The 281,556-nt window shown below is 35.7% G+C and overlaps 33 protein-coding genes, 1 long non-coding RNA gene and 1 other non-coding gene across 60 annotated transcripts in view; 21 read left to right on the forward strand and 14 right to left on the reverse strand.

The window, feature by feature from the left end:
• The first annotated feature begins 1,107 nt into the window (after nt 1–1,107).
• On the forward strand, nt 1,108–2,955 carry LOC125201270 (mediator of RNA polymerase II transcription subunit 15a-like). 2 transcript variants are annotated; one of them, XM_048099312.1, is made up of 5 exons: nt 1,108–1,261; nt 1,384–1,511; nt 2,091–2,202; nt 2,283–2,373; nt 2,612–2,955. In XM_048099312.1, the coding sequence occupies exons 1-5, from the start codon at nt 1,157–1,159 to the stop codon at nt 2,719–2,721; spliced, it is 546 nt and encodes a 181-aa protein (XP_047955269.1). In that variant the 5' UTR covers nt 1,108–1,156; the 3' UTR covers nt 2,722–2,955. The 2 variants fall into 2 exon arrangements, with proteins under 2 accessions (XP_047955269.1, XP_047955268.1); XM_048099311.1 differs by having other exon boundaries at nt 1,113–1,273.
• Nucleotides 2,956–4,282: 1,327 nt separating this feature from the next.
• On the forward strand, nt 4,283–15,095 carry LOC125201269 (mediator of RNA polymerase II transcription subunit 15a-like). 3 transcript variants are annotated; one of them, XR_007172860.1, is made up of 11 exons: nt 4,283–4,629; nt 6,115–6,226; nt 6,342–6,462; nt 7,470–8,924; nt 10,179–10,249; nt 10,402–10,476; nt 10,624–12,006; nt 12,130–12,471; nt 13,438–13,638; nt 13,721–13,814; nt 14,722–14,857. XR_007172860.1 is itself a non-coding variant. In XM_048099309.1 (11 exons), exons 1-11 carry the CDS (start codon nt 4,478–4,480, stop codon nt 14,927–14,929), a joined length of 4,209 nt encoding a protein of 1,402 aa, XP_047955266.1. In that variant the 5' UTR covers nt 4,287–4,477; the 3' UTR covers nt 14,930–15,095. The 3 variants fall into 3 exon arrangements, 2 of the variants coding, with proteins under 2 accessions (XP_047955266.1, XP_047955267.1); XM_048099309.1 differs by having other exon boundaries at nt 4,287–4,629; nt 13,726–13,814; nt 14,722–15,095; XM_048099310.1 differs by having other exon boundaries at nt 4,287–4,629; nt 10,188–10,249; nt 13,726–13,814; nt 14,722–15,095.
• Nucleotides 15,096–17,895: 2,800 nt separating this feature from the next.
• Nucleotides 17,896–18,975, reverse strand: LOC125201073. The gene is made up of 2 exons (XM_048098973.1): nt 18,438–18,975; nt 17,896–18,364 (listed from the first exon to the last, which is right to left on the reverse strand). The coding sequence occupies exons 1-2, from the start codon at nt 18,973–18,975 to the stop codon at nt 18,264–18,266; spliced, it is 639 nt and encodes a 212-aa protein (XP_047954930.1). The 3' UTR covers nt 17,896–18,263.
• Nucleotides 17,923–36,373, forward strand: LOC125201072 (Fanconi anemia group D2 protein). Of its 6 annotated transcripts, XR_007172834.1 has the most exons (34): nt 21,616–21,920; nt 22,377–22,836; nt 22,968–23,222; nt 23,315–23,527; nt 23,636–23,767; nt 23,878–24,007; nt 24,081–24,127; nt 24,226–24,327; nt 24,458–24,565; nt 25,091–25,233; nt 25,871–25,965; nt 26,077–26,155; nt 26,921–26,972; nt 27,050–27,130; nt 27,851–27,946; nt 28,037–28,140; nt 28,421–28,892; nt 30,235–30,273; nt 30,862–31,066; nt 31,139–31,278; nt 31,429–31,609; nt 31,701–31,933; nt 32,015–32,110; nt 33,230–33,316; nt 33,390–33,422; nt 33,525–33,659; nt 33,740–33,800; nt 33,943–33,998; nt 34,078–34,134; nt 34,241–34,361; nt 34,453–34,601; nt 35,588–35,636; nt 35,792–35,854; nt 36,363–36,373. XR_007172834.1 is itself a non-coding variant. In XM_048098971.1 (33 exons), the coding sequence occupies exons 2-32, from the start codon at nt 20,240–20,242 to the stop codon at nt 34,590–34,592; spliced, it is 4,230 nt and encodes a 1,409-aa protein (XP_047954928.1). In that variant the 5' UTR covers nt 17,923–18,194; nt 20,168–20,239; the 3' UTR covers nt 34,593–34,601; nt 35,588–35,775. The 6 variants fall into 6 exon arrangements, 4 of the variants coding, with proteins under 4 accessions (XP_047954928.1, XP_047954929.1, XP_047954926.1 ...); XM_048098971.1 differs by lacking the exons at nt 21,616–21,920; nt 35,792–35,854; nt 36,363–36,373 and adding exons at nt 17,923–18,194; nt 20,168–20,316 and having other exon boundaries at nt 35,588–35,775; XM_048098972.1 differs by lacking the exons at nt 21,616–21,920; nt 35,792–35,854; nt 36,363–36,373 and adding an exon at nt 17,923–18,194 and having other exon boundaries at nt 35,588–35,775.
• Nucleotides 35,154–36,822, forward strand: LOC125186108 (uncharacterized protein At2g34160-like). Its single transcript, XM_048082426.1, has 5 exons — nt 35,154–35,351; nt 35,588–35,636; nt 35,792–35,854; nt 36,363–36,427; nt 36,721–36,822. Exons 1-5 carry the CDS (start codon nt 35,154–35,156, stop codon nt 36,820–36,822), a joined length of 477 nt encoding a protein of 158 aa, XP_047938383.1.
• A 1,283-nt stretch (nt 36,823–38,105) lies between these two features.
• Nucleotides 38,106–38,689, forward strand: LOC125186116. Its single transcript, XM_048082439.1, has 2 exons — nt 38,106–38,126; nt 38,318–38,689. Exons 1-2 carry the CDS (start codon nt 38,106–38,108, stop codon nt 38,687–38,689), a joined length of 393 nt encoding a protein of 130 aa, XP_047938396.1.
• Nucleotides 38,690–40,213: 1,524 nt separating this feature from the next.
• On the reverse strand, nt 40,214–42,493 carry LOC125213963. The gene is made up of 3 exons (XR_007175044.1): nt 42,250–42,493; nt 40,972–41,032; nt 40,214–40,440 (listed from the first exon to the last, which is right to left on the reverse strand). It is a non-coding gene; the product is annotated as an uncharacterized LOC125213963 (long non-coding RNA).
• LOC125213952 lies at nt 42,316–43,711 on the forward strand. Of its 2 annotated transcripts, none has more exons than XM_048114779.1 (3): nt 42,316–42,397; nt 42,493–43,100; nt 43,164–43,711. In XM_048114779.1, exons 2-3 carry the CDS (start codon nt 43,029–43,031, stop codon nt 43,668–43,670), a joined length of 579 nt encoding a protein of 192 aa, XP_047970736.1. In that variant the 5' UTR covers nt 42,316–42,397; nt 42,493–43,028; the 3' UTR covers nt 43,671–43,711. The 2 variants fall into 2 exon arrangements, with proteins under 2 accessions (XP_047970736.1, XP_047970727.1); XM_048114770.1 differs by having other exon boundaries at nt 42,316–42,393.
• A 4,113-nt stretch (nt 43,712–47,824) lies between these two features.
• On the forward strand, nt 47,825–50,989 carry LOC125201472. 5 transcript variants are annotated; one of them, XM_048099600.1, is made up of 3 exons: nt 47,825–48,139; nt 48,294–48,522; nt 48,597–50,989. In XM_048099600.1, exon 3 carries the CDS (start codon nt 48,605–48,607, stop codon nt 50,801–50,803), a length of 2,199 nt encoding a protein of 732 aa, XP_047955557.1. In that variant the 5' UTR covers nt 47,825–48,139; nt 48,294–48,522; nt 48,597–48,604; the 3' UTR covers nt 50,804–50,989. The 5 variants fall into 5 exon arrangements, with proteins under 5 accessions (XP_047955557.1, XP_047955556.1, XP_047955555.1 ...); XM_048099599.1 differs by lacking the exon at nt 48,294–48,522 and having other exon boundaries at nt 48,523–50,989; XM_048099598.1 differs by lacking the exon at nt 48,294–48,522 and having other exon boundaries at nt 48,578–50,989.
• Nucleotides 50,990–55,728: 4,739 nt separating this feature from the next.
• On the reverse strand, nt 55,729–60,537 carry LOC125201096 (beta-glucosidase BoGH3B-like). 3 transcript variants are annotated; one of them, XM_048099018.1, is made up of 11 exons: nt 60,157–60,537; nt 59,490–59,694; nt 59,260–59,350; nt 58,978–59,123; nt 58,367–58,610; nt 58,123–58,227; nt 57,838–58,020; nt 57,513–57,717; nt 56,818–57,301; nt 56,509–56,588; nt 55,729–55,902 (listed from the first exon to the last, which is right to left on the reverse strand). In XM_048099018.1, the coding sequence occupies exons 1-11, from the start codon at nt 60,392–60,394 to the stop codon at nt 55,793–55,795; spliced, it is 2,091 nt and encodes a 696-aa protein (XP_047954975.1). In that variant the 5' UTR covers nt 60,395–60,537; the 3' UTR covers nt 55,729–55,792. The 3 variants fall into 3 exon arrangements, with proteins under 3 accessions (XP_047954975.1, XP_047954976.1, XP_047954977.1); XM_048099019.1 differs by having other exon boundaries at nt 55,744–55,897; XM_048099020.1 differs by lacking the exon at nt 55,729–55,902 and having other exon boundaries at nt 56,179–56,588.
• Nucleotides 60,538–63,149: 2,612 nt separating this feature from the next.
• LOC125201097 (protein RESTRICTED TEV MOVEMENT 2-like) lies at nt 63,150–64,155 on the forward strand. Its single transcript, XM_048099021.1, has 2 exons — nt 63,150–63,321; nt 63,405–64,155. Exons 1-2 carry the CDS (start codon nt 63,207–63,209, stop codon nt 64,010–64,012), a joined length of 723 nt encoding a protein of 240 aa, XP_047954978.1. The 5' UTR covers nt 63,150–63,206; the 3' UTR covers nt 64,013–64,155.
• A 3,566-nt stretch (nt 64,156–67,721) lies between these two features.
• LOC125186121 (cytosolic sulfotransferase 16-like) lies at nt 67,722–68,702 on the forward strand. Its single transcript, XM_048082453.1, has one exon. The coding sequence runs from the start codon at nt 67,722–67,724 to the stop codon at nt 68,616–68,618; it is 897 nt and encodes a 298-aa protein (XP_047938410.1). The 3' UTR covers nt 68,619–68,702.
• A 5,161-nt stretch (nt 68,703–73,863) lies between these two features.
• On the forward strand, nt 73,864–76,077 carry LOC125217841. Its single transcript, XM_048119400.1, has 7 exons — nt 73,864–74,235; nt 74,384–74,463; nt 74,876–74,936; nt 75,035–75,092; nt 75,174–75,231; nt 75,383–75,455; nt 75,611–76,077. The coding sequence occupies exons 1-7, from the start codon at nt 73,900–73,902 to the stop codon at nt 75,701–75,703; spliced, it is 759 nt and encodes a 252-aa protein (XP_047975357.1). The 5' UTR covers nt 73,864–73,899; the 3' UTR covers nt 75,704–76,077.
• A 3,219-nt stretch (nt 76,078–79,296) lies between these two features.
• On the reverse strand, nt 79,297–101,801 carry LOC125186128 (heat shock cognate 70 kDa protein-like). Its single transcript, XM_048082465.1, has 5 exons — nt 101,588–101,801; nt 98,772–99,768; nt 98,110–98,116; nt 82,029–82,221; nt 79,297–80,993 (listed from the first exon to the last, which is right to left on the reverse strand). Exons 1-5 carry the CDS (start codon nt 101,799–101,801, stop codon nt 79,297–79,299), a joined length of 3,108 nt encoding a protein of 1,035 aa, XP_047938422.1.
• A 1,792-nt stretch (nt 101,802–103,593) lies between these two features.
• Nucleotides 103,594–105,620, reverse strand: LOC125186139 (heat shock cognate 70 kDa protein-like). Its single transcript, XM_048082475.1, has 2 exons — nt 105,395–105,620; nt 103,594–105,293 (listed from the first exon to the last, which is right to left on the reverse strand). The coding sequence occupies exons 1-2, from the start codon at nt 105,618–105,620 to the stop codon at nt 103,633–103,635; spliced, it is 1,887 nt and encodes a 628-aa protein (XP_047938432.1). The 3' UTR covers nt 103,594–103,632.
• A 2,518-nt stretch (nt 105,621–108,138) lies between these two features.
• Nucleotides 108,139–110,295, reverse strand: LOC125201673 (heat shock cognate 70 kDa protein-like). Of its 2 annotated transcripts, XM_048099884.1 has the most exons (3): nt 109,976–110,295; nt 108,723–109,895; nt 108,139–108,623 (listed from the first exon to the last, which is right to left on the reverse strand). In XM_048099884.1, the coding sequence occupies exons 1-3, from the start codon at nt 110,217–110,219 to the stop codon at nt 108,235–108,237; spliced, it is 1,806 nt and encodes a 601-aa protein (XP_047955841.1). In that variant the 5' UTR covers nt 110,220–110,295; the 3' UTR covers nt 108,139–108,234. The 2 variants fall into 2 exon arrangements, with proteins under 2 accessions (XP_047955841.1, XP_047955840.1); XM_048099883.1 differs by having other exon boundaries at nt 108,139–109,895; nt 109,976–110,294.
• A 5,215-nt stretch (nt 110,296–115,510) lies between these two features.
• On the forward strand, nt 115,511–120,913 carry LOC125201675. 2 transcript variants are annotated; one of them, XM_048099886.1, is made up of 7 exons: nt 115,511–116,040; nt 116,509–116,697; nt 116,791–116,889; nt 118,094–118,225; nt 118,297–118,434; nt 118,935–119,165; nt 120,276–120,913. In XM_048099886.1, the coding sequence occupies exons 1-7, from the start codon at nt 115,591–115,593 to the stop codon at nt 120,612–120,614; spliced, it is 1,578 nt and encodes a 525-aa protein (XP_047955843.1). In that variant the 5' UTR covers nt 115,511–115,590; the 3' UTR covers nt 120,615–120,913. The 2 variants fall into 2 exon arrangements, with proteins under 2 accessions (XP_047955843.1, XP_047955842.1); XM_048099885.1 differs by having other exon boundaries at nt 115,518–116,040; nt 120,270–120,913.
• A 3,184-nt stretch (nt 120,914–124,097) lies between these two features.
• LOC125202281 (ethylene-responsive transcription factor WRI1-like) lies at nt 124,098–128,318 on the forward strand. Its single transcript, XM_048100656.1, has 7 exons — nt 124,098–124,491; nt 124,578–124,660; nt 124,871–124,879; nt 124,976–125,064; nt 125,325–125,449; nt 126,428–126,504; nt 127,493–128,318. The coding sequence occupies exons 1-7, from the start codon at nt 124,292–124,294 to the stop codon at nt 128,071–128,073; spliced, it is 1,164 nt and encodes a 387-aa protein (XP_047956613.1). The 5' UTR covers nt 124,098–124,291; the 3' UTR covers nt 128,074–128,318.
• A 496-nt stretch (nt 128,319–128,814) lies between these two features.
• Nucleotides 128,815–131,761, reverse strand: LOC125202280 (ETHYLENE INSENSITIVE 3-like 1 protein). 4 transcript variants are annotated; one of them, XM_048100651.1, is made up of 2 exons: nt 131,587–131,761; nt 128,815–131,068 (listed from the first exon to the last, which is right to left on the reverse strand). In XM_048100651.1, the coding sequence occupies exon 2, from the start codon at nt 130,928–130,930 to the stop codon at nt 129,116–129,118; it is 1,815 nt and encodes a 604-aa protein (XP_047956608.1). In that variant the 5' UTR covers nt 130,931–131,068; nt 131,587–131,761; the 3' UTR covers nt 128,815–129,115. The 4 variants fall into 4 exon arrangements, with proteins under 4 accessions (XP_047956608.1, XP_047956610.1, XP_047956612.1 ...); XM_048100653.1 differs by having other exon boundaries at nt 131,574–131,761; XM_048100655.1 differs by lacking the exon at nt 131,587–131,761 and adding an exon at nt 131,343–131,358.
• A 16,710-nt stretch (nt 131,762–148,471) lies between these two features.
• On the forward strand, nt 148,472–150,093 carry LOC125188793 (B3 domain-containing protein Os11g0197600-like). The gene is made up of 5 exons (XM_048085882.1): nt 148,472–148,491; nt 148,639–148,732; nt 148,845–149,100; nt 149,182–149,285; nt 149,674–150,093. Exons 1-5 carry the CDS (start codon nt 148,472–148,474, stop codon nt 149,911–149,913), a joined length of 714 nt encoding a protein of 237 aa, XP_047941839.1. The 3' UTR covers nt 149,914–150,093.
• A 7,187-nt stretch (nt 150,094–157,280) lies between these two features.
• On the forward strand, nt 157,281–160,704 carry LOC125216600 (protein ZINC INDUCED FACILITATOR-LIKE 1-like). 2 transcript variants are annotated; one of them, XM_048118362.1, is made up of 16 exons: nt 157,281–157,470; nt 157,546–157,586; nt 157,900–157,960; nt 158,327–158,429; nt 158,513–158,615; nt 158,798–158,851; nt 158,943–159,005; nt 159,081–159,130; nt 159,213–159,288; nt 159,370–159,507; nt 159,574–159,747; nt 159,839–159,946; nt 160,031–160,075; nt 160,151–160,239; nt 160,347–160,390; nt 160,482–160,704. In XM_048118362.1, the coding sequence occupies exons 1-16, from the start codon at nt 157,320–157,322 to the stop codon at nt 160,571–160,573; spliced, it is 1,392 nt and encodes a 463-aa protein (XP_047974319.1). In that variant the 5' UTR covers nt 157,281–157,319; the 3' UTR covers nt 160,574–160,704. The 2 variants fall into 2 exon arrangements, with proteins under 2 accessions (XP_047974319.1, XP_047974312.1); XM_048118355.1 differs by having other exon boundaries at nt 159,213–159,507.
• Nucleotides 160,705–163,431: 2,727 nt separating this feature from the next.
• Nucleotides 163,432–179,392, forward strand: LOC125200547 (exportin-7-A). Of its 5 annotated transcripts, none has more exons than XM_048098189.1 (30): nt 163,432–163,628; nt 163,826–163,902; nt 164,383–164,702; nt 164,950–165,110; nt 166,051–166,116; nt 166,328–166,445; nt 166,549–166,658; nt 166,850–166,945; nt 167,418–167,541; nt 168,880–168,947; nt 169,956–170,042; nt 170,215–170,367; nt 170,450–170,545; nt 170,641–170,700; nt 170,781–170,899; nt 170,992–171,079; nt 171,914–172,018; nt 172,107–172,211; nt 172,291–172,343; nt 172,429–172,492; nt 172,587–172,721; nt 173,792–173,904; nt 173,986–174,079; nt 175,247–175,466; nt 176,279–176,409; nt 176,682–176,828; nt 177,509–177,637; nt 178,270–178,368; nt 178,472–178,510; nt 178,706–179,392. In XM_048098189.1, the coding sequence occupies exons 3-30, from the start codon at nt 164,462–164,464 to the stop codon at nt 178,841–178,843; spliced, it is 3,159 nt and encodes a 1,052-aa protein (XP_047954146.1). In that variant the 5' UTR covers nt 163,432–163,628; nt 163,826–163,902; nt 164,383–164,461; the 3' UTR covers nt 178,844–179,392. The 5 variants fall into 5 exon arrangements, with proteins under 5 accessions (XP_047954146.1, XP_047954151.1, XP_047954147.1 ...); XM_048098194.1 differs by having other exon boundaries at nt 172,110–172,211; XM_048098190.1 differs by having other exon boundaries at nt 163,432–163,616.
• An 887-nt stretch (nt 179,393–180,279) lies between these two features.
• On the forward strand, nt 180,280–183,221 carry LOC125215885. Its single transcript, XM_048117470.1, has 8 exons — nt 180,280–180,499; nt 181,566–181,595; nt 181,720–181,765; nt 182,072–182,167; nt 182,345–182,398; nt 182,466–182,531; nt 182,780–182,858; nt 182,929–183,221. Exons 1-8 carry the CDS (start codon nt 180,340–180,342, stop codon nt 183,004–183,006), a joined length of 609 nt encoding a protein of 202 aa, XP_047973427.1. The 5' UTR covers nt 180,280–180,339; the 3' UTR covers nt 183,007–183,221.
• A 2,158-nt stretch (nt 183,222–185,379) lies between these two features.
• Nucleotides 185,380–186,030, forward strand: LOC125186157 (zinc finger protein 2-like). Its single transcript, XM_048082496.1, has one exon. The coding sequence runs from the start codon at nt 185,380–185,382 to the stop codon at nt 186,028–186,030; it is 651 nt and encodes a 216-aa protein (XP_047938453.1).
• A 1,770-nt stretch (nt 186,031–187,800) lies between these two features.
• On the forward strand, nt 187,801–194,232 carry LOC125201108 (dr1-associated corepressor-like). The gene is made up of 6 exons (XM_048099033.1): nt 187,801–188,156; nt 189,184–189,256; nt 189,338–189,431; nt 192,416–192,523; nt 192,604–192,661; nt 193,506–194,232. The coding sequence occupies exons 1-6, from the start codon at nt 188,124–188,126 to the stop codon at nt 193,977–193,979; spliced, it is 840 nt and encodes a 279-aa protein (XP_047954990.1). The 5' UTR covers nt 187,801–188,123; the 3' UTR covers nt 193,980–194,232.
• A 6,146-nt stretch (nt 194,233–200,378) lies between these two features.
• Nucleotides 200,379–203,818, forward strand: LOC125203202 (protein ANTI-SILENCING 1-like). Its single transcript, XM_048101513.1, has 8 exons — nt 200,379–200,625; nt 200,989–201,015; nt 202,038–202,133; nt 202,802–202,880; nt 202,966–203,056; nt 203,200–203,308; nt 203,399–203,515; nt 203,598–203,818. Exons 1-8 carry the CDS (start codon nt 200,578–200,580, stop codon nt 203,652–203,654), a joined length of 624 nt encoding a protein of 207 aa, XP_047957470.1. The 5' UTR covers nt 200,379–200,577; the 3' UTR covers nt 203,655–203,818.
• Nucleotides 203,819–209,503: 5,685 nt separating this feature from the next.
• LOC125186165 lies at nt 209,504–211,822 on the reverse strand. Its single transcript, XM_048082509.1, has one exon. The coding sequence runs from the start codon at nt 211,820–211,822 to the stop codon at nt 209,504–209,506; it is 2,319 nt and encodes a 772-aa protein (XP_047938466.1).
• Nucleotides 211,823–219,782: 7,960 nt separating this feature from the next.
• Nucleotides 219,783–221,509, reverse strand: LOC125202390 (deacetoxyvindoline 4-hydroxylase-like). Its single transcript, XM_048100781.1, has 3 exons — nt 220,892–221,509; nt 220,396–220,717; nt 219,783–220,201 (listed from the first exon to the last, which is right to left on the reverse strand). Exons 1-3 carry the CDS (start codon nt 221,374–221,376, stop codon nt 219,935–219,937), a joined length of 1,074 nt encoding a protein of 357 aa, XP_047956738.1. The 5' UTR covers nt 221,377–221,509; the 3' UTR covers nt 219,783–219,934.
• Nucleotides 221,510–230,132: 8,623 nt separating this feature from the next.
• Nucleotides 230,133–232,197, reverse strand: LOC125202753 (deacetoxyvindoline 4-hydroxylase-like). Its single transcript, XM_048101203.1, has 4 exons — nt 232,146–232,197; nt 231,173–231,666; nt 230,675–230,996; nt 230,133–230,519 (listed from the first exon to the last, which is right to left on the reverse strand). The coding sequence occupies exons 1-4, from the start codon at nt 232,173–232,175 to the stop codon at nt 230,253–230,255; spliced, it is 1,113 nt and encodes a 370-aa protein (XP_047957160.1). The 5' UTR covers nt 232,176–232,197; the 3' UTR covers nt 230,133–230,252.
• An 11,396-nt stretch (nt 232,198–243,593) lies between these two features.
• On the reverse strand, nt 243,594–245,521 carry LOC125222272 (WAT1-related protein At5g07050-like). The gene is made up of 5 exons (XM_048124829.1): nt 245,198–245,521; nt 244,987–245,103; nt 244,412–244,832; nt 244,102–244,253; nt 243,594–244,014 (listed from the first exon to the last, which is right to left on the reverse strand). The coding sequence occupies exons 1-5, from the start codon at nt 245,452–245,454 to the stop codon at nt 243,795–243,797; spliced, it is 1,167 nt and encodes a 388-aa protein (XP_047980786.1). The 5' UTR covers nt 245,455–245,521; the 3' UTR covers nt 243,594–243,794.
• Nucleotides 245,522–254,110: 8,589 nt separating this feature from the next.
• On the reverse strand, nt 254,111–256,018 carry LOC125222192 (WAT1-related protein At5g07050-like). The gene is made up of 5 exons (XM_048124720.1): nt 255,690–256,018; nt 255,473–255,595; nt 254,903–255,323; nt 254,583–254,734; nt 254,111–254,495 (listed from the first exon to the last, which is right to left on the reverse strand). The coding sequence occupies exons 1-5, from the start codon at nt 255,944–255,946 to the stop codon at nt 254,273–254,275; spliced, it is 1,176 nt and encodes a 391-aa protein (XP_047980677.1). The 5' UTR covers nt 255,947–256,018; the 3' UTR covers nt 254,111–254,272.
• Nucleotides 256,019–259,263: 3,245 nt separating this feature from the next.
• LOC125217029 (WAT1-related protein At5g07050-like) lies at nt 259,264–261,362 on the reverse strand. Its single transcript, XM_048118855.1, has 5 exons — nt 261,040–261,362; nt 260,826–260,942; nt 260,012–260,432; nt 259,754–259,905; nt 259,264–259,666 (listed from the first exon to the last, which is right to left on the reverse strand). The coding sequence occupies exons 1-5, from the start codon at nt 261,294–261,296 to the stop codon at nt 259,447–259,449; spliced, it is 1,167 nt and encodes a 388-aa protein (XP_047974812.1). The 5' UTR covers nt 261,297–261,362; the 3' UTR covers nt 259,264–259,446.
• A 10,142-nt stretch (nt 261,363–271,504) lies between these two features.
• LOC125211532 (WAT1-related protein At5g07050-like) lies at nt 271,505–273,338 on the reverse strand. The gene is made up of 5 exons (XM_048111373.1): nt 273,008–273,338; nt 272,797–272,913; nt 272,230–272,650; nt 271,969–272,120; nt 271,505–271,881 (listed from the first exon to the last, which is right to left on the reverse strand). Exons 1-5 carry the CDS (start codon nt 273,262–273,264, stop codon nt 271,671–271,673), a joined length of 1,158 nt encoding a protein of 385 aa, XP_047967330.1. The 5' UTR covers nt 273,265–273,338; the 3' UTR covers nt 271,505–271,670.
• A 6,267-nt stretch (nt 273,339–279,605) lies between these two features.
• Nucleotides 279,606–279,709, forward strand: LOC125202938. Its single transcript, XR_007173267.1, has one exon. It is a non-coding gene; the product is annotated as a U6 spliceosomal RNA (small nuclear RNA).
• A 923-nt stretch (nt 279,710–280,632) lies between these two features.
• LOC125208449 (cation/H(+) antiporter 4-like) overlaps nt 280,633–281,556 on the forward strand; it is a 2,833-nt gene continuing 1,909 nt past the window's right edge. The window contains exons 1-2 of the mRNA XM_048108106.1: nt 280,633–280,927; nt 281,174–281,556. The exon at nt 281,174–281,556 is cut by the window's right edge and continues 619 nt beyond it. Coding sequence (XP_047964063.1) covers nt 280,682–280,927; nt 281,174–281,556 — 629 coding nt within the window. The 5' untranslated portion in view covers nt 280,633–280,681. The remainder of the gene's footprint in view (nt 280,928–281,173) is intronic.

Genomic DNA, 281,556 nt, shown 5'->3' on the forward strand with positions numbered 1-281,556 from the left:
CATGGGTACCCGAATTTACACCCCCTATATGAATGTGTACTCAGTATTGTATTTTTAACTATACTAATTTATCATGGAGATTTAATTTATAAATATTAAAATTTATAATAAAATCTCCAAATATATATAAGAACTTACATAATTAGATCAGGGATGTTACACAAAATTATTTTAAGATTAGCTTAAATTCAAAGATTTCCTTAACGTAATGATACATTACATCTAAGCCTATTTTTGGGATGTTACCGTAAAGTGGATCATCTTTAATGGGATCAAACAATAACCGACAAATACACTTACTCCATAATTTAGATTATTTTCTGATTTTGTTTCTTCTCGTGCATTTTTCAACTTATGCTATCAAACCTACCCTTAGTCTAATAGATGTCATACTTTCTTGTTCAGTTTATCGCATAAAAAATGAAGTATCACATTTTTTTTGAAAATGTTTTTTCTCACATTAATATATATAAATATATCTTATGTCACCTCTAAACAAAAAAAATCTTCTAAAATCTTGTGTCATCACCCAAATGACATCTATTATACGAGACTAAAGGAGTAATATTATTGGTTTATGAGAGAAACACTAAATTTAAGATACTTCAGATAGGAACTTCCTTCTATACATGCATGTATACTCCATTTGTCCTTAATAAGAGTATTATTTAGTTTCGACACGGGTATTAGAAAGAAAAGTGGGTTGTGTAAAGTTGGTGGAATATAAGTCCTACTTATTTATGCTTCATCCGTCCTTGAAAATTATGAACTATTTCTTTATTAGTTCGTTCCTGTAAAGTAAGAATTTTTTAATTTTGAAAATAGTTAAATAAGAACTTTTATTAGTCTAGTCCAACACTACTTTCATTACCCTTTATCTCTCTTTCTTATTTTATTAATTAAACATTAAAATCCGTGTCGAACTAAAATGTTCATATTTTTCATGAATGGAGTGAGTATTAATTTTATAATAAAATATGAATGAAATAAGTGAAATAGGACTATTAATTAATAAGGTATGAATGAAAATGCAAAATAGAATTCTTAATGAGTGATTGAGAGAATAGAAAACATCTGTTGGAAATTGGAATCTTATTACACATTCAAATCCAGAGCCAGATATCCACTCATATCCATTGACGTGACCAAAGACTTAATGGGCAAGTTAAGATACAAGCGTACATACATTTACAATTATTTGCGTATCACCTTGTTCGAATTTCATCGCCGATCGCTCTCGCTCAACGCCATATCCTATAAGGTCAAAATTAAGGTCAAAATCTAAATTTCATGCTACCATACTTTGAATCGTGTTTTGTTTGGTTTGGAGAGGGCGGATGGTGGCGGTGGTTGAATTAGTTCCACAATTTGTGGTTGTTTCAGGCGCTGCAGATGGACAACAACAACCGTCAGACAGCGGAAGGGCATATTCTGATGCCCGGTCAGGTGATCGGCGGCGATTGGAGGACTCAGCTGCAGCAGGATTCCAGACACAGGATTATAAACAAGATGTAAATTTCCATGTTTTCTTTGAATTGTTTTGGGGTTGATTGAGCTATGTGCGAGGAACTTGTATGCTAGTTTAATTAGTTGATGGAACCTTTGATTATTAGGCTTCTTGACCTTCATTATTAATTAATTATACAGTCATTTGCTCCCTGTGGTGTGTTCTAACTTTGTTCACTCTTGGGACTGAGAGGATCTAATGGTGATTGTGCCTATAAAAAATATTGCAAGTTGTCCTGGGATGAGGGATCTATTGTTCAAATGCAGGTGATGACCAAGTAGATGTGTTATTTAAAAGTCTGGTATGACATTCCAATTATGTAGAGTGTGGTTTTCCTAAATAAATAATCACAAGCCTATGGAGCTTTTACTTTATATTTGGAGAATTGAATCAGTGTAGAGAACATTCGATATGTGGTTGTAATGCATTGATGCCATTCTTGAGAACATCTGAAAGTTGAGTACATACCATTTGATATGAACTTATGAGCTAATATAATTATTGTCAAGTTTGCCTTTTTAGTCCAAAACATACTTTTTTTTTTCATCAGTTTCAGACTAACACAGTGATGCTCAATTACTAGAACGGAGACATTGAAGAGGCATCTTCCTTTCTCTGGAGAAGAGGGACTGCAGGAACTCAACAAAATAGCAGTCAGATTTGAGGAGAAAATATACACTGCGGCAACTAGCCAGGTATATACCACCACATGGTTTCACTTCAGCTATTTGAAAAATCTATACTAACTTGGACCTATTTCAATATTTGTTTACAGTCAGATTATTTAAGAAAAATCTCTCTCAAAATGTTGACGATGGAGACGAAATCTCAGAATTCTCTTAATAGCAAAAATCCCCAAGATACAGGTAAAGAAGCATTTGTTCCATTTTCAATATCCATGATGTTTCTCTATGTTTCCGCTTGATTTGTAATGTGAACTAGTTGATATCAATATCTCCTGAATAAGGTAGCATCCAGAAAAATATTTAAGAATTTTATGTTATAATGTGGATTGAATGTAATGCGAAATCAAGAGTAACACGTTTAGATTGTTTATCTTCTTAGCTTACCACTAATTTAGTTGATTGCTTCTCCTTCATTTAGTTCTTGCAGCAGCAGGCCAATATCTTCTCACGGATGATCCGGAGATATCGAATTTGTCGAGCGCCCTCTTAAACATGCCCCCGCTTGGTTCCCCGTCGATGGATGAATGAAGGAGAAACAGAACCACTGCATTCCTTTGTTATGTTGTCACTTTGCTTTCTTAGTTATGTGTCTGTGACTCTTGAGTTATGGCATGTTTAAACCTGTGGAGAAATTCATCATCTCTCTTTTTATAGGATTGTAATGTATGCTACAATCAATTGGAATAAGGCACCAACTTGTGTGGTGCCATTATCGACACTTCCCTTGTTTTAATGAGTTCAGTAAAATTTCCTATTCTATTCTCTCTGTTCCACCCTATATAATTCACTTTTTTTTTCCCAACCAAGATAGATCATTAACAAATATGAAAATACTTTTATCTCTATTTTATCATCTTTCTTACTTTACTTTCTGCATTTAATATATAAAATAAAGCTGCATAAAATCACGGGTCACTAAGGAAATGGTCATTTTTCTTGCGATAAAGGGAGTACTCCTTCTGTCCAACTCGAGATGTCCATATTCTTGAGTAACACAGAATTTTTGGAGGAGGAGTTAGGTGGAATAAGCAGAAAGAAAAAAATTGTTGAATATTTTAATGAGCAAAGAGGAGAAAGAGTTTATTTTTAAATATATAAATTGAATATCTTGAATGAAACAAATTAAAAAGGAAATGTGAATATCTTAAATGGATTTGATTTAAATAGTATTGTCCAAAAATGGTCCCATTATTATATGTAGCAATAAATATACAAAATCATTAATAGGACCCAAAAATAATCATTCGATAATTAAGAACTAACAAATTAATTACACCAATTTAACAAAGATGATCCTAGTAATTATAATATCAATCGTTCTAAATTACCGATGCTAATAAAACGAAAATGACCAATATAAAGAGTTTAAAATATAATAAAAAATATTTTACTTTATCAATAAATTCTGTCGCTATGAAGGGACAACAATTTAAAAGTTGCGATCAAACTATCCAGGCCTCACCGTCATGGGTTAGGCCTGCATAGCCCATTTGGCACATGTTCCTTCTTGATATTACTTTTCTATGAGTAAATGGATATAAATTTAAAATATTTTTTAAATTTTATAATACAAAATATGACTGAATGGGGAAATAACCGAACTTTTGCGTAAACCGAATTTCGACTGTTCAGTTGTAACCGAACTTTTGCGTAACTACTATTTGAAAACAAATCGAAACCAATAACCAACTTATTCGGTTTGATCGTCAGTTAACTATTAACTACCTAACCATTAATAACTTCTAATTATGTGAACGAAATTAGTATATTTAAGACTAAATATCAATTTTGTCCCATGGATCATTTAATTATAAATATTTACTTTAGCTAACTTATCATTTTATTATTTAAAATTAAGTATTATTGTATATAGAAAAATTCCAGCAATCAAAATATTATGACAAAATCAATCCCTTATCCTAAACTAAACCCTCCCTACTAAGGAACACGAAATTCCATGGTTTTCGATTACGAAATTCTTTTTTTATTTTAATATGGAAAAGCAATATAAAATAACATAATTAGCACCGTCCATAATGACAATTTAAATACTACTGTAAAATATAATTGGTTTGTACATTGATTAATTACTTGATCTACAATTATTGTATTTCGCCACAACTGAATTTCTTCCAATTCCATCGCCGGTCTCTCTCTAAAAACAATTGCAGTCAAAATTGCAGTCAAAATTGCAATTTCATACAATACCTACTTTCAATCGTCTTCTCTTGGCGGTGTTTGAATCACTCGCAGAATTTGCAGTAGCTGTTTTAGGCGGCTGTGAATGGACGGCAACAATTGGCGGACAGCGCAAGGGCAAGTTCAGATGCCCGGTCAGGTAATCGGCGGCGAAGCAGTGCCCTCCGGCGGTATGGAAGGCGGCGATTGGAGGACTCAGCTGCAGCAGGACTCCAGACAGAGGATTGTAAACAAGATGTAAATTTTTTCCATATTTCCTTTGAATTATTATGTTGGTGTTGACCGGGCTTTCTCGAGCTTGCCAATTTTGTTGGTTTATCTAGATTCTATACCCGCTTCCGAGTTTTATTCCTCCTTGGGCGGTAGGGAAGAGTGTGAACATGTTTCTGAACTTAATAAGGAGCTTGTATGCTACTCCTAGTTTATTAGTTGATGGAACCTTTGATTAGGCTTCTTGACGAAAGATAGCTCCAAGTCTCCGTCGTTTTACTTACTCTCTTAGCTGTTGCTTTAGTTTGAATCCGATCATCGGTAGGTCAGCAGTAAATCTATATCATTTGGTATGATGGAATGGAATGTGATTCGTACTTCCATTCTATTCATTTGCTAGGTACGATGGAATGAAAATGCAAAAAAATTGTCATTTCGTTCCTATCTTCATTCCATTCCGACATTCATTCCATTCCATCGTACCAAGAAGGGCCTTAGTATTTCATTTTGACACTTATCAAGATGGAAAAAAAAGACGAGCATGATTAGTATTTGTATTGCACTTTCAGTGCCCATAACACTGTCAAGTAACATAAATGTTACTCATCACGCCTTCCACCAACTGTATGTATCTGTTTATCATTAGGATTTCCTTCTCATTATGTTCTTTCGAAGGACAGATCAGATTAGGTATCTTTATTGGAGTAGTAAATAAGTTCAAAAGTTAATTTTTTCTCAGCTTTGTGAAGCCATGGTTTCCACACCGTAAAATATACTACTATAACAAATTTTGCTAAATATAGTTGATGTCAATATCATGGGATTATGTAATCTAATATGGTGATAATATTGAGTATTGAATGTGAGTTAGTGGGCCACTGAAGCTAGAATGTCTGGTGTGGTGGATTTATTCATCTGGTCCCTGTTGTGTGCTCTCTTGCAATTTTCCCAGCCGAACGTCCAAATTGGGAGGGACGGGAGAGAGGGCGTGTAGATGATTTGGCATAGTCTGATGACCACTTGTCAAATAGGTTAGGTAGTTTTAAAGTTTTTCTTTCATTCTTGGGAGGATCTAATGGTGATTGTGCGTATATTAAATGCAAGTTGAAGTGGGATCTATGTTAACGGGGTATGCAATGTTCAAGTGCAGATGAGATGAGGAAGTAGATGTCGTATTTAAAATTCTTGTGCGGCATTGCAATTATGTAGAGTGTGTTTTTTCTAAATAAAATAAATAAATATTAACAAGCCTGAGGCGCTTTTGCTATATATTTGGAGAATCGATTGATGAGATCAGTCTAGAGAAAACATCCCATATCTGGTTGTAATGCATTGAGGCTATCCTTGGGAACATCTGAAAGTTGAGTAAATACCATTTGACATGGACTTATGCTAACCAATATTATTGTGAAGTTTATACCCAAAGATCAGTAAAATATTTTTCTACACAAAGCTTTCATTTCCAGCTCATGTCATCAATTTCAGACTAACATTGTGATGCTCAATTACTAGAATGGAGACATTGAAGAGGCATCTTCCTTTCTCTGGACAAGAGGGACTGCAGGAACTCAAGAAAATAGCCGTCAGATTTGAGGAAAAAATATATACTGCGGCAACTAGCCAGGTATACATGGCACATGGTTTCCCTTTAGCCATTTGAAAGCCAATAATGTACTTGATTGCTTGGTCTTCTCGTACTGAAATCTATAGTAACTTTGACCTATTTCATTTGTTTACAGTCAGATTATTTAAGAAAAATATCTCTGAAAATGTTGACAATGGAGACGAAATCTCAGAATCCTATTGCAAATTCTCTTCAGCCTAATGCTGCAAGTAATAGCAAAAATCCCCAAGATCCTGGTAATGAAACATCTGTTGCATATTCAATGATATCGAGAAAATATATAGTTATGTTTAGATATTTCAGACATTTCTCAAAGTATCTCGTTTCTCTGGAAGAGCTAATCGTACCACCAATGGATTTACCTTTTGATGACTGCTTTATGCTATCCCTCTAATGTATATTGTGTAGGAAGCCAGTAACTGTGTGGATTGAAACTCACCCAGCTTATGACTATATTAGAGTTAAACATGTAATTTGCTCAAATTAGGAATGCATTAGTTCCTAATTTTCTATCTCTCTTAGTCTCTTCAAATATTAGTGTCTTTGAATGTCGAATTAGTACCAATAGTGGAATAGAGAACGACGTTTAAGTTGTAATTGTATTAAAAGGCCTTAAACACTCGCTTGGCATCTCACCTACATTCTTTCTATATTGGGCTTGACCCAAATAACTCTTTTCAGTCATCAGTGCTTAAAATTTCTTATACCTTAACAGACGAGTAGGAATAGTGTGTAGATTTAGTTAACAGACTAGTAGGAATATATTTGAAATAAAGTCCACATGCAGAGAGGCATGATGAACAAACTTATGACATAGATTTAGTGGGAAAAGTCGAAGTTATTCATTTTGGTTTATTACTGGTGCATTTAGCATTGTGTAGATTGCTTAAGTACTAAGTACTGTATATCTTAATTATAACTAAAGCAGTTAACCAGGCTATATTGTTTGATAGTTGAGTACTGTCCATCATGAACTACATCCCAGTGTAGTCTTTAGGTTCATTCCTGTTTTAGTAGATGGCCGTTTTCAGCTGTCCTGGTACATTTTCTTCTTGTAGATGCCTATAATCTGAATTTACATGTAATATAGCTCTCTGTACTTACTCGATCTAGTTGCTATAGCTTCTTTCGTGGAGATTGATGATTTTTTTCCCATAAATAGACTTTGTATTCATTTGACTTGACATGATTCCTAGCTCTTAATAGTTAATATACTTGTTCTCTTTGTGTGCATCTTTGGCAGCTTCGCAAAGCATGCAGTCCCAAATGCAAAATCAGGTTCAGCAATTACCAATCCCAATGGTCTCCAATCAATCTCGACAACAGATGTTATCCCAAAATATCCAGAATAACATCCCATCAACTGGAGTGTCGAATTCTGCTGGTTTGACTCCCTCAATGCCCCCTGTTGGTGGCATGTCCCAGGGTGCCATGCCCAATGTTTCTGTCCAGAATCCTAACATGCAAAACATGTCTAATGTTTCTGTCCAGAATCCTAACATGCAAAACATGTCTAATGTTTCTGTCCAGAATCCTAACATGCAAAACATGTCTAATGTAACTTCGAATGCGGTAGGGAATTCAATGGGGCAAGGTGTGCCTGCTAATATGTATGCAAACTCTCAGAGACAAATTCCAGGCAGGCAGCAACAGGTTGTTTCTCAGGATGCTCAGCAGCAGTCTCAGAATTCACAGCAGTATCTTTACAATCAGCAGCTACAACAACAATTTTTGAAGCAAAAATATGGGCAGGGAGGTGTGCAACAATCCATGATGCAGCTACAGCAGCAGCAGCAACAGCAGAACCAAAACCAATTGCAGCCGAATCAGCTCATGTCCTCTCAGCCGGCAGTTATGCAATCTTCTTTGAGGCAAGCATCAGCTTCGTCAACACTTCAAAATCAACAGACAACTCTTCAGCAATCAACTCAATCTATGCTTCAACAGCAACCACAACCAATCCCCAGGCAACAGCAGCAACAACAACCTGCCGTCATGCATCAGCAGCAAAGTTCTATGTCTCAGCACCCAATGATGTCTAGTCAGCAGCAGCTTAGTGCGCAGCAGCCAAGTACTGCAAACATACAACAAAATCAGATGATTGCCCAACAGAATAACATGCTCGACACACAGCATCAACATCAGCAACAACAACAGCAAAGGATCATGGCTCAGCAGAACAACATCTCCAACATGCAGCAGCATCAGTCAATCAATCAACAAAATAACCTTCCAAACATGCATCAACAGCAGTCAACTGGTCAGCAGAATAACCTCCCAAATATGCATCAGCAACAAACAGGTGGTCAGACAAATATTTCGGGCTACCAACAGCAGCAAATGGGTGGAATTCAACATGGTAATTCCAGCTTACAATCAAATCAGCAACCTGTTCATATGCTACAGCAATCCAAGGTTGCAGTTCAGCAGCAAATGCAGCAGAATATGACAAATATGTTGCCTAACCAATCTCAACCATCCCAGTCACAGCCAATGCAGCAACAGTTGATGTCACAGATCCAATCACAGCCAGGGCAGCTGCAACAGCAAATGGGTTTGCAACAACAGTCAAATACATTACCGAGAGACATGCAACAAAGAATTCAATCATCTGGTCCCATGCTTCAACAGCAAACCACAATCGATCAACAGAAACAGTTGTTGCAATCTTCAAGAGTTATGCCAGAGGTGCCATTGAGTAAGTTTTCACTCTTTAGATATTTCAGTTTTTCCCCTTTTCCACTTCGGTCCTATATTCTAAGTATGCAATGATGCCATGTTTACATATACGTTGATTCTATCATGGTATTTTACTGAAAATATTTTTTAAATAAATATATCTATGGTGGTTGCTCTTAATTATACATTTCCAAAGTCTTCTCTCATTTTAGCATTGTTAAGTAATTGAGTTATGGACTACTCTTACCTTATACTACTCATCTAAACTTTGTGAGCGGGGCGGATCTACTCTATATACACAAGGGGCAATTGCCCCACCTCTACTTTTCATTTATACATAGATATATACAATATATTATTATATTATGTGTATTATTAATAACTTTGCCCCTGTAATATTTTATTAGAAAAACCTTTGTTGCCCCATTTGAAAAAAAATGAAGAGTCAAACATGTACATTAATTAATATTTAATAATACTTGGTTGTTTTTTAGAGAGAAAACCAAAAGTTATTTGAGTATTGAAAAACCAAAAGTTAGTCTTTCTCTGCTTTCGAACTTGTAGAGAAAAATGAGAAGGAAACAAAAGAAAAATGAATTGTGGAAATGGCTGTTGCGATTTAATAAGATTTTTCATTGCGATTTATTTTCAAAATAGTGCAGAAAAGAAGTGACTCAACTTAATTGGGACGGATGAAGTATAATTTTATTATCTTTATCGTTTTATGTTTATTTATTTATTTGTATATATTTATATTTTTGCCCCCTCTCGTACAATTTTCTGGCTTCGCCCCTGTTTGTGAGCATTTGTTAAGTCTCTAGAAGCATCTTGACTATTAGACAGAATGTCTGGCCATCTCTCAACAACCTGTTGCTCGATTGATGGATAATCAATCTTTAAAAGATATCTATTGTATAACATATATGCAAGAAACACAATATTATCTTTAAGAAACAAGGGTGATAGCCTTAGATTGTATATATGCTTAAAATATAGCTGTTCGCTTGAAAAGATGATCAAACCGTTTGCAGCTCTTCCTCACCGCTGCTGCAATAAATTAATTTTGCATTATAGGCATACATTCATTCCTAGGAATTGATATGGATTCAGTGTATGCTGCAAGGCAAACATTGAATGCGAGCTATATATTGTTGTTGAGATAATAAGATTGTCCTTTCTCTTGTCATCATAAATTCCATTGCATGTGCTATTACTTCTATCTATTTGTAAGAGTTGGTGTACTTTTCACCTAGCTAACCCACAATAACTGTAGCATCTTTAGATTCCTCCTCACAGACTGGGAATGCAACTGGAGGGGATTGGCAAGAGGAAATTTATCAAAAGGTATTGTTCGATGCATCTTTCCTTTTTCAATCGAGAAGAATTTTTAGCTCTACTAATTTCCTTATATAAACTGTTGTGCTTTACCTTATGGGTCTACATGATTTTTGTGTATTAAAATATTGGTTTACATTATGAGCTGTTCTTTGTTGCAGATTAAATCCATGCATGAGATGTATTACCCTGAACTGAATGAGATGTTCCAGCGAATGGCTGCCAAGCTGCAACAGGTAGTTACCTTAGAAAGGACTTAGCTGAATGGTGAAAAGCAAGGCAGTCTAGTTTTCAAAATTACACCACTCTCATTATCCTTGCCCAAATACTTCTTTTCTTGATGTTTGATTCGCTCCAATGAATATGTCTTAATTCTGTTGCAGCATGATTCTCATCCTCAGCAGCCCAAGAACGAGCAACTTGAAAAACTAAGATTTCTTAAGCTTATGTTGGAGCGGCTAATTATGTTTCTGCGGACAAATAAGAATGACATCCAGCCCAGTCACAAAGAGAAGATTGTGGGAGTTGAAAAGCAGATTGTGAATATTCTCAACTCAAATAGGCCTAGAAAGCATGTTCCTTCAATCCAAGGGCAGCTCACGCAGCCTCACATGCATGCCTTGCAACAGCCTCAGCAACAACAGCCTCAAATGTCTCAAATGCACTCGAATGATGGTCAAATGAATTCTCAGATGCAAACAATGAATATACAGGGTTCTGTGATGCCTACACAGCAGAATAATTTGACCAGTATGCAGCATAATACCTTATCCTCCAGCTCCGGTGTTTCAAATTCTCGTCAAAATATGCTGGATGGACTGCAGCCTAGTTCAAATACTGATCCTGGGCAGGGAAATTCACTTAACCAAATGCAGCAGCAAGGAGCTATGAACCCCATACAACAAAATTCGGTGGGTGGCTCTCAGCAGATGGCTAGCTCTATATCTTCACAAAATGGGCTGACATCGCTCCAGTCAAATGTTAATTCCTTGCAACCAAATTCAAATATTCTTCAACCACAGCAAATAAAACAGGAGCAGCAAATATTTTCGACCCAGCAACTAAAGCATTACCAGCAAAGGCAGATGCAGCAACAATATTTGCAGAGACAACAATTAATCCAGCAGCAGCAGCAGCAGCAGCAGCAGCAACAAACTTCTCAGCAGCAATCGGGACAGCTGCCTGGACAGCAAATGATGCAACTCAATCAAATGAATGACACAAATGACATAAAGATGAGACACCAGATGGGTGCTAAATCTGGAGTTCTTCAACAGCATAACTCGTCTGGCCAACGAACTTCATTTCATCACCAACAAATGAAGTCTGGAACGCCATTCTCCATGTCGTCACAGAATGCTCTTCAGGCAGCATCCCCACAGATTGGTCATCATTCTTCTCCACAAATTGACCAGCAAAATATTCTGACTTCACATAACAAGGCTACAACTCCCTTGCAATCTGCAAACTCACCATTTGTTGCCCCATCTCCTTCAACTTCCATGGCTCCATCACCAATGCCAGGGGACTCAGAGAAAATGAATTCTGGTGTATCATCAATCTCAAATGCTGTGAATGGCATGCATCATCCAACCACTACAGTGTCAATGCCAAACCAGTCCCTTGCTATCGGAACTCCTGGGATATCAGCTTCGCCTTTACTTGCAGAATTCCACAGTCCTGATGTTACTCATGGTGTTGTTCCAACCATTGTTTCTGGAAACTCTAATGTAGTTGAACAGCCAGTTGAACGCTTAATAAAAGTGGTATGTAGGACCTTGTGTCCTGGTATATGGCAAACCAATTCAAAACCTCACAATCTTTAAGGGTTTTAAAACCTCATTATTGCATCTTATCTAGTTATACTTCCTTTGCCTTTTTATTGACAGGTGAAGTCCATCTCTCCGAAAGCTTTAAGTGCCTCTGTTAGTGACATTAGCTCTGTAGTCAGTATGGTCGACAGAATTGCGGGATCTGCTCCGGGTAATGGATCACGTGCTGCTGTTGGTGAAGATTTGGTTGCTATGACTAAATGCCGCTTGCAGGCCAGAAATTTCTTCACTCAAGATGGACCTAGTGGTACGAAGAAAATGAGACGTTATACTAGTGCAATGCCATGTAATGTTGTTTCATCTAGTGGGAGTGTTAATGATAGCATCAGGCATTTAAATGGTAATGAATCTGATGGAGAATCCACTGGAGCATCGAAAGCCAAAAGCCCTAAACTTGAGGTATGTCACATGCTTAACTATCTTCTCAGCTCCTTCACTGAAGTTACTGGCATACGATTGCGCATTAGTTTTACTTATTTATTGTGACCCATGTAAAAAATTATCACAAGCTAGTGAGCTACTATGTTGATGAGCTCAGGGATTATTTGGCCAGTAGGCTCAGCAGCTCAGTACATGGAAAACAAATATGATGTCAATGTTTTAGCATCAATATGATTGAATGGTGCCAAAAATATGATTAAGTAGTGTATTAAATCAGCACTGGTATCTAACCCGTCCCTCTTCTGCCACCTTGATAAGTATATAAGCTAGAGAGCCTTAACTTAACCCAAAATCATGGGCAAAGGTAAAGGGTTGACTCCCACTTATATATCATTCCCCTCTTTCATGTGGAACTGATGTATGATTCGTATCAATCCATTTCCCTTTCGAACTGGACGTCCATGGATGGCACACACCGGGTGGAACCCCTTTTAGCATCAATCCATTTGATGGTCCTTAGCCCCACATCTTTGTGGGGACCCCTTTGGTCACACCTTTTGGTAGCCCCTTTCCGTAGGACGTCCGGATCTAATGTGATAAGCACATAAGCTAGGGAGACCTAATATATCCCAAAACCATGGTCAAATTTAGGGTTGGCTCCCACTTATATGCCACACTTTCATGTGGAACTGATGTGGGATATGTATCACCACCCCAGAAAATAAAAAAGTTATATCTCTGAGTTTCTTGGGAATTTAGAAGGATTAGAAATAAAGAAAAAAAGGAAAGTTCATTGGTTTCTTTAGAAATAGATTGTTCACTACGCTTATAACATGGTTCATTTAGAAATAGAAGTTCACTAGGCTTATAATATTCCTTTAAATTATTGTTTAATCAAACCTACTCTGTTTGTGACTTATACCTGATTACTTAACAGGTTGCCTTTGTGTTATTAACTTTCAAGTTGATTTTTCAATATTGCAGGCTAACCATGCACTTGAAGAAGAGTTGCGAGACATAAATCAAAAACTTATAGACACTGTCGTCTATATCAGTGAAGATGATGTTGATCCAACAGCAGTTGCTGCTGCTTCTGAGGGTGGAGAAGGAACTATTGTGAAGTGCTCTTTCAGCGCTGTGGCTCTTAGCCCGAATTTGAAGTCACAATATGCTTCTGCCCAAATGGTGAGATTTTGACTACTTTTAGACTCATCACCTTTTCACCAAAGTTTACACACTTATTGTGTGTGTTTTACTTTTACCAAAGTGCAGTCTCCAATTCAACCTCTAAGACTGCTGGTTCCAAACAATTATCCAAATTGCTCTCCTATACTTCTGGACAAGTTTCCAGCTGAAGTCAGGTGAGTTACACAGATTCAACATTCCTTTTTCTGCCCACCATTCTCTTGTTTCTTTATTACCATAATACTATGAGTTTATGTTCAAATTATTCCACTAGTGGTATATAAGGATGATACTCAAGAAGTTCTATTTTTAAACTTGTCATGGTAGTCCTTTAACTCTCCCCATCCTCCTAACTTTGCTGGTTTCTGACATTCCATGCCTGCAATTTTGTTCATTTTTCCACTTTCTTAAGCCACATTGCACCTGTAACTGGATTTGGAAGTCCGAATTATTTTATATTTGTATTTGAGTTAGATCTTAAGGAGAAACAAATAAAGGAAACTTAAATTGATAAAGGTAGGGTCCTGAAAGTCCGAGTGATGCATGTAAACCAAGTGTGTTTTCTGTTCGTCAGATAACAATCGTATGTTCTATCGCTTCGTTCTTATTATTTGAGTTCCTGAAGGAAAAGGATACCACTAATACGTTGTGAGGTATATACACTCTTTTCTTATGTGTATTTTCTTTGCAGCCTAATTTATAAGGATAAATATATACTATCATGGTGCATAGTAGCGTAAGATGATTTAGTATTGAATAGCCTGAGACCGCACAACCTACTGTGGGTCAGATTCATTCCAATTCTCTTAGCTATAAAAGTTACTACAAAATTGGAGATGTTTCTTCATGAAGCAAAAAACTTATTTTTAATAACCCTCGGGGTTAGAATTAGATTATAGTGAAATGTAAAATAGTTATTGTACTGAAGAGAAATACCAAAAATAAGATATGACTGCATCGAGAAATTTATGTAAGATTTTGGCTTTTCCACATCTGCCTTGGACCACCTCATTTGTTTAGGTGATGTTACCTTCTCACTGTGAAAATGGGCACACTAAAATCCTTTTTTCGCTTCATCCACAGTAAGGAATATGAAGATCTCTCCATAAAGGCCAAATCAAGATTTAGCATTTCTCTGCGAAGTCTTGCACAGCCAATGTCACTTGAGGAGATAGCCAGAACATGGGATAATTGCGCTCGCGCTGTTATTTCTGAATATGCCCAGCAAAGTGGCGGTGGAACCTTCAGCTCAAAATACGGAACATGGGAGAACTGCCTCAGTGCAGCCTGAATGAGTGAAACATTGAGCTCGACAAATAAGATGCTATGTCAAATGTAACTTCTGTGAACTCTTGAGATGTGGGTTCGCAAGCTTCTGTAAAGAGTGTCGAAAATCGTTTTTCACAAATTATGTATGAGAAGTTGTGTATTTTATGCGATGTATATTAATGTCTTAATCTATCTTAGCTATAAACGATTTTAATGGAGTTTTGGTGTGTGACTATGTGCACACGAAGAGTGGTGAATATGCAAAATGTCTGACATATACAGATATATTTGGGGTTATACTGTTGCAGCTTATCAAGAAATTGAGAGTTTGATCACTGTGTAGTATCATAAATTTTTGATAAAAAAATCATGGACATTGGACAATATTGTCGGTTGAATAGCATATATCACTGTCATTACAAACAAAAACTTTACAAATTTTGAAGTAAATTATTTTCAAATAAAAATAATTGTAATACAAACAACAATTTGTGTAAAAAGAACTTACAAGACAGATTTAAATCGAGAAGAAATTACTAATGAATTTAGAAAATTTGGGAATAAGAATAAATATTTATTTTAATAATATAGCTAAAATTCAAATTAAAATATATACTACTACTTCTTTATGAAATGAAATATTTGACACTTTTATTAACAACAAAATTATTACTGCATCCGTCCCATCTGTTTGCACTTTTTTTTTTGTTCATCCCAAACTACTTGCACTATTTATATTTTAAGTAAGAATTATGGTAGATATTAGAGTTAATAAGTGTTCTCTTATTGTATTTAAAATACTAATTTAATTATATTAATTAAAAAATATTTTTTGAGGGGATAGTCTGTAACGACAGCTTGCTGTTGGGGCTCTCGAAGGTCGCCTTGGTATTGCACTATTACCATGGCCCGGGGCACCCTAACCAAATCCTAGTTAACAATTTTATCATAGCCCCCACATTTGATCGATTGTTGTTGCTCCACTTGTACTTAGATGAATGATGTAGTTATGTATGTAATGACTTGAAATACTTGAATATGCTGCTGTGATGAGATCAAATTTGTCAAGCATAATAAGCAATTTATAAGTAAAGGTAGATGGCCTCATTTCCATCTTTTAATGGATTACAATCTTTTTGACATATTAACCAATATCCATGTGTGATTTAACATGATCAAATCAAACTCCTTGAATGGCCTCTCTTCACAATGACACATATGGACTAGAGAACGTTATCTTGATGGTTTTTGGTTCTCCTCTAACATGCAGACGATGTAATCAGGATCAAATTAGCGTCTTTGCTTTCTTAGTTCTTTTCTCATATCATCTGGATCGGAACTCAATTGCTTGTACAGTTTGATTGTTCATTAACATTATTTGAGACACTTTTTTTCCACTCGGTTTAATAAAACGATACTCCCCCGTCCCAATTTAAGAGTCCTGTTTTGCTATTTTCGTCGTCCCAACTTAAGAGTCCTATTTCACTTTTACCATAAATGGTAAGTAGGCCCCACATTTCATCAACTTATTTCACTCATATTTTATTATAAAAGTAATATATACAAGTGGAACTCATATTCCACTAATTTATTCAACCTATTTTTCTTTACATTTCTTAAAGCATGTGCTCTAACTAATTAAGACTCTTATGTTGGGATGGAGGGAGTACTAATAAATACCTGAGAGGGAATAATGTAAAAGAGAACAATATAGAGAAAAGAGAGAATAATGTAAGAGAGAACAATATAGAGACTAATGGAGTATAAAGTATTTAGAAGTTTTATGTTTTTATGAGGATTTATGGAACGTGTTAGCTAATTTATAAAATGTTACAAGTAAACTGATGTGAGCCTTGGTAGGGTCAACCCTAGATTTGATCAAAACCCAAATGAATTCTCACCCAAGTAGTTACAACTCTGACTATCGATATCCTACTTAAAATGCTTCTTCACAAAATTATTTGTGCTCGATTCAGACTCGATTAATAGAATACAAAGATTGTTCGAACAGTGGGGTAACTCTATTAAGAATTTTATCCTCTATTAAGACGGCATTTTGCCATTGCACGTAGTTATTAATTTTTAACCTCGATTAAGATTTTTATCTATTTTGATGTCCAATTTAATTATTACTCTCCCTTTTCCACTAAAATAGTCCATTATTAATTTTTGGATCAAATTATAATTCACATGCTAAATTTGGATGAATCTTCAAAAATTCCTCCCACGTCAACTGAGTGATATAAATGGGAAAGAATTGAATGATAATAAAAGCGGGGAAAGTTGGACATGAATTTGGTACTACTATTGGTCAATTTCGTGATTGATCGATTATTAGATTAATCGAAATTAAGTTTGGTACAATTTTGGTTTTGTAATGAGATGGCTTTCAGTATGGTTGATCAATAATCGAACTGGCTTTCGGCATAGATTTATCGTTGATAATCATTTAACATTTATAATTTGTCATACTCATTGATCTCATTGTAATGTTCAGAGAGGCAACAATGATAGGAGGTGGTGTGTTTGAGAGAATTGTCTATCTTTAAATATCTCATTTTTCTGTCCATCTATAAATAAATGTTTAATTTCACTTGCAATATTTAGTAACCGGATCATACATTCCACTTAACTCTTTCCATTACATTTTATTATACAACTAGTAATATATAAAAATAGATCTCATATCCAGTTAACTATTTCTATCCATTTACTTTGTAAAGTTAAACAATTTCTTAAAATCCGTGCTTGTCAAATATGAGAGATTTAATCATGGAAGGATTACAAGACGTGGTTTCACTCATGACATGACATGTTGTGACAGAGATGTACTAGTATATAATTGTAGAACTCTTATTAAAATTATAATAAAATTACTATAAACATACCTCTATATTTTTTAAAAATTGCTGTGCCCCGGGTCCACTCTCCCTCCGCCCGTCCATGCATATAAAATCATTGCAAATAATAAAAAAAATACTAATAAGATTGCAAATAAAATCATAAGATTCGGATAATGTCAAGTATTCGGAAACAAATCGATGAACATTCTCATCTATCTGTAAAATTGAAAAAAAAAGGTTCAAATTCTCTGACGTTCAAGAACAACATTGACGTAACGTTTGCAGCAGTAGCAGCAGTAGGAGTATTTATACATCCACGTTGGAAATACTTACTATCTCGAATCTCAATCACTAATGGCGATCGATCGATCAATCGAGCGGCGGAGCATGACTAGCACCTCCACCAGCGGCGGCGGCGGCCTATTACGCCTGCCATTCCGAGAGGTAGATCGTGTAATCTCTCTCTCTCGAATTGAATTGTTTCTCTGTCTATGCCTGGCTAGAATAGATAGTCTAATCCATGCCACCGCATCTAATTGGGGACTGCATCACTGAGCATGCTACCGCTTGTGCCCAATGCCGCAATTTCGTCTTCACTTGTTGGGGATCATCGCCTGAAAACACTCGATTCGTCAATTTCATATCAAAATGCACAAATTGAATCTCTCAATTTTGAAACCGCCGCACCTTTGTTCAAAATCTTCCACGAGTCGGATTCTCCGGTGAAGGAGCACGATCGGAGGGTTAATGTCGCGGGTGGCGTAGGCGAGGGGGGGACGGGGGCGGGGCTAGGGCTTGGGGATCCGATCCGCAGCCGCGCAGAGCCGGTGCTGCTAGGGCTGGCGAGGGGGCTCGTGAGAAACTGGCGATTCACGGCGAAGTAGAGATCTAGCGCGGGGATGGTGGTGCACAGTCTCTGCCCTTCCTGGGCGTCGAATCCGAAGCCTAGCTCTATGCAGGCCTTGAGCTCGTTCAGATCCTCGTCCGTCAGATCCTCCTCGCTCTTCCGCCGCTCCTGCTGCTGGACCTGGAGGCGCCGCCGCTCCCACGCGATGTTGCGCGGCACCTCGCGCGTGGACAGCTGCTTCGTCAGCGTCCGCGCCTCCGTCCACAGCGGCGGCGCGTCCTCGACCTCGGAGACGTACGACTGAGACGACGACGACGCGGATGATGCGGCTGGATCGGCGGTTGCGTAGCAGTCGTATGGAATTTGCCGATCTCCCATTCGAAAACGAAAATGCGAAATGAGGAGGATTAGGAAATGTTGCAGGAAAAAATTAATTAATTAAAAAAAGAGAGAAGATGATCAGTTATACTAGAGTGGTGGTGGTTGCGGCGGCCGGGAGGTGGGCGGGGAACCGCCTCGAGGCCGCCGTAGAGGTGGTGGTTTATGCGAAGAAGAAGTAGTAAATTCTTCTAAGTAAAGGTGTGATATGGAATTTGATGGAGGCGATGGGGAAAGGAGGAGCAGAAGAAGTAGTTTGAAGAGAAGAGGTGAGAGGGGAAGCCCTTTGATTCCGGGATATCTCTTTCTGCGCTAAACCCTTCATTTCTAACTGTCTCACAAATCTCTTTCAAGTTTAAACTTTAATAACTGCAACATAAATTATTTATTTATTTAATATACTCTACTGTGTTACTATCAATTACACTAGTAGAATCGTTTAACACTTTAACTTAACACCGTATCTATTTTTATTTTTTTCGCAAATTATTTTTAATCTGTTCGAAAAAGACAAAGATGGTCGGCGGTCGGATGTGTTAAATTAATGTAACTAATTTGTGTTTAGTTTTTGTGGGAAAAGGAGCCATGTTATTTCAAATCAAATTATACTAGTATTAATATTGATATAATAGAGAGTGTGATGTTTAGATCATTGCATCTTTAAAAATAACCTACAAAATTTGTTAAGATGTGAGCATTCATTTGCTCACAACAATTAAACATAGCTTAGTTAATAAGATGCTCCAAAATTCAAATCTAGCACATGCTTCTTATTTGAACCTCTTCCTATATGCAAATGTGATATTCAGGATCGATCGTACTACCCACCATATTTGGAGTAAAAGAAAATATGCAAGCTTGGTGAAGTACTTAATTTATTACAGTTTACTATATCGTTGAATTTTGAAATTTACCGTTGTTTTCCTTAATACTATTGACAAGTTTATTAAATCATGAATTAACGATGTAGACTGAAATCAAACCCATATGATAAAATTTTCAAAATTACACGAACTATACAATCCAGACAAGTTTAGGCCATCCATTTTGAGATGTTAGTTAGCAAGAAAAACCAACACTGATGTGGCAATCAATGTCATGCTAAAAAGTGAAAATGTAAACTACAAAGAGGGTTTATTCATCAGTCATATATTAATTGATGTTGATGATCTGAATGCTTCTGGTCTTGTAGATCATCCATAATAGCCCTGCTATCATCGTGTGATGTTCGCCCACCAATTCGCTCCTTTCCTTTGGCACGCTCATGAATTCTAAGTTCCCCACAACAAGCTCTTCCTGCATCACCCCATCTCCTCCTCCTCGTTATCTTTGGCGATTTAGGTAACTGGTTTTGCTTTGTACAACATGGCCTTCCTCAACTTCTTTATTGCTGCAAACATGAATATGCTATATGTGGAATGACAAATATTTATAAGTATATATGCATGTATGTTTGTGCTCCTTTTTCTAGCTTCAACTTCGAGCTACTCTTGCTCCAACGTTTTGTGTTTTTCATCCAGTTTTGCGTAATACTGGAAATTGGTAGCCATGGCAATGGAGATTTAACATATGCCACTATATAACTAGGAAATAATTAGAAGAAGATATATACCTCCTTGCGTTTCTCTAAACGTTCTTGACAAATGAATCTCGTAGCAACAGCGATCATCAATTTATTACTCCTAATAGATTAAATAAAATATTTTATTATATTTTATACTAATAAAAATAATACTCCGGAGTATATAAATATTCAAGTATCACTGGTGTTATTGATTTTGACAATAATTTTTACGAGTATCCATATCTTAAGAATATTTTAAAATTATTTAATTATAAAAAGTTGAATAAGAAACTTTTCTTGCGTGTCACCAAATTATATTAATAAAATTCATCAAAAATATATAATAAAGGTATTTATAAAATATATGAGTATGCAATATCTGATAAGCTTAGTACAATCACATTAGATGTATAATTTGAAGTATCACTATATAGATTTTTATTTTCTAAATAAAGCCTATAGTATAAATGGACTGAATGTATAAGTTTCTATATTGCTCTTCATGTCATGGAAGGTATTTTCGTCTGAAAAAATTAGGAAATAGTAAAAAAGTACTTTAATTGATATTTACTCGTACTAGTTAACATACCTCATATGATATTTTCATAGTTCACATACCTAAAATTATAATTCGACAAAGTTTGCAGACCATAAAAACTGTTCCCTCTTTTCGTTAATATAAATTGCAGTCGTTTTGTATTATTAAAACTCAATTCTACAATAAAGTTTAGTAATTTTTGATGTAGAATATATGTGACATTTAATCAAGTATTGACTATACGAAGAGGGTATAAAGTAGTAGTAATTATTATTATTCTCTTTATAATTAGATTTATCGAAGATACAAAGTAATTATGATTGAATGTCCATTAACATTACAAATCATGTAATGTGCTCTACGGGTGAAATATTAGAGATGTGTAAAATGAACAAAGGATTATCGAGTAAAGATGCTCAAAATAAATAAATAAATAAATAGCGATGCTTCAAAAATTAAGAGGCTAACACTAAAAAGGTTTGGCGCCATCGAAACACACACACAAACACACAGTATGCTCTCCCGCAAACGGCCATCCAAACCCTTCGTTCCCCCCTTCACCACCCCCAAACCTACCAAACTCCTCAAACCCACTCAAGATGAACCTCCTGCTGCTTCACCCCAACCCCAAACCACGCCGTCTACTCCATTTCACGATATGGCTTCCGTGCTGGCCGACTCCGGCTGCACGCTCATCAACCCCGCCGGCCCGCCTTTACTCCCCTCCGATCTCTACGCCTTCCGCCAACGTCTCCACCGAACATTCTCCGCCGATTCCTCCCTTCGCTCCCTCTTTCTCCAGGGCTTCTCTGTTTACATTTCTTCCACCTCTAATTTCCGACGGTTTGTCAACATTTCCTTTTCCATTCATGCTTTAGGTTGACTAGATTGGAAGAAAACTAAACAAAATTAGGACTATACGTTGTCGTACTACCACTTGAAACCACGTAATGTTTGTTAACCTTCAAAATTCATTCAACTCTATTGGAACTGAGACTTACACAAACTAGTTTCTCGGTGATTTGATACTGGATTTGAGAAATTGCATATATAAGTCGTGGATATCAACTTATACCAACAGTACCTACTCAATTTGTTTGATTACGAGTGTTAGGTTAACACCTGATGCTGTGCATCTCCTATATTTAAACTGCTTTTTCTTTCCACAATCAGAACCAATATTAAGTTTTAAAGAACGGATAGTTTTTTTCTCTCTCTTCATATCACATTCAGTTATATTTATTCTGCTTATAGTTTTATGAGAAAGTAACTTAACTTGTGTAACCTTTTGTTATGTAGGGTGTTGTTACCTTGTCAGCGCGATGGCTTTGGATCAACGAGAAGTCAGAGCCTAGTTCGAGTGCTTTTATTGGTTAAATCGATCCAGCAAGACCTTTTAGATATGTTGCTTGAGAAGCTTCCTGAATTCTTTGACGTGGACCCTCTTGTTAGTGGTCGTGGCTCATACTCATTGCATCTTGATGAGGATGTAGCAAGGTTGATACTGAATCAGTTGCGATGGCTTGACTTCCTTGTAAACTCTGAGGCTTTCGCTGAGAAACTGTTGCAAGTTTTAACTATTTGCCCCCATCATTTGAAGAAAGAGATCATAGGTTCGTTGCCTGAGATTGTAGGTGACCAAAATAACAAAACCCTAGTGAATTCACTTCAGCAAATGCTCCAGGAGGATTCTTCCATTATTGTTCCTGTTCTCGATTCATTTTCCAACCTCAATTTGGATGATCTGTTGCAAGAACAGGTAAATCTGTGAGTTGTGCCTGCTGCCAATTTTAAATCTTGCTGGTTTCTTTTCATAATATCATGTTCAAATTCTATACCTATTGCCCCTTTTCTTATGATTTTCGGTCTCTTATTTTTGAACTTCTGAAGGTGATCATGATAGCATTATCCTGCATAAGGACAATTGATACGGAGCACATTCCATACCTACTGAGATTTGTATTGCTTTCTGCAAAGGCATCAAATGCCAGGCGAATAATCTCACAGATACGTGAACAGTTGAAATTTGTTGGAGCACCTCACTTACCAACATCACAACACAGCAAATCCAAAGAAAAATCAATTGTAGATAATTCAAAAGCGTTGATTCTTGATGCCCTGAGATCTAGTCTGCATTTTAACAATGTGGGTTTTTATATTGCATTTGTCAAGTAGTAATTTCTTCATCAGGACAATCTGGATGTATGCTTGTTAATCAAATGGACTGCTTTTTATAGAATCTGTGCATGGAGTTATTGAAAGAACTGAAAAGTTTGGAGGAAGCTCGAGAGCACAAGGTGGTAGATATATGGTTGCTTACTCTTGTATTCATGAATGGTGAATCCTTGCAAAAGAGTGTTGAAAAACTATTCAAGAAAAAAATTATTGAGGGTTGTCTTCAAGATCATATGTTTGATCAGTGCATTCTCAGTGTTAAGGATTTGCCGAAGGTATTGGAGCATTAGAAAAACAATTCTAAATCGGGCATCTTGGTGGTCCCTTAATTATGTTACTCATCAAAATTCTCACTTGATGATGTTGTTCTTGATATAAACTAGGATTATCTTGCCACATTTTTGTCATTATCTGCATACTTGTTGGCCTGCAAAGAACAACGAGCCCAGGAAGTTGGTGTTCACATTTATATACTTCTGTTTGAAGAATCCAGTGATGCTTTTTCAAGACAAGAAGTGAGTTGAGTTTCAATAGTTTGATTGACTATTTTTCTCATGAAACTCGAGACAAAGAGCTCCTTTCTTAATGCTCAGAGTCATAGCCATACTCGTTTATAAATTTGTAGGTTCTGGGAGCATTACTAACCCATGTGGGCTCTGGTGTTTGCCATGAGGTAAGCGCTGCTTTAGACACCTTGGTTAAGTTGGCCTCCAGGAAGTCCCAGGAGTTAACTTCGCTTTCTTCACACTTAACTGGTATGCATATGTCTCCTCTTTAGTGGAAATAAAACTTATAAGAATGTTGCTAAACAATTCATTTTTCATCCAGGCATCTTGGATTATTTGGAGGTCTTCAATGTTGAGAGCCTCCACAAGGTATGCTCATTGTACTTCTGCTGGTACGAATCGTACGATAATCCTTCTTTACTGTTTTAATCTTTATAAACTTTTAATTTATAACTTTCATGTTGCAGGTTTATGAAATCTTTGTTTGTCTCGCAGTTTCTGCTCAATCTTGCCCACAACCTTATGGATGCTCCATAGCAAATGAAATTCTAATGATTTTGAGGAAACAGGCAATCTAGCATCCTCCTCCTACCAGATTCTAACATTTATATTAATTGTCAATTATATCTTCTTTATTTTGCTAGTACTCTACTTATTTATATTCATGGGGTTCTATCTTGAAGTCCTTTTATGTTTCAGATCAATAACTCTGATCTGTTGTACAAGAAGATGGGCCTGATAGGAGTACTTAAGATAGTTTCATACATTGCAGATACAAATAACGTCTCTCTTCCGCCGTTATCACATGTAATGTGCTTCTCTAATCCCACACGTACTTATTTTGTTTTTAAGCTTATGACGTACAAGTGTGATGTAGTCACCACAGTCATCCTGTTCTTGTCAAGCGTGTTGATAATCTAACTAGAAACACTAACACTAACAGTGATATGTATATTAAAGATGTTCAACTGTTAACTATGTATGGTCATATCACTACTTTTTTTCTTCTTCCTTTTCTTAAACTATTAAGGTAGAATATATCAATTGCTTGCTCTGTTGATATCGGAATTTCATGAGAAGTGCTTCAGAAGTGTGGTAAAATAAGTTGTTATGCTAAGATTTTGTTATAATTGTTAACCTGGGGATGCTTTTGAGGATCTTATTCCAGTAAGTAAGAATACAACCTAAAAGTAGAAGTTCTTTTTGATCCATATACATCCATCTTTTTCTTTACTTATTGTAGCCTTGTGTCATGATTCTTTCTGCCAGTTCTCTTCACAGATTCTTTTTGATACTGTTTATGGTGGACTCATCAATAAACGTTCTTTGCAGAGGTCAAACTATGAGGAAGCAGTGGAGCTCTTGAAATTGTCTCTAGACTCTTGCAAGCAGCTCCCCTTACCATTGATTCTGTTTTACGAAGAACTGGTTACAACGTTGCAAAACAGAAGTCTTCACCCAGCTGTCATGGAATGGTGTGTGGCATTTTAGAGGCTGTTCTTTTGTTGCATCACAATTTATATCAACTTATTTTGATACTTTATTCCAACTATTTTAGGATATTTTATCATGCTTCCATTATGTGCACCTCATGTTCTGAATTTCTCTCTTAGCTCTTAATCATAGAACAACCTGATCAGGGTTTCTGTCATCTCATGCCCACAGTAACCTCATGCATTTGGCCTTCAACAGAATCATTCACCAAGTTTAAATATGTATTCTGACCACTCGACATGAACACTTTTAAATGATAATTCTCCACTAATTCCATCCAATGTTGTAAGAACAACTGGAGGAACCTACCTTTACCTGGAAGTTTTCTTTCTGACATTTGCTCCAGGATAAAGTTATGAATTACACTTGTAAGATTAAAAACAGATATGAGAAAATCAAATAGTAAAAGCATAGAAAGCATAGGCATGAAAAAAATTCATCCATACATTGCTTGTTCTTTTAGTTCCATAAAAATGTTCTGATTTGATTAGATTGTCATTTTGATTTATTTTAGTTTCTCTTACTCTTAGAATGCATAATGGAGCAATTACTTTGCTATTACTGTGCTGTATTATTGCTTTTAGCCTTAGCCATAAGTTTGACTATTTTTCCTTTTAGGGTTGGCAAACAAGTTTTGGAATTTGAGTCAATTTATCTATCTGATATTGATAGTGGGAATTTAATTGTTCAAGACATGCCTTATGGTTTAGAAGGTAAGAGAGTTCTATTTGCTACATCTTCAAAATGCTAAGCTGGGATCTAATTTTGTGTATAATTAGGTTAACGTTGGATGTTATTTACCGAAGCCTGTTTTCTTGGTGCAGGAGAATTGTGGATGAACCTTGATGGTGACATATCTCCCGTTTGCTTAAACATTGTGCCACTTGTTTCTCCATTGTTTAGGTAATTAGTCATTTTCTTGTAACTAGTGGTAAGTTGTGATTTTTTTGGTTGAGATTTTCCTTTCCAACTTTCTTATGGCATTAGATTTTGAACTTACCTCCTCATTAGGAACTTAAGAGACAAGCAGTGATTCTATGTATTAAAAGTACTGGTGGGAAAGGTGTTTGAACATCAATTCTAAGTGAACTGAAGTCCAAGTAGATGTGCATTGGGCAGCATACTAGAGTACTTATAACAGGGATATCATTCAACCGTGGGGGTGATTATGTTATCCATAGGGGTGTGAGAGGAAACTAGATTTGGCTTACATGTGAAAATTGAACTTCTTTAGCAACATAAATCGAACATTTTAGTTTACACAACAAGACTGAGTTATCAGCTACTTACTAGAAGAAATCAATTATGGACATTGCTAAATTGCTGAAGCCATGATGCTTGATATGATTATGAGTAGTCTGCATCATCAAGTGTATCTAGAAAAAGAAAGACTCGGATTGGAATGGATCAATATTCAATTAGAGGTTTTGGGGATTATAATTGATAATGGATCCTCCACGGTCTTGGTTTTCTGCTCTTTTGGAAAAAGTCTGTTCATGACAGTTGTTCTATGATTTTTTTTTTGTTTTAGCTTATGTGGGCTTTTTCGCTAACATTGATCCTGTATCTTTCCATTAAAGTTGACTCAAATAAGATAATCTTCCTCTGTTCCTGTCAATGACATATCGACTGGCCACTGAACTCTGTAACATTTTTTTTTTGTCCCAGATCCTCTTCACCTTTACAAATTCTCCCTTCAAAGTTTGTTTTACTTTCTGTGGTAAGTGCAATTTCTCATCTAAACAGTCACTTAAACTGAAGGTACAAATGTCATAGTTTCCAGGCAAAATTTGTCAGGTTGAGAGAATCACCAACCAAGGTTCTCTAGGAGGCATTGATGCTCTTCTTGGTTGCCCTTTTAATCTACCTTCCTCAAAGGTTGGCTGTAATCTTGTGCTAATGGACTTTCTTTTGATGAACAGAAATGAATTTTGTTGTAGAATATATTTGTATCTAGGTTTTCCTTATTAATCTGTTATTATTTTAGGAATATATATAACCTAGTAGTAATCTTAGCTTTCTACTCCCTATATACATTAGAGACTCTTTTTGCTGTGAATAATACAGTTTATTATTTTCTCCTGTAGGTCTGTATACTTTACTGCATCACATGATACATGTCAACTTCTTGTCACTTCAATTCCATGAATTATGTCAACAATATTAGGGGCTTCTTAAGACCATGGCCTTAGTCTAGGCCTAGTGTCACTCTGCAGTATTCAATGTAGAACTTTTGACTACAAATCCAGTATGCTATTTTTCTTGGTTGTGTAAGGTTTTAACCTGTTTGGAAAATCTCCCGCAGTTATGCTTTGCAATCATGCATAAAGGAAATACCTTTTTGATTCCTCATATTACAATACCACACTTCTCAATTTCGTCTGCATCATTTATAACATGTCAATGCAAAAATGTGTATATTATATGAGTTCCTTAACTTACGTAAATTTGGTATATCCTAAAATTCATGGACCTTCCATTATCTATGCCTGTATCACCTTGCCTTCAATCTTCATAAGCTGTGAGCTAAGGATTAATATGGCCATTACTTCTACTGCAAACTATATTCTGATGTTATTATGGTCTTGTCTGTTGCAGCTGTTATCTGAAATTTTATGGCAGCCTTTGACAGTGAAACAAAAGCAGATTTGTATTCTCTCTCTTTATTATGCTGCTAATTGGATAAGGGAACTGGTAAATAAGCAATTTTCATCAGTGAAATTTGGTTTCTAAATTGATTATTTGTTTCTGTCTGAATTTCCTACCAATTCCATTTTGGTGCAGTTAAATGTGTTTTCCACCCAAGTTGGCAACAAATGTGAGACAATAAGCCAAGCAACGAAGGAAGACATAGTACTTAAGCTATTAAAGCGCTTGAGAAACCTAGTGTATGTTCTCGTAACCTTTTCAAAGGCATGCCCTGCAAAACATCTAGCTAGAATTTTCACACAACTTAATAAAACTTGCATGTAATTGCAACTAAAAATGCTTTAGGATATGACCTTGACTGGTGAGCAGTCCCCCCCCCCCCCTCTGTTACAGTATAACAATCTATATGGCAGATGAAATTCATCTTCAATGAATGAACCTTGTGTTGCTACTTACAAATGATGTTATTGCTAATTACAACATGGTTATTGACTGTCTGACTATGCTTTGATTGTGCAGATTTATTGAATATTTATTGGACAATTTTCTCAAACAACACCCAATACTTCTTCCTGATTTCTGTCCTCACACGGATTTGTCCCCTGTTGTTGAGTTTGACTCTGTGGGTGACTTGGAAAAGATTAGCCAGCGTCTCAAAGGGGGTGAAATTTTGTCCCGAAATCAAAAGAAACACAAAGGAAAGTCCTTGACACCATCAGCCAGTTCAAATGCTGAGGAAAAACTCAAGCAGCCAACATTAGTTGATGTATGGAGGAAAGCAGGGAGCATACCGAGCCAAGCAACTCCGGATGAGGATGCATCTGTGGCGTCCTTGAAGACCAAGCAATCTGCATCTGAGGAAAGTCATGCTGAAAAATCTAATATGTCTCTAAATATTGAAATATCTGCACCATTGAAGTGTTTAGATGCACAAAAGCACAGATTCAGGCCACTTCCAGTTGATTGCCTTTCCATACTTGCATGTCCTGAGGTTCGTTTATGTCTTGCCTACTTTCAAGTCTTATATATGATATTTTTAGGTTTAGATTGCATCTGAGTATGTTAGGAAGTGTTTATGGAGGTAATGTTAGATTGCATCCGAGTATGTTAGGAAGTGTTTATGGAGGTAATGGAAAGATTTTAACCTGTTGATCATTGATTGTTTGCTATCAACTTCTTAGGTGCTTCCCTCATCAGGAAGCTGATTACAGAAAAGATTTCACATAGATTTTTTGTGGATAGTATTATTTTTTCTCAGTAGCAGCATATTATATTCTGCATGCAAGCTAATATGACGTTGATTACAGTTATCATCCCATGGAAATTCTCATGCCTGTTTTGAAATGCCACTTCGTTATGATATACTTAAACATGGTATACATCGAGAAAAAAACAGCATTATATGAATTGCAATCTTCTCATGATATCTGTACGCTATCCGAGAGGTCACTTGTTTTGCCTATTGAACTAAGCAAGTGACCACCGTAATTTCAGATGAAGGTAAAATGATGCAGAACCTTTTTTCTTTCTTTTCTGCATATGTGGTGCTCTGAGGAAATTGAAATTTCATTGCCCTTGACCGGAATGCCTAAAAGTTGCCGCAATTCCAAAACATATTTGATATATACTTGCCATTGATACGATCTGAACGAACCCATTCTATATCCCTTGCCTCTTTAATCCATATTCTAACACTTTAATCCATATGAAAGAAACTGTGCACTTATATCTTCCAACATATGTTGAAGTTTTAAAAATTCCTTCTGAAGCTTTTAGTTAACTGTGTGCTTTGGCCATCATTTATACTATGTTAAAAATGTCCTCTCTAAAGGTGCTATCAGGTTATTTCCAGTTTGTAACCCTGGGTTGTGGTAAGTTGCCAAGAGTTTCTTATTTTTCTGATCGCATCATGTTCTTTTTTTCTTCCTCTCTGTTTTTTGCTTTTGATTTTATCATACTGGGGGTATATATCCCTTTGCTAGATCCTCACACTACATCATCATTATGTGATATAAATCTGCAATTCCTCTCCTGAAATTGGTTTTATTCGGTACATGGTTGTTAGTGTCTATCTACCAGATCATATGGTCACATTTTTATTATATTTCCACCATCCTTGACTTTTTGCTTTCTGGATTGTCTTTTTTTCACGAGAGATTAAAATGTTGCTACACATGGTTGCCATAATATTGAAGGAATAGAACAGATATATTTTAGCTGCATGTCCTCAAGTTATTTTGTTCCTTGGCAGTTGGCACTGGTAGGTAGACTTCAGTGAATATGTGTTTCTTCTAATGCTTATTCTTCTCCTTCTATTCTTGCTTTTTATGTAGAATAATCAAAGTTCATGCTGTGCAGACCCATCTGCTGAGGTATCTCTCTCTCTATACAGTACACATACACATGGTGCACACCTTCCATGGGATCATCTTGGCACATATGAATTTCATTTGCGTATAGTGGACAAAGATATTTAAGAATATTAAGGATGTTAAAAACTTCTATACACTAGTAGTTCTAAAGTAAATGATTTATCAGAGGATACTGTTATTTGCATTTGCAAATGGGGCAAACTATCTGTTTTCCTTTCTTGAATTATGAATGTAAAGGCGGGGTTAGTCTAATCGACCACCACACAAGGGTTTTTCATTTAACAAACCCCACTAAATGACTATTCATATTGGAATTTGGTATGTGTTCAGACCCACGTATTACTCTTGTGATCTTGCTTTTTATATGAAGAAGCACCAGATTCAGGTAAAGTTGGACGTTGGTGTTTTGTAATGCCTTATCCTGAAAGAATCATTCAAAGATACAAAATCATAGTATCATAATTAATCAATTCAGCATATAAGAAGGGTTACCGTAATTTTAGTTTGCAACTTCAGATTCTGATTCTATCTTTAATGGCTCTAAAATGTGTTTCTAAAATCTGTCACTTGACTGTTGCATGATATTAGCTGCCACTACATCTCTATCTCCTGCGTGATCTTCACAAAAAGCTGGATCTCTTAAGTCCCGCAAGAAAACAAACTTTAGCAAGAAGCTACAGTGCTCCATCTGGGTTTATGGGAATGAAATTGACTGAATTCTTCAGCAGGATACGACCTTTGTTTCTGTACCTTAGGAGAAACTTTGATCGGTCGGTACACATTCTTGGAGAAGGTTAGCAACACAAATTTGTTAGCTAGTATGGTAACTTTAAGAGTTATCATGTCTGACATAATAAAGCTGTAGGTGCTGAAATATGTCAAGAGCACTGGATAACTCAGTCTAGTTTGGCTGCAAATCCCCAGATAGTAAATACATGTGTTTCAGCATCACCTGTTCTGACTTCTGTTTCAGTTTTTAAAGAGACGCTTCTCTGCTTTGGGAAGGTGATACAGTCTTTAAATAGTTTGAATAAAGATTGTTTTGTCTTTTGATTTTGTTGTACTATTAGTTTTGAGGGCGGAGCTGCATTCAATTTTCCAATTTCCAAATAATTATTGATGACACTCTTGTTTTTTTTTAATAAATACATGCAGATGCTTAATCTGCCGGACCTTCTGAAGGAGAATTCTACCCTATTAGATCTTCTTAAAGCCTTCCAGCCAACAGAAATATCTGAGTGTTTATTCCAAGGAATGCAACTGATTCCTTCACCTGGGAGTATGGACTATTTATATTCTGGTGCTTATTTTTTTCTTGAAAGTGTCTTTGATGTGGGTAAGGTTTTTAGTTTCACTCGTCTCTTCAATTTTAAACCAAAACAAAGAAAAAAAATTGATATCTGTTTGCTGAACTATTTCTCTCGCAGCAATAAACTTTTCATTTACACTGGCTTCAGAAGTCTTGTTGACTTTAGAATCCATGGTTACATCCATCCACACATTCCATACTAGATGTCTGAGTGAAAATGGAAAGGACCCTCACACAAGATTTAGCAAGGAAATCATTCCTTTTTTTCGCAACAAACTTGGGAGTTATGCACATAAGCTCTTGACGCACAAGTGTGATAGGGATGATGTTGGCGGTAGTTTAAAAATCAAAGTGAGTATTCACTAGTCACTACTGCAATCTCACTAAGTCAAAAGTTCCAAATAGTGATGCTAATTGTACTTGTCATTGCAGGGGGAAATGGTCCAAAAGATTCTAAGGCTTTATTTGGGTAACTGCCAGTCAGCTTCTGATTCACTAAACGATCTTGCCTCCTCCATTTTTCCTCAGGTGCATTGATCCTCTTGCGAGGCTTTACATAGTCTGCAATTAAATAATATTCAGAAGTATTTATTATCAATGTTGAAATGGTCCAAGATGTCATTTTTTCTCTTTCAAATAAATCTAAATAAGAACCTAAATACCAATACATTCTTTTTTCAAGTAACTGTGTGACTGTATGCCACATTGCAAACACACTAAATAAGGGCACGGTGTTCAGATTGTAAAAGGTCACATTATCAGCAATAGCAGCTTAGATATATCGACAATTGATGAGTTTCAATGTCTTAGGGTTTTTGATATTATGGAAGCTTTAATTTTGCTTAAATTATTATAATTGTTGTTTGGTTTATGCATGGCAAAATGTACTGAGTTGAAATTCTATTCTGACTTGAGGATCCCCTTCTCATTTTAAGATACGTATTCACAAATTTCCTGTGGGTCAAAAAAGATTAAATGATCACTTACTTTACTCCCAAAAACTACAATCTAGTGTAGTTTAGTAACAATGTCATCAGAATGTTGTAAAAGGTACTCCCTCCGTCTTAAAAAAATATGTGCACTTTCTATTTTCACCCGTCCCATAAAAATATGGGCATTCCATTTATGGATAGGTAACCCAATTTATTACCCCTATACATCAAGTTATTTACAACTTATACCATTAAAACACTAATACTAATGTGGGTCCCACTATCCACTAACACTCCTTTAACTACCCTACCCCCAGCTCTCTTACTTTACCAATTTTGTCTTAATTGTTGTGTCATATCATATGCTCATATTTTTATGGGACGGAGGGAGTATAATAGACCAATTCTTTGGCCAAAGTACACTGATTAGAGAAATGATATGCAATAGCAGCAATTGGAACCATGTGATGAAGTTTCTATTGAAGTTAATGAGAATGATAAATATTCAAATCATTACTACTTCCTAATGTGCTACACTTTGTACTAGCCTGCTGTTCAAGCCTTTATATTGATTTATTAGGATCTGCTGAAAGCTTCAGTTAACGTTTTTATAATCTTCTGCCATATAGTTAATGAGCTTTGAATTGAAAATAGAATGCCATTAAATCCAAATTACTATATTAGCCTAAGATGAATTTGATCTTAATTGTGTTAGGATTTGCCTTCCACAAACACAATGGAGGATGGCAGTACATTTCCTAGCCTTTGCCCTGCGACAATGAGTGTCTGGTACCGAGTAATGGTGAGCTGCTCCCTATTTTTTTTGTGGCTGAGAAATATCAAATAATTTAGATACTGATGTTATTATCTTGCAGCATGAAGAGAACATATCTGCACTCAACAATTTGGTGAGTAGTTGGTGGTTCTGTGTTACTCAGTGAAGAATGAATTTGGTACCCACTATAATATGGATTGAGAAACATATTGTTATTTATGTGTTTTCTGCTTAGGTTAAGGAAATTTCTCAGTTAGAGAAATCAAGAGGTTGTGCTAAAGTGGAAGATATACAGAGGCTTCTGAACAAAATATCTCAGTCTGTTAATGTGGTTGTAACACTGGTTAACATGTGCAGGAATAATGACAAGGTGGTATCCTAAATCTTTTTAAGAGTAATACTTTTGAACTATCAGCAATTGAATATTTACATTATACGTTGATAAATTAGGTGAGCATTCATGCAGTGGCTGTCAAGAATGGAGGGAAGTTCATCGACACCTTTCTGAAAGGTAAGCATAATTGTCATTAGATGTGATCTCTACATTAGAAACTACTGACCAATTGAACACAACACTGTACTGATGAATATTTAATACTTATGTAATTGTCCTGCCATTGTTTTCTTGTATTCCTAAATCGAGCTTTCTCCAGTTTTTGACTTCTTAGAGGCTCAGTTTCAGATGCACAAGGACCTCATACTTTCCCTGGTGAGAAACTCTTAGTAGTGTCTTAATAATTAGAATTGTTTTGAAATGTCTACGCTAACAAGTTTTTGGCATTCTCCAGATTAAAGAGCTTCAGAAAGCAACAAAAACCATACAAACACTATGCTCTGAAGCGAAGGTTATTTCCTTAAATTCTCTTATTTTGTAGGATTGCAGTGACTTTTTTTCTAACTAATAGCTGTACTATCGAGGAACCCTTAACATAAAATTATTTCTCTGTGAAGGGATCAAAACAAACTGCTATAACTGGCAAAATTCCTATGACAAAGAGAGCTATGGAACGATTTTTATTTCACGTCAAAGCCCTGCTTTGCAAAACTCCAAGTGGATGCTCGTTCTGGATGGGTACTATACTAAGCTTGTTGTGTGTGATTGGATCATGTGTGTGCTAGCATCAATAATTTAATCATTTGGTCATGGTCCTGGAAATTTTTAGGCAATCTGAAGCATAAGGACTTGATGGGACAAGTAGTTAGCTCGCAAGCATACTTGGATGATCAGAGCGATGAAACTAATGAAGATCTGGCTGAGGCCATTGCTGAGGACCAACCGACGAATGATGTCAGTCCTGAATGATGGTAACAGGTATAAATCATTTAGTGTGAAGTTATTGAATCTCAACATGCATTTTGTACGATATTTTAAAGCAATTGGAATATCAATTACATTTTCAATTGCATTAATTAAAATATAAATACATAAAGAAAATACGTTGTGATTATTTTCATAAAAAAAATACCTTATTGTCCAAGAATACAGACGTTGACAGGCTGGAAAATTGGTGAGAAATAGTAGTAGCATTTTGCTCAGTTTCTTTATATGTTGATCAAAATGATTGACAACATATATGAATTTGGTGGACTAAGGAAATCAATGTCCTAACAATCTGGAGATCCAATATTTAATTTGAACTTCCCATAATTTAAATGAACCACATGATTAAATTGGGTTGGTGGTTACATGGTCAAGATGTCTGATTGGGTCAAAATGCTAAGTAACAGCTCCACCAGTTATTCAAACAAATTCTCCTCTATACATAGACATAGTTAACCAAATTCAAGTGGACAAAAAGAGAAATTTAGAAACTGCTAAAATTGGAGCACATAGGAAATATTGGAATTTGTGAATTGAAGGAAAATGACAATTGAAGGAGAAACTGCTGTTATCAAACAAGCAACCAATGCCAATGAAAATGTCATTGCAAATGCCAGTGCCAATGTCAATCTCAATGGCAATGGCAATGGCAATGGCAATGCCAATGAAAATCTCAAGAAAAATAGAATTCAGGTGTCCAATACCAAAAAACCACTATTCTTCTATGTCAATCTTGCTAAGGTTACCTACGCCTCTCTCTCTCTGCATATATACATAACTGTGTGTTTGTCCTAATTAATATAAATGCAGTTCACTTATAGTTGATGGTGTGGTGCATTCATGAAAAAAATTAATGAGAATATTAAGTAAAGTGATTTCTTTATTTGAAATTTTGTTTTATTTGAAAGAGTTAAATTTTAAACGAGTGTGTTTGTGTGTGTTTTCATTTTCTTTATTTTTTCTTTCTCCTTATGCAGAGGTACCTACAACAGCATAAAGAGATTGAGCTTTCAGCCTTGGGCATGGGTAAACTAATTGCCTAAACTTAGTTTACTACAAATCTACAATACTTTAAACCAAGCTTTCTTACTAAGGAACATATAATTTCATTATTTTTCCCAAATATTTATATAATCAATTGAATTGTGCTGACAATGAGTTTATATTTTTTTTTATTACAGCCATCACAACAGTTGTGACGATATCTGAGATTCTAAAAAATAATGGATTTGTTAACGAGAAGAGTAAGTTATGGTTAAATACCATTTAACACTTTAACGCTTATTTCCTTTTATTTTTCTATTCTAATGTAAGCATATTAGCATATAGTAGTAAAATATAACCATCACAATTTTACTCTATTGACCAAACTCGGCAGTTTTTGCCTGATTGGATATCTCTCCTTAGTAAATACCAAAAATAAAATAAAATACAAGATGTGTGATTAAATTTCCATATTTTTTGTTAAGTGAAATAAAGGAGATAAAACGTGAAACGTTACAATATTTTTATTTCATGTGTAATTTCATTAAACTTGTCAACGAGTCTGATTCCAATAGTCAGTACATGATTATAAACTTATTTAAAATGTTAGATCTTGATTTGTTAATATGATTATGTTATGACAAAATGTAAAAAATTGAAATCTTCGAGCATAAAATGGTACTATATACTATTGTTTATTTATTTTGTGAAATGACTAAATATAAAGAGTTGCATTAATATGTGTTGGTGTTGTTTCAATATTTGTAGGTATCTTGACCTCAACGGTTGGAACAAAGGATGTAGCCAAGGGTCGCACTGTTCAGAAAGCTAGGGTATGTATTAATTGATGGATATATTAAATATTATTTTAAATTACACCATTTTAAAATATTACTAATTATTGTATTGATAGTTAAGCACTAATTAAACTTCTACAAAAAAAATATTAGTACTGATTACTTCACTTCGTTTTTCAAATGTCTCATAATTTGGAAGTGATTTCATGACATCTTTCCTACTTCGGAAAATCATATTTAATAATTTTATTAATAATTGTAATAAAATCACAAATAATATAGTAGTTATGTTAGAATTGATTTGAGATTATAATAAATTCATTTTACAGATCGAAATTGTGCTGGAGAAGTCTGAGAAGTTTGATAGCCTAATGAGTGCGTCACAAAATGCAAACGCAAATGGAAATGGAAAAGTTGAAAGCAAGCAGTGAGAGTGAGGAGATGGAGCCCTGTTTTTGTAGTCTATTTTATATTTATTGCAATTCTTGTATTGTATCTCAAACTAAACATATTTTCATTTAATTCATTTTTTAGTAGTTGCCATTATATAAGTTTCTATGTGAAGTAAAACAAAGCTGGGGCCATGTAGTATTTATATCTCATATTGTATAAATTGAAGTTTGAATTTTATCACTTCTCATTTTTTAGAGAGAGAACCAAAATTGACACAAAACTTTGGTTTCGAATGTGATTATAATCCATTTCGAATGGTGGTATGCATAAATTTTGTATACAATTTGTATACAATTTGGTATCCCGAACGTATCAAGGCGACTCCCTCTCACTTGCTCTGTTATTAAGAATTCGTCTTCGAATTTGAGATGTTGCACTGCTTATTTGTTGTAGAAGTTACTTGTGAACTTACTTGTTCAAGATGTGAACTTACTTGTGAAGTTGGAAGCAACACTTTCATTTTTTTTTGTTAAAATACAACAGCAGGATGAGATCACCATCAGTTAAATTTGCTCTTATACACATGATGCTTGAAGACGACCCTGCTCGTATGTCGTTACTTGACGGCCAGCACTAAAAGCAGGAGACGTCGTATTGTCGAAATTGCGAGGCAATACAGTGTGTTGAATAATGTTCCCTTGCAGATCGAACGATTGAACAGACTCATTCATGCCACAGATTGTATAGATAATCTTCGTATGGATCGCAACACGTTTGGTAGGTTGTGTCGTATCCTTACTACAAGCGGGGGGGGGGTTGCCCATAGGTAAGTGTGTAGGGATCGAAGAACATGTTGCGATGTTTATTGGCGTGCTGGTGCACCACAACAAAAACCGGATTGTCCATATAATTTTGTTAGGTCCGTGTCCACGGTATCCTATTATTATAACAAAGTTTTATGTGCTGTTTTGAGTCTTCATGACGTATTGTTTTCAAAGCCTACTCCAGCCCCAGAGGATTGCATTGACCATAGATGGAAATGGTTCAAGGTACTAAATTATTGAATTTTTTTTTATCCTTGCCTACGTGTTTGTGATGCAATTTTTCCTAATGTAGGGTTGCCTAGGTGCCTTGGATGGTACGCACATTGATGTGTTGGTTAGTTATAATGATAAGCCTCGGTATCACACGCGAAAAGGCTCTATCGAAACAAACACGTTAGTTGTGTGTGATCGAAACATGCAATTCGTATATATCCTACCTGGTTAGGAAGGATCTGCTGGGGATTTTCGTGTGCTGAGGGACGCATTGTCTAGACCCAATGGATTTAGAGTTCCACAAGGTATCAATACTAACATAGGTGTTTGCTAGGGTAATTTTTTTTTCCTTTTCTCTTTGCATATCTGTGAGGTGCTCAGTACATGGATGTAACGATATTGACTGTTGTCACACCCATATGTTGGCAATTTTGCAGGATGTTACTATCTATGCGACAATGCATAAGCCGATTGCAACGGTTTCTTGACTCCATAGGTACACTACCAGCTCAAGGAATGCGGTGTCGGAGATGCAGTTCCCCAAAACCAAAAGGAACTGTTTAACATGCGCCATAGCAAGGCTCGAAACATTATTGAACGAGCCTTCGCTATGCGCAAGATGCGTTGGAGGATTTTGCGTAGTGCTTCCTTTTATCCAATTCAATACATGGCTTGTTTCCTTCTCCATAATTTCATTCGCCGTGAGATGAGCATATATCCCGTTGAAGCCGGGCTCGATGGTGATGCGACCACAGTCGTGCAGGCGGATAATTATATCGCTAACGACTATGTTGAGTGCGTGGAACCAACTCACGAGTGGACTGCACTACGTGACTCCATAGCCATGAACATGTGGAATCATTATTAACCCTTTAAGAATATGATTATGCTTGTTACTCACCTATTCGAACTATGTACTGACTCAAACGTTTACGTACTTGATTTGCTTGTTAGGGTTATATGTGTCGTGCTTCACTCATTTAAGCTTACTTCTTCAATAATCTCGTCTATGGCTTACTCTCAGTGAATGTCTTCGACTGCCTTTGTTGACGGCATTCCCGATTGCGGATGCGGTCTGGGCAAGATGGAGATGCGCCGTGCAGAAAAGAATGCAATGAACGCTAGCCGCTATTATTTCAAATGCCCCGATAATCTCAATCATTCGGGTTCCTTTTAGTGGTGTGATGAGTATGGCAGCGGGTTCAGCGCAAAGAATTCAACGGATGAGCGTGGATACAGTCAACCACTAGCTAAGAAACGTGTAAACCCCGCAATGGGGTGTCGCCACTGCTGTGCGGGCAAGGCCGCAATAGATGTTAAGGCTCAACTCTTAATTATGGGTATCAACATTTCGTTGGTTGTTGTAGGGATCCTGATTGGCAAGCTTACCTGACCTCATATGTCTGCGTTGTGTACAAATGTAATGTGTGTCTGACCTACCTCGAGAGTTATGTAAAAATGTCATGTTATTTGGGTATCTACTAGCGACTTATGAACGAAAAATCGAACTATGTAACATATTTTGAACTGTATATTGTACTTTGATTTTTTGGCCTTCTTAATTAATATCCGATTAAATTGCCTGCTGTTTTCAGTGCATACATCACGGACGTTGAATATTTGACTGCGGACTGCTCCAATTATATTGAAAAATATATGGTTGAAATTAATGAAAGTATTTTACAAAAAGGCAAAAAATTAATGCCTCATTGTCCCGTTTTGTCAGGGAAGCCCATACTAATTTTGGCCTCATTTGGATGTGTGCTTCCATAAATATTTGTACCATCAACAACACAACATCAAGCTTGGTAGATATATGTCTATCAGCCATCATCTTAGTTTCATCAAGTAGAGTAATTGTTCTACTTGCATAGAGATAGGTTTAAGGGGAGTGGGTAGATAAATGTCATTCATACAATTCATTGTTACCAATTCTATTCAACCATCCAGTACCTCAATTTGATTTACAACCAAACACTTTCATGCTCCAAAAATTCCTTCAGCCAACACGATCATCCCCCAACAAGCAGCCTATTTATATTATGGTAACTGTTCGCCCGAGGTTGACGAGATCATGTTAAACATGATCATCAGGCTGAAAGGAGCGACGAACTGGGTGCTCCATGACTTCCCCCATTGGTTTGTGATGACAGCGCAACAAGAGGTGGCGTCGAAGATGTATATCCAAGTAACTGAGTCAGATCTCAAGCAGCGACTTGATTTCATGAAACATAGGTACAACACTTTCAAGAGGTTGCAGGCTGACGGAGCTTCGTTGTCACGACCGCACTTTGCTAAGGATAGCAAAGCCAGGAAACCGTGACTAGGGGTAGGAAATAAGAAGAGGGGAACAGAAAGGGGATACAACAATGACTGAATATTTACTTAGAAGTAAGGGGGAAAACAGGTTCAAACCAACTTTTAATCACTAGAACTTGAATGAAAATCTTACATTTTAATAAATAATTATCAGAGTAACAGTCGATGTCATCTAGAACCTTAGTACGCAACGGAACGAACACGGTCACATGTATGGGGACATGCACCGCCGAGAGCCTCTACTTAAAATAAAAGGAAAATCATAACTCTGCTCAGCATTCTCCACCGTCACTGCTCAACCTGCATATTTAGAAATATATGCAGGGCATGAGTATAAAAATACTTAGTGAACACATTGCCGAAATATACATACATAAAATGAAAATATTGTCATGCCATCACAATAACACTCGAGGGTTTTCTCTTAAAAGGCCCGAACTTACTAAATTCTTTGTGAGCTAAAGTTCGACTGATCAGTCTAAGTTCTTTCTGTACTTTTGCCATATCTGAACACCAAGTGCCGTGGAGATGGTGCTCTCCCATGGTCACCTACCTTTTTCTCCAGCCGGGGAGGTGGCCACCTCCCACGGCCTCCATAACTTTATTTGTGACCCGTGGAAGATGGCCATCTTCCACGGCCAATTGTGTACATTAATCCGAGTAGGGACACCGCCCTCACTTGGACCCGAATTCGATTCTTACGTTCCAACCAAACAGATAGGCATAAAACAAATCATTTATGGCAAGACAACATTATTTACATAAACAACAAACATAGATTCACATTTTCATATTTTCATCCACATTAGTATGTAGGATAGAAATGTTCACCTCGTTCGTTTAATTTCCTTAACTTGATTTTCTCGTTCCGACCTTAACTTGCGGAGATAACCTTTTTCAAGACAATACAATATAATATAAAATACTAATCAGACTTCAAGAAATTCTTATATTTATTAGGAATGCATGCCTCCTAATTAAGCCATCTCATTTTTCGCTTATCCTTTAAAACTTTTGAAACTCATATATTATTTAATACTCCGTTCACTATTCCCGGCTTCGACTAATTTGGAACTCCATACTTTACTATGAATTTTACTCCCGCAAAACTCTAACAAAACCAAAGATCAATTATTTTAGCTTAGCTACACGTTAGAAGGAACTATATATATAAATACTAATTGAAGCTTAATTTAAAACTTAGGCTAAGATTTAATATTAAATCCCTCCCAATAAATTCAGATTTCAAAATTGGGCCAAGACTTCCTTTTATTTTGAATCCAAATAATTAAATTTTTGAAACTGGGCCTCCTTGGTATATTTACTGCAGCCCCCAAATTTATTAAAAGGAGTTGGGCCCGGATTTAAACTTTTCCATTCAATTAGTCAAATGAATTAGTATTTCCTAGCCCAACAATCAAAATAACACACAAATGAGTACCCACTGATGCCCCTCACCATTCACACCCAAATTCTAATTTGATGTGAGAGAAGCTCCCACTTCTCACTACCAGCTACTGCCGCGGCCATCACGCCCCAGCGCCGCCGTCCGTCACCGCCTCTGACGGCGCTCCTCTTCTCTTCTCCTCTCCATCTCCCTCTCTTTCTCCCCCCCCACTCCCTCTTACTCTCGCCGCTGCTGCTCTCACGGTGGCGCGATGTTGATCCCTCTGTCTCTCTCTATCCCGGATTCCGCTCTTGCTGCCTCCCGAACTCCGTCGGCGTCGCTGGGAGAGCAACGCCGCTGCTATACTGATATGCCTCCTCTGCACGCCCCTCCGTCGTACGCTTGCTGTTTGGACAGCCCCGAATCGGTATCCAGCAGCCCCTACTGAGTTCGAAACAACCTCGCCGGTATCCGGCAACCCCCGAACCATTCAAAACAACCCTGAACTCAACTCGATCACACCCGAACTAGCCCCGAAACGCCCCCGCAAGATAAGTTCTAGCACTCAAATTATGTTCTTTTCGTAGTTCATTTAGTTACAGTTACAGAGGGGTGTTCAATTCGTTGTGTTCGGTTCATTGTTGATTGTTATTGATTGAATTACTTGTGTGAGAGTGGTGGATGATATGCTATGTATAACCATGATCAAAAGGATTTTATACCTTAAAACACGATATTGAATTGTGAAATTTTGAGACTGAGAGGAGTAGTTTCCTTGGACTTGGCAGACTCATCTCTATGATTTGGGATGCTTATTGGAAGTGAATTAACCAGCCCCTTTGAACTCTCGATTTCTGCCGTGGATGGTTGGTATTGGAAACAAGAGCTCTTCTACTTCTCTTCCTTCCTCTCGGCTCTCTGTTTTTTCTTGGAGTTTGCAGAAAGTGATTGTGAATTATGTGCAGGAGGTGGAGTGTAATCAAGCAGCTACGTGCTTGAGGGGAAGGAGAGTAATCAGGCAGCTACAGCTACGTGCCTTGAGGGGAAGGAAAGTAATCAAGCAGGAAGTGGCGGAGTGGATCAAGCGGGAGGTGGAGGAATGCCACGTGGCTTGAATGGGGGGAGAGTAATCAAGGAGAAAGAGGTGGAGGGGAGCTATCAGCAATTTATGCAAAGAGATCTGACATGGGCTCTTTGGGCTCCAAAGAACAAATTATTTTAGTGATTTGGGTTTTGAGAGAGTGGACTCTTTCTTTTTAAATTAGGCCCACAAGAAATAAATCCTTTTATTTCTACTATACTTTATTTCTTGAATTTAAATCATAAAATTTAGCAATTAATACTTTAGTGGTATGCTAATTTCTAAACATAAATTACGACTCTTATCGATTTATCGTAAACATCTAATACTCCTTTTATTGTTAATAAGGAATGAAGATTAAACGAAAAAATTCAGATACCCATTCGACCTCCTTTCAAGATCAACTAAACAAGACCCGGGATGTTACATTCGTGGGATGTCGGGGTGAAGTTTGTACGGGCCAGTGACAACATATGGGCAAGAATACTCCAGGTATGTTATGGTAGATGTCCCTAAAATATTTATGAACAAACTGACCCCTTTCAACCATGACAGAAAACTCCTTTCGTCGGGGCATATTACCACCGTGATGACCCCTATTTCTCAAAGCTCGCTTGCTTGTTCGGGTTAGGTGAAGTGAAGAAGGAAGAGGATGCAGAAGTTGTACTCATATCTGACGGGACGGAGAAAGTATCCACTGATGAGCCAAGATGTTATGAGATTACTGGGTGCGACGCAGAGGTGACATTGCCGACTGTTTTCCCACCACGTACGGTCCGTCTAAAGCTATTTCTGGAGGATGGCGAACCCCCTATGGATCTCGAATTAACAAATAAAGTTGGCATTTGTTTCATTGACTTGAATGCCAACGGGAAGTTGCACACTAGGTTTGAGAAGCGTAGGGACTTGCCCATTGTCCCCGACGGGAAGAAAGACAAGGCTGGCCCGTCAAGGTTTCACCAAACACGAGTTCGTGTGCGTCAAACACGCCTAAGCAGCAGTGGCCTTATATTTACAAAAAACCAAGAGTGTAGATCGGGTAGAATGGATATTGTTCATTAGCTATGCGATGTTGGTATGATATATGTCGTTGATTTTTTGAATTTCTGTTTGTGACATACCTTTTGCTACTAGTAGAAGCTTTTGCATCATGTAGTAGCTAAAGCTTAGTATGAATAGGTTTGGTAGTGACTATGTTATTGTGTGGTGTACCCATATGTATTGTGAATATGGTCTTTTGCATAGTGAAGAGGGCAATTTTAAGTTGGGCTCTATTTTTTACAACATTTGTCTAACATATATTATGGTAATGATCTATCTCCCTCTGCCCAATCAACAAAATGGAATACGATAGTATATTCGCCATTACTAGTGGAAAATATTACATACGTTGAGTACACATATGTGTCTCTGTACCATTAAATAAGTTTGTTAATGGAAACACATATGTGTGACCGTAGCATCAAAACGACAACCCAAAACAAAAGCTACGTTCAATCACTACTAATATCCTAGAGTCCAATATGTATCATAATTATAAGCTTAGATAAACTTAGTATTGTACCCAAAAGATAGAAAGACCAGCTTCCATTCACGCTCCCTTGTCACTCTCCTTGATACACATAAGCAGATATCCTAGACGTGTTGCAGCCAGCATTCCCATGAAGACCTCCGCACGTTGCGGTTTATCACCTAGGATGTTACAAAGACGGTACTCCTGGGTGAGAGTGAGACCATCGACGGTACCCAACTTATCAAACACGTCTTGGTTAGCCTGCCCAAGATCGAACTCGTACCCAATCCGTGATGAAATAACCTCCAGATGGTTGTTTGTGTCATGGTGAAGGTTAGCTAAGAACTCCATCAGTGCGGAGTCAGGACCGTCGACCTTGTGCTTCTTTCTACAGTGGGGCTCGGATGTGGATGCCTGTTTGTCACTGTTACCCAAACTCATGTCCAGATTTCCCCCTGGCTGCGACAAAGGAAATGTCTTATCCGCCTCCGGATGGTCAAGGCCCTGACTGAAGTCGTTTTCATTCACTTTAGAACCCGCGGCAGCAGAGGCACGCATACGATCAGCCACATCGTTTACCCGCTCTCCCCCTCCCCCACTCGCACGATCCTTGCCGAAGATTACCTTCCACGTTTCCCACAGCGTCCAAGACTTATGGCGTATATCCTTGGCGTCCTTGTCAGCCTACACCACCGTCCAAATATTTTAGCTGTTTAGTATGAAGAGTGCTAGTTCGGAATAAAGTACAGAAAAAATACAAATCCTTACCATAACGATTACTTCCCATTGGTCGTCGTCACATTCGATCTTGTATTCGCCATCAGAATGGAACCCGATGCCGCCCCTACTAAGGATTCCTCGTAGGCTGGTGTAGGACTTCTTCCAAGCAGTTATCTTTGATGTTACATGTGGTGTGCCTTTGATATCCGTGGTTGGAAATTCCTTTCGAATTGCATCCTCGATCTTCTCCAAATACCCGGTCCGAAAGCCATTGTCAGACTTCCACCCCCTTGCGACGAGGTCCGCCATACAGGCAGCCAGGAATTCTTCCTCTTTAGCCATCCATATCCTCCGGGATCGATCGCCTTTACGGAATTTCTGCTGCGGTGAGAGTTGGTTAACTGCAACCAAATGAACCACCAGTTATGGAATTATATGTATATTAGGTACGTGACCGTAAATACTCTAATTTTCTTAACAAAACGACCTTGTGATGGATTTCCCTCTTCCACGCATCTAGATGCAGATTCCCTCTTTCCGTCCGTTCAACAGCATAGCCGCAAGAGGGCAGAACGTGAGGAAACATATCAACAACATTATTCCCCCAGAACGAAGGGAAACATATCAATAGCATTTTAAATCCAGAACAAAGGGAACCAAATCAATAACATCATAAGTCCAGAACAAAGGGAATCATATCAATAACATCGATTCGTCCAGTACAAAGGTAACCATAGCAATTACTTTATGCTTTGATTTATAAGAAATTTTCCCAAATTATCCAAACGACAAACATCCAAAACTTGATTAGGATCCCACTCGAATAAACCGATTGTGACAAACATTCACAGCAACTACAAATCATGGAAAATAACAAGAGTTAACTCCAATTATGTATATGAAACTCCTACAAAGCGAGAATAGCTCTGTAACCACCGTCAAATCCGACGACAGACATCAGCGTAAAATGAAAACACAGTCGTTTGCTATTGTGTTGGTGAAGGCCTATCTCATTTTGGAGCTCCACTTGGTAAATGGAAGAGATGTCTATATAAGTGAGAAGGAATGTATTCTTGAATTTGTAAGTTTGAATCGACTCTCCGCCTTTTTTATTTCAACGAAACGGGACATAAATTTGTTTGAAATTTTTAAGGGCAATATAGTCATTTCGAAATATCAGGCCTTTTATGTAATGAGACAAAGCAGAAATTTTTGTCCCTAATCTGGGCCCAAATGTGGTATCCCAAACGTATATTTTGAATAAGGCTGTGGTGGGCCATACCCGATTTATTTAAATCAAGTAATAAATCTGACGAACCCATATCTTCTTAATCGAACGAACCCTAACAAATGATGTAGCGGCCTGGTTTTGTTGACCCTTATAATATTGGCTCAAATCAATGGAGAGTTATGATCCGTTCATATTTTATAACGAGACTACTTGAAAATAACCCAATCTTATATTGTCTCATCCGGGTTTTGGCCCATTCCAAGGAAGCCCAACTACATTTTTTCCAATATAGCCTCTTATAATAACAATAACATAATTATATTAGTATGTCAGAAAAATAATGTTGTGTCAAATTAATTTGAATAATAAATATTGTTCAAGTAATAAATCTGACGAACCCATATCTTCTTAATCGAACGAACCCTAACAAATGATGTAGCGGCTTGGTTTTGTTGACCCTTATAATATTGGCTCAAATCAATGGAGAGTTATGATCCGTTCATATTTTATAATGAGACTACTTTAAAATAACCCAATCTTATATTGTCTCATCCGGGTTTTGGCCCATTCCAAGGAAGCCCAACTACATTTTTTCCAATATAGCCTCTTATAATAACAATAACATAATTATATTAGTATGTCAGAAAAATAATGTTGTGTCAAATTAATTTGTATAATAAATATTGTTCAAGTAATAAATCTGACGAACCCATATCTTCTTAATCGAACGAACCCTAACAAATGATGTAGCGGCCTGGTTTTGTTGACCCTTATAATATTGGCTCAAATCAATGGAGAGTTATGATCTGTTCATATTTTATAATGAGACTACTTGAAAATAACCCAATCTTATATTGTCTCATCCGGGTTTTGGCCCATTCCAAGGAAGCCCAACTACATTTTTTCCAATATAGCCTCTTATAATAACAATAACATAATTATATTAGTATGTCAGAAAAATAATGTTGTGTCAAATTAATTTGAATAATAAATATTGTTCTAGTCTCACTTTGAGTGATAAATTTACTTCTTCTACTCTAAATGACACATTTTTCAAAATAGAATTATCACTCTATCTACTTTATTATATTTTTACCTTATCTTCTCTACATCTAACTCATAAAACAACAGTATACAAAATCTTGTGTCGAATAAGAAATGTTTCACTTATAGTGGGCAAAGGGAGTACTTGAAATTTGCTAGTATATACTTACTCCATCCAACATTGAATATATGATCCATTTATCTTAATAGAGAAAAAAAATGTCAACAATCTTTTATGGATTATCAAAAATGAAAATATGGACAATATTAAGTGGAAGGAGGAAGTATACCACTTATATATTGTTATTGTGTGACATATAAAATCTTAACAATATTATTGATCAATCAAAGGTGGAAGATTATCGATTAAAAAGGATAGCATTACGAACCATTGATCTTGTATGGCCTATCATTGCAATCAAATGATGCATTATTGTGTACATAAAAGTATATTATATCAAATTTGCAATAATGCACTTATGACAATGCATTAGATTAATTATTAAAATTAAATTGTATGATTAAATGTTTATATCCTATCTTGTCACCAGCCTATGTTACTTATAGTAAAAACCAAATTAACATGAAATCACAATATTAATACTAGTATGGGCCTTTGGGGAAATAGAAAAGGGGTAATAGGGTAAAGTACAAAATAGGAAGAAGAAAAGGGTGAGAGGTTTGACCTAAATACCCATCCCTCTTATTCCCTCACACCTCCCAATCCTCTCATCGCCCTCTTCTGCCCTCGCTTCTCCTTTCTCTCTTTTCTCCGATTTCCCTTTTCTCTCCTTCTCCGATTTTCCCCGCCACTTTCAAATTTCTCCAACCAATTAACTGCCTTTCAATTCCCCGATGCCCAATTCACCCCGATCCATTTTTCCTATTCTGATTCTCTGATTCTGATTAAGATTCTTCACTGAAGAGACTGTTGTCTCAGCTGCCTTTCTCCTCTGTTCAACACTCCTACTTGATGTGATCAAGATTTCACTTTTTTGCTCCAATTTCCTTTCTTATACGCAGGTGAATCTCTCTTTCATTTTTTTCTTTCCTTTTGTTTGTGCTAGCGAATTTGGATCCTTTCGTTTTCTGTGTTGTTTGTTTTTGGCTGAAGCTCTGTTTTGTAAAGATTCCTCTTTTGATGTGATTCTGTGTGTGTGTGTGTATGTTTTGGCAGTGGTTTATTGGTTGAATGGATTTGATTGGTTGTGAGGATATGCCCACCTTTATTGTTTGGAGGTTTGCGGTACAAAATGATGTTGAGTTAGGCAGTATGGTGCAGTGTGTGAAATTTGCTGCTTAGGACAAAATATCTTGTGATGATGTCAAATCCCTTCTGATTTCATTACTTGGTTCTGGATTTTCAAGAAATTTGATTGCAATTCTTGACCATTGAGCTTATGCAGGTTTGATTTGTTAGATTGCAGTCTCAAATTTAATGAATTGTGTCTAATGCAATAGATAGAAGTAATTCCTGCAGACATAAGGATGGTGAACCAAGAAGTGCTCCCGGGGCAAAATAACGATGCAGCTCTTGGTCATAACCAGCCAGTGGTGCTAAACCGTAATCACAACATAGTTATTGCTCAAAACCATAATGGCGTGGAGATGGGTCAGGCTCACGAACAAGATGCCATGCTGGGGCAGGGTCATGACGGTCAGGATGATGGTCCTCAATATGATGAGCAAGAGAATGGTTTGTCGATGGAGGAGAAACCTGATCATGATATCCAAGACGTGCATCTACATTGTGATGACAGTGAGTTAGATATGTCTGATCATACTCATTTGGCAATGTCTGAGACCCAAGATCTTGACGAAAATATGGAATTAGCAGTGATCCAGCATGAGGACATGGGCATGGACTCTATGCACGATATGGATCTTCACCAGTCTCTAGTAGTTACTCCCGCTCATATTCTGCAGCAGAGAACCCTTGCTATAGAACCTAGCTACGAACTTCACGTTGGGCAAGAATTCACTGATGTCAAAGCTTGTCGAAGGGCTCTGAGGGACACAGCTATTGCCCTGCATTTTGAGATGCAGACCATAAAGTCAGATAAAACTCGTTTTACTGCCAGATGTGCCAGTGAGGAATGTCCATGGCGCATTCATGCTGCAAAGCTTCCTGGCGTACCCACTTTCACAATCAGGACCATCAATGATAGCCATACGTGCGGAGGAATTTCCCATCTGGGGCATCAGCAGGCCTCGGTTCAGTGGGTTGCCAATTCTGTGGAGCAACGCCTAAGGGAGAACCCAAATTGCAAGCCAAAAGAGATCTTGGAAGAAATCCATAGAGTTCATGGTATCACTCTATCTTACAAGCAAGCCTGGCGTGGAAAGGAAAGGATTATGGCTGCTATGCGTGGATCTTTTGAAGAAGGATACCGTCTCCTCCCGCAGTACTGTGAGCAAGTTAAAAGGACTAACCCAGGAAGCATTGCATCAGTTTACGGAAATCCTACTGACAATTGCTTCCAACGCCTCTTTATCTCATTTCAGGCATCCATATATGGTTTTCTAAATGCTTGCCGTCCGCTTCTTGGGCTTGACCGAACATTTCTAAAGAGTAAATATCTGGGTACATTGCTTCTGGCTACTGGTTTTGATGGGGATGGTGGTCTTTTCCCTTTGGCTTTTGGTGTTGTTGATGAGGAGAATGATGATAACTGGATGTGGTTTCTCTCCGAGCTCCATAACCTTCTTGAGGTGAATACTGAAAACATGCCAAGGCTTACGATATTGTCAGATAGGCAAAAAGGAGTCGTTGATGGAGTAGAAGCAAATTTCCCGACTGCTTTCCATGGGTTTTGCATGCGTCATTTGAGTGAAAGCTTCCGGAAAGAATTTAACAATTCAATGCTTGTTAACCTTTTATGGGATGCTGCCCATGCTCTTACAGTTATTGAATTTGAAGCCAAAATTCTAGAAATTGAAGAGATTTCTCAAGATGCAGCATACTGGATTCGGCGGATTCCCCCAAAATTATGGGCCACAGCTTATTTTGAGGGAACAAGGTTTGGACATTTGACAGCTAATATAGTGGAATCTCTAAATACTTGGATCTTGGAAGCCTCAGGTCTTCCAATAATCCAGATGATGGAATGCATCCGAAGGCAGCTAATGACCTGGTTCAATGAACGTCGAGAGACTAGTATGCAGTGGACATCCATCCTTGTGCCGAGTGCAGAGAGGCGAGTTGCAGAGGCTCTTGAGCGTGCACGAACTTATCAGGTTCTTCGCGCTAATGAAGCTGAATTTGAGGTAATATCGCACGAGGGGACAAACATTGTTGATATCCGAAATCGCTGTTGTCTGTGTCGGGGATGGCAACTGTATGGTCTACCCTGTGCACATGCTGTCGCTGCACTACTCTCTTGTAGACAGAATGTCCATCGATTCACTGAGAGCTGTTTCACTGTTGCTACCTACCGGAAGACGTACTCACAAACCATTCATCCTATCCCAGATAAAACACTGTGGATGGAATTATCTGAAGGAGATCCAACTGGCAGTCAATGTGCAGAAATGACTATTAATCCACCTAAATCACTCCGCCCTCCTGGGCGGCCGAGGAAGAAGCGTGTTAGAGCAGAAGATCGTGGCCGTGTGAAGAGAGTTGTACATTGTAGCCGCTGCAATCAGACAGGCCACTTCCGGACGACGTGTGCAGCGCCAATATGAGTGTGCTCTTTCTGAATCCATCCAATAAAGTTAGGCTAAGCTAAGCTATGGTCTTCTTACCTGTGCAGTAATTTTTTTTAGACTTGCTTTTAGATAAAGGAATTACTATAAGTTGGGGTGCAAGATTGTTGTCCTAATAATTAGATGACTAAATTTATTATTTATCCTATTAAATGGTTTGCTTTCTGGTAGGGGTACAAATTTTATAGGATAATATACAGCCTACTTTTTCATGATAGGTTTGAAATGATCTACTACATTATATAGTTTTTTCTTCTTGAATGTTACTGTACATATCATGATGCTGTTTTTACTTTACTCGGCTTTTGCTCTGGGGTTGTTTGGGATCTGCAATAGCTTTATCTGCTCTAATCAGGTCCAGTCCATTGGTAGTTCAGCCAATATAGATGCTTCTTGAGACTGGCAATGCAGCCAACGAGAAGGCAAGCTTGACCTATCTAAATCTGGATTTAGTAAGATAGTGTGTCATTTTATTTGAAATGCAGAGGACTGTGTTTTGTATGAAATGTGGTGTTGAATGTGTGATCCAGCCTATAGAGTGTGTAGTTTTAAGCTAAGGTTGAATGATTCATGAAAGGTGGTTAGAGTATGGTGGATCCAATGCATCAGCTAGGTATAGAGGTTCGTACAAGCACGGCTTGTGCTCGGTTGAGTGCATCAGCTTGGTGTAGACCTTTCCTCCTGTACCTGATGGTGGTTTCAGTCCATTTTTTTAAGAACCCTGAGTAGAGGCAGACCATCTATAGCTATACCATTACCATTACCATTACCTAACCAGGAACTGCAAATCAACAGTTTCCCTCAAGTGCTAAAATCTCAACTCAAGATTCTTGAATATTTCTCTTTTGTAACCTGTTTGGATAAAATTTGTAATGTCCAGATTCCAATGAGTAGAACTTTATGCTCCCAAAACATTTGGCTTGTCTATTTAGCTGAGTCATTGGTTATAATGGGATAGGACATGAATCAGGCAAGTATGTCAATTGGGCCGGCCCGTCGGATTTCGAGCCAATCTTACTTGGGTTGCGGGTCAATCGGGTGCGGGCTAATCGGGTTGTGATTTCTTTCGAGTTATAAAAGTTCAACCCTAACCCTAAAAGCTTCGGTTTCGGGCTAGTCCAACGGGTTAATCGGGTTGCTGCCGATAATATTAAAATGTGGTCAATCTAATAAATAATGATTAAAATTAGTTATATTTATACAATGTAAAACATTTAATTATGATATATTTGAGATATATGCTTAAACGCAATTATAAACAAAATCAAATACTAATATTTGAGATATTTCGTGGAATTTTAATGCATGGTTTAGAAGTTTAATTAATTTTTTTTAGTGAATTTGAAGTTTTTAATTTATTTATCAATTATTATATTAATAAAAATTCAATATATAAATTGTATATTTAATATAAAATTGAAAGTTATTTTTTTAGTTATCTATATTATAAAATTAATCAGTAAGTATCAAATTAGGAGTAAAAAAATACTCCGGGCTAGCCCATTGGGTTTTCGAGTCTGAACGGGTTGCAGATTAATCGGTTGCGGGCTAATCGGGTGCAGGCTAATTGGATTTTAATTTTATTAGGCTAGAAATTTTCAACCCTAATCCTATAAATTTGGCGGGCTATTCGACGGGCTACGTTGACATCCCTAAAATCAACCATTCTTTTATTATTATTCCCAACATCATTAAGAACTTGGCTTAGGCAGCAAAAAGTAGTGAAATATTCCATTTACTTAAGTTTAGCAAGTCCGGACAGTAGTAAGATAAATGTACATAATTGTACATGTCCATAATATTTTAAATTTTTTTAAATTTAAGTGAATTTAATTAAAAATTAGTTTTGTTATTTATTATATTATATGTAGTAATAACAAAGAAGTGATATAGAAATTTTATGTCGAATCGTAGCATGATTTCGACTATGATTTGAAATAATATACAATATTTAGTAGAAAATATATATTTTATTAAATATACAAATATTTAAGTAAAAATTTTAAATTTTTCTTAAAGTGTTGCAAATGATTAATATGAAATTTATTTTAAATCAATTAATGTTTATAAAATGATTTTCAATGTAAAATGTTCAAAAAAGTTCGGTTATGTACATACAATTATGTACGTTTATCACTACTGATTCTACAATTAGTATAATTCATACTCCTGTCGCAGTCCACTTAAATAGGAATACAATTATTATCTCCCTATATTGGGGAGATATTCTACAGTTACACACTCGTAGTCGTATCATCACATGTTGGAATTTCATAAAAAATGTTCATACAGATTTTTAGTACTCCTAGTAACTTACACAACTAGAACCACTACATTATTATCTCCCTATATTGGGACGATTCGATAAAAGTTAACTAATTACCGGGTACTGATAAATGTGCATACATAGTTGGGCTTCTTAGATATTCTATGTTGCAAATAATTTATAAATATTAATTAATTTAAAGTAAATTACATTCTGTAACAATTTAGAAAAATGTAAAGAAAAGTTATGTGAGACCCATTTTTTTATATTTGTTTTGTAATAAAATGTGAGTAAATTGAGTTAGTGGAATGTGGGACCTACTTACTATTTATGATAAAAATGAAGGGTGACTCATAATTGGGGACGGATCGAAATGGAAAAGTGTGACTCTTAATTGGGGACGGAGGGAGTACTAAAATTTAAAAATTAAATATTGACAAATTTAAGAAAAATTATTATTTTTATTTAGAGTGAACTTAAAAATTGGTCCATGGACTATGGGTTTATCTCGAAAATGGTCAATGGACTTTAAAAATATCACCAGTAGTCCATGAACTAAGGGTTAATATAAAAAACGGTCCTTTTGCACTGTTTCGAAATGAAAATGCACTTTTGAGGGATTTTGGGGGGTTTGGGCAATTTGGTCTTTTTACACTTTTAACATTTTAAATCTGATATTATTTCAATTATGTACTAAATCTGATATTATTTTAAAATTATCATTCTTCTTCCCTTTTGTCATCCTTCACTTTGTTTCTTTATTTCAATATTAGATTTAATTTTACAAAATTAAATTTTAAATTTAAGTTTTTAAATATCAATAAATTTTTAAAATTATAAAAATTATTAAATAACAAAAATTAATAGTCATGATCAATATTTGATAGTGTCTAATATTTAATCAATAAGATATGACAACGCCTTAGTTTTAATCAATATTTAATAGATTTAATCATAAATAGATCATATAACGCGATTTATTCTGAAATAAATATGCGTCTAATGTAAGACTAATATAATTTTCGTTTATTAATTTGAAAACAATCAAAATGACTAGAAAATTTCAACAAAAATACTCCTATATAAAATTTTTAGTCAACTTCATAATATTCAATCACAAGCAATTATAACAACCGAACGAAGGCTAAATAGAATAGCTCTTATTTTTTCATCATGATTATTTTTCTGTACTTCTTCAATTTTCAGCTGAATACTATATTAAATAACAAAAATTAATAATTTTAGTCAATATTTATAGTGTCCATGAATTAATAGTTTTAATTAAAAAAAAATAATTGATATTTAAAAATTAAAAATTAAAATTTAATTTTATAAATTAAATCTAATATTGAAATAAAGAAACAAAGTGAAGGATGACAAAAGGGAAGAAGAATGATAATTTTGAAATAATATCAGATTTAGTACATAACTGAAATAATATCAAATTTAAAATGTTAAAAGTGTAAAAAAACTAAATTGCCAAAACCCCTCAAAAGGGCATTTTCGTCTCGAAACAGTGCAAAATGACCGTTTTTGATATTAACCCTTACTCCAGGGACTACTGGTGATATTTTTAAAGTCCAGAGACCATTTTCGGAATAAACCCATAGTCCAGGGACCATTTTTGAAGTTCATTCTTTTTTTTAATATTGTATAATTATTTCGAATTAAGTTCGAAATCATGTAAAAATTTCTCACAAATTTTCCATATCATTCTTTTTTATTGCTATAGAATAATATTACTAACAACAAGATTAAATTGTAATTTAATTCAATTAAATTTCAAAATTAGAGGCATTATTTGCGTGTACACTTTGTGTACATTTATCATTATTCATTTCCGAACTAGGCCAGTTCAATTAAGATTCATTTATGAAAAAATAACAAAGAGTTATACAAAATCCCTATATATAATTATAGGGCCATCATTTTATTAGTCAATAATTTACATTACAAGTATTAATACTATGGCAACATTTTATAGTAAGATTTTTTTTTTATCAATTTCTATACCGATATCTATGATGGCATATCCAACTTCTTTAATTGCACCCAAAAGTTTCGGCGACACTAATTTGAACCTCATTTAAATATACTTCTTCCGTTTTCAAAAAATAGGATCCTTTGAATATACCCCTTCATTTTCGACATATATGGCTTGTCTAGTACTTATGCTTCGATGGCTTCGTCTTCTTCATAGTAGCACCGCAAATTAAGAGCCATCGACGAACTAGATTCACACAAAATTAGAATCGAATGCAATTAAAATTCATATGATAGCTTTGCCAAATGAACTTCTATTTACATACAAACAATTACAATATGTATGAATATAGAGAAAGTGGATTCAATATTTAACCTTACCAGTTTCATCACAAAATTGAATAGTGACTCTATTTGTAACTCTCATTTTACATTTTTTAAAATACTAAATTATTAAAATTATTTAAATATAGACTATTTAACCCCTTAGCTCCATTTCCTTTTCTTTTTAACTTACATGTTGAAGTATCCAACGACTTTTTGTAAAATTGGGGCAAGTATTAGTTGTTGCATTGAATAAGATAACAAAACTCAACGCAATTGGTAAGACGTTTTCCTCTAATCAATAAATTGAAAATTCAAGTTATAGGAATAAGTGAAAATCCATTATTAAGGAAAAAAATGTATTGATTAAAAAATATCTAACATAATAAAACCTGCTAAAGTTTCTGTAACTCGATTCGATCCCGTCCACTCGGCCTCGCGCTATTCCGAAAATGGTGCAACACAAAAGGGCTAAACCAGCTACAAGCCAACTTCCTCCTCTTTACTTTAACGTTGTTTTTTCACAAGAAACAAAGAGAAAATAGAGAAACTAAGAAACCAACACTTTCCCAAAAAAAGGAAATAAAAAACAGATCATTGCTAATTAAATCAAAATCTTTTGATATTATTGTAATTTAGACTCGGTAATTAAATGTTTTATTGCACGAGTTTGGAATTCATCGAAGATCATACTTTGAAATCGACTGAGATCTTTGGATCCCGTTGTCTAATATCCTCTCGTGTTGTCAATTTCATTATCGCGGCATAATTAAGGCAGGAGTTGGTATGGTACGAACACATGCCTAATGATTTATTCCAAAATGCCAAAACATTACTGAAACATTTTAGAAGTCTACTTATGCCTAACTTAACTGACTCTAACTTAACTGACTCTATATAGGAACACATGTTACATTACATATGTTATCCTCTCTCAACTGTTGATGAATGTCTGCACTTTATCACATATACTGATCTAGGTAAGACAAGAACATACAGCTATTCTTCGTGTATGCATAAAATGTTATTCCTACTCCTACATCAAACGTTCTTCTATCTAGTTCGACTGTTCTATCCTGCAAAGACGGTGCTTCTCAAGCTAAAAATTTACCTTGAAAATACAGACCAACAAGTAGAAAAATGACGGCCACGGCTCCATAAGGCCTTCTGTCAACACCAGCTGATACTGACCTGAAAGAATTTTAACACGATTCATATCAGTAATCAGATCAAAAGAAATGCAAATGGAAAAAGAACTAAATTAGTATAAATGCAATAGCTTTCTTTGCAGGTAGAGAAAAGAATCAGAAATTAGCCCATAGTTAAAATCAAGATTGTGTTTGTTACTTGTTAGAATATATGGCACGAAAAAAAAAAATTAATATTTGGCTGCAGTTCGAATCAAGATCATGTTTTATACCTTGTTACCATGGACTTGGTTGTGAGCCCAAATCCAAAAGGGAAAAGTGGGTCATAATGAGAATCCCCTACGTTCATCGGGAGTTGATCTACAGTTTTGAACCAAGTCCTCGGAAGTTGTCCCGTGAAACCATAGTCCCCAAATAGCACATCAGCCACTCCCTGGCCTTCACTTCCAGGCAACCAGGCTGCGACAAGAGCATCAATCCCTGAAAGGTATGGTTCCATCACAATTGGCCGGCCTGATATGATGATGACCACGCACTTGACAGCTCCACAGACATTCTTTATTGTATCAGGTCCAGGGTCTGCCATGGTAAGAGTGTCGCTGTCCCCTGCAGTCTCGGTGTAAGGATGCTCGCCAACAGCCACTATAGCATAATCAAAGTGGTTGGATTTAAGATATTCGCTATCGGGGTTCTCAAGGTATACAACTTCTGTGTCCTTATCGACAGTGGCATTAATAGCACCGAGAATTGTGGTACCTGTCATGATACAATTTGCTTTTAAATGATTTGTTGAGATGATTCTCCTCACAAGTTGACCAAAGGGAAGAGATTCATTCAAACTTCAATTGAAATGACTCTAAACATTGCAAGCCATTTTCAGAATTTTGAGTAGAGTAAGATGAATAGATGATGAAAATAACAAGTGCAACTGTTTGAATCATTATACATAGAATGAGGTAATATTTACCTCGTGTCCCGTTGTTTCCGCTAAATCCCTGCCAACCAATTGTCCATCCACCACACTGGTAACCCAAGTTGTCGGCATGACTGCCAGCGACTAGAATTTTGGATGCTTTCTTTGGCAACGGAAGCAGTGATTCATTTGCATTTTTCCCATTTTTCAGCAGAACAAGTGACTTCCTCACAGCTTCCCTCGCCAAATCTCTGTGTGCCTGTTATTGTTATTAACATATGAGGATCTCAGTATACCACGCATTAGGATATACTATAATAGCCCGTAGAGCACATATAACGTTAAGCTTTAAAATCCATCAAGGGAATCGTAGATTTACCTGGCTCCCAAGCTCATTCACAAGACTGAGATCAGCAAGAGGACTTTCGAAGAGACCCAAGTTGAACTTGATGAGCAAGATTCTCGAGACGGCATCGTCAATACGATCCATCGTGATAAATTTGTTCTTGACCAAATATTTGAGGTCATCAATAAACTCAGTGTGGTTAAATGGCAACATAATCTGTCACAGACCAGAAATTACTTCACATCAGAAGAGATTGAACTTAATACAAACTTTACTGGAAAGGAGAAACAATTTCTCAGCAAAATAACAATACAACACCATGTCTATTCCAGCTTGAACACCAGCTAGCACAGAATACGTATAGTTGGAATGTGATGGAGAAGTGATCCGGTCAATGCCCTGCCAATCTGAGATAACAAAGCCCTGTATCCACAACATTTGTTAGCTTAATGCAACATCAGAGATCATATGAAATATAGAATCAAGCAAGCAATTGTCACCTAAGTTGAATACTACTACAGATAAAAAGCATGCCGTGTATATGATATCTCTACAAAGATACCTTGAACTTGAGGGTACCCTTCAGAAATCCAGTGATCAACTCATGATTCGCATGCATCTTTTTGTCATTCCAGCTGGAGTAAGAAACCATCACTGTTGAGACACCCTTAATGATAGAGTCATAATAGGCAGGCATGTGAATGCTAAGCAAGCCGTGCATGTCAATCACTGTGTTGTTTTCGTTAATGCCCTTTGTCGTCCCACCATCGCCAACAAAGTGTTTCGCACAAGCTGCTACCTTGTTCCTGAGACGAAAGTGGTGGGGGTCAGTAAATAAAAAAAAAAGTCATGTTTGGATAAATTCGGCAAATTACTGAAAACTTGGTATCTAAAAATAAAAGCCAATGTCTGGCAAGACAATAAAGGGAAAATAATTGAGGGAACATTTATTTCAGGGAAAAGATCAAGAGAGAAAAATTCTCATGTGAAAATTTCAAAACTTGTGATACTTCTTTTATATTAAGCTGCAAGAAGGAACTTATCATGCTAAAGAACGTACTGCCAATCATGATGATTATAGTGATTTAATAGTAGGATAATTCTTTTGTCCATATTATTTTAAATAATAGGAGTAAATAATTAGACATGAAATTAGTTCCGTTAAATACATACTTTCCAATAACATATGGGACACCCTTCCTCGAACCATTTGGAATTTCACCTTGTAACCCGGGTATAATCTCCGTCATCTCTTGGACTACCTTGGGATCCTCACTGTAACTCTCATAGCATCTTCCCCACCTGGGGTCCCTGCAGACCTGCAGAAAAATACGAACAAACTGTCAGACTTCATTCAAGATCCAAGTACAAAGAGATGGCTCTAAGCAGATAGTATCTAGAAGAAATTTTTATCTCATACTGTAACTGAGGGAGAAAACTATTAGTACAACTTACTGCAATGCAAGGAGCAAATGTATAAGGAATTCCCGTAGCTCTGATCTCAAGAGCAGTTGCATCACCAATTCTCCGCAGAAGGTCAGGATCCCTGTTACAGGACAGGAAAAGCTTAATCTGGTGTTGCAGAGAATTAATATTCCATGAATATATAACTTCTTACACTCTTTAAGGAAAGAGGTGGTTTTCACATTTTAACAATTGATGATTTGATGCTGTATAAAACTTACCTGGTGGCTCCAAGGCCAACGTTGTGAGGAAATATGGTGGCGTTATAGACATTATTGTGCCCATGAACAGCATCGATTCCATAGATCATAGGAATTCCGAGACGTGTTGATAAAGACCCCTTCTGGAAGTTATTTATCATGTTAACCCAATCAGCAGCAGTAGCTTGCTGAAGAGGCACACTTCCACCACCACTTAACAGGCTACCTGCATCACGAATAAAGATAGTCTCGACTTAAGCATGTGATCAAAAGAGACAAACAATTGCATTCATCTCCTTGCCAAATTTATTTACTAATCCAATCAAAAAGATGTCAAGATATATTCCTTCTGGATGCTAAATTTAGCTACTTTTACAATATTCCAGTCAACATGAAATCTCACTTATAAATTTTATTAGTCAAAACCAAACAACGTTATCACAAAATAAGAACTTTCTATAGATCTTGTTCAAGATATATACCTTGAAAGCCCACATTCAGATAGCAATGTTGCATATATAATATAATTCAAACTCCCACTACACAAGTTCTCAATCAGAAAAAAAAAAAGAACACAAAAATCATACAAGAATAAAAAAAACCAAGATCACAATGGGCTTAAATCCATCAAGCAAACAAGAAACACACACACACAGAGCAAAATGTGCTTGAAACCCATTACTATTACCAATCTTGTAGTCCTTCATGATATCAGGAGTGGCTGAAAGCCTTTCAATCTGAACCATCTGTCCAATCTTTTCCTCCAAAGTCATCCTACCAAGAAGATCTTCGACTCTCGCCCCAACAGGCTGTTTAGGGTCCTTGTACTTGACATAATCCTCTTCCTTCCCCAATGCACCCCTCCGCCCACACAGGATCACCACACTCCACAACCACACCATCCAAACCCCTCCAACCCACTTCATATTTCAGCTGCTCTGCACCAACACTCTGCTCAAGATCCAAACTTGGCTAAATGGGTGCCTGCAACTGTGCAAAAATGTGCTCTTTGTAGAGAGATAAATAGTGATTGAGTTGAGGGGAGTGGGAAAAGTGTGGGTGGTAGGGAAATGTGATTGGTGATTCTTTCTTCAAACGTGGTTGGGATTGAAATACACAGCTCGCCGCATTTAATTTTATTTAATTATGTAACAATTTTTTCTTCTAATATGAAAAATCTCGAATTTTTAGGAATCCCCAAATTTTCGTGATAATCAGTCTGTCAATTATCGGCAATATCGGGAAATTCGATTATAATCATGAGTAGTGATAAACGTACTACGTACGTACATAATCAAACTTTTTAAAACATTTTACATTGAAAATTATTTTATAAACATTAATTAATTTAAAATAAATTTCATACTAATCATTTTGCAACACTTCAAGAAAGATTTAAAATTTATACTTAAATATTTGTATATTTAATAAAATATATATTTTCTACTAAATATTGTATATTAATTCAAATCATAGTCGAAATCATGCTACGATTCGACATAAAATTTCTATATCACTTCTTTGTTATTGCTACATATATCAAAACTAATTTTTAATTAAATTCACTTAAATCTAAATTTTTTTAAAATATTATGTACATGTACAATTATGTACGATTATCTTTTCCCTATAATCAGTCTATTATAGCTGAAGAATCGAATAAACATATTTATACAACTATACAAAATCTAGCATTTTATTAAAAAAATTGCATGTTGATAAAGTGTGTAAATGTTCAACCCTTCGTCTTTGAAATTTATTTTTGCAAAGATTCTTGATCAACTATTTATGGTAACAAAACACATCTTTTTGAAGTCAGTTATTTTTTTGTTCTGATCTGTTAATTGGATAATCAATTTGTAATCAATGCAATTAAAGAAGATTTTTAATCGATTATTCAATTTATCAATTTGACTACTAATCGAATTGGCTATTAATCGAATATTCAAACGCATTAGTAAAACTTGACTATTGGTCTTTTTACTATCTTAAGATTTGATACAAGCTTTTTTCTTCATATCAACAGTAAATATTACTACCAATTTATACAAAAAATGCGTATGCTGTGCATGTTTTCATACTTCATAATGTTTGTGGCTTGTGCATAGAGTAAAAAAGTGAAAAAGAAATGCAACCTTTTGGAATCATAGATTTCACAAAATTGAAATGATCAATCTAATTATTAAGTACCCAGTAATGTAATTCTTTTATTTTTTGTCCACATGAATCACTTGTTTTATTTTATTTTTATTATTTATAGTGAATTAATTTCATATTCATTAATTTATTCACTTTACATTTGATCAAGTATATTAAAAAAAGTGAAACTTACAATCCACTAATTAACTTTTTAACTTATTTTTCTTCACATTTTAAAAATCCAAGCTACCAAAAAGTAAAACATAATCCGACAAAGAGAGTATAAATAAGGAAATAAGATTTAAAAAAAAAACACTACTAGAATATATATACTTGAAAATCACATTCAATTAGGAACACGAAAACCATTTATATGCTTTATTAAATTATATTTAATATTTATTAATTATGTAAGGGTGGGGTGGCCACATCCTTAGACTACCTTTCTCATAAATTTGAAATATAGAAATTAGGAAAAGTTTTAAATCAAATAATGCATGCCATTTTCGTTATTAATGAATTAATGACCTTTTTGGTGACACGTAGTATTATCCATTATGTATAATAAAAGTAGCGATGAATGTACGTAACATCTCTCATTAACATCGACTAATGCTTAGTAAATCCTTTAATTGATGGAAACATTATATAATTAATATAGACAGAGATTGGATCAAAAAATAATCCCATCGATCTTATATAAAAACTAAAGTCAAATTATAATTTTTAGATTATCATAATTAATCACCTGCCTATATTATGTCACATGGCACATTTTTAAGGTTAATTTTATATGATTGATTGTCGATAATTATTGAATAATCTATAATGATTTATATAATAAATTAGTCAATTCTTTGTTATAATGCTTTTCACTTTTCAGAGGCAAGAACCAATAACTAATTTTCAATATAAAAATAGATAAGAAATAATTAAATATTTTTACTAGATAGTACTAACATTTTGCATACTAAATTACCTTTGTATTAATAAATTTAGTACATAATAAAATTGAAAATTATACTTATTTCTGATGTTTTCGTTTCATATTTTGTCCGTGAAAAATACTTGATTTTTTGATTCAGACGCAATTTACACAAACGCCGTGTTAAAAATTGATTATATATAAATGCTTATATAAATATAGATTTTGAAATATTTAAAGTGACAAAATTATAAACCTTCCTTGCATCTATCAGAGTATTTTTCTTTTTGAAATAATCTAGGAGAGTATTTTATGAGAAATAGTTCGGAAAACCATATTATAGTACAACCTCTATTATACTAAAATGGAATAACTCAACAAAAACTTTTTACGTATATTAAAAAATTAGGGTAATATGATGAGTAGTGTCTAAGGCAAATAAAGAACTTTATTAGGTCTCATCTCCGCAGTCAAGAAATACCTCTTACATTTCTTTGGACAATCTCAATTTCGATTACTTCATCATTGCCTAACTCAATATACATACCTTCATTCTCAGATTTCCCAACTTTTTTATTTATATAAATAGACATACCAGATTTATGTAATTTAAGATCATAGGCCAATAATCACGATACATACATTTTACCATCAAATAATCAAGCTAAGTGAGGATGGCGATGAGGGGTCGAGGCGTCGCTGGGGTTTGGCCGGTGTACGAAGATTTCAAGCCCAACTCGGAATGGCAACAAGATGTTCATTCCCATAGCCTCATTATTTCTATCCCTGGTATGCTTGTGTTTTTATACATCGTGACAGTCTGTCACGAGTTTTTATGCAAAATTAAATGTTACTGCTATTGTAAATTTTAGGTTTCATGAGAGAGCAACTTAGGGTTTCGACAGAAGGCCGTAACATCGTTAGGGTTCGTGGGGAGCGACTCATTGCCGGCAACAAATGGAGCCGTTTCCTCGAGGATTTCGAGGTTCCTGAGAATTCCGACATGAACTCAATTCGAGCCAAGTTCCACGATGGCGCTCTCACCATCACAATACCAAAAAAGACAATCGACAAGCCTCATCATGAGGCTCGCGAAGAAGAGAAACAAAAACATGTTGAGGACCGGGGCAAGGAAGCTAGCTCATCGAAAACAAAGCTGGCCGGAGCTGAGAGAGAGGAAGCTGCAAAGGAAGAGAGGATGAAAGAACTTCCAGCCAAGGAAAAGGGAAAAGAAGGAAAAGGAAAGGAAGGAATCGAGTCGAGTGGAAGTGAAGATGGAGCTTTCACCAAGGCAGTGAAAGGAGGAAAGAAAAAAGAGGTAATCGAGTCGAGTGGAGCGATTGCGAAAGCAGTGAAAGGCGTGGCTGAGCTGAATGAAGAGAGGAAGTTGATGGTGAATATGGGGGTGGCTGTGCTTGTAATCGTCTCGTTTAGTGCTTATGTCACCTACAAGTTTGTAGCAGGAGACGATAAGAAATAGATAGGTTGTATAACCTAAACTATGTAACACAAAATAATATAAGATGAGATTGTCGAATATACTATCAAATGCCAAGACATTTCATCTTTTATATAATCATTGGTGTTTAATATAAAACTAGTGAAATTTTTTTATTTAAGCAACCTGATACGAGTATTATTATGATTAGATATTTTAGGAATTAGCTATATCTTGTTCATACCGTCTAAAATATGATTTGGTATATGTCATATATTATAATTACTTGTGGATCTTTTCGTATAGAAATAACAAATTAGCTTTTCCTTCATAAATGCAAATGCATATCAATGAACTTGCTTCTCTAGTAAAAAACTTGATGTCTAGCCAATCTGATTGCACCGTTGTTGTCACAGCTTTTAACTACCGCCTCTTGCCTTACACCAAAATCAGCTTCTCAACCAAAAACTTTCCAGTACAGCTGCTGTCAACATCATATACTCAGCCTCTGTTGTGGATAGACCCACCACACTTGGGAGGTTTGATTTCCAGCTAACTGATGCTTCAAAAAAGGTAAAAATGTAACTTGACTGAGATCTTTACACTACAAAAAACTCGCTATTTAGTGACGGATTGTGTATAGGGATTGAGTTTCTGGTTGGTTTTAGCCTTTGGCCGAGAATTGGGTAAACAGGCTATGATGAGAATTTTCTGAGCCAGATTATTTCCGGCTCTGATACCATGATAAAAGGATCGAAGAATTGGTTTTTGTGTATTCAGTGACGTGTTATTTACAGTGAATTACATCCCCTTTTATATGTTGAATAATCTACACAAAAGGTAAACCTAATTCTATTTTTGGTAGTACATCAATTGTGTATCAATTACTTGATTCATCATATCATTCCTTGATACACGGGATCTTCTTCCAACAAATACAAACAAAATATTTCAATGCAGAAAAGTTAAGCGGCGTGAATTTATTCATATCAACTTTTACATTTAAACATAGATACGAAGACTAATTAATAAATTAAATTGTCACCAAATTGCCTTGCTGGTATAGCAAGAAAGAATTCCAGCACGAAAAACTTCCGTGATATTGTTCGATGCATTTAGGAAGGCTCAAAATCGTAAAAGACAAGAGAGGTCCAACGTACAAAGGAGATTCAAAAAGCTAGCAAACAGCTGAGTAACAACTAATAAAAGAAAGTCTACAAACCACAGACAAACACCAAATCAACCAAGCAATGATACCCCAAGACACAGCCAAAGAGAGAAGAAGAGATAGAAAAGTCAAACCTGCTTCACCAAGAAACAAACCTGCTACTTCTACTCTCCCTTTCAACCTCTGATATTTCTCAAATCTTATGTTCAACTTTCGTGATATTTGTGCAGCACCTTCAGCTGTGTACCTATTACAGAGTCACCAACTATTTAACCATTCAGTTATTTCCAGTGATGGATCCAGACTTTTTGAATTGGGAATGCGAATTATATAGTAAAAAAAAATACATAGTACCATAGTATTAAATAATGTTAAAAATAATATAAATAAAAAAATAATGTTCAAGTTTAAAGTCACATAATCATAAAAATTTTCAAACTATCTAATATCTAAAAATGGTCGAAAAATTGAATATTTTGAATTCACGCTAGATATTAAAACACTAACTAAAATCTGCATAAAATAGAAATAATAAAAATGAAATAACATTAAAAAAAATACCTAAAACGTAAATAGAATAATAGAAACTAAAATCTGCAAACACACGTGATGAGGAGCTACCTAAGTACTCCTACTATCTAAAAAATATAATAATAATAATAATAATAAAAATAATAATAATAATAATAAAAATAAAAATAAAAAAGAAGTAATATTTAAAAGCTACCTAAAACATGATGAGGAGGAATCGAACTTGGGTATATTATGTGAGAATAGGCTCAACTACCGCTAGGCTATACACACCATTTGTATAATTCATCTCAAATATATACTAAGGAGAGAATTATTTGGGGTACACTTGTACCCCTTGCTCCTAGCTGGATCCGCCAGTGGTTATTTCATTTCCTTTTAGATTATGATAGTATTGCTTGACTTTACATATATCATTGGCAGGAATTTGAGAAAATGATCGTTTTCCGTGTTATTCTTAATACTTACACTTGCCTATTACGAAAAATAACATTCTATGTAGAAAATATGTAGTAAAGTAAAGAAGATATAATTTAAAATACTATTTCTGTAGGATGGATGAAAAAGGAAATTAAGTCATATTAGGAGTTCCATTTAAAATACTTCCTTCGTCCCCAAAGAATATACACTTTGGGTACGGCACGGGTTTTAACGTAAAATCTGTAAAGTAAGAGAGAGATAGGGAGAAAAAGTAATTAAAGTATTGTTAGTGGAGAATGAGTCTCACCTCATTAGAGAGAACAGACTTTCCAGAATTAGAAAGTGCATATTCTTGTGGGACTGACTAAAACGGAAATAGTGCATATTCTTGTGGGACGGACGGAGTATTCAATAAATTGTAATAGGCCTCACATTCCACTCATATTTTATTATAAAATTAATATTCCCTTCGTCCTATAGAAATATGCTGAACTTTTGTTTTGGACCGTCACTTAGAAGTAGTCAATATCTATTTATGAAAATTTTTTCACCTTTTTACTTTGTCATTTATGGCCCCAACATCCATACATTATTTCAATTGTTTTTTCTCCTTATCTCTTATTATAAATTACACATTAAAACTCGTGTCATCTATAATCAGGCTATTTATATGGGATAGATGGAGTATATAAAAATGTGAATCATATTCCACTATTTCTTAAATCCCGTTCCGAACTTAATTAGGACTACAGAGAGAGTATATAAAAGTAAGTTTGACATTCCACTATTTTCTTTATTCACTTTCTTCTACAAAGTTATGGTTTCCCATCTATCATGTGATGATACGAATCATCTAATCTATTAATTAAAGGAGAAGCGTTTTACCAAATGAGTTCGCCATTCATCGTCCTAAAGAACATTAATCAATTTATTGACATTAAAGAACATTAATCATTGGATGGAAGAGAATACATGATTGCATGATCTAAAGGTTATGGTGTGGGTATACTATGTTAGAATTTTACCAGCTATAAATTTGATCACAGAGATCTTATATATGTATTATAAATGAATATGATATTGATGGTCCACTTTTGACACATTCCTTTAAACATAATTCGGTTGGTGAAATGATATCGAGTATCAAGTTTAGTTTTAAACAACATTATCAAAGAAGCACAATCAATATGAATATACGCTCTTAGTTCGTGAAAGATTTGTCATTTTTTTTTCATTTTCATTCGTCCCACAAAATTTATTATATTTTACTTTTTATCATTTATAATACTAGATCACTAACTCATTCTCATTCACATTCACATTTTTATTACAAAACTAATATTCCATATATAAAAGTAGAATCCACATGTCACTAATTTTTTCTAACTAATTATTTTTCGTTATATTTCTTAAAACTTGTGACCGATCAAAGTGTGATAAAATTTGTAAGACGGAGAGAGTATATATAAATAGCTATTATTTCGCGTGGATAGTTTTAAACTTATAATTTCGATTTGGTCAGTTTCAAAGTCAACTAAATTGTTACAAATGACATGCTCGACTTCCATTACAAATTTTCTTATAAAAAGAAGAAGACTAACTTTCATTTACTCTCAAAGCATTCCAAAAAAAATGGCAAACTCATCCTCCTCCCCTAGTCGTGATCTCCCAAAAGTGAATTTCTGGGACGTACCCGACCTCCTTACCCAGTGGGAAGGCTTCTGGCTGTTCTCGGTATTAGTCGAGCCGGCCATGACCTTCCGGTCCAACTTTCACACCCGCGACAACGACGTCCTTCTCGCATCTTTTCCCAAGACCGGCACGACGTGGCTCATGGCGCTCGCTCACTCCATCCTCAAAAAAGGCGAAAGCGGCGATCCCCTCGCCACGGCCAACCCTCACTCCCTCGTCCCCACCGTCGAGTCCGAGCCCTTGGCCAACTACTGCAACGTAGACATCTACGACGCCTCGGCGCCTCGCCTCCTCCACACCCACCTCCCTTACTCCCTCCTCCCGGACTCCGTCAAGAATTCCGCCTGCAAGATCGTGTACATCGCGAGGAGCCCCAAGGACACCCTCATCTCCACGTGGCACTTCTACAATCTCATATTCAGGCGCGATAAAGAGCCGCTGCCGCTTGACCGAGCTGTGGATTGCTTCTGCTCGGGCGTGCATCCCAGCGGCCCCTTCTCCGATTCTGTGGCCGAGTACTGGCTGGAGAGCCGGAGGAGGCCGGATAAGATCCTGTTCGTCAAGTACGAGGAGATCAAATCGCAGCCCGAGAGGGAGGTTTCGAGGATTGCTGAGTTTTTGGGGAGGCCGTTGAAGGAAGGAGAGGTGGAGGAGCTTCTGTGGAGGTGCAGTTTCGAGAGGCTTAAGAAGTTGGAGGTGAATACGACGGCGGCCGATGCAAGATATTTTAGGAAAGGTGAAGTTGGAGACTGGAAGAATTATTTGACGTCGGAAATGGAAGATCGGATTCATCAAGCCGTTGGCCTCAAGCTTGAGGCGTTAGGCCTCTTTTTCTAATTTATGTTGGAGGCATTGGCCTCATGTGTGATACAATAAATATGTTTATAATGTGTGTGATTCCAAGAATATTGTTAATGATTTTATTTCATTGATGTTATCGAGTCAAAGCAAAAATTATAAGCTTCCTCTCGAGTTTTATTTGTCGGTAACGGCATAAATTCTCCATAACTATAAATTGTACTATTGCATTCATCTATCATTAAGAAATAAGTAAAACATACTCCCTCTGTCATATTAGAAATGAAACGTTTTCCTTTTTGGTCAGTCCCATTAAAAATAACACGTTTTTAAAAATGGAAATAATATTCTCTCTACTTTTTCATTTCTCTTACTTTACTCTCTCTTCATTACTCACAAAACAACACTACATAAAATCTCGTGCCGAAAAGCAAATGTTGCATATTTATTGGGACGGAAGGAGTATTTCTTTTCGAGTTTTCTAGAAACCTAATCTTTCTATCCAAATAGGGGTTTTTGAAACCCTAGTTAATTCTCCTCCCTTTACTAGACCGCAATGCCATGCTCCTTCACCCTGACGAGTTTCCTTTATTTTTTTTTATAAGAGGATCAATAATGGTTCTCCATTTACCCCTGTGATAACTCGAACCCCTAATCTAGAAACCATAATTTTTCTTTTGCATCCTAAATTATTGTTATTTTTAAAAAAATTTGAGCACAAGTAATTGCGATCTCGATTTTTGTTTATTTAAAGATAAGTTTTTTTTAGCGTGAGTTTTTATGTCGATCTCACTTAACTTCAATTTTCCCTAAGATCGGTAAGATAAATGTAAACATTAAAAACTTTTGATTTAAATTTCATATTTCAAACATTCTATGAAAGTAACAAGAATTGGATTTCCTCGTAAATTTAACCAATGGGACAATTTAAAAAATATCAAAGTCATGATATAACTCACTGGGTGAAGTCTTGATTGATACAAGATTTATTTGACTAAGAGCATCCACAATGGCTCCTGGACTAGAAATTGGACACTCAACTGCATAATAGTGGACTAGAAACTGGACTAGCACTAGAACTAGTCACAATAAACAAAATAATAAATTCATATTATAAATAACAATCACGCAAATACGGAATTAAATTTACAACACAGATATGGGAAAATGCAATCATTTTATTTAAATTAAAAAAAAGTACATCCTAAAAAAATTTACATAATTAAAAAAATTATATAAAAAAAACCCTCCTACTTCCACACACGCGGCCCCGCCTCACTCCTCGTCGCCGCCTTGGCCAGACCTGGCCGCATCGGAATCCCCGGCGCCTTCCGCCGTGCTGCTAGCCAGGAACCCCAAATCAGCCTGCATACTCTGGATGAGATCAAAAAGTAACCCCTTCTCCACAGGGTCAGTCGCCGCATGTCATTCACGTATGACTGCGAACATGCTCTGCTGCATTTGTGTACCCGCGAGGCTGCGAGCTCGGGACCCGCATGGCCAGAAGGGGCTACCGACTGGATCTCCTAGGACTTGCCGGCGAGTCCCCTAGCTGCCCGTTGCGCCCTCTTTTGACCAACCGATCGAGTGCGGCGAGATAACGATGGAAGGGTCGGGACCTCTTCGGCACTATAAGGGAGTTCGTGGGAACCGGCGCTGCTGCTGTAATCGCCAGCGAGGTTCAGCCGCTGCTTCTTCGGCCGGCCAGCCTCGACACCCGCTGGAAACTTCTCAGACTCCATTCGCACCTCATAGCAGTTCCAGTAGGTGAACTCCCTAAGAACCCCCGTCAAGGGAAGGCGGCCTCGGACATCCCCCTCACACCCTCCATCGTTTGGCCACTGGTCTTCGTGCGGAGGTTATTGGTGTACAAGCCCGCAAATCAGGAGACCGCACTCCTGATTCGGTCCCATTCCTTCCGGCACTCCTCCCCGGTGTGTGGCTTCCTGTCCAGGTTAAATGTCTTGTAGGCTGCTGCTATTTTAGCCCACAAGTTGATGATCCTCTGATTTTTCGACACCAGGGGATCATCGCAAGCACGCACCCAAATATTGGACAGCGCGACGTTCTCCTCAACCGTCCACTTACTCCTCCGTGCCTTAACCACACCGCTGTCACCAGCCGTCTGCGACGACTCGCCGACCACCCCTTTGCCCTTTCCCTTGGCCCTCTTCTTCGGTGCGCCTCGACCTACTCCCCCTATTTGAATGGGAGAATCTGCATCATCGACTTCGTTCAACAACTCCTCTAGGGAGAAAGTTTCATCCCCAGTGAATTGAGTCTCCACTGTGGTCGATGTGTTGGAAGCAGCAGTCAAAAAGTCAAGACTGGGCCGATAAACATTGTCCCCCTCGCCCGGCCCGGCATCCCCTGCACCCCTTGCATCCCCGGAAACCCATGCATTCTCGGCATCCCCGGCATTCCCTGCATTCCCATCATCCCCGGCTGCCACCCCGGCATCCCCTGCACACCCGACATACTACTACCCCCCGTCATTCTCGAAATCATCCCCCCAAGGGTACATATTGTAGTACCCGCCCATTGTACCCCATCCACCTCCAATGGGGACCGTTGGAGTTTGCTACCCGCCAGTCACTGGAGAGTTGTTGTTGTTCTCTATTTCGTGATATTGATCTTGTACTGAGATTAAGAGAGAGAGAAACTCGTAAAAACAAGTGGTGCAAATGAAAATGAAGTTCAATTATCAGTATATATAGAGTTTCAGAAAAAAAAAAAAGCGCTGGCCGCCGGCTAGCGGATCAGCGAGCGCGCGCGAATCGGCATGAGCTCGCCGACCGGCTAGCCGAAATAGCGCTCGCCGGACGTAATGGTCGGCTAGTCGACCGGCTAGCGCTCGCTGATCCGCCGCTAGCTGGCCGGCTAGCCGCCATTGCGGATGCTTGCGGGATCGGCCTAAATTTGACTTAAACTTCATACTCCCTCCCTCCGTCCATGAAAAATAGGGCACATTTTTCATTTTTGATTGTCCACGAAATATAGGGCGCATTCAAAAAAAAGAAAGTTTTCAAACAACTTCTCTTTTAATTTTTTTTTTCTCTCTCTCTTACTAATAATATGGATCACACATTCCACTAAGAGCATCCCCATCCATGCTCTTAGCTAAGAGCACGGAAGTGGGCCCGGACCCACTTTTACTTCTTGTCCTTAGCTAAGAGCACAACACCCACATCCGTACTCTTAGCTAAGGACAAACTCAAGGGTCTCACCATTCTAATATTCAATTTAAATACTCCAATTATTAAAAACATTTCTACATTATAAAAAGACATTAAAAATTAAAAATTACATAAGTAAAATCCTAAAAAATAAAAATTACATAATTAAAATCTTAAAAAATAAAAATTACATAATTAAAACACTAAAAAATAAAAATACATAATTAAAATCCTAGAAAATAAAAATTACACACGTGGAAGACTAGTCCTCTAACCCCAATTGCCTCTTGAGACCCCGGATCATTTGCTCATGTGTTGCAAGTTGCTCCGGAGTCATCTTAGACGTATCGTTCAAATAGAGTTGACCCAAGAGGGTCCACAACGTGTTGTTCGGGGGTGGAGGAGGCACAAAGGGAGCGGGAGCGGGGGCGGGGGCGGATGGAGTCGGGGCGCGACGGCGGGTGGTCGTCGCCTTCTTCCTTCCTTGCGGTCGGCGGGAACTGCTCGGGCCAGCGTCGGGGCTACCCAAGTTAGTTCCGGCAAGCTGGGTAGCCACATCATCGGAGGCGCCGTCGGATAGGGCTACCGACCTCGACCGTTTGCTGGAAGAGCTGGAGGAGGATGCTACTATGCCCCCCCTATACTTTGGATGTTGGCGCCCCTCCTGCCAACAATCGAGGTACTTGAACGGTTTGAACTCCGTGCGTTGGTAGGTCGCCAAGGCGGCAGTGATGATGTCGAGCTCGCTCGTGCCGCTCTCCGCCGACCGCTCTTCCTGGAGGTAAATCCCCTGGAACTTACCGATTGCCTCGTTGCATCTGAAGATGCAATTGCGCACCATACTCTCATTGCGATAGATGGTTCCCTCCGGCCGGGTTTCATTGTAAAGACGAGTGATGCGCCACCAATACGTTTCCCCGGTCTGGTTCGTGCCAACTTCCGGATCTTCGGAGACTGCCAAGTAGGCTTTGAACATCGCCATCATCTCACCCGGAGTGTACGGGGTGCGGGTGCCACGAACAGGAGGAGTAGGAACAGAAGTAGGAGTAGGAGTAGAGCTGCTGCTCCCTCCCGATCCGGGTTCGGGTGCCCACCCAAACCCGGAGGCGTTTAGGTCGTGCACCGGGTAAGGACGGTAGCCACCCGGAGCTTGCGAACCTTGGGTTTGAGGAGGGGCCGTAAATTGCGTTTCCGGACTAAATCCGGCCTCGGAGTCGAACCAATCGTGGTTCCAACCGCGATTGCCGGAGGGGTGATCGCCGGAACCGGACATTGTGTAGTGTGGTGGGAATTTTGATGAGAGAGTATGAGGAAAAGAGATGAGAGAATGTAGATGATGATAGAATAGATGAGAATGTGACTTTTTTTTTTTGTTGAAGTGGGGGTATTTATAGATGAAAATGTGAATTTTGGGGGAAAAAATTGAAAAATAAATTAAAAGTGGGAAGAAAACGGATATATTTTTTTGGGAAAGTGGGAAAATATTTTTTTATTTAAAATTATTTTTTTAATTAATTTCGCATTTTTTAAAAAAAAAATTAAAAAAGCCAACGGCTATGCCGTTGGCGAATTAGGCGTCGCCACGTGTGCTGCTCAGCGGCACGGACGTGCTCTTAGCTAAGAACAGCGCCGTGCTGCTGGCACAGACGGACAAGCTCCATCAGTGGACGGACGACACAGTGCTCAGCGGCACGAACGGACGAGCACCGTCCTCTTGACCGCTGCGGATGCTCTAACTCTCTTACTTTTTTACCTTCTCTTTTATTTTTTACTAATTCTACATTAAAACTCATGTCATTTGCAATGTGTCCTATTTTTCGTGGACGGAGGGAGTATTTATTTGGGAATTTGCACTTCTAATCATGTATATTTATTTTTAAATTATGTAGTTTTTAAATTTTTAAAATGTTTAATTTTTAGTTGCTTAATAAAATATTTTAATTTTTATATATATCAAGAAAAACAAAATATAAATAGTACTATAATCACTCAGGAGCCAAATGCTTAAAATTGAAGTATTTTCCTAAGCCGAAGATACCTAAATTTGTGATATTTATTCGCATATATTTTTCATAAACAATTACAGAAATTTCAAAGTAGACATGTAATTCAGTAATTTATTGAAAGTGAAGAAAACAATTGGGATGAGCGTGATCACACATCCTTCGATGGCAATGGCAATGCCCAAATTGATGCTATCCATTTCCCCTTCCTCTTCCCCTCCACCAACGACGAGCCCACACCCTTCCTTCCCCTTCTTGCTGGATGCTGCTGCTTCTCTTATCTCTAGAAGGAGTTTAATCCTCTGTTCTCCACTTGTAGCCTTATCTTCTTCTTCTGCTGCTGCTGCTGCACTTGCTCAACCTCCTTCCAAGTCTTTCCTCTCCGGCATCGCCAACACCAGGTCTTGGTTCCAATTCTACGGCGATGGTTTCTCAATTCGTGTCCCTCCCAACTTCCAAGACATCATGGAACCCGAGGTCTGCATCGCATTTTCCTTTCATTCTCAATTCCCCCTTTCTAGCTTCAATTTTAAGTTGAAATTTTGAATTTAGGTATGAGCAAAATGTATCATAATTGCATTGGATTAAACGATTTTTTCAACTATTCTTTCACTGAATTTCGTAGGACTATAATGCTGGACTGTCTCTCTATGGAGATAAGGCGAAGCCAAAGACTTATGCTGCGCGTTTCGCCACTCCCGATGGGTAAGCTCCATTGTTTCAAACTCATGAAGGTTATATATATTCCTGAAACTTGAGTTTGTGTTGCTTTATCTGGTAGATTCTTAGTGGCATTGCTATTTCTTTCCCTTGCTACTCCAATTGTACATTAGAAGATGATAACTTTGTTGAGGAATGCAGGAAAAGGATTTTAAAAAAATCTCATTATTGCTTTTGGCTGAAAATAGAATGCTTTGCAGTTCATTTATCTAGAGTAGAGAACCTCTATCACCAAGGAACTTCTACATATTCTGCTGAAAAGTACCAATCCTCCCCAGTTTCAGTTAATCAAAAAGTTCTTTGACTATGCTTGTTTTTGGCTGTTCGTTTCATCTATCATGATTGTTTCTGTATTTTGTTGAATCTTGACTCTTTTTTACATGCCAATGTCAAAAAGATCCGAAGTTCTGAGTGTTGTTATTCGGCCATCTAATTCACTCAAGATTACCTTCTTAGAGGTCCGTGGATGTGATCTTACTCTTCACCTGTCAGATACTATTAGAAATGTTTCATTTCAATTATTGTCGCGTAAAAGTGCTTAATCCGACTCTGACAGGCCCAAGACATTGCTGATTTAGGCTCTCTGAAGGAGGCAGCTAAAATATTTGTTCCAGGTATTTCGATGGGAATGCTGTTTGTCTCTCAAGAAGGCTTTAAAGCTTTGTTTCTGATTTTGCCTAAAATTGTGTAAACAGTTGGCGCAACACTGTATTCTGCTAGGACATTTAAGATTAAGGAAGAAGACGGTTACAGGTATCTTTAACAATGTCATTTAACGAACAACTACAACTTCAAATTCTTTAGAAGCTGAAGTACTTGATAGCTGGTCATTTTGACTTTCAGAGAAAGTCAGGTAGTGTTTTTATACATCTCTAATTAGCTTGTTTATGCCCGACGTTATCAGGAATTATTACTTTTATGAGTTTGGTGGAGATGAACAGCGTGTAGCACTAGTAGCTGCTGTTAACAGTGGAAAGGTTGGTTATCTCTTGTCAAATTTCTTTAGCTCTTTCGAATATTTTCTTTGAAGAGTGGAGTCGTAATTCTCTAACCAAAATCTGTAATTATCGCGCTCTGAACTTTGATGTTTTGACATTGCATTGACCAATCCTGTTAATGGTATGTGTTGTAGGCTATAATTGCCGGAGCTACTGCACCCGAGAGAAAATGGGAAGATGATGGCATACGCCTTCGCTCTGCTGCTGTCTCTCTGACAATTGTTTAACGCAAATTGGAGGTAAAAATTCTGTTGGCAGGTTCAAGAACAGGGATTGTACATTTGGGTGTTGCTGAGAATGGAGCCAAGGATTTTCAAGCGGATTTAGATAAGTGTTGCTTCAAGTTTTCGAGCATCATATTCATGGAGGAACACCAAAATTTTGAGTTAAGGATGATATGAAACTAGCACTTGAAGCCAAAACCGAGTGTGACAGAACCCATATATGTTGAAGGAGATTGAGATATTTATTTGAAGCTCATGCTTATGGGCTTATTTTTCTTGAAGTAGATATGAAAATAGAGTGTAAATTGTTGGATAATCTAACTTGTAAAAGATCAATAAGTCGAACTCAAGAATGAAAGCAATAAACGGTTGTATTATTTCTTGTTGGGAACTACTCCCTCCGTCCCCGATTAGGAGTCACACTTTGACCGGGTACGGGTTTTAAGAAATGTAAAGAAAAGTTGGTTGAAAAAGTTAGTGGAATGTGGGACCCATTTTTTTATATTGGTTTATAATAAAATGTGAGTGAATTGAGTTAATGGAATGTGAGACCTACTTACTATTTATGGTAAAAATGAAGTGTGACTCTTAATTGGGGACGGACCGAAATGGAAAATTGTGACTTTTAATCGGGGACAGAGGCAGTATTATTCAAGTTAAATCATAATAGTCTACTTAGCATGCTATTTAAACTGAATATGTAAGCTGATAATCGAATGTTGAGCTAATCCCAATTATGTTATAACTTCCCTAACTAACTACTCAACCGCTGCCAGCTGTCTTGCCTAGCTGTCATAGCCCTAGCTACGGCTGAAGAAAATTGTGTGAAATCTGCCACAGGTTTCTAGCATTATAATTGCCTTTAACTCTTAATAATTTTCAAAATTAACAAGTATAATAGTATTATCTTTTTAATAAATTCCAACTTATCACTATTGTAAAAAAGGAATCCAACAAGAAAAAATAAAAGTAAAGAGAGCATGCACATGATCATGGCATTACACACTTAATCCACTTGTTAATACTACTTCCCTTCTTAATACTGGGACTGTGGTGCATCTTGGCTTCAATGGGTTTGTAGATCCTCTTAAGCTCCTCCATCTTCTCTTTGACAGCATCAACCTTTGCAAGTTTGTTCAACTCCAACCATTTGATAGTTTGTTGGAAATAGAATATGAGAATCTCAAGATTGTGGGAAAGAGTAACTTTAGAGTATCAAGGGAATATATCGTTATTATGATAGAGTCCCAAGTTTATATGTCCCTAGACACTTTACTTCTCTAGTCCTATAAATAGAGATGTAGAATGTATCTCAAAAAACAATTCAAATCAATCAAAATGTAGTCTTCAAGAGTTCTTCACTTTTATTTTCTGCATTTTACTTTTTAACATGGTATCAGAACAGGTTCGATCACATGGATCGATCTGTCTCTATATCAAAAAAAAAAAAAAACACCAAAAACCCTTTCGGAAAAACATCAAGGAAGATGAGGCTTTGCAGTTAACAAGGGGCTGTGAGGAGGTTGGGCGAAGTGATGGCATAGCAAGACCCGACGGAAACAGCATCACGACAACAATGATAGTGTGTGTGGGATTGGCGATGACAGTGAGGAGGTTGGGCGAAGCCAGCACGACGCCGGTTGTAGGCCAAGGCGATGGCAACGACAGCTGGACAGAACCATGAAGCCATGAAGTGTGGTGTTTCTGAAGAAATCTCATCGCCAAGAAATGAGCTAATAGAGAGAAGAAGAGAGGCCCGAAGGCCGAGAAAATAGAGGAGACAGGCTGCGACCCCAACCGCCGTCAAGAGAAGAAAACAGATGAGCAGTCCTCGGTTTGTCCGGTCGAGGGGGAGAGAAAGTATCCGACCGAACAATCCCTCTCCGAATTTATGTTGGAGAAGAAGGCAAAGATGACCGGAGTAGGAATCACGAGAAAGCTACGACAATGAAGCCATCATGTGATGTTTGGAGAAGGCCGGCAAGAGCCGCTTCAACAGAGGAGCAGATGGAGCAGCTAGCAAACGCAAGAGGCCGGCAAAGGAGGAACGAGCAGAAACCCTCCAAGAGAGGAGAGGCAACTGCCAAAGAGGGTGCAGCCGTGAGAGGCTAATGGATGAATCGTTCAGCCGAGGGGAGCAAAAGCAAAATAACTGAACAATTCCTCTTCAAACTGAGAAAAGAACCACCGATGGAAGAACCGAAGGCTGTCGAAAAGGCCGCAGAGTAAAAGCCCAACCACGAGTCTTTGGTGGTCATTGATGGAGCCCTGATGAGAGAGTAGAAGCTACTGCCGGGAGAGGCTGCGAACATATATTATAGCATCCGGCCGAGGGGGAGATAGAAGGAACTGCCAAACGACTCATCTCTAAGTCGGAGAGTAGCATCTGACATGTTGAGTTATTGCTGATGGGGAACAACTCATTCTAGAGGCTGATGGAGAAGAGTTGGTCGGCAAAAGAAGCCGACAGCGGAGGAATGAGGAAAGAAACATCGAGAGAGCGAGAACATAAGCTCGTCGAGATGTCTTTCGTGCAAAGGGTGGAGCCAACCAGAAGTGTCCGATGATTACTTGTCGGAGTTGCCACCGCTGAACGAGAAGAGAAACCGAGAAGAAAAGGAGGCGCTATTATTGGTCTTCTCAATTTGGGTTTGCAAGAAAATTTGGGCTGGCCTTATTGGGCTCAGATGAATTTGAGGCTGAATGGGCCAAGAATGGCCTTCCAAAATGTTGCTTTAGGCTGCAAATTAAAATCAGTCCAAAGACGAGTGAACTCCTCGACACGAGTCAAAACAGTCAGAATGAGCTCCTCGACACGGGTAAAAACGGTCAGTCAGATAAAAAAAATAAAAAATTTAACATGGCTCCTAGATACGAGCTTAAACTGTCTAAGATGGCTCCTAGATACGAGCTAAAACTATCTAAGAAGGCTCCTTGACACGAGTTAAAACTGTCAATAAAAAATTGAAGAGCTCTATGACAAAAGTTAAAATTGTCAATAGAAAATTAAAGAGACCCCTTGAAATGAGTCTAAACTTTCAATGATGAAGAGCTCCTTGATAAGAGCCTAAACTTTCAATGAAGAAGCTCCTTGAAACGAGCCTAAAATTTCAAAGAAAAAAAGGATAACTCCTTGATACGAGTTTAAACTATCAAAGATAAATTGAAGAGTCCCAAGTATGTTGGGAAGAGAATGTGTGGAGTCCCAACTTGTGGGAAAGAGTACCTTTAGGGTCTCAAGAGAATATATAGTTATTATGGTAGAGTCCCAAGTTCATAAGTCCCTAGGCACATTTATCAAAGTGAAGATCGTGCAAGTTAAGTGTCGAAAAAACTCGATACTCAACTTGAGGGGGAGTGTTGGAAATAGAATATGAGAGTCTCAAAATTGTGGGAAAGAGTAACTTTAGGGTCTCAAAGGAATATATCATTATTATGGTAGAGTCCCAAGTTTATAAGTCCTTAGGCACTTTACTTCTCTAGTCCTATAAATAGAAATGTAGAATGTATCTCAAAAAATAATTCGAATCAATCAAAATGTAGTCATCAAGAGTTCTTCACTTTTATTTTCCGCATTTTACTTTTCAACACAATGATCATGGCATTACACTCTTAATCCACTTGTTAATACTACTTCCCTTCTTAATACTGGGACTGTGGTGCATCTTGGCTTCAATGGGTTTGTAGATCCTCTTAAGCTCCTCCATCTTCTCTTTGACAGCATCAACCTTTGCAAGTTTGTTCGACTCCAACCATTTGATAGTAGACTCGAAAGCCTTCTTTATCTCCTTCTTGTCGGCTGCTTCAATCCCAACGGCACATCTGGTGTTGTTCCTCATGTCGTAGGCGTAGTTCTCCAAAGCACTCCTCGCTTCAGCCTTCTTCCTAAATTTCTCGTCCTCTATCTTGTGCTTTTCCGCATCTTTCACCATCTTCTTTTTTTCTTCCTCAGACAGTCTGCTCTTGTCCTTGTAGTTGGTGATGCTGATGTTTTTCTTCAATCCACTCCCAATGTGCTCCACTGACACATTCAAGATACCATTCTCATCAATGTCGAAGCACACTTTGAATTTAGCAACACCTCTGGGTTCCGCTGGAAAGCCTAGGACTGTGATTTCACCTAGCATGTTGTTGTCTGTTACATTGCTTCTTTCGCCCTCGTACACATGAAACAGCACACCTCTCAGATAGTCCTTTGTGGTGTGACAAATTTTCACCTTCCTTGTTGGGATAGGTGTGCTCCTCGGAATAATTACACTCATCACATTTCCAGAGCATCCAATCCCAAGAGACAAAGGAGTAATATCCGAAAGAACCACATTCTGCATCTTCTCATTGCCTTCACCACTCAACTTGGCAGCCAACACTGCAGCACCATATGCTACGGCTTCGTCTGGATTAATGGCCTTGCACGCCTCCTTCCCATTGAAAATCTCCTTCAACATCTCCTGCACCTTCGGGATCCTGCTCGACCCGCCCACCAGCACCACCTCATCCACACTAGTCTTATCCATCTTTGCATCACTCAGGCATTTCTCAACCAGTTCCATACACTTGTTGAACAAATCCATGTTGAGCTCATTAAATCTAGCACGAGTGATAGTCGAAAACAGATCAATCCCCTCAAACAAAGATTCAATCTCAACATTAATTTGGGAAGTAGAAGAAAGCATCCTCTTGGCTCTTTCACAAGCACTCCTCAATCTCCTAATAGCTCTCGGATTCATACTAATATCCTTACCGTTCTTCCTTTCAAACTCTTTCACAAAATGATTTACCATCCTACTGTCAAAGTCTTGCCCTCCAAGATGAGTATCGCCAGCAATAGCCTTCACTTCAATGATATCAGCCTCAACCATGGCCACACACACATCGAACGTGCCACCACCAAGGTCGAAAATCAGCACATTCTTAGCCACATTACCCCCTTTATCTAGACCGTATGCAATGGCTGCTGCAGTAGGCTCATTGATGATCCTTACAACATTGAGGCCAGCAATAGTTCCGGCATCCTTGGTGGCACGACGCTGAGAGTCGTTAAAATAAGCAGGCACGGTTATGACAACATTCTTGACAGATGATCCAAGATAGGCCTCGGCAGTACCCTTCATCTTGGATAGCACCATTGAAGAGATCTCCTCAGCCGAAAAATGTTTCTCCTCTCCCTTGTAGGTCACTACTATCATAGGCTTGTTGATGTCGGTGAGGTGAGGAATGACCTTGAATGGCCATAGTTTTATGTCACTCTGAACCGTTGGATCATTGAATTTACGGCCAATCAGCCTCTTTGCATCTGTAAAGAGGAGTAAGAAATAATACTACAAACGAATTGGAGTAGAAATAGAAGTGATATCATATAGTAGAATGCAACAAGTTAGAACACCAGAAACTATGCATGCGATATAAAAAGAATTTCTATTCAACTTGAAAATTAAAAAATTTCTCATATAATCTTTCTCACATAACACAATAAGAGCATAGTAATAATAAAAGCCCATTCTCTCTTTCACATAACAGAAATACAACATGATAAGGAAAATTTTTGAAATCGTTGGGCTTTCACTTGGAAGAGGTCTTTGGTATTTGAGGTGCTTCTACATATTACGAGGAAGTCGTTTAGCCTTAAGATGGTACGTTTAATTTCAAAGCACTAATAGGTGGAATGTGCCATTTTGCATAAATAGGGTTTCCTCGACTAGTTAGTTTAATTTAATTATTTCGATTGAAATGTTTCCTTCGTTCATTTTACTAGCTTGTAATATTAGTTTTATTTTCTATATTTGTATAATAAAAACACCATGAAATACTAGCTAGCATGAATTGAGAGATACTCCCTTTGTCTCTCATTATATGTTCCAATTTGATATGTGACGAGTTTTAAGAAATGTAGAGGAAAAAAAATTATAAAGAAAATAGTAGAATATGAACCTACCTTTATATACTATTTACAATATAATACTCCATCCGTCCCCTTAAAATAGAAACTCTTATCTTTTCGGTCCATCCCCTAAAAATATAAACTTACTATTTTAGAAAAATTATTTCTCTCTAATGAAGTCGGACATATTTTCTACTAACACACTTTTCTTTCTATCTCTCTCTTACGATACCATTTTTGTATTAAAAGTTGTGTTATTTCAAAAGTTCTTATTTTTAGGGGACGGAGGGAACACGAGTCAATGGGGACGATTAATAAAGGAGTTCGTAAAATGAAAAAATGGGACATGTAACGAGAGACGGTGGAGTAATATTGAAGTTCATAGAAGACAAAATATTGACCATAAACGGGGTTAAATCATAAGTGTATAGAAGAAAAAAGAAAACTGACCGAAAACGGTGTTATTTGGAACATTGGCGACTTGATTCTTGGCAGCTTCTCCGATGAGCCGCCCGTTTTCGGTGAAAGCGACGCAAGAGGGCGTGGTGCGGTTGCCCTGATCATTGGCTATAATCTCGATGCGGTTGTGCTGCCATGCTGCCACGCATGAATATGTGGTGCCCAAATCGATCCCGATCGCCCGCTCTTCTCCCTTTCCGGCCATTGATGCAAACGAGTTTAATTAGATGCTCTTTGCAACCGTGTGATTTTGAACAAGAAACTCAGAATTCAGGAACGTATATAAACTATGTACAAACCTAGTGATCGATAAGCTCTAGACTCGAGAGGGAGACCGGTTATTTAACGTATATTGAAATGTGTCTTTGTTCTAGTCTAGGTAGGATTTATTAATATGGCATACATAGATTTTGATAACAATCGACTAGGATTTATTGGACTATGTATAGGCTGTGCGAGTAGAAAATTATTTTATATTGGCATCAGCAATGACACACCATAGTTACATTAGATTATTTTATTGAGATAGTGTTATATTGCTAACTCACTCTTAAATTTGTTACTTGACTCCTAACAGCGTCGCTGAAGAGGCGCTTGCGCCGGTGAAAGCTACATTAGTCAACATGGTGCGATTTACCTGATCGTTTGGAATAATCTCAATGCGGTCGTGCTGCCACGCCGCCACACAGGAATATGTCATCCCCAATCGATCCCGATTGCTCGTCCATTTCCATTTCCAGCCATTAATGAAACAGCAGGTCTGCAACTAAAAGAAAGCAAAACTATCAAAAAATATGCTTTCGAATGGTTGTCAAGAAAATTTCAACAAGGGAATGTAAGAGCATCTCCGATGGCTTTAAACCAACAATAACCTAGCTAATAACTTCTCCTGCCACATCATCAGGACAAGAAACCCCTCTTGCCACAACATCAGGACAAGAAACTGGACAAGCAATAGCCTAGCCATAGGCCAGCAAAATTATGAAAAATAAATAAGTTACAACCACGCAAAATACGGAATTAAATTTACGACACAGATACGGGAAAATGCAATAATTTTATATAAATTAAAAAAAGGTACATCCTAACAAAATTACATAATTAAAAAAAATTCATAAAAAAATACATTAAAAATGCATTAAAAAATACATTAAAAAAAATGCAATCGGCTAGCCGAAATTGAGTCTGCTATGCGGGCTAGCGCATCGGCCCGCGGATCGGCTAGCGCCCACGAATCGGCTAGAGCTCGCCGATCTGCTAGCCTAAATTGCCGCAATGGAAGCTAGCGGATCGGCCAGCGGATCGGCTAGCACTCGCGATAGGCTAGCCTATCCGCTAGCCTCCATTGGAGATGCTCTAAACATTCGATACCGATAGAGCTAGGTAAGACTTGTGTAGTTTGGAAAGAGGGAAAATGGATTGAGAGAAAAAATGGTAAATTGAGCTTGAATAACCAAATCCCAACTTTACAAAATATACTCCATCAATCCCATAACATCCTCTTTCTGTTTCCCAATACACTCCATCACTCGGGTTTAGGGTTTTAGAAACTATTTAAATCAATTACTCCCTCTTTCCATAATAATTTGTCATCATTTGACTCGACACGGATTTTAAGAAATGTACCGTTTCTTGTTAATAGAGACGGCTTTTTTTTGGCACAGAGATTAAGAATATTATGTTAAGTTAAGTGGATAGTTAATAAATTAAGAGAGAATAAAGTAATAGAGAGATGGTTATTTTTTTGCCAAAAATAGAAATGACTCAATTATTTTGGCCAAAATAGAAAAAATGACTCAATTCAGATGGAGGGCGTAATAGAAAGTGGGTTGAAAAATTTAGTGGCATATGAATCCTATTTTTATATTTCATAATAAAATGTGAATAAGAATGAGTTTGTGGAATGTGAGGTCTACTACCAAAAATGATAAAAATTAAAGATGACAAATTTTTAAGAACGTACAAAATTAGAAATAAGTGATAAATTTTCAGAAATGGAGTATTAAATAATCCTATTGAATTGTGACTGATAAAATGGAGTAGTAGTAGGTCCCACTTAACCGTTTGAGGAGTTTTGAACGAAAAATAATGTCAAATTGTGTAATACTCCCCTGTATTATTAAAAGTAAAATATATTTTTTTTGGGTTGTCCCATAAAAATAAAACATTTTCTGAAATAAAAATAATATAATTTCTACTTTTTCAACTCTTTTACTTTCCTGTTTCTTTTTTAACTAACATTGCATAACATTTAGTGTCGAAAAACAAATGTTTCATATTTATTAGGGAGAAAATAGTATTTTAGAAAAAATGGGGTATAGATGTTTTAGGTAAATAATACTCCATCTGTCCCATTGAAGATAACTCATTTGGTTTGTCCCAACCAAGATGGCCCATTACTAAAAATGAAAACACATTTCTTTCTACTTTATTCATTCTCTCTAATTTTACTCTCTTCACTTCATACACAAAATAAAGTTGCATAAATCCCCATGTCGCCCAAAGAAGGGGTCATCTTCCTTGGGACAGATGGATACTATACCATTTAAAATTCTATTCTTCTTCCAATATATCCCCTAACATCTTTTTGTATTTTGTTTTATACTCCCTTCGTCCCCAAAGAATATGCACTTTGGAGACGGCACGATCTTAAATGTAAATTTGGTAAAGTAAGAGAGATGTAGAGAGAAAAAGTAAGTAGGTCATGTTTGGTTGTCGTGAAAGTAAAGTTGGCAAGGAAAATGATTCCTAGGAAAATGAATCCTTGGAATATGATTCCTAACATCTTAAGTTTCTGGGGTTTGGAAAAATCAAGATTTTAAATTTCATATTTGATTAAATAATAATAATAATAATTTTGATATTATATTAAGATTCCTTTAATAAATTATTAATTAAAAAATTATAATATATTATTATTTTATTTATTATTATAATGATACTTTAAATAATTTAATTTGGATTTTCTTCATTTATTAGTTTATATTATTATAACTATATATAAACATATTCTTATAATTTTAAATATTTATTGATATTATAATTGAATAAAATTTATAATTTCAAAATTTCATTAAGCTTTGTTAATTAATTAGTTTATAAAATGTTAATAACATTTTATTAATAATAGTATTATGATACATAAATTAAATAATTATATTAGTAATTATTAATAATTATAAATATAATAATAATAATAATAATATAATAATAATTATTATTATTATAGTTATAGCGTAATTTATAGTTATCTATTATAATTAAATTAAGTAGAGTAAGATTCATAATTTTAAATTATTTTTTTTTTAAAATATTTATTTATTTAATAATAATAATAATAATAATATTAATAATAATAGTTGTAGTATAAGATTGAACTTATTAAATAATTAAATATGTAAGAATCCAAAAATTGGGAAAAAGAATACCTGAGAAAAGCTAGGATTTAGAATCCTGGAAAGTTGTACTAACTTTTCTTGTTCCGGGATTTTGATTACATTCCCAGTTTGATTAAATACCGAAACAAACACAAGAATTTAAAATTTAAGGAATCAGATTACTTTCCCAAAAAGAATTCATGCAACCAAACATGGCCGTAAAGTATTGTTAGTGAAGAATGAGTTTCACCTCATTAGAGAGAAGAGACTTTCCAAAATTAGAGAGTGCATATTCTTGTGGGACGGACTAAGTAGGAAAGAGTGCATATTCTTGTGGGACAGAGGGTGTATTCTATGGAACTATGCTCAAATTATGATCGGATGTAATTCAGTGTTTAGCAGGTAAAGCTCTACGCCATTTTTGATTCAACAATAAATAGATTGAATTACATTTTTAGGTCATATACTATACCGGATACACAATTTGAGGTTCATATACTTTAAAATGCACTTTTGTGGTTCCTATACTATACATTTTGCTCGTCTAACCACTTATATATGCCAAACACTTTTTCGGACAAAATTGCCCTCAAATGCATAAGGGGAATTTTTGTACACTCACTCTCCAACTGCATCCGTAAAAAATCTGAAAATGTGTAAGTCCGACGAGGGTGGGGATAGCTTCCTCGGTGGATTGGTGGTGGGTTTGGTTCAAGGGTTGCCCGTGCCCGATGCCACCTTGTTGGGGAATTTCTTTAGTTCTCTCACCGTCGGGCAGCTCAGGTTGCCTAATTTTGATTCTAGGGTTTTGCATGTTTGTCTGTCAAATTAGTTTCTCTTTAATCTGTTGGTTTCTGGATTACAAGAGATAAACACTAACCGGGCGTAATACAATCCAAAGAAGGAATGTAAATGGAAAACTGAAACCAAATTACAATACTGAAATCGAAATAAATAAACCGTGAACAGTTGTTAGCCGAGTCGAGGAGTCCTCTTTCTGCAAGACGAGATACGTCCCGATAGTGCTCTTCGGATTGACGTTTCTTCCCCAAAGATAAAATGGCTACGTCTCTGATGAAGCAGCACCGCTATCAGCAGAGCTCCGACGAACTGGATGGAGGAGAGGGCAGAGCTTCGACAGAAGAACAATGCACAAAAGTGAGAGAGAGCTTATGAATGCAGAGAACGCTTTGAGTGTAGAGATTTCAAGTATGTCTTGAAATGTCTTAGTGTGTAGAATGCAAGAATATGCACCACTATTTATAGGCCATGGGAGGATGTGGAGTCAAACATGCCATTAAAGCTAATTTGTAACGGTCGAAACGTTACAGACATTACAAACGTCAAATATGGAGCATGAACCTAGACGGATGTATCTAGACACCTCTCACGTAGTTGTTCATTCTAGAAATATATCTGGACAACCCGATCAATGTGCATGCATTCTACGAATCTTTCTCTGTATGCTCAATTGCCACATTGTTTTATTTACGTGTCCAAAATTAATTAATTAATTAATTAATTAATTAATTATATATCTCCATATATCGTGACATTCTTTCATATATTATTTCTCAGTCACCGGGAATCGGTTTAGAGAAAGTGAATATAGCACAATCATCTACTCGGAGCGTAGATCGATTATAAATTCTTTAATTTTATCAAAATTAAATATTTCGTCAGTTGAACGATCCGTCAAATTGCATTGACCGGACCACGATTCAACATAATCATTATTGAAAATGATTTTTAAGTGTCATTTTGCCTCTATATTAGTTGTTGAGTTTACTGCATGCTTTCATAGTTTTATGGTTTGTGATTATGATAAGCTGATTGATCTTGATTATCAACTCTTTGAGAAAATGATGAAGTGAATCAAATGCATGTTTCCTGAATTTGTTTGAAATTTTGTACGTTATATTTTATTGTTTTAGAGGATTTGTTGTTTCTCTAAAAGAAGCACATAATTACCTTTTAGTTTCTTTATTAAAGGCATATGACGATTGGTAACAATTTACGTCATCCATCCCCGGCAACGGTGCCATTTGAAGAGTTGCTTTTTTTTAGAAGCTAATGATGGCTAGCGAAAGCGTGTTCTTAAAAATAATGAAGAAAACCCTCGGTCCAGGAAATCCGCTAGACACTGGGTCTAGGAACTCAGAGAACCTTGAGCTACCTGTCGTCGGGCACACAATCACTTCCTTAACTCCCTCTTCAAAAACCCTCAAACCACTTTACCTAGGAAAACTAGTACGTGGAAGTAGGGATCAAATCCACAGAGATGAATGCGCAAGTAACATGTTCAAAGACTTGGGGACTATATTTTTTTGTTGGCTGCTGCCACGCAATTTTAGGGTTGAGCTTTAATTCCTAGACTTGGTAATTGAAATATGCTACTCTAACAGCTAGATCTAGAAAGAAACTTAAAAACATGCATATTAAGGGAAATGGAGCGAGACAATTGCTAGATTGAACGAACAGTTTCCTAAATTAACCTAGACCTGGGAAAGCAACTGAATGTGGGGACCATTTTCTGAAAAGGTAGAGTACGATTGAAAAGCTGCAAAATAATTAACTAAAGGACTAACTAACAGCGACATCATCTTCTCCAACATTTATCATGAAAAAACCAGTTAAAACAGAGCAAGAACGAAAATCAAAGCAAAGCAGACGGAATTAAAAGCAACAAAAGCAGACGGAATTAAAACGAGAATGCAGAATTTAAACAACTAAATGAAACACAAACAAGCAGATCCAACCACGGGACGCTTAATCCACTCCGAATCCAAGCCATCCACAACAACCAAACACCATTACCATCTCCGATCCTCACCGATCTACGTAGATTTAACCGATCAACAACAGATCTCTTATAAAACAGCTTCAAACTCAGATCAACCAACAAAGATCAGCAAATCAAACTCAAAACAACACAATAAGATAAACAAAACATAAACAGACATATCCATTGCAAAATACGGGATATCCAGCGATAGAAACAACACCAAAGCCGAGCCTCGAACAGCGAGGACTCGGCGAGTACCAAAAGTAGACAGAAAATTAAAGACAATCATTTCTTTGCCTCCGTAGAGACGGTGTTTCACCCAAACTTCCGATGAAACGAGAACCCCCCCTGAACTTTCCCCCAAGTGAGTGTGTAGAAAAGGTAGAAAAACTAAGCTAGGAGCTAGAAAAAATGATGATCAAGTGTATCCTTCATGTAGATTGTGTGCTCCTTTTTATAGCGGATAGAGCTTTTAGACTGTTCTTGTGATTCCTATTTTGCCCTCCAATCGATGCTCCTCAGTCTAGTGGCTCTTCATCCTTCTGCTCAATTTTCCTTGCCAGCTTCCTTCACCAGGCGATCTTTGTAATCCTCCTGAGGCTGGCATTTTCTCTACCACCTGGCTCAAAAAGGTTTGTTAGACCTGGGAAATTGCAGCAGAATTTAACCTTATAACCAATGCATGAAATTAGCCTTATCAAACTACTCACACTTAAACCATACTTGTCCTCAAGTATAAAGACAAGAAAAAGAGAAATAAGGCAAATTTCGATGCATGGTTATTCCCTGACCAAAGTAAACTCCTTGACCTAGATACTAACACGAAAGAAAAAGAAACAAAGACACTAACACTTAAGGAAAATAAAACACATAGGCATGAACTAGTTCAAATTTTTAAGCAGTCGTCCCCACAAGCTTAAGGTCAATCAAATGGTCTACACACTCCAAATCCTCCCCTTCCTTTTGTCCACCTAGTCGGTTTGTCAGCTTCCTGGGGCAGGGGGTTTTTCTCCAGACTCTTTGTTGCTATCTCATCTAAATTGGTTCCCTCGTCTAGACCCTTCACCTGAACAGACCACGTAGACTCGAATGACAGTGGTTGGTGGCATAATGCCATGATCGCTTCATTGATCTGTTCATCTGTCAGGTTCCGAGTAAAAAAAGTTTCACACCATCCTGCCACCTCCTTATCAACAGACTGGCTCAGCTCCGAGTTGTTAAACCGTTCCTGCATTAATTCAGTCTCAAGATATTTTTGGACCAGGGGGTTAATGACATCGACAGAATGCAAATTCTCAACATCCAAAGGTTTCATCATGGCTTCATCGATGTTAAATGTATATTTTTCCCCATGATAATCCAGGCATATTGTTCCATCAAACACATCTATCATAGTCTTAGCGGTGCGTAAGAATGGTCTCCCTAATAGCACCCCGCTAGACTCAGCAGATTCATTATCACTCATTTTTATCATATGAAAATCAGCTGGGTACAGGAAATCATGCACTTTCACTATCACGTTTTCCAACACACCTTCGGGTGAAATGCATGTTCTATCGGCTAACTGAATTACCACTTCGGTATCCACCAGACTTACTCCTATCAACTTCTTATATATCGAAAGTGGTAACACATTTATTGAAGCTCCTAGATCACACATAGCATGCTCAATTTTAATATCACCCAGAGAAATGGGCAAAGTGAACATACCTGGGTCTGTGCATTTTGATAGCATCCTCCTCTTCTGTATCACAGCTGACACATTTTCACCAATTACTATTTTGCCCGTCGGGCTTGGTCTTTCGCTATGAACTCCTTGATGAATTTACTGAATGTAGGCAGCTTCAAAGCTTGTAGGAAGGGCAGGTTGATCTCCAGCTTGCCGAAAATCTCCATGAAGTCTTCGGTGTCGTCCTTCTTCTTTTTGGCTTCCCCTCGATGAGGAAATGGCTTTGTACGCTTCAACGTCCCTGCCAGACCTGAGACGGATGACTCATTGACTTCTTTCCTTCCTTCCTCAATTTCCACTTCAGGCTCCGGGTCTAAGAAAAATGGATCGGCCATCTGAGATAGTGGTTTCTCCAGATCCCCTTTCTGAAAACCTTCTTCTACTCTGACATTGCTTACCTCAGTATCCTCTAGGTCAGGGGTTTCTCCTTCCTTGCTCGTCAATAGAGGTGTATTCTCATCTTTTCTCATCACCGGACCTTCGTAGCCCCGTCATGACCTCAAAGTTATCTGACTAATATTTGCTCGGTTAGGTGGTTTTACTCAAGCTGGTATCCTTCCTTCGTGTCCCCTGATTTCATTCAACGAAGTGGCCAATTGTGACATCTGTTAGGCCAACATATCCATGGCAGACTTATGCTCCTGTTGAGCATCTTGGATTTTGTGCACTACATCATTGTTTGTCTGCATATTGTTCTGCATGTGTTGTTGAGAGCTGACTAGGTCATGTACCAACTCATCCAGGTTCCTCGGAGGTTTGTAGTTCGACTGATTTGAACTTGACCCCTGATTGTGGCTCGGTCCGCTCCACTGACTTGGACTATAATTACCCTGACCTCCTTGATTGTTGCTGAACTGGTTCCCTGGCCCTTGATTTTCTTGGTGTGCATGCTGGAAATTTTGATTATTTCCGGTGGCGTTCCTCTGATGTGGCGGCACATAAGAGCTACTTTGATTACTCTGGTTCTTGTTGTTCCAGTTGGACTGGTCCCCTTGGTTGCGATAACTCCAATTATTCGATCCTTCCTGGTTTTTCCCTGACCAGTTCGAATTATGTTGGGGTCCATCCTGACCACGGTTAGACCAGTTCTGCTGGTTCTCTGCTGGACCTGGGTACTGTAGCTGGAGCTGGAGCTGTTGGTTTCCTTCTCCCCATCTAAAACAAGGGTTGTCTCTCCATGGTGCCTCCTTAATCTTCCACTGATTCCAGCTTGTATTCTGATTACTTTGATTCCAATTCCCAACTACATTTGCTTGGGCTTGGAACTCTCCATCGGGTGGTGGACCATAATAAAGCTGGAGTTGATTTTCCTCTGGACCGGGCGACTTCTCTTTCTCCTACGAGGTCGGGGAATTCTTTTTATCAATCGCACTAAGAAGTGCCTTCTCCAACCGATCTATCATGCCCCCAACTCCTTCTCCTTCTTGTTCCTTAATTGCGTTTGCTGAACCTCTCCTCATGATACGCGGGTGATCATAGGCCTTCTTTGCGTCGATCAGCCTTCCCAAAATCTCTCGTGCTTCACTTGCCTTGTTTTTTGTAAAATTCCCCCCGCTCGAGGAATTCATTAAGTCCTTCGACTCAGGATTAGCTCCTTCATTGAACAAGTAAAAGGTCTCAGCCTCCATTATCCTATGGTTGGGACAGGCGTCGAGCAGCCCCTTAAATCGAGACCAGTATTAACTCAGGGACTCATCGTAATCCTGCTTGCATTCCTGAATCTCCTTCTTCGGGGCATTTATTTTGTTGGACGGGAAGAAATAATCCAGGAATTCCAGCTTGAAATCTTTCCATGTGTTGATCGAGTCCGGTGGGAGCCTCAGCAGCCAAGTGTAGCCTCCCCTTAAGGGCAAACGGGACTGCACGCAAACGGTAGTCCTCCTCAGCAGCCCCGTTGGGTCGCTTTTGGATACTTGCACAGCTTACTAAACTCGTTTAGGAATTCGTAAGGACATTCATTCCTTCGTCCAGAGAATATAGGTAAAACACCCAGCACATTTTTCTTGATATCAATGGCCCTCTGGCGCTGGTTTGAGACTATGGCATGGGCGGGCTCACCGTCCAGATGCGCGGTGAGTGAACCTATCTCTGGATTGGGATCCTCCAAGTGTGCCATATCTACGTCTCCATCTTCCTCGGTTTCGGAGTGCTCTGTTTCTGTAAACGACTTTGGGTCCTCTCCTCCTGACGAGTTCCACTCCTTCTCACTTTTTGATTCAAATGGGAATGGATCTACTGTCGTAAACCCTGATCTGGTGGTGATGGTGGACGTCGATTCCTTAACCTGCCACTTGACTTCAGCGTCCTTTGACCCAGACGGGTTACTCTAGTTCCCAAATCGTGAGCCCTTGCTCATAAACTGCCAAGAAAAACAAATAACAGAAATTAAACAATATACACCAAATCCTCAAACACGTAAACAATTTACGCTATCCAACCCCGGCAACGGCGCCATTTGAAGAACTGCTTTTTTTTTTAGAAGCTAATGATGGCTAGCGAAAGCGTGTTCTTAAAAATAATGAAGAAAACCCTTGGTCCAGGAAATCCGCTAGACACTGGGTCTAGGAACTCAGAGAACCATGAGCTACCTGTCGTCGGGCACACAATCACTACCTTAACTCCCTCTTCAAAAACCCTCAACCCACTTTACCTAGGAAAACTAGTACGTGGAAGTAGGGATCGAATCCACAGAGATGAATGCGCAAGTAACATGTTCAAAGACTTGGGGACTATATTTTTTTGTTGGCTGCTACCACGCAATTTTAGGGTTGAGCTTTAATTCCTAGACTTGGTAATTGAAATATGCTACTCTAACAGCTAGATCTAGAAAGAAACTTAAAAACATGCATATTAAGGGAAATGGAGCGAGACAATTGCTAGATTAAACGAACAGTTTCCTAAATTAACCTAGACCTGGGAAAGCAACTGAATGTGGGGACCATTTTCTAAAAAGGTAGAGTACGATTGAAAAGCTGCAAAATAACTAACTAAAGGACTAACTAACAGCGACATCATCTTCTCCAACATTTATCATGAAACAACCAGTTAAAACAGAGCAAGAACGAAAATCAAAGCAAAGCAGACGGAATTAAAAGCAACAAAATCGAAGAACAGTTAAAACTAAGGCAGATCTACGGCTACTAGACGAGGTAAAATGAGAATGCAGAATTTAAACAACTAAATGAAACACAAACAAGCAGATCCAACCACGGGACGCTTAATCCACTCCGGATCCAAGCCATCCACAACAACCAAACACCATTACCATCTCCGATCCTCACTGATCTACGTAGATTTAACCGATCAACAACAGATTTCTTATAAAACAGCTTTAAACTCAGATCAACCAACAAAGATCAGCAAATCAAACTCAAAACAACACAATAAGATAAACAAAACATAAACAGACATATCCATTGCAAAATACGAGATATCCAACGATAGAAACAACACCAAAGCCGAGCCTCGAACAGCGAGGACTCGGCGAGTACCAAAAGTAGACAGAAAATTAAAGACAATCGTTTCTTCGCCTCCGTAGAGACGGTGTTTCACCCAAACTTCCGATGAAACGAGAACCCCCCCTGAACTTTCCCCCAAGTGAGTGTGTAGAAAAGGTAGAAAAACTAAGCTAGGAGCTAGAAAAAATGATGATCAAGTGTATCCTTCATGTAGATTGTGTGCTCCTTTTTATAGCGGATAGAGCTTTTAGACTGTTCTTGTGATTCCTATTTTGCCCTCCAATCGATGCTCCTCAGTCTAGTGGCTCTTCATCCTTCTGCTCAATTTTCCTTGCCAGCTTCCTTCACCAGGCGATCTCTGTAATCCTCCTGGGGCTGACATTTTCTCTACACACCTGGCTCAAAAAGGTTTGTTAGAATTGCAGAATTGCAGACCTGGGAAATTGCAGAATTTAACCTTATAAACAATGCATGAAATTAGCCTTATCACAGAGCTAGAAATTTAATCATGGGGTCCAAAATTAAACTACAAAAAGAATTACATAAATTAAATTATAAGGTTCAAAATGTAAAAGAAATACAATCACGTCATAACATTTGTCTTATATTCTTCATCTTCTAAAATCGCTGCATGAGAGTTTCGTTGGTAACTTTAACGAACACATCCTTTTCGGTATAAGGAACTAAGCAATCATTCAATAGTTGGTTTCCCATGCTATTACATAGAGAAGTCTTGATGATCTTCATTGCTGAAAATACTCTTTATGCAGTGGCAACTGGTAAGATCAATGACAACTTAACTAATAAATACAAAATTGGAAAATATTCATGTTTCCTTGTAGAAACCATCTTTTGAGCAAGACCTCCGATTCCTGATACATGTGAAAAAAATTTACCTATGCGCACCATCGAAAATAAAGTTCTCAAGTTGACTTTCAAGCTCAGACAAAGCAACTTCAGAAAATTCAAAAGGATAATACCATGCAAGACGAAGCAGCTTCTCCAAATTAAATGTAAAAAATGAATTCCTAGGATCAAAACATGACATGCATAAAACTAAGTTATGCGTTGACTTCATCAAAACGTTGATTCAACTCGATAATAGTGGAGATTCTTCATATTCTCAGCTCTACGTCTTCTTTTTTTTCGAGCTACAAACTCATCCTCCATATCAAGCATAACCAGCTCATATTGGCTACAAAACCTACAAACATCAGTAAGCAATACATCCCAATCTTTTTCCCTCATTATTTGCGGACGTGATTTTGCTACCTTGACAAGATTCATTGCATTCACAATGTCTTGATCTTTCTTTTGTAGCACTTGAGAGAGTTCATGTGTGATTCTCAATATTTGCTTCATAAGATGTAACACAAAGACAAATTCAAAACTATTATAATTTCTAACACATCAACTTCTTCCCTTTGTGAATCCTCATGGCCATTCTCCCCAACATACTCAAGAACATCAACAATAGACGAATATAATGTATCAAGTTGACAAGAGCACCGTAATGTGAACAACAACGAGTATCTCCAGGTTGCTTCAATGACATTTCTTGATCGTACTCTCTCGTGATTATTTCATCACTTGCAATCTCTTTAATAATATTCTCTCTCTGTTTCAGCTGTATCACTAACATGCACAAGACCAAGAAACATTCTATAACACATCCATTCTTGTCCACATATTGTACCACAATACCCATTTGCTCTTTGACAGATACATCTCGACACTCATCGACTAATATGGAGAAAAATTCATTTCCCATATCATGTACAATAGCTTTTGTTGTCTCAACAACAAATGCATTTATAATATCTTTCTGAATATCTGGTGATATGATATAAGTTTGAGATTATCGGGAGTATTTTTTAGCACAACACTAGCTATCTCTTCATTGAAATAATAAATAACTTTCAAGAACTCAAGAAAATTACCTTGACATAATGATTCTTCTAACTCATCATGACCGCTGAAGAGCCTGAAGAAGTGTTCGTGTGTTTTGTAAATAATATCAGACTTCTCAGATCCAGAGAATCCACTAGATCATAAGGTCTAGGAACTCAGAGGATCGTTGAAACCTTCGGTCGTTGGGCACACAATCTTTTCCTGTTTTTCAAAACCCTCAACCCACTGTACTAAAGAGGATTAGTATATGGAAGTAGGGATCGAATCCCATAGAGATAGAGGCGTAAGTAAACATGCAAGAGGATCATGACACTGTTTTTGGCTGCTGCCACACATTTTCTGGGGTTGAGACTTAACTACTAGACTGCGGAAATGTAAACAAACTATACTAACAGTTAGACCTAGGCAAATATAACGAAGACATGCATGACGAAAACAAGATGTAAACGAGACAACACTTCAGCGATAACATATTACTAGACCTGATGAACAACTTTTCCTAAAAATGCCTAGACAGAGGAAAGACACATCGTGTGGACCATTTTCCGAATTAGCAAAGTACGGATGAAAAGCTGCAAAATAACTAACTAAAGGCTCAACTAACAACTAGCTTCATCTTCTCCAACGATCCTTGATCACAAAATGCAGAGAAAACATAGTGAAATTATAACATGGAGCAGAGCAGACTGAATTAAACCATTAAACTACGATTAATATCTAGATTAAGCAGATCTACTATTGCTAGACGAGGTAAATGAGAAAACAGAAACTAAACATCAAAACCATGCGGAAATGAAAAAATCCAAACACGGGACGCTTCATCCGCTCCAGATCCAAGCCATCCACAACATACCACAGCAATTTTCCAACTCCGATCACACAGATTCAAACGATCAACTACGATCTCCACACGATTCAACTACAAAACTCAGACCAATCGCTAAAAGCATCCAAAGTAAACAGAAAAACAGTAATTACATGAAACGAAACCATAGCAACAACTTCCATAGCTAACCAAGTGCAGATTCAACAGAAATTTTAACAAAATAAGGCCGAGCTTCGGACATCGAAGTCTCGGGAAATCCAGAACGAAAACTTAAAACAGAAATTAGATTGTATCTTCGCCTCACGTAGAGACGGTGTTACACAACTCCGATGAAACTATGAACCGTAAAACCCCCAAACTGATCCTCCAAGTGTGTGTGTAGAGTGTGAGAAAACTGAGCTAAGACTAAAAGATGATGGATCATGATTCATGTAAGTCGCGTGCTCTTATTTATAAGGAGGAGAACTTCTAGATGCTTCCTTGTAATCCCCATTCTGCCCTTTTTCCAAGATGATCCTCCGTCTAGTGAATTTGCTTCTTTCGGCTCACTTTCTCTGCCAGCCTCCTTTCTTCCTGGATCTGGCGTTTTCTCTACACACCTGGCTTACAAAACCTTGTTAGACCCGGGAAATTACAGAATTTAACCCCATAACCAATGCATAAAATTAGTCTTATCAACCGCAAAATGGCAATCCTTGCATTATAAGATAATGAAGAGAAACAATCGTTGCATTTCATCGTAGGTGGGTAATCAAGCTTAGACTATGTTGACTGTTTTGCTAAAGAGACATCAATGTGTTGGGCTTGATTCATCAAATCCTCACATGCTAATCTACACTTGTTGTGAGCACTATTATGATTTTCAACATGATCTCTTAATCTTTCTTTCTTGGCCAGACTGTAAAAGCATCTTGTCCATTTCCGTGGAATCTTGAAAAAAGATAGCAATATAAGCAAAAAGTTGCTTCCTTCGTAGTACTATACTCCAACCAATCTTTAAATTGATCAAACCAATGTGAGACAAATTTACGTTTTCGATTTCCATCGACTGTAGGACGATAATCATGATTACGTGGTTGACATGGACCTTTAAGTAAGTTAGCTCTACGAACTTATTCTATTAAATTTGGTGGATAACTCATTATATCAGGTCGTTCTCCTGGATCACTTGGGAGATTCTCTAAATCAACCTTATTTTTATTATCATTTGATAATTCTTGAGGTTGTAGAAGTGGAGGCTCAGCTGACGAAGAATCAACAGAAGAAAGTTTCTTAAAATAACGATCCTATACCTACAAAAATAGTCAAAACTTATTTTTGTGGATGAAGAGATATAATATTTTCTCTTTGTTTTCTCAATTAAAATCTGCAGTCTTGTAACTTGGTACAATCAGGGTCGCCGGAGTAAGTACCAGAGTTCCATTCCCTCCTAGTTGGGTCATTTTTCCATTTTGGATAGTTCCCTCGTAGTTGAGTCATTTTCATATATAGTAACTTTATTTTCTCTACTTTATTCACTTTTTACTTTATTTTCTCTATCTTTTTTATTATTTATTTAACACACTCAACATTTCTTTGCCAAAAAGTTTCGTCTCAATTATGAAGGGACTGAGGGAGTATAAGACTAAGAGAGAAAGAGAATAAAAGTTAAATAGTAGTAGTACTATTATTCAAGTTCAGTCATATAAATCATATTAATGTTCTACAAAGTATGATATTAAAACTGAATATGTAAGCTGATGACCGAATGTTGAGCTAATTCCAATTATGTTATAACTTCCCTAAATTGTGTGAAATCTGCCACAGGTTTCTAGCATTATTATTCCTTTAAATCTTACTAAAATTAACATGTATAGTAGCACTATCACTTTAATAAATTCCAACTTATCACTAATGTAAAAAAGGAATCCAACAAGAAAAAATATAAGTAAAGAGAGCATGCACATGATCATGACGACATTACATTCCTAATCCACTTCTTAATACTAATTCCCTTCCTGATACTAGGATTGTGGTGCATCTTGGCTTCAATGGGTTTGTAGATCCTCTTAAGCTCCTCCATCTTCTCTTCGACAGCATCAACTTTTGCAAGTATGTTCGAACCCAACCATTTCATGGTGGACTCGAAAGCCTTCTCTATCTTCTCCTTGTCGGCTGCTCCCATCCCAGCTGCACATCTGGTGTTGTTCCTCATGTCATAGGCGTAGTTCTCCAAATCTCTCCTCGCCTCCGCCTTCTCCCTAAACTCCTCGTCCTCTCTCTTGTGCTTCTCCGCATCTTTCACCATCTTCTCTTTTTGTTCCTCAGACAGTCTGCCCTTGTCCTTGTAATTGGTGATGCTGATGTTGTTCTTCAGTCCAGTCCCAATGTGCTCCGCTGACACATTCAAGATACCATTCTCATCAATGTCGAAGCACAGTTTGAAGTTAGCAACACCTCTGGGCGCCGCTGGAATTCCATGGAGGCTGAATTGACCTAGCAGATTGTTGTATGCTGTCTTGCTTCTTTCACCCTCATACACCTGAAACGACACACTGCTCACATAGTCCTCTGTGGTATGACTAATTTTCTCCTTCCTCGTTGGGATAGGTGTACTCCTCGGAATAATTACTTTCATCACATTTCCAGAGCATCCAATCCCAAGAGACAAAGGAGTAACATCCGAAAGAACCACATTCTGCATCTTCTCATTGCCTTCACCACTCAACTTGGCAGCCAACACTGCAGCACCATATGCTACGGCTTCGTCTGGATTAATGGCCTTGCACGCCTCCTTCCCATTGAAAATCTCCTTCAACATCTCTTGCACCTTTGGAATCCTGCTCGACCCGCCCACCAGCACCACCTCATCCACACTAGTCTTATCCATCATTGCATCACTCAGGCATTTCTCAACCAGTTCCATACACTTGTTGAACAAATCCATGTTGAGCTCATTAAATCTAGCACGAGTGATAGCCGAAAACAGATCAATCCCCTCAAACAAAGATTCAATCTCAACATTAGTTTGGGAAGTGGAAGAAAGCATCCTCTTGGCTCTTTCACAAGCACTCCTCAATCGCCTAATAGCTCTCGGATTCATACTAATATCCTTACCATTCTTCCTTTCAAACTCTTTCACAAAATGATTTACCATCCTACTGTCAAAGTCTTGCCCTCCAAGATGAGTATCGCCAGCAATAGCCTTCACTTCAATGATATCAGCCTCAACCATGGCCACACACACATCGAACGTGCCACCACCAAGGTCGAAAATCAGCACATTCTTAGCCACATTACCCCCTTTATCTAGACCGTATGCAATGGCTGCTGCAGTAGGCTCATTGATGATCCTTACAACATTGAGGCCAGCAATAGTTCCAGCATCCTTGGTGGCGCGACGCTGAGAGTCGTTAAAATAAGCAGGTACGGTTATGACAACATTCTTGACAGATGATCCAAGATAGGTCTCGGCGGTACCCTTCATCTTGGATAGCACCATTGAAGAGATCTCCTCAGCTGAAAAATGTTTCTCCTCTCCCTTGTAGGTCACTTCTATCATAGGCTTGTTGTCAGTGGGGTGAGGAATGACCTTGAATGGCCATAGTTTTATGTCACTTTGAACCGTTGGATCACTGAATTTACGGCCAATCAGCCTCTTTGCATCTGTAAAGAGGAGTAAGAAATAATACTACAAAAGAATTGGAGTAGAAATAGAAGTGATATCATATAGTTGAATGCAACAAGTTATAGAACACCAGAAACTATGCATGCGATATAAAAAGAATTGCTATTCAACTTGAAAATAAAAAAAAATTTCATTCAATATCTTTCTCATATAACACAATCACAACATAGTAATAATAAAAGTCCAATCTCTCTTTCACATAATAGAAATACAACATGATAAGGAAAAAGTTTCGAAAACGTTGGGCTTTCACTTGGAAGAGGTCTTTGATACTTTGAGGTGTTTCTACATATTACGAGGAAGTCGTTTAGCCTTAAGATGGTACGCTAATTTGAAAGCACTAATAGGAACTAATAGGTGGAATGTGTCATATTGCATATATAAATAGGGTTTCCTCGACTCGTTAGTTATATTTAGTTATTTCGATTGAAATGTTTCCTTCGTTCATTTTACTAAATTGTAGTAAGGATGTAATCAATTGCTAACTAATTACCAATCCCAAATTGAGACCAATTTTCAACCATTAGATTAGAAGATCTTGTGGTTAATATAATGTCAAGTGTAATATATTTTAAATTTAAATAATTATTATTTAAATTAAAAGGGTATTAATGTCAAATCCTATATGTAGTAATTATAACTAACTACTTTCTCTCTCCTCAAAATCATCTCAAATCTTTAAATTTACGTAACTCTCTCAATTTAAATTATTTTTTTCGCAAAAAATATATCAAATTAAAGATAATTTAATAAGGATTCCAACGAGATCTCAATTGCATATGTTCCGACGACGTTCGGATGATGAAATTTGATATTTTTTATTTTAGTTTTCGTAAATGTTGATACCCAGATTTTTATCAACAAATACATCAAAAAATCTCAATAAAACCATGTAAAAATCTCAATAAATATGTGTTGATATTTTCTTGTACTAATGTTGATATTCTTATATCATATTGTTGATATTTGTAATACACAATGTTGATATAAAAAAACACCCACGAAAATTATCATATGATAACATAATGACGATATTACCTTTTTGTTGATATTTTGTCTACTATTTATTGAGATTTGTGAGCTTTAATCTCATCCACTCATTTTAAAATCCAAGGGTGGAAATTTAGTCTTGATTTTGGATTAGGGTGCTATAAGCATTAGAATAAGACCCAATTGTAGTATATATTAGTTTTATTTTGACCAAGAAATACTAGCTAGCATGAATGAAAGACATACTCCCTCCGCCCCCCATTATATGTTTCAATTTGACATGTGATGAGTTTTAAGAAATGCATAGGAAAAAAATTATAAATAAAAATAGTAGAATATGAACCTACCTTTGTATACTATTTATACTAATACTCCATCCGTCCCCTAAAAATAGAAACTCTTATATTTTCGGTCCGTCCCCTAAAAAGTTCTATCTAATGAGGGAGTATACCATTTATAATATAATACTCCAATTTGATACGTGACAATTATTGTAGGACGGAGGGAGTATTTTAGAAAAAATATTTCTCTCTAATAAAGTGAGACATATTTTCTACTAACTCGCTTTTCTTTGTATCCATCTCTTTCTATACCATTTTTGCATTAAAAGATGTATTATTTCAAAAGTTTTTATTTTTAGGGGACGGGGGATATACGAGTCAATGGGGACGATTAATAAAGGACTTCGTAAAATGAAAAATTAGGACATGCAACGAGGGACGGAATAGTAATATTTAAGTGTATAGAAGAAATAATATTGACCATAAACGGGGTAAATTAGTGTATAGAAGAAAAAAGAAAACTGACCGAAAACGGTGTTATTTGGAACACTGGCGACTTGATTCTTGGCAGCTTCTCCGATGAGACGCTCGTTTTCGGTGAAAGCGACGCAAGAGGGCGTGATGCGGTTGCCCTGATCGTTGGCTATAATCTCGATGCGGTTGTGCTGCCATGCTGCCACGCACGAATATGTGGTGCCCAAATCGATCCCGATCGCCCGCTCTTCTCCCTTTCCGGCCATTGATGCAAACGAGTTTAATTAGATTGCAACCGTGTAATTTTGAACAAGAAACTCAGAATTCAGGAACGTATATAAACTATGTACGAACCTAGTGATCGATAAGCTCTAGACTCTATAGAGGGAGGCCGCGTGTCTTTGTCCTAGTTTAGGTAGTATTTATTAATTAACTATGGCAGATACAGATTTTGATAACAATCGACTAGGATTTATTGTACTATCTATGTATAGGCCATGCGAGTAGAAAATTATTTTATATCGACATTAGCCATGACACACCATAGTTTCATTGGACTGTCTTATTTGGATTGTCTTATTGGTATGTTATACTGTTAACTCACACTTAAATTATTAATTATAATTAAATGATAGATGTTTAATTTTATCAAATCAAAAGTAAAGATTATTCAGCCTCGAGTATTAATACAGTGTAGAAAATATCAATTAACGTATTTATGTCAAGTAACAATTAATTAGTTACTCCTTCTGTCCCAAATGGATATGCACTTTTGCAAATGATAGAGTAAAAGAGATGTATAAGAGAGAGAAAGTAATTAAAGTATTGTAGTGGAGAATGGATTCATCATCATTATAGAGAAAAAGTATTTCTAAAATTAGAAAGTGCATATTCTTATAGGACGGATTAAAAAGGAAAGAGTGCATATTCTTGTGGGACGGATGAAATATAACTTACTTTTAAAAAATATCTCAAAACTTAATTGCATATAACTATCTCGTTTAAATTATTTTTTCGCACATATACTCTCTCTGTTCCAAGGAAGATGACCCATTCTTTGGACGGCACAGAAATTTATGCAACTTTATTTTGTGTGAAAAGTGTAAAGAGTAAAGTAAGAGAAAGTGAATAAAGTAGTAAGAAAGGTCTTTCTATTTTTAGTAATGAGTCATTTTGATTGGGACAAACCAGAAAGAAAAGTGAGTCATCTTCAGTCGGACGGAGGGAGTATTAAATTAAAGATAATTTTATAGGGATTCCAACAAGATCCTACATGCATATGTTCTAATGTCCAAATTTGAGAAATTTTTTGTAAATGTTCATATATTTCGTAAAACAGTTATATTTAATCAACACAACTTACATAATATGTCAATATAATGCTTGCACAATGTCAATATGAAATCGTGTTGAGAATTGAGATTGTCATGTCTTTGTGTTGATATATTTATAACACTATACTGACAGTGCAATCCAAAACTCTAAATTTGATAGTTATTCTTACCTTTTTAATATTGAAAATTAGAAAAATGAATATACATGGCAAATTTGTAGACTATTAAATCTCTAAAATATTACTATAATTTTAAACTAATTATAATTAGCAATTAAGAAATAAGTTAGCAATATATCATATATCATCTTATTAATGTGTAAGATATGAGATAAGTGTAAGACAAGTATGTGACATTAGTTTAATTTATTCATAGCATATGTAAAATGTCTATCAAATCGTTGTTTTTCTACTATCTCAACATAATTAAATTACTACTCTTAATTAAATAATGATAATATTTTGTTACTTATACGGATATGGGATACATACATTTGTCCATGGTTTAGTTTAGAAAATTATTCATTTTCTGAACTATTTTTTGTACTCCTATTTGCTTTCCATCTCTATAATCCCGTTTTCCCATTTTTCCTTAAACCTAGATCCAATATATCCCTACAATTATTATTTTATTAACAAAAATAAGAAAATTAAATGTGCCAAAAACAAAACTTGAACTAACTATTTAGTGGTAATTCACAAAAATGGAAATCAGCCAAAAAAAAAACGACCCTGCACAAGATCATGCCATTACAGAGATGCTCCTAATCCAGTTCAACAATACTGGGACCAGCAGAGTGCATCTTAGCAACAATGGGATTATAAATCATTTCAAGCTCCTCTATCTTCTCTTTGAAAGCATCAACATTAGCAAGTTTGTTTGACTCCAACCATTTCATTGTAGACTCGAATGCCTTCTCTATCTCCATCTTGTCGGCTGCTTCAATCCCGGCTGCACATCTAGTGGTGTTCCTTATGTCGTAGGCGTAATTCTCCAAATCATTCCTTGCACCAACCTTGGTCATATACTCTTCATCCTCCCTCTTGTACTTCTTTGCATCTTTCACCATCTTCTCTATCTGATACTTAGGCAGCTTGCGCTTGGCACCGGTAATGGTGATCTTGTTCTTCAACCCACTTCCAATGTGCTCGGCTGACACATTCGTGATACCATTCTCATCAATGTCGAACCACACTTTGAATTTAGCAGCACCTCTGGGCACTGCTGGAATGCCTTGGAGTTCGAATTGGCCTAGCGGGTTGTTGTCCCTTGCCTTGCTTCGTTCACCCTGATACACGCGAAATGGCACACTGGTCTGATTGTCATAGGCCGTCCAGCGAATTTTCTCTGTCCTTGTGGGGATAGGTGTATTCCTCGGAATGAATACATCCATCACACCCAAATTGGATTCAATACCAAGTGACAAAGGAGTAACATCCACAAAAACTACATTTTGCACCTTGTCATTGCCTTCACCGTTCAACTTGGCAGCTAGCGCTGCAGCACCATATGCCACAGCTTCGTCTAGATTAATGGTCTTGCGCACCTCCTTTCCTTCGAAAAACTCCTGCAACATCTGCTGCACCTTGTGAATCCTACTCGACCCGCCCACCAGCACCACCTCATCCACACTACTCTTATCCATCTTAGCATCACTCACGCATTTCTCCACCAGTTCCATACACCTGCTGAATAAATACATGTTAAGTTGCTCGAACTTAGCACGAGTAATAGTTGAAAACAAATCAATCCCCTCAAACAACGATTCAATATCAATCGGTGTTTCCAAACTGGAGGAAAGGATCCTCTTTGCCCTTTCACAAGAAGTCCTCAATCTTCTAATAGCTTTTGGATCCCCACTAATATCCTTACCCTTCTTGAGTTTGAACTCGCTTACAAAATGATTCACCATCCTGTTGTCTATGTCCTGGCCTCCAAGATGAGTATCGCCGGCAGTAGCCTTCACTTCAATGACATCTTCCTTAATCGTGGCCACAGTCACATCAAACGTGCCACCGCCAAAGTCGAAAATGAGCACATTCTTTGCCACAGAGCTAGCAGCCCCCTTGTAAAAACCATACGCAATGGCTGCAGCAGTAGGCTCATTGATGATCCTCATAACGTTAAGGCCAGCAATGGTTCCGGCATCCTTGGTGGCCTGACGCTGAGAGTCGTTGAAATAAGCAGGCACAGTCACAACAGCATCGGTGACAGTCGATCCAAGATATGCCTTGGCAATATCCTTCATCTTAGTGAGCACCATTGAGGAGATTTCCTCAGGCGAAAACCGTTTCTCCTCCCCCTTGTAGGTTACCACAACCACAGGCTTGTGCCCATCACCAGGAATGACCTTGAATGGCCAAAACATGATATCTCTCTGAACCGTTGGGTCACTGAATCTGCAACCAATCAGCCTCTTTGCATCTGTGTAACACAATTCAACAAGAGAAGCCAACAAAATATAGAGTTGAGAAAAACACCGGAAAAAAGTGTTGATAATTATATAAATAAAAGAGAAAAGTGACCGTAAATAGTGTTGATGGGATTGTTGGCCACTTGATTCTTAGCGGCGTCGCCGATGAGACGCTCGGCGGCGGTGAAAGCGACTTGAGACGGCGTGGTGCGATTTCCCTGGTCGTTTGGTATAATCTCAATGCGGTCGTGCTGCCATGCCGCCACACACGAATACGTTGTCCCCAAATCGATCCCAATTGCCCGTCCATTTCCATTTCGATTTCCATTTCCGGCCATTTACGACAGCTCTGCAATGTGAAAGGGAAAATATGGATTTATAGAAGGTACAGAATTGGAAAGGTGCCTCTTCCACTTCGCTTTGCATCTTCACAACGTTTTAAGAGATTTATTTACATTTTTAATAATTGGAGTGTGAAAATGCTCCATGAAAATATGTCATTTGCCAATGAGACTTTTTTTATTAGTATTATAAAATAATTGGGAAAGCAAGAGTAAAGGAAAAATGTACTCTTTTCAAATAATATGGTGAATGATAAGGTCCATAGTAAAAAAGGAGAAAATTTTTCCATAAATTGATAAATATGCATGTGGTATGAAAAGAAAATTCAACTTATTTCAATAAGACGAATGGGTATAAATCTCACTTTATCTTTTGAGCAATTTTAAATGAAAAACAATTGACATTAAAAATATATTTATTTATTTATTTGGAATCGTTTCACTGACATATTTATCAAAATAGAAATAATATTATATTTCTTCGAAAAAAGTCTTATTTTGTTATTTTTAAGTGTTAAAAAAAATAATCTTATTTCGCCATTTCAGGGTTTCTATCATTTAAGAGCATCCACAACCTCATATCTCCAATTCATCTCATTTCCGTATTATTCATGGGCCTCATATCACTTTTTATTCCATCTCTTTATCAAGAGATAACACTTGCAACCCTTTATTTCAAAACTATCTCATCACTATTTCAATTCAAATTTAAATTTTTATTGAAAAAAAAGAAAAATTACATCCCTTGAGTTAGCCATCTTCAATTGAGGCACGGGGTATTTATAGAAGAGTTTTAGGATGAATTTGATAAATAAAAAAAATCTGACCAAAACACGGCTATAAAAACATTAACTTTTGGGAAATTGGGAAAGTTTTATTAATTTTGATATTTTTTTGAATTTTCTAATTAAAAAAAAAATGATAATAAACAACGCCTACTTGCGGACCAGCGAGTGGGCATCACAACCAAATCCAAGCTTGCCACGTAGGGGTGTGGGGCACGTGGCGAGCTATCTCCAAAATTTCTCCCTCCGGCGAGATATCATGGAGGTGGGAGGCTTGCAGCCTGGTCTATTATCTATCTCGTCTCAGCAAGAGGAGATGGAAACAACTAAGAGTCGGATTGCAGATGCTCTTAGGTTACATTTACCTTTTTTTCATTTTTAGTAAGAGAACCATACACCCAACTAACTCATTAAGCTCATATTCTACTATCAAATTATATCAAAGGGATTCACATTACACTTTATTTTTGTATTTAGAAAATCAGATATTCACTCTAAATGATACATTTATCAATATAGAAACATCACTTTCTATTTTTTCTCTTTCTTTTACTTTTTTCTCTCCACTTTACTCGCATATAACATTATATAAAATTTCGCATCAAATTAGAAATGCTCCACTTAGACTGCGAACGGAGGAAGTATATATTTATGGATAGCTGGGGGTATGATTAACCATCTCTCATGTGTTGTTTTGAAAAAAAAATTAAAGTAATTTTAGAAATTTTGATTATGCAATTTTTTTATTTAATTTTCAAGCTCTATATCAATACATGTTACTTTAGAATTTTTATGATTTTTAATGTTATAAATTTGTTGTTTATAATGTTATTTGGTTTCATAAATTAATTAATAATTAAAAATATAATAATTTCAGAGTATGGTGAGATTTATGAATGAATTGTTAAGTGTTGTAGTCTCGCAGAGAAATTGGAAGGAATTATGATATATTACTAATAAAGAGGCTAGAGGTATGACGAGAGATAGTATACTTGTTATGGACTGGCTAATAAGAGCATCTCCAATGGCGGATTTCCCATCGCTCTTCAGAGAGGCTTTCAGGAAGTCCGTCGGGGAAGGGCGCCATTGAGGCACAGAGAGCAGGACGTGGACGCCCCGTGAGAACACGGGAAGGCCGCGGCCGTCGCGGGAAGGGCGGGCGGACGTCTGCCATTATGGCGACACGCGGACGTCCCCCATTTTAATTTTTTTTTAAAAAAACTCTATATATACTGCTTGTTGAATATTAATTTTAATATTTGTGAATTTTAATTGAATATTTGTGAATTTTTTTTATTGGGGGAAGTCCGCACGGGAAGGGCGATGGGAAGGGCGAATTATGCAGTGGGAAGTCTTTATGACGTGGCAGGAGGTGTTTTTGGGAAGGGCGACGGGAAGAGCGTCGGGGGAAGTCCGCCAATTAGAGATGCTCTAATACCATGTTTGTCCTTGACTAGATGATCAACCATTAATGGATTTTTTCTTCTTCAACACTTCTAATATTTCTCCAATTTAACTATATATATTCTTTTTATAGTTTATTGATAAAAACCCAACTTCACTATATCTTTTAGTATTATTTTTAATAATAATATAGTTACTCGTGTTAAATATTTTGATGTCTATCTCCCTTGTCCTGTTTCCCATTTTTTCTTAAACCTAGATCCATTATATCCTTATTATTATTACTCCATTTTAATAACAAAGATAAGAAAATTAAATATGCCAAATACAAACCTTGAACTACTATTTAGTAGTAATTCACAAAAAGGAAATCAGCCAAAAAAGAGACCCTGCACAAGATCATGCCATTTACAGATCTGCTCTTAATCCAGTTCTATAATAGTGGGACCAGCAGAATGCATCTTAGCAACAATGGGATTATAAATCATTTCAAGCTCCTCTATCTTCTCTTTGAAAGCATCAACATTTGCAAGTTTGTTTGTCTCCAACCATTTCATAGTAGACTCGAAGGCCTTCTCGATCTCCATCTTGTCGGCTGCTTCAATCCCGGTTGCACATATGGTGGTGTTCCTCATGTCGTAGGCGTAGTTCTCCAAAGCATTCCTTGCATCAGCCTTCTTCCTATACTCTTCGTCCTCCCTCTTGTACTTCTCTCCATCTATCACCATCTTCTCAACTTCATCCTTACACAGCCTGCCCTTGTCGTTGACAATGGTGATCTCCTTCTTCAACCCTGTACCTATGTGCTCCGCTGACACATTCATGATACCATTCTCGTCAATGTTGAAGCACAATTTGATTTTAGCAGCACGTCTTGGCGCTGCTGGAATGCCTTGGAGTCTGAATTCACCTAGCATATTATTGCCAGTTGCCTTGCTTCTTTCGCCCTCATACACACGAAACCGCACACTTGTCTGATTGTCCCGGGTTGTCAGATAAACTTTCTCCTTGCTTGTTGGGATAGTTGTATGCCTTGGAATAATCACATTCATCTCATCTCCCATGCATTTGATACCAAGTGACAAAGGAGTAACATCCAAAAAAATCACATTTTGCACCTTGTCATTGCCTTCACCATTCAACTTGGCAGCTAGAGCTGCAGCACCATACGCCACAGCTTCATCTGGATTAATGGTCTTGCATGCCTCTTTTCCATCGAAAAACTCCTGCAACATCTGCTGCACCTTGTGAATCCTACTCGACCCACCCACCAGCACCACCTCATCCACACTACTCTTATCTATCTTTGCATCACCCACGCATTTCTCGACCAGCTCCATACACTTGCTGAATAAATCCAAATTGAGTTCATCAAACTTAGCACGAGTAATAGTTGAAAACAAGTCAATCCCCTCAAACAACGATTCAATGTCAATTGGTGTTTCCAAACTGGAGGAAAGGATCCTCTTTGCCCTTTCACAAGCACTCCTCAATCTTCTAATAGCTTTTGGACTCCCACTAATATCCTTACCCTTCTTGATATTAAATTCTTTCACAAAGTGATTCACCATCCTATTGTCTATGTCTTGGCCTCCAAGATGAGTATCGCCGGCAGTAGCCTTCACTTCAATGACATCCTCTTTGATCGTGGCTACAGTCACATCAAACGTGCCACCACCAAGGTCGAAAATGAGCACATTCTTAGCCACAGAGCTAGTAGCCCCTTTATCAAGACCGTATGCGATGGCTGCAGCAGTAGGCTCGTTGATGACCCTCAAAACGTTAAGGCCAGCAATCGCTCCGGCATCCTTGGTAGCCTGACGCTGAGAGTCGTTGAAATAAGCAGGAACGGTCACCACAGCATTCTTCACAGTCGAGCCAAGATACGCCTCAGCAATCTCCTTCATCTTGTTGAGCACCATGGAAGAGATCTCCTCAGCTGAAAACTGCTTCTCCTCCCCTCTGTAGGTTACGGAGAACATAGGCTTGCCAGCAGCGCTAGGAACGACATTGAACGGCCAAAATATAATGTCTCTCTGAACCGTTAAATCGCTGAATTTGCGACCAATCAACCTCTTTGCATCTGTGTAACATAGTTCAAACACATTAATTCAAGTTGTGCCCTAATTTGGTAGATGAAAACAGAAGAAAAAAAAAAGTTACCGAATACAGTGTTAATGGGATTATTGGTGACTTGATTCTTGGCGGCGTCGCCGATGAGACGCTCAGCGGCGGTGAAAGCTACATAAGACGGCGTGGTGCGATTTCCCTGATCGTTCGGAATAATCTCAATGCGGTCGTGCTGCCACGCCGCCACACACGAATACGTCGTCCCCAAATCGATCCCGATTGCTCGTCCATTTCCATTTCCATTTCCATTTCCATTTCCATTTTCATTTCCAGCCATTGCTCTGCAACTAAAAGAAAGCAAAAATATCAAAAGATATGCTTCGAATGGTTGTCGAGAAAATTTCAACAAGGGAATGTAAACACACGATACATGGAGGTAAGACTTGTGTGTTTTGGAAAGGGGGGGATGGATTGAGAGGAAAATGGTAGATTGAGCCTGCACTTTACGAAATATACTTCATCAATCCCATCAAGATCGTCTTTCTATTTTCCAATGTTGGGTTTAGGGTTTTAGAAACTATTTTAATCAATTTTTAAATAATAGTAATTGGATTGTGAGTGATAAACTTCACCTTTCGAAAGAAAAAATAGTGTCAAATTGTGTAATAGGAGTAGTGTTTTAGAATATTGGGCAGATGCTTTTGGTAAATACCTTTACTAGTATTTAAAATTCTATTCTTCTTCCAATGTATCCCAAACATCTTTTTGAATTTTGTTTTATACATTTCTCTTGAACTATGCTAGTAATATTTTTAAACTATGACCAGATGCATGTTTGGCAGGTAAAGCTCTAATCTATTTTTTATTCAATAATAAATAGATTGAATTACATTTTTAGGTCATGTACGGTTCCCATATACATTTGAGGTTCCTATACTTTAAAATGCACTTTTGTGGTTCTTATACTATACATTTTGGTCGTTTAATACATGCTTAACACTTTTTTTAGACAAAAATGCCCTCAAATGCATAAGAGGAATTTTTGTACACTCACTCTCCAACTGCAGCTGTCAAAAAGCTGAAAAAGTGTTAGTCCGACAGAGGTTGGGGATAGTATTATTATAAAAATTAAATATAATTATAACTATAATTATAATTAATATATTTGAATGATAGTATTAAAATATAAATTAATTATTATTTATAACATCAAATAATAATATTAATATTGATTAATAATAATAGTAGAAGAGTGAGGAGAATGAGAAAAGATATTATAATATCACTTTTGGTCCTAGTTTTGTGTATGCCTAAAATATCATCTATGACACAAATGAGAAAATGTATTTGTTTAGAGAGTATTTTGGGGTGAAAATCACATTAGGTACAAAAAATGTGATTTATAGGTACCAAAAATGATATAAAATAAAGATTAGGTACCATTTATATGCGAATGTGAAAGATCAGGTACCATTTATATAGTTCACTCTTTAAAAAATGTAAAGAAAAGTGGGTTGAAAAAGTGAGTGGAATATGGATCCCACTTTTATATACTCCCACCGTCCCAACTAAATTGGTACAAAACTTTTGGTAACGGAGATAAAGAAATTGTGTTAAATAGATTAAATGAAAGTAAAATAAAATAGGAAAGAAAAAGAAGTAGGAGAAATAAAGAGAGAGTACATGAGATGATGAAATAAAGTAGGAGTGATTGGAGGTTTTGTTTTTAGTCAAAAATGAATACGACACAACTTAGTTGGGACGAAGAGAGTATTAGTTTTATAAAAAATGTTAGTGAAATGAGTTAGTGGAATGTGGAGCTTACTTATCATTTATGGTAAAAAGTAAAAGTGGATAATTAATGAGGGACGGACGAGCGAAAATGGCAAAAGTGGACAATTAATAGAAAACAGATGAAGCATTAAATATGGAAATTATCATCGCAAAGTATTAGAATAGGCGTGCAATATATATGCATATTGACTTTTTAATGTAATACTTATTATTTCACACATAAAAATTTAATCACACTGTATTACTACTTTTCATGCTATGAAAAAAAATTATATTTAAACTCCTTGAAAGTACGAGATTTTATGAATAAGACGTTTTCTTCTTGTTTTGCATTTATATATACAAAAACTTTACACAAATAAAAATTATGACTATAATTTTCAATATTTTCTTATTATCATGTCAAAAATTCAAAAAAAAATTAAATAAGAAAATCAAAAATCAAACTGAAAATATTATTATTTTAAATAGAATAGCTTGATAATCACCGAAAAGTTTAGTTATATTAAAATAGTACTACTATCAAATAGTTGTAATGTGATTTTTTTTTCTTGGCATGAAAAATAATGTAAAATGATATTAAGCACATGCATTAATAGGTCAATATATATGCATATATATTGTAATTATATTGCATGCATATACTATGATGATATTTTTCAATTTAATAGTAGTAATATAATGCCACTTTCCATGATTATTACATATCTATTTTGTGCAATTAGATTTATTGAATTGGTGTTTATTAGAGGTGTCATGTGGGCCTTTTTTTATTTTCATTTGTGAAAGAATTATTGGTGAGATATACCAACTCACTATGCTAACTTGGTATAGATGAACAATGAAATTTGTACTCGATAATTACCCATTGGCAGTGTTAAGTTTCTTTTATTAAAAACATATGATGATTGGTAAGGAAACTCTTTAACATTTATGCTTTTGTATAATCACTTATCCGCACTTCGTCTTCAATTTCGTGGGCTGGTCCGAAAAATTGTTCAAAGTCGCTACAGTGTTGAAAGAAATTGATGCGTTAAAAATTAATCCAAAATATAGAAAATGAGGGTGCAAAAATATCCTTCATGCATTTAGAGGTCTTTTTATTTGAAAAAATGTTAGTATTAAATATGCAAAAACACATTAAACAAGTAAAATGTAGTATATAAACAGTAAAAGTGCACTTTAATGTGTATATAGGCGGTAAATGTGCATCGCGAATAATTCTCTTCAAATACACAAGTCAAATTTAATTAGGAATCGTTATAATATCACCGAGTTATTAGAGTACTCCCTCCGTCCGCGAATACGAATTCCACTTCTTTTCGGCATGTATTTTAAGAATTGTTAGAAAGAGTGTGAGAAAAAATTAATGGAATATTAGTCTCACTTATATATACTTCATTTTGGGATGTCTCAACTAAGTTGAGTCATTTCTTTTTTTGACAAAAAACAAAAGTTTTACTTGTATTTTCTACTTTGTTCATTTCTCCTATTTTTCAACCCAATTTCTTAATATCTTGTTTCTGATAGTTTTGACTCAACTTAGCTAGGACAGAAGGCATATTAGTTTCGAATGAAATGTGAGTTGAATGAATTAGTGGAATGTAAGAGCATCTCCAATGGTCGGCTAGCGACCGGCTAGCCGATTCGTCGCGCTGGCCGATCGGCTAGCCGAACCATTGGAGTCGGCGGCGCTTCGGCGTGGGCTGGCCGATCGGCTAGCCGCCATTGTGGCGGCCCGATCGGCCAGCGATCGGCTAGCGTCGATTTTTGTTTTTGTTTTTTTTTTGTTTTTTTAAAAAACCTATATAAACGCGATTTCCGTTTCATTTTCATTTGCACCACTTGTTTTAACGAGTTTTCTCTCTTTCTAACTTTCTGTACAAAAGCATCATCGAGCGATGGATCACAACAACGAGTCCGGTCCAGCGACGAGTGGATCTCAAACTCCCACGGTACTGTGGGATCTGGATGGGGGCAGATGGGCCCGGGCTTTAACATCCCTTGGAATCAGATGATGGGGATGATGGCCGGTGCGCCGGGGAGGGGCGCAGGGGGTATGCCGTGGGGGATGCCGGGCGGCGGGCGAAGGGGAGCGGCGGGCGTCAGCGCCCGGGTGGAGGGGTATGCCCCAGATGCGTGCGACGAGATGATGGGGATGATGTGGCGGGGCGGGATGCGGGGGGATGCAGGGCACGGTATGCATCAGGGGGAGTGCAGGGGGTCACCGGGAGGGGACACGGTATATCGGCCCTCGCTTGATTTTTTGACGGCTTCGTCTCACACGTCGACCTCGGTGGAGACGCAGTTCACTAGCGATGACCTTCTGTCATTGCTTGATATGGGGATCGATATCGGGGATCCGGATACTCCCGTTCCAGCGAGGCGGGCCGCGCCGAAGAAGAAGACGAGGGGGAAGGCCAAGGCGGTCGGCGAGTCATCGCAACCCGGCTGATGACGACACCCCTGGCCGGAGGAAGTGGACGGAGGATGAGTACGCCGAGGTGGCCAGGGGGTGGTTGGAGGTGTGCGACGATCCGCTGGTTGCGAACAACCGGCGGATCGTCAACATGTGGGCGAAGATCGGGAGAGCTGCTTATATAGGGCCTTTGCCGCACGCAGGAAGGACTTCGGCCGGAGGAGGTCCGGAAGGGGGTGGGAGTGCACCAGGGCCGCGGTGGGCCGTTTTGCGAATTTGTACGCCAACGCCCTCCGTCGGCTCACTAGTGGGCAGAATGAGGACGACGCCGGAGGATCGCCGCGAGAGTCAGTTCCCCTTGCAGGGGAAGTATAAGGAGTTCACCTTCGTGGGAGTGCTTCTTGTTGCTGAAGGACTCGAGAAGTTCCAGGCGGAGGTGCGGCGGTTGGGTGGCCGAAGAAGCGGCGGCTGAACTATAAGCGGCGACTACGGCGACGGCGGCCCGGCGGATCCCACGACCTCCCCCCGGATGCTTGAGGAGTTTCCATCCCCTCCTTCATTTACTTGATCCCTCCTATCGCCCCGCGAGGTCCAGTCCTCCGCCCTCCCACCCGCCCCACTCGAGTACACTCTCCATTCGCGTAACCATAAGCGGGATCAGATGTACAAGGTCTTCCAAGAGTGGAAGACCGCCACTGACCCCACGGAGAAGATGTTTCTTCACGAGATGCTCGAGAGCATGCGGGTTGATTTGGAAATCGCGAGGGCACGGCTAGCGGGTTTCGACGTGGGCTCGAGATACCACGGGCGGCGGGCGGCGACGGCGACGGCGACGGCGATGAGGAGTAGAGAGTGGCGGGGCTCGTGTGTTGAAGCCCTTTTTTTTTAAAAAAAAAAACATGTATTTTTTTAAAAAAAAAATCTTTGTACTTTTTTTTAAATGGAATGGATTAATTTTCCCGTATATGTGTCGTAAATTTAATTCCGTATTTTAATCGTAATTTTAATTCCGTAAATGTAGTATATTTTGAATTATTTTTATTGCGGCTATTTATGGCTGACCTAAATCGATGTGGCAGGTGGATTTTTTAGTGTTGCTTGACGTGGCAGGGGAAAGAATGACTGGCCTATTGCTGGCCTAAGCACCATTGCAGATGCACTAAGACCTATATACCATTTATAGTAAGAGTGAATCAAGACTTTTATTTAAGGACGGGTAGAAATGAAAAAACAAGATTTATAGATAGAGGTGGTACAGTTTAATCTAATATAACGATGAAAGCAATATGAAAGCAACCGCATTTCATATTTCAAACCTAAAATCCAAAATGTCTAAAAACATGGAGTTATTAAATTATTCATCATATAATGATCCCTTTCTGGACTGCACACACAATTAATTGAAGAGGCGGATTAAACAAAACAAATCCAAAATTGATCACTTGAAAGATACATTTCTTCATTTGTATTTCCCACAGATTTAATTAATCAATTAATGGCCACCTCCTCCTTCAAATCCACTTCCAGAAGAGGCGCAGCCACAGAACCCAAAGCCCCGCCGCCATCCGCCGCTTCTCGGCGCCGTTCCCACAGCGTCACTCCTGTTTCTCGGCGGACCCACGCCCCCTTTGACGACAATCCTTCTATTTCAACCGATTTTTCCAACAGCAGAGATAACCCCCTTTTCTGGACCAGATCTTCTTCGCCGCCAGATAAAGACGAAAGCGGAAGGATCTTTGAGATTGCTGCCACTAGTAATAAACTATCATCGAAATTGGATGCAAAAAGCTTAGTAAACGGCAATGGTGGTGGTGGTAATTCTTCTGGTGAGCAGCGGGGGCGCTCTGTTACCCGCAGTCATAGCCATAACAACGGGATCGGCCGCAGTTTGTCGAGGACTCGAGGGCGGTCCATCTCTGCAGCTTCTCGTAGCGGAGCTTACGAGGTAGAGTTTTAGAAAGATATTGTTTCAATGTTTTTATTCGTTGCTTTAATTTCACCTACTATAGCTCGAACACGATGGAGTGGATGTAATTGATTTTGAAAGGATTTGAGTTTGAGATTTTATTGAACAATGAAGCCCTAATTAAATCCTAATCGTAGTTAGTAAATCCTAACTAGGGATTATTAGAGTTATAAAACCTCGGAGATTACTAAACCTTGATTGGTAACCCCATTTGGAGTGAATGCACTGTGCATCCAGATGTACACTTTGTAATGATAAATTTAGACTTTTGTGTAATGATACATATGGTTGTTGAGAGTAATCCACTCAATAATCCAAGTGTAATGCAAATAGATGGTTAATGATATTAAAGCTTTCATTGTAGTTTTGGAGCGTAACTAACCAAAAGTTCGAATGTTTTCCTCGCACTAATTGATATGCATATTGCCATGTCTTCTTTTGTGACAGAGTGAAAAAGAGCAGGGTTGTCTCACGACTCCAATTTCTCGAAGCAGGCATGAGGCAAAGAGGACTAGTGATCCTATAAGTAGAACTAATTCAGTAAGAAATAGGGTAAGTAACCCAGTGCCAGCTAAACATGCTGGAGTGAGAACGGCCAGGAATCAAGCAAAAGAGTGGTCTGAAGACGACTCTGCTGTGAGTGTGACTTGTTCATTATATTTGACTGACTACTCATAGTTTTGAGGTTGCAATGACTATATGTAATACCATGGTCAACATGCTCTCCAGTGTAGTTTGCAGATATCAAATTTGGAAGATAGTATTTCAGTTGGTTCCTTATCAGAAGCTGAAGAGAAAACCATTAGAACTGCATTTGAAGAGCTGAATGTAAGTTCTGATTGTCTTCTCCGATTATTTGTGATTACTTCAGCAATAAAGTGATGACTTATTAAATTTTGTTTTTTACCTCTTTCTCAAAATGGCCATAAATTAGAGTAATTTTGATGGGGGGAGAAATGGGAAGGGACATGCCATGTAGTGAAAAATGAAGCTGTGTGATATGTGCTTTATACGGAAAGACAAAGCTGTTTGATTTATGGGTGGGACAAGCTAAATACAACAGCCAATGAACTTGGGATCTTGAGATTTTATCGTTTTACTGCCTAGAATACTGGTACTCCATGGATGAATATTAATTCCCTGTCATAAAATCTTATTGATCGCTATGTAGTGAGTCGGGACCTATGACTGAGTTAATAGCTGTATATTTAATGCATGCCAGTTCTATAACTGTAAAGTTGAGCTGATTTTATTGAGAGCTAAAATTTAGTAGCTTGCCTCTTGAGAAAAGTACCATGGATGGGTAAATTGTCAATATGGGGAGATTATGTTTTCAAGTCTTCAATGCTGGATGGGTAAATTGCCAACATCTACAGCGGATATTTCATTTGCTGGACTTGCTTCCAACCTTTTTATTTGGAGACAGGGAGTAAATCAATAAGGCTTTTGCGGACTCTTGAAATAGCACACATATAATGTTTATTAGGAATTTTATCAAAATCATGATGTTCTGGAAAAATCACCTTTACACAATCAGAGCATAAATTTGTCCTCTCATTATCCCTTAAGAGTACTAAATGTAACCCTTAGGAATTTGGTTACTTGACTGATCGATATAAAACTGCTATGGCCATACATCTACGTTGCCTACGTCCACGGCAACAATACCATCGGTAGGAAGCTTTACTGCAGTCGGAATTATGTACTTTTATTTCTCTTTCATATATCATTTTCCATTTATGAGTGTTTCCGTGTGCGTATTGAAATGCTGTTACCCATCGTTTGCTTAAATCATGTATATTGCATAGAGTGCAAATTGAGTGATTTATATGTTTGCTCGATTACTTGTGTTAGAGAGATCTTGTTGATGTACAAAAGGCATGTGAAGCTTGAAGTCCAAAAATTTAGCTAAGCATTAAGGCTTGCCTATAGGAGCTATATGAATAATTACTAGGTTTGCATTATGTGCGTAGGTTAGCCCCATCTTTTTGATAGAGTGATTTTGTGCTCTTATTTTGTTATTTGATATCAGGTTTTTCGAAGAAATAATGCGAATCAGGCTGCAGCTACTAATGTTCCTGATATGCCCTCGAATCTAGTAAACCCTGAGTCTGTTGAGTTAATTTCGGACATCAGAAGGGAATATGCCATAAAATTGGAAGAGGTGACAGTTAGCTAATTTGTAGAGGATTATCCTCACTTGTGTCACAAGACTTATTAAGTACATTGTTGCAGTCGGAAGAACGTGCCAGAGAACTTCGAGCAGATCTTGCTATTGAAGAGCAACGTGGGCAAGAGCTGGATAGAATACTTAAGGAGATGCTTCCTGATAGAAAGACTTCTGATATGCAGAGATCTCGTCGAGGAAGAAAAGTAGTGTTTTCTGTTTCCATTTCTTTGTTTTTGTGCATATATTGTCTGAATTGATCTTTAATTTCTTAATACTAACCATCCATCATCCTTCCAAAAGCTTACTTGCGCACATCATATACTGACATACATTTGTCTTCATTCTTGGATTTCTCCAATCCTGCCCCTTTCATTTGGATATAAAAAAGGAAGACTACGGTTATAGTTTTACCTAGAACATATCTGTTATATTTTCATTTTTAGTTAATCCAATATTTATTTGAACTTCCTACCACCATGAGGGACTTCTGCAATTCTCCATAAGTGCTAACGTCTAACAGCAGATGCTTAATGTTGTGTCCTGTCATCTATGGTTGGTAATAAGATTTTTGTCTGTAATTCATCTAAGCATCAGAACTTCCTTTGATGGTGTAGATATCCTTTCATAGAGTGGTAGATTATGCATGTATACAATCTTTATAAATTTTCCAGCTGGAGATGACATCAACTTTTTCTGGTGTTAGGCAAGCAATGAAAGGAAACGGATGTCAAACCGCCTTACTGAAGAAGCCATGGCATATTTTGACGAATGTGTGTCCTTGTCCACCTTTGATAGTTCTGACTTCTCTGCTTCAGAAGATCCAGCCTACAGTTTAGTTGGAGCTGCTGGACCTGTAGGCACTTCATCTCTGGCAAATGGAAATCCAAGCACCTTATGCTGCTATGATCAAGGGAGTCTTGTTGACCACAAACAGGTTCCTGTCTTTACTGAAGAATAGTTGTTAAAGTTATCAATCTGTCATAGTTGATAGTTCACGATCAGTTGGCATGACAAGTCAAGTGTATGCAATTTTCATAAACATCTAAATAAATGCACACCCATTATTTCTCTACAATATACTCCCTCCGTCCCATTACAAGTGACACATTTTTTTTCCACACATGTTTTAGGAAAATCATAATTAATAGTTAAAATGGAGAGAAAGAAAGTAAAAGAGAGAATAATGTAGATGAGACACTTCTCTACATTATTCTCTTTTTTACATTATTTTCTCTTCACTTCGACTATTTATTAGTATGATTTTCCCAAAACTTGTGCAAAGAAATGTGTCACTTGTAATGGGACAAAGGGCGTATGATGCATGTTACAAAAATAAAAACCAAAATATACATTCCACAAGTTTGCTGTCATCTACTCTTTAAGGCCAGCTCTTTAGTCCCTTCCGTTGTCCATGCTTTGTTTTGTCATTTTCCAAATCTTTATAAGCAGCTATGTGTGGGCCTGCAAGAGATGGTAGAAATTAAGAAATCAAGACATTGCCCAACTCCTCAAAATTGGGGATTTTTTTGTAAATTTTTCCTTATCGTTAAGGTGCTCATACAGTATACGAGTTACGTATGTCCTTTTTTGTCCCTTGGTCATAGCCCAATTGCTACTGAAAAAAAAATCGACAACTTAAGAATCCTATTTCTGAATCCAATAATTCCTTTCCCCGGACATGAGGTTTTGTTAATTTTTTTGGCTAATATATTTCTTGACATTTCCTTGTCACTTCCAAATACTGTATGCATTTGTATGCTAGAGTTATGTTTCAGCATCACTTCCTAGTATTATTGCTATAGATGTTATTATCTATCATGTTCTCCCGAAGAGAAACAAGAAAAAAAAATTGCCACTTCCCACCATGCCTTCATCATTGATTAATTAATCCATTTGAATATTTTTCCCATTTGAATGTTTTATCGTGTTTGATTGTCATCTCCAAACTAGCTAGTTTTGATCAGTTGAGATATTTCAATCAAACCACCAGTCTCTCAGTCTCTGAGATTTCCTATTGATTTCATTATATGGTGATTAGGTGCAGCTCAAACCTTGTGAGGATTCTAAGCCAACCGGCAACAGCGGCAACACTGGTCCAGGGAGCAGTCAACTTTATGAATTCTCTTTTGCTGATAAAAGGGTGGACGATGTCAGACCTCAAGAAGATATTAGGAGTTATATCAAGAATTTTGAGAGAGAAACTAAAAAAGACATTGATTTGGAGGCTTCCATTTCATACTATGATGCTGAAGAATACAGCATAGGAGGTCAGCTTGAGGACGTGCTATTTGACAGGGTGCTATATCACCGCAGAATAGAGTCGGGTGGTTTACTTTTATGTGGTGGCGCAATCTCGTGTCTTCCCTTTGCTTCAACTATGTGACAAGTGTGTTTTCTTCTGGTCTGCCATCTACAGTTGCAATTAGCATGATGCCGTCGTCTCTGTGAATTTGCAGCTGTGCAATTTTTTGTCTTGTATAGTCTTGTAAGAAGTATGTATATGTATGTGATACAATAGAGGTTGTATATCTTTCTCAGTGAATGAGGGAGCTCATCTCAGAATGAGTGATGCTTGAAGGATTATAACTAGGAGTAGTACCTTTTAATTTGATGTGTGCTAACTCCAAAAATATTGAGTATTGTTTTCTTCAATGTTGAATGTATGAAGATTTCTTTTACTTACTATAAACATGTTACATGAGGTCATGCCTGATTTTTTAATACTAGACCATTTGAATGAAATATTGTTGCTAGGCACTCAGTATTATTTATAGAGTTGGTCAAGGTTGGAGTGTTTCCACCCTTGTATCTCTGTTCAGTTACAAGGAAAAAGATTAGGGAAGTTTCAATTTTCTATTGTTGGTAAAAATATTATTTTCCAAATTAAAGTGTTTATTAGTTCTACTTATGTTTCCAAATTCCCGTTTAATTTGTCGAATAGGGTCATGTGTGAAAAAAGATTTGATTTTGCACAGAATGTATGTAAATCGTGTGGTTTCTAAAAATGTACTTACACAAAAATGAAGGTGATGAGGAAGTACCTATTTTGTATTAACACATTTTTCGTGTTTATTATGTGCAATAGTCAATCATAAGTGATTTCAGGATTGATATTGCTTGAAATAATCATAAGTGAGGTGATGTGACATATTTGGATTCTGGTTTAATCCAAATACCAATACTAACTCAAACCATGGTCTTATTTATAAAAGTAACATTGGTCAAAAGTGAATATTATTATAAATAAAATGATCGTTCATACTTCATAGGAGCAGATGCATTATTGTTTTTTGATAGGAGTTGTATTCTCTAAATTTCATATTCAAAATTTTAAAAGGAAAATTTTCCTGTATTATGTTTTGATGATAGGGACTTTGCATAATGATTTACAAAAAAAAATTATATACTACTCAATAACATTATAATAATAAAAATGGATATTTTGAAAAAAAAACTTGGTAGGGGCTTCAGCCTTGGGGCTCAAAGTGTGTCCAGCAATAATAATTATTATGAATAAAAATTACTGTACTATACTTATAAACAACAAGTGATTTACTTTATCTGCAAAAAAAGAGTCAGATTGGGCCGGGCAGCACTGTTCGTTTGGTAAACAATGTTGATACTCCTTCCGTCCACAAATAGGAGTCTATTTTTCCATTTTGGTCCGTCCACGAATAGGAGTCCCGGTTCATAATTATCATAAATGGTAAAGAGACTCCACATTCCACTAACTCATTCCACTCACATATCATTTAAAATTAATATATACAAGTGAGACATCTATTCCACTAACTTTCTTACACCCACTTTTCTTAACATTTCTTAAAACCCGTGCCGGATAGAAATGATACTTCTATCCGTGGACGAAGGGAGTATGGTTGTAACTGCAATATTTTTTAATGAAAGAGAATGACATAATTTATTGAAAGAAAAAGGAAATGAAGAAGGCTATGTTTTGAAAGCAGGAGAGGGAAAAAAATAATTTAATATATTTTTTTGGGAATTTTTATACATGTAAGGAATCTAAGTTAAATCCCCTTAGTTTTTTTTAAAACAAAAAAGAAAGAAAAAGAAAAAACAACTATGAACACAATTAATTGCGGCGGGTCTATTGGTACATGCAAAAATTACATAATACTATAAATAAGTCAAAATCCAAATGATTTTTGTATTATAATGTAAAATAATATTTAAAATGTGAAAAACAATACCATCCACGATTTGCTTCTATTGGTTAATTCTTGCAATTCCTGTTGGTTTTAAAAATTAAATAAATTAAATTGGAGTTAAACCTTTGTCTGATTAAAATTAAAGTCACATAATTGCTTTTTTCATTTTCAAGCACGAATTTAATGTCTGAATTCGAATTTTATTGAAGTACAACGGCAGAATGATGATCCTCTTACATTATTAAAAGAACATAAACATAAAAGGGGGAAAAAGATTTTGTTTATCAATATATAACTGACAAATTGATGCGAGACAAAATCGTGACACATGAAGTGGATGCACAGTGGTTTTTGACCTGTAAATTGACCAAACCATCGAGGGCATATTAGTCATTTGATTCACACTGTAATTTTGATTAATTAAGCTGTTAAGTACTAATATATAATCATCCATACATGCATCTCTAGCGACAAATATCTACTGACAAATTCACAGATCTCTTCTCCCCTTAACTAAACATTATTACTATATAGTATATTATTGAAATCTTATGGTTCATAATTAATCATAACAATTTTGAATAAATATGTATGTTTGTGTTTGGACCATGTAGGTGCAGAAACCCACAGAGGGGTATGATGCCAATTGGTAGCATGGCTGAGTGCTGAGGCCAAGTGTTGAAATTTTTTATTAACTATGGTTTACTTGACTCAACCACAAGGTTAAATTCTAACCATATTGCTTCTTCAATTACCTCTCTTTGGGATCATTGATTGCTACTAAATCTTAGTATTTGCTATTGGGTTTGTCTATTTTTATAGAGTGTAATTTCATGTTTTAATTGAAGGAATAGTAGTATATGGAAACTATATGGGACCATATTAAAAGATTATTGAATGTCACTTCATTTTTTCTCTTCATGCGTCTTAATATATGTACTAGAATAAAAAAATACTACAAAGTTATAAAAAAATCACAACAGTAATTTACTAATTTAAAACCGACCACAATCTCATGCTAATGAAATACCATAAGAATGAACCCCTACCCACACTATATGTATACATAAGTTCACGAAATATAATCATATCTTTCTAATTTAAATCTATTTATTAAAATTGGTCTTTATCTTTTTTTTTTCCTAATGAATTGTATCACATTCTTCACTAATAATTTCTTAACTATTTCTTCGCTTTGCTTTCTTAATTTACCAGGTTTACATTAAAACTTGTATTGTTGACTATTTTTCATACGAAGAGAGTATTAATTTCTTGAATTCAGATTTACTCTCCTTGCTCGACAGACTAAACTAAGATTTAAAAACTCGAGATAGTTGATGTGTGTATGTTAGCCTAGTGATAAAGTGGTTAAGACAAAGCCTCGATTTTGAGTCCACCGTGATGATGACGCCTTTCCGTTTTTGTTCATTTATCAATAAAAAATGGAGAAAACTTAATGAAGAATTCAGAAATTTGAATTTGATTAACTTGGTGATCTACACAAAGACGAAGATTCTGCTGAAAATACTTTAAATAGTGGGTAAGTGCAATTGATTTTTTTGCTAAAAACATAGACAATTAATTGAATTGAACCGCAGTAGTTTGGTGAGAATTTTCGTCTTCACAGACTTTATTTGTTTCAAATTCTCAGCCTATATTTGAAGAAGAGAGTGAGAGTTAATTTTGGCAAACCACTTTAGCTCACCAAAAAAGAAGCCTTTTTCCTCTCCTTTTAATTTCCCCTTTTGTTGTTCATTCCACACCAACCCACCCATCCTCACACACATTTCTTCACTCCCCCTCTCCCTCTCTCTCTCAATTCTTATAGAGAGAGATATAGAGAGAGAAAGTGAGAAAACCACACACAAAAACTTTAAAAAAAAAACAGAGGATGAAGAGAAAGTCATCTCCATCTTCGTGCTCCTCCTCTTCCTCTTCCTGCTGCATCGAATCGCCATCAATCGCCGCCGCGCCTCAATCGAAGCCCGACGCCAAGCCCAAGCCCAAGCGCGTCAGAGCGAAGAAGAATCAGAGCGAAAATTCCGCCACCTCTGCGAAATCGCGAAGCTCGATTTACAGAGGCGTCACCAGGTACTCATACACTGCCATCAACTTTCCAATTCATGCATGCATGCCGTTTCAATCGCTTCAATTCATCGATTCGTCTCCCGAATTAGGCATCGCTGGACTGGAAGATACGAAGCTCATCTCTGGGATAAGACTACTTGGAACAGCATCCAGAACAAGCGAGGAAGACAAAGTGATTATCTCTTTTTTTTCCTTTTTCCTTTTTCCTTTTAATTTAATCATTGATGGAAAAGCGAAATTTGGTGAAAGCAAGGAGATCTGAGATCGATCTTAGTTTAATTAATTACGCATTTAATTAATTAGTTAGTTAATTAAAGGAGGCTGACTGTGTTTTTATTCTTGGCGATGATCCGATTCATTTACGCATTTGCCGCTGCCGCAGTCTATTTAGGTAACCTCTCTTTTTGAAATAATTAATTCACGTTAATTGTGATTAATGTGTGCATGCAGAGAGCAATTTAATTGAATTATGATGCAATTAATGTAGGTGCTTATGATAATGAAGAAGATGCGGCTCGAACCTACGATCTAGCTGCACTTAAATACTGGGGCCCTTCCACCATCCTCAATTTTGCAGTAACTCTCTCTTTAATTACTCTGTTTAATTGCTTAATTGGATCTGCAATCTGTGATGGTGAATAGTAAATTAGGAGGGTTTATGCGAATTTGCTTTTGAGCAGCACGTGCGGTGTGCAGACAAAATGAGGAGAGTGGGAAAAGGGGATATTCAATTGAGAGTAGATTATGTGTTGAAAGTGAAGTTAGCAAACTAATTAAGACTATTAATAGTATGTTTGACTGATAATGAGGATTACTAATGCCACATGATTATGCAGGTGGAGGGCTACAACAATGATCTTGAAGAGATGCAAAAATTGACCAAGGAGGAGTATTTGGCTTCACTTCGGAGGCGGAGTAGCGGCTTCTCCAGAGGCGTCTCTAAATATCGCGGCGTCGCAAGGTACCAATTTATGATACATTGTGACATGTTATATTATAAAATTAATTGGTGATAGAAGAAGTGATACATGAAACTTATATAATGTGTGAGTATTTATTTTTCTTTCATTTGCCAACAAATCCAAACATAAATTGAATAGTGTAAAATAAATAGAGATTTGCAATTTTGCATTGGAGTCTCATTGAAGTACATAAAACGGTTTGAATTTTCTGTATTCTTAACAAAAAAATCAGTTTACTGGGGGCCCACGTTGTGTTTCATTCTTACATGATGTTTTAGTGGCAAAAAATGTGATTTCTATGTCGTCAAAGTCGCTTTTACATAAATATACTAAGGGAGGAATTATTTGCATGATTCTTCCTCTCCGACTAATTGGTCAAAATTCATAATTCAAATTTACTAATTTGTCACTGTTTATATCTTTGGATTTTTGGTTTTGACCCGTCAAAATTGATTTCATAAGTTATCTTTTTTTCTGATATTATTGGTCACTTTTTACTAATGCTATGTATGTGTAAAATAATTTTACTCATAAAAAATGTACTATAAAACTACAAAATCTGTTTTATAGTAATTCATTGAACTAATAGTATATTTTAAATCTAGGCAACTTCCATTTTTTGGAATTCGATATATTATACACTAAAATCAGTAACTGAATCTCATATCAAGAAGTTGACTTATTTTGCGTCCATGAGTCGTATATCTTTTTGATCCGTCATAAGTAGTTGAGATATCATATTGAATAGTTGACTTACTTTGCGTTCATGAGTCGTATTTCTTTTTGATCCGTCATAAGTAGTTGAGATATTTTTTTTTGTCAAAAACTTTATTCTCCTAATTAACTTTTTCTTCTTCTCTTATTTTTTTCACTTTAGTTTATTATCTGTGCACTTAACCTCTAAAAATAAAATAAAATAAAGAAAAAAAAACTCTGAAAATGAAATATTTGACTTTTATGAATTTGTATTTGGACAGGCACCATCACAATGGCCGGTGGGAGGCTAGAATTGGGCGCGTTTGTGGAAACAAGTATCTCTACTTAGGAACCTACAGTGAGTAACCCTCATCTCTTCAAAATCGATTTATTCTAAACAATTTGATTAACTATGTTTTTAGATTCTTAAAATATTAAAATAAATAGACGATAAGTATTACTCAGCGTGATGTAGTTACCAACCCCACCTGATTAGTTGCAGAGATCTGATATCGGAAATCCCCATCATCTTGTCGCTAAACAAATTAAAGTCATTTATAAAGGATTAAAAAGCTGACATGGCACATTGATGACTAGTTTTACTACTTAATTTATACTAGTATTAAGACAGTATCTGCAGACCTCACAAAGGAAACTTTGTTCTCCTTTATTAAACTCAGAAATATTCCCTTGGTGATGTGGGATGGGTTGGGGGTAGTATGACTAAGACTATGACTAGGAGGTTCCAATATTTTATAACTTAACAAGTTTGACTAGAAAGAAATTTTTATTTGGATGGATCTAAACTTACTAAATAAATATTCAGCCCTAAACCCAACCGTAAACCCACAATGTAGTTGAACTCCGTAAATACGAGTGTGAACAATCCAAGTACTCGCGCAACTAGAACAATTCCGAGCACACCTAAAAACTAGGGGAAATCTGAGTCGTTTCATGAATGGATAGTCCTCCGTCCACGAACAACCATGATTTACATGTTTAAATAACAGTATGCAATTATACCCTATTGCTAGTGGATATTCAACTAATGCAATGCCTATGAAAGTTGACAACTTGTTTGGAACTATCAAGTTCTAGTCAACCTCGTCCCATCTTCGTGGTCACTAACAACAGGGTAAAATGATTGCACCTTAATAATTGGAATTTCTTAGTGCTAAGAATTTGTTTATATAAACAAAATCCCACTTAAAAGTTGATGTATATCTTTCAGTGATAGATGTATGGATATGCTTCACTAACATGCTGCAAGAAGTGTCCCTTTCCTAGTCAATTTGACTAAAACGCTTTTTTACCACCGGCCTAGCTAATGATCCCATTTCGCGCAGGCACTCAAGAGGAAGCTGCAGCAGCATATGATATGGCAGCGATAGAGTTCAGAGGCCCGAATGCTGTAACAAATTTCGACGTAAGTAATTATGCGGATAAGTTGAAGAAATTCCTACCTGAGGTGCAAGTGGAAGAGGTCCATGTGAAGCAGGAAGCAAACTCAACTCCCCCCGACGAAGTACAAGCAGAGGAAAAACCTAACCCGGTTGCTGAAACAAGTAGCCCTAAGCCCGAACCCAAAGATTCCAACGAGTCAGAAGGCATGGTCACCATGGACCCAATCGATGAGCACGGGCACCCTTGGGACCTATGTCTAGATACTCTATTCAACATCCTCCCAATACCCGACATGCCTCTGGGGAAAGCCTCTGAGGTGTTCGACTACAAGGGCTTCGATGACGATATTGAGTGCATCTTCGATGAGCCATTGGATGATAACGAGATCCTCCAATATGGCAGCCAGATTGACGCAGCGGGCGCATTGGTATCTCAGGACGTGAAAGGGCGGGATGCCTCCACTTCGGCTTCACCTTCTTCATCGCCATTGTCTTCAGTCACATCTGCCTGCAGCAACATCTAATCTACCTTCAAGTTTTAAGATGTTTAGACCTTTTAAGTTACTGTAACTTTAGGTGAGGAAGCTAGCTGTAGATGATAAGAGTAAGATGCAGTGCTTCTGTTCAAGCTCAGATCTTTGGCTTGTTCATGGCCCCCTTTTTCCCCCTCCCTGAGATAAAGACTGTCTCAAGAGATAGCTCTGTTTATCAGTATGTAATTCTAGGATCTCTTTGTTCTTTCATAAAATGAATTCAGTGAGTTATTTTAGCTTCCTGTTTCGACACATAAATTTTTCCATAAATGACATTGACAGATAGTACTATAAGAAAACAAAGTGATGAAGTGACACATTCATAAATTTACACTCTTCAGCTTAGAACATAAACAATAAAGTAAAATATCTCATTCAGAGAAATGAAAAAAGCATGGCTGGTAATAATCTTATGTAGACCAAATCATGTAAAATTAGATATTGATATGCTACAAAGTCATACAACAAATGTGAAGTCTAGCTGATTTTGGGTACATTTAAGCAGGTAATGCTAACATTCAGCTCTTAGCTCGCTGTATCCACAAACGAGTTTGGAGGTCGAACGCGTATATGAACACCATCCACATTTCATAAAACTAATTAAGTAATCAACTTGAACAGGACATCAAGAAAACCTTGCATCCCCATTGTCTTGCTTTAATAGACAGATCTAAAGCTTCAACATTTGAGAGGCATAATCTACAATTTAGCACAGTGCAACAACAGAGCGTATGAGAAGCCGAGAAATAACTAACTCAGCTTAGGTGAAAGCATTATTATTTATAATAACAGGTAATGCCTTCTAGCATTTCAAAACCACAACACAAAGAAGAGCGTGGGAGGTGCTGCCCGACTAAGCACCTCCAAACGAAACAGTCTAATAAGCTAAAGTTGCAATACATAGTAAACGCACTCAGATTAAGCTGGCAGCAATATCTACAATTATGCATATATTTCACCAATTTAAGCAAACCTAACAGACGATAGTTCTGAAGATCTCTTAGCAAGGTGCTCGGATGGGATCACTCCTGTCTTAAATGTACCACAGAGGAACTTCATGCTTTGGGAATGGATCCACAGAGAAGTCACCGGGTGCAAAATCGAATGGTGAGTCAAGTCTGAAGTCAGCAAAATTCTCCCCTACATCACCATTGTAAGAGGAGTTGTACGATGATCTGCACTGCTCATACTGGAATTCTGTTGACATATAAGTAGTGTTGCTTAATGGCACACTGGTTTGTTGAAATGTACCGGCATGCGACAAAGCACCCTGTCTGAAAAAGTCGCCACCCTGTTCAAGCTGACTGGCTGATTGCTGAGGGTTCTGCCCCATGAGAATGTTCAAATTCTCGGAATCAAAGCTATTGTTTCCCTGAAGATTGTTGTCATACATTGACATTAGCCCACTAATCAGTTTCTGATCATCTTCGGGAATCCCCAGTTCAGAAACATTTACACAAGCCGGTGCATTAGGATTGGAAGACTTGGTTTCAATGGAAGGAGCCAGGCACACAGCTTGTTTCTCGTCGTTGGTCTGATAGTTTGGTGCAGAAGAACTGAATCTGAATTGGCAGTTATTCTGGTGATTGTTCCTCCATGCTTGGTCATTAAATCCCATGAGCTTATCACTGTGGGGGCACTGAGGAAACTCACAGGTATATACCCTCTCACTCTTGTGCTCTTCAACAGAAACCTGTTTCCTTTTCATGGTGTAATCTACATCTACATCGAAGATCTCTCCCTTGACAGGAGCTAGGGGAAGTACCATAGGGTTATTTTTATTTCCAGAAACCTTGAAGTTGAACACATTCCTATCCAGTGGCTTGCAGTCGACTGCAATGTTGGCATCATCTTCTACTCCGTCCACATCATAGTCACTAGTATCATTGACCGAATATGATCCGCTCTCAGCATAGGATGATGATGGTGGATAGCTATCAGGATATAGTTTTCTAGACAAAGCCTCTTCCTGGTTAATTATAGACAGCCAAGTCGCACTCTCTTTTGCCGTCATCTTGTCCTGTAAACACTTAGACTGGCGGACAAGCTTGTGTATCTTGGCGATATCAGGAAATATGTGTTTGATCACGGAGGTCAGGACGCCAACCTTCCATGCCTTCTTCAGATCGTGGGGCTTCTTATACGGAGGAGGTCCTTGATCCTTGGGCAAACCCAACTCTGGCCACCAATCTTCTGTCCCAGAAGGCCACCAAGGAGGCGAGACACCCTTTTCCAGCGGGAAGCGCCTCTGCGGGGGATTACAGTGCTGCATCAGAGCCGAAAGCAGAGATCCAAGCGTAGTGTCCTGCAGCTCCTGAAGAGTCTGAGGAGTCGATGCCACCACACTCGAAGCCTCAGTTTTCCCAGGGATCGAATGCTCTGTCTGATACTTAGCAATTGCTGCAGGGCCATTCCGGTCGAATCTGACTTTCTCCTTCCACCATGCACGGAGATTATCAGACGCTCCTGTCACAGGTTTCCCTTTCTCAGGAATGATTCCATACACGAAACCTTGAGCTTTGCAGACCTCCATCATCTTCAGCATATACTTCAAGATGCCATCTTGGGCACGGGACATCTTCTTCCTCCGTGCTTGCTCTTGAGACTGGCGCTGCTTGGCACCGTCATCAACCTTGTCCTTGCTCTTCTTCTGATCCTTGAGCCGCTTCAAGAGCATCCGGTCCCTCCACATCCTCTTCTCCAGCTCATCAAGATCCATCTCCTCGTCACTGTAGTCTCCGTCCACCTCTCCCACCGGTTCGAGTTCCTGGGAGCCCTTCAATTCTCCAGGAGGACTAGTCAGAAAATCAAGATTATCACAAAACCCCATCTCCTCAAAAATTCCCATTTAGCTGACAAGTCCAACGAATCCAAGAACACCACTTCTCTCGATCGACCTCTTAATTCTTTTCACGCCTCGATGATACCCTAAACCCCACTCGATCGACTTCTGGGATCAGGTGAAATTTAAAGGGAAATTCCAAATCTGATCCAAGAAACAATGAAACAACAAATCGAACATCAACCAAACAGATCCAGTTAATATCAAAACCAGATGCATCTAAAGCACAATTTATTACGCTACAAATAGTAACCCAATAACCCTAAACTGCAAAAGTACAAGAACAGGTCACAGATTCTTTAATCCTACACATATGACAAATCTAACCAAAATTCTTGATTACGAACACCGTGATCTTCAAAAACCTTAACAGAATCTGTGATCTAATAGGTTCCTCTGAGCAAGATCAGATTTTTACCAGAGTCTAAAACACAAAATGAAAAACAGAACACAGAAAGTAACACATGATCACTAAGCTCTGCAAAAGTAACACAATAAAGATCAATCACTTCACGCGTAAAACCCAGCTCACAAAATTTGACTCTCAACTATTCCAAGACTTGACCTTTACACAGTTGATGTTGATGCAGAAATCAATTAAAATAATTAGAACTTTGATTCTTAGAAACAAACAGAGATAGATTCATACAAAGGAAAGTTACCAATTTACGTTCTACTTTTCTGATCAGGTGCTGAGGACCCAATCTAGCTTTTTTCTAGATCAGATAACTAGATAAGGATGAGTTAGGAGAGAGAGAGAAGAGAGCATGTGGGGAGTTTTTGGTGGGTTTCGCCTTTTTGTAAGAGTTGAAAAAGCAGGTGAAGAGAGAAGTATAGAAGCTGCGAAGAAATGGGAAATGGTAGTAAATGCTACTTATGCGAATTAAATCTAATTTTTCCTTTTCGGATAAAGTATAACTAATTTAACCATGGTTGATACTATAAGCAAAATCGTGGTTGACTAGTATGTGGCGAAACGTTTATTTACTTAATTAAATTTGGTTGTGAATCATTACTTAGAATCTTAGATAAATGTTTACATTATTTTTACTAATGTAATATTCCCTTTCTTTGTTATTATAAGTGAGATATTTTCATTTTAAACAAAAAATCATTTTTCTTATTATATTTTTTCTGTTTAAAATCATCTACCTTACTATACTTTTTCACCTAATATACCTTTTTTCATTCCTCTATTTTATTCATCTCATACTTTCCTCTTTCCACTTTAACTCTTTAAATACCAATTTCTTAAATTTTGTGCCAAAAGAAGTGGCTCGCTTATGACGGGACGTAGAGAGTATATTTTTTGGTGTTGCGATATGTTATGTGAGATTAATATACTTCATCAGGGTATATTATATGTTTACATTAGGCTGTGATACATAATGTAGGCAACTACTCTCTTCGTCCCATTAAATATGCAACATTTGCTTTACGGCACAAGATTTTATATAATGTTGTTTTGTGAATTAATGAAGAGAGAGTAAAGTAAGAGAGAACAAAAAGTAGAGAGGGTATTGTTTCCATTTTTAGAAACGTTTCATTTTTAATAGGACAAACCAAAAAGGAAAACGTTTCATTTCTAATGGAACAGAGGGAGTATTTACATTATTTTCTATTAATGTGCTACTTAAGTGAGAATTGACATTTGCTAGCTATATGGGTACTATACCTTAGCCTCAAGGATAAGTTAACACCAGGGAGAATGGGAAGTATATACTCAAGGTTACTAGGTTAGACTACACTCTAGCCCCATAGACTGCTAAATCCTTGTGGAATGGATTAAACTTCCAGCCCTTAGTGAACTAATTAAAATGTACATTACTCATAAGAGTCATATACATTAAACGTCTATATTTGTACATTAGGTTTTGTACGAATTCTATCAAAATGAACTCAAACATGAACATTGATGTTTAGGTTTGTACTATGCCCTAATCCCATGAAATCTAAGTTGAGGCCATTAGGGGTCCTTACGGGAAGTTGTGGGTAATATACCATAACCCAATGGATAAGCTAACTTTAGGGGAATGGCTTTAACTACTTGCCTTTAGTCAACGTTATTTTACTGAGTCAATACTACACCCTAACTCCATGGATTACTTAACCTTGAGGAATGGATTTAACTTCTAGCCCTTAGGGAACCCTAGGAAAAATGCATACAAAACAATAATTGATCTGCATCATGACATAAGGTTGATCTACATTGAACTACTAAATTTGCACATTAATTACTTCAAACTTTCGAGTTTTCCATTACTCGTGTTCTACATTACACAAACACAAATTGTACATTATAAACAAGAACACATACTGTACAAACTGTGAAATTCGTTTGAATTCATACATAAAATAAAAATTGCGATAAAACAACACTAATGGATCAATATATTACTATGTATTATATATTGGGGTTATGAATAATGGAATTATAGTTACGATTAATGGATGTATAAATGAGAAATACAAAGTTAGAAAAAATCAAATGAAGGTATAAGTATTGTATGCATATAAAAATATGATAATACATTTTCCACTCAATTATGATATACAATAAAGGTTTTATATTAATTAATGAAAATGAATCATTTAAATATCGTGTGCAAATGGTAGCATGCGATTATTTACGGGTGCATAATTTCCAAACTTGTAGGGAGAGAATATCATGTAATGCAAATAATCGTTTAAATTAAATCTTTCAAATCTGCCTTTTTGATTTTGTAGGGATATTAGGCCCTAATATCATGGAACTTTCAAAAAGTTGGATTTTTTCTATGAATTTTAAACTTGACAAATAATATCATGAACTTTATGTAAGTTTGTTATTTTCCCACCGGCGAATAAATTATGACAAATAATATCATGATATGCATTTCTTTCGTAATTTCTTAACAACAATTTCGAGAGCTTCAAGTTCTTAAATATTTGATGATAGTTTTTCTTGAAGTACACCCTCCAAAATTGTTCTTCAATCCAATAATATAGCTGAAATTTTTCGTTCGTGGAAAATAACAAACTCGGGTAAAGTTTGTGATATTATTTTCCGAATTAAAAGTTCGTGGGAAAAACTCAACTTTTTGAAAGTTTCATAATATTAGGGTGCAATATCCTTTTTTTATTAATTTTTCAGCAATGGCATGAGATTAGTTTTTTTGTTTTCCATATATTTAGGGTTATGATATGAATACACGTATAGATGTATTCATGTCAATATGCTAAATATTGTCAAACCACAAACCAATCTTAGTCCTTCGATTTTGTCTATCTAATGTACTGTATTTTGCCACGTGGATTTGCTGGAAATTGTTTTTAAAAAAAAGGGCATACATGGGGGATTACATATTGGACGGTTATGTGCATGTCCCTTAAATCTCTCTTTCTTTAATCTATAACGTGATTTTATTTTTAATTAACTTCAAGATTAGTTACCTTAATTAATTTATTCACGTCATTTTATATATTTCAAATACATAAAATTCTTTCATTTAACAATTCTTATTGTATAAAAATGAATTCTACACACTTATACTACTGATATTTTATACTAGTATATTTGTATTCCAATCCGACATCTATAATTTTTATGTTGTTTTTTGTGTATATAATGTAAATCTTGCGTTTGAATAATGTAGATAACACGTTGTTATTTTGGCATGGACAACTCGTACACTTATACTGATTCTAATGTACGAATATAGTCATTTAATGTATATGTCTATTACTGAAGTAATGTAAATTTTTATTTGTTCGCTAAAGGTCGGAAGTTAAATCCATTCCTCAATTGCTCGAACTTAGTTCCAATTCCCTAGGGTTAAGCTATCCCTTGGGCTGGGTATAGTACCAATTCAGACGTCAAAGTTCGTGTTTGACTTACTGTTCATTGTATTTGTACTGATTCTAATGTATGAATATAGTCGTTTAATGTATGTCTTTTAATGTGTAATGTAGATTTTTATTTGTTCGATAAGGGCCAAAAGTTAAATCTATTCCCCAAGGATTTAGCAATCTATGGGGCTAGAGTGTATTACCGACTCATTAACACAACGTTCACTTATGGCATGGAGTTAGAGTCATTCCCTATGGTGTAACATATTCACTAGACTAGGGTATAGTACCCACAACTTCATGTAGGTAAGCCCCGTGGCCCGAATTTAGTTCCCATCTCCTAGGGTTAAGCTATCCCTAGGTCTAGGGTATAGTACCAACCCAGACATCAAAACTCGTGTTTGACTTAATGTTTGTCGAATTCTTACTGATTGTAATGTACAAATATAGTCGTTTTATGTATATATCTCTTACATTATTTTGTGTGTTGTATATGTTATAATATTATCGCATATGATATTGTGCAATTCTACATTACTAATTACTAAAAATTTACATTACAGTGGTGTATATTTACATTACCAAAATATTGGGGCACTGATAGGGACCTGATATTCTATTTTATTCCGGAAGGGAGCTGATATTCTCTCCGTATATTTATTTAGTTTATTTATGTTTTAGTATTATTTAGTTATTATGATTTTACTTACTTTCCAAGTGGTTAGGATTTGATTTGCTTTTGATTTGTTTTCCTAGTTTATATAGATCTTTTTGTACCACACATATTATAAATGTGTGCAGTCTTTTATTATTATTAAACAGAATGAATTAAATTATAATATTTATCATTCTCTCAAACACGGTTTCTCCCTCTTGAAGAAAACCGATATCTCCCTCAATCTCTCTCAAATTCACGCCAATCACCCTTTTCATCAAGATAGGCAATTAAAGCCTATCAAATTGGTGCTTTCATTAGGTTCTCATCCTCCTATTGATTTCTACCACCATGTCCGTCTTGCTGTCAAACTCTTCTCCTCGGTTTTCTGGTGTTAACCCCGTGAGATGGATTTTGGATGTTCAGGAGTATTTTGACTATCATTTGTTTTCTGATACTGATCGTTTGTTTTTTGTGAGGTTATTTTTTGACCATCCAGCATCTGTATGGCTCCACGAGTATCGACGCTCGAATCCTAATTGCTCATGGCAAGAATTTCTGGATGTTGTTTATCATAACTTTGATGAGGATGCCATTTACTTCGCCGAAACGAATAAACTTCTCAACAAAATTTCGGAGGCAGTTGCATATTTAGCAAAAAAGGAAGCCATGGCTAAAAAGGAGGTCACATTTGATTCTGTCGTCGAGACTATTGCAAAAAATGACAATGTGTCAACAACAAATGTCAAGTCTGATCCCATCATCGACGAGACGGAAAAAGATGACGATGAATCGCCTCAAGCGTTGGATGAGGCAATGGCTTTGGTGGAAACCAAATGTCCTCCACAATCTCATAGCCCAAAACTCAATGTTGTCATCATTGGTTATGTCACTGAAATCGCTGAAGAGATTTCATGCCCGAAGACAGTTTCTCCATCATTCGTTGAGGTCACAAGCGATACAATTTTATTTGAAGATCTAAACAAAGACAACGAGATGGAAGATTATTTTTCCGACTTCCACCTTGAGGGCAAGGTGGTTTTCAACGGTGGGGGAGTTGATAGGGACCTGATATTCTATTTTATTCCGGAAGGGAGCTGATATTCTCTTTGTATATTTATTTAGTTTATTTATGTTTTAGTATTATTTAGTTATTATGATTTTATTTACTTTCCATATTGGTTAGGATTTGATTTGCTTTTGATTTGTTTTCCTAGTTTATAGAGATCTTTTTGTACCACACATATTATAAATATGTGTGGAGTCTTTTATTATTATCAAGCAGAATGAATTAAATTATACTCCCTCCGTCCCCCATTAAGAGTCACATTTTTCCATTTCGGTCCGTCCCCAATTAAGAGTCACACTTCATTTTTACCATAAATAGTAAGTAGGTCCCACATTCCACTAACTCAATTCACTCACATTTTATTATAAAACCAATATAAAAAAATGGGTCACACATCCCACTAACTTTTTCAACCAACTTTTCTTTACATTTCTTAAAACCCGTGTCGGTCAAAGAGTGACTCCTAATAGGGGATGGAGGGAGTAATATTTATCATTCTCTCAAACACGGTTTCTCTCTCTTGGAGAAAACCGATATCTCCCTCAATCTCTCTCAAATTCACGCCAATCACCCTTTTCTTCAAGATAGGCAATTAAAGCCTATCAGACACCAACATATGTATGTGCAATAATAATATATACAATTTACATCAAGTAATATAATGAGCGAACAAGAATTTCAGTTTGTGGGAAATAGATTGAAGAGCTTTGGTAAAATTCTAAAGATCATGACGTGGAGAAGCAGTAAGTCACTTTGATTCTTTGGAGAATCATCTAGGTATCGATTGCTCCCTGTAAAATTCATGTTTTAGGGTTTAATTATACATGTTACCTGATTTAATTCAAGTTCTTTACATGCAACATGTGATATTGCATGAATAGATATAGTTTGAATAATCACCTAAATTGATCATGTTATTTAATTTGTTTGAATTACAAAATCTTCCGCTGCAAACCCCATAAAAAAATCAGTCAAATTGTCACCTAATGCAAATTGGACTACATATATTAAAGTTTATTAATTCCTTATAATGTGGAAAAGTCTTATTGTTTGTTCTTAAACTTTTTGAAAATATTTCAAAAGAATAAGAAATAAGTATAAGTAATCACAATTTTCACTTTTATGATTGGTAGTATAACGCATTTCTGCTTCACAAGCCGTCATGTAACTCATGGACTAATGTATTGGGCTTGTACCCTGATCCATCTGTAATTTCTGTCACATTTAAAAATTTCAAGTATTTTCCTATAAGTAACTTTTTCACTTATAGAGAAACATGAAGTTCACTATTCCTTATAAATCTTTCTTTGTTCATATGTGGAATCTTATAGTTATTCACTTCTCTAAGTATCATTCTTCGAGTCAAAGAACATCGTAATGTGATGAAAATTGTGTTTAAAGTATGTGGTGAGCATTAACTAATTGAACTACCCATATTGTTTAATGTTATCTTCTCATCATCTTGTGATTAAATTGCACCAAAAAATTCTAAATCCAATATATATTTTTGTCTGGATAATTGACTTGTTGATATACAAGCTTCATTGTGTGTCCATCTGATGAGGTAGCTTCTATGAACTACATGTGTATTTATTTGTTATGCGAGGCTTGACAATATGACCTCATTAGTTTCACTAAATAAACTAAGAAGAGAAGTTCTATGTAGAGGTTGTTTAGTTTGCAAGATTATATCTCGTGATTAAATATGTATTATGTTTGGTTCATAAGATTGAATCTCACAATTCATTCCTAGATGGATAATCATGTGATAATTAGTTATAGTCACCTCCTATAAATAAAATAATCTCACAACTCAATCTTAGACTGAACCTCGTGATTATTTTATCTAACATACAGAACAACCACGTAGAGTTGAATAATTGTCTTCTGTTATAATAACGGTATATGTGTAAACGTGTGTGGACCAATCAAGCCATGCTCCCTCAGTCTAAATAATTATTTTCTACGGTTCATTGATGATTTATCAAGAAAAACATAGTTATATTTCTTGAAGAAGAAATCAGAACCATTTGACGCTTTCAAGAAGTTTAAGGTTTCCTTCGAGAAAAAAAGTGGTCCAGAACAAACAAGTCTACCTACATATTCTACATCAGTTGTTGGTGGCATGCCACCATCTTTCTTGAATGAATGAGCCACACAATGCACACGAAGATTGGGTGAAATGTATGACAACACCGAAAGGTTAGAAGAACTTACTTTATTTTGCTTATTTGCTGATTGTGAACCTATTTTTTTTTTTTTTAATAAACTCCTATATATAAAGGAGGAAATTACAACTGATGTCAAGATGGCTCGAACTCGACACCTCATACAATAATGTCTAAGCTCCTTGCTGATTGTGAACGAGTTAGCTTTGAAGAAGCGACAACAATTGGCGAGTCACAATGGATGAAGATATCAAAGCCATAGAGAAAAATGATACATGGGAGCTGGTGACACTACCAAAGAGATAATGGGTGTATAAAATCAAGAAGAATTTCAATGGTAAAGTAGAAAGATATAAAGTTAGACTGGTCGCAAAAGGATGTAGCCAAAGAGCTGGAATCGACTATGACAAGGTATTTGCTTCTGTCTCTCGCTTAGGAACTATTAGACTAATACTCTCTCTTGTGGCCTCAAATAGATGGAAGATTTATCAAATGGATGTGAATTCGACTTTCTTGAATGGATTTCTTGATAAAGAAGAGTGCCTCAAGCAACTTGATGGTTACGTGGTGAATGGTCAAGAAGATAAAATTTTAAAGTTGAAGAAAGCCTTGTACAGGCTAAAGCAATCACCAAGGGCATGGAATAGTAGGATCGACAAATATCTTGAAGATAACGGCTTCACCAAATGCTCACATGAGCATGCGCTCTATGCGAAAAAGTAAAGGAAATTATATCTTAAAAATGTGCTTGTATGTGGATGATCTTATTTTCACAGGAAACAATCCAAGCATGCTCGAGGAATTCAAGAAAGCCATGACCGAAGAATTCGAGATGGCAGACATTGGCTAATGGCTTATTATCTCGGAGTGGAAGTAAAGCAACTCAAAGATGGAGTATTCAACACATAAAAACACTACGCAAAGGAGATCATGAAGAAGTTCAAAATGGAGGATCGCAAACTAATCAACACATCGGTGGAATGCGGGTCAAGCTATCTAATAACGATAAAGATGAAAAGGCGGATCCAACATTATACAAGAGCTTGGTTGGAAGCCTATGGTACTTAACTTGTACAAGGTCGGATATATTGTACGCTATAGGGCTCGTAAGTCGCTACATGGAGAATCCAACCGCTACACACTTCAAGGCATCAAAGAGAATACTCCGATATCCCAAAGGTACGCTCGACTATAGCCTATTATATTCAGATACTAATGATTATAGACTTGTTGGCTACAGTGATAGTGATTCATTCGGAGACAACGATGACTAACAGAGTATAAGTGGATATGTATTCTACATGGGAACATTGTCTTCCCTTGGATGTCTAAGAAGTAGCCCAATGTCATATTATCAACATGCGAAGCTGAATATGTGGCCATCACCTTCAGTGCTTGTCATGCAATTTGACTCATAAGTTTATTATCGGAGCTTGGGTGACCACAAATGGAGACAACAACAACATGTGTGGATAACAAGTCGACAATTGCTATCCAAAAAATCCAATGTTTCACAACCAAAGCAAGCACATCGACACCCACTTCCACTACATCAGAGAATGTGTTGCAATAGGAGGTTCAGGTTGAGTACTTGAAATCGCAAGATCAAGTTGCAGATATTTTCACAAAGCTACTCAAGTCCGAAAACTTTATCAACTTCAGGTTCAGGACGTTGCTCGGAACGATAAATCAAGTTTAGGGAAGGGGGTGTTGGAATATAAATAAATATAAACTTGATTTTTGTAATAGACATATCTGGATATAAATACAAATATCTAGATACTCCCTCCGTATTAAAAAAATAGAAACATTTGAAACGGCACTGGTTTTAATGTACAATTGGTAAAGTAAGTGAGAAGAATTGGTAAAGTAAGAGAGAGGAAAAGAAAAATGAGTAAAGTAATAAAGAGGTAGAGAAAAAGTAGTGAAAGTAGAATTAATGGATTGTGAGGTCCATGTCCTAAAATAGAAATATTCTAAAGTTTCTATTTTTAAGGAACGGTCCAAATTGAAAATAGTTGTTATTTTTAAAAAACGGAGGGAGTATTATGCAATAGAATTCTCTATAATTAGGTGTTATAATATCTAGATATTTTTGGGATAATTATCTAGATATAGAATTCTCTAGAATATAGATATTATATAAGATAAATCTCTAGATTTTTATCTTAAATATTTAGAATATAAAAGAATGAAGTGGAGAATTTCAAAATAAGTTAGGATTAGCTATAAATTTGGAAGAGTTGTATCATTTTGTATAAGTTGAGAAGTTTGAGAATCAAGTGTTCTTTAGTTTTTTACATATCACCAACATCTCCTAAATCATTTGTCCTCTCAAATAATTATCTCAAACTAAATTATTCCTCCAATATATATCTTTATATTTCAACAACTTCCTCTTTATTAAATACTACTATAGTAATATAAATGGATAGGTAGATAGTTTTATATTTTTAGATATTGAACTTGATGCTTTTTCCTAGAGATGGCAAAAATTAGAGAGAAAAGAAAAAAGAAATCTCACAAGAAAGAAAATGTTATCCAAAATATTCCAGAGGAAGAGATACTCAATGTTGGAGAGGAATTCAGCGTTGATTCTAGCGACAGCTGATTCTAATGACGAAGACTTAGTAGTGCAGAACAGGGGTGCAAAATCAGAGAGAAAATGAAAAAAATAAATTTTACCGAGAAGAAAATGTCATCCAAAATCTTTCGAGACGAGAGAGATTGCCGATTTTGGAGAGGAATTTAGGGCTTATTCCGGCGGTAAAGATTTAGTAGTGAAGGAGAAGGGTGCAAATTCGAGAGAAAAAGACATTGCAATTATTCTGGAGTGGGAACTCGGGGCTTTCAAACACTCAGTTTCGATTAGTCTTGTTTTACTTGCAACATCAATTATTGTTTTTTTGTTTTTTTTCCATGTACATTTATGTTTATTTATTTATTAACAACAAAAAATCTAATTACAAACTGTAGGTTGGATTTGAACACTAATTGAAACAAATTGCAAAGACTCTCCTTTAATCACTTACATGTGAAATGGAACCATGTGTCACCTTTAGTGACCCGAAATGCTATCTAATTTTTGAACTTGAAACAAAATCCTCCTAGTTTGAGAAGTTAATTCTCTTTTTACTCATTTCAAGAAAAAAGCCTGCGTTATTTTAAATGATAGTGAATATGAGAATTGATGAAGAGGGATAAATGAACTCAAGTTTCGCTCAATTCTCAATAATTTCATACCCTAGATAATTTATCTGGTATTTTCGGTCCATCTTAATTTTGGGTGTAAATTGCATCTTCATGACCGATAGCTAAGTTTGAATACATTTCAGTATTTCCGAAGAATAGTTTTAAGAGTAATTCCGTGTCGCCACGAGGTTTTTCTATTTTTGTTATTAGATAGCGATGGAATTCAATAAAAGTAGTGGCTTTGTTTAAGCTTCATGAGAGTCATGCGTTTTAGGCGACGACGCATGAGCCTATGCCACTACAAAAAAAGTCTACATTACTGGCGGATTTTACTGGCGGACTATTTCCGTCAGTAATACTGGCTGAATAGTGGCGGATAATCCGCTACAACAGTCAGTGTCGGAATACTGACGGATCTGTGGCGGATTTTAATTTGCCCATAGCAGTGGCGGATTAGTTCCGCCACAAAAAATCATTTTTCAATAAAAAATATAAATATAATAAATAATAAAAAAAGAGTGGCGGATTTCCTCCAATTATTTCCGCCACTGTAACAAATCTGAATTATACTAGGGCACACTTAGAATTCACGCATTTATTCTAGGGGTGTCAAAACGGGTACCCGCGGGTACCCGCACCCGACGAGTTGGGTACCCGATCCCGATTTCGGCCGAAATTGTTGTCCCGATACCCGACCCGCACTTTGTCGGGTATTACCCGATACCCGAGTCGGGTATCCCGCACCCGACACGGCGGGTACCCGACCCGACCCGATTTTTTTTGTTTTGAAAATCTATTTTATTATTATTATTATTTGCATTATCTTCAAACTTGTTGATCGTCATCCGTAATAATATTAGTATTTTGATGCATCCTAAAACATAAAAAAGCCCACAAATCATTAGACATTGATCATCCACAATTTAGTAAGTATGTGTATATATATGATACTGTATGTATAATGCACATGTGTGTAGCTTGTAGTATATATTAATAAAATACATATGTTATTGAATACATAATATTGGTCTTTGTAGGCGGAAAAACAGGCTTTACTCATAATAGAGGAAAATTGACAAAAAAAAAAAAAATAGGTTTAAATCAAAGTCATTCGCTGGGATAAATTAAAATTTATATTAATATTAAAAATTGAAAAATATTAAATTATAATCGGGTAATTTTCGGGATTGTCGGGTATCCCGAGCGGGTATCGGGTATACCCGATACCCGCAAAACCAAAAATATGACTACCCGATCCCGACCCGTTACCCGTTTCCGTCGGGTAGCGGGTATTTGATGGAACCTAAAGTAATCCATTAAAAGTCCATTACTTTTTTTTGTCTTTTTACTTTATATGTTTGGATCCTTATATTCTAATTAGGTTAATTTCTTCAATTTTAGGCTGTATATTTCTTACACATGCCCCTATGCTCATTGCCCAGAGAACAAGGTCCACACATTTGAGTTATTTTAGATTTGATGATAGTTGAAAACTAGTTGATTTCAAGTTATTCTTGACAGAGAATTGCAGAACCAACTGGAGTTGTGCTCACTATAGATCCAAAACCAATTGATCTACTGTCAATTTGACGGTAGCTAACTAATCTATTCTTGATCGTTTGATGGTTTAGGGACTGGAACGGAGCAGAATGTCACACCTATTACAGGTATTGTTGCCTTGTTGGGCTGGGCTACTGCTATAGTTAAATTTTTAGTTAATTACTTATGCATGAGTTTGTGTGTGTTCTTTCAGACTTCAGCACCCTGAGCATGAGAGAGGAATTTCCAAGTGAACCATCAGCGCATGCGGAAAAGAGAAACGAGCGAAGGCTGACAGGATAACACGAGACTGCCCGACCTAAAGATTATTCTACATGAACATAAGGCCATCCGCAACGCTATCTCTTATCCGTCTCTTAACCGTCTCATCTCTTAACTATTCATGGGCCCCACTGTACTTTTCAGCTCATCTCTTAACTAAGAGACAACACCTGCAACCCTCCATCTCTTAACCATCTCTTAACTATTCATTCAATTTCATTTTTTATTTTTAATTCCAACAAATTCAATTAATAAAAACACACTTCATTAAAATAAAATAAATATTACAACTTAAAAAAAGCTTAAAAAATAGAAAAAAATACATAATTTAAAATCCTAAAAAATAAAAAAACTACTCCGCCGGCGAATCATCATCCCCCGAAGTCGGCGGTACAACTATACCAAGTTGAGCTCTCATATACTCAATTCCGGCCATATGGGCTGCAACTTGGCCAGGATTCATTTTTGAGAGGTCCGCCATCGTGGCGACTAGGTACATGGACATTAGGGTGTGCGAGCCCGTGCCCGTGCGGAGCCCGAGCCCTCGCCCGCCTGGCTTGGTCCGCCGCGGCCCATCCCTCTCGCTCTCGCTCTCCCCCTGGCTCTAGCCGCCTTCGCCGCCTTGGTCCCTTGCGGCCGACGTCGTGCACCGGAGAAGACCCCCCTGCATCATCGGTTGGCGTGCCCTCACGTGAGGTGTTTCCTTCGCCGCCATCACTAGACGAGTAGTGGCCACGCGCCGTGCGCTTCGTGCGTTTCGAGCCCGAGGCCGACTCGACACTTCCAGCCCACCTGTCAAGGTGGTGGACTTGCGACCAAACATCGACAAGCTTGAAATCTTTGCCGACGTCGTCTTTGAAGACCCGCAACGCCGCTCTCAGAATGTCGGCTCCACTGGCTCCGCTCTGATAATTCGCCTCTTCTCCCCTGTATATCGCGCAAAATTTTTTGACATCTTTGTCGGTTCGGTCCCAATGACTGCGGAGCATCTTCACGTTGCGGCGAACGGTAGTCGTCGGCCTTCGGGCGTTGTAAAGGTCGGTGACTTTTTCCCAAAAGCACTTGTGGGTTTGTTGATTCCCGACGACAGGATCGTACGAGACGCTGATCCAAGCGTCGTACAAAGCCAACGTCTCGGCTTGGCTGTATGCATGCCGACCGCCGTCTCCACCAACCTCTGCAGCCGCTGCCGCCTCCTCTTCCTCCTCTTCCTCCTCGGCATTGACGCCGAGACTGAGGTTGATCCTGCCGGAGCCGGAGCCTCCACCGATTGGCCAGTCGGGCAAATTGCGATCAGGCGCCAAAAAATTCTCCGAAATTTGGGATAATCCCGGCGATTGCCCGTACCTCTGGGGGGGGGAGGGATGATAGTATGCATCCACATCAAAATGTGGTGTTTGGTAAGCCGGCGGGGTGGTCGAGCCTTGGGTGCCCGGCGACGAACCGGGAGTACCCAAACAGTTGTACATGCTCGCCCAATCGTCGAACGAGTTCAAGTCGAACCCGACGGAGCGCCGCCTGCCGGAGCCGCCGCCGCTGGAGTTTCCATCGCCGGACATTTTTTCAACAATTTGAGAGTAGTGTTTGTGTGTAAAATGGAAGAGGAATGAGGAATGAAAGTTGTGTTTGTGTGTAAAATGGTGAATGGAGTGTGGAGTATATTTATAGAAGAATAAAAAAAAAAAAAAAAAATTGAAAAATTCGACCGTTTGGTCCCCAACGGTCATTTGACCGTTTGAATATATTTTTTTTTTAATTAAATTCGATTTTTTCGAATTTATAAAAAAAAAATTATTACGTCATAAATACGACGCCCACTCGCGAGCCGGCGAGTGGGTGTCACGCAACGCTCCAGCGCGCGCCACGTGGGCGCGCGCGTCGTCTCGCCAGCTCGAGGCCGGACTCGCCGTGTCTCGTCGCGCGACGAGATGTCTCGTCTCGTCGAGACGAGACGAGCCTCGCAACGCTGACTCGATGCTGGCTCGTCTCGTCGAGACGAGACCGAGCCAAAATCGAGCCTGCGTTGCGGATGCTCTAACGTTATTTTGTTATTAACTAAGTTTTAGAATTTGCACTTATACTCAATATTATTAAACTTTGGTATTATGAGTAATTTTGAGTAATTAACGAGTATTCGAGTATCTATTCTTACTTTTGCCATGAAAAAATTATTTATTTATTTGTTGGAAAAATTATCTCCAGGGTGGGTGAATAAAAATAAATAAAATCAAAATTTCTACTACAAAATATAGTGGCGGATTCATCTGCCACTATATAGCATTATATGTTAGTGGCGGAATAGTGGCGGAATGTGAAGTGGCGGATACAAATCCGCCACTAACAATGGCGCTCCAAATCCGCCACTAGTTTAAATTTTAGTGGCGGAATTTCTCTGGCGAACTGTTTTCCGTCGGTAATCCGTCAGTAAACCGTAGTGGCGGAAAAATTTCCACCACTGATATTTTAGCGGCGATTTTATTGCCACGGGTCTGTTCCGCCACTAACTCGATTAGTGGCGGAAATATAAGGTTTAGTGGCGGATATTTCCGCCACTAAATAGCGATTTTTTTGTACTGTGCGTTCCTATATTTTTTATTTATTTTTATTAAATGACGCATGAGGCTCATGCGTTTTACTAACGACGCATGTGCCACATGCGTCGCTCTCTTATACAAAACTTGCTCAGCAGAAACAGAACGCATACACGACAAGAAGCGAATGGTGTAGCCATGACACTGATGTCATTCTTCAAAGCCTTTGGTCCAGCACGGGGAGGAGCTTTGTGAGTTTCTATTAGTATATTACAACCAATAATAAATACATGTAGCAGAAAGAATAACATGGCTGCATCAAATTAATTTCTCTCATGTATAACTAATACAGTACTACTTACGCAGATTTTCTTGGGCTGAAAAACGTCAAGGTGTTGTTTTTCTTCCAGGTATGTAATACTATATGTGATCTCAATTTTAATTATTTGAAGATAAACGGTTAGTGTAAAAAGGTTAATTATGGTAATGCAAGATCAAATGGTTTTCTTAATCCTCAACGTGATTGAGGCGATTGCATTTCTGCTTACATTCAAAACCATTTTTGGTGGAACGGACCATATGAGAGTCCTTCTAAATTTTACATGTAATTAAGTATTAAATCACTTGTTATTATGATCCCCACTTCATCTTAAATAAATGAGTTAATATCCGAATGTGATCCAGATGAGACTCGTTCTACATTTTAAATGTAATTCGATGGTATTAAATTCGTTCATGTTATTATCATAGGCACTCTTTCTTAAATAAACGAGTTAATTTCGAGCCTAGAAATTGTTTTCAACTTAAAGTAATATTCTCTGTTACAAACAATAGTCTTATTAGTCTTATTCTATACTCCCTCCGTCAGGTATTAGGAGTCTCATTTCTTGGTGGCACGAATTTTAAAAAATGTTAAGAAAAGTGAGTAAACAAAGTTAGTAGAATATGGATCTCACTTGTACTATATTAGTTTTAAATAGAATGTGAGTGGAATGAGTTAGTGGAATGTGGGACTTTATTACTATTTATGGTAAAAATGAACCGGATCACCTAGTCATGGACGAACTAAAATGAAAAAACGGGATTCCTATTTGCGGACGGAGGGAGTATGAAAGAATAGATAAGACATTCTTTTTACAAAAGTACAATAATAAAAAAATAATTGTACTTATAATTACACCTAAAAAATGTACCGCATAATTCATAATTGTATTCCACGAACGTACTTGAAAACTGATGTAAATCAAATTGTAGTCCTTTATTGCATTATTATAACACACAAGGTGAAAAATGGACTCATTTTAATATATTGTAAGACAAAAGGTCAAGCTCTAAGAGAGAGCGCAGAAAGGAAAAAGGTCTGAATCTGGACGATAATCATCCCTCCAAGATTAATTTCAAATGCTTCTACAAGGCTAACATTTCATCCATCTTCGAAAGAGCTTCACGTGGATATCTCGCACGCCTCAATAGGAGTCTGGTAGAAGAGGATATGACTGTTTTACGAAGATTACGAATACAGTGAAAAACGCGTGATCTGACGTTTTCAAGGAAAAATATGCCCGCCCAAGCGTTTTTGTATGTTTTTTATTTAAAATAATCTAAAAATGACCTTAAATCTGGATTTTATAAAATTACCCAAAACTTAATTAATTATATCCGTATAAGATGCATTTTTCTTGACCATCATATTGACTTTCATGATTAGGATTTGATCTGCGTATATTAAGATCAATTCTTATTTTAGTCAAAATCCAATATTAATATTGTCAAACAACATTATGATTTATGATTTATGGATGTACGAAATTTTTTTTCCAATTTATTAGTATATTTTATTCACATTTTCAATTTTTCATATTTTTACAATTCCGTATAAAATTTGTATTATGAACTAATTAGACTATTGTTTTTTGAATAAGAGAGTACAGATAAAATCATAAAACAAAATTTTGTTTGATTTCGTATCTTGGATTTATGGGCCGCACTACTTCAATGCTGTAATTCGAACAAATGTGAGTAAACAATTCAAATTGCATCGTGAGGCCCAATGTAAATAATACTAGAAAATGATGAAGATTATCATATCACACAGATCAAAAGTCTCGGAAAAACAAAAATCACAGCTTTTGATTGGGGAAGAAAATATTGGGCTTTTCAAATATCGATTCAACCTTTCAAGTTCCAATACAGAGATATTTTTTTCTAAATGACAAAAACCACACGTCACAAAAAAAATATTCCTATTTGTTTCCAAATTCAGTATCCGAAGAAGTGCACAGAATGACTCATTCCCAGAATTTGTAACTTCTCTCTCTAGGCCATGCATGCCAATCTTAGTAGTATTGCTTTATTGAATGTTTAATCACAGCCTATTTTATTTTTTTTAGATATAGTTTAAAACTTAATTGAGGCTTTATTTGTTTTTGATTTTGTGATGTTTATGGCAGAGATGAAGAAAGTGTCCAATTGGAATGTGAAAGCAATGATAATTTGCCAGAGTTCTTCAAGATTTACATGCCTGCTCTATCTTCCAAATTGCTGGTTAGTCCCATTTAATTTGTTCTTGCTTCTTTCATAATAATAATAATAATCATAATAATAATAATAATTCCCTTGAATAATTCTATTTCTCCTTTGTTTGCATATAAAATAGAGAATTCCTCCAGATTTTGTGGACAAATTTGGTGAGGATATTCCGACAAAATGCAGGATAGAAAGGCGAGGGGGAAGAGACATGAGTTGGGAAGTTAATATGAAGAAAGTGAATGATTGTTGGTTTTTGGAAAAGGGTTGGCCTAATTTTGTAGATGAAAATTCCTTAAGAGATGGTGATTTTCTCTCATTCTGTTATGTTGCTAAATCCATCTTTCATGTCCAGATTTTCTCACCAAATGGCTGTCCAAAACGAGGTCAAACTACTTCTCAATCTATTTAAAATTAATTTGCCTATTTACTACTACTATCTGAAAATAAATAATTAATATATGCAGAAAATTGTGGGATTTATAAAGAGAAGAAGCCAGTGGCACATATCAACGGATTCCCTAGTTTTTCATCTGTGATAAACAAGACACACTTAGAGAAGGGGTATTTGGTGAGCTTATTGTATTATATTTAGAGCTATTTAAGTGTTACGGTTTATTCATTACAGAGTAAAGGTAAATTTTAGTCTTAAACATATGATCAAAATACGAATTTGGTCCAAAACATTCACTTTTTGTAAAACGGGTCTATAATAAATCAAAATGTCACCGAAGTAGTTTGTTTCTTGGACAGTTCCGTCCGTGGCATGACAGTTAGTTTTTTGACTGAACCGTCAAAAAAAGACCACTCTGACAAGGATTTTATTTGTTATGACATGTTTTTCAAAAAGTGCATGTTTCGAACTAAATTCGTATTTTATTTAGGAGCAAAGTTGACATTTACTATTCATTAAATGGTTGATTAATTGATTGATTATATATGGTGCAATTGCAATGCAGTATTTACCAGTCACGTTTTCGAAGGCACACATGAATATGGAAATAAGACCACAAATGGAGGCTACTCTTTGGGTGAAAAAGAAAGCATGGAATGTGGGAGTAGTGAGATATGGTGATGGAATTCGACTTCAAAAAGGTATGCTTAAGTTTTGGAGAGAAAATTCAGCCAAAGTTGGGAATTCATGCACGGTTCATCTCATTGATACCAAACACCTCTCTTTCATGGTCACTTTTGATTAAGGAGAGATTGTTGGTTTCATTCCACATTCTTTTGATGATGGTATTATGTTAATTATCCAACATAACTCTCTCTGTGACTGTATGTACTTTTTCAAGTTGGGATTTGTGCAGTTGTGTAAATTGGTGTGGTATTATGTATTTATAATTATAAGTGATGTTAATGTCTGATCTTTATACTTATACCCATCATGGCGCGCAAAATAACTCTTTCGAGTTCAACAAATCTTATTGGAATTTGTAATAAGTTGCGTGATCTATGCTAATTGTGTCAATCAAATTTGGGTACGGTATAATTTTGCTTAGCATTGGGTTATTTAATAGACTAGTGAATTCAATAAATTTGAATTATGTTACTATCAACTACTATTTTACTAATTAATCAATTTGATACCATGTTTTGTTAAAACCACCTTAAAGACTTTTGAAAGAATAAGAACATTTCTACATCAAGGTCCTACGGGGAAACTTGGTGCTTTCCACTTGAGAATAATAGATTGCTGCATCAAGATGAGCATGGCTTGGTTCACGGCCATGCACCCTCAGCCCATAGATGCACGTATGAGAAGCACTCCCGTGGTTTGAAGTGAAATCATGCCTAATAAAGTCGACAAGATTAGAGGCTGCTGACTTCACCTTGAATGTTTGAGCATTGCTCTTCTCAAGGTCATAGGTGAATTCAATATCTATGGGAGAGTAAAAAGAAGTAGAATGTGAAGTTGTATATATATAATAAAATGTGAAATAGGGATATTTATATGAAAAGTACTAGTACTAGTTTTCGAATTAAAGAAAACAGATTAAACCATGTCAGGTAGCATGCTGTGGTTGACTACGCGCATTGATTGCGCCAACGCGCGAGTTACCAGTGCTCTTACATCTATAGCAACCATGCTCGATGCGCGAGTTACCAGTGCTCTTACATCTATAGCAACCATGCATTAAGCATTGACCCGCGCACGTGCTTTGAACGCATGGCACTATGGAAGCACCATACGCAAACATCAAATGAAAACAAAGTTACGTACAAATATATTCAAACTTGTGTTGGAATTGACTGCCTTGGGCTATAATTACGTCCATAAATTCTACTAAAAATGCACTAATGTACACAGAGGCATCTTGAAATGCGCTAGTATTATTTTAGTAATGTTTTGAAAAAATTGATAAAAATTTTATTAATTCGGTACCAAACAGTAAGTCTCACTAACTATCGTTTTGAAATGAAAGATTAAAAATACTGATCACACAACTTTTCTCTGGGAAATTCAGTGATGGTTGCGGCAGCTTGTGGCTGCACCCGCCTATCATAAATAAATATACTACTAAAATTATACCACCTTAATACAAATTTAATTAACCCAATCCCACTTTTCCAGCTATTTTAATACTACCTTCGTCTCTGAAAATTTGTCCCATTTTTCCATTTCCGTTTGTCCCCTAAAATTTGTCCCATTTCAATTTTTATCATTTTTTATAGTGGACCTCATATTCCACTAACTCATTCATACTCACATTTTATTATAAGAGCGTCTCCAATAGCGGCTAGCCGATTCGCGTCGCTAGCCGGTCGGCTAGCCGAACTATTGGAAACGGCCAGCCGCGAATCGGCGAAGAAATCGGCGTGCGCTCACCGATTTGAGGGCGCTGGCCGCCATTGTGGCGTGCCGATCGGCTAGCGATCGGCCAGCGATCGGCCAGCGCCCATTTTTCGTTTTTTTTATGCATTTTTTTATTGCATTTTTAATGTATTTTTTTATGAATTTTTTTTTATTATGTAATTTTTAAATAGGCACACAGACGACGGGCTAGGCCCAATACAAAATTAAGACCTAAAACAGAAACATGTCATAGCGTCGGGCCGGGGCCCTCTCCGCACTCCCGGACCCCCATGGCAAGGGGGCGTCGCCCCCTTGACCCCCTGACTCACTGACCCCCGTTCGGCTAGTGGCAAACTATAACGGATTCAAGGCATACTAACATTTTTTAATGTATTTTTTTAATAAATTAGTGAGGAGTAGAGTGGGGCGGTGACTCGTGTGTGGAAGCCCGGATTTTTTTTATTATGTAATTTTTTGATTTTTAGTTAATGTAATTTTTTTTATTTAAATAAAATTAACGAATTTTTCCCGTATATGTGTCGTAAATTTAATTCTATGTTTTGTGTTTAATTCCGTAAATGTAGTTGTTTTTTAATTATTTTTATTGCGGCTAGCCTGTGGCTGGCCTTAGGCTAGCCTATTTGAGTAAAATGATGATGTGACATGTGAAATTTTAGTGCTGATGACGTGGCAAGGAGAGAGAGTGGCTACCTGTAGCTGGCCTATGGCTAGCCTATTGCTATTGGAGATGCTCTAAAGTTAATATATGAAAGTAGGATCCACAATCCACTAACTTTTTCAACTCAATTTCCATTACATTTTTTAAAATCCGTGCCGAGTTAAAGTGAGATAAATTTTGGGGGACGAAGGTAGTACCAAATTAATGCGATTCCACTTCAGCCAAGATTCTGTTTTTTAATCATAAATAGCCAATTCGTTTTCAGTGGATTTATATGCTTTATTTCAGCTCAAATTTCAATATATCAAGAAAGGTGTCTCTTAATTTTGAAGAGCAGAGAGATGGGTAGGAGAGAAGATGAAGAGATGTTACTTTCAAAAGAAAAGTATATTTGAGAGCATCGGGGCCTTAAAGCCCGTCTTATGCATCGGGCGCGCCTTAGGGTGCCACTGCAGCACCCCGCTGCTATGCGATTTTCTTAGTTCACGCTTTATGCATCGTCTGTGGACGATGAACCATTTTTTTCATCGTCCAGCCTATCCTCCGCCCCATTGCGGGGGAGTAAGGAAGATAGTCCGGACTATGCATACATTTTCATTTTTTTAAACATTTTTGTATTTTCTTCTATATATATCACCATTTTTTTACTTCATTTCACACCTTTCACTCCACTCTCTTCCCCATCTCAATTTTTCTCTAAATTCAATAATAAATTCCGACGATTTTCCATATTTGCAAGCATAAAATATAAAAAATAAATACTGACAATAGGATTTGCCTTTAATTTGTAATGTTTTTATATTTATTCTTGCTAATTGATATATTTATAAACATAAAAAATTAAAAAATAAATACAAAATAAGAGTTAAAATTATAGGGCGGGCTATAGGGTGTCCCACTAAAGGTGAATGAGTTGGAGGATAAAATGCTGATGTGATAGAGAATAGGACACTCTATAGGGCGGGCTAGAGGGCGCCCCATTATGGATGATCTTAAGGTTGCATGGGATGTGAGGTTGATCGCCACAAACAAATGGAAACTGGATTACCCCTTAATCAACTTCTCATTGTCTTGATCATTGTGCTCTCCACTGGTATGATCATATGCACTCCATCTTAAATAAACGAGTCAATTTTCGAGCCTAAACTAGAAATTGTTTTCAACTTAAAGTAATATTCTCTATTACAAACAATAGTCTTATTAATCATAGTCTTATTAATCTTATTCTATATGAAAGAATAGATAAGACATTCTTTTTACAAAAGTACAATAATAAAAAAATTTATACTTATAATTACACCTAAAAAATATACCGCATAATTCATAATTGTATTCTACGAATGTACTTGAAAACTGATTTGAATCAAATTATAGTCCTTTATTTCATTATTGTAACACACATGGTGAAAAATAGACCCATTTTAATATATTGTAGGACAAAAGACCAAGCTCTAAGAGAGAGCGGAGAAAGAAAAAATGGTCCAAATTTGAACAATAATCATCCCTCCAAGATTAATTTCAAATGCTTCTATAAGGTTACCATTGCATTCATCTTTGAAAGAGCTTCGCGTGGATACCTCATACGCCTCAATCAGAGTCCGGTAAAAGAAGATATGATTGTTTTACGAAGACTACGAATGTAATGAAAAAACGTGCGACCGGGCGTATTCTGAGAAAATGAATTAAAAATGACCTTAAATCTGGATTTTATAAAATTACCTAAAACTTAACTAATCATTATATCCGTATAAGATGCATTTTTCTTGACCTATCATATTGTCTCTCGTGATTAGGATTTGGTTCGTATCCGTATAAGATGCATTTTTCTTGACCTATCATATTGTCTCGTGATTAGGATTTGGTTCGTGTGTACTAAGATCAATTCTTATTTTAATCGAAATTATATATTAATATTGTCAAACAACATTATGATTTATGGATGTACGAAACTTTTTTTTCCAATTTATTATAATTTACTCACATTTTCAACTTTTTCATATTTTATCAACTCCGTATAAAATTCGTATTATCAACCAATGAGGCTATTTTTTTTAATAAGAAAGTACAGATAAAACAAAATTTTGATTGATTTCATATCTTGGACTTTTTTTTTTTTTCTTCATATCTTGGATTTATGGGCCGCACTACTTCAATGCTCTAATTCTAACAAATGTGAGTAAACAATTCAACTTGCATCGTGAGGCACAATGTAAAATCATCCAGATCAAAAGTCTCGGAAAAATAAAAAGCACCCAGCTTTTGATTGGGGAAGAATATTGGGCTTTTCAATATATATCGATTCAACCTTTCAAGTTCCAATACAGAGATACTATTTTTTTTTCCTAAATCATAAAAACCACACATCCCAAAAGAAATACTCCTATTTGGTTCCAAATTCAGTATCCAAAGAAGCGCACAGAATGACTCATATCCAGAAATTGTAAATTCTATCTCTAGGCCATGCATGCCAATCTTAATAGCATTGCTTTATTGAATGTTTAATGATATGCTATTTTAATTTATGAGATATACATATAGTATATACTAACCATGGAGTTTAAAAACATAAATTGAGACTTTATTTGTTTATGATTTTGTGATGTTTATGACAGAGCTGAAGAAATTGCCCAAATGGAATGTGAAAGCACTGATAATTTGCCAGAGTTCTTCAAGATTTACACGCCTGCTCTATCTTCCAAATTGCTGGTTAGTCCCTTTGTTGTTGCTCCTTTCATAATAATAATAATAATAATAATAATAATGCTTTAATAATTCTATTTCTCCTTAATTTGTTTGCATGTATAATAGAGAATTCCTCCAGATTTTGTGGACAAATTTGGTGAGAATATTCCGACAAAATGCAGGATAGAAAGGCGAGGGGAAAGAGACATGAGTTGGGAAGTTGATGTGAAGAAAGTAAATGATTGTTGGTTTTTGGAAAAGGGTTGGCCTAATTTTGTACAAGAAAATTCCCTACAAGATGGTGATTTTCTCACTTTCTGTTATGTTGCTAAATCCATCTTTCATGTCCACATTTTCTCACCAAATGGCTGTCCAAAACGAGGTCAAACTACTTTCTCAATCTATTTGAAATTAATTTGCCAATTTAATTTATCTGAAAATAAATAGTACTAGTAATTAATATATGCAGAAAATTGTGGGATTTATAACAAGAAGAAGCCAGTGGCACGTATCAACGGAGACCCTAGTATTTCATTTGTGATAACGGAGAGAAACTTAAAGAAAGGGACTTTGGTGAGCTTATTGTATTATATTTACTATTTAATTTAGTGCTACTTAGATGTTTGAGTTATTCATTAAATGATTGATTGTATATGGTGCATTGCAGTGTTTACCAATCACGTTTTGGAGGGCACACATGAATGGGAAAACAGGACCAAGAATAGAGGTTACTCTTTGGGTGGAAAATAAATCATGGAAAGTGGGAATGGTGATATACAATGGTAGTAATATTCGACTTCAAAAGGGTATGTTTAAGTTTTATAGAGATAATTTTGTCAAAGTTGGGAATTCATGCACTTTTCATCTCATAGATGCCGAACGCCTCTCTTTCATGGTCACTTTTTGAGTAGGAGAGTTTTTTTATTTTCTAATTCCATTTCTTTTGATGGTGGTATTAAGTTTGTTATCCTCCTTAAATCTGTCTGACTCTCTCTCTCTCTCACGTGCTGTACCTGTACTTAATCAAGTTGAGATTTTGTGCATATGTAAAGTTGTTGTGGTATTATGTAGTACTGTATTTTTAAGTGATGTTAATTTCTGATCTTTCTACAAAATAATTATTTCGAGTTCAACAAATCTTGTAGGAATTTGTGATCTATGCAAATTGTGTTAATCAAATTTGCATACGGTATCTTATGTCTTGGTATTGATTTTGCTTAGCATTGGATTACTTGATAGACTAGTGAAATTCATTACTATCGACTATTTTACTAATTAATCAATTTGATACCATGTTTTGTTAAAATTCAATCACCCTTAATCCCCTTATCACCTATATGGGATGTCCACAATGAGTAGTAAATAATGTACAATTAAACCACCTTAAAACAAATTGTCTGATTTGGCAAAGAACGTTTCTACATCAAGGTCCTACGTGGGAAACTTGTGCTTTCCAATTGAGAATAATAGACTGCTGCATCAAGATGAGCATGGCTCGGTTCACGGCCATGCACCCTCAGCCTATAGATGCACATATGAGAAGCACTCCCGTGGTTTGAAGTAAAATCAAGCCTAATAATGTCGACAAGATTAGAGGCTGCTGACTCCACCTTGAATGTTTGAGCATTGCTCTTCTCAAGGTCATAGGTGAATTCAATATCTATGGGAGAGTAAAAAGAAGTAGAATGTGAAGTTGTATATAATGAAATGTTAAATAGGGATATTTATATGAAAAATACTAGTACTAGTTTTCGAATTAAAGAAAAAAAATTAAACCATGTCACATATATAGCACATTAGCATGTTGTGATTGACCACGCGCATTGATTGCTCCAACGCGCGAGTTACTGGTGCTCTCACATCCATAGCAACCAGACATTAAGCATTGACCCGCGCTCGTGCTTTGTACGCATGGCGCTATGGAAGCACCATACGCAAACATCAAATGAAAACAAAGTTACAAAAGATATTCAAAATGGTGTTGGAATTGACTGCCTTGGGCTAAATACGTCCATAAATTCTACTAAAGGTGCACTAATATACACAGAGGCATCTTGAAAAATGCACTATTATTTTAGTAATGTTTTGAAAAAATTGGAAATAATTTAATGAATTCGGTACCAAACATTAAGTCTCACTAACTATTGTTTTGAAATGAAAGATTAAAAATATTGATCACACAACTTTTCTGTAGGAAATTCAGTGATGGTAGCAGCAGCTTGTGGCTGCGCCCGCCTATCATAAATAAATATACTAATACCTTAATACTAATTTAATTAACCCAATATTCCCATTTTTCCAGCTATTTTAATAACAGATTAATGCGATTCCACTTCAGCTAAGATTCTATTTTTGTATCATAAATAGCCAATTCGTTTTCAGCGGATTTATTTCAGCTCAAATTTCAATATATCAAGAAAGGTGTCTTAATTTTGAAGAGAAGAGAGATGGGTAGGAGAGAAGATGAAGAGATGTTAGTTTCGAAAGAAAAGTATGTTGATGGTTGCCCGGGATGTGAGGTTGATAGGCACAAACAAATGCAAACTGGATTACCCCTTAATCAACTTCTCATTGTCTTGATTATTGTGCTCTCCACTGGTAATCATGTTCATGTGTGAGACTATGGGGCCTCCATTACTTCTTTCATACTAATGAAAACTTTTTTTTTTACAGCTCTCACAATATCATCTCTTTTCCCATTCCTCTACTTCATGGTAAGCAACCATTTCAATCACACTTTGATTCATTAAAGCATGCACACAACATAAGCTCGAGATGTTCGATTATGAAGCACTCGTGTCTCGACCAATCTGAGTGCGAGCGCCAGACAAATTCGATAAACACTAACTTTTTTTATTTATATATTATCGAATATTCCAATTTTTCCTCAATAAGTATACATACATACATACATGGGAGTACTTTAATTTTTCATTTTTAACATATGGTATATATTCTATGCCATGGATGCTCCACTACTATATGCTATAATGCCTACTTCATATCTACTTATATTTATTTTGGCAGATAAGGGATTTCCACATTGCAAAAACAGAAGAAGATATTGGTTACTATGCTGGCTTTGTTGGTAGGCGAATTAAATATTGTTCTCAACTATATGTATGCAGTGGGTTGTATTATATACCAAACTAGTTTTAAACGCTAAACACATCATTATAAAATAAAGTGAGTTCATTACAACTTTAATTGTAGTTCATTATAAGGAGTACAGAGATTTAAAAGCAATGTCATCATCTAGCATAATTAAAAATCAGAAGTTCATTATAAGTTTGTTATTAGTTCATTATAATGAAAATACAATGTTATTTTATAATGATGTTGTTCAGCGTTTCAGGTTTAAGACTGGTTTAGTATTGATCAGAGTCCTATACTATACTAGTATTTATAGTTTCATCAACTAATTAAACTAAGCATATATAATTTCATGAATTAGGGTCTTCATACATGCTTGGAAGAGCCATGACTTCTGCGTTGTGGGGAGTAATTGCTGATAGATATGGTCGGAAACCTGTCATAATTATAGGCTGTGCCACTGTGTTAGTACTAATAAATCATTTTCATTAATTAATTGTTACTTTTATTTATTTCGGCACCCAATAATTGAATAATTTTTTTGCAGGGTTGTTTTCAACACTCTATTTGGGCTTAGTATAAATTATTGGATGGCCATCACAACCAGGTTTCTCCTTGGAAGTTTGAATGGCCTACTTGGACCAATTAAGGTGGAGTATAAAGCAAATGCACAACAACATTGCTTTTACCCTCTTTTTTTTTTTTAATGCATTTTCTACATTGTTATTTGCTTAGATAGAATTTTGTTATTTTCTTATGTTAATTCATTATTTCTAGTATTATTATTTCCTCCCTTTAATTTGATGGATTGAATGTATGTATGAGGGTGCAGGCATATGCATGTGAAACAGTTGCTGAAGAATACCAATCTCTGGCATTGTCTGTGGTAATTAAGCCCATCATTTTTGTTCAATGTTTACTATAAGTAAATATGTAGTCCAATTCAGTTGTGAAAAATGAAGTTAAAATTTTGGTAGGTGAGTGCATCTTGGGGCACAGGGTTAGTTATAGGATCAGCTTTGGGAGGCTTTCTTGCTCAGGTATATATACATTTGTTTGTTTTCACTTTTCATATATCATCACCAGTTAATAGCTTTTTATTCTTTGGATCTAAGCCTGCAGACAAATACCCTGGAATATTCACACAAGATTCTATTTTTGCAAGGTGTGGTTTTACTCTTTCACATGCATAAGTGCATTAACATAATAGTACTATTAATTAACATGTTTTGGTAACTCTACTACAGATTCCCATATTTCCTGCCCTGCCTCATAATCTCAATATTTGCAGCCATTGTAACCATTGCTTGTTTCTGGATCCCGGTATCTCTCATACCTCTTTTTTTATCAAACACTCCTACCAAATTAGATGTTGCTAGTTTTCAATTCAAGTATACATGGCAGGAAAGCCTACACACTCACAAGCAAGAGAGGAGAGATGTTTTGGAGGAACGGAAAAAGAGCCTCTTCAAAAACTGGCCACTCATGTCATCCATCATTGTGTATTGCATTTTCAACCTTCATGACATGGCTTACACTGAGGCAAGTTATGCAGCTGCTTTCTTTGTTTTTCAGCTGCGCGGCTAACTCCTTCTCTTGCATCAACAGATATTCTCGCTGTGGGCCGAGAGCCCCACAAGAATCGGCGGCCTCGGATACACAACCAAGGATGTTGGAACAGTTCTCACAATCTCAGGCTTAGGCCTTCTCATCTTCCAATCTTCACTCTATCCGATAGTGGAGAGAATCATGGGCCCCGTCCTGGTTTCTCGAGCTCTAGGAGTATGATCTTCGAAACTTGACCATATGTTTATAAATGTGTGAATGATGTTAACAAACAGACTTATGTACAGAATGTTGAAATCATGTGCAGATGATTTCAATTCCTCTGTTAACAAGTTACCACTACATAGCCATGCTGTCCGGGATCACGCTGGTCGTAGTGTTGAATGCCGCATCTCTACTGAAGAATGTCCTATCGGTACGTAAGAGTCTAGCTATATAGTATAACATGTGAATGAGCTTGAGCTGGATTCTAATCGCGTGTTTGTTGAACTTGAAGCAGATCTCGATTGACACGGGGCTTTTCATATTACAGAATAGAGCAGTGGTAATCCTCGATCCATCCGTATTCGTGCTTAATCTGCATAAAATTGATTTAAAAGATCTGATAAATATGTGACAGGACCAAGACCAGAGAGGAGCAGCAAATGGTATAGCCATGACACTCATGTCATTCTTCAAAGCCTTTGGTCCAGCAGGGGGAGGAGCTTTGTGAGTTTCTATTAAATTACAACCAAAAATAAATATATATAGCAGAAAGAATAACATGGCTAAATCAAATTAATTTCTCTCATGTATAACTAATGCTACTAATGCAGATTTTCTTGGGCTGAAAAACGTCAAGGTGCTGTTTTTCTTCCAGGTACTATATAATAGTACTACATGTGCTCTCAATTTTAATTATTTGAAGATAAATATGGTTAGAGTAAAAAAGGTTAATTATGGTGATGCAGGAGATCAAATGGTTTTCTTAATCCTCAACGCGATTGAGGCGATTGCAGTTATGCTAACATTCAAACCATTTTTGGTGGAACGGACCAGATGAGAGTCTCCATCTTAATTAACAGAGTTAATATCCGAAGGTGATACATAATAGTTGGCCCAAATTCGGGCAGGTTGGTCTGATTGACATCCGTAATTGTGAAATCAAAGTAAAGTTATATTAATATTTGATCACCAGCTTTCCATCTACTTATTTTATTAATTAGAACATCAAATAATTGTTTATGAAAACATTTCTGAATATTCACTCCAATATAAAATTAAAAGAACTTAAAAGCTAAAGAAAATAAGAAAAAAGCAGATTTGCCTAATTTTAAGGTGAAATAAAGCTTCCTTCATACTCAACGAAAGCCAAAGTTGCCGGCAGCTCCAAACGAGCGATGAATTTTCCGAGTACGACAATCATACACAATCCTTTCCGCCACAAAACCAAACCTCAAAACCGCATAATCACGCTCCTTGAAAACCTCAAATTCATCGCTCTTTCCAAATACTCATATTCTCCAACAAACATTGTCTCACATCTATCATAAGAGTTCACTTAAGCTCACTTCCTTCAACTCTCGACTCATAAACTTTCATCGTCCCATTGTATAAACCAAATAAAACAAAAGAGCATTCATCAGCTTTGTTGTCGTTGTTGTTGCTGTTATGTAGCTCTCAAAAACGTGAAGAATCGATAACGGCATACCAGAATTTGCAGACAGCTTTGAATTTCAAGAGGGATCGAACGGGAAGATGCAAGAGTATCTCGAACACGACATCGTTGTTCATCGCAAGCAATGCGTTATGCGTCTGAATATTGGATGAAGTTGTTGGAATTTTGGCTCTTGTTGTAGGTGATCAATTATCAATGTATCCTCTATCAAGAGATATTTATAGGGTTAGGGCTACGATTTTTTTTTTCAATATTTTAGTTAGGTTTTCATTTACTATGGTTGTTAGAAGTTATGATAAATGTAATATTGGTAATTTAATGATCCCTATTTATATCAAATTATTTTTTCTAGGAGTATTTATCCAAGCAATGCGTGTGAATAGTTGCCAAAGATTTTGTCAAAGATTTTATTTTCTTAAATACTCACGTTATTGTGATCAAGCAATCTTCATTTACTCAATAGGTAAATACTGTCAATACCGTGTCAATACAGAATACGGTAGACGAAAGATTTTTTTAGATTAAATTTTCAATTGCTTGTTATTTTAATTAATATGTTATTGGAATATTAAACTACCTATGATGATGAAGGAATGGAAGCGAAATAAATCAGCAATTTTCCTTGTAATTCAAAACTGATAATGAAACCATTATAATTTATTTTTTATTTCTCTTTCAGTAGATATTTTATAAAGAGAAAGACATATTTTAGATTGAAAGTTGTATGAAATTTTTATAGTTGAGTCATATTTCCTTTTGAAATGTTGAGTCACTTTCTTTTTCGATAAAAATAAAAAATTTAATGACTCTTCTCTTACTTTACTCAATCACCTACTTTCCTCCCTCTCTCTCTTTTTTTCTACTTTTATCCTCTCTCCTCTTTTATTTTATTAAGTAATAATATCATTTAACTCATTCAAGACAAATTCTTAATCTTTGTGTCCAAAAGAAGTGACCCAACTTAATTGGGACAAAAGAAATAAAATTTATTTTTTATGGAATAAGAATTGTTAATATGGAGAGAAAAAATATATTTTTAAATGAAAGACCACAATATTCTTTGTTAGTTTTTCAGCAAATAACTTGCTTTTTCCTTTCATTTTATTTCCAATTTATTTTTCAGAGTTAAACTAAGATGACAACCCAAATTAAAATGACAATCTACCACCATGAGGACTCTAAAGCTGATTCAACCTTAGCCTGTCACGTGTTAGAGTTGCTTGTCTATGTATCGCAGATTGCTTGATTATCTCGATTATAGAAATCTTGACATTGAGCCACCACAACAAGAGCTACAGGCCGACGTACAAGACGTCAGCGATAATATAGGCCCAAGCGCAATACGTCAATACCGGCCCGATTCAAGGACTTCACGTCTTATTAGGATAATAGATATGGAAGATTTATTATGTTTGCTTATTTTTGGTTTATTTAATTTTAATTCCTTGTTGAACGCTATTTTGATTAGGTAAATCTTTTTGGATTTTTTTCTTAATTCTTTCCTGAATCATAGAGTCTAATCAAGCAGGGTGTGAACTTTGTATATAGAGTTCATTAGAGAGTTAAAAAAACCAACGAGAAATAAGAATATTTTATTTTCTCAAAATCACGTCTCTCTTAAACGTTTTTCAATCTCTCGAATTGCAGGTGCTCTTAACCTCGATAGGATCCTAAATCCTATCCCTCGATTTCGTATAGCAGATTGCATGGAACCCTATGCCAGTTGTTTTTCTATGTATCACAGATTATTTGCTTATGTATCGCAGTTTGTTTGCCTATGTTGTCATTTTAACTATGGTGTCACCATAGTGCTCCCCTTTCGTAATATACTAATCTTCTACGAATGCATATAAAAGGTTATAATTGAATGCGAAGATTCGACTCAGAGTAAATACCATGATAATATTATTGAATAACTAAAAACAAAAATATAAATTTAAATATCAAACAATTTTTACGAAAATAGATCTATAGAGTCGATCATTAATATTTCAAATAACCATTTCACACACGACAAAATTATTTTCCTATAAATTTTTATGCTTTTAATTAATTCTTAGTTTGAAACAAATTACATACTCAACTCTAGCTAAGTGGATCATCAGGAATCTCGATACAGCATCTATTAATTTATTTAATTATTATTATATCGACTATAGTAAATAAAAAAAGTAACTAAGCAGTAATTAGTGAATTTTATATGAATTGGTTGATGATTTCAACTCGAGTCTGCGTGATTTTGACTCTCTGATCTGTTTGCACACCTTTTGTAGGCTTCTCCCTTTCTCACAAATTCAATACTGTTATTCTCTGCTTTTTATTTCCCAAAAGATAAATATATTTGAAATAATCGCTTAGGAATCCAAGGATTTATTCGGCTCCGATCGCTGATAAATTCCTTTTCTCCACTTGAGCTGATAACTTCGAGGTTCTTCCGCAAGTAATTTTTCATTTTTCTTTCGTGTATTGTACGAAACTGAAGAATTTACAGTGGGTTTAATATATTTGTAATCAATTTGTAATCAATTAGTAATATGTATGAGCTGAATGTGCGTCTACGATTGATTTTTGCCTTTACATTGATCAAGCTCCAATTGATTTAATTTTTTTGTTATTTGTTGTTGGTTTTGTTGTCAGGGTTTGAGATGCTGAACAGCTATTGGTTGATTTTACTGGAGCTCTTATGATATCTGTGATAGCTGTATTCCATCCTTGTTAGGGGTTTTTTCATTTTTCATTTTTTTTTCAGTTTATTATGTAGGGGATTTTTCTCCAAGGGAGAGAGAACATCTGTTGTATCTTTGTTATTGTGGATTCATATGTAACATTTGTATATTCTTTATGTGGGCTGTTTTCATAATCACGTTTTGCATGCCAAACGATCTATTCTGCAATGGTATACCATTAGATGCAAAGGGTACAGGGCCTCTGTTACTGCGGTTCGATATGCTGTATGAGAGCATTGTTGTGATGCCGTCTTGTTGAACTTAGTTAGATAGATTTGATGCATTGCAGGACTTAGTTTTGTATGTGCCTAAGTCGATCTCGTTTCTTATGCATAAGTTCATCTACTGTTTGATCTGTTCTCTTGATTGGTTTCCCCTGTTCATGTGTATCATTATCTTTCACGACCACCTAACCACTGACAATGTGTATGTATTTTAACGCATTTCTGTATGTGGAACATTTTGTAGACTGATATTGGATTGGATGAGTGCTGGTCATTGATCTGCTGGATTTGTAGAAGGGCATTTTGGTGTGGCTTTAGTGTCAATGGAGAGCTTAGCGCAGCTGGAACTGTTGTGTGAAAGACTTTATAACTCACAAGACTCAACAGAAAGGACACATGCTGAGAACACTCTGAAATGCTTTTCCACAAATATTGATTATATTTCACAGTGTCAGTATATTCTGGACAATGCTTTGACCCCTTATGCGTTGATGCTGGCCAGTTCAAGCTTATTGAAGCAAGTGACTGAGCATAGTCTATCGTTGCAGCTTCGCCTTGATATCCGTAAATATATCCAACTTACATATTATGTTGGGCACGTTAAATGAATTTATTCTGTTGCCTTGTCTGTCTCAATTGGTCTGATCCTTAATGTTAGCAAGTCATCTTAACGTTATGACAATTTTGACAATCAAGTTCCAAACTACAACTTTTTCATCACAGAATTGATTGCCTTTTATGTATTTGATATTGTTATCACCATCATCTTCATTATGTAATCTAAATTCTTTGGCTTTAACTGTCTATGAAGGAAATTATCTTGTAAACTATCTGGCAAACAGAGGTCCTGAGCTGCAGCCCTTTGTCATCGGATCTCTAGTTCAACTTTTGTGTCGACTTACCAAATTCGGATGGTTCGATGATGATAGATTTAGAGATGTGGCTAAAGAATCAATTAACTTTTTGAGCCAGGTATTTTATTGTGTCAGATAAAATTATGTTATGACTTATGATGATGCAAATTCGTCTTTAGATTTGCTACATGCATCTTAAAGTTCTTGACCTCTACATCTCCAATTATGTGTGTTCTGTTAAGTTTGCAGTAGAGACATTCATTAGGAGACAACAAGTGCTTTAGTAAGTGTTTGAGTAACTTTTGTAGTATTTAGTGAATTAACTATTGGTGCCAGTTTACTTCACTAGAATTTGTTTTTATTTTTTCATTTAGTTGTTTGAAAGATACTAAGAAGTGTAATATAACCACATTAGTTGAACTTTATGACATTATTTGATTGAGCATATGGATAATATGAACTGATTGGCTAATTCAAGGCACTGTCACTGTATCAGAAGCTAAGTACTTACGAAGGTCATAATATAACCTTCTTCTCTGCTTATACCTCTCCTAACAAGATATCTGAGAGGACCTTGAAGTGGGGACTTGAGCGTTCTACCCTAATGTTAATCATACGTGACTTTAAAACTAGAAGTGGGAACATTAAACTCGTATTTTCCTAAATAGTTCAGGTTCTCTTAGCTAAATGATAATGGTGAAGTACATGTCATGTAATATATACTATATGAATGAGTATTGTGCAGCTCGTTTTACCATTTTAGTTCTTATCTTGTTTCTCTGACCAAAGCTCTAGTTCGTATTAAAACCTCTTTAGTTAATTTTGAAGCACAATCACATGTGCATAATTTAGACTCCTCTCTCTTTGTACCAGCTGTCCATGTATATAATTATAATGTTTCCATACCATTTGTCATTTTGAATGCCTCATATTAATCTTTTTGGAATATGCAAACTCAACCTTCAGGATGTCTTTGTTTTACTCTGGTATGTCACATTTAAAGCACTTGTTTTATACATGTTGTGGGCATTACATCTGATGGATTCTATATTTGTCAGGCAACATCAGATCATTACGCTATTGGTTTAAAAATATTAAATCAACTTGTTTGTGAGATGAATCAGGTTCGTCTTTCTTAACACTTTTCTTGGTTTTGCGAAGTATATAAAAGTAAAATATGGCCTTGTTACCCAATATACACATACTGTATTACTGTGTAAATGTTTCTTATTTTGTCAGTATGATAGACCTTCAATGACTTCTTCCTTTTCCTCTTCCTTACAATTCTTTGCATGCACGAATCTAATGTGGATCTTATATTCCTTGTTTTCCCAGGCCAATCCTGGGTTGCCTTCATCACATCATCGAAGGGTGGCTTGTTCCTTCAGGGATCAATGCCTTTTCCAAATCTTCCAAATATCCTTAACTTCATTACATCAACTTAAAAATGATGGTATAGCACTGGCTTAACAAGCTGTTTCTATAATGTTGGTGATATATTGATTTTTTCCTCAGTAAGATTGAAACTAATATACACTAATTTCTGATACTTGCAGCCAATAACCGGTTGCAAGAATTGGCTCTCTCACTTTCATTAAAGTGTCTTTCTTTTGATTTTGTCGGGACATCAATTGATGAAAGCTCTGAAGAGTTTGGGACTGTGCAGGTACATATTTTGAGATAAAAGATAGAACTGATACTTTGCTTTCATGACCTTTAAAGCTACTACCATTGTCAAGGATGTGTTATTCTAGTATTTTTTTATTTATATAACATTATATCAATATATCATGTAAATATGGTGCCCAGGGATTTGTTTTGCAAGGTTTATTCTTTTGACTGAGTTTAATTCCACAGATTCCATCTTCTTGGAAACCTATATTAGAGGAATCTTCAACATTGCAGATATACTTTGATTACTATGCACTCACAAAGCCCCCTATCTCCAAGGAGGTTAGTTCACCAATTGCTTCATTTGTGAGCTATACTCTCCTGAAAGCCTTACAATTGGTCAATATGCAATAACAAATGTTTTCTAAGTTATACCAGAATAGTTTTTCTTTGGTAACCAAAACTGTGTTATCTTGTTAGCTTTACATGGTTTTATTTGAATATATTAGAAAAGAATTGTGTCTATTGTATGTGTTATTGAGCAGGTGTACTTAGATTTCTTCTCACACATATGCACATGCACACAACTGTTGTTTTGGAACATTTTATTCTTTGTTACTAATATTAACTTATTATTTTGGGCTTTCATTCGTTGGGTTGCCATTCACTTTTCTGCTTTTGCTTATAATTTATAAATCATGTATTTTTCTTTCTTTCTGTTTTGACACCTCTGAGCTCTGTTTGTTTCCTCAAATTTTTTGTCTCTTTTTCAGTGTTCATTTTCTACTCATATTTATCTCCTGTTAATTTCCAGTCACTGGAGTGCTTGGTCCGATTAGCTTCTGTTAGACGTTCTCTGTTTACCAATGATGCTGCACGTTCCAAGTTCTTGGACCATCTAATGTCAGGAACCAAAGAAATTTTAAGAACTGGGCAAGGTTTGTAAACTTATGTCATCTTTAAGTGTTTGCTTATGGAGTATAATTTCACAGTTTTATCTTTGATATTTTGTGCATTTAGTTATTTGGATTGAGTACGGGTAACATTTTGTAGCTGTACTCAGTTTAAACTATTCTGCTAATATTCCTTTCAAATTAGTGAATTCCGCTCAGATTTTAAAAGGATTATTTATTATAATTTCATTAAGTTGGGAAGGTGAATTCTTAGGCTTTTATGTTATCATGTTTACTTGCTTAACGGATCCATTTCATACTATCTACGATGACTTTTGGTATCTTGTTAATTCTAAGTTCTAAAAGGATGACAGCATTTCTATTGTTGTAGCTCTGAATAACTTATGAGGTGAAAAAGACCTTGATATCCTTTATCATTGTTTGCGGACTCATTATACCCTTTTTTTGGTCCTTGTAAGATTGTGACTGTGATTTGTTCTAATTTCAATTTGAAGTCTTGTGACGCATTGATAATTCCAGTCATTGCTAGATGATATTTCTCAAAACATTGGCCTGACATCATTCTTGACATTGTGATGTTATAGAATATGTACTTTCTATTTCACTCACAAGCTAAGTTGTTATATCCTACTTTAATAACACTTAATTATGCTGCTTACAAAGAATTTCAATGCTGGGACACTTTCGTGTCCAATTTTTTTTTACTTCTAAGATCATTTGTCTGAATTTGTTCTGTTGGATTCATTGTGTTGTTCCACATATCAGCCAGCAGGAACTGTCACTATTCCATGAGACTGGTGCACCATCCTTATGTCAGACTTGTTATTGGAAATGCAAATCTCACGCATTTGTTTAGGATAGATGTGGGTTTGCTCATGTGATTTGAAACTTCATCTATTTTATTCTGGTGCTAGGAATGTTTGTTATGTTTTTTTTTTGTTTGAAAGAGTGGAACGATCTTACATATTGGTGAAATGCACTGGAATTATACTAGGAAGAATATATTTTGTGCTTAGACTCTTCTTTATTGTGCGCTTTCCTTCCATGAGATTTTCAAAGTAGGCCATAAGATTTAAGACTTCAATTATGTTACTCTGGCGCTAGGAATTTTTGTTAAGTTTTTTGTTTTGTTTGAAAGGGTGGAACAGCCATCTATATTTGTGAAATACACTTGCATTATACTAGGAAGAATACATTTTGTGCTTAGGCTCTTCTTTACTATGCGCTTTTCTTCCATAACAAATTTTCTTATTGTTACTTCTGCTGGTACTTTGATCCCTATCTTGCTTCATGAAATGATGTTCAGCATTTCATGATAGCCCTATCATTCCACATTTGAATGTTTGCTGAATTTGAAATTAGGTCTTGCTGACCATGATAATTACCATGAATTTTGTCGCCTTCTTGGAAGATTCAGAGTTAATTATCAGGTATTGTTATATTTCACCTGATCGTGGCTTAACGCAACTAATTTTACTCAGTCATTGAGTTCCTTATACACTACAGCTAATTAGTTTGTGCTCTCAACACCTTTTGGTTTAATATTAGACTGAAGTCCAAAATTGGTCATCTACATTTGTCTGGAAACAACTTTTTGGTCCTACATATTAAGTGTGTTAATTAATAGTTTTGTCAAAATTTAACTATTCAACTCTGTTTTGACCAGATTAGTGTGTTCATTATCATTCTAATTAACTATTGTAAAATCAAGTATTTTTTTATCTTTTTAATTAGAATGGTAATTAACTCATAAATCTGATTAATTAGAATGACCGTTAATTTTTTACCGTTAATTAGTCAAACGCGATTGACCGTTAATTTTTGACAGAACTGTTATTTATGGATCAATACATACTGTGTGGGATGATGGGATCAAAAAGCTACCACACTTAATGTGTAGGAGCAAAAAAGTTTTTTTTGGGCAAATGTAGAGGACCAATTTTGGACTTTAGTCTGTAATAATGAATCATATCACTCTCATGCATTTAGCAATAACTTAAGAGCTTTTCATGTTGTTGGTTGGTGAAGTAAGTTTAAGTTTGACTATCCATTGAAATCAAATCCCTAGAATACCTTTTTATTACCTATAGGGACTATAGTTTTTTTAGCACACTTATACAATATTTAAGATTTAAAAATTTTCTGATTATCACTTCAGGAAAAAATTACAACGAACTGCCTGATCATCTTATTAGTGTTACAAATTTAAGTTCATGAGAAAAATAAACTATGTGCAAATTTTATGATTTTAGAAGCAATTGAAACCCTTCTTTTATTACAAAAGTTTTGGTTTATTATAAAAGAACGAAGGAGAAAAAAGTGCATCTCACTGGCACATGCAATTGAATATGTACCAAGAGCATAAGTATTTTTGTATGTTGACATGGATTTCTTTTTCTCATCGGGACTTTCTGTTTTCACTCTCTATTCTACTGCAGTTGTCTGAGCTTGTGACAATGGAAGGCTATGGAGATTGGATACGCTTAGTTGCAGAGTTTACATCAAAATCTCTGTTGTCCTGGCAGGTCTTGAATGTTGTTCATTAATTTCTTTTAATTTTGTGTTGATAACTCGATTTAACTTAAAACAGAGCTTCTTTGGCTGTTTATCTCTGACTTATTGCAACTAGGTTATATACAGAATGGTAGGAAATTAGGAATATTGGTGTTAGAAACCTAATATTTGTTGCTTTTTCAGTGGGCCAGTAGCAGTGTCTACTACCTTTTAGGGCTATGGTCTAGGTTGGTGAGTTCTGTACCCTACTTGAAGGGTGATGCACCAAGTTTGCTTGACGAATTTGTGCCCAAAATTACTGAAGGTTTCATCACTTCAAGATTGGATTCTGCTCAGGTTTGGATCTTAACTAAAATCACTCTGAGTTTCAGAATAGTCTGGTATTGTAGATTTTATGTGTTTCTCCTTGTTATTTTAGACAGGCTTACCTGACGATATTTCAGAGCATCCACTTGACAATGTTGACCTCCTTCAAGATCAGCTTGATTGTTTTCCATATCTCTGCAGATTCCAGGTTGAATTTGATTCTTGATTGAGTTATCACGTTCTTTAATTTTTTAATTACATTGTATTTTTTTTGTACCTTACCTTGGAAGTTTCTTGTTCCAGTATGAAAACAGCAGCTTGTTCATTATCAAGATCATGGAGCCTGTTTTGCAAATTTATGTGGTATGTTAAATTTGTATTATTATGTTGTATATTGGGCTTTTGGGCACTAACATACCGTGTGAATATGTCCTCTTTAATAGGAAAGAGCGCAGGTACAAGGTGGTGATAATACTGAACTTTCTGTGGTTGAAGCCAAGCTGGCTTGGATTGTACATATAATTGCTGCTATTTTAAAAATAAAGCAATCTGTAGGTTGCAGGTAATCTTGTTTCTTGGCCTCTTACAATCTCTTCAGCAGCTTGGTTTCTTTCATATTGCTGTTAACCATGTAGAGGCGTGTATGACTTACAGTGCTGAATCACAAGAAGTAATCGATGCAGAACTTGCAGCTCGTGTTTTGCGATTAGTAAACGTTGCTGACAGTGGGTTACATAATCAGGTATGAGCAGAAGTGCATTAGTTATCACTTATCCCCTAGATTTATAAGTTCTTTAATGTTTTTTCTGTGTGGCTTTTGTATTGATTTTGACTTGTTAAAGTGAATAAGGTTGGATATCAGTGTGAGTGGAAATTCGTATGAAATTCATCTCCAGAGATCAGTTTTGAAGGCTTTTCATTTATATATTTGGCTTGCAAAGTTTTCAATAAATCTGATATAAGTCTGAAACACTATATACCTGACATAAAACTCTTGATCTCTTACATTTGAATTAATGAGTGATGGAGAATATTCACCAAAAACACTCCAATATTGCATGAGCGAACATTTAACGGCTTATTAAATAGTGAGGCACTCTTTTAGGTTTGTGTTAGTACATCTTGATAGAGGGCAGATTATAATGGGTCACTACTTATGAACCATGTGAGTCATTTGGCTGGAAAGCAACCAATCTTTGAAGACACTGAGGAGCCATTTGAGGATGTATAGAATGGGTTAAAGATCTTAGTAACAACATGGGATTTGGGAAAAGAGTTAAAGAATTTCTCTGATTGCTAGGGATTTGAGTTTAATGTTTCTTATAAAATGACTTGGTGGACTTTTTTTCCCTATTTACTTACATCATCATATTTCTATTCTATAAACTATTGTTACTTGAAATAGTAATAGACAAAGTGAAAGCTTAAGTGTAAGTCAATTACATTATGTTCATTTCTATGTTTACTATTGGAAGACTAGAAAGCATAAATCAGTGTCTTCTCTTTGTTGAGCCATCTCATTTTTGGGATGATATCATGATACTGAAGCACACTTCTCTACTTTTGTATTTGGCAGAGATACAGTGAATTAAGCAAGCAAAGACTAGATCGGGCAATACTCACGTTTTTCCAGAATTTCAGGAAGTCCTATGTGGGTGATCAAGCTATGCACTCATCAAAGGTAAAAAAAGTCTTTTTTTGCTCGCAAGGAATCATCCCTCCTGTCCGGTAATGTTTATAAGTGTCAGAGGCTCTCTGGTTTGTTACAGCAGTTGTATGCCCGATTGTCTGAACTCATTGGGCTTAATGATCATCTGTTGCTGTTGGACTTTTTTGTTCGGAAAATTGCTACAAACCTCAAGTGTTATACAGAGGTAGTCTTTCGATGTTTGGTCTTGCTTTTTGTTTCTGGAATTTTCTTCATTCTGCATCTCAGTTATTTTGTCATTACAGAGTGAAGAGGTCATTGATCAAACCTTGAGTCTGTTCTTGGAGCTGGCATCTGGGTACGTTTGCTTGTTCAGGATATTGAAAATGTGATTGGTTACAATTTCTTCATCTTCTAAGCACATCTACTTTGTTTTATTGTAGTTATATGACTGGAAAGCTATTACTCAAGCTGGACACAATCAAGTTCATTGTAGCTAATCACACTGTAAGACCTTGTTTTATTTATTCAAAAGCTTCTAATGTATGCCTTTTTCTCTTATACCCTCACTTACAACATCTCTTGTCATTTATAAATTTAGAGGGAGCATTTCCCTTTTCTTGAAGAGTACAGATGCTCTAGGAGCAGGACAACGTTCTACTACACTATTGGGTGGTTGATATTCCTGGAAGACAGTACCTCCCTCTTCAAGTCTTCAATGGATCCTCTGCTTCAAGTATACTGAACTTCTTCTTCCTCTATCTTATGTTTTACGTAACCCCATTTCCCTGATATGCACTTGGTGATATATGTTTGGTATTTGTGACTCGAGGTCTACCTAACGACTCTAAACATATTGTTCCCACAACTTCTTCCTCTATCTTATCCTTGAAGTCTATATGTTTATTATGTATTTGTTCAAGTATGTTGGCACGGGTGGTAGGACATTTATATTTGTCAATTCAAGCTATAACTTTTTTTATATGATTATACCGAAGGAAAAAATTTAAAATATCATGATAAGATAACTTAGTCATCTTTCTTGAAAATGACAATATCATTATCAGATAAACAATGTGATAATTAACTATGTTGCACACTATGTATTTACATAACTCTAGTTTATTTCTGTGCTTGAAACAAGTTTGTGGGATGATGCAACACTCTGTATAAGATTAAAGCTATCTTGCCATGCATTATTTTTATTCATACATTTGCAGATTTATTGGTCCATAGATGTTTTATTATTATTTGAAGAGTGCTGGTTTCTTTTAGCAAAAACATGCCTTTAAATTCAAAAAAACATGCCTATAAATACATTTTTTCTGAAAAAAATACTCCCTCCATCTCAACTAAGATGACACACTTTCCTTTTTAGTTTGTCCCAACTAAGATGACACATTTCTATTTTTGGTAACTTTCTCTTTCCAATTAATACACCCTACCGCTTTTTTCTCTCTCCAATTAAATATTCAACTCTCTTTCTCTCCCATTTAGTACTTACACCCACTCTTTCTCTCTCCAATTAACCACATTAACTTGATTCATGGACTTCAGTCAATTAAGGCAAAAGTAGAAAACAAGCAGATCAGTCGAATTTATTTATGTTAGTCTTCTTTGAACACAATATTTGATTTACATGAAATAAACTTTGAGGGCATCTGCAGAGAATTACAAGATATACGTAATATTAGTTATGATTGTGGAATTCTTATTGCATCACTTATCTTGGCAGATTCAACACTTTCAAGGTTTTCATAGTATTATTATTGATGGTCACTGATTGATATTTTAAATATCATATAGGTATTTATTAGTTTGGAATCAACCCCTGAGACTATGTTTCGAACCGATTCTGTGAAATATGCTCTAATTGGGTTGATGAGAGATCTGAGGGGGATAGCTATGGCCACAAATAGGTTGGTATAATTGACTGTAAATACCACATGTTCATGTATTTTACCTTAGCTCTTGTAAACTCCTCTCTGTTTTTCTTTCAGCCGCAGGACTTATGGGCTTCTCTTTGACTGGATTTATCCAGCTCACATGCCAATTCTGTTAAGAGGGATCTCACACTGGGCTGACACACCGGAGGTTGGTTTATAAAGATAGTCCTTCATAAGTGTTGCGTTTCTCACACTCTATGTTGAATGGGAGCAGTTGATATTTTTCAATTTGTTTATCGAACTGGATACTTAGGCATATTAAGTTAGAGTAGTCTAGCACAGCATGTAGGATAAAAGTACTATATGACAATGGTAAGAAGTTCATTAACTAGTAGAAAATGAGAAACAATCACTGGAACCTAGTTGAACTATGCTGCAACTGTTTCTGCCTGATAAGTTTCAATCAGTTGCATTATATGGTAAAAAAAATTTAGAAGGGGACTTAGGGGAGAGAAGTTCATGCAGGTTTGTGGGGGTAGGTCGATGAAAGTAGAATTCTGAGACTAACTTTTACTGTTGCGGAGAGCTTCACGCTGAAATTTTCTGAGTGACTCTACAATGTCATAATGTCACTTATACCTGACAATGGGCTTGTTGGTTAATGTATAGGATGTAATAATCAGACATAAATATTGAAATGTCGAAGCCTGTTGGTTAATGTATAGGATGTAACATGATGCTTAAAGATTGAACAGACACCACATGTTACTGAGATTAATCCCTACAAATGTATATGAAGGGTGATAAAAGATGTGCCTTTGGATCTGGGGGTACTCCTGGTTTTGGGAGCTTGTTTCCCAGGAAACATAGTTATGTTCCGGACATGAACTAGTGACTGTCTTTTTTGGGGGAATGGGGGATCAGATTCCTGAAAGTGACATGTGATCGTTAACATGCCCTGCATTCTAGGACATTAGACCTTTGTGATGCTCGCATGTGAAACTCTGGTGATGCATTTGTGTTGGGGTGGTAAGGCTGACAGCACCCTTGTGTGGCCTAGTTATGACCTTATTAAAAGATCAATTAACAATTCTATAAGCATAATCTGTCCAAAAGAGCAGGAAAGTCTACATGTATATCCATTATCCACAATTCCTATTATTTTGGCTAACATAATCACAGTAATTACCTTACATCAAATTCTTCCTTCAACATTCCTTTTCTTTCCACAAAATGTCAAGTATGTGCAGAGCTATTCACCCCCCTGCAGAGAGGCTGAGAGGGAAAAGGAAACAACCACAACTGTTTGTGTAATGTTCAATGCTAATTTATTTTTATTGCATGTACGAAATTTGACTTGGAAACTCTTGTGTAGGTGACAACACCATTGCTGAAATTTATGGCCGAATTCGTGTTAAACAAAACTCAGCGTTTGACTTTTGATATCTCATCTCCAAATGGTATACTGCTTTTCAGAGAAGTTAGCAAATTGCTTGTTGCATACGGCACAAGAATTTTATCTGTTCCAAGTACTAGTGACATATATGGCTTCAAATACAAGGGAATGTGGATTTCCTTAACGATTCTTTCACGAGGTATGTCTGTAACTTCATGCTTCGAAATATCAAACTGGAGTTTTGTTCTGTACTCTATCGTCTTTGTGAACAAGTTATCTTTTGTTTATTAATTTATGAGTTTATTTTACAATACTAGAGTTCAAAAAATTTAACGAGTCGCAGGTCTCTTGACTGATGGTTTTAAAGTTTATCATTTAAAACAAGTTATCTCTTGACTGATGGTTTTAAAGTCTATTCAATTTTAAAAGGTTGTGTGTTTAAAAATCAACACGAACTTCTATATAAAATCTTGGGCTTTAGCTGCATAAGTATTGGAGCTATAACAAATATAAGACTGTGGATGAATCTCAATACCACCTTGTTGCAAAAAAATGAGGCATTAACTAAAGCTAAATAAATAATCCATTTGCATGTGAGGATGCATTTTAAACTACTCTGTAAAGTTTCGTTCTACACTTATTTATGCTTCTTCGTAGTATCGGCCTTTACAGCTCTCTGTATAGTTTGTAGATGAGATATCACCAGCAGTTGAAACAACTTCATTAAAAAGAACTTAATTTGCATCAGTCAGATACTTAGCTTTTCCTTTTTTACTGGGACTTGATGGAACATGCACGGATGCAACTTAGGACATGCTACTGGAATTAATATAATCTGCATTCATATGTTCATCCTCTGATGTTTGATTTCGTTGAATGTAACAAATATGGCACATAAGAAAATTTGACTTCCCATATGGCTCACATCCTGGATACTGAAATATCCTATATATGTGATTATGATTTCTATTCTCTTATTTTTCCTATGAATTTGTAAAATCAAAATTACAGCGCTTGCTGGGAATTATGTCAACTTTGGGGTGTTTGAACTATATGGTGATCGAGCACTAGCTGATGCACTTGATATTGCTCTCAAGATGACACTATCAATTCCACTTGCGGACATTTTGGCTTACAGGAAGGTTTGCTAATACTTCTCTCTTTTCTGGATAGTTCTTTGCTATGGTTATTTCAGTTTCTTTAGCCCATCAAATATCAAATGTGTGTTGAATTTCTTTTTTCTTTTTGGTTTCATTATAATGCTAACTCTTCTCTTTATGCCTTTAAAAGAGAGTGAAACCAGTGATTGAGTTGAGGTCTCCCCAAGAATGATAGTTTTTGTCCTGTAGTTTCATACCAGACCTTTTCATGATCATAATATGAGTCTGTTATATTAACTTTCTATGTTTGGCAGTTAACAAGGGCGTACTTTGTATTTGTGGAGGTTCTCTTTAACAACCATCTTCTCTTTGTACTGAGTCTTGATACTCACACCTTCATGCACATTGTTGGCTCGCTTGAGTCCGGACTCAAAGGTCTAGATGCTGGTATATCATCTCAGGTTCGTGAGATCAACCATCCCTTATTGTATTTTAACTCATTACCCTATCAAAAAACTGGCTGTTGATTTCTTTTAGTATGCTAAATTTAAACATAGGATGATGCTATTTTCTTCTGCTGTTGCAGTCCACGGAATATTCATATGTGGCTTTAGTTTTTCTGAACTTATTTTGACCTTGATGGTTAAGTAGATTCAAATGCACCTTTACTTTCATGAATTGTTCTCCATAAACATGGGGTAGCTTGTAGATCTAGAATGGTAAATCTTCAAAAATCTCTTATTTTATGAGCACTAAGCAGGACATGAATAAGTTTTGTGCTTAATTGAGTTTGCACTCACTATAACTCACATAATTCCCTCTCTCATAAGCACATTCATGAAAAGGTAGAAAGAACCAAAGATCTCCAGCACACTTCTCTGTGTTTGTTGTTTCTTCGGTCAAGAATGATTACCTATCTCTATGTTGGCATGTTCTGATGTACTTCACGGTTTTTGATACATCCTTGATACACTAGGTCCATTCTACTAATGACTATCTGAGGGTAGTAGCCATAGATTATACTCCAGATGCTTCCGTTACAATTTCATGACCTATGATTCTTCCGTCTGCTTATTTTACTTCACCAGTAGTTAAGATTCTTGCATAAGTCAGGCTGAATGTTTAACTTTTTTGGTGGCAGTGTGCATCTGCAGTAGATAATTTGGCTGCCTTTTATTTTAATAACATCACCATGGGGGACGCTCCCACATCACCAGCCGCAGTTAATCTTGCCAGACACATTGTCGAGTGTCCAGCACTGCTCCCTGAAGTAAGTTTTGGATACTTAAATTAGTCTAAGCTTTTGGTCTAGGTTGTTATATGACATTTCCATATCTATTATGAATCTAGGTTATTTGCTTCAGTAAAATTTTCTCATAGTTAATCTTAACGTTACTAACCTAAAGTTGGGATTGGATGGGTTACTCTCTACTTGACTAAATAGTCGAGACTATCAGAAGGCATACCCCTGTTCATGTGCTGGGAAATACTTGATGACTATGTATGTATATATATTTGGTTTTGAGGAGTATGCGTCGACTCAAGTAATGTGCTATGGTAATTAGTACACTTGTCAGTTAATTCATTTAGACATATTGTCATTTAAGTACCCTGTATTTTGGTTCTAAAATTGGCATAATAAGCAAACAAAAGATAGGAACAAGTCCCTATAAGATTGAAATATCAGAAGCATTAAAAAATTGCAAAATGCCTCTCACAAGTACTACTATAAAATTGACTTGTGAGTTATTATAAGCTTTTAGCAAACGTATTGAGTCTTTGAACCAGACTATAGTATTCTAACTGTTTTCTGTGAACTGAACTTGTTCACTATTTGCTGTGGAATTTTCCTTAACTAGATTTCATTATCTTATCCTAACATCAAAGCTTAATTATTCCCAGATACTGAAAACTCTCTTTGAGATTGTTCTCTTTGAGGATTGTAGCAACCAATGGAGTCTCAGTCGGCCAATGTTAAGCTTGATTCTTATAAATGAGCAGGTGGTGATATTTAGCTTTAATTCTTTAATGTTTATATTTTTCACTACATAATGTTTCAATATTGACAATACGGCTAATGATTGATGGCTATACATGCATGCAGATGTTTACGGACTTGAAAGCTCATATTTTGGCTTCTCAGGTAAGCCCTTTAGCTATTTCTTACAACTTAGGGTTATTAAAAGCATTTCTAGCTCTGTTATCTAAATCTTCAGCAAAATTTGAAAATATCTTTTGTATTTATTGGCAACAAAAAGCTTACCTTGTGCTCAGTAGATTGCACATCAATTAGACTTGTATGTGTAAGCATGCTGATCTCATTTCCTTCACATTGCAGCCTGCCGATCAACATCAGCGCCTTGCATCCTGTTTTGATAAACTAATGGTTGATATAACCCGAAGCTTGGATTCAAAGAACAGAGACAAGTTCACACAGAATTTGACTGTATTTAGGCATGACTTCCGTGTCAAATAGCACCTTTTCTCTGTGGGCATTATCGTTCGTGTTGGAATTAAGACATCTCCGATTGGTGTCCCAACCTCTCTTATCGGGTGTGTTACCAAGCCTTATTTTTGTGGTGCTAAGAGAGACTTCATCGGTGAAAGAAGGGGAAGTCACTCAGTCTACATTAGAATCAGATAATTTTCATGATTGGGGCTTTTGCTAAGTAGTAGTACTACTTGCCTTTTTCTGATCCCGGGTTAAATTAATACTAATACATATAATATGGAAAGAGGCATGTTAGATATGGTAGGTGGTGTAATTTTGTGTTGTATAGATACAGGTTTAATGTCTCAATTTCATCGTTGCATCGTGTGCATGCAATCTGATTCTTTAATTTATGGGGATTAGAAAATATCGGTTGTATAAAGTTCCCTCCCCCTTTTGTTATATCTCTTCCCGGTTTCCGCTATGATTAGAATTTGCAGTTTGAACGTTTCTTGACATCATTATTGTATTGATTTCTAATGTATTGAAACAAGAAAATTCAAGCAACTCTAAGGTTCTACTAGTTATTTTTCATTATTGACTTAATATTTCTTCTTTTTTATTGCTTTACACTAGATTTTCATTTTGCAATTAATACGAGGAAGACACACTAATACTTCCTCCGTCCCGTAGGAATAGATCATTTGATATGAGTTTTAAAGCGTATTTGGTAAAGTAAGAGAGAATGAAAAAAAGTAGTTAAAATTGTGTATTGGTTGGTGGGGTTCATAAATGAGAAAAAAAAAATCGTCGGAAATGATATGGACTATTTCTATGTAGAGGTGCCCACGGTTTAGGAACTGGCGGTTACGGTTCGGACCGCCGGTTCTGGTTTTGGAAATTGTTGAACCGGAATCGAACCGCGAGGGTGTTTCGCGGTTACGGTTCTGGATCCAAAACTGCCGGTTTCAGTTTCGGTTTCGAACCGACGGTTTTTTAATGTTTTTTCACGGTTCCGAACCGCCTTTTTTTTTGCGGTTCCGGCTTGATTTCACGGTTTTTCGGTGATTTTTTGCGGTTTCGATTTGAAACCGGCGGTTCCAGCACGGTTTCGGTTCGAAAATTTTTGAACATGAACCGAACCACGGTCAAAAATCGACTGTTTCGATTAGGATAAATTTTCACGGTCTCTATTCGAAATCGTAACCAGGTTACGATTTCGGTTTTAACCGCCGGTTCGATAAACCTTGACAGGTCTATTTCTATGTAGGTGACCCAAAAAGAAATATTCTTTCAGAACTATTTTATATTTATACCTCAATTATTTACTCTTCGACCAACGTGGCAATATGTAGTGTCACAAATTAAAAGGAACTAATATTCTCAAGTAGTACTAATCTAAAATTTACATTTCATCAAAAGTTACATACGCATTTAATTAAGAGAAATCTCTAATTTTATTTAATTATTGGAGTATTATTTTTTACAACGACATAAAAAGCAATTGATCATCTGATTCATGGTTTGAGTTTCTTCAAAAAATGAGCATCTCCTTGGCGTTAAATCCTGTTACTTGTGCTGTCGTCCACTCCCGTCCTCCGCCTCAAATGCCGCTCTTCTCCGCCGCTCGATTTGCCGGAATTCCTTTTTCCACCAAAACCCATCTGCTTCGCTTATGCTCTACTACTTCCACCAACGCTGGTATATTTTACTTTCGATTCGTTGCAAAATCCTAATATTACTCAAAAATTTGCTTTTCTTTTTCAAGGAATTTTACATCGCATTGCAAATATTGTACAAGTCGAAATTGCAGTTTGGTGTGAATTGTAACTAACTCTTCTATTTGATTATTATTTGTCTTTTTTCAATTACATTTTGTTTGCTCCACTATATCTGGTTCTAGTAAAGAGTATTCCTAGTATATACTTTGATGGTTGCCTTTCATCCATCAGCAATAGAGTATCATACAGTGAGTCTGTGTGTTTCTTTTAATAGTTTTCTCTGATTTGAATTGCACTGAGGCCTGCCATGTCATTACAATTGGATAGTTGAACTTCTTCTTACTAATAGAGATGGAACCAGGGGTTGATCTGCTGACTCCTTTTCTCTGGATTGCTAGAGGATTAGAATATCCCGAAGATAAACAATTGCATTGATGCCTGTAAATACAGGATTGTAAAACAAAATAGTAATGTTTTGTCATTTGCATTGGACATGGGGTAGTGTATGTTCTCCGAAAAGTTGATGCGGTGCTGGAGATGGTTAATATGATCTGTTTAGCCATTATGGACTACAAGCAGCCCTCCACTCAAATGATAGCTATCTTGAGATAATATTTTGTTTATGAGGTTCTCGGCATGCAAGGCTTTGCTGAACTTAAATCATTTCCTGGATGGTTTATGTCCATTTTGCGATGATGTTTTTGTGTCAATCTATATTTGTTGGGATTTTTGGCTTGGTTTACCCTGCATATGTAACTGGTGAACAAAAAGATTTGGTCTAATATGACTGCTTCTAGCTTGATCTTGGTTAATTTGATTTCCCGAGGTTTACTCCGGTTAGTCCAGTTTTTCTCTGTTAATGAAATAGACTGAGGTATTTTATAAATAAATTATTGTAGGATGTATGGTGCCCTTTTAATCTTATTGGAATCTGAAGTTCTATTATCTGCTAACTGCTGCTGCTTTATTCTTGGGTATATCTTTATCTTTGCTGCTTGTTTACATATTCATGCTGTTGGTGCATTGATAGAGACCGTGCTCTTCAGGTTATGATGGCGGTTCTGTGGAGAAGCAAGGTATTAACAGATGATTGATTATCAACAAACTTTGTACAGCATGTTGTGATATTATAACTGGTTACGATAAGCTACATTACTGTTCAATCTGTTCTTGAGAATTTTCCAATTATGTCTGTGTTAGGTTCAAATGGAAGGGACGATACTTCTCAAGCTGCCTCATCAAATGAGTACTTTCTACTGGCCATGCAAAGTTTTAGTTCTTATTGATGCCTAAAATCTAATTTTGGACCAATTTTCCTGATGCAATTGCTGTACTACATCGACAAAATTTCTTATTTAATCAATTTAAATACATCGATGCGCTGGCTGCTGATTTAACATTAAGGAAAGATCCTTGTGGGGATTGTTTACTCTGCCATCAAACCTTGATATTTTTTGGAGTGGCTCTGTTTGCTACCACGATAAGTTTACTTGACAAGAGTATTATCTTATTTTCTGATGTTGATTTTTATTTTGTTTGTTGAGCTTTTCAGGATATTAGCCAGATTGAAGAGATATGGTGTCTCTGGAATTTTGTCCTATGGTTTGCTTAATACTGCTTACTACCTTACTACTTTCCTAGTCGTCTGGTGAGTTATTTACCTTAACATATAAAATATAAAGCCAACCTTTATTCCTTTATCAGCTGATCATTAAATATCATTTCATATGTTTGACATTAGTTGATACCATGACCTTACAATTGCTGTTCTTTGATCTGCCACACTGCTCTGAAACTCTGATTTTCTCACCGAACTAACTGACAGGTTTTATGTCGCTCCCGCTCCTGCGAAAATGGGTTATTTGGCAGCTGCGGAAAGGTTAGATACTGCTTTCAATTGTTTGTTTGTGGTTCCAAGTTTATTTAGAATTTACTCTTATTTGCAGGTTTCTCAAGGTGATGGCTATGGTGTGGGCAGGAAGCCAAGTAACCAAGCTCATACGAGCTGGAGGGTGAGCTGCCCAACCCTATTCTTGGTTTCATGGTTGTTCTTGCTTTTCTTTTGTTCATCCAAATTACATGAATAACTGAGTTATGGCTTCTCCGTTATAGTTATGTCACATTTATGCATTTCTTTATGTCATTGCATCCTAGTCAGTATAAGATACTATTAAGCTAACGGAGTTGATGTTGGATGAGCTCGTAACGACTAATGAGAATACTTGTTGGCAAGATGTAAACATGGGTCTCTCTATGGCAGGGCGCTGGCGCTTGCACCATTCGTGGATAGGGGTTTATCGTGGTTCACTAACAAGATGGGATTTGATTCGCAAGGGAAGGTAGGCCAACGAGAATTCTGTTGATGTTATTACCTGCTCTCTGATTCCAATATTGTGATGATTTTTGTAGGCATTTATGGTGATAGCTGGATTTTGCTTTGGTTTGGCTTTCTTGATGTTTGTTATAGTGACCTTACTTTGGGCATAAATCTCCTGTCCTTTTGTTTTGTTAAATTTAGCATTCTTTCTCAGCATTTGAAGAACATTAGGCTGATGACATAGTTGTTTGTTATCTTTTGTGTAAGTTCAAAATTGTTCTTTGAAATAAACAAAAAAAAATGTTCCGTAAGTTTAACAAAATGTTTGTAGCACAGTGAATATTTCGTCGTGAGGCAATCAATATGAATTTTTCTTGTGGCTTAACTTTTTTCGTGTAATTTTTAGTACTGTGTATTTTTCCTGTCACTGTTAGGCTTGAGTATTCAGTTTGTGACTTTTTGTTTGGATTTTTTTTCTTTCAAAAACTTAACTAAAAGATCGAAACAAACCCAATTGAAACATCAATAAATTTAAATATTAAATCGAACTGAACAAAAGTCAAATGCTAATATATATAGGGTACAAATATACACTTTTAACTATGCATTTTCTATGCAGCATATGAATTAGCTGGAAAATTGTATGAATAAAAGTTGAAAATTTTGTCATCTTTGCAATTTCAACAAGGGATGAACCTAGTATACATCTTTATGATTCGAGGGTTGAAAATTGTTCATGTTTTATAAAAGCAGATTTCACGTTATATATAGGGTAGGTAGACAAAGGATGGAATGAGTTATTTTCGTGGTGAGTTTGTGAGTTCACCTATTATTACTGCATTAAATATATAAAGTTACTAAATTTGCTAATTGGACTCCCTCCGTCCCCAGAATATGCACTTTGGGTTCGTCACACAGATTTTAATGCAAAATTGGTAAAGTAAGAAAGATGTAGAGAGAAAAAGTAGTTAAAGTATTGTTAGTGGAAAATGAGTCCTACCTCATTAGAGAATTAAGAGTTATCAAAATTGGAAAGTGCATATTCATATGAGACAAACTAAAAAGGAAATAGTGCATATTCTTGTGGACGGACAAAATTTTTTTTATTGAGCTTTCTCTCTATCTTCTTGGAATTAGTTTCACTTGGTTGGTTGTATTTATTTTCATCAATGAATGTAAATGCATGCTTTTTAGTTTGTTATGTTGCTAGTAGTATAGTGGAACCAATTTAGGTTATCTTCTTTGTAAAAGTTGATTTTGGGTTGCCATTAGACTATTGAAAAGGGTTTAGGGTTTAGGGTTTCAAGTTGGTATGCTTATTAAGAGTCGGTATGCTGAAAAAACATGATTTCAAGTCGACCGATTGTGTGTAAAGGACACAATTTTAGATACAAATATTTGCGTTGAATTTTTTTTTTAAATAACAACAATTTAAGACTCAAAAGAAGCGTTCTTAAATTAAGAACAAATTAACTTAATTTTTATCTTTTAAGCATGCTTCCATTTGCGTTCTCTAATATAATTTTAGTTGGGACACCAATTATAAAGATACTTTTTGAAGCGTGGTGATATATTTAGAAACACAAATTAGTGTCTTTAATTGTATTAAAAAATATCCTTTAACTGACTATATTTTTTTTATTGCAGTGATATGAATATAATTATAACATACTTCATCCGTCCACAAAAAATAAATCACTTTTGCCATTTTGGGACGTCCACAAAAAATAGATCACTTTCTAAATATAGAAATTTTATCTCTCATACTTTTCCCACTTTTTCTCCCTATCTCTTTTACTTTACCTATTTTTTCTCCTCTTCTCTCTTACTTTACTAATTCTACATTAAAACCCGTGGCATACACAAAGTGATCTATTTTTTTGGACGGAGGGAGTAATATACTAATATTACCACGTACCTTATTACAACGCGGCTGATCAGTGATATAAATATTAATTTATCATTAATTAATTATTAATGAAACTAGCTGTCATAATTTCATTCCTAGTATATAATAATTGACTAAATTACAAAAATCTTTACCATCTGATCACTTTCTCGATAAAATTGTTTCTGACTCTCTCTCGCGTCATAGGTTTTGCCGTTTTGGATGAGATTATGAATTTCAAAGTTTAAAATCATCTCAAGCATTAGGTAAGTTATGAATTAGGATATTTTTCTGTAAAGAAGAAAAACGCGTGTTTCCATGTTGGAATTGAGAGATGTCTTGGTATGAGATATAGGTATATTCTATGAAAATCTACAACATATATATAAACTTGTTAATTAAGAATTTCCCTTTAAAATAACCTTCTACTGTCCAAATTTAAATTTGTTGACTTGTAACACTACGCATTGAAGGATATTTGCGATTTTTTTTCCTTTATTATGAGATTCATAATTAATTTCTATAATTGTCCATGCAAAAGTTATACTATAAAATGTACATTAGTACTCTCTTCAATCATACTTTCAAACAATTCAGCACTCAAAAAGAGTTTCTTGCTTGAGACGACGAAGTAGCCCTCTCTCTTACTTCTCCAATGGAAACGGTAGAGCCATCGTACCAAACGGAGGCCTCTGACGTCTCGGTGACATCAGACAAACCTCTGATGTTGTCGACCAGAAGTAATACGCTAGATGCCACAATGTGCATGCTAAACGCGCCTTGTGGTGTGGTAGGTCTCAGGCTTATGAGTGTCGATGAAATTCTCAAAATTCTCAACAATAGAGAATCCAATGAGGAGGGCAGTCTTCAGCAGCCCTCCTCGTTGGAGTTGAGAACTTTGGCCTGCAAGCATTGCAGTAGGAAGTTTTCGACTTTGCAAGCACTAGGGGGCCACCAGAACGCCCACAAACAACAGAGGGCATGGGTCAAGCACCGCCGCGACATGGTGGACATGACGGGTGGCGCTCCCCCACCGCCGTGTGGGTACCCCTACTACCCCTACCCTACCAATAGGTGTTTGCTTGGGGTTAGGTCAAAATCCAAGATTCAAAAACCCTACTCTAATCTAGGTGGATTTCTTAGTTTAGGAGGATATCATAATCCTATAATTATTGATGATGGAGTAACAAGCAAGGCCAAGGATGGTGAAAGTAGCGGCGGTGATCAATGGCTTGGATTAAGAGTTGGTGATGGCGGCGGCGATCAACATGATGCTTCAGGGATTGATTTGGAGCTTAGGCTTTGATTTCGTTTTGGGTTGATTGCTTTTTTTATTGTTCTACTTATTTATGACATTGTTTATTTTTGGATTTTGTTCTAGGATTTTCTAGTATTTTATTACATTTTTTATTTTTGGATTCCAAGGGTTGAATAGTTAGTATTGTAATGTCCTCTGCGTTGTTTTTTTTTTTTTTTTTTTTTTTTGTGTTCAAGCAAATTGGAATTTATTTGAGCACATCGAACTATTCTTTTAATGCGCAACTCATAAAGATAAGCCGTGTTTTTTTAAGAAAGACATCCATCATTATTATTATTATTATTATTATTATTATTATTATTATTATTATTATTATTATTATTATTATTATTATTATTATTATGTGATGAGTTGTGAATATTTGCGAATGATTTATGATATAGATTGATATATAGCGTGTTGGATATTGGTGGCCGAGAAAAATTGTTGTATAGTGTACAATATATTGCTGGCCGTCTTTTTAAGTTTTTTTTTTTCCACGTGACAGCTTATTATTCGTCCACGTGTACAAATGATTGGCTAGAAATGATGGTATGGTGTTATTTTAAGAGGTGATAGCATCCTAACACTCCCCTACGTGTAGGGTTGGCACGGTACGGTATACCGCACCGAGAATGCCATACCGCATACCGTACCGCAAATTGCGGTATGACTAAATGTCATACCTATACCTTACCGAATTTTTCGGTATACCGCAATGCGGTATACCGAAAAATTCGGTATGTCAATATTTGAAAACCTTTACCTTACCGACATTTCGGTATGCCGTACCGTGTTGCGGTATACCGCAAATCATACCTGTTTGATATATAAAATATTGAAGAATTGAGATTTAGAATTAGGGCAGAATAATGAATTAATGATGGCTGCTACTGCTTTACGAAGTATGCCTCTAATCTTTCTTTAGTTTTAAAAATATAAATATTATAATTTTATAAATAATATATATATTAAAAAAATATATTTATTAACGGTATATACCGCAAAATTACGGTATATACCGTAATTTGCAGTATATACCGTAATTGCGGTATGATGCGGTATACCGCGGTATATGCATAATCCATACCTTTACCGTACCTTAATCTACCGGTAAGGTATCATACCGTACCGAAAAGTGCGGTATACCGAAAATTCGGTATTTTCGGTATGGTAAGTGCGGTATTTTGGTATGTTTTGCCAGCCCTACCTGCGTGTATATGTTAACGTTTGATGTTGAAAGTATTGAGGACCGAAAACATGTACTCCTACTGAATTGTTATGTTCGGTTTGATGATGGTTGGGTATAGGGTGGTAACGGTATCATATCCTCCTTATTTAGGTTCATCATCATCCTCCACTATAATCAAGGATTATGGGAAATTGAACTTTAGTGACATAGTGTTGCTAAATCTCTATGTTCCGCCACGATCAATAACTCAAGATGATTAAATCCTAACAAAAAAGAAATATGAAATTTTGTATTTACATTATCACATATAAATTGCAATGCATAGTAATCATCCACCAAAACTCAACAAAATATAGTTTATATTTATCAGTCATAGCTATTACCGTGACATAATTATTTGTGTTGAAATTCGACATAATTAAATAATAAGTACTATTCTGACTAACACAAGCATCAGTTATAATATATAGTATGAAAAATCAATCAGGTATATGGCGAAGGTACATTGTGCTGCATAAGTTGTACCCCCCAAATCGTCAAATGCATAAGCAGTCACTGAATAAATATTACTGCAAATACTAAAATTATTAATAAAAAAATTGGCTCCTTTCTTCCGAATCCACCGTTGTACGGACTCGTCGAGGAAGAATTCGTTAATTCTGCTGCTGTATCTGAGCTTCGGATCTGATTCCAAAAGCCCGTTTCTCACTCCTTTTCATCATTTCATCAATCGTTTTTCTTCCTCGGCGAACCCTTTTTTATTCTCTTTAAATTAATGGGTCACCACTCATGGTTGAATTGAATAGGTAAAGTAAATTAGGTAAATTTGATTGGCTTGGGGTTTTCTTTCCTGTCAGTCCATCTCTATTTTCAGTTGAATTTTTGTTATGGCTCCCCAAATCTGACTGCCATGAAGAAGAAGCTCGATACCCGTTTTCCCGCTGTAAGTTCCTCTTTCTTCTTCGACGTTTTCGCCGGCAATTTTGTGCGATTTCTTCTTCCCGTTCCTCTCTTTTTGTTGTCGTTTTGGGTTTCTGAATGAGACTATTTACCTACCTGGATAAAAATTTGAACTTTTTCTTTTTCTTTGCATTTCACTAGTAGAAATCCGGGTTGGGCGTTAAATGGAGTTCACATAGTCTGCAATAGCTGTCCCGTTTCCAATTTATATTCATGTATCATGACTAGGTTTTAATTAGTTTTTGCATCTCAAGGTAGGCGTGCAAATGACAGTAGGTCATTTGGTAGTATATAAATGATGTGAAATTATCTGGTAAGAAAGTCAATTTTGGTGTATTTTCATTTCTGAGTTTAAGCGAATACAAGCCAGCCATGTTTTTCAATTCTCGATTTCCTCAGCATTTTTTTTTTCATTTTGAAAGAACTTTAAGCCCCTATTGGAGTTGGGAGTTACATAATGAGATGAGCTGGTTGTGTGACTTGTGTCACTCGGATGGATCATGTGAAACACTCTCATAATTTGTAAAAAGAAAATTTGAAATTAGATTGCATGGTAAACCAAATCTTGGCACTTCTCAATGTTTTTCAGATGAAGGAAATTAGAAATGGGAGAAGAATGAGTAGGAAATGAGATTAATGACTCTTAATTATCTAACGATTGACCATGCTTTCCAACTTTACCTTGTATGCAGCAGGATTGGTGGTATAGGAATTTATTATTTGGGGAATTTGGTAATTGTGTCTGGAACTACTGTTATTATGTGAGAAGTGTAAAGATGTGTATATTTTATGTACGTAGATAAGTGTGAGTGTGAGAAGTTCCTGATGTTTGCCTTTTCCCATTGCCAGAGTCACTGGGTGTTAAAATCATTATCTTTTTTTTTTGTTTCTCTATATATTGTTGGCCTATAATCAGAGAGCAGTATATCAGTATCTACTTGTCTTCTCCTGATAACAAAGGAATCGCAATGATTTTCTTTTTAAATATGACATGAACATGTTTCTCTCAGGCTCGAATTAAAAAGATTATGCAAGCTGATGAGGATGTCGGGAAGATTGCCATGGCGGTTCCTGTATTAGTCTGTATGTATTAATTGGCTTTGGCTGTTTGCATGTCAACTCCCATTTTGTTAATAGACTTTTGCTCTTCTGCCATGAATGCAGCTAAAGCTTTGGAGTTGTTTCTCCAAGATCTCTGTGACCGTACATATGACATTACTGTGCAAAGAGGAGCTAAGACTGTTAATTCATTGCATCTGTGAGTACCAAATTCCCTTTCTATCCATTCTCTTTTAGTTACTGCGTCATTTCATCCGTAGATACTAGACCCTGATATGACCTTGACTTATGGGGTTCCTATGATATCAAGTAGCAAATGCATTATAGGCCTGATTTGAATGCATTTTTAGCGTTTTTGGAATAAAATCCTCTTTATGGGCTGATCATGGCTACCACCGGGTTACAGTTTTGGATTCTCATTTTGGGTCAGTTTGTCCCTACTCCCCTTTCCTTAATTTATTCTATTTCTGGTTGGGTGTGGTTCCTCAGTCTATATTTGGCTGATTTCTTCAGTTAGTTTCTTTGGTTAAAAAACACTCATATTTTTATCGTGTCTCCCATAGGTGCTTTTGAAGAAAATTAAAGTCAGAGTGCCTTTTCTTATTAGTTATTGTGTCTGCTTAACAGGATTGCTGCAATGCAACCCATTGTTTTCACATAGGATAAAAAATATGCTTGTTAGTCGAGCATGCTACATTATTTCCCAGTTATTAAGATCAAAACCAGTCATATTTTTGTCATGTTTTGCTGGAATAACTTAGTTAGAAAAATGTAAGAGGCTAACAAAAGAATGTCGTGGAATTCTCTTCTACTGGTATTTATGGATTTTCTTGTGAGAATCAGTTTGTGTAGGGCGCAACAATTCACTAAGTTCCTGATTTTTTCGGATTATTTTCTTTTGGTGTTGGTTCAAAGTCTAAATGACAATGTACAGTTAGTCTACACCATTGGCTCTGAAATTTTTAGTTACTTGAAACATTTTTATATGTATTAAGATGTAATGTTCATACACGTTGATCTATGCACTTGGGAGTTGAGAAATGTGTTTCCATGTTGCAAATTACTACCAGAGAAGTTGGTCAACATACCCTTGAGGAGGTTCACACGCTACCTGAACTTTGGAGTTGATGCAAATGCAAAACATAGATTCTAGCCTGCTATGATTAATTTATGTACTTTTAATAGATGTTTTAGGCGGATTAGTACAGTTGGAACTAAATTAATTTCTACCTAGAAATATATTCTCCAAGCAGTTGTATAGAAGATGTGGATTCAAAAAAGAAAGTAGAAAAGGACTCCAAGTAATCTCTTCTTTTGTCTTAACTGAATTTCCCCTAATCAATCCACTATTCCACCCAAAGTAGATGTCTCATACAATGATACAAAAAACCAATAACATTGTAAAACCAAGAGGTGGCAATTTGAAACAATGAACAAGCGATAGCAGGAGTTATGGGAAGGGAATGAAAAAGTCAAATCCTGAAAATTCCACCCTGCAACTGAGAAGAGGTGACACAGTTATGTTGGTCAGACGACAACAACTGAAGCAAAGGGGTGACATTTTTTATGGGAAAATAAAGAAAAGCAGCAGCTGAGTCGGCTATTAAGTCGAAGAACAGACAAGCAGTTGTTCGAGAGGCAGTCATGTACAGAAACACTTACAACAGCTCTGGCATGGACCTTAATGAAGACTAGGGCTCAGTTGTGGTGTCTTAGAGGTTCAGGCAGTGGAGAAGAAATGTTGTTGAGATGAAGCCGCTATGCTGGACAGAAAATGGCAATCTCAGTGCGTCAATTGGTGTGCAGTGCGGCACTAGGATGCTGATGGAAAACAAGGGGAGTGAAATGGTTCTAGCGATTTTTTTTATTAGTATTTTTTATGATTAATAATGAACATGCTGTAAAATTCCTAAAATTGTAGCCACTTGGGTCATTTTACCGTTGTTGTTTCCTGGATGGCAAAATTTGAGGGAGGAGAAATTGCTCTCCCCCTTTTTGGATAAAATTAGATTAATTAGTAAAGATGACAATGTTTTACCTGGCCGAAACTATGCTCTCACGTATGTCTTACTGGGTGTGTTAGACCAGTTCGCTCCCATTTTAGCTTTCGTGTTTTAATTGCAAAACTTACTTAGTTTATGTTGTAACTGAGATGGTTTAAAAATGAATTTTTAAACCAATTAGTATTTAAGTCATAATTGTAAAGAAAATGAACAATTTAACCTTTCACTATTCTTTTTTTTCTTTTCTGTTTCTTATTATGAAAATCAATGTTTATTCTTAAAAAAATGCTAGATGCTTATGATGATGATTATGATTTCAATTTAAATTCATGTTATATGTGCATTCGAACAATTCTCCCTGACCTACAAAGCTATTGGGGCTGGGAACCTGATTGCACGCAGTTGGGAAGACAAACTCTTTGTCGCTCCTTATCAAACCTGCGTTACGGGTGAATCCAGTTATGTTAATCTCTTTCCAATGCTCGCAAGAAAGTAAATTGACGTTACTGGAGAAGCCATTTATTTCACTGTTCAATGTCTGTAAGAAAGATGATTTCCTTACTTAGAAGTTTCTTCTTTACGATTTGCTAATTGCTTGCCGATTTTATATCAAGGGTTTCACTATCCTTTTAGGAAATAAGTTCGTCATTGTTGGAAGTTTCTGTATGAACCATGGGATGATGTGAGTGTTTACCAAAAATGTCCTTTTAGGAAAGTGATCATATGTATGGATTTCATAATAATAGCTTCACCATTCAAGCAACTTTTTGTGCCTCTTTTCGTCATCTGCCATCTGTGCATATATGCTTTATTGGCTTGCTGAAATATGCATGCTGAATTGCTGATATCGTTTTTGGTTCTCAGTAATCAGTATCAACATGCAAGTTGTTGAATGAATGAGATTAATCTTTCGCTGTTTCGATACTCCTGATGTCACTCAATTATATGTTCTTGTTGCTCACACTATACTTTTGAAGAAAAGATGGAGAAAAGAAAAGTGAACCCTCTACATATTGGTGTTCAAAGTTAGGTTTAGTTTAGTGCATTTGGACTGAGCTCGACTGTTGTTAAATTAATGTTTGTTATTGACTCTGCTTATACTAAGCAATACATGTTTTAGTTACCGAATTTCAATTATCATTTTTTGGTACAGCTTCTAAGTTTCTCCCCCTGCCTGCAGGAAACATTGTGTACATAGTTATAATGTGTTTGACTTTCTCAAGGAAGTAGTCAGTAAAGTTCCTGATTACGGTCACTCAGATTCTGCTGCTGATGTGTCAAAGAGAAGGTCTGTGGTATTTTGTAACTGTTTCATAATGAAATCCCCAAAGTGATGGCTGAAATCAATATGTTAAATTGTTTTACCAGGAGAATTGTTGCCAGTGAATCTCATGACTGCGATGAAGAGCCCAAAAGGAACATCATGGTAAGATTTGCTTTTTTTTTGACTAGAAATAAAGTAATACTTTTTGCTCTCTAATTTAGTTTAACTTGACTTGATTTTTAATTGGATTTGATTTATTATTTATAATTTCATTTTTATTTTTGAATTTGATCCATGTGTTTCCAGTCCTTTTGAATCGAGTCTTCAACTCTCAAATTTAAAGTTCATGCACTTTGGTACTTTTGTTTGAGTTGAAACTGGGTCCCTACTTCATCTTCTATTTTTCATCTAGTAAAAGGACCAAATTTTAACATGCTTTGTAGTGCCAAGGGAAAATTTAACATAAATCAGGCTACAAGGGACCCAAATTATTGGTAGAATGACTCCTCAAAAGAGTTTATTTGTAGTGGAATCTGTTTCTTTTCTTGAAAATGATAATTCTATTGTTATATCACCAGTTTCGTGTGGCCTTTATTTTTTGTACATGTAAGATGACTAAGATCTAATCAATAACATCAAAATGACATGGTTATTTTTCTTTGAACCTAAGGTATGCTTTGGTGTGACTTTCCGTGAATTTGGTTGTTTGAATCTACTAATTTTGCTCGCATTGGTATATTTGTAAAAACATGGATATAATGAGAATTGGTTAACCACCCAATCGATTCATTGATTAGTTGTGTGCTGTTAAACTGAGTGGTCTTGTTTTGTGTTGCTTTATGATGTTAAACCAATGTTTTGTCTAATTCCCTTGGCGATAGAAGATAGTCTGCTCTCACTCTCAGCAACCCACTTTGTTGATAAGATGGAATGAATTTGTAAGGTGTTATTTTACGAGATTGAAGTCCACTTTATATTCACCTGAAATTGCATGTTCTACTCTCAGCCTGAAACATGCCAGCCAAGTAGCACTGGCAGGGGGAGAGGAAGGGGTAGAGGAAGAGGGCGGGGACGGGGCAGAGCCGGAGCGGCAGAGAGAGACCTCCCTCGACCTGAGGTTGAACCCAGTGGCCCTACTAACACTCCACAAAGCGTCAAACAAGATCAAGTCAGTCCAGGAAGGCAAACAATGGAAGATGGCTCAGAGTTGAAGGAATCACCAAAAGAGCACAAAGTTAACGACGGTGTCAGCTCAGACTCGAGGAATTTTGACCTGAATGCTGGAGTTATCACTGACGACAACTCTGAGAAACCAGCTTCAGCAGCAGCCTCTACATCAACAGAACCTACCCCTGCTGTAAAAAGTGATGAGTATCCTGGCCTTTCTGAAATGGATAGGATGGCTATAGATCCTGTTCATCTTGCGCAGCTCGGTTCTACACGGGATGAAGAGGAGGAAGATTATGATGCAGAAGGTTAGAGTAGTTTGAATTGGAAGAAGAAGAAGAAGATGGCCTTGTTTCTAATCCACTAGGGTCAGATTTAGGTAAATGCTAAACTTGATAAGACAAAAACATCAATGCTAAGGTAAGGGGTTTAATTTGTTAGCTTTCTTCTATGTTTGCTCCACATGTATCATTATGTGTTTACTGTCATAGATCAAACACTTACTTTGTATTAATACAATCGCCTCGGACTAGCTTATCCTAAATCCTAAAATAGTTGGCGTGGCATCTATGTTTTCCATATTTAAGCAATGAATTCTAGGATAGAAGGTATTACCCGAAATTAAATTCATAATTTCTCAGTTATTCCAATTTGGTAAAAATAAATTAGTATACTCAAAAAAAAGATCTCACTCGTCGAAAATACGCCACTCACATGCTAATGTAAAAGTATATGGTAATTTGAGTATTTAAATGATTATCAAGTGCATATACTATGCTGATTTGAATCCTAAATCGTATAGGTGTAGTAGGGGAGTGATTAATTGTTAACTCGTCATTTGATTGCTAACTATAACTAATTTTTTTTAAAACTAATTTAATGCCATATGATTTTAGAAAACGTGTGGTCTACAATTTGCCACGTGTAATTTTTGTTTTTATTAATTAAATTAAAAAAGAAAAAAAAAATAACTCCAAATTAGGATTTTGGATGAAAATGTCAATATAGTGTTTCGAAAATATCAACACAATGCTTTAAGAATGTTAATCCATTGCTTATATTGACATTCTACATGTATTATATTGACATATTTTATATAGTATTTTGTCATTTCTGCGGTATGAAAAAATTAAAAAAAATTGATTTTTTTTTTCAAATTTTGACGTCGGAACATATGCATGTAGGATATCGTTGGAATCCTTATAAAATTATCTTTAATTCGATATGTGTTATATGAATTTAAAGTTTTGGGATTTCTTTTAAAAGTTAGTTATAACTAATTTTTTAGTTAATTGACATTAATATCTCTATTGATATTTTTTGTGCATGATATTAATCCTCAAGGGTTGAATGATATTTACCTTTAATTTAAAAATCTAATGCCTATCATTTAGTTGTAGTTAGCAATTTAAGAGTGAGTTAGCAATATAAAACATCCCATGTGAAGTAAATTTAAGAAAATCATATTTTTATGTCTACATGTTTTAAAAATATCTTTATTAGTTTGTTGAATCTCAAAATATCATTTTAAATACTACAGTACAATTTATATATAGCACTTACTAGTTACAAGTTTATGATAGTAATTATTAAATGATTTCTACCTAATAATGTGGCCAAGAACAAATTGGAGTTTGGGATTAGGTGAAGAAATGGAAACTAGATACCTAGATCGACAAGTCAATTGTATTGTTTTTTTTAATAAAATTACTATTCCCTCCATACCACTTAAGATGACACGTTTTCCTTTTTAATTTGTTCCAACTAAGATAACACATTTCCTTTTTTGTTAACTTTCTCTCTACAATTAATACACCCAACTATTTTTTCTCAATCCTATTTAAATATTCATCTTTCTCTCTCTCTCTCTCTCTAATTTAAGGGTAATTATAATCTACATACAAAATGTTTCACCAATATTTCAATTGAGTACAAAATGTTTTAAGTTAACAAATATCATATAAAAAGTTTGATTAGTGTTACGAATTAGTACATTCCATCTAAAAATCACTAACACTATTACTTTTTCTTATTTTTCTCCAAAATTGTGCCCTAAAAAACATGATATTATTTCTCTAAATAATACCTTATGCATTGCCATATGTGCATTTTATTAAACAATGAATTCACATTTAACTTTCGGCCAATATTTGTAGCTAATTTTAGAGTCGAAAGGATGAAAAATAAGAAAAAATAATGATGTTTGTGTTTTTTAGACGGAATGTAATAATTTGCAACACTAATTAAACTTTTTGTATGATATTTGTTAACTTAAAACATTTTGTACTTAATTGAAACATTGATGAAACATTTCGTATGTAAAATATAATTACCCTTCTAGTTTAATATATACACTCACCTTCTCTCTCCAATTAAATACATTGGCCACATTTTTGCCTCATACAAGCTTCTTCAATGATTTCAAGGTCTTATCAATGTATATGGAATATACTAGATACCTAGAATACGAAGATTTGAAGATGAATTGCCTTCTAATTCTCCAAGTTTTGAACAAGATATTGCACTATTCAGTTTCTCTTAATTGTAAAATTTTTATTTACAATCTGTTCTTTCGTTTTATTTTTTCAACTATAACTCTAAACCTGGTGAAATAATTCTCTTATCTCAATTTCATTTTACCTCATTATTAACATTACGAATGAAATTAGATTTATTTATTTATTTTTGTTTATAATTGCCACCACTTAAATTTAGAAATCTGCCAACCAATATTAAAAGAACAAAATACAAAATAAAATAACTGAAGACAAATGAATAAAATCAAATATTATTTTAGTTGAATACTTAATTATAAACAACTACACCATCAAAAAATAAAAAATAGTAGTACTCCGTAGTACTCCTTTCGTCCCACAATAAGAGTCACATTTTGTCCTTTCGATTCTTCCCACAATAATAGTCACATACGCTCAAATTTCGCATTGTTTTAAGGCCATTATTTGGCCTCTTTTGACCATTGAACATCACATTTTGATCCGATATGGGTTTTAAGAAATATAATAGAAATTGGATTGAAAAAATTAGTGGAATATAAGTCCTACTTTGATATATTCTCTCCGTCCTAAGATAATTATGATATTTCGTTTGTACACGAAATTTAAGAAATTGGTATTTTACAATTTAAAGTAGAGAGTAAAGTAAATGTAAGATAGATGAAGAGAAAGTAAAGTCTAAAAAGAAAAAATTTTTTATCAAAAAAAGAACTTAGCTAACTAAAGATCCATTATTTAAAAATAAGTACTACTAACAAGGAGTATTAATTAATTAAGTGAGATAAAAGAAAATAGTGATAAATAATGAGAAAGACTTAAAACTTTTACCCATCACTGCCATCGGGCATCGGTCACTTCACTCATATCATTTGACCCTGTAGAAATGACGAAGACGTAAAACTTGATTTATTTTATGGAAAGTGGAGAAAGTCACGCGAGGCAGAAGCGCGTGTAGGTGCGCTATTAAAACGTTCGCTCCATCCCTGCTTTTGCCTGCATGGCTACTCTCTGATGCTGGCTGGCCGTACAAATCCCGGCGCACAATAGGCGTAATGCCTCCGCGCATTCTAGCCTCCATTACCAATATTAGATCACTTGAGAGTATTTCAAATTCCCAAGCTAAACACCATCTTTTCCCCCTTAAATAGCACACGTTCTTCGGGATAAACAACCCACAATCCAACTCACGTTTTCGTTTTCTTACCACCTCTCCAACGTAATTCCTCTCCCAACTTCCACTATTTTTACGCGCATTATCTCCGTCTCCCTCTAAATTTGTTGCACCACCATGTCTCTGTTTCTTCTTCCTTTCTCGAGGGTTTCGTGCTGTGATTTCTGCATTCTACTGTGTGATTTTGTTTTGTTTTTTTTGAATGCTTTGGAAGATTGAAGACTGAAGAAAGGTGCAGGAATTTCTAATAGTACTAATTTTTCTTTTACCACACACACTTTCTGTGAACAATTCTGTACAAAATAACTTCCCCAGCTTCAATACAGTACTCGCTCATCACAAAACCTAGGTCGTGAACGAAATGTTACAATTCTCTCTTCTTTTACATGACTGAAAAGCAGAGAATCAAGCATTTCCACCATTTGAGACTAGAGTTTGAGTTGTTAATTTGGTTTTTCATTTCTCTACGTGGCTTTGCTGCTCTCTAATTAAGCTCACATGTAAATCTGAGTGGAATTTGTGGGGTTCTTTCCTATGGTATATGTTTCTATTGTGGTTTGCCATTGTGATGCAGATTCTTCGATTCTATCAATTGAGGTTGATTTATTTTCAGGTTATTGAAGATTTGAGTCCAAGCTTTTTAAGACACGTATGTGCTATGTCTCAGCCTATGGAACATGATGAAAAAACGCCGGAACGAGAGCATGTTGTTCCATTTTCTTGGGGGGTGAGAAGGGGGAGTATCAATCTGTATGAGTCTTTCACTCTGGAGGGTGTTGAATATTCACTTTATGATACTGTGTGTTTGCGGCGCGATGATCGGATCGACATTGGGAAGCTTATAAGGATATTGGAGATTGACAACCGTGAGAAGAAAGTAGAAGTTGTGTGGTTTTTTAAACCGAGGGACATAGCTAACTTTTTAGGAGATGTCAAGCCGCTTGAACGAGAGCTTTTCCTAGCTTGCGGTGAAGGCATAGGTCTTTCAAACGTTAATCCATTGGTAACTTGTTTTTACTTTGTTTTTTTAATTGTCTCTCTGATTTCATCATATACCAGAGTGGGTTTTTCTTTAACATTTTTACATGCTGGAACAAATTAGCCAATGCTCTTAGACATATACCTCTTTATGCATTGCTGGCATCATTCGTTGCTTTCCTGATGGTTACATAGGAAGCAATTATGGGGAAATGCGATATGGTTTGCTCATCGAAGGACCAAAGAAACCCTCAACCAACTGAAAAAGAATTGGGATCGGCTGATTTCCTTTTTTATCGGACTTTTGATGTCGGAAGGCGCAAAGTATTAGAGAACTTTCCTAGCTCAATTGCTGGAATCAAAGGTTTGTGAAATGATCCCTTGCAATAAGTTATTGCGCGTGTGTGTGGTCTGTATCTTAAATGACTAAATATCTATGCAGTTGATCATTTCTTTAACAGGAGGAGTTCTGAAACTTTAGGTGATGGTTCCGAGTGTAAAGAACCTCTGAAGGCCAAGAGTCCAAAATGTGACTTCGGTAAGCACTTGGTCCTCTGCCTACTTAGATGCAAAATAGGAATGTTAAATAATGCGTGCAATTTGTGAATGAAAAAGAAATAACGTTTCTTAGATAAACACATGCTGCTGGGCCTGACCTATGAAGCAATTAGAACTGCATTGCTCGTTAAACTACTGATGCCATGGTTGACTAGGTCACATGTACTATGCTGGTTAATAGTAAATTATGTTTACAGCATGTATGCACACACATATATATTGATATATATATACTATATATATATATACTTATGTCTTCATTAGTGTATGACAGATTTAGAGAAAAAACAGGTGCACCATGTCACATTATTTATATCCTGAGTTTTAACTCTGCCCTGCTTTTATAGGGAGTGGAGTAGTTGTCTGAGTAGATTTGGCTGAAAAATGTTACTTTAAATGGTACATCAGGTTATATTAATGCTCCACATACTTGAATTTATTAATAGAAAACAGTGAAGTAACAGTTTTATGTGGCTTTCAAGTTGTTTCCTTGCAAAGGAAGAGTATCTTAATCTGATATAATCTCATTCTCCAATGAATTGAAAACTTTATGTGCTAAAGCCAATTAGAAGACAGACCTCCATTCTATCATACCATGATAAAATTGTGCATACTATCAGGTTGCCTGTTCTTAACGAATTAATCAAGCACTTAAGAGAGGGTTTCAGATTATTTGTTATGCATGCAGGTCTTGATGCACCAGGTTGTACTTCTAGCACTAGCAGTAGGCAGATAAAAAATTCTATAACAGATAGGCCTCATGCTAGAGATAATATCAAGAGGTCTGTGCAGTTCCTCCCAGCAAGTCCATCTGATATAGGTCCTACGAAGAAAAGAAAACTTCTACCTTCTTCAGGTATCCTTTAGTTTATTGTTTTTGAGCAGACACCTACTCTGGGATGTTGATTCTAATTTGTGCTGTGTCTAAAGGTAATCGAAGTGATGATGCATTGTTTAATCCTCCAACCACTTCTGGAGAAGAGAAACACGTGAATCTAGAAGACACAGATCTCTCTGCCAGGAAAAGTAGTTATTTAGAAACAAGAGAGTTTACTGGGAAAGGACTTGTTAACAAACAACATGTAGGCACAGGTATCAGTCACAAGTTTTCGGAAGTCAGGAATCAAACCGATGATGCATTGCCTAATCCTCCAACCACGGCTTCAGGAGAAGAGAATCATGTTAAGCTTTCTTGCGTACAAAACACAGATCTCTCTGCCAAGAAAAGTAGTTATTTAGAAACAAGAGAGTTTACTGGGAAAGGACTTGTTAATAAGCAACATGTAGGCACAGATATCAGTCACAAGTTTTTGGAAGTCAGGAATCAAAACGATGACGCATTGCCTAATCCTCCAACCATGGCTTCAGGAGAAGAGAGACACGTGAAGCTTTCTTGCATAGAAAACACAGATCTCTCTGCCAGGAAGAGTAGTTATTTAGAAATAAGAGAGTTTACTGGGAAAGGACCAGTTAATGAGCAACATGTGGGCACAATAATCAGTCAAAAGTTCTCAGAAGTCAGGAATCGAACTGATGATGCATTGTCTAATCCTCCAACCACAGCTTCAGGGGAAGACAAAAAGGTTAAGTTTTCTTTCCGAAAAAAAACAGATCTCTCTGCAAGGAAGAGTAGTTACTCAAAAACAAGTGAGTTTACTGGGAAAGGAACTGTAAATAAGCAACAAGTAAGAATGGGTATCAGTAAAAAGTTCTCGGAAGTCACAAGAAAGCCTGGTATGGTGAGTCATTCTACCTTAGTTGCAGACATTATATATATATTCTTGCAAATTTTGTAATTTTAGTTAAACAAAGGCTTTAAGAATTGGCCTCGCTTGTTTTTTGGATATTTCCCTCTCATTTGTAGGGTATTCCTTATTTCAAAAGGAATTTAATTCTTAGTTATTCATTTAAAGACTTTAGAGGTAATTCATTATCAATTTTGGAATATGTGAATAATTGAGCTGTCTCTTACCAGAAATGATTCCTTGAAATAGCTTTCTATTTATCTATAGCTTAAATTTTGAAGAATTGTTTCATTGAGAAATTAAGATTGCGGATTCAATTGGTATGATCGGTTTCATATATGCATATGTTGATTGCAGGACGCCAGCAAATGGTTGAAGCTGGAGGTGAGTTTTTTCCTGATCTTCCTATAGGCTATAGTTCTTCTGGTTTGCGAGAGCATGACAGAAATATTACAATGTATATATAAAAAGTTGCAAGTGACAATGTTATTCTAAAGAATCTCTAGAACTCGTAGCATTTGAGTTGACAAGGGAATATCTTTATTGAAATGGTCGTGGCTCCTCTTGTATGGTTGAATAACTTTTTATCCTCTTTGCATCGTCTAAGTTGGAAGCTCAAATAGATATTTCTTAGAATGCATGTTGGTTTAGTTTCGGGCCAATGGGGATAATCTTTTATATGAAAATGATATTACTTTCCTTAGGTGAAATGTTTGAATACCATGTTTGTGACTGTTCTCTAAATGAATGTGCTTTTGGTGTCTACTACTTCCAGTCTGAGCATCATTTCCTTGCTGAAATATGTTTATGTTGAATAAAATTTGCAAAGAGAGATTGAATTGAGGGGAGACTAGTTAATATTTGAATGTACATTTTCTTGGGCCCAGGTAAAATGTTTGTGTGCGGACTGCGGAGTCTAAGTTGATACTTTCTCTATCAGTATTTTTTTGTTTCCTGTCTTAAAGAAACATACACATACAATATGTGATCATACGCTATATCCATTACCTTGTCTTCCTACCTCTCTTTCCTATGAAAGTTTGACACATCATTGCCAATGTTTTGAATTTGGTTTTTGCTAATTTACATCCTATGTTTTCATGTTGCAACCTAACTACTTGAGCTTATTTGTCATTTTACTTGTTCATAAATGTTTCTCGTGTCTTCTTTTAGTTGCCTCAAATTTCATGAAAGCAAGCTCGACTTGTGGAACTAACTCAAACTTCTATGATATCTACTTAACTTATGGAATTACCAATTATGTTTTGAAGATATACTCTTAATCTTTTGATGGTGGTTTATTCACGAGTATCACTTAATTCATGCAAAAAAGGATAACAAGAAAAAATCTTGCAGAAGAAGTACAATTATTTTATAGCCTTTATTTACTCTTTGTTATTTCCCAGGTTTGGGCAGAGGAAAGGTTAAATGAAGCAAATACCAAAGGGACGTTACTGGTATTAGAAAACCTTGACCCTTCATTTGCGGCTTCAGAAGTTGAGGTATTTCATTGATAGGTGTTGATTTTAACTATTTTTACCTTTTGGGTTTTTTTTTTTTTTGAAATTTTAGCTTTATTTTACTGCATATGGCGTAGATATATCATCATGGATGTAGTGCATGTCAGCGTACTCAACATATGGAAGAGCTTCCATCCCCTGCTATATATAATGTTTGTAAGCTGATGTCTTAAAGCACATGTACCAGTATGACAGTAAAACTTGTTCAGGCGTCTGCACATTGTCTAGATGAAGTTTTCATTTTCCCTAAAACCTTAGTACCGGTATCAATTATTTGAATGTCATTGTGTAAGTTAGAAAAGTTTAAAGCATTTCAAAATTTGTAACTAGGAAACAATATTAGGAAACAATATGACACTTGTGTGGATATGTAGAGTAACTAGTTGCAGCGCTAAATGTAAGTTTGTTTCTGTTAATAATTTATGTAGAGTAACTAGTTCAGCGCTAAATGTAAGTTTGTTTCTGTTAATAATTTATTTCTGCAGTTGATTGACTACTAGTTTGTCTTCTGGGGTCAATTTTAGTTGCAGTTGTTAGTTGATTGAGATATTTAATCTTCTGAGCAGTCATATATGTCGAATGCTTATAATGCGTCATTGTTAGAATCTGGATCTACAAGACTTCATAAACTACTTTTTTTCCTGTCTCAGGATATTGTTTGGCATGTTTTTAGAGAAAATGTTAAGGCAAAGATGGTACCATCCACTGCCTTTTCCAGCGTACGCTCTGGTATAGTATTGTGGCATCATTTCACGCAATTGTATTATACACCCTTGATTGATCCATTTGTGGCCCTAAATAATGGTTTTCATAGGACAAGTACTTGTAATTTTCAAAACAAAAGAAGCAGCAGATAAGGTCATGTCAGAATTGCTCAATGGTTGTCTTGTGCTTGGTGATGGAAGGTACGTTCATCTTTTAAGGCTTTAGCATATGGTTATTCAAGCTCCTCCCCATGCAACAAAGGGTCGAATCTGTATCTGGGATTTCTTTCTTCTGCTTGCAACTTAGATATATCGATAATAGCGTGCAGCTACTTTCTTTACAGGCCTATTGTTGGTCGAAGAAGATTCATCAGAAAAGTTGGTGCTGCTGACAGGTTTGTTGGCCATCTTAGCGTTGACAGAGGCAGAGCTTACAAGCAACGCAAAGAAACGGTAGTTTCTCCTACTTACCCTCTTGTTTTTTTCCCACTCTAGGTTTATGCTAATATTCAATGAAGTTACTTAAACAATTGTCCTCTACAGAGGGATGCAGTGGCGACGTCACACTTCTCCCAGGACAATACAGTCGAGTTTGAGATGGCTATTCTGTGGCGTGAACTTGAGGAAAAATCACGGAGGTGGTGGGCAGCGTTGCAAGAGGTACGCCAACGAAGCTTATTACTTGGAGTATTTCTTTGTTCCTGCATTCATATTGAAATCTGTATTTTGTTTTGGTTTGCAGCAACAAGGCAAAGAAATTGAACCTTTGATGAACAGGTTGAAGACCCAAAACATGTGAGTTGGTTCCAGATGAGCTATTTTGGTAGTCTAATGTAAATTTTTGAAGAGAGATCAAATTAAGGTAGGAGACATTGTATCACTCTAACATGCAAGTAGTAATAGTTACGGTATATAGAAGAGACTAGTTGCCTTGATTCTTGTCTGATTAACTTGCCAGCCTTAATCCACAGGCTTGGTCGTATTTTGAAATTAAATGTTGGTTAGTTACTCAACCAATTAATTTTGAACTCAATTCCACCATTTGAGGTGAGCTCAAACATTTATACTACATCGATAAAGCTAAAGCATAATTCAGTTAAAATTAAATATGTTTCTTTAAGACAAACGAAAGACGCTTCTCGTGAATATGGTATATTCATTGAACACGAATCTAAATACTTGACTTGACTATAGCATATAATAGTCAAAACGGCGTAAATTAAATTGAATTACAGCTACCAAAAATTGTTCATAAATACGTGAATCTCCTGAATAAGCAAACCTTGGATAATTAAACCGGTTGGATTTGTTTATTAGGACATGTGTTAGATGCGAAAATTTAAAAACTTATTTTTAATATAAATGTCACGTTGATATTACTTTAACTAATCTCATCATAGTGTAAAATATTACTCCATCCTCCTATAATAAATAGACAAAATTATGAATGACATGAGTCTAATTTTGATGGACAATCCGAAATGGTACAACTAGTCTAATTTTTGTGGATGGAGGGAGTATTTATTTTTAGGTTTACTAGATTGCCTTTTCAAATTTTATGAGTGAAAAAAGGTATTGGATAATGAATATTCTAAGTTTGAATTTAACGTAAATAGTTAGAGTAAAATCACTATTTGATGTGACATTTGCACTAAAATAAAATTAAGTTTATGGTAAATAGTTGGAGATAATCTAATTACTTAAGTACTTTGTTTTGAGTAGGGATGTCAATTGGGCTAACCCGTTCGGGTTCCGGCCAACCCACTCAGATTGCCGGGCTATTTGGGTGTGGGCTATTCGGGTTATGGATTTTTTGGGTTATAAATTTTCAACCCTAACCCTAAACCGCCGGGTTTTGGGCTAACCCATCAGGCTATTCGGGCCTAAAAGCTTTCGAAAATAATTTTTTGTATAAAATTTTCATCTATAAAATGATTTTAATTTTAGATACTTTTTTTTTCTTTTTATTAGAATCATATAATTAGAATCATATAAAATCTTCATATTTTCATAGTATTCTACAATAATACTTGGAAAGAAGCATTTCATCTCGATCAGCTACAACATAAATTATAGCTTGTATTCATGTCATTAATTAGGCATTGTTTGTAACTAATTCTTTGTGAAAATTAAAAATCACATCTTACATGAATCATTATTAAAATGATAATATATTAAGATTTTGATGAATTATTTCTTAATTTTGTCTTGATTGGCTTTGGTGGTGGTAAGACAGTGGTAGATGATGGGACGGTGGAATTAGGCCTGTCAAATTGGATACCCGCGGATACCCGATCTGAAATTTTCGGGTACCCGGATACCCGACTCGGGTATCCAGTCCCGAAAAATCGGGTATCCAGTCCCAATTGTGATTTTGAATTTATTTTATTTTATTTTTAAAAATTAACTACAAACTTTTAGAATTTATTTAATATTATTTAATTCAAATTTAATACAAAGTTGAAGTACTAGTATTCAAGTAAAAATAACTACAAACTTTTAGAAATACAAAATTCTTATAGTATCTCGAATTTAAGAGAAAATAACTACAAATTTATAGAAATACAAAATTCTTGTAGTAGATCGAATTTAAAAGAAAATAACTAAAAACATTGAAAAATACAAAATTCATAAGTTATACATATTAACATCTTATATCCATCCACAATAAGTCAATAACCATCAAAATTCATAAGTTCAAACATTCATCCTTTATAAATACACAATTCAATAATTCATAAGAATCAAGATCTAACAATAATATCATCAAAAATTCAAAATATCACAAGTCAATGAAATTAAAATGTAATTAAAAAAATTAAATTACATATCTTATATGCTGACTATTAGGTATTAATTAAATTATAATTAAGAAATTAAATTATATTTAAATATAATAAAAATATAATTTATTAACTTTAGAAAATAAATCGGATAAATCGGGTAATTCGGGTATACCCGATCGGATATCGGGTAACCCGATACCCGATAATCCAAAATTCTCACTACCCGATCTTGATCCGATACCCGAAAAATCGGGTTTCGGGTATCCAATTATCCGACTTTTTCGGGTTTGGATATCGGGTATCCAATACCCGATATCCATTTTGACAGGCCTAGGTGGAATAATGAGTTGATGTGGAACTTGAAAGTTGATATTGTGGGATCGAGTGGAAAAATATAGAATGAAGATTGAATAAAGACTAATGATTATATGTAGAAAGATTGAGGATTCAAAAATAAAAAAAAAACCATAAAACTTAATAATTTTTAATTAAAAGTTGCAACCCATCGGGCCGACCCGCAACCCATTCGGGCCGACCCGTTTAACCCGTCAACCCATTCAGGCCAACCCGTTTAGCCCGTTTTGTATTCAGGTGATAAAATTACAATCCTAACTCGCTTATTTTACCGGGTTATTCGGACCGGTCCACGGGTTTTGGGTTGAATTGACATCCCTAGTTTTAAGTTTTAGTGTATCATCGAAAATGATTTAAGAAAAAATCTTTACTTGGTTTTACCATCCATAATCCATATGATACCAATTCAACACTTAATTTTTATATTGTTAAATTTATCAACATATTAAACAATATTAATAACTTAAGTTTTAAATTTATGCTTTTTATTCTAAAGAAATATTGAAAGAATAGAATATCGTTAACATTCTAACAATTAATACTCCGATATAAATAATCAATAGTTAGTGGTTGACTCAACTTATTTTAACACAATTACACAATTATACTCGCAAGTGTACGGAGCTAATGTAGCAAATAGTAAGCAAAGAGTATCGTATCCACAGAGACAATCAGTGTCAACCTAATTACCACGAACCAACCTCAACTACTATCTAGATGAATCGAAAAGTTTGGGTTTTCTAAATCTACTTAAAAGCAAGATAAAAACAATTAAAAACAACTAGAGAACTGAAAGCAAATAAGAAAACGAATGTAGATCAAGGATGAGAAGGGTAGAATCCTACGGGATCGATAACAACTATCCTACGCTCAACTAACTTCTTAACTATGCCAACAAAGGGTCTCAAGGGTTATTAAGCTATCACTAAGGTAAAACTATATCTTTTCTCAAAGCATATAATTTGTAGATTGCTACCTAGAACCGAAGTGTCCTTCCTAGAATTAAGATAACAACTCCTAAAAGCTCCTAAGATACTTAGCTTCATTCAAAGGCTCAAATCTGTCGATTATATTGGCAAAGACGTCAACTTCTCTTCTTTCAAATTAAACTACTCACTTCTCAGGTATTGTAGTAAAATCCACATGCATTTATAAGGTGATCAATCAAATAAATGTATAAGCACAAGAGAAGTCAAAATAACCACATGAGCCAAGGCATAGAAAAAGGAAATCAATTAAACATAAGAATCATTGTATCTCTCCCGTAGAACTCTATGAAGGATTTAGCTACTCATGTTCATCACAAAAGTCTAAGAAATATTCAAAAACATTGTTTGAACAAGAATAAAACTAAAAGTAGAAACTCCTAGAATTGGATTGGGCGGATTGGAGGTCTCGTCTTCAATCTTGCGATGAATACTCGTCCTCTGCTCGTTCTTCTCTTCTTCCTAGGTGAAAAAGTAGTATTTTTGGGGTAGGAGGCGTGTAAGTTGTGTTTGGAGGCGTTTCCTAGGCATATATATACCTAGGGTTGACTTTGGGCCCAAAATAAACTGTCGAACGAAGCTGGCGGATCGCCAGGTTGGGTGTGCGTTGAAGCTGGCGAGTCGCCAGCTGCTTACGGCATTTTTTTCGTCTTTTGCTGGCGGGTCGCCAGGTTCGTTTGCATGCGAACTTGGCGGGTCGCCAGCTATGTCACTGCTCTGCGCAGTTTTGGTAAAACGGCCATAACTTCTTCTACCGAACTCCGATTGAGACGTTTAAGATATCCACACGAAGCTCTTTGGAAGATGAAGAGAATGGTATGCATTACCTGCGAATCGGACTTCAAAATCTCCAGATAAGCTGTCTCGAACATTGAGCAGCTGCACATCCACATATTTTGTACATTTTTCTACACATTCTTCACAAAATGGTCAAAATACCAACATAATAGAGGAGTAGCTATAACCATGTCTCAAAGTACACAATATATGATCAAAACCAAGTAAAACTACCCTCTAAAGTCATGTAAAATCCAAGTGAATCAACTCCCCCAAACTTAAACAATTGCAAGTCCTCGAGCAATGAAGAAAAATAACTAGAAGAAACTTGGATTCAAAAGAGTTTTAGACATCATCATCGTCTCAAAGAATACGGAATAAAGGAGCATATCACAATACAAATTCCATCAAGTTAAGCCGTCGAATGCACTTTTACTACTAACTCGTATATCACCTTGGATTCGTGCTTCACTCGGGATGTATATATGTGTGTATATTCACCTCACTCAAAAGTGTATAAGATATCAAGTAACACTCAAATCAATCAAAAATGCATGGTTTACCATATGCTTGCTCAATGTCTAACCTCTCCTCTACTTCGTGTGACAATAAATCTAGAGTCCGAAAGGTCTTTTGTTTAGGTTATAATGTAGGCTCTTTGGTAAGGTAGGGTAATATTTGGCTAAAGTGACTAAATTCCCAATAAGATGTGAAATTCTAAGACATTACACAATCCACTTTCAACTTCAACCATTCACCAAAACACTTCTCAACAATAACTAGACTTTGTCTAATTTCTTCCCAACTTCCAAAGACCTTAAATTATTCTCTATATACTATTTTTTTTCTTTTTATTTTTTTCTTTTTTTTCTTTCTCTTTCATTTTCTCTTTTTTTTTTCTAAGTATAACCAATTTCCAACTTGATAAGCTAAACACGACCAATTTCTTTCAACAACTAAACTCTCCAAATTCTTCTTTTCATAGCTCAACAATTCTAAAGTCTAGGATTCCCAACCCACTTGATTAGCTTGACAAAAGAAAAGGCAATAGGCTCAAACTTGGCTATCAAGGGTATTATTATATAATAAGGTTAGTGTTTAGGTAAAAATGAGGCTAACAACGATGGCCTAACATCTTCCCCTATCTTTAAGGTCACTATGTAGACTCAAGAAGACAAGGAGCAAGTTCTAGAAACACATACACATTTGATGATAAATCACACATGAAAGAATTAAAAGCTCAAGTCTCACTGGGCAAATAGCACGAATCAAGGCAAACAAGCAATTCGTTACTTATGCATCCTATTACTCAAACTCTCAAGTCAATGGTCAAGTGATAGCTCAAAGTGGAAGGTTCTTTTATCATAGACGACTAGTCTTCACCCAAATTACTACCAAAATTTTCAATTCAATTTCAAAACCCAACCAATCAAAGTAAGCATTCAAAGAGTTCTAACAAAATAATTCTATCCTAAAACAAAATAAAGCAACAAAAGCAATAAGATACGTACCTCGTTAGTGTCCCTATCCACCATATCATCCCCCCAAACTTATTCAAAGCTAAGCAAAGAATAAGTTTGAAAAGTTGGTGGAGAAGTGAGACATACATGGTAAGCAAGCAACAAAAAAACACACCAAAAACAAAATGAAACGATAAAATTAAGAGTTACCTACTAGGGGTTACCTCCCCTACAGTGCCTTTGGTTATCGTCGTTGGCTCGACGTCCTCCATGAGCTGCATCATGTCACGCCATAAATGGTGGTGTTGGATTTTCTATCAATCTTGGAAGCATATGATCTAGCCAAGCTCCATCACAAATTTTGGTTTCCACTTTGGGTGAATTTGCAACTTTTGTTTTCTTCTCCTTCACTTTAGAATTTGGTGCAGTCTCTTCTTTAGAAAGTGATCCACCACATGAACCAAACATCCACCGTGGCAATGAAAAATCCCCCAAAGTGGACTCAATTGCTTGTGTCTTTTGGACCTCTACAACATGCACAGCTTTGCACTCCATCTTCATAACAAGTTCCTCATCTTCACGACTCTTCATAGCATTATAGATAGACAAAATGTGTCGTTTGTTGCCCATACGAAGAGTGAGCTCTCCCTTTGCTATATCTATCAATGCTTTTCCCGTTGCTAGGAATGGGCGCCCTAGGATAAGCGGCACATTCATGTCTTCCTCCATATCCAACACTACAAAATCGACGGGAAATATGAAGTCATGTACCTTCACCAGAACATCCTCAACAATTCCTTTAGGATAGGTGACTGATCTATCTGCCATCTGGAGTGTGATTGTAGTCGGCTTGAGAGTGCCGATCTTCATCTTTCTGAAAAATGATAATGGCATCAAATTTATGCTCGCCCCCAGATCACACAGTGCCTTTGTCTGTCTGTCATTTCCAATGACGCATGAGATATTGAAACTCCCAGGATCTTTAAGCTTGGCAGGTAGCTTCTTTTGAATTATCGCACTACAGTTTTCAGATATGTTCACCGTCTCATAATCAATCCACTTCTTCTTCTTGGAGAGCACATCTTTTAGGAACTTTGCATACGTAGGCATCTCTTGCAGAGCTTCCACCAATGGTATATTAATGTGCACCTTCCTAAAAATATCGAGAAATTTGGAGAATTGCTCATCCAACTTCTTCTTCTTCACCGCAAATGGGAAGGGCACTCTAACTGTCGTAGGAATGGAGGGAGGGGGCAGCTTTTCTGGCATTGCGTCTTTCTTGGTCTGAATGTCCACCTTATTCTTTTCCTTGGAATTCTCTTCTGCTCTGACATCTTCCTCTGGAGTACTCTTCTTTTCCTCTACAGGCATGGAAGGTCCTTCATAGCTTTTACCACCTCTCAAGTGTATGGCCTTGCAGTCTTTGGGATTGTTTATGGTCTGTGCTGGAAATTGCCCTGGCTGATGTTGGACACCTACAGCTTGAGAAATTTGACTAATCTGAGTATCAATGCTCTTCATATGCACATTCAAGCTTTGCACGTCGTTTTCAACCTTCCCCATCCTTTGACTAGTGTTCTCCATGTACTTGTCAGTTTTCTCCATGTACTTGGTAGTCTGATTCATGAATGTTGCCAAGATATCTTTAGTAGTAGGCTTTTTCTGCTGTTCTACCAACCCATTAGACACTGTGAATCCTGGCGGTGGTTGCAGAGCATTGTTTGGATTCCCATATGAGAGATTGGGATGCACTTTGTTACCATAGTTGTTATAGTTACCACCACCTTGGTTGGGGCGATAGTTGTTGAAGTTCATGTTATTCCCTCCTTGGTGCACATAGTTTACACCTTCAACTCCTCCTTGCAGTTCTGGTCCAGATTGTCTCATCTCCATGATCCCCAGTTGAGTGGTCAAAAGATCTAGCTGCTTTGACATTCTGTCTATCCTATCATCTTCTGTAGCAGAGGCCACCCTGTATGACTTGTTTCTTTCATTATTCCATCCTTCATCAGTGGAAGCTACTCTCTCAATCACTTGCATGGCATCATTCTCCCCTAGTTGAAGGAGTGCTCCTCCTGCGCTCCAATTCAGTTCACGCATTGCATCTGGAGTACACCCCCTGTAAAATGTTATGACTTGGTGTCCCGGACTTAGACCATGCTTGGGGAATCTTTTCAGCAGTGTCTTAAATCTAGCCCATGCTTCTCGGATTGTCTCATGAGGTTTCATCTGGAATTGAATTATCTCTGCTTGCCTCTTTAGAACTTCGCTGGGTGGGAAGTACTTCTCCAAAAATAAGTCTACCATGGCATCCCATGTTTTAACAGATCCTGACCCCATGCTGTCGTACCAGTCTCTAGCATCATCTCTCAAGGAAAATGGGAATAGCCTTAGTCTGATTTGTTCATCTCTCACCCCATTAAGCTTCACCGTGTTACTGATTTGAATAAACTTAGTGAGATGCTTGTTGGGATCTTCATTGGCCTTCCCCGCAAAAGCATTAGCCTCAGCCATATTAAGCAATCCTGGCTTGAGCTCAAAATGATTGGCATCGATCCCATCGTTGCCAATTGGTGGATTTTCTACCTCTCTGTAAGCGTACATGTTTAGCAATGGCACTGTGGCTTGTTGTTCCTCCTTTTCTTTCAGTTGTTTCACCACATCTGCAAGTTGTAATTGGAGCTGTTGGACTACCGGATCTGGATGTGGTGCATTGTTCTCTTCGTTGTCCGCATGTAACAGCCCGCCCTCCTAGGGTACAATAAATGCGGCGACTGCTACCAAAACGGACCTAAAAGAAATTAACGTAGGCTAGGGTTTTAAAGAGTTTTGACCAAAGTATTTAAAGGGACTATTAGAGCAATAAATCAACATCTTAACCTAGAAACTTTAATAAGTAAAAGAAAGGTACCATAAATTACGATAAAAAATCTCAAGAGTTTGACATAGTTTCCAAGATAAACCACCGGAAGTCTAAAGCCTCTAAACCGAAAGGAAAAGTGCAAAGTATCCAAATAATACTAAAGTGTTTCAAGAAAATTCAGCGGAAAACGGCTAAGAGAAAGTGCAGCTATGTATGAAGACACAACTACGCTTGAAGTTCAAAACATCCATTTTAATTAGTTAACATGCTCAACACCCGCCACCGCTCGTCGTCGTTCAACCTGCACATAAGGAAAACACATGCAGGGCTGAGTATTTTGAAATACTCAGTGAACTCGTTGCCAAAACATTTTATAAGTTATGCCACCCTTACCATAGTGAACTCGAGGTTTTACAATTATCAAAATAAATATTCAACGAGTATCACAAAAATTATTTCCATAGACTGGCCAGTCAAACAATCTCCCATTTTCTCAACAATTCATCGATTACAATCTTTCCATAGTGCGACGAAAGTGTGGCCATACTATTCGCCCACGAGATCGGCCGACTAGCAAGGACGGCTCCCGATCCCACCGTGTACACAGCCTGGTAGGGTTTGCGGCCCGTACTCAGACCCGAATTCGTATAAACATATCCATAGCCCTATAGCCCAATGGAGCGTACTCACAAACTAGGCATCAGACGCACAATATCACAACAAAACAGACATAGGCATGGCATAACAGTTAAACCACCCTCATTTCTCCACATTTATAAATTTGCGCATAAAGGAGTTTAAGAGTAAAGCCCACCTCGACTGCTTAGATTTCAAGTATGTTCTTTCCCTTGTTATCTGGCTTCGCAACTGAAGTTTCACCTTTTAATCACATAGGCATGTATCACAAATCAGATTCAACACCAATTCCTAACTCATGCATGTCTCAACGGTTTTCCCTTTTCCCACCGATTTATCTTAGCATCATTAATCAATCAAGGTCATGTTCATTGCATAAGTTCCATTCGCATATCAACTCTAGATCTAACATCACATGTGTCACACAAGGGTATTTTGCCAACATACACACACCACACAACACACACACGCGACGCACACACATGCACACATATATTCCATATTCCCTTTATCCCACTTTCTCTCAAACAAGATGCATGAGAGTTCAAGAATACCGATTAATCGGTTAGAAAGAAGGGGGAACAGTTAGAAAGAAGGAGATTAATATAAGAATACCTTATGAGAAAAACGAACGGTAGAAATTAAGTATTAGACTCAGTTCTTCAAGATTCTTGGATCGAACTTCAATTCTTCTTCAAAACATGACAAAATATTGGAGAATAGAAGAAAAATTGGAGAGGGTGAGAGAAGAGAGGGAGACGTGTACTATGGGGGAGGGGGGCAAAAATTATGGGGCTAGGGTTTGGGGTTTCTCTTATTTATAGTGCTCAATAAGATCTTTAGGTAATTAAAATAGAATATTTGGTAAGATTTTATTCTCCACAATTAAATAAAACAAATATTGTGGAGTAAGGAAGAAGAAATACCAAAAATAAGTTCTAAGGCAAAATCATATGATTTTCGAAAATTTGGGGCTTTTAATTAGCCAATATTTTGATTTGAATATTTTTCAGAGTAGAATAAAATATCACGGAGCAAAATAGAAATTAAATAAGAATTCTCCCAACTAGGGATTGGAAATAGGCGTTTCTATGCCTTTTAAATAAGGCATGGATTTTTTTTTTGTATTAACTAAAATAAGATATGGCAAGATCTCTTGAGGTATGGAAAGATTTGGTAGAATATTTAAATTCTAGGTATGGAAGGAAATGAAATAAGAGATCAATTAAAATAAAATAAATTCTTCCTTCCCAAAGGTAGGTGATTTTTGAAAATCACTTTAATATTAATATGGTTCGATTTTTCCCATTAAGAAATAGGGAATAATTGGGTTTTGGATTTAATTTGGATAAATATCCAAAGAATTAAATTAAATCCGGAAAAATAGAATTCCTCCTTCAAAAAGTCAAGGGTTCGAAAATCTCAAGAATTAGGTGGCTAGTATTTATGGAAATTTTTCTCTAATATTCTCACTCACCCTTAAACAATTAATTCACCTCATAAATTAATAAATCACATGCCACATCACATAATCAACAAGTTTGACTTTTCAAACTTCCAATGCAAATCCTAGACTCGACTCGGTCATAGCAACTCATGCAATAAATGCATTCATAAATTAATTCACGTCTCCCACGTCATCAATAATAAATTTTTGGGCTCTAAAATTAGGGTATGAAAATCCGGGATGTTACACCGCCATTGTTATTTCAACTGGAGTAGACGGTTCTCTCTTAAGAGGCGAAAGTGATCGCCCTTGGTTGAGCCTTCTCTGAGCGTTCCTCCTTCGGTTGGATGCTTCGATCTCAGGATCAAATAACTCTAATGGTTGTCCTTTAGAGCGAGTGAGCATACAACCTGAAAAGAAAAACACAAAAGTGAGAATAACTCAAAAAAGAAAAGAAAAAAAAATAAAGCAAGTAAAATCTAGATTAGTAATCTTAATTTTTATCACGATATTAGGCTATAGTAACACAAAATTGTCCCCGACAACGGCGCCAAAAACTTGACTCAACTTATTTTAACACAATTATACCCGCAAGTGTACGGGGCTAATGTAGCAAATAGTAAGCAAAGAGTATCGTATCCACAAAGACAATCAGTGTCAACCTAATTACCACGAACCAACCTCAACTACTATCTAGATGAATCGAAAAGTTTGGGTTTTCTAAATCTACTTAAAAGCAAGATAAAAAAAAATTAAAAACAACTAGAGAACTGAAAGCAAATAAGAAAACGAATGTAGATCAAGGATGAGAAGGGTAGAATCCTACGGGATCGATAACAACTATCCTACGCTCAACTAACTTCTTAACTATGCCAACAAAGGGTCTCAAGGGTTATTAAGCTATCACTAAGGTAAAACTATATCTTTTCTCAAAGCATATAATTTGTAGATTGCTACCTAGAACCGAAGTGTCCTTCCTAGAATTAAGATAACAACTCCTAAAAGCTCCTAAGATACTTAGCTTCATTCAAAGGCTCAAATCTGTCGATTATATTGGCAAAGACGTCAACTTCTCTTCTTTCAAATTAAACTACTCACTTCTCAGGTATTGTAGTAAAATCCACATGCATTTATAAGGTGATCAATCAAATAAATGTATAAGCACAAGAGAAGTCAAAATAACCACATGAGCCAAGGCATATAAAAAGGAAATCAATTAAACATAAGAATCATTGTATCTCCCCCGTAGAACTCTACGAAGGATTTAGCTACTCATGTTCATCACAAAAGTCAAAGAAATATTTAAAGAAATATTCAAAAACATTGTTTGAACAAGAATAAAACTAAAAGTCGAAACTCCTAGAATTGGATTGGGCGGATTGGAGGTCTCGTCTTCAATCTTGCGATGAATACTCGTCCTCTGCTCATTCTTCTCTTCTTCCTAGGTGAAAAGGTAGTATTTTTGGGGTAGGAGGCGTGTAAGTTGTGTTTGGAGGCGTTTCCTAGGCATATATATACCTAGGGTTGACTTTGGGCCCAAAATAAACTGTCGAACGAAGCTGGCGGGTCGCCAGGTTGGGTGTGCGTTGAAGCTGGCGAGTCGCCAGCTGCTTACGACATTTTTTTCGTCCCTGGCGGGTCGCCAGGTTCGTTTGCATGCGAACCTGGCGGGTCGCCAGCTATGTCACTGCTCTGCGCAATCTTGGTAAAACGGCCATAACTTCTTCTACCGAACTCCGATTGAGACGTTTAAGATATCCACGTGAAGTTCTTTCGAAGATGAAGAGAATGGTATGCATTACATGTGAATCGAACTTCAAAATCTCCAAATAAGCTGTCTCGAACATTGAGCAGCTGCACATCCACATATTTTGTACATTTTTGTACACATTCTTCACAAAATGGTCAAAATACCAACATAATAGAGGAGTAGCTATAACCATGTCTCAAAATACACAATATATGATCAAAACCAAGTAAAACTACCCTCTAAAGTCATGTAAAATCCAAGTGAATAAGTGGTGCTCTTTTTAGTTACTTCCTACTACCATTTTTGTAATGTTTGGACATCTCTACATTCTTTCCCCATAATTCAACAGTTTGGACATTTCACATTGATCCATATTATAAATTTGAATGGAATGGAGACTTATTTTTGTATGTGAAACTTGGAGAATGAATAAGTCTTCTTAGAATGAGCAGAAGGGGTTATTAACATATTTTTTTCTAGAAATCCTTATATTCAATGAATTGATTTTACAAGTGATGGCAAAAAGAGCATCAAAATACATGATGAAGAGAGAAGCTCAAATGGTGTCGACGGCAACGCGCTTGTACAAGTGAAGCGCTAGTCTTGGCATGGGCAGTGTTTCGACCGGATTCTCCTCCAACTTGATCTCCTCCGGCCTCATTGCAGTTGGATCAAATTATCATTTTCTAAACTTATTATCGACCAAAATCCTACACAAACTTGACCCCTTTTGGTACTCCAATTTTTAGTTATCATCGATACCTAGAAGACTAATCTCTCTTATGAAATTAAAAGATCATGAGATGATGAACCATCACACAAATCATACTACAGAAATGAAATTATTGACGGTATAAATATCTTAATAACGAGTTTTGTTTGTAATAAAAATAAAGTACCGATTATTAAAGGAGCATTTAGTCAACTATCAACCTCGTCCACAAAAGTACACGCATTATTAATTAAATTCGCGCCACATACAAATCAAAATGAGGTATTGGCTTTTGTTTATCATAAATCATTATGTACTTGAGTGAAAAGGAATTTAGTCGAGAATGTATGACCACATTTGGAATAGTGTATATTGGGTTGGTTCAATTCATTACATAACTCATTATAAGATTTGGAAAAAAAGAATATTGTGGGTAGGGACTAAAGTAGATTGTGGTATATATGTGTTTGTATAAAAAAGGAGTATTATGGTTTTTATAGAATCGACGCAAATTTGTTGATTTGTCCATCCATATCAATTAAATTTGATTAAAAATTAATATAAAATAAATAGAGTACTAGAACTAAATAATGCAGGGGTGGGGCAGCGTCACCTCTACCTTTTGTTTTTGTAAGTTTTAATAAAAACAAATACTCATGTAAGATCTACTTTCGAACGAAATCATTTAAAAATCATAACTTTGATAATGGAAAAAGATATGATGCATGAACTTGAAGGCCACCCAAAATGGCTTTATATAGTTGTGATTCCAACTAATTCTAATAATTAAATACAGTGTAAACACGTGGGAAATGATATTTACAAGTTACAACAACTATTCAATCTGCTATTATATAGTTTAGTTTCACAATTAAATAAACAAAATATGATAAAAATACAAGCCATTTTTAGTCATATAACTTTATAATACTCTCTTTGTCTCCCAAAGATTATGTACTTTTGGTTCGGCATAAGTTTTAATGCAAGATTGAGAAAATAAGAGAGAGGTAGAGAGAAAGTAATTAATGTATTGTTAATGGAGAATGAGTTAAACCTCATTAGAGTGAAAATAGTTTCCAAAATTGGGAAATGCATATTCTTATGGGAAGGACTAAAGGGAAAAAGTGCATATTTTTGTGGGACGGATGAAGTATAACAGGGCAAATTACTCCTTCCATCCCCGATTAATTGTCACTCTTTGACTGAACACGAGTTTTAAGAAATGTAAAGAAAAGTTGGTTGAAAAAGTTAGTGTGAGACCTACTTTTTTATATTGGTTTGATAATAAAATGTGAGTGAATTGAGTTAGTGAAATGTGAGATCTACTTACTATTAATGGTAAAAGTGAAGTGTGACAATTATTAAAAGAGTACCGAAATGAAAAAGAGTGATAATTAATCGGGGACGGAGGGAGTATTACTTACGTCGTTTCTGTGTACTTGGGAGTATTCTTAACGTGGACATGATCGAGTGGACTTTTGCATGGTTTGTAGCTGGAGGATGTCAAGATGAGTTTGATCACAAATCAAACAAGCCAATGTGAATTAATGCATGTGGATCTCGAGGAGTATGTATAAGTACTATTGAGATATTTGTAATTTTGCAAGCTCGTCCACATCTTCAAAAGGCATAAATCATGTAGTACTAATGATTCACCTGTCAACTCGACTCTTTATACTTTGTCCGTTTCATTATAGGTGATAAATTTCTTTTGAATGCGATATTAAAAATAATATGGAGTAATATTTGTTACTTCCTGTATCGTCAACGAAAAATAGTCTTATTTGCGAATGAAACAAGTTTTAATGCATATTGGTAACGTTAAACAGATAAAAAGAAATAGTATGTAAAGTAAAAGAAAAAAAAAAACAAAATCGGTGAAAAAATTTTCATAAATACAAATAACTCTAATTTTGGTGGACATACCAATATAAAAAATTAGACAATTTTCATAGACGGGTAGTGATTTTCCCATGAATTTTAAAATTAACAAATAATATCACGAATTTTATCCCTAGTTTATTATTTTCCACCAATAAAAAATATCATTGGAAGATGAGCTATTTTGGTAGTCTAATGTAAATTGGAAGAGAGATCAAATTAAGGTAGGAGACATCGTATCACTCTCTCTTTGGTATATAGAACATTTGCTAAACGAGAAACTAATTGTCTTGATATTTGTCTGTCAATTCTCTTTGGTATATACTCCTAGAATTACTTTAGCTAAATGATAGACTAGTTGTCTTGATTCATGACAGTCAATTCGACAGCCTAAATTCACAGGTTTGGTCGTATTTTGAATTTCCAGTAATTACATGCTGGTTAGTTGCTCAACCTTTTAATTTTGATTTCAATTCCACCATTTGAGGCGAGCTGAAAAGGTTATACTACATCGATTATATTAAAAGAAACTTATACTTTTCAGTTTCATAAAAATATGTTCACCTTTCCTTTTCATTTGTCTCATAAAAATATAAACATTTTTATTTATAAAAAGTTATCCCAATTTATTATCCCTATATATCAAATTATTTACAAATTATACAACTATTTAAAGTCACACTATCTACTAACATTATTTTAACTACACTTAAATTTGTTGAAGATTTATCCATCCATCTCAATTAAATTTAATTAAAAATTAATATAAATAAATAGGGAGTACTACTAGTAGTAAATACTACTACCTCTGTCCCTGAAAATTTGATATTACATTTTACTATTTCGGTCCGTCCCTGAAAATTTGATACACTTCACTTTTACCATTTTTGGTAGTGGACCCCATATTCCACTAACTCATTTCTACTCACATTTTATTATAAAACTAATACTTTAAAAGTAGGACCCACATCCCACCAACTTTTTCAACTCACTTTCCATTACATTTCTTAAAACCCGTGTCGGATCAAAGTGTAGCAAATTTTGGGGGACGGAGGTAGTAATAGATACTCCACAATGCAGGGGTGCGGCCAAGTCACATCTTCCTTTTGTTTTTTGTAAGTTTTATTGTAAACAAGATCTACTTCCGATTGAAATTGGCGCTATCAAAAAAGTTTTTACTTAATGATCTTTTCAAATTCATTTTTTAAAACTCTTCTAGGTTTAATGTTATGCTCTCTATCTCTCATTACTAGTTATCCAAACGCATAGTTTAGGTAATATTCAAAGTTCAAATATTCATGAAAGGAAAACATTTTATTCGATAAAGACTAGAAAAGAAATAAGCACACAAATAGTAGTACATGGTGAAAATGAATATGATTGAGCTGATCATCTCAGTATGCAATGCTCTTCAAATCATTCACTGATTATGGCTTATTGAGCTTGAAATACCACAGTAAAGGAGTCTTCTCTATTCCTTTCGCATATCGACACGCAACGATCTCTTCTCCCTTGGCTTCTCTATAAATGGGTGGATTATTTTCCGACAGGAGCTCCTTGATCGGCCCATAAAGCCGGGGGCTCCCGCTTCCTGCGAGATGCATCCTGAACACGAACGCCACCGAGATTCTGGGGCCTGAATTCTTGGCCACTACTCTGTGGTAGGCACTCTTAAACCTAGCATTTGTGATCAACTGCAACAAACACCAACCCATTAACTCACTAATAAGGTGGGTCCTACTATTTACTGCTAACAGTACTACTTTAATTACTTTCTCTCTTACATATTTTACCAATTTCACATTAAAACTTGCATCGTTCTCAAAATATATGTTTTTAAGGGACAGATGAAGAAACAGATGGAGAATAACATAACCAACTTGCTTACCTCCATCATATCTCCGGAGACCACGACAAGAGATCCGGGAGAAGGGGGCACATCAACCCACTGATCCTTGTGTAGGACCTGTAGGCCCCCGATTTCGTCCTGCAACAGAAAAGTCAGAAATCCACTGTCTGTGTGACTCCCGAAGCCTAATGTCTTGTCGGGCTCAGGACAAGCCGGATAATAATTGCAAGCAAGAAACTCTCCCTTGGCACACCCCATGTCTAACATGTGACTCTTCTTCAATCCAAGAGCCTCAGACAACAACTCAAACACACCGATTCCCACATTCTTAGCTTGCTCCGAGAATTCCATCATCGGATCTCTACACATACAATCATCCAGTTACAAAATCCAACCCATTAAACAAATATCAGTTCATTGATTCATTAATATTAGCTGACATCACAAAACATATCAGCTCATGACTCAATATCACTGGGTGCTGTGATATTAAAAGTCAACAACAACTGATATGTTTTGTGATGACAACTTATACCTGAAAATTTGAGGAAGCTCCTGCGGTGTGGGAGGGTCGGGAGCCATGATCAAGTAGAGACTGTCTCTCCAATTAGCAACAGCATTTGTATAGAGATCGAAGTTGCTGTTGTAGACCACCTTCTTCACGTAATCCCGTGAGTAGTACTGCTTCTTCGTCTCCGTGTCCTGCTCGTGGAACCCCTTCACTGCCTCCATCGCTTTGCTCATCAATCTTTTCGCGATGCCATGATTTACGATCTTGAAAACTCCCCATTCTTCACAGGCGGCTCTAACTTGATCGATGATTTCACCGTGGTTATTGCTTAACGATCCCAAGTCAATTACTGGAACGCTTAGATCGCAGATAATCTTGTCTTCCTGTATGTATTCTTCGTGCACTAAAATGCGAGGAATCTCTGTGATCCCGGCGTCCACAAGCCCCTTCACGCCGCTCTTCGTGGCATCGAATGCTTCTACTTCCCTGCTTCGGTTGTATTGCGACATGCTTGCTGTCTGCACCCACAAACTGATTACTCCTACTATTTTTTTTTGAATTTATTTTTGGAATGTCACAGATATAAGCCAAAAATCTTAACTGGCGTAACGAATTATGACTCTTTAGTAGTAGTATTTTCTACACACGCTTTGATAATGGAAAAAGATATGATGCATGAACTTGAAGGCCTCCAAAAATTGCTTTATATAGTTGTGATTCCAACTAATTTCAATAATTAAATACAGTGTAAACACGTGGGAAATGATATTTACAAGTTACAACGACTATTCAATATGCTAGATTATAGTTTAGTTTCACAATTAAATTAACAAAATATGAAAAAAATATAGACCACTTTTAGTCATATTACCTTAAGATAAGATGAGTTATTATAATACTCCCTCCATCTGCGAAAAGGAATCCCGTTTTGCCATATTAATCCGTCCGCGAATATAAGTCCCGGTTCACTTTTACCATAAATGGTAATAGGGTCTCAACTTCCACTAAATCATTCCACTCATATTTCATTTAAAACTAATAGTGTCCACTATAGTTGGCCGGGCCAAGCCACAAAACGTGGCTAAACCATAAAATCGTGGCCGGGCCACCAACGCCCATGTTTTACACTATAGTGGACATGCCAAATCCACCAAATAATTTATTTTTTTCATTTTGTGTATATTTTAATTAAAAATGGGTATATTTATAGAATTTGTGTAGGAATGAGGTAAAAAAATGTGTATACTTATAGAATTAAAAAAAAAAATCAGATAATAGAGAGAGCCGCGGCCCGTGGCCGCTGCAATAGGAGAGCCACGGCTCCCGCCCAAGAGCCGCGGCCGGGCCACGATCGTGGCGCTCCCATGTCCCCCCCCGTCACTATAGGGAGCCGCGGCTCGCGGCTCTGGCGTGGCCCGGCCGCGGCTCCCCTATAGTGGATGCTCTAATACTCCATCTATCCCAAGTTACTTGAGTCGTATTCCTTTTTTAGGTTGTCCCAAGTTACTTGAGTCATTTATCTTTTTAGCTAAAAATAAAACATCTAATCACACCTACTTTATTCTTTCTTTTATTTTACTCTTTCTTCTTTCTTTTACTTTATTCACTCCTCTACTTTATTTAACTCACTAAACACAACTTTCTTAAATCTCGTGCCGAAAAAAAAGGTCTTAAGTAACGTGGGACGGAGGGAATATATACAAGTGAGACCCTTATTCCACTAACCTTTTTTCACCCACTTTTCTTTATATTTCTTAAAACTCATGCCGTTAAAAAATTTTCACCCACTTTTCTTTATATTTCTTAAAACTCATGCCGTTAAAAAATGAGACTCCTAATAGCGGCTGGAAGGAGCATAACGGGGCAGATTATTACTTACCGTCGTTTTTGTGTATTTGGGAGTATTCATAACGTGGACATGATCGAGTGGAGTTTTCCATGGTTTGTTTGTAGCCGGAGGTTGTCAAGATGAGTTTGAACTCAAATCAAACAAGCCAATGTGAATTAATGCATGTGGATCTCGAGGATTATAGATGTACTATAAGCACTATTGAGATATTTGTAATTTTGCAAGATCGTCCACATCTTAAAACATCTTAAAAAGGCGTACTAATAATTCACCTATCACCTCAACTCTTTATACTTTGTCATCTCACCAGGGCACTAGCAATAAGGGCCCTTCTCCTTAGCCCATTTCAGAGTTTATCTTCATTTCTCTTGCCACGTCAGTAGGTCTATTCCAGAGCCTATCTCAGAGCATATCTCATTTCATTTCAACACTATTTTTGTATTTTACTTTTAATTGTTCGTATGAAATAAAATGATATAAAATAGCAAGAAAAATAAATTAAAGACAACTCATTAAAAAATAAATTTCATTAAAAAGAAAATATCCTACATTTATAAAAAATATAAAAAAAAACTAAAAATATTGATAAAAATATTAAAAATATTGTGACTAGAGAAAAGTAAAATATAGAGTAAGATAAAATAAAATGGGTTTATATGTGAATAATTGGTGGGGAATGGAGTATATAAAGAGTATAAAAAATGAACTAAAAGAGAAAAAAAAAAGAATCGGCTGGGGCTTAATATCGGCTCAAGGCCGGAGGCGTTGGGGAGGGTAAATCGGCTCTCCCCCCCGTAATGGTGACCTAGGGAGCCCCCATTGCTAATGCCCTTATAGGTGATACATTTCTTTTGAATGCGAGATTAAAAATAATACAGAGTAATATTTGTTACTTCCTTTGTCTCACAATAAGAGTCACTAGGTCTCACATTCTACTATTCACTTCGCTCACATTTTATTATAAAATTAATATATAAAATAGTGGGCCTCATATTTAACTAACTTTTCTAACCCACTATTCTTTACATTTCTTAAAAAACCGTGGCAACATCAACAGGGCCAGACGCATGATTTTTTGTTGGTAGGGGCTTTACTATGTATATTAGCATCGTCAACGAAAAATAGTCTTATTTGTGAATGAAATAATGCATATTGGTAACGTTAAACAGATAAAAAGAAATACTCCCTCCGTCCCACATTTGGAGTGCCATTTAGTTATGATACGAGTTTTAAGGAATTAGTGGAGTGTGTAATAAATGAAGTGAGATGGTGGAGTGAGATGGTAGAGTGTGTAATAAATGAAGTGAGATAGTGTAGTGTGTAATAAATGAAGTGAGTTGGCTGAAGGTGGATAACTTTTTGACTTTTTGATTTTTTATTTTTGTTTTGGTTTATTTTAATGTAGATAATGACATTTGGATGTAATTTTGATGAATAATAGGGTAAAATTGTATGACAAAATATGGAAATTCTAAATGTGACTCTTAAACTATGACGGACTTTTATGGCAAAATGTGACTCCAAATGTGGGACGGGGGGAGTAGTTGGTAAAGTACAAGAGAAAAAAACAAAATCGGTGAATTTTTTTTTATAAATACAAATAACACTAAATTTGGTGAACATACCAATATAAAAAATTAGACAATTTTCGTAGACGGGTAGTGATTTTTTTTTGATAAAAATATATAGTAAAAATACTATAAAAAATTGTTTTTGTATAATTAAATTGAAATGAGAAAAAGAGATAAATTAACTTATGGTCTAAAGTCACTAAGAAAATGAATATTGAGTTTGCTTGGATTATTTGCAATGAATAATGAACAAATATTCTGTAAATTATGATTTAGAAAAAATTTAATAGTGGAGAACAAAACTTTGAATTTGTTGAATTTATCAATGGGAAACTAAGGTATTAAACTAATAAGTTAGTTAACAATCCTAAATATAGTACAATAGCAAATTTTTTTTTGAGTAGTGATTTAGAGACATAATGTCTCTATGCCATAATGCCCCTATGTCACTTTGTCATACATTTATTTTAAATGTTGACTAATATACTCTTATAGGTATTTTGGAAAGATATATCTTAGTTATGATAGTTAAATTAAAGCATGATTATTATGCACATATTTATTGTATTCATGATTTTAATTAAAGTACTTAAAGACTTAATTAGAGTATTTGTAGTAATAATTAGAGTATTTGTAGTACATAGTACTATTTAATTTTATGAATTAATACTTATGTGATTTGAAAAAATATAAAATTAAAAATGATTGTTCTTATAAATAAAATTTACTAGTTTATTAAGAAGATTTATAAATCTTGTGAATAAAAGTTATTAATATTATTTTAACTAATAAAAGTTTATTAATAAAATTTTTTATCTTAATAAATAAAATATATTGTTATTTATAAGAAAAGTTATTATTATTTTCAATAAAAAATTATTATTGTAATCAATAAAATTTATTATTTTTTTAAAGGATCGATAATGGTTTTGTATTAAACATGTGATGACTCAACCCATTTAATCTTTTGAATAGATCGGGAGCTTGTTACTTACTCAACCTGACATCATCATCGAACCAGGAGTATTATTTTTGGGGATAAAATTTACATTTACTATGAAAAAAGTCGTAGTATTTAATATATAAAATTTATTACTCTAATATAGTTTAGTTGCAGCCAAGAGCTATTTTATTTTTTGGATAAAGTTATTTAATTTTGCTATTTTACAAGAGTTATTATAATTTTGAAAAATATCCATTTTAATTAATATTATCAATAAAAGCATTATTGTAACAAATAAAAGTTTATAGTTCTAGTAAAATAAAATATTGCTCCAATAAATAAAAGTTATTATTCTTATGAGTAAAATTTATTATACTAGTGAATAAAAGTTAAGGTTTTTGCGAATAAATGTTACTCCTAAATAAAAGTTATTATTTTATAAATAATGGTTATTATTCTTATTGATAAATAATTTTGATCTAATGAATAAAAAGTTAGTATAGTATTAATTTTGTGAATAAAAGATGTCAACGAAAGTTACATTTTTGCTAAAAACTTTCTTTTATTGTGAATAAAGTTGGTGTTTTAATAAAAAAAAGGTTATTCGTTCAAACTAATAAAAATAATAAAATTCTTGTAAAATAAATTTTATGTGAATAAAAACTACTACTATTTTTTTGAATAAAGATTATTAGTTTCATGTATAAAATTTTATTGTAATAAAAAAATTCATTGATCTTGAGCATAAAAAATATTTTTCTTGCTAAAATGTTATTTTTATAATTTAAAATTATTGTTATTCAGAATAAACTATTTTGAATAAAATAATTAATTTTAAAAATAAAAATTACGAATGTATATAAATAAAAGTTTATTTTCTTATAGTAGATAATAATTTTAATCATAACACATAAAAGTTATTGTTTTTATAAAATAAATTAAATTTGTATGAATAGCTCAATATAAATTTGAATTACCCTGATTTATCAATTAATAAGAAATTAAAAATGTTTATGGTATATAAAACTTGACAGAAGAATCAAATTTTTTCGTAAATGGTACAGATAGTGTAAAACTAGAGAAAACTAAGAACTGTATTTTTTATTAAATTATTAATTTATTTAAACTAAAATTTATGAAGATTAGTTTGATCACCATTATTTGTTTTCTAAATGATGGTAGTACATCATTAAATTATTCGTAAACTAAATATACAATAAATATATAAATACAATGATATTATAATATTTTATTTAAATATATATATATATATCTATAAATAAATGCAGTATAAAAAAGAAACAAAATTAAAAATGTTGATCATAAATAATGTGGATCTCTGATGCACTATTTATCAGCACTAAAAATACTTGCAAGTTTACAGGGTAGATCTAGTATAGCTAAAGGTCAGTACCGGGGTATCGAACACAGGGAATAAGATTGCAACTGTCTATCATATACTAAGCGTCATATACTATCTAGAGACACAGAGTTTTTGGGTTTTGGATTTTATAAACTAGGCAAAAATAAATAAACTAAAAATAGAAAACAAAATAATACAAAACAGGCTAAAGAATGTAGAGTTTTAGGATTCAACCACTACGACCTAGTGATGATTAATCTCATAGAACCTTTACCTTTATGTGTCTCTAGGATTATTAGGAAAGTCGCGATTCTAGAATAAGCCCTCTCTCGAGTGCACCTATCCAGTAGATTAGATTCTAACTATCAAAGTCTCCTTCCAATAGATTAGATTCTAACTCCTTAAGTTCCTAAGACTCAAGTCCTCACAAAGGGTTCTCTTCTCTCGAGTGCAGATAGACCTATGTGTTGTACTCGTTCCTTTTACCACGTAAAACTAGCTATCTCTCGATTAATCTAGTTAAACGGACATAGTTCTAAAGTTGGCCAGACAAAAGAACAATAAAAGCACAAGAACAAGCAAAACAATCACAAGAGCTAGGAAAATGTTCAATTCAATAAATCAAAACATGTTCATAATAGTCTTCACCAAAACTTCTACAAAAAAATATTTAACTACTCATAGACAAGTAGTAAATACAATAAAAGTACGAGAATGAAAGAAATTGATAAAACCCAAGGTTGAATCTTCAATCTTCATTCTTCTCTTGCCTGGATCTGCAGAGCTCCGCTCCAATGGAAGATGGATGAATTATGTGTGGAAGATGGAATGGAAGAATGTGTAGAGGGGGAGGATTGACGGCTCTGAGATAGAGATTGTGAATTAGGTTTGGGTATTTATAGGCTAGAAAAAGGGTTTAGGAATGGTAAAAATTATCCTCCAAGAAATATAGAAGATATTATTTTCGAATTCTTCAATTAATAGGAGAGATTTGAGCAATAACTTATTCCTTCGCCTAATTTCCCTCAGCTTTGACTGCATTGCGCAATGTTCGTAGAATAGTCATAACTTTCTCCACAAAAATCTGATTGAGACGTGCGAGATGTCCACGCGAAGCTCTTTCGAAGACGAAGAGAATGATATGAATTAAGCACTGATTGGACTTCAAACTCGCTGGCAGAATGGGCTCGAACAGAGGCTGCTGCACCTTGGTCTTTTTGCACATTTTTCTATCTTTTTCTATCATTTATCAACAAACACATTAAAAATACCAAATGTATAACATATGCAATTTAAGAACATAATTTGCATGATTGACATTTAAAACGAGTCAAATCTAGCCCTTCAAAACATGCAAAATCCGTGTTTGTCATGAAAGCAAATTACTCTCATACATAACTTCAAAGTTTAAGCTATATCCTTAAAATAGATCTAATTAATATGCACAATTAATGTAAAGGGTAACATAGTAAACATACGAAACATAAATTTAAATAAAAATATAAAATAATCTAAAATAACTATTTTAACCTCATTATAGTATTATGGCTTGGAGACATTATGTCTCTAAAACATTTTCCTTTTCTTTTTTTTAATATAAATCTCAAATAAATCGTACTACAGTTTAAAGAGGCACATCTGGACACATTTTACAAGGAAACTTTTAAATACAATTAATTGTCACTTTTGTAGTGCAAGTCATCTTCATTTTTTATTTCTTGAACGTTGATTCTTCAGCCCCTCTTTACCATACAATTTATAATGATTTAGTCTTAGACAACATGGGGCATATTAAGTGCCACTACTCCTTAAAATAACACCATACCACCATTTCTAGCCAATTATTTGTATACATGGACGAATAATAAGCTGCCACGTGGCAAAAAAAAAAACCCTCCAAAAAAGACGGGCAACAATGTGCTAGTCTTTAAACAACAATTTTTCTTAAACAGCAATATCCAACACGTTAGATAGCAATCTATAGATTGCTATCTAACGTGTTGGATATTGCTGTGTAGCGTTTATAATATTGCTGTATAAGCGTTGTCACGTTGTCATTTTAAGAGGAGTTTGTCATTTTAACACAAACCTAGACAACATAACTTAAGTAAGGACGGGAGATAAATTTCTGGATTTTTTTAAATTTAGCTAATAGAAAAAAAGGATATTCACATCTAATATCGTGAAATTTTTAAAAAGTTGTTTTTTCCATGAATTTTGAAATTGACAAATAATATCACGAACATTACCACGAGTTTGTTATTTCTCACCAATGAAAAAATTTCGGCTATAGTAATAGATTGAAGAACAATTTTGGAGGGTGTGCTTCAAGAAAAACTATCTTCAAAGATTGAGAAACTTGAAGTTCTCGAAGTTGTTATCGAGAAATTACGAAAAAAAAAATCATAAAATAAAATTATTTGCTGGAATTTTTCATTGGTGGAAAATAACAAACTCAGGGTAAAGTTCATGATATTATTTGTCAATTTCAAAGTTCGTGAAAAAAATCTAACTTTTTTGAAAATTACATGATATTAGGTGTCAATACTTAAAAAAAATTCGATAGGCGCTTAAGCCTCCCCTCCTTAAACATGTATTCGCCTCTGCACTTTAAATGTGACTCCGACTGTGGGACACAGAAAGTAGCAATTTAATTATTTAATGTGTTATCCAATAAGTGCATAGTCACCTCTACCTTTTGTTTTTGTAAGTTTTAATAAAAACAAATACTCATGTAAGTAGGGCTGACAATTTTTGACACGACACGATAACAAGACACGAACCGGCACGAAATTAATGGGTTTGGGTCAGAGCTTATCGTGTTCGTGTCCTTATCGGGTCGACCCATTAAGGACACGAAAATTTCGTGTCGTGTTCGTGTCGGGTTCGTGTTATCCGTTAACAATGCGTGTTCGTGTCGTGTTCGTGTTATCCGTTAACACATAATATTTTAATATTATTATCCTTATTAACACATAATATTTTAATATTATTATCCTTATTAACACATAATATTTTAATATTATTATTCTTATTATTTTCATTTTTCAATACTTATTTTCGTGTCAATAATGGGTTCGTGTCGTGTTCGTGTCGTTAATGGGTTCGTGTTGTGTTCGTGTCGTGTTCGTGTCTGAGGGTAGCGGGTCGTGTTCGTGTTCGTGTTTGAGGTTTTCTTAACGGGTCGTGTTCGTGTTTGTTGTTATAGTGTTCGTGTCGTTATCGTGTCGACACGATAACGACCCGACACGCACGATTTGCCACCCCTACATGTAAGATTTACTTTTGAACGAAATCATTTAAAAATCAATAGATCGAACTAGAGCTGTCAAACTACTGGGTTTGACCAACATAATCAGAATCCAGAATCCCCATGCCAAATAACCAAATTTGGCTCTATTAAAAAAGTTGTGTTTCTAAATAATCTTTTCAAATTCATTTTTTAAAACTCTGATAGGTTTAATGTTATGCTCTCTTTCTCTCATTACTAGTTATCCAAACAAATAGTTTAGGTAATATTCAAATATTCATGAAAAGAATGACATTTTATTCGATAAAGACTAGAAAAGATATAGGCACACAAATAGTAGTACATGGTGATGATGAATATGATTGAGCTGATCATCTCAGTATGCAATGCTCTTCAATTCATTCACTGATCATGGCTTATTGAGCTTGAAATACCACAGTAAAGGAGTCTTCTCTATTCCTTTCGCATATCGACATGCAACAATCTCTTCTCCCTTGGCTTCTCTATAAATGGGTGGATTATTTTCCGACAGGAGCTCCTTGATCGGCCCATAAAGCCTGGAGCACCCGCTTCCTGCAAGATGCATCCTGAACACGAACGCCACCGAGATTCTGGGGCCTGAATTCTTCGCCACTACTCTGTGGTAGGCGCTCTTAAACCTAGCATTTGTGATCAACTGTAACAAACACCAACCCATTAACTCCCTGATAACATGGGTCCTACTATCTACTAATACTACTTTAATAACTTTTCTCTTTCTCTTACATACTTTACCAATTTCGCATTAAAATTTATATTGACAGATGGAGAATACCCAACCAACTTGCTTACCTCCATCATATCTCCGGAGATCACGAGAAGAGATCCGGGAGAAGGGGGAACATCAACCCACTGATCCTTGTGCAGGACCTGTAGGCCCCCGATTTCGTCCTGCAACAGAAAAGTCAGAAATCCACTGTCTGTGTGACTCCCGAAGCCTAATGTCTTGTCGGGCTCAGGACAAGCCGGATAATAATTGCAAGCAAGAAACTCTCCAATGGCACACCCCATGTCAAACATGTGACTCTTCTTCAGTCCAAGAGCCTCAGACAACAACTCAAACACACCGATTCCCACATTCTTAGCTTGCTCCGAGAATTCCATCATCGGATCCCTGCACATATAATCATTCCATCACAAAATCCAAACCATTAAACACATATCAGTTTGTTGATTCATTAATATTAACCGACATCACAAAACATATCAGTTGCTGACTTACAATATCTCTGATATTGTAAGTCATATTGAAAGTCATCAACTGATATGTTCTGTGACGACAACTTATACCTGAAAATTTGAGGAAGCTCCTGCGGTGTGGGAGGGTCGGGAGCCATGATCAAGTAGAGGCTGTCTCTCCAGTTAGTAACGGCATTTGTATAGAGATCGAAGTTGCTGTTGTAGACCACCTTCTTCAAGTAATCCCGCGAGTAGTACTGCTTCTTCGTCTCCGTGTCCTGCTCGTGGAACCCCTTCACTGCCTCCATCGCTTTGCTCATCGAGCTTTTCGGGATGCCATGATTTACGATCTTGAAAACTCCCCATTCTTCACAGGCAGCCCTAACTTGATCGATGATTTCACCGCGGTTATTGCTTAACGATCCCAAGTCAATTACCGGAACGCTTAGATCGCTGACCGCCTTGTCTTCCCGTATGTATTCTTCGTGGACGAAAATACGAGGAATCTTTGTGATCCCGGCGTCCACAAGCCCCTTCACGCCGCTCTTGGTGGCATCGAATGCTTCTACTTCCTTCCTTCGGTTGTATTCCGACATGCTTGCTGTCTGCACCCACAAACTGATTACTCTTAATTATTTTTGAATTTATTTTGGAATGTCACAGAAGAAATTAGTAATTGTTCTCTTTCCTTATAGCATGTGGCACGCTATATAGGCCAAAATCACAACTGGCGTAACGAATGTGTTCGATTGGGGAGACGTAATCTGGCGGACAGCTTTAATTTTGTGTTCGGTTGCCAATATTGGTAATTGATAATTGTAAAAGATCTGAAGCATGAACTTGAAGGCCTCCACAAACTGCTTTACATAATTGTGATTCCAACTAATTCCAACCATTAATTACAGTGTAAACAGGTGGGAAATGATATTTACAACATCTATTCAATCTACTATATATTTTTAGTTTTAGGAAAGATAACTAAATAAAATAAAATAAAAAATATGTATTTTAGATTATTTTTAATCATATAAATGAGTTATACTATAATATTCTATCATTATAATGGAGTAGATTATTATCTTACCGTCGTTTCTGTGTATTTGGGAGTATTCATTTCTGAAGCCACCAACTCGTCGACAACGTGGACATGGGTTGAGTTTTCCATGGTTTGTAGATGGAGGTTGCCACGATGAGTTTGAACTCGAATCAAACAAGGTAATGTGACTTATATAAAGGATAACGTATGTGGATCTCGAGGAGTATGTATATATATATACTTCCATCCGTCCATAAGAGCGTGCACTTTTAGTTGGGCACGTGTTTTAACGTACAATTGTAAAGTAAGAGAGAGAGAGATACACATAAAAAGTATTGTTAGTAAAGAATGAGTCTAATCTCAATAGAAATAAAAAGTTTTCAAAATTAGAAAGTGCATACTTTTGTGGGACGAACTAAAACAAATAGAGTATACTCTTAAGGGACGGAGGGAGGGAGTAATAGAAAATGTTAAGATCTTTGTAATGTTGCAAGCTCACCCACATCCTCAAAAGGCATAAATCATGTAGTACTAATAATTCACGTATCATTTCGACTTTTTATACTTTGTTCGTCCCATTGTAAGTGATGGATATCTGTCCGACCTATTCTAAGTGATGGATTTTTTTTAATAAGAAATTAAAGATAATATGGAGTAATAGTATTTGTTAACAATTGAGTTATTTCATGTGTTATCCAATCATATCAAACAAAAAAAATATTATCTTATGCACTATCTTGATTTTGGCCGGCCCGTATTTCACTATCTTGATGTAACTTAGCAAATCAACAAACGTAAGCTAATTAACTAGTACTTCCTTTTCATAAAAGATGTCATAATATTTTTTAGTTTGTCCTACTAAAGATGTCATATTTTAATTTTTGTAAAATGATCGCTTGCACATTAATATAAATATTGTTCATGTATACTCTTTTTTTTTTCTTTTTTTTTTTTCCGCTTAACACAAAACAAAATCTTTTAAAACCCTCTGCATACCTACAATGTGACATCTTTTATAGGAAGGAGTGAGTAGTATATACCTTAGAGATTCTTCTACCATTACACTAAATTCAAACCAATTTTAGTGCAAATATCACACAAAATATTGAATTTATTCCAACCATTTACACTAAATTCAAACCCAAAAAAAAGATTTTCCACTTTACTTACATTATATACATTTCAATCATAAATATAATCTAAAAATACACACTAATCTCATAACACTTTGTCAATAACTTAAATTAAATTAAATAGTACTCCCACTGTAATAAGATTTATTAATTAATATAACTACATGTCAAATTTATTATTGGCAAGATTAATGATTCTGTCAATTTTTAAATTAAATAAACAATCCTTAATATTTAAAATTATGAAAGTGTAGGGTTCTCAAATATAATTTACATGTGTTAATCCAACTCTGTATATGTAGTATAATTTAACTAATAATATTAATTTAACTATTTTATATTTTACTAATATGGTCCAGCTCACTAATTAATAACTAACCAAATATTAACAGAATTAAATTATGTTATTTTCATATCTTCTTCTTCTCCACGCAGCTCTTCCGGTAAGTTGTTCTGTCTTTGTATTTTAATTTCTCTTCATTCCTTAAAATAATTTTGATAAATATAAATTGAGACTTACATGTAATAAATCAAAATCTGTGTTTTTAGCGAGTTTAGTGTAAACCTAAAAATAAGTATATTTTCTTTAAGAGGATTGATTTTGTAGTACTGTTGGAGGCATTTCTCCACTGCATATTAAATTTTGCAATACTATTGGAGATGGTCTTACCACAAACAGTCAAGCACGGACAACCATCAAACAACAAATTATACAAATTTTAATTATTTATTGTCCCATCATTTTATTTATTCATCCTTATATATTTAAATTGCAAAATTTGAAAATTGAATTCATGAAAATTATATAATCAAATGGAATACTACAAAATTGCATAATAAAAATGAATTAGTTTTGAATCCGTAATATTAAATTAAAATTGTGTGTAAATTAAAAACAACAAAAAATTGTAACAAATGATAGTATAAAATTGTAAATTTTACGACATATAAAAATTAATTTAAATATAAAAATAATATTTACAACTTAATATCACTCATACGATTGCTATTCTTCAGATACAAATTTCATGATCATTCACGGATTTAATTTAAAATAAACTGCCATCCAAAAATCACTAAGGATTGTAATTTATTTTGAAGATGCAGACATCCTTTGAGTTATTTACATGATTTCTAGCTCGAGGTTGTTGACGATGAGTTTGATCTGAATTCTGAACTATGTTCAAATCAAAGCAGCTGGCATTGTGTTTTTTTTTTTTTTTTTTTTTATCGATATGATAATATATGTGGATCTCGAGGACTAAACTATTCATTATAAAAAATGGTGGTAGTATTAATCTTTGTCGTATCGTCGTCTAAGCTCATGCACAACCACGAATTATACGTAGTATATACTTCCTCCGTCTTAAAAAAAATATGGACATAATATACTATGAGAATTAAGATAAAATTGATAAAATAAGAGAAAAAAAAAAAGGTAGTTAAAGTAATATTAATTAGTGGATACTGAGACTCACGTTACTACTAGTGTTTGATAGTGATATATGTTATAAATAATTAAGTTGATATATATGGTTGATATATATGGTTAATAAATTGAGATAACTTTCCAAAAATAGAATGCACATATTTTTATGGGAATGACGAAAATAAAAATTGCACGTGTTTTCATTAGACGGAGGGAGTATATTATTTTTTACATACTTTTCGTACATTATCATAAATACCAACAATTATCAAACAACAATTTAATTGTACCATATTTAGCATTAAATAATTTATTATGATTTCACATTTTACTTTTTTTAGTCCATTAGTATTATTTATATAAACTAAACATTTTGAAAATTAAATTCGTTTAAATTATATCCAAATTAAGTTTGGATATAATTTGTTAAGTTTGGTAGTCTTGGGAATGAGCTTGCGTGAAATATATGATTTCCATGTGTTAGGGTTGAGTTTGTGTGAACTATTTTATTGATTAATGTAATGTATTTGTTAGTCTCGTAGACGTAGATGATCTCAAGTGACAAGTTAGTAGGTTATAATTTAATACTCCTCAATAGTCCTCATTGTAGAAATGATGATGGTTCCAAATTCCATTCACAATTAATATTGCTCCACGCAAGATTATCCACAACCACAACTTAAGCGAGAAGTCGACACATTTAATGGAATGAGAATCACGATTCACTTCAATTGTGGAACAACCAAGACTATATTTTGAGAAATCGCGTAATAATTTATTCGTTGCTGAAAAAATAGACGAGTTTGTAAATAGTACAAATTTTAATATATAATTGATAAAAAAAAAAAGAAATGAGAAAAAATAAAAGAGAGGGGGAAAGAGTAGTGGAAGGAGTGTTAGTAAATTGTAGGATCCATATTATACTATTGTTAAAAACTTTCAATATTTAGACTTGGTCTAATTTTAGAAAATGACCCAAAACGGTAAAACTAGTCTATTTTTTGCGGACGGATGGAGTACATTGGCGTGAACTATAAAAATAGTACTAACAAAATTGGATTCGCACCTTTTCACTACCTAATATAGCTAGGAAGCTAGGAAAAGAAGTGAACTACAAAAACAGTCTCTGAACTAAGGGTTTAAATAGTCTCTAGACTTTAAAAATATCCTCAGAAGTCCTTGAACTAAGGGTTTATTTCAGCGGCAATCCTTTTGCACTATTTAGGGACAACTTATCCTGAAAATGCCCCCAAAAATGAGATGGACATTTTTGTCCATTCACAATTTCACCTTTTCAATCTGAGATTATTTCAAACTATTTATATTGTGTGCGATATTATTTTTTAGTATTGTATCTGATATTATTTCAAAACTATCTTCTTCTTCTTCCGTCTTTTTGAAAAGACGAAATTGTCTAGCAGCCGAAAAGGGTATTTTCGAAAGAAAACGGTGAAAAAGAACAATTTTGAAATAAACCCTTAGTCTAGGGATTTGAACGACGGATAATCACATTTTAGGTGACACTTTTTTACCATTTTGTCAAGAGACCATTGAGGGCATATCTATTTTTTACCTAGGCCATTGAGGGCATATCAGTTTTTTACCTAGTCTTCAAGTACCAAAAAGGTGCCTACCTCATTTTTCATTTACCAATTTTGTAGTTTAAAATAATACTGCTTCTATATTATTGTAGTAGAGGCGATTCGTTTTGAACACTCGTTCTGAAAAAATGATACTAATAAATAGTTATAATGTAGTCAGAGTAAAGTATTAGAGATAATACTCTACTCAATATTATTATCTCTCTTACTTTATTCTCTACATTTTAACTACTCCCTCCGTCTAGACCTGCCCAAGGTTTACCGAACCGGCGATTAACCGCGAAACCGTACTGTCGGTTACGGTTCCGAACCGAAACCGTGAGAAATATCTCGAACCGAAACCGTAAATTTTAGAACCGTGGTTCGGTTCAGGTTCCAAATTTTTCGAACCGAAACCGCGACCGAACCACCGGTTCCGGACGGTTCCGAACCGCCGGTTAACTGGCGCTTTCACGGTTCCATGTGTTAAATTTATTCTAATTTTGAATCTAATAACTAATTAAACTAAAATTTTAAAATTCACATCTAAAAAATCTTAGGATTAGCATTTTAACAAATGCACACAAAATTCTCAAATATTTATGAAGTAATATTGATTTGATTTCGACCAAAATTAAGAAGGAAACATGATTTAGGTAATCAAGAATTAAATTCAATTAATTTAGTTAGTGCAATCACACATGATTTATTAATAACTTAATAGGAGTACTATAATTAAATGAGCACAGTTTTTTACGTATGAATATGAATATTCTCATATGCAGTTTTCAAAATTGATTAATGAATATGGACATAGCATAATATAATAATACTATAATTAACATTTGGTTCAGGTATTCGAAATTGATGAGGGGGTGGATTGGGAATAAGCAATTAATAGGCGAGAAACATAAGATTGTTACTTTCAATATTTATTTTTATACGATTTACTGGAGAATAACAGAAGTTATTTAGACAGAAATTGTTACATAAAATTGTTACTTTCAATATTTTATTAAAACACATAATTATTACTCCATCCGTCCCAACTAAGTTGAGTCATATTCCTTTTTGGGATGTCCCAATTAAGTTGAGTCATTTCTTTTTTTAACAAAAAACAAAACATCAAATCACTCTTACTTTATATTCCACTATCTACTTTACTCTTTTTTTTTATCTTTCCTACTTTATTCATCTCCCCTACTTTTTAACACAATTTATTAATCTTCGTGCCCAAAAAAGTTATGTCCCAACTTAATTAGGACGGATGGAATACATAACTGGAATTACGCTATAACAAGGAGTAAGAGGATATATGGTTAATTATGTCTAGAAACATCAATATAAATAGTTCCACATCAATGCATACATAATTTATATATATAGTTTTATATTAATAAAATGTTTGATTATGTTAATAGTTCAACATTAATGTTTAAATAACTTTTTTCTAAAGGTGACACATATTTGATGGTTAACCCAATCCCATAATTAGACCGTTATATGCTAATAATATAATTAACATTTGGTTAATGAACATGCGGTCTTCGAAATTGAGTGGTTGGACTTGGCGGTGGGTGATGATGGTTGCACTTCTCAAAATTGATTACACAAAACACTATTTTTTATTTTTATTTATTTATTTTTTAAATGTTGATTTTAAATTTAAATTAAATCCCATTTCCCTCCATTTGTATCTATAAATATGCCCCTCTATTCTCACTTACATTCATCCCATTCTTGTGTTAATAGGAATTTCTCTCTTCAATCTCTCAATTTTCTCTCTTTGTTCATAGTATTTCTCATTTTTGCAATTATGTTTACATTTTGAGAATTCAAGTGCTAGTGCTACTTTTATTTATGTATTGTTTGTTATACTTATATCACATTGTAATTTGTTTGTATATTTTATCACATTGTAATTTGTTTGTATATTTTATCATATTGTCATTTGTTTGTAAATTTTATCGCATTGTAATTTGTTTGTATATTTTATCGCATTGTCATTTGTTTGTAAATTTTATCATATTGTAATTTGTATATGTAAATTGTAGATTTGATATAGTTTTCACCTTACTCGTCTTACTTCAATTTAAACTATTCATTTTCTTGTTCCAATTTATTTTATAATTTCAAACTACATGACAAAAAAAAAGAGGAAAAAAACCGCGAAACCGTGAAACCAAACCTAAACCGCTACGAACTGTCCGAAAACCGGCGGTTCGGAACCGAAACCGAAACCGCCGGTTTTTGAACCGAAACCGAAACCGTGAAACAGCCTAATGGTTCGGTTCCGGATCCATATTTCCCAAAACCGGAACCGGCGGTTCCGAACCGAAACCGCCGGTTCATGAACCGTGGGCAGGTCTACCTCCGTATCTAGAAAGATGACCCATTCCTTGGGCGGCATGAGAATTTATGCAACTTTATTTTGTGTATGAAGTGGAGAGAGTAAAGTAAGAGAGATGGAATAAAGTAGAGATAAAAGTGTTTCCATTTTCGGTAATGAATCATCTTGGTTGAGACAAACTAAAAAGAAAAATGAGTCATCTTCAGTGGGACGGATGGCTTATTTATTACTCTATTTCATCCTAACTAGTTGAGTTAAAACTTTTGGGGACAATGAGAGATGGATAAAGTAAGAGAGAAAAGAGAAAAGTAAGTGACGAAACACAGTAAGAGTGATTAGATAATTTTTCTTTTGTTAAAAAAGGAAATGACTCAACTTAATTGGGACATCCCAAAAAGGAATACGACTCAACATAGTTGGGACGGATGAAGTATCATTTTTCCAAAATGGGTGCTCAAAATGAAACGCTTATGATTTTTTACAATAATTTAATCATTTGCATAGTGAATTGATAAACTCGTTATTATGTGATTTCTGAGCATTGAATTGACTTGTTTATTGTCGAGTCTAGTAACTTGAAGTCAATATTTGTGTTAATTGTGCACCAATTGGTTATATGATGAGTTTGTTGAGTAAATATTGAGAAATAGGTGAAAAATGGATGAAAAATGGTGTTAAGTATGAAATGGAGTCGGAGACAGGAGTCCCGAGCGGTCCGCTTAGTTGATGATTTTGATGCCTACTCATGTTTGGAAACTTAGGGCATGAAATATATGATTTATTTGGCGATCTTTAGATCATTCTTCACCATTCCTATAATCCAAGATAGAGAGAAATAACTTTGAGAGCAAGAATTCAAGATTGAACTTCCACAATTCATTCCAAGGTTTGAAGAAAGAGCTTCCAATCAAGATTCCACAACTCAAGGGTGTAGTTAGTTTAGTTTTATGATATTTCATCCCTTTTGTTATTTGACTTTCGTGATGAAAAAATGTGGTTAAACCCTGCGTAGAGTTCTACGAGGGAGATACATTGATTCTTATGTTTAATTAAATTCTGTTATTCTATGTTTTGGCTCATGTGGTTATTTTGACTTCTTTTGTGCTTATACATTTATTTGACTGATCACATTATAAATGCATGTGGTTTCTACTACAATAATCGAGAGATGAGTAGTTTAATTTGAAAGAAGAGAAGTTGACGTCTTTGCCAATATAATCGAAAGGTTTGAGCCTTTGAATGAAGCTAAGTATCTTAGGAGCTTTTAGGAGTTGTTGCGTTAGTTCTAGGAAGGAGACTTTGGTTCTAGGTAGCAATCTACAAATTGTATGCTTCCGGAGAAGATATAGTTTTATCTTAGTGATAGCTTAATAACCCTTGAGACCTTTTGTTGGCATAGTTTGAAATTTAATTGAACATATGATAGTTGTTATCGAACTCGTAGGATTCTACCTCTCCAATTCTTGATTTACAACCGTTATCTTTTACTTGTTATTTTCTGTTTAAGTTGCTTTTGTTTGCTTAGTCATTTTAATCGTTGTTATTGCTTTTGCTTTCAAGTAGATTTAGAAACACACAACTTTTTCAATCCGTCCAAATAGTAATTAAGATTGGTTCATGATACTTAAGTTAACACTTATTATTTCAATGGATACAATTCTTTTGCTTTCTGTTTGCTACAGTAGCCCTATACACTTGTAGGTAAATTTTTCTTTAAAATTTGTTGAGTCATTAATTGAGTCAAATTTTTTGAATTATAACCTCCAATCTTCGGACATGCTAGACCTATTAAAATATATATGGATTAATTTTGAATAAAATATTGGCCAATAAGATTTTATGAGACATATATGCCCTGCTAATCCTATGATATTGCTTGTTACTCCCTCCGTCCCGCTTTAGCAGTCTCATTGATTTTTCTGCCTTTTTATTATAAAATGATAAAAAATAGTTAAAGTGGAGAAATGGTAAAGTAAGAGAGACAATAATGTAGATAAGACTCTTCTCTATATTATTCTCTCTCTTAATTTACCATTTTTCCTCTTTAACTATTTTTATTATTTTTATAAAAAAAGGGCAGAAAAGTCAATGGGACTACTAAAGCGGGACAAAGAGAGTATTTTATTATGAGATATTTTGTCCAACTTTACAAGTTATACTAATCAATTATGAAAGTGTAAAGCGATGACATTTTCGTGTGCATGTTATTTGACTTCATCAAATCCAAAAAGTTGCTCCCTCCGTCCCGGCTAAGATGACACATTGCTTAGCCGGCACGAGATTTTATGAGTTATTGGTTAAAGTGATTAATTGGAGAGAGAAAGGTAGGTGTAAGTATTAAAGTAGAAAGATAAAGAAAGATAGATATTTTAATAGGAGTGAGAAAAAGTGGTTGAATGTATTAATTGGAGAGAGAAAGTTTCCAAAAAAAAATGTGTCACCTTAGTTGGGACAAACTAAAAGGAAAACGTGTTACTTAAGCGGGACGGATGAAGTATTTATTAGTAGTAGTTATTATTTCTCACGTATAACGTACGGTTTAATTATTTCGTAAAACTAATTGTGAAATTAATTGGTTTTGATTTTGTTTACTCATTTTTTAATGTGTGAAATTAATTAATGCATTTAAATAAACAACGAAAAAGTGGGTTACAATAATTGCTTAAGTAATATCTAATTTTTGTTTGTTACTCCATCCCGTCCATAAATAGGAGTTCCATTTTTTTCGGGCATGAGTTTTAAGAAATGTAAGAAAAGTGGGTGAAAAAAGTTAATGAAATATGAGTTCCATTTATATATATTAGTTTTAAATGATATGTGACTTTAGAATGAGTTGATGAATATTGGGCCTTTTTACTATTTATGGTAATTGTGAAATGGGACACCTATTTGATAACGAACCAAAATAGAAAAACAAGACTCCTATTCGCAGACGGAGGGAGTAGACTAACTTAGTAACTAAAAGTGGGTTATAACAATTTAAGTAAAATCCCAAATTAGGTGTCTTAACTGACCAGGTAAAAGAATGATATGTCCTTATTGGCCTCAGGCAAAAAATGGTCACAAGTGACACTGAAAATGTGATTATCCGTTCGTCCAAGTACCTAAATGTGATTTTTCCTACATTGAATATTAAAAAGGTGTGAAACCAATTTTCTGGATACCATTTTTTATTTTAATTTTTTTTACTTTCTATAGTTTGAAGAGAACGAGAGAAAAAGAATATTTGACATAAACTGATTGAAAAAGTGACGGGAAAAATATCATTTCAAATACATATACTATAGAAAAGTATCATACCAAATACAAGAAAGAGATAAATAAAATACCAAACCTAGTACCAAGTACCTCAATTTTATGAAAGTCAAAAATGTCCTCTATGTCTTGAGAGACATTTTCGACGGAAAATCGGCTAAATAGTGTAAAAATACCACAGATGAGATTACCCCTTAAGTCTATGGACTATCTATGAGAATTTTAAAATTCAGAGAGAATTTATATGAAAATTCATAATTCAGATACTACCATTTATGTAGTTCACTCTTCATTGATATATATTCCTTTTGTCCCATTCTAAGTGCAATATTTTTCTTTTTGAGATGTCCCACTATAAATAACACATTTCTAAATATAGAAACATCAATCTCTCTACTTTTTCTTTCTTTCGTTTTTTTATTCTCTCCATTTTACTCACAAAACAATACTCCATCCATCCCGACTAAGTTGAGTCGTATTCATTTTTTTGATGTTCCAACAAAGTTGAGTCATTTTTTTTTATTTTTAAAAAGCATCCAATCACTCTTACTTTATTCCATCACTACCTTTACTCTCTCTTTATTTTTCCTATTTTATATATTTCTCATATTTTTCAACACAATTTCTTAATTTCTGTGCCTAAAAAGTTTTGACTCGACTTAGTTGGGACAGAGAGAGTATTACATAAAATCCCGTGCTGAATTAGAAATGTTCCGATTAGAATGAGATAGAGATAGTAACATTCAATATAATGATATTGGAACAAACACACCACCACCGTTGATTTTCTCATTTAATGTGAAATTGTGAATGGTAGTTGCTATATATACTAAAGTGTATTATTATTTTTATATTAATTATATTTTTCATATATATTTTTTCGTTTGAATCCATACAATTAAGATATTATTAAAATTATGATGAAATTCCATTGAATTTTATACTCCTACTATACATTTTATTAAAATTCTGATGAAATTCCATTTAATTTCATACTATATGATATATAAAAAATTAATTTATATCGATAGAGTTATATAAATTTAAATTTTTTGAGATATTTAAGGATCGATAACAACTATTATTAGAAGTAACATATGACATTGATTCGAAAAATCTATTACATTATAACAATGCATCGAGTTTATTATATGTGTATTATTGTACAACGGTGTACAAATGCATTTACAATATCATAAAAAAAAATCCGTAGTATAGTTAAAAAAAGATTGATTTCTTAATTTATTTACGTAAAATAAATACTAGTATAAATTTGCCAGATGTAATCGAGGCGATTGATCATCCTAGTGTATCATTATGTGTAATTAGATTGCTTATTCATCTATAACGGAGATTCTGATCCAAAAAAATCTGCAGGGTGATCATCACATGTCACATAGTATTTCATACTATCATCTAGCTAGTATATTTATAGTTAGGATTACATTAAAATGATGTTCCTAAATTCTTTTCGATCCGAATAAAATTTGACAATCTTGATCAAGATCGAGATCTAGGTGGTGGGGTTTAGTGAATGTAGAGTGGTAGGCCTACACTACAAATATGACAAAGATAATTTATAATACTATATAAAAAGATGAATGAAAAGTTCATCAGTTTATTGAACTTATTGTATGCAAGTGCGAATTATAAATAAAATATCTTTTGAGTCACATTATACTGAACTATTGATCGATCTGATCATAATTAATTTGGTTATGCTTAGAGTAGTGATTTAAGTAAATTAAATTTGAAAAGAGCCAACTCTAAGTTGCATAATAAGTATAAGAAAAAGTAGTTAGTTCCTTACATCGCTTCCATAATCCAACCAAAATCAATTTGTCTAAAACCCGAAATCAACAACAAAAAGTCGGGAAAAAAAAAACCTCAGAAAAATACAAAAAAAGATATACTACTATAAATTTAGGATGATCATGTCAAACTTGTTAATCAAGTTGGTTTGGTTGGTGGAGTAAATATGGGCAGATCAATTGCAACTGCAGATGTCTTTTCCTCCTCAACATTTCCTATACCATTATTATTATTATTATTATTATTAGCTTTGATGACTTCTGGAATTTCTTCAAGTAATTTGTTTTCTTGGTCTTCCTTGTACTTCCCCCACAGCACCGAGTAGAGCCCCACCACGATTATAGCTGATCCAATCATCCTGTTACATATATACATTTAATTTGTTACATACAATTGTATTGTGCATATATATATACATATATATTAATTAGGTAGATCAATTTACCCTCCAAGATAGATCTTCTCCGCTAGGATAAAGGATCCCATAACCGCAACTATGATCATCATGAGCGGGCTAAATGCCGTGGCGAAAACCGGGCCTTTCGTCTTCATCACCAGCCCTTGCACGTAGTACGATATGCTCGATGTCACTATTCCCTGCTCATTCAAACTCCAATTTAGTTTATTTATCTTAAAATCTGAATTTCCTATAACGACCTTATTTAGTTCTGCGTCCTGTATTTAAAGGGGTGTTTTGACTTTAACGCGCCAGATAGAAGAAAAAAAAAAAATGTTGTAAGAGAATGTTTGCTGACCGCGTATGCAGCAGCGAGTAGGTTCATGTCCCAGCCGATGGTCCAGACTGAGGGGTTGTGTTCCATGACGAAGGTGACAGCGATGGCTTGAAGGGTGCCCATGCCGCAGACCATTGTGGTGAGAGAGAGCTGGTGGTTGGAGTAGGTTTTCAGTGCTGCTTTCTGCAGGATGAAGAGGGAGGCCCATGCCAGCGTGGCAATTATTAGGAGGATGCACCCGATGAACCAATCGCGGTCGCTGCTGTCCTTGCTTGTGTCATCGCTGCTGCTGCTTCCGCTGGTGGAGTGGCGGTGGGCCGTCCACACCATTTCCACTAGTGGGCCTTTGTACAAGGTCATCAGCATCGCCCCGGCTACCGTTATCACTGTTCCCACCACTTTCGCTTGGTATATCACCTTCTTTATATTCACTTTCTCCATCCTATTTTTCCCATTTTCAATAAATTAATAATGTGATTTCGTGACGTGAAAATTAGAAAATGTGCTAGTAATATATAAGTCAACAATTAGTATGAAACCTAAAATAGACAATATAATACTAATGTGAGTTCAGGTGTGCATTGACGAACTCTCACCTGAATATGATGGCCATTACAAATGTCATAGCGGGTAGCATGTTGCTCATTGCACATGAAAATGTTGGTGATGTCAGCTTTAGACCAGCATAGTAGAAGTTTTGATCAATCACAGGCCTAACCCAAAAATCAAAACAAAAATTAATTAATCCACATGCATATATATGAAATGAAATGAGATAGTTAATTAGCTAATTAATTAATACATTACCCGAGAAGGCCAAGGATGAAAATTTGCATGAAGACAGGGAATGTTATCTTTGGCTGTGCTTTCCTCTCGAAGAAGAAAGCGAAAGGAGCGATGACAGCAGTGGCAATGGCGTGTCGATAAACGACTAGAACGTAATGGCTCATCCCTCCATTGAGTGATATTTTGGTTATGATATTCATGCCTGCATATCCAAATTGGAGAGATATCATAGCAATGTAGGGTTTGCAGGTGTTGAAGAAACTCCCACCACTCTTCATTTTGTTATTTTCTCTCAAAAATTGGTTTTGAAGAAGAGTTGAGTAATGATTAATTACTTCTTCTTAGGAGATGGAGAGTTAAGCAGCCCAGCTATTTATAGAGTGAAGAGAATAGTGTATGGAATCTAATGGAATATTGGGTGTGTTATCCATATACATTTTGGTATAATAAGATATCTTTTATTATTAGAAACAAAATTAAAGATGATGGATTACACGTAGTGATCGTAGAATAAGGTATCTGAGTCAGGAAACAAATGGGAAAAATAATTGCATGGCGTAAGCCATTTCCCATTATGTGAATAATCATTATTCTTGTCTCGATATTTATGTGACATGTGCATACACTATCTACTTTCTAATGAGGATGTTTAATTCACACAATACTAGATTGATCAGAATGAAATCAAATAAATTATAATCCCTAGGCTTTTATAGTTATACTTACTTAATTAAATAATCACCAAACAAGTATACATATATATTTTATACTGAGCTAATAAAAACAAATTAATAGCATGGCCGTACCGTAGGTTACTATAGGAAATATTTTTCCTTATTTGGGGAGGAGTGTGATCAAGATCAAGATATTAAAATATATTAATTCTATTTGTGATTAAGAAGTTTAAATTGTGTAGTACATTTTAATGCACACAATTTTTTTGCACGCTCTTAAAATTGCAATATATATACTAGAAAAAAGATCCAAACCTAACTATTTTATGAATGCCCACATGCAAGTTTCGGCAGTGACTAGTGTATACATATTTTATAAGTTTCTTCGAACAATAAAGAATATTGATCAGCTTTATTGAATTACTAATTAAGTTGATACAAAAGAAAAGAAAAGAATCTATATATAAGTCTTGATTTGATACGCTGTTATTTAATAGAAGTATAAAGAAAAACAAATCGATGATAGTTCGAGATCGAGTAGCGGAATCAAAATGGAGATATTAAAGGTTTGTATACGAATAAGAAAAGTGATAAGTGGAGCACCAAATAATAAAATGGACGTCTAATCATCTCCAATAATATTCTTAATTAATATGTATATATGTGCATTGATCGTTGTCGAGTCGAGCGTCGATAATGATCTATTTACAACTAATTATTTTTACTAAATCATGGGTTCTTGCCTTGCAGCCCATTAGCACTACAATAATATCTTTCTTCGTCTTAATTGCCAAATTGAATTACAAATTGTGGATTCAAACAATCTCTCTCTTGGCATATACATATGATTCATATTTGGACTTGCTCACCTATGTATATTCCTGCTTATTACCTGTATAGAGTAGGAGGAATTAATGGAACTGATATCATAGAAATGCAATCATCTTTTGATTCGACTTTTAAAATTTTAGGTTGCAATTACATGCAGTATAGTTATATCACTATATAAATATACAATTCCTGGTTATCACTGGCGGGTTTTAATCTATGCAAAACTAAATTTAAATATAGAAACGCAGAACAATATTATTATGCGTAGAATATTTTTAGGTCATTGTTGGTTTATATTTAGGTCATTCTTACAAAGGATGACCAAAAATGATCTTAACATGACATTAAATCCAAATTTTATATATGACCTAAAATTGTTTAATTATGACCTTCCGTGATTTTGGTTAATTATTGACCATTAGATCATTTAATCCTAAAGCCAAGATTTAAACTGCATTTCTTAATTTAAATACATGGAATACTTGTTTTGATCATCTCCTTGTCATTATATTAATGATTGCATACTGGCCCTCTAAAAATTACGCATCGGTGCATATATAATCAAAATATATTTAATATATTAACAAGTGTTTCATAGAAAGCCAATAACAACAAAATTAGTGAAGAAAAGTCATCTATCTTTGGCTGTTCTGAAATAAGAGTCTCATTATTGTTGAGTTAGTATCATTTCTTTCCGTGTAAGAAGAGGAATGTGTTACATTCTTTTTTTTTGTATACCTATTTTGATAAAAGGATGATGAAATCCTGTAATTCAAGTAATTAAAAAGAGTTCTAGTAAAATAAATTAGCAAACTCAAATAAACAAAGATATAGAAAATCCACAGTAAGCAGCAGAACAAAAGCAGTATTAAAAATCCACAAAATCTCAAGAAAACAAAGGCTCATAAAGTCAAAATTAAGGAAAAGAAATTCACCATACTATTGTTGGCCAACTTCTAAGTCCTTTCTTCCTATCTTCACTTTGGCCAAATCCTTGCAAACTTATTCAAGTACGAAAATGAAAATTTAAGCTACAATTTTTAATTAGTTTTATTTCAAGAACCATTTCAGTTCGAAATTAATTTTATTTCAAGAGCCATTCCAGTTCAAAAGATTTATATCTCATGTTTAAATATACATATTATATATGTTTGATTAATTAGATTGAATCTCACTATATAATCTTTACGTGAACCCACTATTTTGGTGCAAAGTCCACACAATAAAAGAGTGCCATTATTGGATAGGCAAATTTCCATAATACAACACCAAAAAAGTTCATTTACTATTAGCGTGATCGTCTATAACACTGTTAGGATTCGGTGGTGAAAAACGAGCTATAAAGAAAGCTTGAAACTAGAAGATGATCGACGCACAATATACGTGGTTCGGTGACAGAACACCTACGTCCACGGAGGAAGAAGAAACGATGTATATTGATCTTGCTTTACAAAGTGTATCCCTCTATGTTGAACTCTCAAACTACTCTCAAGATGAAATTTTCCTCAACAACAGATTCTCACAAGAATGCTAACTAACTATCTCTGCAAAATGTGTGTGTGTTATATACAATATGTGTGAAGAAGTAGAAAAGGAAAAATCGGTTGAAACTGTTTCCAACGGCTAGTTCTTTTCCAGCTCCTCACTTTCTCACACACGCGCCTCTTGCACAAGTGTTGACACGCACGGCTGCGTCAACTCATCCCAGCTTCACCGAGCCTACTTGATCAGTCCAGCATCTTGGGATTTGCTTGGACACAGAACCAACAGATCTCCACCTTGTCCGAGCAAATATCAGTTCATCATCCCTCTTCCTCAATCTCTCCTACCTTCAGCACTTTACCACATTAACCAGCTCCAAGCAATATTTGAACTTGGATGCCGGCAATGCCTTTGTCAACATGTCGGAAGCATTCTCCTCAGTAGCAACCTTTACCACTGCTATCCTCCCTCTCTGTACCTCATCTCTAATGAAGTGCCTCCTTACATCAACATGTTTACTTCTCTCGTGGAACACTTGGTGTTTTGCCAGACAAATTGCAGAATTGCTATCACAAAAGATCTCTACTCCATCTTGTTGAACTCCAAAATCTTGAAGAATCCCCTGCAACCAAATAGCTTCTTTTGCAGCTTCTGTCAAAGATATGTACTCTGCCTCAGTGGTTGATAAGGCCACCACCGACTGCACATTTGATTTCCAGCTAATTGCAGTGCCATAAAGAGTAAATATGTATCCACTTTGAGACTTTCTATTATCCAAATTTGCTGCATAATCTGAATCACAGAAACCCCTCAACACCATATCCTTCTCTGACCAAGCTCCACCTCCAAAATGTAAACCAACATCCACTGATCCACTAAGATATCTAAGTATCCACTTTAATGCACTCCAGTGCTCCTTGCCATGGTTCGACATATATCTGCTGGCAACACTTATAGCATGAGACACATCAGGCCTTGTGCATATCATGATATACATTATGCTCCCAACAATGTTAGCATATGGTAATAAGCTCATCTCCTTTCTTTCTTGGTCTGTCTTTGGCATTTGCTTCTTGCTGAGCTTAAAATGTGCAGCAAGTGGAATTGAGACTGATTTGGTGTCTTGCATCTGGATTTTCTTAATGATCTTGCTGATGTAGTCAGCCTGCACCAATTTTAATTCCCTCTTGCTCCTATTTCTCAGAATATCCATCCCAAGAATCCTTCTAGCATTCCCCAAATCCTTCATCTCAAATTTTTCTCTCAGCCTATCCTTCACCAATTGTAATTCTCCATTATCTGCCCCTGCAAACAGAATATCATCTACATAGAGTAACAAAAATGCCACAGCTTTCTGATCCCTTCTCTTGATGTATACACAACTATCAAAGCTTGATCTCTCAAAGCCCATACTCTCCATTGCCTGCTGCTCTGTTTCAGACCGTATAAGCTCTTCTTGAGCAAACACACCTTTTGCTCATCCCCAGCCTTAACAAATCCCGGTTGCACCATGTATATAGTCTCCTCCAGATCACCATGAAGGAAGGCCGTTTTAACATCCAACTGATGCAATTCCCAGTCATAGAAAGCAGTGAGTGCCAACAAAATTCTGATAGATGTGTGCTTGACCACAGGTGAAAATACTTCAGTAAAATCTACACCTTCCACCTGAGTAAAACCTCTTGCCACTAATCTGGCTTTAAACCGAATGGTCTCTACATCTCCCACCTCCACCTTCTTCTTGAAGATCCACTTGCAACTCACCAACTTCTGTGTTCCTGGATTCTTAATCAAAATCCAAGTTCCATTCTTAAGCAATGATTCTATTTCCTCTCTCATTGCCTACAACCATTTCTGACTTTCTTTGCACCTGATAGCCTCATCATAAGTTGTTGGTTATGCTATAAGCTCCTCAGCTACACATAGTGCATAGAAGCTCATATCATAGTCTGAAAACCAAGCAGGTGTTCTAGTATTCCTCTTTGGTCTTCCATCCTCAGCTACTGGCTACTGGTTGTCCATGCTTTGAGATGGTGGCTGAGCTTTACCTTCACCTTCATCATCTGAGAATTCTTCATTTTCACCATCATTTATCCCAGCAGAGCCATCACCAAACTCAAAACTTTGTAGATCACTTCTCTTATTAGCACCAGTGATCTGATCCCTTTTGAAAGGCATTTCTTGCTCATTGAAAGTTACATCCCTGCTCACAACAACCTTATGACCTTCTTGCTCCAAACTCCACAGCCTATAGGCCTTTACACCTTCCTGATACCCCAGCAATACACACTTCTTGGCCCGGGGTTCCAGCTTGCTTTGTTTCACTGCAGCATAGGCAGCACAACCAAAAGTCCTTAGCCCAGAGTAGTCACCAAGACTCCCATACCACCTCTGGTCTAGAATCTCATTCGATATAGCAGATGAAGGGCATTTGTTGATGAGCACAGCAGCAGTAGAAAGTGCCTCTGCCCAGAAACTTTTAGGCAATCCAGAAGAAAAAAGCATGCACCTCACCCTTTCCAATAAGGTCCTGTTCATACGCTCTGCAACACCATTTTGTTGTAGATTTCTAGGAGCCGTTCGATGCCTTTTGATACCCTTCAGTTTGCAGAAATCCTCAAATTCAGAAGATAGGAATTCCATCCCATTGTCTGTTCTCAGACACTTCAACACAGTTCCCCTTTCATTCTCACACCTAGTGTGCCATTCTTTGAATTTCGCAAAAGCTTGGGATTTGTCTTTCAAAATAGAGATCCACACCTTCCTAGAATAGTCATCTATGATAGAGATGAAGTACTTACCTCCACTCATAGATTCAGTCTGAGCAGGACCCCATAGATCACTATGAGCATACATGAAGGGTGCTGCAGAGTTGTGCTTTCCAGTTGCAAAGGGTTGTTTCTTTGCCTTGCCCAAGATACACGGCTCACACCTTCCAATCCCCTCCAATGTACTCAATTTGATAATTCCTTGTTTGGCCAGCTCCTTGATTCCCTTTTCTCCAACATGCCCCAACCTGGAGTGCCAAGTATCCCGGTCAACTGTCTGAGCAATATTTGCAGAACCAACCACTGTTTCTGCCAACAAGTAGTAGAGGCTATTTCTCCTCTTAGCTTCCATAATAATTCTTGTATCTTTGGTGACCCTCAAGATACCATCTCCAGAATTGAATTTATACCCTTTAGACTCCAACATACCTAGTGATATCAGGTTTCTCTTGATCTTGGGTATGAATCTAACTTCAGTGAGTATCTTGATGAAGCCATTGGCCATTTTTAGCCTTATATCACCTATTCCTTTTACCTCACAAGTCTGATCATTCCCAAGCATGACTGATCCCTGAGAGCTTTCCAGATTTTAGAACCAAGACTTATGAGAACAGATGTGAAAACTACAGCCCGAGTCCATAACCCATGACTCTTCTATAGGAGCTCCACTGTATACATTGAGGGCCTCAGGTGCCTCAACTTCCTGAGCTATATCAGCTGTATCTGCCCCATTTTCTTTTTCTTGTTCTTGCTTCCTTTTCCAAGCAAAACAAGCCTTCTTAAGGTGACCGGGCTTCTTGCAATAGTGGCAGCTTCTAGTCTCCTTCCCACCATCAGATTTCCCCTTATCTTGTTTCTTCTGGAATTTCTTCTTGGGATTTTTCTTCTCACCATTCTTCATATAAAGACTCTCAGCAGATGGGTCAGCCTGTTTTGTTGCAGATCTTTGAGAATCCTTGAGCTTTAAGGCTGAGTGAACCTCTTCATAGCTGATTTTTGATTCTCTTCCTAGGAGCATAGCATCTTTAAAATGTTCATAACTCTTTGGGAGAGAATTCAGCAACATAAGGGCTTTATCTTCATCCTTAATCTCCTCATCAATGTTCTCTAAATCATCGATGCACTTCCCAAACTCCTCCAGCTGTTCCAATATGCTCTTTGAGTCTGAAATCTTGAATGTGAGCAATTTCTGCTTCAAATGCAGACGGTTTGCAAGAGATTTAGTCATATATAATGACTCCAACTTCGACCACACTCCTGCGGCCATATCCTCCTTAGCAACCTCCCTAAGCACTCTGTCATTGAGATTCAAAATCAGTGTGCTATATGCCTTGTTTTGCATATCTTGTGACTTCGCTTTCTCCTTATCATCCATATCGGGTTTCTCCCCATCATCATCATCCTCTTTCAAGATTTTCCATAGGCCTTGCTGCATCAAGATTGCCTTCAATTTGAGCTTCCACAACCCAAAGTCATTTCGGTCGGTGAATTTCTCCACCTCAAACTTTGCTGCGGACATTCTTCGAACAGTTGGTGTGCTGAAACTGGAAAAACAGCTACAGCTCAGTTGCTTAATCAATCACCCAAAATAAAACGCCCAATCAATCCCCTAAAACAATCACCCAACCAATCGCCTAAAATAATCGCTCAAGATTCCCACAAACGGCGCCACTTGTTAGGATTCGGTGGTGAAAAACGAGCTATAAAGAAAGCTTGAAACTAGAAGATGGTCGACGCACAATATACGTGGTTCGGTGATAGAACACCTACGTCCACGGAGGAAGAAGAAACGATGTATATTGATCTTGCTTTACAAAGTGTATCACTCTATGTTGAACTCTCAAACTACTCTCAAGATGAAATTTTCCTCAACAACAGATTCTTACAAGAATGCTAACTAACTATCTCTGCAAAATGTGTGTGTGTGTGTGTTATATACAATATGTGTGAAGAAGTAGAAAAGGAAAAATCGGTTGAAACTATTTCCAACGGCTAGTTCTTTTCCAGCTCCTCACTTTCTCACACACGCGCCTCTTGCACAAGTGTTGACACGCACGGCTGCGTCAACTCATCCCAGCTTCACCGAGCCTACTTGATCAGTCCTTCATCTTGCGATTTGTTTGGACACAGAACCAACAAACACAATGTCTATTGATCAAGAATCAGTGCTTAGGAAATGAAAGATTCAAACATGCATGATCTATACCATATACTGATCAATTACTTTTTCTTTTTATCTGTCTTTTACTTTATTAATGTATTAAAACTCGCATCCAACCAATAGTACATATTTTTGTAGGATGGAGAGAGTGGTAGAATTAAACTTTTGAATCGACGTGAGTTTTAATGCAAAATTGGTAAAATTGGAGAGTGGAAGAGAAAAATAAATAAAATAAAAGAGAGAAAGAGACATAGTAGAGAAATTAGTGTTAATTAATGGATTATAGGTTCCACTTCCTAAAAAAGAAATATAGAATTTTTTTTTAAGGGACAAAGGTAGTATATACCTTATTAAGCAGATTTATAAAATCAATTTGACTTAATTTAAATTTATGACTAACTTTATTTTTTTTTCAGCTATCAGGAGTTCTTCAAGTTTGTTTATTTTGGAAGTGTTGAAATCTCAAATATCTTAATGGCCTCAACTTGTATAGCATGTTTCTACGATACAAGAAACATGTTTCATTTTAAATCTCAAACTATTTTCCATTATAGTGACGTACGTAGTTATAATTTCTCCAAAATAGTGCTACATAATTACAATGATGACAACCATTTAATCAATCATGCTCGTGAATTATGGTATACATTCGGAGTAACAATTTAGCAATAAAAAAATTGCACGTAAACTACATTTGTATATATGGATTGGTTTGCATTAGGATACGCAACAAATAATATATTGCTAAATTCTTTTCGATCCGAATAAAACTTGACAAAGTATCAAGATCGAGATCTAGGTGGTGGGGTTTAGTGAATGTAGAGTGGTAGGCCTACACTATAAATATGACAAAGATCATTTATACTATATAAAAAGATGAATAAAAAGTTCATCAGTTTATTGAACTTATTTATGCAAGTGCGAATTATAATATAAAATATCTTTTGAGTCATATTATACTGAATTATTGATCGATCTGAACATTTAATTTGGTTATGCTCAGAGTGGTTTAAGTATATTAAATTTGAAAAGAGCCAACTCTACTTTGCATAATATGTGAAAAAGTAGTTAGTTTCTAAAGCCCGAAATCAACAACAAAAAGTGGGAAAAAAACCCTCAGAAAAAATACAAAAAAAGATATACTACTATAAATTTAGGATGATCGTGTCAAACTTGTTAATCAAGTTGGTTTAATTGGTGGAGTAAATATGGGCAGATCAATTGCAACTGCAGCTGTCTTTTCTTCCTCAACATTTCCTATCCCATTATTACTGTTATTATTATTATTATTAGCTTTGATGACTTCTGGAATTTCTTCAAGTAATTTGTTTTCTTGGTCTTCCTTATACTTTCCCCACAGCACCGAGTAGAGCCCCACCACGATTATAGCTGATCCAATCATCCTGTTACATATATACATTTAATTTGTTACATACAATTGTATTGTGCATATATATATACATATATATTAATTAGGTAGATCAATTTACCCTCCAAGATAGATCTTCTCCGCTAGGATAAAGGATCCCATAACCGCAACTATGATCATCATGAGCGGGCTAAAAGCCGTGGCGAAAACCGGGCCTTTCGTCTTCATCACCAGCCCTTGCACGTAGTACGATATGCTCGATGTCACTATTCCCTGCTCATTCAAACTCCAATTTAGTTTATTTATCTTAAAATCTGAATTTCCTATAACGACCTTATTTAGTTCTGCGTCCTGTATTTAAAGGGGTGTTTTGACTTTAACGCGCCAGACATATAAAATAAAATAAAAATAAAAAAATGTTGTAAGAGAATGTTTGCTGACCGCGTATGCAGCAGCGAGTAGGTTCATGTCCCAGCCGATGGTCCAGACTGAGGGGTTGTGTTCCATGACGAAGGTGACGGCGATGGCTTGAAGGGTGCCCATGCCGCAGACCATTGTGGTGAGAGAGAGCTGGTGGTCGGAGTAGGTTTTCAGTGCTGCTTTCTGCAGGATGAAGAGGGAGGCCCATGCCAGCGTGGCAATTATTAGGAGGATGCACCCGATGAACCAATCGCGGTCGCTGCTGTCCTTGCTTGTGTCATCGCTGCTGCTGCTTCCGCTGGTGGAGTGGCGGTGGGCCGTCCACACCATTTCCACTAGTGGGCCTTTGTACAAGGTCATCAGCATCGCCCCGGCCACCGTTATCACCGTTCCCACCACTTTCGCTTGGTATATCACCTTCTTTATATTCACTTTCTCCATCCTTTTTTTCCCATTTTCAATAAATTAATAATGTGATTTCGTCACATGAAAATTGGAAAATGTGCTAGTTATAGTATAAGTCAACAATTAGTATGAAGCCTAAAATAGACACTATAATATTAATGTGAGTTCAGGTGTGCATCGACGAACCCTGGCCTGAATATAATGGCCATAACAAATGTCATAGCGGGTAGCATGTTGCTCATCGCACATGAAAATGTTGGTGATGTCAGCTTTAGACCAGCATAGTAGAAATTTTGATCAATCACAGGCCTAACCCAAAAATCAAAACAAAACATAATTAATCCACATACATATAAAATGAAATGAGAGTGTTAATTAGTTAATTAATTAATTAATTAATTACCCGAGAAGGCCAAGGATGAAAATCTGCATGAAGACAGGGAATGTTATCTTTGGCTGTGCTTTCCTCTCGAAGAAGAAAGCAAAAGGAGCGATGACAGCAGTGGCGATGGCATGTCGATAAACGACTAGAACGTAATGGCTCATCCCTCCATTGAGTGATATCTTTGTGATGATGTTCATGCCTGCATATCCAAATTGGAGAGATATCATAGCAATGTAGGGTTTGCAGGTGTTGAAGAAACTCCCACCACTCTTCATTTTGTTATTTTCTCTCAAAAATTGGTTTTGAAGAAGAGTTGAGTAGTGATTAATTACTTCTTCTTAGGAGATGGAGAGTTAAGCAGCCCAGCTATTTATAGAGTGAAGAGAATAGTGTTTGGAATCTAATGGAATATTGGGTGTGTTATCCATATATATTTTGGAATAATAAGATATCTATTATTATTAGAAACAAAATTAAAGATGATGGATTACACGTAGTGATCGTAGAATAAGGTATCTGAGTCAGGAAACAAATGGGAAAAATAATTGCATGGCGTAAGCCATTTCCCATTATGTGAATAATCATTATTCTTGTCTCAATATTTATGCGTGTGACATGTGCATACTCTACTTTCTAATGAGGATGTTTAGTTCATATACTAGGATTATAGTTATACTACTTATTTAATTAAATAATCACCAAACATGTGTACATATATACTTAGGCATGGTTTGATAGCTATGTTAATTTTTTTGTAATTAATACATTTAAATTGTGTACATTTTAATGCACACAATTTTTATGCACGCTCTTAAAATTGAAGTTATAGAAAACTAGATCCAAACATGTTTCGGTAGTGTATACATATTTTATAAATCTCGTCGAACAATAAAGAATATTGATCAGCTTTATTGAATTAATAATATAAGTTGATAGAAAAGAATCTATATATAAGTCTTGTTTATATAAGCTATTAGCAGTAAATAATAGTAGTATAAAGAAAAACAAATCGATGATAGTTCGTGATCGAGTAGCGGAATCAAAATGGCGATATTAAATTTAAAGGTTTGTATACGAATAAGAAAAGTGGTAAGTGGAGCACCAAATAATAAAATGGACGTCTAATCATCTCCAATAATATTCTTAATTAATAGTATGTACATCGTTCGTAATCGAGTCGAGCGTCGATATTGACCGATTTACAACTAATTATTTTTACTAAATCATGGGACTTCTTGCCTTGCAGCCCATTTGCACTACAATATATATCTTTCTTCCTCTTAATTGTCAAATGGAATTACAAACTGTGGATTCAATCAATCTCTCTCTAGCATGGATGGGGTATCTTGGCATATAAATGTGATTCATATTTGGACTTGCTCACCTAGGTATATTCCTGCTTAATTATTACTTGTATAGAGTAGGAGGAATTAATGGAACTGATATCATAGAAATGCAATCATCTTGATTCAACTTTTTAAATTTGAGGTTGCAATTATATGCAATATATATAGTTATATCACTCGGGTGGGTAGTGATAAAATGCAAACTTATATATTGTACAAACTCAAAACTCCTCAACACAGTTTCAATACAATATCAACACAGTCTAAAATTTCAAAATTTTAATGTCAACACAATATCAACATAACATCAATAATTGACTACCGTTAAATTCTGTTGACATTTTCCTGTTAATGCTTTTTTTGTGATCTATTGACATTTTTCAATAGTCCAGATCATAGTTTTGAGTTTGTACAATATTTAGATATTTCATTTGATCACATTCCTATATCACTCTATAAATAAACAATTCCTAGTTATCACTATATTAATAATTGCATACTGGTCCTCTAAAAATTACACATCGGTGCATATATAATCAAAATATATTTAATATGTTCACATATGTCTTTCATGAAAAGCCAATAACGACTAAATTACTGAAGAAAAGTCTTCTTTTTTTGGCTGTTCTGAAATAAGAATCTCATTATTGTTGAGTTAGTTCCGTGTAAGAAGAGGAATGCGTTACAATCTTTTTATTTTTAAACCTATTTTGATAAAAGGATGATGAAATCCTGTAATTCATGATCAAGTACTTAAAAAGAGTTCTAGTAAAAAAATTTAGCAAACTCCAATAAATAAAGATGGAAAATCCACAATGAGCAGCAGAAAATAAGCAGTATTAAAAATCCACAAAATTTCAAGAAAACAAAGGGTCATAGAGTAAAAATAAAGGAAAAGAAGGTCACCATACTATTGATGGCCAACTTCTAACTCCTTTCTTCCTATCTTCACTTTGGCCAAATCCTTGCAAACTTATTCAAGTACGAAAATGAAAATTTAAGCTCTAATTTTTAATTAATTTTATTTCAAGAGCCATTTCAGTTCGAAATTAATTTTATTTCAATAGCCATTTCAGTTCGAAAGATTTATATCTCATGTTTAAATATACATGTTATATGTTTGATTAATTAGATTGAATCTCACTATACCAGTTTGGTGCAAAATCCACACAATAAAAGAGTGCCATTATTGGATAGGCAAGTTTCCATAATACAACACCAAAAAAGTTCATTTACTATTAGCGTGATCGTCTATAACACAATGTCTATTGATCGAGAATCAGTGTTTAGAAAATGAAAGATTCAAACATGCATGATCTACACACCATATACACATCAACTACTTTTTATTTTTATCTCTCTTTTACTTTATTAATTATGTATTAAAACTCATGGGTTTTAATGCAAAATTGGTAAAGTCGGATAGAGGAAGAGAAAAATAAATAAAATAAAAGACAGAAAGAATAGTGAAATTAGTATTAATTAATGGATTATAGGTTCCACTTCCTATAAAAGATATTTAGAATTTTTTTTAAGGGACGAATGTAGTACCTTATTAAGCAGATTTATAAAATCAATTTGACTATATTTAAATTTTTGACTAACTTTATTTTTTTTCAGCTATCTGGAGTTCTTCAACTTTGAAAGTGTTGAAATCTCAAATATCTTAATGGTCTCAACTTGTATAACATGCATGTTTCTACGATACAAGAAACATGTTTCATTTTAAATCTCAAACTATTTTCCAATATTGTGACGTACGTAGTTATAATTTGTACAAAATAGTGCTACTTAATTACAATGATGACATAACCATTTAACAATCATGCTCGTGTATTATGGTATATATTCGGAGTAACAATTTAGCAATAAAAAAATTGCACGTAAACTACATCTGTATATATGGATTGGTTTGCATTAGGATACGCAACAAATAATATATTGCTAAATTCTTTTCTATCCGATAAAATTTGACAAAGTATCAAGATCGAGATCTAGGTGGTGGGGTTTAGTGAATGTAGAGTGGTAGGCCTACACTACAAATATGACAAAGATCATTTATACTATATAAAAAGATGAATAAAAATTTCATCAGTTTATTGAACTTATTGTATGCAAGTGCGAATTATAGTATAAACTATCTTTTGAGTCACATTATACTGAATTATTGATCGATCTGGTCGTAATTAACTTGGTTATGCTTAGAGTGATTTAAGTAAATTAAATTTGAAAAGAGCCAACTCTACTTTGTATAATACTCCATATAATATGAAAAAGTAGTTAGTTCCTTACATCGCATCCATAATCCAACCAAAATCGATTTGTCTAAAACCCGAAATCAACAACAAAAATTGGGAAAAAACCCTCAGAAAAAATACAAAAAAAGATATACTACTATAAATTTAGGATGATCATGTCAAACTTGTTAATCAAGTTGGTTTAATTGGTGGAGTAAATATGGGCAGATCAATTGCAACTGCAGCTGTCTTTTCTTCCTCAACATTTCCTATACCATTATTATTATTATTATTATTATTAGCTTTGATGACTTCTGGAATTTCTTCAAGTAATTTGTTTTCTTGGTCTTCCTTATACTTTCCCCACAGCACCGAGTAGAGCCCCACCACGATTATAGCTGATCCAATCATCCTGTTACATATATACATTTAATTTGTTACATACAATTGTATTGTGCATATATATATACATATATATTAATTAGGTAGATCAATTTACCCTCCAAGATAGATCTTCTCCGCTAGGATAAAGGATCCCATAACCGCAACTATGATCATCATGAGCGGGCTAAAAGCCGTGGCGAAAACCGGGCCTTTCGTCTTCATCACCAGCCCTTGCACGTAGTACGATATGCTCGATGTCACAATACCCTGCTCATTCAAACTCCAACTTAGTTTTATCTTAAAATCTGAATTTCCTATAACCACCTTATTTAGGTGTTCTCTCCTATATTTTAAAGGGGTGTTTTGACTTTACCGCGTATGCAGCAGCGAGGAGGTTCATGTCCCAGCCGATGGTCCAGACCGAGGGGTTGTGTTCCATGACGAAGGTGACGGCGATGGCTTGAAGGGTGCCCATGCCGCAGACCATTGTGGTGAGAGAGAGCTGGTGGTTGGAGTAGGTTTTCAGTGCTGCTTTCTGCAGGATGAAGAGGGAAGCCCATGCCAACGTGGCGATAATTAGGAGGATGCACCCGATGAACCAGTCGCGGTCGCTGCTGTCCTTGCTTGTGTCATCGCTGCTGCTGCTTCCGCTGGTGGAGTGGCGGTGGGCCGTCCACACCATTTCCACTAGTGGGCCTTTGTACAAGGTCATCAGCATCGCCCCGGCCACCGTTATCACCGTTCCCACCACTTTCGCTTGGTATATCACCTTCTTTATATTCACTTTCTCCATCCTATTTTTCACATTTTCAATAAATTAGTATGTTACGACAGAATAGAGCGCTTAAGCAATTGTAACAAACAGAAAATGTCAAGAGAGACAGATTTATATGGTTCACTAACGTTGTGTTGGCTACGTCCAAGGGTAAGAAACGAAGAGCATATTATATATAATGATAGTGATTACAGATTACTGAGTTATGTGTCCTACTTCTATACAAATAGGTTCAAGGCATACTGATATAGTATGTTATTTCGTCATACTAACATAGTATGTGATTTCGTCATGTTGAAAATTAGAAAATGTGCAAGCAATATATAAGTCAACTTCTGTTCCATTAGTATGAGGCCTAAAATAGACACTATAATACTAATGTGAGTTCAGGTGTGCATCAACGAACCCTCACCTAAATATGATGGCCATTACAAATGTCATAGCGGGTAGCATGTTACTCATCGCGCATGAAAATGTTGGTGATGTCAGCTTTAGACCAGCATAGTAGAAGTTTTGATCAATCACAGGCCTAACCCAAAAATCAAAACAAAACTTAATTAATCCACATGCATATATATGAAATGAAATGAGATAGGAGTAGTTAAATTAGCTAATTAATTAATTACCCGAGAAGGCCAAGGATAAAAATTTGCATGAAGACAGGGAATGTTATCTTTGGCTGTTCTTTCCTCTCGAAGAAGAAAGCAAAAGGAGCGATGACAGCAGTGGCGATGGCGTGTCGATAAACGACTAGAACGTAATGGCTCATCCCTCCATTGAGTGATATCTTGGTTATGATATTCATGCCTGCATATCCAAATTGAAGAGAGATCATAGCAATGTAGGGTTTGCAGGTGTTGAAGAAAGTCCCACCACTCTTCATTTTGTTATTCTCTCTCAAAAAATTGTATTGAAGAAGAGTTGAGTAGTGAATAATTACTTCTTCTTAGGAGATGGAGAGTTAAGGAGACAAGCTATTTATAGAGTGAGGAGAATAGTGTTGTAGTGCAGGAATCATGTGTGTGGAATCTAATGGAATATTTGGTGTGTTTGTTATCCATATTTTGGAATAATAAGATATCTATTAATGTTTGAAACAAAATTAAAGATGATGGATTACACGTAGTGATCGTAGAATAAGGTATCTGAGTCAGGAAACAAATGGGAAAAATAATTGCATGGCGTAAGCCATTTCCCATTATGAGAATAATCATTCTTTCTTGTCTCAATATTTATGCGTGTGACATGTGCATACACTACTTTCTAATGAGGATGTTTAGTTCATATGCAATATATACTAGATTGATCAGAATCAAAATAAATAGATTATGTGAATCACTAGGAGTATATATAATTATACGGGGTATATTTTAAAAATAGAATCACAACATCCTTCCAATCATATCCTATCATATGACACTTATAAGCAACAAAACAGCATTATTAAGTAATAAAATTAGTGGATGGCATTGATAGATTTTCGTGGTTGCATAAATTACTGTTTATATGTTGCATTAAATGCAACTTATTTTGCACTATAAACTAAAATGCAAAATAAATTGCATTTAATGCAACATAAATAGTCATTTATGCAATTCACGAAAATCCGTCAATGTCATTCATTAATTTTGTTGTTTAATAATGTTGTTTTGTTGCATATAAGTGACACGTGCTAGCATATGGTTGGAAAGATGTTGTGATTCTAAAGGTAAAAGAACACTAGTGCTCCCATAGTTATACTACTTATTTTAATTAAATATTACCAAATAGGGGTGCGTTAAAATGTCAACACCTCTTAAAGTGACACTGTGACACCACGCTAGACTGCAATATTATAAACGCAAGACTGCAATAGTATAAACGCTAGATTGCAATCCTTGAAAATTTTTATGATTGCCACATGACAGCTAATTATTCGTCTACATGTACATATGATTGGCTAGGAATAGTGGTATGATGTTTTTTAAGAGGTATTGTCATTTTAACATAATTCTTACCAAATATGTATGCATATATACTTAGGATACCAAACTTCTTAATTTTATTGTAATTAACAAATTTAAATTGTGTACGGAGTATATTAATTTTTATGCTCGCTTTTAAAATTGAAGTTATAGAAAACAAGATTCAAACAATATACATATATTATAAATCTCGTCGAATAATCTAAAATATTGATCAGCTTCATTAAATTAATAATAAAGTTGATAGAAAAGAAAAGAAAAGAATCTATATAGAAGTCTTGTTTTGATAAGCTATAAATTAATAGTAGTATTAACAAAAACAAATCGATGATAGTTCGTGATCGAGTAGCGGAATCAAAATGGCGATATTAAAGGTTTGTATGCCAATAAATAAAAAAGGTAAGTGGAGCACCAAATAATATGGACGTCTAATCATCTCCAATAATATTCTTAATTAATATGTATCTCATCGATCGTTGTCGAGTCGAGCGTCGATAATGATCCGATTTACAACTAATTATTTTTACAAAATCATGGGATTCTTGCCTTGCAGCCCATTTCCACTACAATATATATCTTTCTTCCTCTTAATTGCCAAATTGAATTACAAATTGTGGATTCAATCAATCTCTCTCTAGCATGGATGGGGTATCTTGGCATATATATATGATTCATATTTGGACTTGCTCACCTAGGTATATTCCTGCTTAATTATTACTTGTATAGAGTAGGAGGAATTAATGGAACTGATATCATAGAAATGCAATCAATCTTTTTATTCGACTTTTTTAAATTTGAGGTTGCAATTATATATATGAAGTAGATTTTTTTTTTTAAATAACTGCGCCTCTTAAAATAACACCTTATCACCATTCCTAGCTAGCCAATAATTTGTGTATATGGACGAATAATCAGCTGCCATGTGGCGATCATAAAAAAACTCAATGATAATTTTTCTCGATCTGTAATATCTAATACGCTAGACTGCAATTTTTCTTGTCTGCAATATCCAATACGCTAGTATTTATACTATTGCAGTGTAGCGTTTATAATATTGCAGACTACGTGGTGTCACAATGTCACTTTAAGAGGTATTGTCATTTTAACTCACCCCTATGCAATGTATATATATAGTTGGAGTGATCAATTGCTAACTCATCATTTAATTGCTAACTACAACTAATTTAAGACCATAGGATTTTAGAAATCTTGTGGTCTAAAATTTGCCACGTGCAATTTTCGTTTTTATAAATTAAATCGAATAAGATAAAAAAAAAAACTACAAAATTAGGGTTTTGGATGAAAATGTAAATATAGTGTTTCGAAAATATCAACACAATGCTTTGAGAATGTTAACACATTGCTTATATTGACCTTCTATATGTATTATATTGACATATTTTATATACTATGTTCACATTTGTTGTTGTACGAAAAAATTGAATTTCGAATTTTTTTTCAAATTTTGACATAGGAACATATGCAAGTGAGATCTCGTTAGAATCCCTATAAAATTATCTTTAGTTTGATATATGTTGTGCGAAAACATAATTTAAATCAAGAATAAGTTATATGCGTTTTAAAGTTATGGAATTTTTTCAAAAATTAGTTATAACTAATTTGTTATAAATTGACCTTAGTACCTTTATTGACGTTTTTTGTTGATCGTATTGGCATTCCAGGGCTGATGATCTAGGCCCTTGATTTGAATATCTAATGGCTATTATTTAATTGTAGTTAGCAATTAAGTATTGATTTAGCAATATAACACTCTCCTATAGTAATATCACTATAGGGGCATGTTAGAGTGCCACCACCCCTTAAAATAACACCATACCACCATTCATATCCAATCATTTGTACACGTGGACGAATGATAAGCTGCCACGTGGCAAAAAAAAATTAAAAAAAAATCTGAAAATGATGGACAACAATTTGTTGGTCTTTATCCAACAATTTTTCTTGTCCAGCAATATCCGACACACTATACAAGCAATCTATAGATTGTTGTGTAGTGTTTGTAATATTGTTGTGTAGCGTTTATAATATTGTTGTATAAGTGGTGTCACGGTGTCACTTTAAGAGGGGTTGTCATTTTAACACAAACCTATCACTATATAAATAAACAATTCCTAGTTATCACTATATTAATAATTGCATACTTGTCTTCTAAAAATTACACATCGGTGCATAAGGGGTACGTTATAATGCTAACTTTTCTTAAATTACTAACTTGCTAACTCATCAACGTAGTGTATTAAAAATGTCAACACGATCACATTAAAATGTCAACACAATGTATTAAAATATCAACATAAGTTTATGTTGACATTTCAGTATCATCGTGTTGACATTTTTAATACACTACGTTGATGAGTTAGCAAGTTAGCAATTTAGGAAAAATTAGCAACGGATCACAGGCCTCGGTGCATATATAATCAAAATATACTTTCATAAAAAGCAAATATCGACAAAATTAGTGAAGAAAAGTCATCTCTCTTTGGCTGTTCTGAAATAAGAGTCTCGTCATTGTTGAGTTAATGTCATTTCTTTTCGTGTAAGAAGAGGAATGCATTACATTCTTTTTTATATATATACCTATTTTCATAAAAGGATGATGAAATCCTGTAATTCAAGTAATTAAAAAGAGTTCTAGTAAAAAAAAATTTAGCAAACTCAAATAAACAAAGATATAGAAAATCCACAGTGAGCAGCAGAACAAAAGCACTATTAAAAATCCACAAAATCTCAAGAAAACAAATGCTCGTAAAGTCAAAATGAAGGAAAAGAAGGTCACCATACTATTCTTGGCCAACTTCTAAGTCCTTTTTAAACAGCCCGGATTTTTAGGGTATAATAAATACGGCGACTGCTACTAAAACAGACTCAAAAGCAATAAAATATATAAGCTAGGGTTTCATTTAAAGAGATTTAACCAAGGTATTAAACGAACTACCAAAGCAACAAGTCAACGGTTTAATCAAGAGAAATAAATGAAGGATAAATACTATAAACTATGATCAAAATTTAAGGGTTCGACATAATTCCAACAAAAAAACCACAAAGCTTCTAAACCGAAAGGAACAAGTGCAAATTATCCAAATAGTACTAAAGTATTTCAAAAATCCAGCGGAAACGACCAAGAGAAAGTGAAGTCATGTTTGAAAACACAACTACACTCGAAGTTCAAAACATCCATCTTAATTAATTAATGTGCTCAACACCCGTCACCGCTCGTCGTCGTTCAACCTGCACATAAGGAAAACACATGCAGGGCTGAGTATTTTGAAATACTCAGTGAACTCATTGCCAAAACATTTTATAAGTTATGCCACCCTTACCATAGTGAACTCGAGGTTTTACAATTATCAAAATAAATATTCAACGAGTATCACAAAAATATTTCCATAGACTGGCCAGTCAAACAACTCCCCACTTTTCTCATCAATTTCCACAATCACAACATTTCCATGGTGCGACGAAAGTGTGGCCACACTTTTCGCCCACGAGACCGGCCGACTAGCAAGGACGGCTCCCGATCCCACTGTGTACACAGCCTGGTAGGATTTGCGGCCCTACTCGGACCCGAATTCGTTTATACATATCCATAGCCCTATAGCCCAATGGAGCGAACTCACAAACTAGGCATCAGGCGCACAATATCATAACAAAACAAACATAGGCATGGCATAACAGTTAAACCACCCTTATATCTCCACATTCATAAATTTGCACATAAAAGAGTTTAAGAATAAAGCCCACCTCGATTGCTTAGATTTCAAGTATGTTTCTCTCTTTCGTTATCCGGCTTCGCAACCGAGGTTCCACCTTTTAATCACATAGGCATATATCACAAATCAGTTTCAAAATCCACTCCTAAAACATGCATGTCTCAACGCTTTCCCTTTTCCCATCGATTTATCTTAATATCACCAATCAAAATCATGTTCATCATATAAATCTCATTCGCATCTTAACTCTAGATCAACATATATCACACATGAGTGTTTTGCCAACACACGACACACACACGCACACACATACGGTTTCACACACACACACACACGGTTTCACACATACACACATACATCCCAACCATCAATTTATTTCTTTTTTTTTCACTCGTTTTATATGCATGAGGGTTCAAGAGCACCGATTAATCGGTTAGAAGAAGAAGATTAATATGAGAATACCTTTTTGAGAAAACGAACGGTAGAAATCAAAGTATTAGCCTTGGTTCTTCAAGATTCTTGAGTTAAACTTCAATTCTTCTCCAAAAGATGACGAAATATTGGAGAATAGAAGAAGAAAAATTGAGAGAGTGAGAGAAGAGAGGGAGGAAAATTTGATGGCTAGGGTTAGGTGTTTCTCTTATTTATAGGGTTCAATAAGATCTTTAGGTAATTAAAGAGAATATTTGGGAAGTTTTGATTCTACACAATTAAATAAGAATAAATATTGTGGAGTAGGGAAGAAGAAATAAGAAAGTGAGCTAGGGTTCAAGGCATGAAGTTTTCGAAAATCATGGCTTGTATTTAGCCAAGATTTTGTTTGGTATATTTTCCGGAGTAGTCTAAAATATCACGGAGCAAAATAAAAATAAAAATCCTCCCATTGGAGAAAGGAAATAGGCGTGTAATATGGCCTTTTTATAAGGAATGAATTTTTAAATATTAACTAAAATAAGATATGGTAAGATCTCCTTGAGGTATGGTAAGATTTGCTAGAATATTTAATTTTAGGTATGGAAGGAAATCAATAAGGGGTCAATTAAATAATAAAATAAATTCTTCCTTCCCAAGCATAGGTGATTTTCGAAAATCACCTTAAAAACAATAGGGTTCGATTTTTTTCTCATTAAGAAATAGAGAATAATTGGGTTTTGGATTTAATTTGGATAAATATCCCAACAATTAAATCCGGAAAAAATAGAATTCCTTCTCCAAAAGTGAAGGGGTCTAAAATCTCAAAATTATGTGGCTATAGTATTTATGGAAATTTTTCCTAATATTCTCACTCACCCTTAAACAAATAATTCACCTCGTAATTCCCTTAATTCAAATATTCACATGTCACGTCATTTATTCAACAAGTTTGACTTTTCAAACTCCAATGCAACCCTAGACACAACTTGATCATAAGAACTCATGCAATTAATTCATTCATCAAATAAATTCACGTCTCCCACGTCATCGATAAAAATTTTACGATTCTAAAATTAAGGTTCGAAAAAGTGGGGTGTTACATCTTTCTTCCTATCTTCACTTTGGCCAAATCCTTGCAAAATTTAAGTTATATTTTTTAATTAATTATATTTCAAGAGCCATTTCAGTTCGAAATTAATTTTATTTCAAGAGCCAGTTCGAAAAATTCATATCCCATGTTTAAATATACATATTATATATGATTGATTAATTAGATTGAATCTCACTGTATAATCTTTACGTGAACGGACCATTTTTGTGCAAATTCCACACAATAAAAGAGTGTCATTATTGGATAGGCAAGTTTCCATAATACAGCACCAAAAAAGTTCATTTACTATTAGCGTGATTGTAACAGCCCGGATTTCTAGGGTATAATAAATACGGCGACTGCTACCTATGCGAACTTAAGTGCAACAAGAACATAGACTAGGATTTCATTTAAAAAGATTTGACCAAGTGTTTAATGAAGTATCAAGGCAATAAGTCAACGACTTAAATACGAAAATCAAGATTTAATAGATAACATAGACTAAGCTCAAAAGTCAAGGGTTTACTGTAACTCCAACAAAACGCAATCTTTCACAATATTCCAATTCAAAGAACAAGTTCAAATCAACCAAAGATAATAAGTTTTCCAAAAATTTAGCGGAAGCATTCCAAGAGAAAGCGAAGCCATGTATGAAGACACGACTACACTCAAAATCCCAACCATCCATATTATTCGATTCAACTGTCTCAACACCACCGACCGCCCATCGCCGCTCAACCTGCACATAGGGAAAACACATGCAGGGCTGAGTATTTTAAGCATACTCAATGGACTCGTGCCAAAACGTTTTAATAGTTATGTCACCCTTACCATAGTGAACTCGAGGTTTTGCATTTATTTAAAGATAAGCATCGAGTATCACAAAATATATATCATGGACTGGCCAGTCAAACAATACCTCCCATTTTCTCATCAATCAACAATATCATGGTGCGACGAAGTGTGGCCACACTTTCGCCCACGAGATCGGCCGACTAGCAAGGACGGCTCTCGATCTCTCGTGTACACTAGCCTGATAGGGTTTGCGGCCCTACTCAGACCCGAATTCGTTTATATAGCCCTATAGCCTAATGTAGCGCACTCGCAAACTAGGCATCAGGCACACACAATATCCAAAATAATTATAGGCATGGCATAACAGTTTAATCCACCCTTATTGCTCCACTATCATAATTTGCAACATAAGAGAGAGTTTAAGAATAAAGCCCACCTGGATTCCTAGATTTCAAGCACGTTCTTCTTCTTGTTATCGCACCGAGAACGCGAGCTATCACCTTTAGTTCAGGTATTTCAAATAAGTCTCAATCATGGATCAAATCATGCATGTTCTCACGTTTCCCTTTTCCCATAGATTATTTTCAATAACACCATTCAAAATCAAAGTACGATTATCATATCGTTTTTATTCACACAACAACTCCAGATTTATCATCAAATCGTGTCACGCATGAGTGTTTTCCACACACAACACACGCACACACACACAACACATGTGCACGCATACCGAGGTGTGCACACACACACACGGTCACACACACACACACACAACACATATGCATCCCAAATTCATCGATTAATTTCCCCTTCACTCATTCTAAATGCATGTGGACTCAAGAACACCGATTGATCGGTAGAGGAAGAGAATATCAAAATAAAAATACATTTTCAATAGAACAATCGGTAGGAAACAAGTAGGATCTTGATTCTTCAACAAATCTCGAATTTCAGCTTCAATTCTTCATACAAGATGAAGAATAAATGGAGAAAGTAGAAGAAAAATTTGAGAGCGTGGGGAGAGAGGAGAGAACGAGATTTTTGGGAGTGGGGGGGCGGTTTTTCTTGATTTAGGGTTTTAGGTCTTCTCTCTTATTTATAGAGTGCAAGATATAATATCTTTAATTAAATAAATTAAAGATTTGAAAAGATTTAGGGAGTCATTAGCGTTATTTCTAGTGAGAAATAAGGGGGAATTCGAAATTTAGGCTATATTAATTAGCCTGTGATTTAATTTGAATATTTCACGGAGTAGAATAAAATATCACGGAGCAAAAATAAAAATAATAATTCTCCCGAATTAAAAAAGGAACTAGGCGTGTATTTTCATTCCTCCACAAGGAATTTAATTAAAATCCTAATTTAAATAGGATATGGCAAGATCTTCTTAGATTTGGCAAGATATGCTAGGATATTTGAATTTATTTATGGAAGAGAATAAACAAGGGATCAAATAATATAATAAAAATAATCCCTTCTCCCATAATAAGAGATTTTCGAAAATCTCCATGAAACAATGATAGGGCCGAAAATTCATGGACCAATTTAGGAATATTCGGACTTTGGATTTAATTCGGATAATTATCCCAAGCAATAATTTAAATCCAAGAAAAAATAAAATAGGATTTCTTCTCCAATAAATAGGAGGGGTCGAAAATTCCACTTAATTAAATAATGCTCCTATTAAATTCTCACGCATCCCTTAGGAAAAAAAATAATCCACCATACTATTATTTCACCCCGCATCACAATATTCACATATTCGAACTTCACCTCCACTTCACATTTTCCAACGACTTTGACCATTCCACGGCCACGTCATAATTTCCACAATATTGACTATTCAATAGCCATGTCACATATTCAACAAGTTTGACTATTCAACTCAAACTCAACTCCATATCGCAATTAGGTCACAAAGAATATTGCAATTAATTACTCATCATTTAATCCACATATGACATAGCATTAAAAACATTTAATGCAAAAATTTTCACGTCTCAAAAATTAGGGTTCGAAAAAGCGGGGCGTTACAGTGATCTTCTATAACACAATGTCTATTGATCAAGAATCAGTATTTAGAAAATGAAAGATTCAAACATGCATGACCTACACCATATACATATCATGAACTACTTTTTCTTTTTATCTCTCTTTTACTTTATCAATTACGTATTAAAACTCACATCCAACCAATAGTACATACTTTTGTGAGAGGGAGAGAGTGATAGAAACTTTTGAATATGACATGAGTTTTAATGCAAAATTGGTAGAGTCGGAGAGAGGAAGAGAAAAATAAATAAAGGAAAAGAGAGAAAGAGAAAGAGTAGTGAAAATAGTGTTAATTAATGGATTATAGGTTCCACTTCCTAAAAAAAATTAGAATTTTATTTTTTAAGGGACGAAGATTCTTATTAAGCGGATTTATGAAATCAATTTGACATAATTTAAATTTATTACTAACTTTATTTTTTTCAGCTATCTGGAGTTCTTCAAATTTGTTTATTTTGAAAGTGTTGAAATCTCAAATATGTTAATGGTCTCAACTTGTATAACATGTTTCTACGATACAAGAAACATGTTTCATTTTAAATCTCAAACTATTTTCCATTATATATGGTGATGTACGTAGTTATAATTTGTCCAAAATAGTGCTTACATAATTACAATGATGACATAACCATTTGATCAATCATGCTCGTGTATTATGGTATATATTCGGAGTAACAATTTAGCAATAAAAAAACTGCACGTAAACTACATTTGTATATATGGATTGGTTTGCATTAGGATACGCAACAAATAATATATTACTACTAAATTCTTTTCGATCCGAATAAAACTTGACAAAGTATCAAGATCGAGATCTAGGTGGTGGGGTTTAGTGAATGTAGAGTGGTAGGCCTACACTACAAATATGACAAAGATAATTTATAATACTATATCATTAAAAAGATGAATAAAAAGTTCATCAGTTTATTGAACTTATTTATGCAAGTGCGAATTATAGTATAAAATATCTTTTGAGTCATATTATACTGAATTATTGATCGATCTGAACATTTAATTTAGTTATGCTTAGAGTGGTTTAAGTAAATTAAATTTGAAAAGAGCCAACTCAACTTTGCATAATATGTGAAAAAGTAGTTAGTTCCTTACATCGCTTCCATAATCCAACCAAAATCGAAACAAAAAGTGGGAAAAAAAAACCTCAGAAAAATACAAAAAGTATAAATTTAGGATGATCATGTCAAACTTGTTAATCAAGTTGGTTTGGTTGGTGGAGTAAATATGGGAAGATCAATTGCAACTGCAGCTGTCTTTTCTTCCTTAACATTTCCTATCCCATTATTATTATTATTAGCTTTGATGACTTCTGGAATTTCTTCAAGTAATTTGTTTTCTTGGTCTTCCTTATACTTTCCCCACAGCACCGAGTAGAGCCCCACCACGATTATAGCTGATCCAATCATCCTGTTACATATATACATTTAATTTGTTACATACAATTGTATTGTGCATATATATATACATATATATTAATTAGGTAGATCAATTTACCCTCCAAGATAGATCTTCTCCGCTAGGATAAAGGATCCCATAACCGCAACTATGATCATCATGAGCGGGCTAAATGCCGTGGCGAAAACCGGGCCTTTCGTCTTCATCACCAGCCCTTGCACGTAGTACGATATGCTCGATGTCACAATACCCTGCTCATTCAAACTCCAACTTAGTTTATTTATCTTAAAATCTGAATTTCCTATAACGACCTTATTTAGGTGTTCTCTCCTATATTTTAAAGGGGTGTTTTGACTTTACCGCGTATGCAGCAGCGAGGAGGTTCATGTCCCAGCCGATGGTCCAGACCGAGGGGTTGTGTTCCATGACGAAGGTGACGGCGATGGCTTGAAGGGTGCCCATGCCGCAGACCATTGTGGTGAGAGAGAGCTGGTGGTTGGAGTAGGTTTTCAGTGCTGCTTTCTGCAGGATGAAGAGGGAAGCCCATGCCAACGTGGCGATAATTAGGAGGATGCACCCGATGAACCAGTCGCGGTCGCTGCTGTCCTTGCTTGTGTCATCGCTGCTGCTGCTTCCGCTGGTGGAGTGGCGGTGGGCCGTCCACACCATTTCCACTAGTGGGCCTTTGTACAAGGTCATCAACATCGCCCCGGCCACCGTTATCACCGTTCCCACCACTTTCGCTTGGTATATCACCTTCTTTATATTCACTTTCTCCATCCTATTTTTCCCATTTTCAATAAATTAATAATGTGATTTTGTCACGTTGGAAATTAAAAAATGTGCGAGCAATAAATATAGTATGAGGACCAAAACAAACAATATCATACTAATTGTGAGTTCAGGTGTGTATCGACGAACCCTCACCTGAATATGATGGCCATTACAAATGTCATAGCAGGTAGCATGTTGCTCATCGCACATGAAAATGTTGGTGATGTCAGCTTTAGACCAGCATAGTAGAAGTTTTGATCAATCACAGGCCTAACCCAAAAATCAAAACAAAACTTAATTAATCCACATACATATATATGAAATGAAATGAGATAGTTAATTAGCTAATTAATTAATAAATTACCCGAGAAGGCCAAGGATGAAAATCTGCATGAAGACAGGGAATGTTATCTTTGGCTGTGCTTTCCTCTCGAAGAAGAAAGCAAAAGGAGCGATGACAGCAGTGGCGATGGCATGTCGATAAACGACTAGAACGTAATGGCTCATCCCTCCATTGAGTGATATCTTTGTGATGATGTTCATGCCTGCATATCCAAATTGGAGAGATATCATAGCAATGTAGGGTTTGCAGGTGTTGAAGAAACTCCCACCACTCTTCATTTTGTTAGTCTCTCTCAAAAATTGGTTTTGAAGAAGAGTTGAGTAGTGATTAATTACTTCTTCTTAGGAGATGGAGAGTTAAGGAGACAAGCTATTTATAGAGTGAAGAGAATGGTGTAGTGAAGGAATCATGTGGGTGGAATCTAATGGAATATTTGGTGTGTTTGTTATCCATATTTTGGAAATATAAGATATCTATTATTGTTAGAAACAAAATTAAAGATGATGGATTACACGTAGTGATCGTAGAATAAGGTATCCGAGTCAGGAAACAAATGGGAAAAATAATTGCATGGCGTAAGCCATTTCCCATTATGAGAATAATCATCATTCTTGTCTCAGTAGTTATGTGTGACATGTGCATACACTACTTTCTAATTAGGATGTGTAATTCATACTCCAATACTAGATTGATCAGAATTAAAATAAATAGATTATGAATCCCTAGGGGCTAGGCTTATAGTTATAATTATTTAATTCAATAGTCACCGAACATGAATACATAATTTTGTTTTATAAATCAAAAATCAAAAATCTCAAATCACAAAAGTGATAGGAAGAGTACAAGAAAGTAACAATCCAACAATAACAAAAAGAAAAGAAACATAAATACAAACGACATCACAACAATCAAAGAACCGACAAAAAAAAGAAGATAATAAGAGTCAAAGCCGGAAGAGAACAAGTCAAACACTAACACGTACTCCCTCCGTCCCGCTTTAGCAGTCTCAATTGACTTTTTTGTTCTCTTTTTGTAAAAATGATAAAAAAAATAGTTAAAAAGGAGAAATAGTAAATTAAGAGAGAGAATAATATAGAGAAGAGTCTTATCTATATTATTGTCTCTCTTACTTTACCATTTCTCCACTTTAACTATTTTTTATCATTTTAAAAAAAAAAACAGAAAAGTCAATAGGACTGCTAAAGTGGGATGGAGGGAGTAATTTATACCGAGGTAATAAGAACAAATTAATAGCATGGCCGTACCGTACGTGTACTATAGGAAATATCTTTCATAATAAAGATCAAGATATTAAAATATATTAATTCTATTTGTGATTAATAAATTTAAATAGTGTAGTAGTACATTTTAACGCATACAATTTTTTTGCAGGCTCTAAAAATTGCAATATACTAGAAAAAAATATCCAAACCTAACTATTTTATGAAAGCCCACATGCAAGTTTCGGTAGTGTATAAATTTCGTCGAACAATAAAGAATACTGATCAGCTTTATTGAATTAATAATAAGTTGATAGAAAAGAAAAGAATCTATATATAAATCTTGTTTTGATAAGCTGTTAATTATTTAATGCTAGTTTATAGAAAAACAAATCGATGATAGTTCGTGATCGAGTAGCGGAATCAAAATGGCGATATTAAATTTAAAGGTTTGTATACGAATAAGAAAAGTGGTAAGTGGAGCACCAAATAATAAAATGGACGTCTAATCATCTCCAATAATATTCTTAATTAATATGTATCTACATCGATCGTTGTCGAGTCGACCGTCGATAATGATCGATTTACAACAAATTATTTTACTAAATCATGGGATTCTTACCTTGCAGCCCATTTGCACTACAATAATATCTTTCTTCCTCTTAATTGCCAAATTGTATTACAAATTGTGGATTCAATCAATCTCTCTCTAGCTTGGAAGGGGTATCTTGGCATATATATATATATATATGATTCATATTTGGACTTGCTCACCTAGGTATATTCCTGCTTATTACCTATATAGAGTAGGGGGAATTAATGAAATTATGGAACTGATATCATGATATCGCCAATATTTTTCGAAATGCAATCATCTTTTGATTCGACTTTTTAAAAATGAGGAGTATAGTTGTATACTTGTATCACTATAGGGGAGTGGGGAGTGTTAAGGTGCCACACCTCGTAAACTAACATCATACCATCAAACCTAATCAATTATTTGTACACGTGGACAAATAATCAGTTGCCATGTGGCAATAAAAAAATGTTCAAGGATTAAAAAACGGCCAACAATATTTTATACACTATACAACATTTTTTCTCGGACAGCAATATCCAACACGCTAGACAGCAATCTATATATTGCTGTCTAGCATATTGAATATTACTGTGTAGCGTTTATAATATTGTTGTATATGTGGTATCACGGTGTCACTTTAAGAGGTGTTGTCATTTTAACACAAAATTGATTATTCGTCTGCGTGTACAAATAATTGGCTAGGAATGATAGTATGTTGTTACTTTAAGAGGTGGTGGCACTCTAATAGTACCTATCACTATATAAATAAACAATTCCTAGTTATCACTATATTAATAATTGCATACTGGTCCTCTAAAAATTACACATCGGTGCATATATATTCAAAATATGTTTAATATATACACATGTGTTTCATAAAAAAGCCAATAACGACAAAAATTAGTGAAGAAAAGTCATCTTTCTTTGGCTGTTCTGAAATAAGAGTCTCATTATTGTTAAGTTAGTATCATTTCTTTCCGTGTAAGAAGAGGAATGCATTACATTCTTCTTTTTTTTACACCTATTTTGATAAAAAGATGATGAAATCCTGTAATTCATGATCAATTAATTAAAAAGAGATCTAGTAAAAAAAATTAGCAAACTCAAACAAACAAAGATATAGAAAATCCACGCAGAACATAAGCATTATTAAAAATCCAAAAAATCTCAAGAAAACAAAGGCACATAAAGTCAAAATGAAGGAAGAGAAGGTCACCATACTATTGTCGGCCAACTTCTAAGTCCTTTCTCATGTTTGGCCAAATCCTTGCAAACTTATTCAAGTATGAAAATTTAAGCTCTGATTTTTAATTAATTTTATTTCAAGTGCCATTCAGTTCGAAAGATTTATATCTCATGTTTAAATATATATATTATGTTTGATTAATTAGATTGAATCTCATTATATAATCTTTTATGTGTACGCACCATTTTGGTGGTAAAATCACACAATAAAAGAGTGCCATTATTGGATAGGCAAGTTTCCATAATACAACACCAAAAAAGTTCATTTACTATTAGCGTGATCGTCTATAACACAATGTCTATTGATCAAGATTCAGTTTTTAGGAAATGAAAGATTCAAACATGCATGATCTATACCATATGCATATACTTTTTTTTTTTTTTATCTCTCTTTTATTTTACTAACTGTGCATTAAAATTCGCATCCAATATAGAGTATATTTCTCTTGTGGGCGGAGGAGTGGTAGAAACTTTTGAATTGACATGAGTTTTAATAAAAAATTGGTAAAGTAAGAGAGATTAAGAGAAAAATGAATAAAGTAAAAGAGAGAAAGAGAAAAGATGGTGGAATTAGTGTTAATGGATTATATGGTCCACTTCCTAAAAATGAAATTTAGAAAAATTTTATTTTTAAGGGACGAAGGTAGTATTTAGTGTGCAGATTTATAAAATCAATTTGACTTATTTTAGATTTATGACTAACTTTATTTTTTTCAGCTATCTGGAGTTCTTCAAATTTGTTTATTTTGAAAGTTTAAAATCTCAAATATCTTAATGGTTTCAACTTGTATAACATGTTTCTACGATACAAGAAACATGTTTCGATTTAATCTCAAACTATTTTCCATTATAGTGACGTACATAGTTATAATTTCTCCAAAATAGTGCTACATACAATGATGACATAACCATTTAATCAATCATGCTCGTGGATTGTAGTATATATTCGGAGTAACATTTTAGCAATAAAAAAATTGCACGTAAAACTACATTTGTATATATGGATTGGTTTGCAATAGGACACTCAAAAAATAGTATATGTTCCGAATTCTTTTTTTATTATTTTAATTTTGTTTTGGATATGTCAATGAGGTCTGACATGTTATTCTATATGACTCGATTAAGAGCGTCACCTTATAACCATTTATATATTTGAAGCTGTCGATATCTCAACAGCAAAATGTAACCAAAAAACTAATAAAATTCAACTCAACAAATTAAATGGTTGCACTATCTTAGTGGAATACACATATCAAACCACCCAAAAATTTAGTACTACTTGGCACTGAAAGATGAAACTGATTATGACGTTAATTCTCTTTTAATGCTGACAAATTGATTAACAATTCTATTTTGAAACCCTAATTTAGTTAACAACACCCATCTCCACGATTAACCAATCATAATTTAAATGCTCATGACTACTTGATTAACCAATTATGACTAATAAATTTGAATTGTAAATTAGTTAAGTATATTAAAATTGTAACTAATAGAAGTTTAATAACTACCAATTAGAAATAATGAATTGGAATGAGGAGATTTACTAAACTTAACTAAAACCTTAATTAACCTAATTATTATCGATGGTCCGATCGAATGCCTAAAGGGGGTGTTCAGTTTGCAAGATGATCTCATAACTAAATTTGTATTATGTTTGGTTCATGAGATTAATCTCATGACTTAATCCTAGATGAATAGTTATGTGATAATTAGTCATAGCCAACTTCTTTCTACTAAATAATCTCACACCACCATAAATTTATCTTGCTCTTATTTTATTTAGTAAACCAAACACCGCCATGAAGTAGTATAACATACGTTAATTAGTGAAGGATCGGATGCATAGATATAAATAAATGAATATAGATTTCACATAGTTTTGATGTCATTAAAGCAAACATATGTGACACGTAGCGATATAGAGATATATTAGGAGGATCAACTTTATCGTAGGATGTAGAGGTATAATAAAGCAACACTCCTACTGAATGATTATATTTCCAATTAAACCCCTTGTTAAGAGAATAATTAAGTTAATACGTTGATTGACCACTACTTAACAATCTTGGTGGAAAGAACCAAGACTCTGAGAAAAACTTAAATCAGTAACATTGTGGAGGTGGTAGTTAATTGTACGTCTTCACTTTTCAACTTTTTTTAGTTGAGGAGTTTCGTATATCCAGGTCTTGGTGGTCTTATTTTTTTTTTTGGTGTTTTTTTTATGCTTTGGCTGTTACTTCTTTTACTGGTTGGATTTCTTTTTATGGCATATGTTTTTCTGCTCTCCATGCTTTCTTTTTTGTTCCTTGTTTGTTTTGCGATAAGTGTTTTTGATTTTTTGTACTCTTGGTCTCTTAGCTCGCCATCGTTTCTTGACTTGAGCATGCTCCATACTTATAAAAAAACGTTGCTAGTGCTTTACCGATTAAAGTTATCGCACCACCGAATTTTATTTTTGTGATATTTAATTTGAATTAAATAATTTACAAATATCTTATAACTTGAACATTATATTGATACTTTGGAGATTAAAAAAATTTAAGACAGAAGACATATATATGAGTCATTTTAGTTTATCCCCACATTAACTATAATCAATATGACAATTAATAATTAACATTTCAGTGTCCTAATCTAATTTTGCGTGTATGACCATAATATATGATCAGTAAGAACCAATATTTGGAGTTGAAATTTATGTGGACGCACCATTTTGGTGCAAAATCCACACACTAAAAGAGTTCCATTATTGGATAGGCATGTTGTCAAATAATATATAGCACAAAGAAAAGTTCATTTGCTATTATTTCCAATCTTACTTAGCGTGATCGTCTACAACACAATGTCTGTTGATCAAGAATCAGTATTTAGAAAATGAAAGATTTAAAAATCACGATCCACACCATATATACAATCTTGTTCTATTATAATTAAAATATTCAAATAATGGGGCTTCTATAAGTTAATTTCCCGATTGGAAAAGCAAAATCAGATAAGGGTCATTGTTTATTAGTACCAATTCGAAGTCATCTCCAACTTAATTAGCTTCATAAAATTGAAAGGAAGAATATTCAATTTTGCTCTAGTATCTGCAAGGGAAAAATGTATATTTAAGAATGTATATTTCTCATTTACCTTCTCGAAAAGGTTGTTATACCTTTTTAAAAAGTAAAGGACTCCAAGGAAATAAAATAAATTAAAAAGACAAACAAAAATAACTTAACTTTTTAACTTTTATATCAAGAAGAGGTAAAGATACCTTCTCAAAATGAAAGAAAGTATAATACCTCCTCAACTACCTTTTCTCCTAGAGCATGGAATTTTATGAAGAAGAGGTAAATATGGTAGTTATTTCTACTTACCCTTTCCCTTGGAGATGCTCTTAGGTCTAACAAATCCTGGGGGCAAAAGGTTGAATCCCAACCCCAAGGGCCTCACACCCCGGCACAACGAGACATCTGAAAGGATGTAAAAGTATATTGTATAAGAAAAACAAATGTAATCAAAATCCAATGTTGCATTAATGTGGATTTGGTTGGAAACTTGTGTTGGTATTAGACTATTTGTGGTTAAGTCCATTCGGGCATATCCGATAAAATTGGAACGACACAGAGAAGATTAGCATGACACTATGCAATGATGGTATGCATAAATCGAGAAGTAGACTATTATTAGTTTTAATTATATTAAAAAAATTTAATTATATAAGGCGTGTCTTTGATGGGCCAGATTTAGGCTAGTTCCAGGTCTGGGATTATAAAATGGCCTGGTTGGAGCATAGTATGGGCTTACTACATTTAACTGATGTGCTGGGCTTGGTTTGAGCTAATTGGCCAGTTCGACCCAGTTGGAAAGTTTAGTTCCACTAACTCATTTACCTTTCTTAAAATTTATGCCAAATCAAATGTGAACTTCTATTGCATAACGAAATGAATATTCAATATTATTGCATAACGAAATGAATATTCAATATTAACACGTATTCATTATTTGTAGCGAAAGAAGTTGAACTAAAAAGCAAAGTATAGCTTCGATACAAACTTTGTTAGACATCAGTATTTATTTTGTTGTGCTTATTTTCTTTAAACTTAATATCATATGTTGGGAAATTTCACAACATCTAATTATTAAAAAAATGAAAATAAAGATATAGGAGAAATTATTAATAATTAATAAAAAATTTCACCAAAGTTTAATCACTAAAGATGTTCATGTTGCAGTTACAAGATAGTACATGATATATATTCATAATATGTCTAAATGGTAAACAACACTAATTAAATGAAACAATAATTTGTTGTCGATTCTTCAAATGTATATCTATTTAATTTATGCGTAGTAACTATTTTTCTTTTCACAACCAATCAAAAAAGTTGGTAAGCTTAGTGTATTAATGACTGATTATTTTTTTAAAAAAATTAGTGCAAGGTAAATTATAAGGTAAATATGTGTTGTGCATGTGGATACGCAAGTGAAAGGTTTGAGAAGATTTGTCGTAGCTCCATCCATTTCCAACAAAAAAATTCCATGAAAATCGAAAAGTAATACAAGAGTGAATGAAAGCAAACAAAAGTTTGTTTCCCCCTTAGCCTCTTGCACCTCCCCTTCCAAATTGGAAGCCGAGGATAAATCCAAGAGGTCGGAGCCATGGATATGGGGTCTTCCACCGGCCACGGTGGCAGGGAGCGCCCCGGCAACATTACTACCGATTTCTGCTATGTTGATATGGCGCTGCACTCCACCGGCATTTGGGGCTCCCACGACAATGCAAACCTACTCGACTTCGCTCTCCCCCGCCTCCAGCTTCAGCTCGCCATCATTTTCTTCGTCACCCAATCCCTTCATCTCTTTCTCCGTCGCTTCCATTTGCCTCGCCTTGTCTCCGAAATCCTCGTACATATTTATCTATACTATCATGCAATAATGTTCATTTTCTCTTGTTATATGGGCTTATTTGACTGTTTGGTAGATCAGATGAGGCGCATGTTAGGCACTTAAAGCCCATCTTACTCTAATTATCTTGTGCTATCTTAACATGCCTACTAAACAGGCACGCAATGGATAAACTTTCCTTTTTCAGGGTAAGTTTATCATATGTAATGTAACATAACTAAATGAGTCATGTGTTGTTTGAAACAGGCTGGAATCATACTTGGGCCTACTATTCTAGGACAGTTTCCAAATGTGGAGAAAGCATTATTTCCACCAAACGGAGATGTCTACTTGGACTTACTCTCCAAAATTGGCTACATATTTTTTATATTCCTTAGTGGTGTGAAGATGGATCCGAGGACCGTGCTGAGGACCGGTATCAAAGCGTGGACTATCGGTGTTCTTGCTGTCACACTTCCGCTCGGTGGTAGCTTGATGATGACCGTGCTACAACAAAACGAGATCCACAAGTATCGAATCCCCGCTTACAAAAACACTATCTCCATTCAGAATTTATTCCCCTTTCCTGTCATTGCAACCATGCTTGTTGATCTCAAAATCATGAACTCTGAGCTTGGCCGCCTTGCCCT

The sequence above is a fragment of the Salvia hispanica genome, chromosome 1 (genome assembly GCF_023119035.1).
Source record: "Salvia hispanica cultivar TCC Black 2014 chromosome 1, UniMelb_Shisp_WGS_1.0, whole genome shotgun sequence".
Lineage (NCBI taxonomy): Eukaryota > Viridiplantae > Streptophyta > Magnoliopsida > Lamiales > Lamiaceae > Salvia > Salvia hispanica.

Bases quoted from the DNA above. Each gene is read 5' to 3' on its own strand.
- LOC125201673 (XM_048099883.1), bottom strand. From the start codon at position 110,219: ATGGCTGGAAATGAAAATGGAAATGGAAATGGAAATGGAAATGGAAAT. The intron at 109,896-109,975 runs GTAACTTTTTTT...TATGTTACACAG, and splicing joins TCCCATTAACACTGTATTCG to ATGCAAAGAGGTTGATTGGT.
- LOC125188793 (XM_048085882.1), top strand. From the start codon at position 148,472: ATGACTCATTCCCAGAATTT. The intron at 148,733-148,844 runs GTTAGTCCCATT...CATATAAAATAG, and splicing joins CTCTATCTTCCAAATTGCTG to AGAATTCCTCCAGATTTTGT. The intron at 149,286-149,673 runs GTGAGCTTATTG...ATTGCAATGCAG, and splicing joins ACTTAGAGAAGGGGTATTTG to TATTTACCAGTCACGTTTTC.
- LOC125222192 (XM_048124720.1), bottom strand. From the start codon at position 255,946: ATGAAGAGTGGTGGGAGTTTCTTCAACACCTGCAAACCCTACATTGCT. The intron at 255,596-255,689 runs GTAATTAATTAA...TTTTTGGGTTAG, and splicing joins TTCATCCTTGGCCTTCTCGG to GCCTGTGATTGATCAAAATT. The intron at 254,735-254,902 runs GTCAGCAAACAT...TTGAATGAGCAG, and splicing joins TACTCGCTGCTGCATACGCG to GGAATAGTGACATCGAGCAT.
- LOC125201472 (XM_048099600.1), top strand. From the start codon at position 48,605: ATGGTGAACCAAGAAGTGCTCCCGGGGCAAAATAACGATGCAGCTCTT.
- LOC125186121 (XM_048082453.1), top strand. From the start codon at position 67,722: ATGGCAAACTCATCCTCCTCCCCTAGTCGTGATCTCCCAAAAGTGAAT.
- LOC125211532 (XM_048111373.1), bottom strand. From the start codon at position 273,264: ATGAAGAGTGGTGGGAGTTTCTTCAACACCTGCAAACCCTACATTGCT. The intron at 272,651-272,796 runs GTGAGGGTTCGT...TGGGAAAAATAG, and splicing joins GTAATGGCCATCATATTCAG to GATGGAGAAAGTGAATATAA. The intron at 272,121-272,229 runs GTAAAGTCAAAA...TTGAATGAGCAG, and splicing joins TCCTCGCTGCTGCATACGCG to GGTATTGTGACATCGAGCAT.
- LOC125201096 (XM_048099018.1), bottom strand. From the start codon at position 60,394: ATGAAGTGGGTTGGAGGGGTTTGGATGGTGTGGTTGTGGAGTGTGGTG. The intron at 59,124-59,259 runs GTAAGTTGTACT...ATTTTTCTGCAG, and splicing joins CATTTGCTCCTTGCATTGCA to GTCTGCAGGGACCCCAGGTG. The intron at 56,589-56,817 runs GTATAAAACATG...AAATTCTTTCAG, and splicing joins ACCAAGTCCATGGTAACAAG to GTCAGTATCAGCTGGTGTTG.
- LOC125222272 (XM_048124829.1), bottom strand. From the start codon at position 245,454: ATGAAGAGTGGTGGGAGTTTCTTCAACACCTGCAAACCCTACATTGCT. The intron at 245,104-245,197 runs GTAATGTATTAA...TTTTTGGGTTAG, and splicing joins TTCATCCTTGGCCTTCTCGG to GCCTGTGATTGATCAAAACT. The intron at 244,833-244,986 runs GTGAGAGTTCGT...TGGGAAAAATAG, and splicing joins GTAATGGCCATCATATTCAG to GATGGAGAAAGTGAATATAA.
- LOC125202280 (XM_048100651.1), bottom strand. From the start codon at position 130,930: ATGGGAATTTTTGAGGAGATGGGGTTTTGTGATAATCTTGATTTTCTG.
- LOC125186108 (XM_048082426.1), top strand. From the start codon at position 35,154: ATGACAATTGAAGGAGAAACTGCTGTTATCAAACAAGCAACCAATGCC. The intron at 35,352-35,587 runs GTTACCTACGCC...CTCCTTATGCAG, and splicing joins TCTATGTCAATCTTGCTAAG to AGGTACCTACAACAGCATAA. The intron at 36,428-36,720 runs GTATGTATTAAT...TTCATTTTACAG, and splicing joins GCACTGTTCAGAAAGCTAGG to ATCGAAATTGTGCTGGAGAA.
- LOC125201072 (XM_048098969.1), top strand. From the start codon at position 21,736: ATGGCTTCCGTGCTGGCCGACTCCGGCTGCACGCTCATCAACCCCGCC. The intron at 23,768-23,877 runs GTGAGTTGAGTT...ATAAATTTGTAG, and splicing joins ATGCTTTTTCAAGACAAGAA to GTTCTGGGAGCATTACTAAC. The intron at 27,947-28,036 runs GTAAATAAGCAA...ATTTTGGTGCAG, and splicing joins CTAATTGGATAAGGGAACTG to TTAAATGTGTTTTCCACCCA.
- LOC125203202 (XM_048101513.1), top strand. From the start codon at position 200,578: ATGGGTATCAGTAAAAAGTTCTCGGAAGTCACAAGAAAGCCTGGTATG. The intron at 200,626-200,988 runs GTGAGTCATTCT...TGTTGATTGCAG, and splicing joins TCACAAGAAAGCCTGGTATG to GACGCCAGCAAATGGTTGAA. The intron at 202,134-202,801 runs GTATTTCATTGA...TTCCTGTCTCAG, and splicing joins TTGCGGCTTCAGAAGTTGAG to GATATTGTTTGGCATGTTTT.
- LOC125202390 (XM_048100781.1), bottom strand. From the start codon at position 221,376: ATGTCGCAATACAACCGAAGCAGGGAAGTAGAAGCATTCGATGCCACG. The intron at 220,718-220,891 runs GTATAAGTTGTC...TTGTATGTGTAG, and splicing joins GAGCTTCCTCAAATTTTCAG to AGATCCGATGATGGAATTCT. The intron at 220,202-220,395 runs GTAAGCAAGTTG...TGTTTGTTGCAG, and splicing joins TCTCCGGAGATATGATGGAG to TTGATCACAAATGCTAGGTT.
- LOC125201073 (XM_048098973.1), bottom strand. From the start codon at position 18,975: ATGGGAGATCGGCAAATTCCATACGACTGCTACGCAACCGCCGATCCA. The intron at 18,365-18,437 runs GTGCGGCGGTTT...GAGTGTTTTCAG, and splicing joins GTGGAAGATTTTGAACAAAG to GCGATGATCCCCAACAAGTG.
- LOC125217841 (XM_048119400.1), top strand. From the start codon at position 73,900: ATGAGCGTGATCACACATCCTTCGATGGCAATGGCAATGCCCAAATTG. The intron at 74,236-74,383 runs GTCTGCATCGCA...TGAATTTCGTAG, and splicing joins AAGACATCATGGAACCCGAG to GACTATAATGCTGGACTGTC. The intron at 75,456-75,610 runs GTTGGTTATCTC...TATGTGTTGTAG, and splicing joins CTGCTGTTAACAGTGGAAAG to GCTATAATTGCCGGAGCTAC.
- LOC125215885 (XM_048117470.1), top strand. From the start codon at position 180,340: ATGAGCATCTCCTTGGCGTTAAATCCTGTTACTTGTGCTGTCGTCCAC. The intron at 182,399-182,465 runs GTTAGATACTGC...TCTTATTTGCAG, and splicing joins TATTTGGCAGCTGCGGAAAG to GTTTCTCAAGGTGATGGCTA. The intron at 182,859-182,928 runs GTAGGCCAACGA...TGATTTTTGTAG, and splicing joins GATTTGATTCGCAAGGGAAG to GCATTTATGGTGATAGCTGG.
- LOC125213952 (XM_048114779.1), top strand. From the start codon at position 43,029: ATGTTACATTCGTGGGATGTCGGGGTGAAGTTTGTACGGGCCAGTGAC. The intron at 43,101-43,163 runs GTATGTTATGGT...CAACCATGACAG, and splicing joins TATGGGCAAGAATACTCCAG to AAAACTCCTTTCGTCGGGGC.
- LOC125201097 (XM_048099021.1), top strand. From the start codon at position 63,207: ATGGCGATGAGGGGTCGAGGCGTCGCTGGGGTTTGGCCGGTGTACGAA. The intron at 63,322-63,404 runs GTATGCTTGTGT...TGTAAATTTTAG, and splicing joins CCTCATTATTTCTATCCCTG to GTTTCATGAGAGAGCAACTT.
- LOC125202753 (XM_048101203.1), bottom strand. From the start codon at position 232,175: ATGAATACTCCCAAATACACAGAAACGACG. The intron at 230,997-231,172 runs GTATAAGTTGTC...TTATATGTGCAG, and splicing joins GAGCTTCCTCAAATTTTCAG to GGATCCGATGATGGAATTCT. The intron at 230,520-230,674 runs GTAAGCAAGTTG...TGTTTGTTACAG, and splicing joins TCTCCGGAGATATGATGGAG to TTGATCACAAATGCTAGGTT.
- LOC125186139 (XM_048082475.1), bottom strand. From the start codon at position 105,620: ATGGCCGGAAATGGAAATCGAAATGGAAATGGACGGGCAATTGGGATC. The intron at 105,294-105,394 runs GTCACTTTTCTC...TGTGTTACACAG, and splicing joins TCCCATCAACACTATTTACG to ATGCAAAGAGGCTGATTGGT.
- LOC125186157 (XM_048082496.1), top strand. From the start codon at position 185,380: ATGGAAACGGTAGAGCCATCGTACCAAACGGAGGCCTCTGACGTCTCG.
- LOC125202281 (XM_048100656.1), top strand. From the start codon at position 124,292: ATGAAGAGAAAGTCATCTCCATCTTCGTGCTCCTCCTCTTCCTCTTCC. The intron at 125,065-125,324 runs GTAACTCTCTCT...ATGATTATGCAG, and splicing joins CCACCATCCTCAATTTTGCA to GTGGAGGGCTACAACAATGA. The intron at 126,505-127,492 runs GTGAGTAACCCT...CATTTCGCGCAG, and splicing joins TCTCTACTTAGGAACCTACA to GCACTCAAGAGGAAGCTGCA.
- LOC125201675 (XM_048099885.1), top strand. From the start codon at position 115,591: ATGGCCACCTCCTCCTTCAAATCCACTTCCAGAAGAGGCGCAGCCACA. The intron at 118,435-118,934 runs GTAGTGTTTTCT...TTCTGGTGTTAG, and splicing joins GATCTCGTCGAGGAAGAAAA to GCAAGCAATGAAAGGAAACG. The intron at 119,166-120,269 runs GTTCCTGTCTTT...TATGGTGATTAG, and splicing joins GTCTTGTTGACCACAAACAG to GTGCAGCTCAAACCTTGTGA.
- LOC125217029 (XM_048118855.1), bottom strand. From the start codon at position 261,296: ATGAAGAGTGGTGGGACTTTCTTCAACACCTGCAAACCCTACATTGCT. The intron at 260,943-261,039 runs GTAATTAATTAA...TTTTTGGGTTAG, and splicing joins TTTATCCTTGGCCTTCTCGG to GCCTGTGATTGATCAAAACT. The intron at 259,906-260,011 runs GTAAAGTCAAAA...TTGAATGAGCAG, and splicing joins TCCTCGCTGCTGCATACGCG to GGTATTGTGACATCGAGCAT.
- LOC125186116 (XM_048082439.1), top strand. From the start codon at position 38,106: ATGGATTTAGAGTTCCACAAG. The intron at 38,127-38,317 runs GTATCAATACTA...TTGACTCCATAG, and splicing joins TGGATTTAGAGTTCCACAAG to GTACACTACCAGCTCAAGGA.
- LOC125200547 (XM_048098189.1), top strand. From the start codon at position 164,462: ATGGAGAGCTTAGCGCAGCTGGAACTGTTGTGTGAAAGACTTTATAAC. The intron at 166,446-166,548 runs GTATAGCACTGG...TGATACTTGCAG, and splicing joins ACATCAACTTAAAAATGATG to CCAATAACCGGTTGCAAGAA. The intron at 170,546-170,640 runs GTTGAATTTGAT...TTCTTGTTCCAG, and splicing joins CATATCTCTGCAGATTCCAG to TATGAAAACAGCAGCTTGTT.
- LOC125201270 (XM_048099311.1), top strand. From the start codon at position 1,157: ATGGGCAAGTTAAGATACAAGCGTACATACATTTACAATTATTTGCGT. The intron at 1,512-2,090 runs GTAAATTTCCAT...CTCAATTACTAG, and splicing joins CACAGGATTATAAACAAGAT to AACGGAGACATTGAAGAGGC. The intron at 2,374-2,611 runs GTAAAGAAGCAT...TCCTTCATTTAG, and splicing joins CAAAAATCCCCAAGATACAG to TTCTTGCAGCAGCAGGCCAA.
- LOC125186165 (XM_048082509.1), bottom strand. From the start codon at position 211,822: ATGTACGCTTACAGAGAGGTAGAAAATCCACCAATTGGCAACGATGGG.
- LOC125216600 (XM_048118355.1), top strand. From the start codon at position 157,320: ATGGGTAGGAGAGAAGATGAAGAGATGTTAGTTTCGAAAGAAAAGTAT. The intron at 158,430-158,512 runs GTTAGTACTAAT...ATTTTTTTGCAG, and splicing joins ATTATAGGCTGTGCCACTGT to GGTTGTTTTCAACACTCTAT. The intron at 159,508-159,573 runs GCAAGTTATGCA...TTGCATCAACAG, and splicing joins ATGACATGGCTTACACTGAG to ATATTCTCGCTGTGGGCCGA.
- LOC125186128 (XM_048082465.1), bottom strand. From the start codon at position 101,801: ATGGCCGGAAAGGGAGAAGAGCGGGCGATCGGGATCGATTTGGGCACC. The intron at 99,769-101,587 runs GTCAGTTTTCTT...TCCTCTTTACAG, and splicing joins TCCAAATAACACCGTTTTCG to ATGCAAAGAGGCTGATTGGC. The intron at 80,994-82,028 runs GTCAGTTTTCTT...TCCTCTTTACAG, and splicing joins TCCAAATAACACCGTTTTCG to ATGCAAAGAGGCTGATTGGC.
- LOC125201108 (XM_048099033.1), top strand. From the start codon at position 188,124: ATGAAGAAGAAGCTCGATACCCGTTTTCCCGCT. The intron at 188,157-189,183 runs GTAAGTTCCTCT...TGTTTCTCTCAG, and splicing joins TCGATACCCGTTTTCCCGCT to GCTCGAATTAAAAAGATTAT. The intron at 189,257-189,337 runs GTATGTATTAAT...CCATGAATGCAG, and splicing joins GGCGGTTCCTGTATTAGTCT to CTAAAGCTTTGGAGTTGTTT.
- LOC125201269 (XM_048099309.1), top strand. From the start codon at position 4,478: ATGGACGGCAACAATTGGCGGACAGCGCAAGGGCAAGTTCAGATGCCC. The intron at 10,250-10,401 runs GTATTGTTCGAT...TCTTTGTTGCAG, and splicing joins AAGAGGAAATTTATCAAAAG to ATTAAATCCATGCATGAGAT. The intron at 12,007-12,129 runs GTATGTAGGACC...TTTTATTGACAG, and splicing joins TTGAACGCTTAATAAAAGTG to GTGAAGTCCATCTCTCCGAA.